Source organism: Halichoeres trimaculatus, unplaced genomic scaffold (assembly GCF_033239565.1).
Source record: "Halichoeres trimaculatus isolate MK-OKI-2021-1 unplaced genomic scaffold, fHalTri1.1 fHalTri1_scaffold_22, whole genome shotgun sequence".
NCBI classification, from domain to species: Eukaryota; Metazoa; Chordata; class Actinopteri; order Labriformes; family Labridae; genus Halichoeres; species Halichoeres trimaculatus.
Window position 1 is genome coordinate 19907926 of NW_027437200.1, and position 239488 is coordinate 20147413.

General features: G+C 40.9%; 7 protein-coding genes across 8 annotated transcripts; 3 read left to right on the forward strand and 4 right to left on the reverse strand.

Moving 5' to 3' along the window:
* The first annotated feature begins 1004 nt into the window (after positions 1 to 1004).
* On the forward strand, positions 1005 to 124560 carry svep1 (sushi, von Willebrand factor type A, EGF and pentraxin domain containing 1). Its single transcript, XM_074699186.1, has 49 exons — positions 1005 to 2129; positions 36410 to 36665; positions 40535 to 40711; positions 66263 to 66421; positions 68581 to 68760; positions 74392 to 74571; positions 75796 to 75990; positions 78823 to 78941; positions 80232 to 80361; positions 81477 to 81587; positions 85022 to 85153; positions 86826 to 87017; positions 87094 to 87215; positions 87594 to 87699; positions 87794 to 88015; positions 88098 to 88331; positions 88413 to 88574; positions 88654 to 88815; positions 88949 to 89110; positions 91273 to 91361; positions 92604 to 92700; positions 92799 to 92912; positions 93001 to 93114; positions 93205 to 93406; positions 93581 to 93738; positions 93896 to 94094; positions 94180 to 94355; positions 94470 to 94594; positions 94681 to 94810; positions 98498 to 98668; positions 98752 to 98925; positions 99016 to 99135; positions 99214 to 99390; positions 102995 to 103079; positions 103183 to 103374; positions 105109 to 105276; positions 105409 to 106081; positions 107282 to 110010; positions 111987 to 112221; positions 112470 to 112625; positions 113122 to 113185; positions 115405 to 115578; positions 115669 to 115845; positions 118276 to 118458; positions 120832 to 121002; positions 122036 to 122131; positions 122239 to 122334; positions 122544 to 122637; positions 124252 to 124560. The coding sequence occupies exons 1-49, from the start codon at positions 1566 to 1568 to the stop codon at positions 124280 to 124282; spliced, it is 10935 nt and encodes a 3644-aa protein (XP_074555287.1). The 5' UTR covers positions 1005 to 1565; the 3' UTR covers positions 124283 to 124560.
* Positions 124561 to 124604: 44 nt separating this feature from the next.
* Positions 124605 to 130312, reverse strand: txnb (thioredoxin b). The gene is made up of 5 exons (XM_074699187.1): positions 130175 to 130312; positions 128449 to 128556; positions 128173 to 128238; positions 126381 to 126446; positions 124605 to 124946 (listed from the first exon to the last, which is right to left on the reverse strand). Exons 1-5 carry the CDS (start codon positions 130196 to 130198, stop codon positions 124881 to 124883), a joined length of 330 nt encoding a protein of 109 aa, XP_074555288.1. The 5' UTR covers positions 130199 to 130312; the 3' UTR covers positions 124605 to 124880.
* Positions 130313 to 137891: 7579 nt separating this feature from the next.
* Positions 137892 to 140725, reverse strand: LOC141811379 (thioredoxin-like). Its single transcript, XM_074699420.1, has 5 exons — positions 140681 to 140725; positions 138880 to 138966; positions 138697 to 138762; positions 138436 to 138501; positions 137892 to 138022 (listed from the first exon to the last, which is right to left on the reverse strand). The coding sequence occupies exons 1-5, from the start codon at positions 140702 to 140704 to the stop codon at positions 137957 to 137959; spliced, it is 309 nt and encodes a 102-aa protein (XP_074555521.1). The 5' UTR covers positions 140705 to 140725; the 3' UTR covers positions 137892 to 137956.
* Positions 140726 to 143239: 2514 nt separating this feature from the next.
* On the reverse strand, positions 143240 to 147870 carry LOC141811380 (thioredoxin-like; the record flags this gene model as incomplete). The annotated part of the gene is made up of 5 exons (XM_074699422.1): positions 143240 to 143437; positions 145691 to 145756; positions 146091 to 146156; positions 146339 to 146443; positions 147745 to 147870. Coding segments are annotated over 5 exons (429 nt in total), but the record flags the coding sequence as incomplete, so codon positions are not given.
* A 1086-nt stretch (positions 147871 to 148956) lies between these two features.
* Positions 148957 to 154995, reverse strand: ptgr1.1 (prostaglandin reductase 1, tandem duplicate 1). Its single transcript, XM_074699419.1, has 9 exons — positions 154421 to 154995; positions 153536 to 153669; positions 153413 to 153458; positions 152916 to 152975; positions 152397 to 152564; positions 150720 to 150993; positions 150379 to 150484; positions 149901 to 150019; positions 148957 to 149726 (listed from the first exon to the last, which is right to left on the reverse strand). Exons 2-9 carry the CDS (start codon positions 153639 to 153641, stop codon positions 149616 to 149618), a joined length of 990 nt encoding a protein of 329 aa, XP_074555520.1. The 5' UTR covers positions 153642 to 153669; positions 154421 to 154995; the 3' UTR covers positions 148957 to 149615.
* Positions 154619 to 160344, forward strand: haus3 (HAUS augmin-like complex, subunit 3). Of its 2 annotated transcripts, none has more exons than XM_074699417.1 (6): positions 154619 to 154697; positions 155382 to 156416; positions 156498 to 156707; positions 157974 to 158206; positions 158291 to 158576; positions 159943 to 160344. In XM_074699417.1, exons 2-6 carry the CDS (start codon positions 155418 to 155420, stop codon positions 160150 to 160152), a joined length of 1938 nt encoding a protein of 645 aa, XP_074555518.1. In that variant the 5' UTR covers positions 154619 to 154697; positions 155382 to 155417; the 3' UTR covers positions 160153 to 160344. The 2 variants fall into 2 exon arrangements, with proteins under 2 accessions (XP_074555518.1, XP_074555519.1); XM_074699418.1 differs by having other exon boundaries at positions 158291 to 158525; positions 159943 to 160341.
* Positions 160345 to 160653: 309 nt separating this feature from the next.
* Positions 160654 to 236841, forward strand: poln (polymerase (DNA directed) nu). The gene is made up of 27 exons (XM_074662358.1): positions 160654 to 160911; positions 161317 to 161410; positions 163151 to 163317; positions 163609 to 164118; positions 166268 to 166365; positions 169095 to 169817; positions 170857 to 171026; positions 171126 to 171238; positions 171636 to 171772; positions 173354 to 173422; positions 173500 to 173560; positions 173632 to 173696; positions 178346 to 178429; positions 178610 to 178705; positions 178821 to 178877; positions 179073 to 179129; positions 181590 to 181655; positions 195783 to 195840; positions 199924 to 199998; positions 210038 to 210149; positions 213262 to 213344; positions 225727 to 225858; positions 234339 to 234449; positions 234549 to 234627; positions 234725 to 234792; positions 235787 to 235848; positions 236151 to 236841. Exons 1-27 carry the CDS (start codon positions 160779 to 160781, stop codon positions 236208 to 236210), a joined length of 3540 nt encoding a protein of 1179 aa, XP_074518459.1. The 5' UTR covers positions 160654 to 160778; the 3' UTR covers positions 236211 to 236841.
* The last annotated feature ends 2647 nt before the right edge of the window (positions 236842 to 239488 follow it).

A 239488-nucleotide genomic window follows, 5' to 3' on the forward strand; every position in this document is an offset into this window, starting at 1 on the left:
CAAAAGATGAGATGACGTTGCCAAAGTGAGGCCAGTGCTTCTTTTGTCCACCAGAGGGAGACTGGGGTTGGAAATTGTGCAGAATGCATGAAAGGAGATGAAGAAATAAGATGATTTATTACCCTGTCAAATTTTTTAATGAGTTCATGGTTGGGATTTCTGGTTTGAGTTTGAAACAGATGATAAAGGGGCGGGGCTTCTTGTTATTGGCATGTGTCTACAATGCAGACATGAATATGACCACTTTTTGCTCCAAATGGCAGTGTCGAAAATGTTAAACCATGTGGAGAGTCATCTCTGGAGGATGTCGAAGATGCTCACACACAGTTGAAATGACTAGATCTCTTGTCACTTTCTATTCCCTGCACTGCCTCTTCTTCTTCTTCTGTGCGGCTCCTTCTGAAGCCAGCTCTCTGCTGTAAATCTGCGGCCTTCACTTTAACAGGCACACTGTGCCTCTCTAACACCGGCTGCCTTTGTTTTGGTTACAGATAAAATCAGTGAAGGAAAACACGACAGCAGAGAGAGGGAGAAAGAAGGAGAAAGAGGGAGAGGCTGGAAGAGCGAATCCCTGTGGTGCAGGAAGAAATAGACAAATCCAATAAGTGAGCACGGACGTTTCCCCTCCTCCTTTTTTTATTCCTTGAATAAGACACAGAGAGGAAATGATACCCACTTAAGGAGTGGTGATTTGGCAAAGCATGCTCACCCTCTTCTTGCGTCCCACCTTTCACTCTCACTTTCTTTGATGCTACCTTACACATGTGGACATATGGAGTCAATCACGCTGCCTGTTGCTGGTGCTTTCTTAGGGAATGTTGACAAGTTGACAGGCAAGGCGCTGAGCTGACATCTGACAGGAGAGACAGACAGATACAGAGAGGGAGGGAGAGGAGGGGGAAGGGTGAGAGACTCGGAGATAGGGGGGAGGTGAGAGAAAAAAGAGGAGGAGAGATGAAGAGAGGGGGGAAAAAACTGACTACATGTCCGAGACTGGACTGCCCCCTTTTTTCCCCTCAACCTCCCTCTCTCCCTCTTTCTCTCTCAACTTTTTCTCTCCCTCCCTCCTCCTTCTCCTCCTCCTCTGTGTGTTTTTTTAAATGATTTGGGGAGAAGAGGGGAACAAGCATTCAGAGCTTGGCCGACGGTGCAGGCAGGCAGGCAGGCAGGAGCGTCACACAGGCAGACAGGAGTCTGAGGGGCACTGAAGAGGACTGAAGAGGCTGTGGGTTTTTTGTTGTTTTGGTTTTGGATCTGATGCACTGGATAGAGTGACAGACAGAAGAGAAAGAAGAAAGAGAAAAAAGAAATGAGGCAGATTGGTGTGAGGTTTTGAAAGAGTACAAACGCAAAGGACAGAAGCAGGGAGGTAGACCAGCGTTTTTCCAGACGCGGCCGGAGTTTTATTCCGTTGGAGACTCCTCATCTTCATCCAGCAATGCTTTTGAGGAACTCTGCACTGAACTGTTGCTGGAGGCAGATGCAGGAGTGAAACATCCTCACTCAAAAGAGGAACCACGTTGTCTTTTTTCCTTCAAAACTCTTTCACATCAGCAGGTGTCACCATGTTTTCCCAAAGCCTCTTTTTGAAACCATCCTGGACTACTTGCCTAATAATCCTGTGCGCCCTGGATGTTTGGATCACTGCCTCGCCTGCGCAGCAACCCCAACCCAAGCAGCAGCAGCAGCAGCAGAAGCGCCGGTCCAGGCAGATGCCACCTTTAACCTCCTCCTCCTCCTCATCAGCCGGCAACCTGTCAGAGAGCGCCGAGAGCAAAGTGGAGCGCCTTGGCCAGGCGTTCAAGCGAAACGTCCGCGAGCTGCGGGAAAAGAGCGCCTGCTTGGACCTGGTCTTCCTTGTGGATGAATCGTCCAGCGTTGGTGCCAACAACTTCCTGAGCGAGCTCAGGTTTGTGCGCAAGATGCTGTCCGACTTCCCTGTGGCGCCGGAGAACACAAGAGTGGCTTTGGTCACCTTCTCGTCCAAGACGCACGTGGTGACAAGAGTGGACCACATCTCGGCGCCAAAGTCGCACCAACACAAGTGTTCCCTGTTCAACCAGGAGATCCCCGCCATCAACTACAGAGGAGGAGGAACCTACACGAAAGGAGCCTTCCAGAGAGCAGCGGTAAGTCTCTATCACTACATGTGTGTGTGTGTGTGTTTGTGTGTGTGTGAGTTGGCTGCAGCCTCCTGTGTGCGTTAATGATGCCCTGCGTGGCCGCGCTGTTGCGGCTCCTGCTTCCTCTAAATTACACACCAGCAGATAGTGAGGGGAAGCCGCTCGCCGGGCTAATTGTTGAGGAGTTTCCAGTGATAAAAATACCATCAAGTGGGAGCTCACGCATGCACAAGCACAGGCAGACACACGTAGACACACACTCTGGGAAACAGGTTTGGAAAAAATAGCGAGACGTTCACGTCAAGTGTGTCTGCTCTCCTCTGATTCCCCTCCGATAACACACTCTCTCTTTTTACCTCTGTGTTTGGATTGTATGTGCGAGTTTGTTTTGGAAGCAGGGATTTTTGGGGGTTATGTGGGATTACAAGAGGTCAAAACACGAGCTTGTTTATGGTTTGTTGATTTGTGCAGCCCGACACCCAGCAGAGCGCTCAAATACACACACAGTGAGGACATATGGCACAGTTCATCCGTCAAGTCCAAGCAGGCCAGCTGTTGGAGCTGTGTTGGTGGTATAGAGGTCCTGTGTAAACACACACACACATGCACACACACACACCTGGGCTCTGGGCTTCAGTTCAGAGTGTTATTGAAGAAGAACAACATTCAGGTGCTTTGGAGAAAGTTTTGTCTCTTTCCACACCACTGTTAGGGTTTTGCAGTCAGCTGATTGTTGCATCAACACAGCTCAAAGAATGGGAGGTTAACGTGGTGCACTGAGGTTTGAAACCCTCTCTGACACCATCATGTGATGAAACAGGTGATGGTTGTACAAATAGCTGAGCTTGGTGCTGAATCACAAGAGCACAAACTGCTTTGAGTAAGGACTGTTGAGGAGAAACGGAGAGGGAAGTCAGAGATTTTAAGGATTTTTTTATGGAAGACAGGCTACAATCGAGTATAGAAAATGCATAATAGTACAAAACAAAACAAGGCAGTTATTTGATATCGCTGTTAGCCGGACCTCCCATGTGCCCCTAAAGTCATTCTTATATTTGCATCACTCTATCAGATTGATACCACTTTTATATCAGCATCACTTCCTGATATCGGCATTACTCTTACGTTGGCATCATTATGATATCGGTATAACTTGCTGATATCTTCATTAGGATATTGGAAGGTTTACATGCAGCTTGACAAATTGGACTATGGGCTTGGTCAGCTCAAGATTGGTCTATTCAAATGCATGTTAATAGCTTAATCGGACTGAAAGCGAACTGAGCATAGCTCGACCTAGATACACCAAGATGATACCATTGCAATCAGATTGGGGTTGGATTTGGCAGGACCATAGACTGTATAAGACATGGATGTAGTCTTCATGACGTTACCGTCGGTCCCTAATACCGTAAAATGATGCCTATCTGCAGACGCATTCATATTGGATATGACTCAGGCTTTGAGCTTCCTTTTCAACAGATCGATCGCCCATCAATCGCTTAAGTTGAGCTGTGTGTGATTAGACAATCAGATGATCCTAATAACTTCTAAACTGCAGAGTAAGAAAAAAATGCACCCACCGTACCGTGTGCCGATAGCCAAATCATTGTCTCTAGACCTAGGTTGTTTTTTTGAATCAGGCTGTAAACATGCTTTTAGCCAGGTCTTCCAGTCTTTCTGCTGCCAGCCTCAAGGGGATCCTTGATGCACTTCTGCGTAGGCTTCATTTTTCTGAACTGGATGTTGCCCCTTGGGCAGGACTTGTCAGGTCTTGGTACACCTTGGCGCTAAGAGAAGTAGATGACCATGATGAAATGGCTCCAGTACAACAAACACCATGGCACATACACAAAACCAAAAAACAAAAAAAAGAGCTTCAGCTGCATCCATCTTTTCCATCAACGCTAAAATGTGTCTTTCTCTCCAGATGAACTGAAACTAGTTCGATACGCGTCAGCTTTGCCTATCAAAGAATGACAGCGCTGCCTTTTGAAGTGGAGTGAGACGTTCTCGGCCAGAAGTCCAATTCACTTTCCTGCATGTGTATGCAGACAAGTCAAGACCCCCTGCTGCGGCTTTACAATCAAGCTATGATCCTAAACCGAGTTTCCACCAAGTAGTCTGGTTCCGTTCTGTGCGGTTTGTCTCGGTTTGGTACAGTTAAGCCTGAACCCGTTTGCGTTTCCACAGCAAACCGTGCCCTCTCGTGGTAGGCGGCGTGTAAGCTGGATGCCGAAAGCCCCAGCTGTTAAACAATAGCGTGATGCCGTAGCAGCACGACACAGTTTACCCCACTGATAAATCCAACGAAGAAGAAAAACGCGACAGAGTAAACAAAGAGCATAGATGGAAGACATGCAGCATTTCGTCCTCTCTGTGGTTGGCATGTAGCTCTTTGATACAAAGAACAATCAAGCTTTGTTTCAGAGAAGTCTGTGTGCCCCCAGGAGAAATGCAGCCGCTGTCGGGGTAAGTGACGATTCTTTCGACCAATCAACGGTCTTCAGTGTTGTTGCTCCACCTTCAGAGAGCTGATCGGTTCAGTCTGGCACCCATATCAAAGGTTCCCAAAAAGTAAGACGGCTTGTCTCGGTTTTTGGGGATCTGTCCTGGGATAAGTCAGTGGAAACGCTACAAAATGCGTGTCGTACCAAGATGAACCGAACCAGTCTGCTTGGTGGAAAAGCGGCTTTAGTCGGACTGCTGCGTGCATGTAAACGCTCCGACTGTCTCACAACGGTACCACCATATCAGCATCACTTTCTCTTTCTCTTTCGTCCATGTAGATATAACTCTGATATTGACATCACTCTCGGATTTCAGTATCGTCGTCTCTTTCTGATATTGGCATTACTCTGGTATGAGTATCACTCTTTTCTGTTGGTCTTAAAACTCTAAAATTAGTCAAGCTCTTTTGTCAGTCATCAAATCTCTGACGTAGCAGCGCTAGCTCTCCATGAATACCCTTCAGACGACAGAATGAGTCACGTCAGCTTACTCTGTAGAACAAAGAGAAGGTACGTTGAGTTTTGGCAGGTCTAAACCCTCAGTCTATCCCTCCTTTATGCTAACAGCCTTTGGACTGTATCCTCCAGCTTAGCGCTGAAAGCTTGGCCCTCAGGACAGTTTTCAGCTCTCCCTCCTCAGTTAAGTGCTGATAAGGAGGCTGCTGGCTGCGCCCCAGCTCCTAAAGACTACAACAATACAGAGAAAAGGCTTTCTGGGGGAACTTTGGTGGCTTATCGTTATCCACAAACACTCCAAATGTTTGGGGTGATTTATCAAATGATGTAGAAGTCTGAAGCAGCCAGAGTCGGATCAAGAAAAAAAACACAAGGTCCACTTCTTGGGAATTAAGTCAGCTTTCAGACATTGTTATTGATTCAAAGTCTGATAGAGTCTAATTCGCTGACCTGAACCAATAAACACTCCTAGGTTACATTTTCAGGATGGCATCTGACTGGTGAGAGTCAGCCGTGTATGAGTAATGGTGGAGCTACGTGCAGCCTACACACAGCTGAGAGTTTTTGGAAAGATAGATGAGCCTACCAGACACAGACTGAGCACCGGCTCTCCACAAACCAGCCAACACCTGATGGATTCATTCTGACGTTTACTGAGTATTTCACATGCTCGAGGAAGTGTTGTTAAAATACGGAAAAAAAAACACACAACCCACCTTTGAGGAATTGCTGCCTGATATCTGGATTATTTCATCTCTTGTCTGAGCCTGACTGGAAAGAAACAAAAGAAGAGTTTGTGGTCTCTTTCAGCGTTGAGTCTGCTAACTCTGATCGACAAAGCACAAATCCTGTCATCAAGTACACGCTGACCTGGAGAAAAGTGTGAGTTTGAGAGTCTGAAGGGGAATTTTGCTGCATGTGTGCTAGCACGTGCTCCTGCGAATCAATCTGAGACTTCAGTGGAAAATGAGCGCTGTACATGCATGTATGTTAGGAGTGTGAACATGTGCCTGTGTGTTAGCAACAGGGAGAGACAGTGAAAGTCAGAGAGAGGATAATTGATAATTGCAGTATAATAATACTAATGCCATATTTTATTCCCTTGGCTGCTCTTGGCTGTTGTAAGTGCTGCAGAAAGCTGGGATCCATTAAGAGAGACATTTTTCCACCAGCCGTGCATGTAGAGACAGGGCCGTCCTCCAGCACTCTTCATCTCTGTCTGCCTCTCTGCTGTCTGTCTGTCTGCTGTCTCTCCTTTCACCTCTCCACTGTTTATATCTATATAGTGAGGTAATGTAAGCTTGTTTAGCCAAATGAGTCACTTTACCATCTTTTAGCTCTTTCTTATAAGGTGTGGTCAGAGCAAGAGCACAGCAAATTTTTAGTTTATTTACAAAAGGAGGGGAAATTTTCTTTAAATAAAGATGGAGGACATGCCCCAACCGCTTTATCTGTTTATCCAAAGAAGAAGCCAAAATACCTGGCAAGTGCTGCCATCCTGCACATTGACAATTAAAGGGATTGACTATGCAAGCAGAGATTAAAATCCAAAGGTCCCTTACATTAGCATGACTTAGATTCCTCCCCTTATAGTCGTGACTATTTTTACGTAAATCACCACGAGACTAAGAAAATTAACTTGTAAAGTTTGATGCATGTCCAATCTACTGACACAAAGTAGGTGGGTTTGATGGACTGTAGTTACCAACTGTACAATACGTGGACACAGTCACAGTGACATCACCCATCTGTTTTTGAAGCAGATTTTAAAGCAAGGCAGTAGCCACGGTTACATGAGGAGTTTATTGTCTTTCGGAATGAATTTGTTCTGAATGACTTTTCCAAAAACAACAGTATACATGGAAAGGAATATTCCAATCTCTGGTCTATATGTGCCGCTATAATCAAACAGAATAGTCAATGGGGCATGCGCAAACAAACGTAAACATATTGAGGAACGTCTCTAGTTGCGTCTTACGTCATATCTGAGCATGCGCTGAAAGAACCAACCTAACAACTTTTCGTTTGAGTGGATACATGATACCTCAATTGGTTTCGGGAGAGGAATATTCCACCCCTGTGAAACCGATTAAATGTCCATTTGGATTGGCACTATTCTTTTGGTATGAGGTGTATACAAAGGTTAAATTCTTTCCGTTTGAGCAAGCGGAATATTTGGGTCCATGTATACGCGGCTACTGTCAAGATACACCCAGAGATATTAACTCAGCCCAAAACCAGTTGACACGATTATGCCACTTCATGCTACAACATGCCACGATATGCCATGACATGCCACGTCATGCCACGTCATGCCACATAATGCCACATAATGCCATGACAAACTACGACATGCCAGGACTTACCACGTCTTGCCACAATGATATGACAGGCATGAATATGACATCACACAAAACATTATGATAAGGCCTAACACTTCATGAAAATACGACTTAACATGAAACGTTGTGACATGGCACAAAACATCATGCCACAACATGACACGATTAGGGGTGTAACGGTACATGCATCCGTGCCGAACCGCTCCATAAGGCCGTTCGGTTTGGTACAGTGCTGTATTCGAACGAGTACAGTAAGTTTACGTTAGCCGCTGCACATGGCTCTTTAATAGTCACGTGAGTACTCGTCTGTGATTGGCTGAGCCAGGAAGGCGTTTAAATATTCATGAGGAAAGTGGTCTGTGATTCGTGCTTTGCGATCATGTGCATATCATGTGGACGTGACGTCTCACGGTGAGCCAATCAGAAGATGAATATCAAAGAGCTTCCGTAGCCACAGGAGCTTGTGTCTGAATTGTGCATCATAGCTGCTGCTAACGACCAACCGGAGCTTGAAGAGCCTCCCCCCTCGCTGTCTAATGGCAAGTTTTTGGTTTAATAAACATGATAAACAAGCAAATGGTTTTGCGTTGTTCCATACTGTACCGAAAATGTACCAAACCGTGACCCTAAAACCAAGGTACGTACCGAACCGTGGTTTTTGTGTACCCTTACACCCCTAGACACAATACATTGTAAGATTATATAATAATAAACCACATAATGAAATGAAATGATACCACACGATAAAACATCATGTAATAATGTTATACGCTAAAACGCAGAATTACAGGATATGACACGGCACAGTATGAGGCTTAATAATGCCGTATGGTACAATAAGACAAAATGGAACTACTAGATATGACAGAACACATTGCGTAACTACATGATATGATAAGATAAAACAAATTAAAATGACACGGTACGGAAAAACAAGAAACAGTGTGATTCAGGGGAGATCAAGTGCCTTTAGCCTCTTCGCTAACAGCTACAGCGTGCTCACCTGTTATAAAAGGGTTGGAAAAAATACAGAGTGTGCTGCTGGAGGTGGACACTTGAAGAACTGCGGGTTTTCTTTACACGTCCGCATCCTCTTACTTTCTCAATCTGGAGGTTGCCACTTGCCTATAACTCTACCTGTCAGTAGGGGGAGCTCTAATCAAGTTTTCGCTTTCTTTTTGGGGAGCTTCCATTTAATCATTTTTGTACAGTCTACAAGTAGTTGTGTAAAGTCTAGAGACATAACTTTTAGAAGCAAATGAAACAGTCCTCTAAAGATTACATGTAGATGACATTATGTTTATTTGTCTTTTAACTCTACTGTTAACCAGGCTGATTTAAACCAGCACATCATTCTTAGTGTCATTCTGAAGTTGAATGACCATATTAAGAGAGCAGCACTTTGTCATAACTACTCGCGGTGTCACGTTACAGATCTGCCTTTTCTCAACACCCCTTCACAGTCGATAACCTCCTGACTGCTGCTTTAGTTTCCCAACACTTCCAAGTTGAGTCTTTCAGCCTCTCAGGAGTTACGTCTTTACTGTACCTGAGACAGAAGCAGTTCACGTCACCTTCTCCAAACTGAGTAATCCTCTTTTCCTCTCCTCTCACTGTAACTGCCCTGAAAAAGTTGATCCATTTTCCTGCTCTTTTCTTTTTAACTCACTTTTAATTTATTTTCCGTGCTTTTGCCTTTTACATGACCAAATATCTCCAAGGCACCATGGCTCCAATCCTTCCTTTCTTTTGATTCTATTGGTTTGCTTGTAATCTTGTTGATCCAGGACTTATTGCTTTTTCCATTGTTGAATTTATTAAAGCTTCCCTGGATACCAGTGTCAGCTGCAAAATACAGAAAGAGAAATGACTGCATGTGTCTTCGCCAGTTAAAAATCCCTGCCATTGCTTTTTTTCTGTCCAGTCATTTTTCATCCTGAAGATCCCTCTTTGTGTTGCCCCCCCGCCTGCTCTCTACAGGCATGTCTGGCTTTGGCGGTGAGACTGAAGCTTCAGACTTGACTTGGCGTCTTGACTGTCATCCTTTACAGTTGCATAAGACAGAGATGGAAAGGCAGCAAGTGGAGAGATGACAAGAGTATAGGAGAGAGATGGAAGAGCCTCTTCGTAAAAGAAGTTCTCCGCACAGAAAAATAGAATATTTCTATGTCTGAACTCTGAAAAAGTTGGGCTATCAAGTGGGTTATATCTTCCAGCTTCTTTTGGGAAAACCCCAGTGATTCTTGTTTTACGCACCAGGAAATCTAAAAAGTTCACACTCATAACTCACTCAAAGTTTTATGCGCACATACAGTGTGTGGACCAGCGTCAAGTCTCTGCTTGGCTGTCATCATATTCGTCAGAGAATCATAATGTTAAGAATGAACAGACTTGCTGCCTTGGCTTGCATTTCAAGATACTGTAAGATACAGTGTGTATGATTTGCTAAGCCCTAATTCATTTTAATATAACATGACCACTTTATGATGTAATGTCACAGCTTGGCGTGATACCAAACATGGACAAAATCCAGCGAAATTTAATCAAACACTTAGTGATATGAAAAACTATGATACCATCTCATACCACTTAAAATGTTACAGTACCATAACATACCATACATTTTGATAAGATATATTATGGCCTCATATGATACAGAAGGATACAATATAACACAATATGATACACTGGGATATGATATGATACAAAATGATATGTCAGAGCATGATACTTCACAGTGTTCTGAATTACAACATTTTAAGTTACAGCATTTAATGTTACAGCGTTTTACATTACAGTGTATGACATCATGATGTTAGGTTATGATAAGATATGTTTGGATACAGTACAATACAATATAGAATAGAATAGAAAATAGAATAGAAAATACTTTATTTATCCCTGAGGGGAAATTCAGAAGTGACAGCAGCAATCAAAACAAAAACAAAAGTAAGAAAGTGTATAACAAGATAGTCATGTCTAGTGTTAGCTCCATTAGCCATGTCTGTGAACAGCATAATGCTACTCTGCCTTCTGGTATTCCCTCTGTTGCTGGGTTAGCACGGCTAGCTCGTCCATCTCTTGGAGATAGATCTTAAGTTCCCAATAACGATGGATGGAAGGACAGGTCGATGTCGTCACTTCTTAGCTCACACCTGAGAACCAGCACGTCGTCCTCACCTCCTTCTCCTCACCTTGTGAGGAAACATCTGGCCTTGCACCAGTTAGTATTGACATGCTACAGGCTGCTAACAGCTCATTTCACATGTAAACAATGCAGCCATGGTTACATGTAGGATCTCCAGACAAACACGGGAGAAAAAGTAGTAAAAATATCACTGAAGACAAAACCAGTTTGGTGTCCACGACCAACAAATGAACCATACAAAGCAGAGAAGACGAAAAAGAGATGAAAAAATGACAAGAAACTGACATGGAAGCGAGAGCTGTTATTTTCTGATATAGTACAATATATGTTACACTACATAATGTTTTGATTCAACACACCATGTTATGCTATACTAAATATTCCCTTACATTATGATACATTATGTTGCGCTACATTTTGTTATGTTACATTATGTCAAGTATATAGACTGTAGAAAACGATCTCAATACGATCCCAATAACTTCAAAACGGCCTTGTTAGAAACAAATTCACTCATCATACAGTGTGTGCTGATTGCGAACGCTGTAAATATGTTTTTAATGTCGTAAAAGTCTGTTTTTATGGCTGGGTGTGTACGAGACTTTGGGTCTTTCTGCCTTAGGCTTCAGTTTTACTAACCGGATGTTGCCCCTTGGTCACATCCTGTTACGTTAAGTTTAATCAAGTTAAATCATCTTGCATTGTGTTACGATAAGATAAGTTAGGTTGAAATGTGAGATGAATATTATGGGTTAAAAGGAGCAGATATGATTCTGTGTGACAGATAAGATATAAGGATATATGAAAACCCATGATGGGTTTGCAAAGTGGCCCAATGAGAAGATACATCCTGTTATGTCAATGCGTATTTTGGGTACAGACACTTTGAATCTGACCCCGTCTGTTGACGTGATTTTGAGTCTCTTGCTGATTTGTGAACCTTGTAAACACATCATTCAATTTATGCTTTTATTAATATAACTACAAGATGTAGTTCTTCCTCTTTTGTTATTCTTTAACACATTTTGCAGCACAGTGTGGGAGGTATCAGACAGACTTATTATAGCAGCTGCCCTGGTTTTCCAATAAGCAAACTTGAGTTAAAGCCCACATTTGTCCTGTTAATTGTACAAATAGTCTGAGCTGTTTTTTTCACAGGACTCTTTGTGTTATTTAACATTGCCAGACCACAATAAGTGAAACAAATATCAAGGGGTTTCTGAGGGGCCTCAACGCTGTTTCTTCCATTTGTCCCATTTTTCTGCCTTTCCATCACGCTCCCCTCCAGAGCCGCAGACCTTCCCAGACGAGTGTCGGCCAGGGGAATGTTAACGTCCTCCGCTTTGACGCATTACAGCCAAAATATGCGGTATTGTTTTTCAAAACATTGTCTATTAGATTAAATGAGGCGTGTGGACGCTGCTCATGCTCGGTCTGAGGAGAGGGAGCGTACGTTGAACAGTCTCGTCCTGTTTTGAAATCACACACAAACAGTTACGCACACTTTTTCTTGATGTAGCTGTTGTAGAGTTTTTGAATAAGCTGCTATAAAAAGCAGCAAAGTGAGGTTGGAAATGGAGACCATTCATCACCTGAATGCTGGAAAGTTTTAACTACAGTGGGTGTTTTTTCAGGGCCCTTTTTTAAACTCTCTTATTAGGGCTTTTTTGTTATCTTAGCTGAGTCACAGAGTGAGTTCTAACCCAGAGAATTCAGGCTGAACTCTTGTTACACGCATGTTGGAGGGAACACGTTAAGAGCATCCTTTAGCCAGATGAGTAAACCTATTTCCATTTCAAACCCTCTAAGAGAAGTGACCAGGATATGACTACTGCACAAAGGAAACTGAATTTCATTGAAGAGCAGTTTCAAAGAAGTACCCACCGCGACAAATGAAAGCAAGGTGCACCTCTTTGATCCTCCTCCAGTGGCTGAGTCCAGTCCAGATAAGACGTTTCTGCTTCCTGTCTGCGCTGCTGCCACTTCCCGCCATCTCACCCTTAATCATTTCCTCCCCCCTCAGCCCGTCTGCGTCCACCCTTCTCTCTTCAGTATCACGGAGCAGACTCACCTACCAGCCAGAAAAACCTGATAAGACAGAGACCAGACAGCAGCATCCACAGACACCAGACCACAGATGCAACATCTCTGAGTCAGCAGTGGGTTTTGGGTCACTACCATGACTGTCTGCAGCACCTCATAAATCTATTAAGGGAATAATCTTGGAAAGTAGCGTCTCCCAAAAACACAAACTTAGAGCCAGTCTGGAGTGTCTCAGGCTGTGAGACACCTTGCTGAAAGTGTCTTTTTTTTTGGCCATCTTTGCTCCAAGCCGATAATGTTTTAGGTTTCTAATAACACGAGAGTGAGTTTCTTCTAAGATTGTTTTGGGCCTTGGGCAGGTCAAGAGAAAAACTAATGATACAAGATTGAAGCTGAAATAAAGTCATAATGTCATGAGATCAAAGTTGACATACAGACTTTTGGAGCTGAGAAAGACTTAATGTACAAGGTTTAATAAAAGTGTATAAGCCCACAATGTTAGAATATTTAGAGTCAAAAAAACTTGAGCAAAGGGTTTTGCATCCAAAGTTAAAAGTAAAAGGCGTAATGGTGAAAGATTTAAGGTTAAGTCAAAAAGTTACAAGATTTGAGTTGAAAAAGTCACACTGTTTTGAGGTTGGAGCTCAAATTAAGTTATTTTGTATAAGGTTAAGTCAGATGTTAAAGGAGCTGTGAGGAGTTTGAAAGTAATCTTGAAAAAGTCTCCCTTCTAGATATCTACCTGATCCTAACCACAATTTAAAATGAGATTATCAGCGCAAGTATTGCTGGTTACAGGGTTATTTTAAATTGCCACTTCTTAGCTTCCAATTGGGGTCAGCTGACAAAGTTTATTTGAGAGAAGAGATAAAACACAGAGATCTGTGTTTTTCTCTGCTGAAAACGAGTTCTGTGATTGATTTTGTAGTGATGGTGGACACTGTAGCCTAACTGTCAGACAGAAAAAGGACAGAAGAGCAGAAGAAAGATAGACAGGAGAGAGATAGAGCCCAAGCTAAAGGCTAAAAGGGCTAAACTGTTTGTGCTAATGTCCATTCCAACCCACAGTCAGCAGTTATTCTGCAGTGGTCTGTTCAAACTTAAGAGTCTATTAATAAAATGAAGAATGAGGTTACGTTAGCTCTGATTGGTAGATGACTGACAGGACATAACCAGGATTCACTAACGCTACACATTACAGACATGTCTTAAAGCACCATGCTAAATAAAGACGGCATCTAAACTACTTACAAACTGACAGTGTTTACTTGTTGACACGTTAGCTTACAGATACATCGCAGCACCGAGCTAACATGTAGCCGGCTGCTACAGCGTCTGCTTAATGTCACATTTGAAACCATTAGCACTACATAACAACTCAGTAAAGAGTTGTCTTGAAAATTTTTTTTTGAAAAAATTATATATATATATATTTATTAAGAATTATATTTATTATTTCTAATTATTTATTTAATTATTTATTTATTTTATTTTATTTTATTTATTTTTTATTCTATTTAAAAGATAAAAAGGAAAAAAAAAAGGAAATTTGCTTCAGTCTGATCTCCATTCAATTCCAAAACAAACGCACGCCTCACTAAAAGTAATTTACAACAGTGTGCTGAGACTCCGGTCCACAAGGTGGCGAGGGAGTGCAATCAAAACAAATCACACTTTTAGCATCTTTAAAGTCAACATAAAGTCGTCATGTTCAAAGTTAAGTCCAAAAAATGTGAATGTTATGATTTCAAAGTCAACCTATAGGCTTTTGTTGGAGTTTATAGTAAAAAAAATTGTAATATTGCAACAGAAAAGTCTTGTGTTCTGTTTCATATATCAAAACTTAATTCACAAGAGGCCTGGAGGTATTATATAATTTATTTTAAGCAAGGAAAGCATATTTCATTGACAGGTCAAACCGTATTATGGTGAAGCTAAGCATCTCGACAATCAGCACACTGATTTATTTTGGAAATTATGAAGAAAGTTTGACCCTTAGGTTGATTTTACAAAGATCAAAAGAAGTCAGATTTGAGGGCTGCTGGAGTTTTTCTTTCTTCATTTTTTTTTTTACTTTTTCCACAAACACTCTCTTGTCTTTGATGACTGTATATGACACATGTGTGACTTCATTACATGCTGTACTGGTTTTGAAACTATGTCACTCCCTGAGGATCCTTTAAGTTTCAAAACATCTCAGCTGTATGTTGCTGTAAGCAGATATCCTACTATGACTTCAACATTAGCTGTAACAAGCTCGAGGATTGTTATAGAGTGACGTATTATTACAGTTCCAGTTTTCTGGTTTCAGGTTTGTGCTCCTCCACTCACACACAGTTACTCACTTCACTGGATGCTTACCTGGCGCCTGCACTCGGGGTGTAGTCAGAGAGCTGTTCAGACTCTGTCACAGTGATGGAGACAATAGACTCAACATGACCGTGTGTGTTTTAGCATGTGTGTGTTTTGGGTGTAGGAGGAGGAATGCTTCAGTCTCTGGTTCTGCTCCTCTGGGTCTCCTCAACACTGAATCGCTCTGACAGAAATATCCTCCACTTTCCTCTTTCATAACTCCATCTATCAACCTCAAAAATGCCGTATTGAAGCTCTTTGGAACATTTTTCTCTGTATTCTGTCAGTATCAACATCATCAATACATCAGATCAGAAGAAAGAAAGCCCTTAAAAGTTTTACAATCAAGTTTATCTTTTTGAGCCAGACCATTTTAATAAGCTGTCTTGAAGCTGTTGGATGGATGTTTGTGGCTTGTTTTGTTCTGTAGTTTCGGCGCATTTAAACCTTCAGTATTGTAAACCAAAGAAACTCCTCAGACAATTTTGAAAAGTGGTTTTTAGTTATTATGACCTAATGAAGAAGTATTAAAAAAGTGGTACCACCAGGGTCACCTTTGGCCTACAGGTTCATGGATTCCCTATGAACAAAGGCAATGGTACAGTCTAAGTGGTTGCTGGTTCGACTCCCAGCTTGGAGCCTTTGATGCATTTATTTCCTCTACTCTCTAATTCCCCAAATTACCTGTCTCTCTTTAGCTATTCTACACATGACATCAAAAATATTCGCAAAAATCAATTAAAGAAATTGACGCCACTAGCCTGATTCCCATTTATTTGTGGCAAAGGATGATTTTGCACAAAAATGATGGAAATGATTGCTAGATTCTTACCATTTCAGAAAGTTGCAGGAACATAGTTCCCAGTCATAGGGAATGTTGAATAAACTGGCATCAGATCAGTGTATTGGATCACCATTGGCCTAAACTAGGGATGCACTGATCCAGCTTTTCTGGTCCCGATGCAGATACCGAAACCTGGGCTTTGGGTATCTGCCGATACCAATCCTGATCCGATACTACTGTTGGATAATAACCTGCATGCTCTGCTGTGATACTGGTAATTTTTTGAGTAAAAGATAAAAATGAGTACATATGGAATCACTGAAGTTAATATTTATTTAAACTATAAGTGTTAAAAATAGGGCTGTCATTTTAACGCGTTAATTAGATTAATTAATTACACCACAAATTAACGCGTTATAAAAAATAATGCAGATTAATCTGGATCCAAAACCCGCTTGGCGTTCAAAGACACACTTATTTTCAAATGTCTGGCATTTACAAACCGTTTGTCCTACTTGGAAAAGTGGTGTTCTCGTCAGATTTTCAAATTTCCAACGGTCCCTGAATGTATCACACCTGACGTCAGCAACATGCTTTAGACCGGGGGAAGCGAGAGTGGGTCCACATCTCGTTTATTCACACATCCTTTTTGAAAATCTGCAGAAAATCAACCGTTTGCTCTAGCTCAATTCTGTAAAAAACAGATAATTCTTGACTCTTTACTGCATCAAACAAGCCCTGAATGATCGATATTTTTTCTGTATTTAAATCTAAAGAATTCTTTGAAAAGTTCCTTCCATCTTCCTTGTGTCTTGTTTCAGCTTGGGGCTGCTCTGCACCAATGAGCAACAGTTTGTGTGTTCAGAGCATGTTAAACTGAAAATACTTCACTTTTCTTTGATCCAAGACTTGAAAAAAGTGTTTTGTACATAGTTCCTCACAGATTTTAGCCTTTAGCCTGGGATCTCCTGACCTCATAGAAGTATAGAAGTTCATATTGCAGTGACAGTTGAGTCCACATTGAGTAAAAATGTGACAGAAGCAAAAACCGTCCTAAAATCAAATCAGCTTATCTTAGGTGCAGGACTGTGTAGATTTTGTAAAGATAGAACCATAAAACTTTTTTCATTTGTTCCTTATGCATCAGGGTACCTAAAAATGTGTTGTATATATTTCCACCTTATTTTTTTAATGTTTTTTAATGTATTTTAATGTCCTGGAATTCAAATTCTTTATTTTGGGACCTTAAGCAGATATGAGATTAAAATGCGATTAATTAGATTAATTAATTACAAATCCTGTAATTAATTAGATTAATTTTTTTAATCGCCTGACAGCACTAGTTAAAATGTTTAACAGCAATTTGGTTAAAAAATGCTACAAAATTTACAAAAATGACTATGTGATTGCAAAATTTCATACCGTTTTGACTCAGTCATAGTTCAGCCTAAGTGTCAAGTTTGGACCAATCCTTTCCCACCAGTACCCGATCCAGCTTTGAGGGGTTGGATTGGTGCTGATACCCAATACCAGTATCAGATCAGTGCATCCGTAGCTGAAACTAAAGCCCAGGTATCGTAACTTAAGAAGTTGGACTTTTCTGTCCTTTTGGTGTAGTTGCATCCATGATCTTTAGAGACGGACTTCTACGGTTCTGATATCAAAGGAAATGCATAAATCTTCTTGGTCAACCAATTCTAACATCAACGCCGATGATATCAAACAGACACAGATGCATCTTCTTGGTTATTCTTCCTTGGTCGTGAAAAACGATTTCCAAATTCAGTTTTATCACCGAGCCAAAAGTTTGATTAGTCAGTTTTTCCACCATTGCTTGAAGTGTAACTCTACTCCCTTACAAATTTGGCCTGTCAAATGAAAAAGTGACAATTTGTCAAAACTCCCCCTGACTCAAACGGGCTAAAAACATCATCACCATGGGATTAAAGATAAATGCTTGCATAGCTAATCCACCGTGACTTTCCCAACGTGGTCAAACTGCTCGCCGTCTCACCATGTCTAATTGCACGGACAATATTTTCCTTTGTTACTTAACGGTTCCTTCTCTCATCACACTCTGCTCACCCCTGCCCTCCTCTCTGAAATGGATACCGAATACTTTCCAGAAACAGGGGCCTAGTTTCCGACCTCTGGACGTCTAAAGGAGACCCTGAGGCCTCCTTGTTCGCCATTATCTCACACAAGACAAGAGACGTGAGGAGACAGTCGCAACTTAGCCGGTCTGGTGCAGCTGACCTCAGATGAGATACCGTGAAGGAGGAGAAATCAAACTTTGGAACATCACAGGCATGAGTCAGATTTTTAATGAGTAAGAAAAACAATGGCATGAACTGATCTCTCTGCTGTCAAGCTGCTGTCAGCATGAATTGATCACCACAAGCCCTTTGAATTGTGGCGTGAAGTGTTGACAGACGGTAAGGTAGGGCAGAGAAATGTGGCCTTAAAGGTCAGATGGGTTCAGCAGTTGCAGAAACGTTTCTCATAAGAAGTTAAGAAGGTCTAAATATAAAATACGCTTACAAAGGATTCAGTTAAAGAATGCTGGCATGTCATTTTCCCCTTTTTATTGCTATAGACGTAATTAAAAAGTTGCGGATTATTGCGTCTGCTAATGCGCCCTTTGTCAAGCAACAGAGTCAGAAGGTTCTCCACAATAAGTTTCAATCTTTTTCTCCAGAATTGTTTCGTAATAGATTTTCCAAACTCTGGATATCTCATTTGGAACAAAACCCTTCAATTTCACAGAGTACAGACTTTTTTTTTAATTTCGTAGCCCAATCCGAGGTCACAGTTTCCCTTCAACAACTCTCCAAGCATCCTGCTCCCATCTGTATTCACTTCAGGAGACACAGACTTGGCAATGTAGAATCCTCTTTTTTCATCCTTCCTTTTTCCTCCTTTAGATCTTTTTTTAGAAGATCAGCAATTTAACCGCTTCAGGAAGCCCCGACACGTCCAAGACAAATTTGGGAAAACCCAACTTTAATATCCATGAAGCTGCCAAAGAATGTCCTTCTGTTGATCTGTTCAGAGGAAAGCAAACTAGCGTGATAAGATTTTACACGGAAACACTTCATTTTTTCCCCGTACGGCTAAGGGAGGTAGATAAAATGATGTATGTATTTACAAAGATAAGCTAATAGAGACAACAGCTGCCAATGCAAATGCTTGTTGGAACGGATGCTTGTTTTGCATATGTGGAAATAATTTAATATCAACCATTCCTGCAATTACTGCTGATGAAGTACTTTTCGTCTTCAAAAGCTGCTGACTTCGTCTTCTTTTAATCGCCGTTTGACTCGAACAGTCCGTCTTCCACAGGTGATCCCTCCATCTGTGTCTCTAGTATTTATGTCTTTCCGTTTGTTTCAGCTTCCACCTCCGCCTCATTTTCCTCCCACGAGGGTACGCTGCAGTGTTTTTCAGCAGCCGTCAGTGTGTATAGTATGTTCTGGTTTGGATGCTGCTGACAGTGTCCCACTTGGCCCGAAGCTGAGGCTGCTGCGGTCAAATAACTGGGCTGTGCTCCGGCCCAAACCAGCAAGCCCAGTTAGGGAAAGAATTAGAGAATTTAAATGGGGTTCAGGCCAGTGTAAACAACTGTCCTGTTTCCAAGTAAGTTTATTTAGAGTCATCTGAACACTGATCCCTTTGGTTCCCCTGGTACTGACTTTGATAAATGAAGTCATGGCTTTGACAAAGACTTTCTTTGTTGCCCAGGATTTGTTTAATAAATACTGTGGTAGCAAATGTCTATTGATGTTTTGCAGGTTTAACCCAAAGCTACACCATTGTACTGTTTAATTCAATATTTTATCATTTCCTATCCATTCTTATTGTGCAATGTTTGTCTTTTTTTATTTATTGTGTCATGAGGCATGGTATTGCAATATGACTCATATCCTATCATAACCTACCATATTGTATCATATTGTATTATGTCATAACATATCCTATTGTATCAAATCCTATCAGACTGTAAAGTATAGTATTGCACCTTAATGTATTGCATGGTATAGAATGGAATGGCATTGTACCGTACCATACCGTATAGTATAGAATGGAATGGCATTGTACCGTACCATACTGTATAGTTGAATGGAATGGCAATGTACCATACCACATTGTATAGTATAGAATGGAATAGTGTTGTTAGTTTGGCATGGAATGGCATTGTACCGTACCATGTTGTAAAGTCTAGCATGGAATGGCATTGTACCGTACCATGTTATAAAGTCTAGCATGGAATGGCATTGTACCATATTGTATGGTATAGAATGAAATGGCATTGTACTGTACCGCATAGCATCAGATTGTTTCATTTTGTTTATTTGGCATAGTACAGCATGTTATGGAAAGGCATTGTACCGTACCATATTGTAAAGTATAGATAAGAAAGGCATTTTACCAGACCATATTGTATAGTATAGAATGGAATGGCAGTGAACCGTACCAAATTGTATAGTACAAAAGGGAATGACAATAAACCGTACCATATTGTATAGTATAGAATGGAATGGCATTGTACCTTACCATATTGTATGTTATCATATTACAGCGCATAGCATCAGATTGTTTCATTTTGTTTATTTGGCATTGTATAGCATAGAATGGAATGGCAATGTACTGTACCATATTGTATAGTATAGAATGGAATGGCAATGTACTGTACCATATTGTATAGTATAGAATGGAATGGCATTGTACTGTACTATATTGTATAGAATAGAATGGAATGGAATCGTACCGTACCATGTTGTAGATTATTGTATGATATTGTACAGCATCAGATTGTTTCTCATAGTTTATTTGGCATCATAATGAATTACTTTGTATTTTTTTTATTGTTATTCATGTTGTATCCTGTTGTATCGAATTGTATTGTACCTAACTATATTCTATCATATTGTATCTCAGTGTAATTTATAGTAACCTGTCATATCGTGTTATATAGTATGTCGTGTTGTACTGTACTGCAAAGTATTGAATTGATCAGTTGTATGTCACCACATCACATCATATCCTACTCTACAATAGGACGAGACTAATGTAAAATACATAAAACACTTTTACACGTCTACAGAAAAAAAACAGCAGAGAGATGTGCTACTTTGTACACAGGGATCACAAAACTGCTAGGAACCAGAAATTCAAGGAGCACTTGTCTGAAAGCGTGTGTTAAACTGTGTTTTGTTGATTGATGAAAAATCTAAAAGATCCCTTTTTCAGCAACAGAATTGTTTGTTTATACTGACAAAGACTTCATTTTTGATCGCCTGTTTCTCACCTAATTATCCGTATCTAAACCAGAAAAACAACAGTGATGGATTTTTGAAGATGGAAACACACCCAGATTCTTCCTCTCTCTTGCACCACGACTCATTACCGGGACCATCACTCAACTCGAGTCTCAGAGGAATGAGAAAGTCTCTCTGCGGTTGTAGATACTTCTCTATCAGAATCACTGACAAGTTTTAGTGTCCTCAGAGTACATGAGGGAGTGGGTTTAGTGCTTCAAATGAATGTGTGGGAATCTGAGAGGAGGAAGGAAGTGGCATATTTCACAAAAATGATCCCACACATTTCTGTTCTTTAGATTTCTCCAGATTTTTTGCATTAAGAGTGAAATAATTCACCAGAGAGGAAATTACCACACACTACTTTATCTCTTAATCCAGTCTAAAATATAGTCACTCTTGCTTCTTGCGTGTCTTTAGTTGTAATTTTTTCCTTTTACCTTGTTTCAGTGCTTTGGACAAACTGGGATTTGGATCGAGCTCAGCACAGGTGCCTTTTGGAAGTCAATCTTAACACTTCCCAGCTCTGTAAAACACAGATGTCAGTAAACCCTTTAATGGCCACAATTGTAATTTCAGACCTTTCCACATCGGCCCTTTTTCGCATCCGTCACAGTGTTGTTTTTTGAGCGTTACCCCTTCACGAAACTGTTCCCCTGAGAGGAGGTTTCTTTTTTAACGGCTGCTGGAGTGTGTAAGTCCTGGTTCAGTCATAAAAACCTGATCTGTGAAAGGGGGAGTCTCCAGGAGCTGCTGGGAGGATTTAACTGAGTCAAAGCCTGAATGGAGACTCTTACAAACACATCCGTCCTGACTTTCCCTCTTACTTAAAATACTACTCAACAAGTGATGGGTGTTGCTGACGCCAGCCTGACTGTGCATTAGTGTTTGTGTGAGTGTGTGAGGGTGATAAATGAAAGCTAACGGGGTGAGGTGTTGAGAAAGAGAAAGGAACGTGTGATTCAGAAAGGAGTAGGGAAGAAGCTTTGAAGCTCAGTCAGGAGGGTCGGAGGTCAGACAAGCGTCAGCAATGACAGGAAGTGACTGACAGCGGCTTCAGGAGCCTGTAGTGAAAGGCCATGATCAGCAAAGAATATAATCAGATGATCTTGACAGAGTTAGCTCTATCCCATATGAGTGGTTGATGTTATATATCTATAACATGTCTAGCTATAATATATAACATATCTATAATATATCTTTGTCTGGTGTTAGCTCTGTTAGCCATGTCTGAATAGCATGATGCTACTCTGCCCTCTGTTGTTCCCTCTGTTGCTGGGTTAGCACGGCTAGCTCGTCCATCTTATTGGAGATAGATCTTACGTTCTCAATAACGATGAATGGAAGGACGGGTCCATGTCATCACTTCTCAGCTCACACCTGAGAACCAGCACGTCGTCATCACCTCCTTCTCCTCACCTTGTTGGGAAACATCCGGCCTTGCACCTGTTAGCATTGACATGCTACAGGCTGATAACAACTGAGTTCACATGTAAACAATGCAGCCATGGTTACATGTAGGATCTCCAGACAAACACAGGAGCCAAAAAAGTAAAAATATCACTGAAGACAAAACTAGTTTGGTGTCCATGCAGGTTCAGCTAATAAACTGATACCAATGGTAAACCACATCACAAAAGCTGTCCCTAACCTCTGAGTCATGGGTGTGGATCACACTTTTGATGTGGTGCAGAATATTTATATTTGAAGAGTGATTTCTAGGGATGCACTGATCCAACTTTTTAAGTCCAGATACCTTTGCTTTTGGGCTGTCACCTGATACAAAGGGGTACAAGGCGCATCCCTGTTGTTATTATCCCAATCATTGCATTGATTTGATTCCTCAATCAAGACACTAAGTGACTGCATTCTCAGTATGAACTTAAACTGTTTTGAAAAGCCAAATAATGGCAGTCCAGTGCATTAACAGTCTGATTAATCCCAATTCAGCAATAATTAAAGATTTTTAAAGGTTAAAAAAACATGAAGTGCAGATGTCCCACTGGTTTCGATAGCACTCGGTAGGGTTACCCTCGCGTATGTAGCCTGGGTTCGAATCCACCCTGTGGCCTCTTTCTCAAATGTCATTCCTCACTCTCACCCTATTTCCTGCTCTATCCACTGTCGTCAGGCACAAAATCCCAAAAAATAAAAAATAAATTGTTTGATAGCCTCATCTAAAATCGTCAAAATGCAGAATATGCTTTCAGTACCTGTTTGACGTGTCGTTACTTTGTGTACCCAACATCTTTTTCAGATGTGGTAACTTGTGGTTCCAAAAAACCAGGCTGCCAGTTTTTGAAATGCTTAACTCAAGTCCTAAGTGATTAGGTTTCTTGGAAAACCTATCAGCGATGCTAAAGTTGGGAAGTCAACTTCTTTGATTGGACCAATGTATTGAGCCAATTTCCTACTTTGGAAAGACTTTTATTGACCAGCAGCTGTAGAGTAGCTACTAAATGGATTCTGCTGCCTCCAAAATCAAGATTCAACTTTCAATCATTGTGACTTAAGTTGTATTCAGAGGCCTATTCAAGCGCTGAATAAACCTGTCAGTATCCTCAACAGACAACTCAAGCAGAATAATTTACTGTTAGTTTATTATTGGGCTAGAGTTTTCATTAGCTACGGCAGGCTTATGATTTTTGCAAAAACAGATGGATGTGTTGGCCTCTAGCACTGAAAGCTGGAAATCGGCTCCCTGTTCACAAGACACTTCTAAGACCACAGCATTTTAATGGAAGACAAATCACTCAAATTTGTAAGCTTTTATGTTTACTTTGGCATCTTGAGATCGAGATTTACCAAACCTCCCGTTCATTGGCACCTGAGGAAACCAGAACTATTTCAAAGAGCCAGTAGTGGCAAAGTTAATCACAGCGTTTTATGGGCTAAGACTGTAGGTCTATTAGCAAACCACTTGCTATGTTGAGGTTTCAGCTTGAGAGTGCCAGATTCCACTGGGTTATTTTCTTTGGTAGCTGAGTGTATGTGTTTGTCCCTATTTGAGCGAATGATTCCCAGAAGGTAATTGGTACATGGATGTAAACCCACAAATGTGCCTACTTCCTGTTTTGTTTGTCCGTTTGTTTGTGTGCTTTTTGGGGCCATTTTTTCCATTCTTCAGGTTTGATTGTGCAAGATTCTGGTTCTTGGAGGTATTAGTCATGTTTGAGTCTCAGTTTCGAGCTTTTCTCCAAGTGCTGATACAGACACAATACTCACTCAGCTCACTACATCAGCTCAGGATTTGAAACGCAGAAACAAATCCACCAAAAAAGTTTTGGGAAGAACACTATACCTTCCAGATCAATTAGTTTTTATTTAGGAGATCCAAACAACAAAGGAAGGTGTTTCCAAGCAACGGTATTTCTTGGAGAACAAGTATGTGTAACATTTTCTTTCTGTTCCACATTTCTTTGATTTATTGTGACTGGTTTAAGAAATCCATGCCAACCCAGGCCGAGTCTTCAGACGTTATGTCTTCCGCTTGGATTGACCCTCCATCTTCCATCTTCCTCTTGATGTTATAAGGGCTTATAGGATTTATCCCCCCATCAAGGAACACGTCCAGAACAAACAGGAGAATCAATAAATTGAAACCTCTCCACGGATCTGTACAATAAACATACTTGCTCTTCAATTCCCTGCTCTATTAAAGGAAATCTCCTTCTGCAACTGGTGCCAAAACAAGCACGACCCCCCTTAAGAGAAGAGAGAAGAGCACAAACGGAGAGGAACGCAGCTACAGCAACACGAGTCAACATAACAAAGGAAAATGCTGCGTGTGTCTCCGCACTGTGGTTGGAGCTAAGTCTGGACAAGACGGGATACATTTTCATGGATGCTTGAAGCCAGCGACAGTCCCCAAATCATTCCCTGCGTGTAAGCACTTTAACACGCCAGTCGGGAGTCAAGAAAAGCATCAGACTTCACCACATTGTTGCCTTTGTTTATTTCAGAATCAAAGCTGGGCTTTGGTGATGGGGCTGTGGCCGCTGTGGGCTCGGGTAGTGTGAGGTAATGTACTCACGACTGTCACAATTATTACATAACTTGTGGGATTCCTTCCACTCTTTAACCTAATTCTGCTCAAATCGGATTTTATGTCACTTGTGGATCACATCAGGCTCAACCGCAGTAGTTTTGAGGCAGAATACTTTCCAGCTGTTTCAGAAATAAACATATGTATCAGGTTCTGCTTCACTGGTGATGACCAACTGTGTGTAGCACCAAGAAACCTCTCGATGTTCTCAGACTTTGACCACCTAATCTTGGTTGAAACAAATGCCCCAGTCAGACTATACAAGCATCCAAAACGTGTAAGACTGGTCAGTCATGGAGCCATGAATTTGACATGTACTACTAACGAATGGCACCTGGCCAATCACCAACAACATGATTACATGGGAAGGAAGAAGGTCAAGGCGATGACTGGGTTGCTTCAAAGTTGCGAGACCAAGAGGTCCCAGTGCTTCCCACCTAAACCCCGAACCTTTTGACTCCTGGTGAACATAGGAGTCATGTTTCATGGTTTGAAACCTTTCATGTCTGATGCTATTAAAGTGGGTAGATGAATCTGGTTTGTTTAAGCAATAACTTCCTACAAAATAAATGACTTTTCAAAGAGGAAATATCACACTGAATCAGGGGTCTGCCCATTTTGCTTCAACTCACCAGGGTTAAAGTCATTCAGTAGCCACACAAAGCACTTTATATTCACAAAAGGGTAATACAACTCTTTTCAAAGTAAAAATCAAGTAAAAAAAAAAAATCTAAATTGTGTTTTTTATGTGTTGTAAATTGTACATGTAATGTCTTAATTTTTTATTTTTAATAAATTAAAAAATATATATTTTGACAAAAAATTGTAATGTCATAAATAACATGAATTTGCAAAATTTATTCAAATAATTGAAAAATTAAAAAAAAAATTAAAATAAAAAAAATTGCAACATTTTTCAAAAAATGTGCAAAAATTCTCTAAATTGCAAAAATTTTGTTTATTTGCAAAAAAAATAAAAAAAATTATAGTTTCAAAAATTGGCTGAATTTTTTTGGTTAAAAAAATTGTGTTGAAATATAGTCCAAAAAAAATTGTAAAATATACAAAAAAATGTGGATGTTTTTTTCTTACTTTTAAAAAAACTAAAAAAAAAAAAAATCAAAAAATTTGCAAAAAAAATGTCAAAAATCTTAAAATAAAAATTTGAAAGCTTTGCAAGATGTCATTCATATTCAGTTCAACAAAATGTAAACGCGTGATTTTATTTTAGTGTCTTTGATCATTAATACCCTCCGTAAGACAAATACTTTATTGTAATAATATTTTTTTAAAGCTACAACGAACCACTGTAAAGGAGTCAAAGAGCTGCAGGTTGCAGACCCTTGCACTAGATCCATCTCCGTGCCATCGAACATGACGGGTTTCAAATCACGTCAAAATGTAAACCCACCCCAATCCTGTCCGTTATCTTCCAAATGTGTCTCAGGTCCAGCAGGTTCAAGGCCTCAGGATCAAATACACAAAACCTTACTGTCACAGACCCATCACAGATCCACCATGACAGGAAGTCAGGCACTTAGACTACATTGAAACATTTGGTAAAAACATCTGGAAACACGATCAGGGGAAACACAGTTTGTCTTATTTTGAAGATCAGAGTTTTAACCTGGTTTAAGTGCCTGGCTTCCTGTCCTGTTTGATCTACTTGGCCTGAACTGAGCATGAATATTATCTTGAAACATCTCCAAAATCGAAAAACAAGCTACATTTGTAGTCCGAAAACTTCTTGAACACCAACCTAAAAAGTTTGTAATTTATGAAGCACAGTGGTTCATCAGATTAACTACATGAGGCAGCATACACAACATTTCACAATGTCAAGCATTTAACAGTATTTGGCACATTATCCAGGCCAAGTGACTACAAATGTCAAATCCTTGCTCCAGGAGTAGAACATAAAATGTGATAAATAACCTGAAATACACGACATGAGGCAGGTTGCCGAGCCAGCCTGACCCCACCATTATCCAACTGGCACTCAGGCCGTAACTGCTCCCGTTATTCTTCCTCCCACTCAATCAAACCAGCGCGCCCTGTCCAATTACCCAGAATGCCGTGTCCGATTGGAACGCAGTCAGTGCCTAAAATGTTCTTCTCAGCGCTCCGTTCCGCCAGAGACCAGCGGGGGGATAATTGAATGAGTTTCTCATTTGCCAGCCAAGATAGCCTTTCCCCTTGGCATCACATCGTGGAATTAGCTCCTCTCTTCTCTCTCCACGTCTGTCCTCCTCCTCTCGTCGCTCCTGGTTCAGTTGTTGAGTTTGATGAATGGTGTTGTGACAGAAACCGTCAAGCGAACACACGCAGGCTTCCAGCCTACCATGTCTGGCAATTAACCGACTGTCCGCACTCTCTTCTCGGGGAGTTTGGACGCTTTTTGCACTTCCCTGTCAAACTGGGCTCGGTTTGGGCCTGCCGGCAAATCCACATTACACAGGCAGGCTGGAGTGAAGACTTTTAAATCATTAGGTAGGGGCAAGTACGTCACTAGTTGCCAAATTGGGAGCACTTTTCTGTAATGGCTTTCTGTTCTAAGAAAGTTTTCCATCCCTAAAATTTTGCCAGTTTTACCCCAGACAGGTTAACAATTATCTATGTAGTCTTTTTGAAACTTGAAAAACACCATTTGTGGTTTTTGGAGCCTCTCTTTTAAGCACAATAATTGCACTCTGAGCTCGGTGATTGATGAGGGATCCGCTCCTGAAATATTGTCCTCCTTTTAGTTTCTACTCCCTGAAAAGTACAGACACCTATGTTGGAGTTTTTCTGCAGTGAGACACCAAGTGGGAATATAGGTGAAGTCAAAAATCTGATTTGTCCTTCTGAATAAATGTAGGTCGATAAAGCGATGGTCTGATGAGCTTTAAAACCAACCAGACAAGGTGAAAGAACGTGCACTACAGTACAGTGAATTCCTCTGGTGCCAACACATTTACACCCTACACTTAAAGAGTAAAGTCTTTTATTCCCGACCATAATATTTACTACCTGGAAGAGAAACTTATAAGTATCACTTGCAGAATCAGTTTCCAGCTGTCTGCTTTAAGACTCCTACCTGTGTTTTCGAAGACTTGGTCCTGGACCAAACTGGACAACTGCAGGCTTGTGTTGGTCGCAGAGAAAATGTACTCAATAGAAACTTTAAATAGGGGGTACTGAGCAGTTTTTAAGGTGAACAGGTTCCATCATTTATTTAGGTGAAAATGCAAATCATGTGTTGAAATTTGCAGTTTTTGTGCTGTCTGATTTCTCAAATGTCAAGTTTGCTCTTCAAAATTAACACTACAGTACATGTTTGTGAATATCATACTCAGGGTTATTTGTTTAAGATAATCATGAAATATTACAAAGGTGTAAAATATATTTTGATAATTTTTATATGGATAAGATAATCCTTTTCACTTGTGTTCGACAAATCAGCATCAACCGTGTTACCCGCTGAAAAAAAAACCTATGAATTAGCAATGGTTTGCTCCAGAGTCACATGACATAAATCAATTGAAGTCACATCCTTTTTGGGGGGAAGCATGAAGAAAGTGTTGCATATTTTAACTCCCCCTCATCAATATTTTATCAGAATGATTGTCTGTACATGGGGCGCTTTAATTTTCCATCAACTGTGTTACCAACATCTTCTGGTGTTCTTACTATAAATGTTAAAAAAAACAAACTGTGAAGAAAATACACAGAAATATGAGGTGATGGAGGTCAGGTGGTGGCATGTTCAAGGTCTACAGTTAGAACAGGGGCCAAAAAATCGAGGAAGTCTTGCATAGAAATGTTTAATAACTCTAAATTCAGTACAATATGGATTTATGTTGAAAATATTTACAACTTTTGTCCATAACACAATTGACAAAATAATGCTCCAAATTTTTTTTGTTACTTAAATATTTAAAAAATCCACTGGAACTTCAACTTGCTAGCAGATGAATCAAGTAGATTCTTTTTTTCATTTTTTGTTTACCTGAAATGTTCCCCTAATTATACAACCGCTCATTAGTGTTGGCTGCAGATTCTTGGGGCAGGGGTTGGCAACAAAGATGACGCTAGAAGTGCTTTTATAAGGCAGGTTAAAAAAAAAAAAAAGAATTCTTGTGGTGGTTGTGACATTATTGTTCCTGACTGTCTGCCCATGTGTTTGGTGCTAAGCACTAGTTTTGAGCACTGGGAGCCAGTGCTTTGCCAGTGGAAACACAAAGAAGCAGTGCTCAATCAGGCACTGGTCTGGAACTAGCACTAGCACCGGTTTGGTCAATAAGGGGTATTCATAGCCATGTTACCACCAAGCAGACCGGTTCACTTCGTCTCGCTACGGCGTGCATTTTGCGGCGTTTCCACTGACTTATCCCGGTACAGATCCCCAAATAACCGAGACGAGCCGTCCCACTTTTTGGGACCGTTTTGTATGGGTGCCAGACTGAACCGATCCGCTCTTGGAAGGTGGAGCAACACACTGCAGACCGTTGATTGGCCAAAAGAATCATCACTTACCCCGAAGGTAGCTGCATTTTGTTCCCTGAAACAAAGCTTGATTGTTCTTTGTATCAAAGAGCTACATGCCAATCACAGAGAGGACGAAATGCTGCATGTCTTCCATCTGTGCTCTTTGTTTACTGTGTCACGTTTTTCTTCTTCATTGGTTATATTAGTGGGGTAAACTGTGTCGCGCTGCTACGGCGCCATGCTATTATTTAACAGCTGCGGTTTTCGGCATCCGGTTAACACACCACCCACCATGAGAGGGCACAGTTTGCTGTGGAAACGCAAACTGGATCAGGCTTAACTGTACCAAACCGAGTCTGCTTGGTGGAAACGCGGCTCAAGGCTCCCAGTGCCACAAACCTCCTTCTGTCTGGAGGCCCAGGGGCCCATAGGAAGATCTTAATGTTTGAGGCCCGCACCATATTCTTATGTGATAGCATCATCATTTCAGAGAGAACTTGTGCTATTTTTAGCAGTTCAGAGACAAATTAAGGAATTTTCACATGTGAACATGAAGTTGTTTGAAAATCAGCATACGCTTACAAGCACATTCAGCCTTGTTACTTAATATCCTTGTTTAAAGTATAGGAAAGCATGATACCCCCTCTTCAAGTAACAGGATTACATGTCCTTGTCTGTTAACCACAAACTCTGAATACAGTGATAAGTTTTCACCACTGTAGTTCAAACAAGTTACAGACTGTCTTGCTGACACCTCCCTTTTTTAACAATGGTCTGATTTTTCCACATTTCATCCAAAGCCAATACTTTCTGGCAGCCAATCCTAAACCCTAGGTGTTGAATCCAACAGAATAAGGAAGTTTTAAAACTTGCTAAAACACGATCATCTTCTTTGCCAAACAAATATGACATGACATTTATGAGATGGACTCTGCTTTATCAGAGGCAAATTTCAAGTCTATGCAAGTTGATTTACGTACCACAGTGTCATGAGCTGCAACTAACAGGCAGAGAGGTAGGAAGTGCATCTAAAAAGACTCTGCAAGCTGCAATAAATGATGAGGGTGAAGTGTACATTACATTATCAGCAGCACATAAGCTGGAGCATGCATGGTCGTAAGCATGCTGGGTGGCCCTTATGGAAACCAGTCTCCTCAGCCGTACTGTGTCAGCTTCTTTGCTCCCCTCGTGAGCAACACAAGAGCATGGAAAAGTCTGTGTGAAGACACGTTAGTGAGGCAGAGATGATGTGGCAGTAAGTGTGGAATAAATTTAATCAGAGCTCCAAGGCAAACCAGTTCAAGAAGATACATGTGCTTTTACGTGTGCTCTCAAGTCCAAATATCTCAAAGTGGGATTGTACCACAGTGAAAAGGTTATATAATTCAGTCAAAGTCTCATTACCTGAGTGTAACAAGTATCTTCTCAAGTTTTCTCTTGAATATCCCAAGCATGTGTCTGAGACGTTGCTCAATAATCTCAAAGTTGAGTCTAGTGTCTTGTGTGTTGTTCTGTTGGGCCCCTACAGAGTTATTGTTGTTATCCTTACCACCCAGGCCAAGAGCAGATAGCCTGTCAAAACAAGCACTCTCACTTCCGACCGATGGGGAGACTGTCTTTCCAAACTGATGCAGTTGGGTTGAATTTTTTCATCCACTAAGGAATGCCTGAAAAAGCTTTTTTTTAGGTCTGTGAAAGGTGGGTCTCCATCAAGTGATAAAGAATTGAAGAGGGTATCAGACTTGTCCTTTGCAAACAAGACGGTTGTTTTTCTCCTTGTCTATGATAATAGGAGAGTCATTAGCTGGTTAGCTTGGCTGAACAGCTTCATTAATTGGCCAGATGGGATATGTAATCTCTCCATCCAGCTCTGGGTCTGTCCTGAGATCTCTTACCAGTTGGAAAAAACAAGAAAACCTTCCTCAAATGTCAAGTTTGCAAAGTTAGTTGATTCATAAATCAAAAGCTTAGCCTTCTCGCTCAGTTCCCTCTTCACCACATTGATCTGGTACAATTCATTTCACCTGCTGACTCAGCAGGAGATGTTGACTCATTCTGCACTCAGAGAGTCCAAAACAGCATTAACAGCAAATTGAAAAGGCAGAGACCTTGATGAATCAATATCATTTCACAGTTTTTCTACTGTCGAAACATCTTTGATTGTTAGCTAGCATTAGAAAAGAGCTAGCAATGCGTTTCAAACAATTCTTAGCCAACATTATCTCTATAGATCTCTTAGCTTTTTGCAAAGACATCTACCTATAATGTTGTTTACGTGTGGTCAAAACCAAGCTCCACGCCTCAGATTCAGATGTGCTGAAAACTGCAGTTCCTTGAGTGTCCACTTGATGCTCACTGTAGACATCAGAAACCACATCAACACCTTTTCAAAAAGTCGGTCTTTACAGGAGAAATAAGTAGTTTTACGGTCTGGTTCTGAAACACTGTTTTAGTCTGATTATATTAATACTCTATCAGCACAAACTGTGCAGAGAATACTATTTTTGTAGCTATTTGTTTTTACATTTGGCTAAAGGATTGCCTCTTTACCTGATCCTAAATTAAGTAAGTGCCAAGTGTATGCAGTGCACTTAATGTAGGTGTAAGGTGCATGATTTGGGACACAGGAGTTCAGTATACTCAACATGGTGCCTTCGACTATAGTCTTCAAAACTCTCTGTCAGAAACAAACAGGTGATGTCACGGACCCTATGTCCATACGTTACACAGACTGTGGTTCATAAGGCTTTTTGCTGAATTGGTGTTTGATAACCAATCAAGCAATATTAGGCGACAGCTAACATGAATTAGCTACTTGTTAGCTAACAGTGCTGTTTGTTGGTTTTAAATGCTACAGCAGAATAGTTCCTTCCTGGCTAACAGTAGTGTAAGCTTGTACCTAATTAGTCATCGTTTTTTGATCTTATTTAACTTTTGCCTGTTGTTCATCTATATTTTTATAGGCTGTTGTTTCATTAGTAAAAAGCTACCCTGAATGTGGAAATCAAAGATAAAAAAACTCTGATCATTAACCAGTTTAACTCAGAGCCAGGTGGGTTGAAGCTGTGATCAAAGCCACAGGAGGGGCTGATGGGAGGACAGCAGCGTGGTGCAGTGGAGGTGGGGGAGTTCCTCATTTAGCATTCAGAATAGCTGCCATGCATATATGAGCCTTTGATTAACAGCCGGAGTACCTTGGCACCATCTTAAGCCCCTCAAGGTGTGGAAAGGTTTCCTGCTCTCTTCTGCCAAATGCAACGAGGTGCCTGCGTTTGAAGTTGTAATCACACCAACATCTGTTTGGAGATGTCAGAGTGAGGAACCAGGTTTTCATCGCTGTGGAATGAAGGTTTTATTTTTATGATTTATTCATAATGATGGTGAAATATGAGTGTAAGTACAACACATGGTCTTTGGAGGTCTATCTCTGAGAGGCCACTGTATTCTCCTGTCTTCCTCTCTGTCTCTCCTGCTTCTTGCCAAACTTCGAGGCGTTTTGGCGCAAGGATAGATTCAACGCTTGAACCTCTTATCCCTTTAGGCCTGTTGTTCCCTGTGCTATCACCACCGCTCCAGCAGATATCAACAACTCCAAACCAGATACGCTTCAACTGTCCCATTGCTACCGGTGTACTATCTCTTCTTCTGGACACACGCCGGCGTTGAGGCATCTGCCAAGTGTGTAATTGCAGAAATGCATGGAAAGAACAGCGCAAGGAAGCTGACAAACAGCTGGAGAAGGTGTGCTCAGTATTACGCACATATTCTCATTGACTTATTCTTTTCACCCCATTTGAACGCCGTACTTGTGCTTTATTTCAAATACTCAAAAAACATCCACCCCTCTCCTTTTAGTTGGTGTGATCCAAAGACGTTTGAGACCCTCTGTTACACATGGAAACAGCAGGTAGCTATGCAACACTTGTTACTTGAGAGGTTATCAGAGCATCAGCGACCTTAAAAACAATCCATCTGTTATACCTGTTTCCCCTCCACTATCAAGGTGTTACCTTCACTGTAAGGGTTTCATCCCTTTCTGGCCCTCTTAGTGCTATAACAGTTGATACTATGTATTATTTCCTCTGATGAGTCACATGACCAGCTGCACGGAACTCCTCATCAGTGTGTGACATCATCACGGAACTGCTGCAGCAGAGGGAAGATTCAAATTCACAGAAGTTAAGAAACAACTTGTCATACAGGCCAGAATATTGACCTAATCTGCGAAAAAAATATGATATTTGTGTAGGAAATTTTGTCAGGAATCCATTAATGTCATTTTTAAAGCTGTACCAGTTTTACCTTTTTGTCAAGAGGCTCAAAATGCTGAAGCCTGCACGAGGTGGAGGTTCCAAACCTATGTATTTTAATAGAGGGAGCTGACAGGGCTTCTTTGGGGTTCATCGACTTTGAAGGCTTGCTATTTGAAAACCGGGTCCAAAACAATAACTTCCATCAGAGCTTTTGTAGAGCAGGGTCTAGTCTGTCATGTGGGATAATTTCAAGCCGTCACCATTTATGGTTTCGTCGGAGATGATTTTTGCAGAAAGGGTAAAAATGTGGCTTTTTGTGCAACTCAATGAGACAAACATTTTGACATTGGTTTCATCTCTCTTTGATATTCCTACTGCATGTTAAAGCCATTTTAGTGTGTTTTTGAGTGCCCAGGTGGCGCTAGAAAGCCCATTATGGGGCATTGAGGGTCATGGTTGGTATCATATCAAAATTTCTGGCGCTCACAATGGTTGGTGAGTTTTTTGAGCATCTTTAGGGGGTCTTATAAGGGATTTAGTGGAGGAGGGAATAATAAGAAAGAAACAGACGAAAAACAATAGTGCCCTTGCCTTTCATTTTGACTCAAAAAATCAAAATGAAGAAAAATGTAAACCTATAAAAACCTTGGATTTAGGTGTGAGAATGATGAAATACTCTGTGTGTGTAAATTGACCCTTGACAAGCTTGACTTAATATGTTGATCCTCCAATCAAAGCTGTTGAAGTTTGTCCAAGGAAAACAACAGTAGTGATAGAAGGATCATGGTTGGCCAAATACAAAGGAGGGTTGAGTTTGGGTCCCAGGAGACCCCAAATTTCTGATTTGGGTCTTATGCAACAAAAGTTGGGGAACCCCTGGTCTCTGGCAATATAGTGCATACAAAGAGCTACACTCACCCCTTCCCACACTCTGGCTGCTAAGGTCGCCTTTATGTTAGTACTCTGACCTTAAGTATGTGCAGACTATTCGGGAGGGTGTTATTAGTGGGTATGCATGCGTATGCTCTGTTTGGTCGCTAACAGAAGCCACTGACTCATGGGTGAGACAGAAACCGCTGTGGGCTGGAGGCACTTTGAGCAGACGCCTAATAAAAGACCTAAAAACACACTAATACATTAACCCACAAAGAAAAGGCTCACATTTACTGAGATCTTACATAAATTAGACAGATATCATGGGGGCTCCTTTTCTTATGGCAGCACCTGCCTGACTTCTTCACAGCTCGGAGCATCTGCAGCAAACCTTTAAGCTTTAAGGATCAGAGTCTCCTCCATCCTCTCTCCATCCTCCCTATCCTCTGTAATTACACCGCCCCTGCCAGAGCTGCTTGAAGTTCAGCCAATTAGACAATAAAGAGCAGAGCTTTCTCTCCTGCTCTGTTCCCCGTCCTTCCATGGTCACACCCTTCGCGTGTCTCCTCTCTGTCTTCACTCCTTGTGTTTTATGGTCTGTCGTGTGTAGAAGTTGCTTCCTGTTTGGGCTCCGTCATCCCAAAACACATCCTTTGTTTCCCTCTCGTGCTTTCTTTCTGTATGACACAGCACTGACCGTCACAGCTTTGAGTAAGTAACTGGATATCTGTCCACATTTGGCTAATTCAGAACACCTTCGTGACAAACCTCAACACGATGAGCTTGGCCTCGAAAGCACAGCCAGCAGATGCTCTTGTTTGGGTGTTTTTTCTCCACTCTAGAGGAAATAAAGACATGTGTCTAAGACTTTAATGTCTGGTTTAATTGTACGTCCTCGATTGTAAACGGTAGCTAAAGTTAGTTTGGGAGCTGTAGCCGGTGTCCCTGCAGACACAGCAGGCCGCTCCGTGTTGCCCAGTGGTTTCAAACCACTGGCGAGCAGCTGCGTAGTCTGAAGGAGGAATAATTACAATTGTAGAGCTCGCTCCTTCTTTTCTGTCCCTCCTCCCCCACCTTGCCCTTGTTGCCTGTCCTGCTGATGGAGGGTTTTAAGGAACCCCAGAACTGAGGGCTGCTCTTAGTGGTTGTTTGTGACGTGTTTCGTTATTCAATTTAGTCGTGTCACCAAAACCGGAGCTTCAGATGGTAGTGTGCTGGCAGGCTGAGCGATGGGCTCCTCAACATTTGCAAAAAGCACTCCTGCTGTTCATTCTTTTTCTGTTTGTTCTGTAAAAAAATCACCAAATCTCATCACCATCACCCTCAAGTCATTTACTTGACTATTTCTTGAACAAGTGCCTTGAGTTTGATTCGCAAGTAAGATACAAGGCCTGGTCGAGAAATACTTTTGCACAAAAATAGGTCTACAAATTAGTAAATGATGCTTATTTACTCGCTGCAACACTAAGATATCAGAGGAAATTTCCCCCACATGTGAACTCAGCCTTTCTTTACATAAGACCTGAAACTAACAAGAAGGAAACTGAAAAAGTTTCAGATTTGTTTTGCTTATCTTGGCTGTTAGAGTGTTTCTTGTAAATTATCAATTAAAGTTTTTTTTAAAGTTTGGTTGCCTGGATGTGAAAGTGATCAGCTTTCGAGACATTGAACTCATTTATGTTTTCTTCCCTTCAGCAAATCCTTCGCCAGTCCCGCTCAAACTCCTCCAAGGTTATTTTCCTGATTACTGACGGCTACTCAAATGGTGGGGACCCTCGGCCAGTGGCGGCAGCTCTGAGGGAACGTGGCGTTGAGATCTACACGTTGGGAATCTGGCAGGGGAACATCAGGGAGCTTCATGACATGGCCTCGCAGCCCAAGGAGCAGCACTGCTACTTTGTGCACAACTTTGCAGAGTTTGAAGCCCTGGCTCGACGAGCACTTCACGAAGGTATAGAAAAAATATATATCTTAAATCTCTTTTTCAGTTTGAGCAATTTTTTCAACCATCATCTGATGACATAAAAGGTCAACTTTTTGGTTTCCTATCAGAGCCAGAAGTTACAGGTAGTAATTTGTGAACAATCTTTCGCCAAATCTTCCTTTACCATAGGGTGGATTGTTTACAGTGAAACTAACAACTTGACAAGTGACCACATGTTGAGATCAGGTCAGGTAAAAATGTTCCCAAAGGTAGCGCCTGTATTTCTGTTTCTGGGCAGTCTCAGTTTCACTGTTACTAGTAACTTGACAGAGGGTTTTACCTGGGCATACTTAAACAACATAATGATTAAAATTTGACTGTAAGATACTATTCCTATATTTAAGGAACTAGAAAAGCAAGCCATTAAAAATCAACAAATTTCAGCCAAGACCTCCTTTTTTGTTACAGTGAAACTGGCAACTTAACCACATGTTCATGTCAAAAGCAGAACTCGGTTCCTCCAGTAAATGAGCAGACGCCTAATAAAAGTAAGTTAGTGGTCATAACCCTAACCCTAACCCTCCCAGAGAAAATCCCCCGTTCATCTTTGCCTGATGAGTCTCAGTTTCACTGTAAATTATAAGCAACAGAGTCAAATTCGCAACTTGAGAGTGAAAATGAAAGTGAATGAAAGTGTGTGTGTGTGTGTACCATGAGAAGTCAAAATGCTCTTCCAAACTGTAGGGAAAAAAAATCTCAGTTTCACTGTAAATAGTTAGTAATACAAAGGCTTCTGACTGGATTCTTTATCACAACATCTTGATTCAGATTTGTAAAAAGTTGAAATGTCAGCTACAGCTTTTAAATTTAAGGAGTAATGAACAGCTTTCAGCTAACAGTTCCTCTTCTTTAACAGTGAAACTAGCAGCTTGACAATGTATTCAGGTTGAAGCAGAACTTTTTCTCTAAGGAACATCTGTAAATATAAAGTAAATGTCTGCAAAATACTTTCTTGATCATACACACCCTGCAAAGTAACTCCTCTTCAGATTTGTCTGAAAGGTCTCAGTTTCACTGTAAACAACTGGCTGCAAAGTCCAATTTTTGACTTACTTATAAGCGTGATATATAAAATTTGCCCCTCCAAATTGAACACACCTTCATTTCTTGTGTGTTTCTGGTAGGTCTCAGTTTCACTGTAAGTATTAAGTCAAAAAGACTCTACTTTGGCTAAATTTGAACAACATGATTCAGATTTCTAAAGTTTCAAAACCTCAGCTACAAATTCTGCATTCAAGAAACAATTTCAAAGACCCCGGAAACTTAATGCTGTGCAGATTTGTTAGTGAATTTGGAGTTTTTGATGTGGGGCACAATGTTGTCTGATAAAACGCCATTAGACAGATCGCGTTAAGCCTGCTTTTGCTCTCCATGTTTTCTGTTTTTCCTGCTGAGGCTGTGTCTTATGACTGGAGAATACGTCTCAGACTTCACACAGAAGCAGAACACTTCTCATACCAAAGTCTGGTCACACTGTTCAGAATCTATATTTATATGTTGAAGCTATAAATAGGGATGAGAGTTGAATCGACTCTTTGTCTCTTTGAAGCCTTATTCTCCCATCATCGACATTTGACCTGGAGTAATAATTCTTGAGCAAAGGTTTCAACCTTTTTAGAACTCAATATTTTCTTAAAAGGAAGCACATCATATTTCACATGGAATCTGACAACATGAATTTCACATGGTCTCCTCTGTAAAGTCCTGCCAGCAGCCATTAGGCCTCACTTCCATCCAGACTTGACAGAGTAAGACCCTTTTTCCCACACTTCACGGGGACTTCCCGCAATTTGGCGAAAAGATGGGTTCAGTCATGGGTGTAAAACTCAAAATATCACTATAAAAAATCACAGTGGAGTGTGTGGAAAGCAATAAATCCTGCACACTGTCTGAAATCCCAGACAGTAGGTGCAGCGGTGGAGATCGGTGCGGAGTCGGGCCGTGAGAATGAAAGCCAACACACACTGTGCTATCAGCTCAGCCTCCGGCCCGCCTGTCTCAAAGGATGCACTCAGGTTTTCAACTACAGAACCACATGTTCAACTGCTCCCGCTCGCCGTGGATTGGATTGCAAAATACGCCAGGGACGCCGCTCTTTTCCTTCCTGTTCTCTCAATAAGAAGCAAATAAAAGGAAGCAGGTCAACTTTTGGGAATTAAATTTAAGTGGAAGTGGACTTGGACTCAACCTGAACTCAGAGTTACAGTCTTTTGTCTCAGGTCTGATTTACTGGCTTGTGTAAGTGATGGCTGTGTTGTGGAACATGTGGTCAATTGCTTTAAATCAGTTGTCGGAACCTGGCTCTCAAATGCAGCATTTTTTCCACTTTTAGCCACAGTTTCTTTTGTTGAGGGTGTCAGAAGTCTTTGGGAGCCAGTTTTTAAACTAAGACTGTGCTGTATATGGTGACTGCTTAATGTTTCAGCATACAAACAGTGTAATAACACAGGCTTGTATTATTACACAGTAATAAAAATTGTGAGTTATGTGTCAGTTCACTGTAGTAATAGACATTTGTTATTACACTGTAATAATACATAAGTCACACATATAACCCATTAAAACCACAGATGTTTTCTATTACTGTAGTGTAATAACACACACCTTATATTAGTGTTGTTACTCATGTGTTATCTAGTATATATAACACGTGTGTTAGTGCACTTTGAGTGCAAGTGTTATATGTTATTATAATTTGATAATACACATTAAACACATATCATTATACTGTAATTACAGGTTTGTTTTACTTAAAGTTTTAGTCTCATTTAGCAAACGCTTTTGTCCAGAGCGACGTACAACACAAGCAAGAATTTAGACAGAAGGAAAACCTAGTTAGTGCGACAAAGTGCTATAAGTTATTTCGCTGCATTTACTGCCATTCAGTGCAGGATTTTTTTTCTTATTTTCTTGTGAATAATGTAGAATAATATAGCCAGTTAACCACAATCGATCGCCAGTTAACCACAATCAGTCGCTGCAACAATATACTTCGACCTTCAACAACATTCCGTAATTAGTGCTGAAAATTCACTAAAAGCTGGGTCTGAGACCTTCTGACTGATTCTACCCCTGAGGACAAAGAGGAGAAGGCTCAGATTGAGACTTCATACATCTCTTAAAAGTAGAAAGGGACTCTGTGGATCGTATAGAATTTGGTAATTCATTCCACCATTTGGGAACAACAGATGAGAAGAGTCTGGCTAGAGATTTGGAGCCCAGATTTTAAAGTGTAATGACTAGGAAGGGGTACCCATATATGTACTTTTACAGATACCTCCCTGACAACAGATACTGATTGCCAGGTAGTGGGCATTGGTAACATATTGTTTAAAAAGTAAAAGGTACCTTTTCCTTGTAATAACTAATGCATGTGTTAGAGTAATAGCATGTACCTCATCTATTTTGACTGTTATAACGCATGTGTATCAACACTTATCACTCATATTTGTTAATACACTTTAATACCACCTGTGTCATCCAATGACCCACTATCTGTGTTATTACAGTGTAATTACACTGTAATAACTTATATTGAAATAATGCTTGGTCAGAAATCTGTGGTTTCAAAGTTCAAACTCTTTTTGAAATTCAAATTTTATTTCACCACTAGATGAATACAAGAAAATTTAGAAATGTATTCAATAAAAGCATTTAAAGACAAATTACCAGGTTTCAATGTAAAAAAAAACAAAGTTGATTATAATATGGCAGCAGCTGTTGAAGCTTTTCTTTATTCTGCCTTTATTCTTGCCTTCTGCATAGAGCGTAAACTCACCCAGAAACCTTGACTTAAAAAAAATATAATTATGAAATTGTCTGTGTCTCCTCTTTAGACCTCCCCACGGGCAGCTACATCCAGGAGGACCTGTCCCGCTGCTCCTCTCTCTGTGACGCTGGCAGGGACTGCTGCGACCTGATGGCCAGCTGTAAGTGTGGAACACACACCGGACAATACGACTGCATCTGTGAGAAAGGATACTACGGCAAGGGCCTGCAGCATGAGTGCACAGGTAGGTTTGATGGTTTCTCCCTCATCTTTCTCTCAGTCTATCTTCTATCAGCCTGGAGCAGTGCGGCAATGTTTGGAACAAGTCTGAAACATGAAAAAGATATTTTGACTGTTGCTTTCCACTTTTAAAAAACCTGACCAACATTGTTTGCACTTTCAGTTTGTAAGATTTAGATTTTCCTATACTTTCTCCATCGTGTCTCTTCGTCCTGGCAGACTACCTGCGTTTGTTTATATCTGGCACGCGGTGTGCGCGGACTGATACACTAAGCGGCGAGCGCCTCGTAGCCAGCTGTGGCTCTGCAGCGGAGGTAGCGCCGTTTTACGACATGATGAGAACTAGAGCCTTATTTAGCAGTGTTTTTGTGTGAATGTAACGCGCTGAAAATTCTCTAAAGAAAGCGTGAATGCAGACTGATATCAGATTTTTTTGGTGGGAGTCCGTTTATTTGTGTTTTTGGTCAAGTAAAATATGGCCCCGTCTGAGTGCAGAGGAAACCTGCAGAGGAGCAGGGGGGGGTGTTTGGTGCGTCTGCTCTGGGCTTCTGCTGCACAAAAACACTGCTGTAGGGGTAATTTCTGCCCTAAACCTTGTGTAGGACCCAACTTGTTCCATCCCAGAGTATCACTTTAAAGCTTCTTTTGATAGAAACTTCCAGAAAGCAGTAGATGGAGAAGATTGAAAGCTCAAGCTGCAAAGAATCTTCTTCCTGTTGTCTCACCTGTCTGACTTTATCTTTCGTTTTTCATAACCCTCATGCCTCCTTCATGCCGCCCCCCTCTTCCCTCTCAGAGCCGTCCTGAGAACAAAGCTCGTGCTCACACCACGTTAACACAGTCCAGAGCTGCTGTCATTGATAAGCCTGAATGTGTGACAGGAGAAAAACACGTTACCCCTCTGCACCCTCACCCTCTCATTTATCCCGCGGCGGTCCTCGGCCGGGCAGATATTGGGAGTTTGGTATGCGGAGAAAGAGACAACAATATCCTGTAAAGCAAACTGCGCAGGAACTGGGTTCATCGCTCTGTTTCTATCAGCTCAGGATTCCAGGCGTGTTTTGTGGAAGAGGCTGTTTCCCTTGGCTGTCGACAGATTCATAAACAACACTGCTGTGCACTGTGGGGATTTGGATAGCGTTTCCAGCAGCGCTCTTCAGCCAATGATAATAATAATCAACTGACAGGCCGAGGGGTTTGCTCGGATTATTTTCAGATGCGACCACCTGAAGCCTTCAAACTCTTCAAAAACTCTTCAAAACTTCTACCCCAAACTCTGGCACGCTGACGTTGACTGTGTACCCATAATTCACAACACACCTCCAGCCAGCCAAGCCCACAGAGGTTAAAGCAACAGAATATAAAAGAAAGAGTCTGAAAGCTGCAGGAGTTGGTCCAGTTTCGTGGTTACGCACCTCAAATCTAATTGGTTGTGGAGCCGCTGCTGCTTCAATAGAGCCTTGTGAGTTATTAGAGGATGAAAACCTCAATAAATGTAGCGCTCAAGAACATAAACGTGGGAGAAAGCAAAATCTGCCCCAAATGAGAAAAATGGCGACTAGTAAACAATCCAAAACCAAAGAGCGCCTAATTTCTTCACAAAAATGTTACGCAACCGAGGGAGAGGAGACAGAGGAAGCAGTCGTGAGTTGCGGTTGCAGCGCCTCGCTGTGTCCTTCCTTCCCCGAGCCGCCCGAGCCAGCTCTGCAGTCTGCGCTCTGCTGTTAATTAAAGCATTAAAACAGATTAATAAGCAAAGTGAGGCTCCAGTCTCGACAACATCTGAGGGGAATTAAGGAGGCGTGCTTTCTGGCACCGTGACCTCGATGCCCTTCAGTTTTGGCTTTCTTTTCCGTGACTTTTAAACGCTGAATTATTTCAACTCATCTATCGCTCAAACAGCACCGTCGCCTCCTCTTCTTCCTGTTATCTAACGCTGTGTTAGAAACATGTGGCACACAGAGGAAGACCGACCTCGAGGGCGACTACAAGCAGGATTATTGCCTTTTGTTTCCTATGATTAGAGCAGATTTTTATCCAGATTTCTTCTTCTTCTTCTTCTCCTTCTTTTCTCCTGGCTCCCTCCCACCTGCGCTCAGAGCGAGCCGTCTCGGTTTAACACTACGCTTGCTCATTCACACAGCATCTGTTAGCCCTCTGCTCTCCAACAATCACACACCGCTACGCTCCTCTGCGACTTTAGTGATTACATATTCAGTCAAAATAATGTATCAACCCCTAACCCTGAAAGACGGAGACCACCTGCGTCACATTGCAGACACACGGCGCTGTGACAAGTGGGATGTTTAACAGAGCAGAAAATGGACAATCTGAAAACAAACGACTGTGAAGTTACTGTACGAGAACGGCTGCAGGCGAATGTTTATCGTCTGCGGCGAGGGATAAGTTTAGAAAATGACGCTCACAGCTCATCTTTTAGGGCAGAACAGGCAGCTTTAAAAAGAGTAAAGCCTGAGGAGCATGTGTTGATTTTTCAACTGTTTCTTCTCATTCTCAGGGTATTGTTGGGGTTTTATTTCCCATAACTACTGGCTAACCATTCATTATCCTGCATATTACCCGGCTACTAACTAAAGATACAAACACGTTAGCAAAACCATTGATCTGAAGCTTATTTCATTGGTTTAAAATGATTAAAGAAAACAGTTTTTTTTAATTAGCTGAGCCATTGAGAAGATATCTATGTTGTTTTTCCTGCAACATTAGCATGCTAACCAAAACAATCGTTTCAGCCAGGGTAACAAATGGTCCAATGGTCTTAACAGTGGAGTGATTTGACTTGATAAATGACTGGTTGGCCTCTGGTGTTACTCACATTAGTAAAAGTTAACAACTGTCGTCATAGGTTTGGACCAATCAGAATCAAGCTTTGTGGATAAGGAACTTGGGACTTGAGCAGTTCGCTGTAAAAAGTGTATCTACGAAATGATGACTCTAGTGACTGATTTTCAAAAAAGTAGCATGTTGCACTTATAAACAAATTAACATAATGTATCAAAAACAATGTTTTATGCAAACAGTTTGATTCACGGTGAGCAGGTGGTTATGTGAATTAGAATCCCATCAAAGCAAGACAAAATCCTGATGGTAAACAGTTCCCAGGTTTGTGGTATAGCAGCAAGTGGACAGATATTAGGTGAACGACCAGGACGTAAACGTGTGTCAATAAATCAGAAACCCCCCAGACCAAAAGGAGCACACAGACTGCTGAGTCTAAGACCCGTTTCCTAATAAAAGAACCAGAAAACTACGTCCAGAGTTAATTATTTACCCGCAGACGTTGCTGGTGTTTCAGTGTTAAATGTGACCCTGTTAACTGGTGACTCTCTGTCATTAATCACTGATACTGTTAGCTAAGAGTCACCAGTTCGCATGGTGGCTATTAACTCCAAAACACCGTTGCCTCTGTTGTATAATATTGTTTCTAAAAACTGACCACAGAACAACCGTAGATTTTTATGCTGATAACAGGTTGAATTTAGTGTTTAAAAAATGCTACCTTGTCTGAATGAATGGAGCTAAACGCTGCTTCTGCCGTTAAGATGCATGAGCATTTTTATGATGATGTAGACTGATAATCCTTCTATAGCTTACTTCCAATATGGCCGTGATAGCCAATCTGCTTCAAAACTCCTCTTGACACTGGGGAGACTACTCCCAATAATTAGATAGTCTATGATCCTGACATGGAGTGGAGGACACAAGAACTAAAGAAACAAATAAGTGGATGCTAAGTCTTGGTTTAAAGATTACATTATTGGTTTTAAAAGGATTTATTTGTGAGCAAGCTAAAAACAGTCCCCAGCTTCGTCAGTTGGTAGCGTTTTAATGGGAACAGGGTGCTCATCAGTTTACCTCTGGGTCAAATTAACATAGAACTTAACATTTCATCAGTATTCTGCTTTACTGTTGTCATTCACATTAAAACTTAGCATTAGCATTTCTTTAATGTTTTCTCTTGTAGGCTTTTAGACAGACGCACTTGTGTTAATGGAATAATTTTCTCATTTTATTTGCTAATGTCTGGATGCATTTTTGGTGCTTTTTCATGCATTTTATTAAGATGGGAGAGGATATTAGAGTAAGAAACAGGGCAAGAGTGGGGAATGACGTGGGTGCAAAAGGTCACAAGATTCAAACCCAGGCCACTCACTCAAGGCAAACGTCATGGGGTGCGACCAAAACCGCTGAGCCATCTGCTCGCTGACGTCCACTTTTGTAATTCTCGTTAAATAACTCACTCCTTTTGCGAGCATGCTAGTACCCAACAATGAGGATGGTTATGCTAATAGGGAAAGTGCTGAATCACTAGAGCAACAAATAGCTTTTTACGCTTGCAAAAAGCCAAACGATGGGAGTAGCCTGTTAAATGTCTGACGAAATTGCATCGCTTGCGTACTAAACTCACTCTGATTTGTTTGCGCCTTTATCGTACCTCACGTTGACTGACAAAAACTTGTGTCCTACCTCGTCTCTACCTCAAATCTTGCATGTAATTCACTTGTCCAAATAGTGCGAAATGATATAAAAACAAATGACCTAGTCCCAAGCATATTACATGATGTGGTTTGCATTTTCTTCGTGCCCACTTTTTTCGATATGGTTTTTGCCACAGTGTCAACAGGCAGATATTATATCACAAACTTATAAATGTTACTTATAAAACTTCCTTGGATTGTTCTGGTCTGATGTGTCCAATGGGAGCTGCATTTTTCTGATGCTTGGCAGCACATCAGCATCAGGAGTTTGCTGTGTTGTCACAGAGATTGCTCAGTTTGTGCCGTAAAAACTTCAGTTCCAGTAAAATATTTTGGCTATTTAGAGTATGATTGATATCGAGGATTGAGATCCAACAACAAAGGGCTTCTCTCTAGAATGCTTGATAACAAAAACCCTCCTCAGAGCTCTCACATCATGAATTGTGCAATCCTTTAGTATTTATTCCATAAAAAAGAAATCCCAAGAGGAGACGCGTGGCAGTGTTGAGCTTTCGACTCTAACATAACAAATCCGTCTCTCCGCTGATGAACTGGTCTGTTTGTTCCCTCGTAACAAGGAAGAGTGAAGAGGCGTTCACTGAGCCGAAATATTTGTGGCCTTAATGTGAACGACCGTCAGATCCCAGCGGGGGAGGCCTCGAGGTGGACGTAAATTCAGCCGAGGAATCAGAATGACAATAAGGGAGGTGGAATTTGTTAAATGTTGAGGAGAAGTGTTGAAATGAGAAGAATGTTGCAATCATTGTTTCTTTTCTGTTCTCACTCTCTGGGCTCAGTCTTTTCCCATCAAAGTCTCAGAAGAAGAGTCCAAAAAGCAAACGTTTTCATAAGCTCAGAGGAATGTTGTCAAACTGGACGCTACATTGGTTATCATCTTCCCTGTCACTGTCACGCTAACACGAGTTAGCATGCCAGCAGAGTGTTTACTACATGCACAGTCACTGTGACTGTTGTGATTATCTCTCGCCTCTTTCTAAACACAACACACTCAGTGATCTGACACAAAGCAGACGCCAATACAGGAGAGCCTGGTCTGTTTATATAAACACAGTAGTGCTGATAGATCCCATTAGGGTTCTTTAAACCATTAACACCAGATTAATGCCCTTGATCTTGAAGGGTTTGAAGAAATGCTACACAATAAGAAAAGTAAAGCTTGTTTTTTTATACACTCACCGGCCACTTTATTAGGCACACCTGTCCAACCCAAAGCATTACGGCATGTAGACATGGTCAAGACGATCAGATGCAGCTCAAAGCGAGCATCAGAATGGAGAAGAAAGGTGGTTTAAGTGACTTTGAACGTGGCATGGTTGTTGGTCTGAGTGTTTCAGAAACTGCTGATATACTGGGATTTTAACCCACAACCATCTCTAGGGTTTACAGAGAATGGTCCCAAAAAGAGAAAATATCCAGTGAGCAGCAGTTCTGTGGGTCAAAATGCCTTGTTGATGCCAGAGGTCAGAGGAGAATGGACAGACTGGTTGGAGCTGATAGAAAGGCAACAGTAACTCAAATAACCACTGGTTACAACCGAGGTCTGCAGAAGAGCATCTCTGAACACACAACACGTCCAACCTTGAGGCAGATGGGCTACAGCAGCAGAAGACCACACAGGGTGACCCTCCTGTCAGCTAAGAACAGGAAACTGAGGCTACAATTCACACAGCAACACCAAAACTGGACAATAGAAGATTGGAAAAACGTTGCCTGGTCTGATGAGTCTGGATTTCTGCTCCACATTCAGATGGTAGGGTCAGAATTTGGCCTCAACAACATGAAAGCATGGATCCATCCTGCCTTATATCAACGGTTCAGGCTGCTGCTGGTGTAGTGGTGTGGGGGATATTTTCTTGGCTCACTTTGGGCCCCTTAGTACCAACTGAGCATGGTAAAAAGTCCACAGAAAAAAAGAAGAAAAAGGAAAAAAAGAAAAAAGAAAAAAAGGAGGAAAAAAACGAAAAACAATGGGGGACAAAAGAAAAAAAGAAAGAAAAAAACTAAAGAAAGGGGGGGGTGAGGAAAAAAGAGAAAAACAAAGGGGGACAAAAGAAAAAAGAAAGAAAAAAAAGGAAAAGAAAGGGGAGGAAAAGAAAAAAAGGAAAAAAGAAAAAAGGAAAAAAAAAAGAGAAAAAAGAAAAAAAGGGGGAAAAAAGAAAAAAGAAGAAAAAAAGAGAAAAAGGAACAAAGAAAAAACAGAGAAAAAAGAAAAAAAGAAAAAAAAGAAATAAAAAGAAAAAAAAAGAAGAAAATAAAAGAAGAAAATAAAAGTCCACAGCCTACCTGAGTATTGTTGCTGACCATGTCCATCCCTTTATGAGCACAGTGTACCCATCTTCTGATGGCTACTTCCAGCAGGATAACGCTCCATGTCATAAAGCTGGAATCATCTCAGACTGCTTTCTTCAACATGACAATGAGTTCCCTGTACTCAAATGTCCTCCACAGTCCCCAGATCTCAATCCAATAGAGCACCTTTGGGATGTGGTGGAACGGGAGATTCTCATCATGGATGTTCAGACGACAAATCTGCAGCAACTGTGTGATGCTATCATGTCAATATGGACCAAACTCTGAGGGATGTTTCCAGGACCTTGTTGAATCTATGCCACCAAGGATTAAGGCAGTTCTAAGGGCAAAAGGGGGTCCAACCCGGTACCAGCAAGGTCTACCTAATAAAGTGGCCGGTGAGTGTATCTCTTTATGAAAAGAGTCATAAAGGACCTGAGACTTGGTCAAAATGACATTTCAAACAGTATCCAGAACCTGGGCTTACTTTGGACCAACATGTTAGCCGTATAGCAAACTGACGTTCATCAGCGTCACTGCCAGTAGACAGACGTAAGCAGCGTAACCTGTTTGCTCTGCTAATGTTATTTGCTCTTAAATGTTTCTAAGAGTAAATATATTTCTACCAGAGACGGGAAATTCGTTGACTCATCCAACATATTAGGTAAATATTCATATAAAGACTCCCTCTCTCTTTTCCTCTAACTGCAGAAATGAACCAATGACCACAGCAGAATGAATAAAACTGCAGTTATCAGCATGAATCCTGGACTAATGCCTTTGATTCTTGAAGAACAGAAAAGGTACATTTCACCGGGTCAAGTGCCGACCCCTCCCCTCTGTTGATTACTCAAACTGATTGGTTGGAGGTTTAGGATTTTGTTTTCTTTGGTGAGCACTGTGTGGAAAGAAAGTGAGAAAGACGGGGTGGTGATATCTTGGAGCCATGAATCTTTTGTTTTGGAAGGATGGAGGGCTTCCAATGACTCAGCAAAGATTGGCCTGGCTCTGTACCAGACAGAGATAGAGGGAGGGGAGCACTACCAGCGCTTACAAGATCAGGAATGAAGATTATGTGGTATCATACATATCTGCAAAGCCCCGTTCAACACTAAGATGTTTACATCCTGTAAATTCTGCCTGTGTCAAGAGTGATCAGGGAAGTGTTTGTGGAAGTGCTAACAATGGCTGCTCATTGAGAGTCCACTGTAGGGTGGCTACAGAAACGCCAACTCTACATATAAACAAAGCCAAAAAAAGTGAGTTTTGCTGCCTGGTTCAAAAGAAGTCTTGAGCCAGCTAGCTGTCTCGTTTCTCCATCTGCAAACTCTGACTTTTTTCATAACTTTTTAGTTTTGAAACTCTTCAACTTACAAGTTGCTGACTTGACGGACAGGCGTAGCTGACTGATGCTAAAGGTCCATCTCTTTTCCTCATACAAACATAAACAAAGCTACATTGAGTTCACTTCAAATCTCTGTATCAGAAACAGGTGGATGATGTCACGGACACTACGTTGATATTTTATATGAGGTTAGACCAATCAGAATTGATAGATTACTCCATAAAACTAACAAGATCTACGAGGGATGGGTCGTGATTTAAGAGATATACAAATAATTTCATTGTTTTTTTCTGGTGTCTAGTTGTAATACAGTATTCCCGCCAGATGGTGGCTGTAATGCGCCCGAAAGCTGTTTGCTAACCAACTGGCATAACTAGGCTGTATATCCAATCACATACTATTGTACTTCAATTAGCATCTTGAGTGCTTAAGTGTGTTTATGCTATATGGAAAAACACGAGATATTAACCCTTTTGAGATCCAACCTTTTGTATGGTGTGCATTTTTTAATTCACCTAGCTATTAAGGTAAGAGCTAATAAGTTTAACTAAGTTTGGTCATTGTACAGGAAGTTTGATTATTTTTTAGTTCTACATTAGTTGTTTGTTATTAGTGTTATTGAACTTAAATATGTTGTGTTTTTTTCACTAAACTGGGTGTAATGTTGTGATATTACCAAAAGATGAAGTGGGCAGTGTCCCTAAATGTAGCTAAGTGGTGAAAGTTTAAAAAAATGAAGATTTACAGGTCTGAGAGGCAGCGCACCGTTCTACATGGGAGAGACTAAGGCCCCATTTACACGACACCGTTTCATCTGAAAACGCTAAAACGCAGTGAATAAAATCTGCGTTTACAAGGAATCGCTGCAGTAAGCATGTCAGGCCTGTAGTCGGCGCTATAACCATCTTGTCCAAAAGCCGCTTTTGGGAGATTTTCACCAAAGTACAGTTGAGCTGGCCTTTTGGTGTATTGGGGAATACTAAATTCAAAAGTGGAGCAACAGATGCTCATTGTTGAAAGACAGTCAGCAGATTTAGCAGATTGAGCAGCACAAGCACAACACGGTAGTTTGCGACAATCGTAACAACGGTACTGTTGTCCTGTTATATGCCAAGTGTGAAGCGGAGCGTGACGTCATCGTTTCCACTGAAAATGCCGGTTTACTGTTTACACAACAACAACAACAACGGTGTCGGCAGCGTTTTAGAAAAATCTCACTCTGGAGGCTGTTTTCAAAAATTTGCGTTTTAGGTCGGCTGAAACGCTGTTTTTGTGTAAACAAGAAGCTGAAACGCAACAAAACGCTTGTGTCTCACCTTAAAACCTAACATGCAAAACACAAGCTAAAACATGAACATACAGGCTGAGGAGGGGGTCGAGGCAGACACAGACACTGACACACGTGCAGACAGGCCCATAGGAGACGACTGAGCAGGATTATTCCTGTAAAAGTTGACATTATATATTTTAGGAAAATAGCAGCAGACCTTAATTTTAAGAGGCAAAAGAAAAAGAAAAAATTAGTGATAGTTGCTTGAAAAATTTGTGTACTGCTGTTAGATTTATTAACAAAGAAAAATGCTAAAGAACAAGCTAACCGCCGTACCTCATCCTGATTTTGACATATAAACAAACTGTTATCGGAAGAGTTGACCCATGGCGTGTGTATTTTTATTTTCTACACCTACACCAGTGAAGTGTTGTTTAAGTCACATTGTTGTCCCTACTTCTCTTTGGAGACCTCCTGAACTTCTTACCAATGCTCTGTCCAGGTCTCCTCTGTTACTTCCACCAGCCTTACGTCAAAATTGAAAAATAAAATCGATGGCTTAACCTTTGAGAATAAAAGCCAAGCAGTAATAGACCCACATAATCCCCTAAAAAGGCAATATGAGGTGAAGTTGGTGGGGGAGTGAAGAAATGAAAGAAAATTTGGCATCTCACCAAAAATACCCAGACGGGATTTTAAAGAGTCCAGTGTCTGCCTCAGGTGTTTTTAGACACTCTTTCATGTCGTGCTGTGTTTGAAGTTTCTGCTGTGGACTGAGTACATGAGTGTTAAAGTGGAGCTGGTGTAGGAATCGGTGTATGTTCTCCCTCAGAGCCACATGTTTCAGCCCCGCTCCACCCTCCCTCAGCTCATTAAACGACACATATAGGTCTGTAAAAAGCTTTAATTGATGACTACTGCTGCTGTGTTTGTAGGTCAGGGTTGCTGTAAAAAAATACATGACTTGTGTTATAAACTGGGGCCACTCTGCGCGAGTGTGTGTGTGTGTGTGTGTGTGTGTGTGTGAGCATAGTGACAGAGATGAAGGAGCGAGGAGGCAGAGAGGCTATAAATTGGGCCTAATAGGAGTCTCCTCAGCAGGAGAGCATGAAAAACAAGCAGCCGTGAAACAAGCAGCGGTGTGAAGCAGAACCTCACTGTGTCATTTACACTCCTCCTCTGTTCACCCTTTCCTCCATCTCTCTTCCAGTCGCTTGGTCAATTTATCTTCTGTTCCCTCCTTACTCCAGCTTAGTCTCCTCCCTGATCTCTCCTTTCTCTGCATCCTGATCTCCTCTCTTTGGCAACAGCTGAAAATACCCATTTACAGAACTTCATGAATCTCTTCTTGTTAGATTTTCTCTCACTTGCATCCAAATTTGACAGCATAAAAGCATAGGTGATTAAAAAAAGGACATGTAATGCTCATCCAAAGGGATTTCTACTCCTCAACTTAAATTTTATTGTCCAATAATGTGTTAGTATGGCTTATTGAAACAAGTGTCACCATGATGTTAAATGAAATCAGTTAATAAACTAAAGTAAGAAAGTGTGTGGAAAGTGCAAAAAGCTCCATAAGAAAATAGGATTGGATAGGATGGTGTTAGCTCTGTTAGCCATGTCTGTGAATAGCATGATGCTACTCTGCCTTCTGGTGTTCCCTCTGTTAGCATGGCTAGCTTGTCCATCGTATTGGAGACAGATCTTACGTTCCCAATAACGATGGATGGAAGGACAGGTCGATGTCGATGTTGTCATTCACTTCCTTCTTCTCTCTTTGTGGTAAACATCAGGCCTAGCACCAGTTAGCATTGACATGCTACAGGCTGCTAACAGCTAATTTCACATGTAAACAATGCAGCCATGGTTACATGTATGATCTCCAGAGCTTTAAAATTGTCACGTAAATGTTTTAAGAAGTTGGTATGTAATTCTGTTTCTGTTTCGAGTTTCACTTCCTTCACTTTCTGCTGGTGCTCATGTCACATGGTTTACGGTTTGTTATCTTATGCATCAAGGGGTTGAATTTAAAGTTTATATCGTGATTAAGAGGACAAATCAGGACATTGAGATATATGTTGTGTATTGCTCATAAACATACTGATTTTAGGCCATATAGTGCAACCCTATGATATGATACATAAGTAAAATGTGATATAATTTGATTTAGTAAGCTATAGTTTGATACGCTATGACTTGATACCATACAAGACCATTGAAGTGTTCACACAGTAAGAGTTTATCTTATTTGTGCTGTTTCATCCTTCTTTTAGAGCCAACACCATGTGTTTTCTGAGTGTTCTCGATCTTTTCCCGAAGCTCCAAACAGATTGAAATGTGTCAGAGACACAGGATGTGTACCAAACGACATCGCAGTATTCATGTTCCTGTGCCTTGACTCTTTGCTCTAAACTTCTTTGTGCTTTCATTTCTCTCCAACACGTAATTAAAACTGACAAATGCTCCCAGGGGAGTTTAAGGTGGAATCCATCTCTCTCATAGCGTCCTGAGAGCTTTTCTCCAGCCAATGCTTCAAGGCCTTTGCCCTTTTTCAGATCCAACATGTTTGTCCCTCTCTGTGACCCCCATCTGTCTCTGGATATTTTCACTGACCCTCTTCAGCGCGCTTCCAGCTCCCTCCTACTTCCTTTCACTTTCCGATCCTCCCGTCCTCTCCGTGTGTGTGTGTGTCAGTGTGTCAGTGTGTGTGAGCTGTTGACTGAAGCCTCTCCAGTTGGTGGGAGGCGATGAAGAGGGACACACGCTACGTCAAAGGTCACAGGGCTGAGGAAGGAGGAAGTCAGCAGCTGCCAGCTTTTCAGTAGAGGAGCATCTGTCTCTTTTTTCTTCTTTCATTTGCTGTGTGACTCGCTAACAAGATATTTGACTTCTCCACCTCGAGGAATAACTTTGAGTGAGCAAAAATAGAAAATATGGTCTTACTCTGACACTGAATTTTGTTTGAAAGAAAAGAAAAACATCTAAAGTTGTGATAAAGTTGTATGTGTCGACTAAGTTCAATTCACTCAAATGTCTGAGTTTTCAGTGTTGAAACTGATGATTTCTGAGTAGATTTAACTTTCGTTACTGTTTAAGTAAACACAACTTAAAATCATTAGTTTGTGACTGCATTTTGTAACCGTGAGTGAGGAGGGGACGCAGTCGATATGAGACCCTGCTGAACTTCTAAACGTGCAGCAGTGGCATAGGTTGTCTGTGCTCCACATGACACGGACTGTTAGTCTGTGCGTCACAGCATGTGTCCCCTGAAGAACAATATTTCAATCCACAGCAGGGTTTCATATCTACTGCCTTCCCTCCTCACTCACGGTTACCAAAGTTATGAAATTAGAGCTGATTTTTGTCATGACACTGTTTGTAACCATGAGTGAGGAGGGAACGCTGTGGATATGAGACCCAGCTGTTCTTTACAATGTTATTTCATGTAGGTGTTCTGATCTGCTTCAATTTTTTAATATTACATTTAATAATATATAAGGCAAATTTATTGATATCACATCTTTAAGTTTTGAGTAAGGTCAACTTATTATGTTTTACAGTGATAGGCAACATTTTTTAACATTACTTAATATATTAATTGTAACAAATAAGCGTCAGGTTTATTTGAGTATACATTCAGTAGAATGATTTTCCATAATAATCGTAATTACTTATTTCATTACTTAGTTTTTTAGAGGTAACCCATTTACAAGCATATTTTAAGTAAACTCAACTTATATGAGTTTACAGTGTAATTCAGGATTTAAAAAAAATCTCACCCTGATGTTAAACAAACCTTTATTTCAGCTTCTGTCTGGAACACCTCATTTAAGCTACTTTCCATTTAAGGCTCCAGCTTTAAAACCCCCTTTCCTCTGATTGGCCAGCTATCCGGAGGCCTGTCAGGGGCAGACCCATGTGTTTAAGGTCCGTTACTCTTACTTATCCTTCTAGCTGTTTGAAAATCTGTGTACATACAGTTTGCACATCCACCATTGTTACTTAATATCCGTGTTTAGATTGAACGAAAAAGCAAAATACCCTCTCTTTAACATGTTAGGAGGACCAAGGCTTGTGGTGATAGATCTGCTGGTGGTAGCCAAACTAAGCAAACCAGTATGACATGATTTTCCTTTAATTCAGTCATCCTGTGTTTGTTTTCTGAGTGTTTTCTTACCTTTAGACTAGAACTTGGGATTCAGCCACTTCCGACCTTCACTGAAGGAAAAACTCGGCCTGTGTTGGACTTTGTCTTGTCTGTAAATGTGTTTAGTAAAAAAAAAACTCTCCTGAACTCTCAATCCCACAAAGAAACATCAAAAGTGAGGCCACTGTGGGAACAGCAGAGTGGGTGATGGAGAAGTGTTCATGTGGACCCGTCTGTCAGCTCAGCAGGGGGACCCTTGAGGAATTTGGCGGGACGTTGACTCATTGAATTTTTAAACCATGTTGATGGTGATGGTCTGGGTGTTACGCTGCGTTGCCTCGAGTGTACTGAGATCATAACCAAAGGCTTTTATCACATTATTTCTCGGCTCACTGACATCTGTAATCAGGCACACCAGACTGGGGACCAACTTGTGTTTGTACAGTTGTTTAGCGGTTTGCCTCGCTCTCTGGTCCAATCCCAGCGTTCCTGCAGCCTGTAATAAGCGAGCAGGACGTTCTCTGTGTCCTGTCCTTGGGAATCCATACGAGGTATCTAGCAATTTGGGTGAAGTCATCCTCCTTTGGGATCAGGATTGAATAATAAAGCAGGAAGACGTGGATGGAACAGGCACTGAACTTCCTCAGCTTCCTCTCCAAAGACTGCCTTGCAACACATCGCAGAATTTCCACATTCTTGGGATTGAAGGGTCCACGGAGGTCTGTTTCCCCCCCCAGATGGAGACTGTGTAGGTGGACAGCTGTGCAGCAGCCACATTCTTCCCCGTTTTCACCGGATAAACTGGCTTTAACAAGACTGAGCTGATGTGATTTAGATCCTCCTGACAGCCTTCTGGGACGGGGTCCCCGAATGTTGTGTTGCTTAGGTGACCCATGTATGGAGGTTGTGACCCTCACTGGTCGACACACTGCACATGTTGGTACAAGTCTATTAGCAGAATCCTCAGACTGATCAACTAAACCAGATGACAGCTGTCTGGGAATGTACTCTGTGGATTTGAAGTTTTAAACCTGCTGCTGGAAACGTTTTTTTTCCATAATGATCAGCTCAGAGTAGATATGTTTTTAGGATTTGTCTTGACCAGACACCAACCCCCAAAAATTAAGTAAGTTAATCATAGGGCTGCAACTTAGTAATCGATTACTCTGACGGTTAAATTTACGATTAATCGATGAATCGGAACAACAAGGATGAGAATGCATAATCGTAAAATTTGCAAAACCAAACATGCGTTGTTATTTCAGTTGATGACTATTGTCTGTTTAAAGATGTATAACAAATGACATGAATGTAGCGTCACTAAAAGAATAAACAGTTTAGGCAAAGTAACAGAAAATATATCGATATGTCGTCAGATTAAGACCTTAGTGGGCCAAAAAGGCAAATAAATAAAAATGTGTCCTCAGTCTTTTCACCTGCAGGTCAAACAGTTCACCCCCTCTGCCCTACCACTATCTGTGGCAGCTAATGCTAATGCTAATGTTAGTTTAATGAGCTCCTCGTGGTTTTCAAACAGGGTGACAATTTAATAAAAAGACTAAACAAGTTTTAAAAGACATGCCATGCATTTCACAACATATGAAAGGAGTGTATGTGGGATTTTATAGCTCCTCACCTTGCTGTTGAGCTTCCCGGCTCGTCATCGATGAGCCCAACATGTTTGTGTTTTAAGTGCAAATGTTTCAATTAACACACCATGTGAAATATTCTGGAATTTTGTGGACTAACGGCTTCTCCGTCTCTGCCATTATTCACGTGTTTACTTGTTTCCCTCAGCTGCCGGCTCGGCTTCTTCTCCTCCACGCTGATCTGTTTACATATGACGCATACAGCCCCACAGCCCTGGTAATCTACACTCCAGTCCAGTAGGTGGCAGTAATGCACCTTCAGCTAGTTACCAACCACTAAATAATCCGACAAAAAGGAAGAAGACAAATAAACTAAAGACAAACTAATATAGAAATGTTGAAGCAGAGTGCATCAGTTATGGAAAAACGTTGATGCTTATGCTAATCGATTTTTATCCATCTTATCAATTAGTCGTCGCAGCCCCAGCTAATTGGCTGTAACCAGGTTACCGTCTGATAAGTGAAAGAAAACATAAATATTATGGGTAGCAATGCACTCCTCTACTAATGTTTTGATCCAGGCTGTAAATATGTTTTTCAATACTATAGAAGTCTGTTTTTTGTCTTGGTGTGTACGTAGAGATGGGTACCAAATTTGGTACTTTTATAGGTACTGTCCGAATTCTGTCAAAAGTACCGGGTACCAATTCAGGTAAAGTGAAAAGGTACCATGTTTAGGTCCCTAAATGCATCCTTGTGACTGTGAGGGAGTGGAAGAGTAGGTGGTTTTCCATGCTGGACATGAACACAGCATTACAAGGGTTATATATTGAAGAATAAATATACTTAAAAAGAATTTACATTTTATTATCAAACAAATTGATTTTTTTTTCCACATACGCACACAAAAGTACCAAAACTTGGTACCGTTGAGTAGCGATACTGATTGCCAGGTATCGAGAATTGGTACCGCATCGTTTCAAATGTTAAAGGTACCCATCCCTATGTGTACATGGTTTTTGGTCTTTCGATGAACTGCAACTTTTAGCACTTCAGTAAAGGCTTCATTATTCCAAACCAGATGTTGCCCCTAGCTTCGTGCTCCACAAACCCTGTTTCCTCTGATTGGGGAGCCCCCTGGTGGCCTGTCAGGGGAAGACCTTGGTGTTTGAGGCCCGTTCCCTTAATGTGTCATTAAACCAGTTGGGAGATCCGTGCGCAAAAACCTCTCATTTCAGCAAGTCTGGTGAAGATGTCATGAAGATCTTGTGCTATTTTTGAACAAGCTGTTATGAGCAGCTTAGAGTTAAAAAAATTCAGTATGGACATGGAGTATTGTTGCTTTGATTGATGTTTACAAAGTGAGAAAGCATAAACCCATCTTTAACATGGTAGAAGGACCTAAGTACTACTAAAAACCTTTTTTAAAAACAGCACTGTTTGCACCAATACACTTTACTTGAGGTAGAGAAAGGTGGAAGTGTTTATTATGTGACAATGTGATGTTTGGTGCATTTCATGGCGGGTTTACCAACCTCTAATTATGCATTTTAACTTTTATTTGAAGCATCCCCAATAATGAGTCAACACCAGAAAAACAATCCCGTAAAAACTTGTTTTTCCATTCTCCCGTGGTACAGTTTGTCATGTTTGATCCACATTTTTCTTGTTTTTCACGCTGTAAGCCCAAGGAATTTGCACTTGTGTCATTCGGTTTATTCGTATGCCCTCACAGATTCTTCATAAGGTCACGAGTGCTTGGGAACTTCGACCATATGTCCCAATGTGAATGAGATCCTGAATGGTGGACAGATGCTTGTCCTCTCCTGTTTTGGTGGTCGGTAACTGCGGCAACCACGGAGGCAGAGAGCTGAAGGTCTAAAGCTGAATACAGAACTGTCGTCTTAAATCAGCGCGGCCAAGGCTGAATGTGTTTGACCGGGTGACACTTGTAGGTGTTACACATAAGTATCCTTCACACTCTTTACCTCCATTTAGCAGACTGTTTTAGGCTAGCCTGGTGGTCCAGATGAGTTCTCCTGGCTCAGAGTAGATGTATATACAGGCTGTGTTTACTGAAATGAAATATTCAAACTGAGCTCCAGTTACTTCATGTCAGGGTATGTCTGTTTTATTCGCTAGACTATACATTTTAATTGTCCGTTTCCACCATCTATTTATGCACCCTAAGTGTTCAGGGGAAGTCTCAGATGAGGGTGGAAAGTTTGATTGCATGTGAATATTGTTTTCTTAGTGGAATACCCTGGAATTTCAACCCTGAGTTAACAGCATTTCTTGTGTGAGACGGCCTTTGACCACAAGCGGCCAGGCCTCCGTCCAGATTTAGCAGCTCATTCGCAATATTGCTGGACTTCCTCTGTCTCTTTTGTTTGGCTTTGAAGACGACAGACTGACAGAACTGGGTCACGGCATCACAAGAAATGAAGGATAACATGAGTGTATTTTACTTTAATTGTTTGCTTTGTGCATTATGCCAATCATGTTGGGTAACCATTGGCAGCATTGGTTCTAGTCTAGTGTAGATACAATGGAGTTTCCAGTAGTGGAAGCTACCACAAGGTTTTGTTTTTTTGTAATTGAAATGTAAATTGACTGAATAATAAAGAAAGTAAAGTAAAGCAAGGCAGCAGTGACCAAAGACTCATGAATACTGTTACATAACTTTGAAACCAAAAGGAAGGTTTCAACAAACTACATCTTTATTACTGTTTCAACAGAGAGACCCGAGTCTTTAAAGGTCCCATATTCTCTGCAGTTTGATATGATCATTGATGTCTTCATGAAATGTTAGTAACATGTGTTGGTCTAAAAAGCCAATAAATCAAGCACAGCAGCATTGTTTCCAGGCTCTCATAGCCCCTCTGTTCAGAACGCTCTGATTTAGTGGGCGTGGCCTTCATATGTAAATGAGCCACCGCTGATACCGCCCCACTCTTCCACGTCACTGAGAGCGGCGCCACGAGCTCCGAGTGCACAGTGTTTAGAAAACAGCGAAGCTCGTTTACCGTAACATTACAGGCTACAACAGCAGGCTAACTGCAGCTAAAGTTAGCATCCTGAAGCTAACACAGAGACAGGGGGGACACTGAGGAAAAGCTCTTACATCTGCTCCACAGCACACAGCATTTAAAATACTCACATTTCCAGGGTCTGAGGTTTGTTGGCGGATGGTTGGTAATGCGCCTGGATTCAGGACCAGTCTATTCTCTAGCCCTCTGTTGGACTGTCCAAAGTTGGAAAAGCAGTCGGCTGTGAAGTGAGTGGAGTTCGGGGGTATCTGCTTTGGTGGACCAATCAAGTCAGACTTGCTCCTGATTGGTCAAAAAAGGGAATCGCTGACGTCAGCAAATCCCCAAAATCCAAACAGCTCGTTTTAGGTCAGGATTTTACATTCACAAGCTCTACTAAGTACAGGTTTTGTCATTAAATATCACATTTTGTGGGCTGGGAGGAAAGACAAAGACCCACAAATTTCACTAGAGGACTTACTACAGTGATTTTTGCATAATATGGTACCTTTAATTACAGAGTTAACTTTGCATACTTGTACACTATAAGTTAAGTTATCCCTTCATCACTCTTAATTAAGTTTTATCAAACACCTACTTTTTTACTTTTTCAATTTTTCTTTAATTGAATTTACAGTTATGTGTGAAATAGTGTTTAAAAACAGTTCATATTTCTCAGATTTAACACTGGAACAGATAAAAACTTTTAGATGTTATATCTGGCTTTATATTTACAATTAAAAAAACTTATACCAGCATTAGAAAGTTATGGCAAATTTTCTACATGTCTTTGTATGTTGGAAAAATCATATATAAAGGGAAATATCTCAAAGTAGATGATTCATGTTCAAACAACAAATAGATATAAATGAATATATGAACACTACGTGGAGTTGCATGTGTGTTTGCAAACACGTGTTTGTGGATTTTGTTGGTCTAAGCAGATTTTGTCGTCCCTCAGAGACACAAACCGCTCTCTCTGTTTGTCATTGTGGCTGAGGAGGCAGATGTTCTCCCTTTCTCCCCCTCTGGTCTCCTTTCATCGTTTCCGTCCCAGTCTGTTTTTAGGCTTCGCTAATCGAACGCAGCCTCCCCTCCAGATTCTCAGAGATTCTCGTGTGATAGTAACTTTGCCTCCTGGCAAAACTCACATCTGCCAGTTTGAATGACTTACTTCATGTGAGCACAAAGGACTTTAACAGATGAAGAAGCTTTTCCTCGGTTCTATCATTGTCTTTCCTTTTTCACTCCCCTGTAATCCTGGACATTGTCCACCGTGCTTTCAGAGTGAAAGGCTTTGGCATTGTATTCAGAGATGGGTTTGGACTGGACACTGATTTCACTAAATGGATGAATAAACACTTTTGTGTCTTCAGATTACCTCAAACATGTCGCACAAATCAGTGTTAACTGATGAAAAAAAACTACTGGTATGAAAATGAAAACATCTTGGGGGGTGGAGTTCGAACAAAATACAAAATAGAGTTCCTTACAATGACCAGTCACTCCCCTGAAACACAATTTTCTCAAAAAGAAGAGTACATTTTATGCTTGCTGTGGTCTGCAAGTGCAAAATGAAACACTGTTAGTGGACACAGGCCCTTACAGTGACCCATCACTTCCTTGAAACACATGGATGTTGTAGTTTCAGTAAAATTTCTCAAGAAGAAGAGTGGATTATATAATTGTTGGTGTCTGGCATTACAAAAAAGAACATTGTTAGTGGACACAGGCCCTTAGCACTCTCCTTCAATGGCTAGAAATATTATCTGTTACTTAGCATAACTCAAAAAAAGAGTGAAAACTGAACTTTTGGGGTTTTGTGAGTGTAGAAAAAAGAATACTGTTAATGCACACAGGCCCTTATAAATGTCGAGTTGGGTACTTACATTGCCCAACTGGACACTGATAGTGGAAACAGGTCCTTACAATGATTGAGCAATTTCTTTAAAAAGCTGTAAGTTGTAATTGCTTCCCACCTTTGTTTAAGGAAAAGTGAATATTGAGCATGTTGAAAACTGCCAGTGCAGAATAGAGCATTGTTAGTGGACACAGGCCCTTACAGTAAACTAGAACTTTCCTCAAACAGCTAAAACGTGTTTATTTTGATGAGCTTTACTCAAAGAAGAGTTAATGTTACACGTGTTTGGGTATTCCAGTGCAAAATTGAATTCTGTTAGTGGAAACAGGCCCTAGAATGTCTTATACTGCGTTCCATTTGCACTCGGAAGTCGGAATTTCTGAGATCCGAGTAGGAACGCCCCCCCAAGGTCGGAATTTACGACTTGTAAGTCTGAGCACCCACCCCACTCCTGAGTTCCCAGTAGGAAATTCCGACTCCAGAGGTAAACAGTAATTAAGCTCCTGTTATATTCTGTTTATTTCAGAGTTTCTGACTCATGTTTGTTGCAATAAATCAGCCGTATGCACAATATTATTTGACGTTTATATATATACAGAAATAGTACTGTAATTGCAAGTTTTTCCAACTTGGCAACTGGAACGCTGAACTCGGAGTTGGAGTGTTTTCCTGTGCTGTAAGTCATGATGTTCTTACACGATTTTCTTACCTTGTTCCTAACCTCAGCACCCATTTACATTAAACTGAGGACACATGTAATCCTGGTGCAACAGTCTGGTTCATCTGATAACGTCTGTGATCTGTGGTGGGGAGGAATGAGATTTATACTGAGCGCTGCCTACTGTACGGACTAATAATGGATGCTTTTGATCTTTTCATGTAAAGAATGAGAGAAATACGTTAAACTGTCAAACTTATCCTTGAATAGAGGCAGAACAGACCTTAAGTCAGCAGTTAAAGTCGGCCTCCAATTTCCATGACGAAATATCTTCTTGGAAGCAGACGTCCATTTTAATAACTTTGTTTATCTTACCCCCCATGTCCTCTTAAAAATGATGGCTAGCTCGCTCGCTGCTTCTTTATTAATGTAATATTTCTCTCTGATGTGGATGATTTTTTGAGCGTCTTCAACATTAGACAGCTTTAGATATGCTTTGAACTTTATCAGTCAGAAGTTATGCTTGTGCGTTACTTAACACAGGTAGCTTGTGAGTCTCAGGACTTCCCCTGCAGATGATCCAGCTCCTCTCTAAATGAAGGATCCAAAAGCAGCGCAAAGTCCAAGCACAGTTAGTTTCAGCATGAGGTCTGAAGTAACGAAGCTGTGATGCGTTTTAAAAGCAGCTTTCTCCACGTTCACTTTCCAGATTTTCATTTTTATGTCCGATTAATGGCTCCTCCATCGGCCATTCCTCCATCCTGACTTCATCCTTAGCATCTTAGCCATTAGCCGTCCGCCAAGGCTGCTCCTAAAACCTCTGTGTGTGGGTTTGTGCATGTGTTTGTGTAAAAGTGTAACCATGCATCCCTCCGTGTTCATCTCCACCTGCCAGGAACTGAAATTTAATATTTTTTCGATACAGTATTTCCACCGGCTGAATTATTGCGCGCATAAAAAGTGACGAGCTTTCCTGTAAAAACCGTAAATGAAGCCGTAAAACAGACTGAGGACTTGAGCAGAGGGCACACTCTGGGCTTATGTAAGAGGCCTCCTCTGAGCCTAACGGACGCAGGATGGAGAAGCTGCATCGCCTGCTTTTGTTATCAAACGTACACTGAGCAGTTTCTGCGTGCGTTTGATGTGGGTTACTGGGTGCGTTTCAGCGCCAGCAGCCGGTGTCTGCTTTACAGTCGGTTAACATCTCCTGGCTGACCTGCAGAGGGAGGAGGAGGAGGAGGAGGGAGGATGAAGGAAAGGAGTTCAAGCTGGCATTGGCTCAGCAGTGGAAATTCACACCTGGCTTCTGGCTGAAGCGACGACTAAATGAGTTGTGAGGAACATTCGTACTGTAGCTTCTCTGTTGCACTTGCAGCACAGAGAGGCTTGTAACACGACCGGTGTGTTGAATGTTTTCTGACACAGTTTACTTTAGCTGCATGTTGTAAAAGTGGGACTTTTAAACCCACGCCAACAAAGACAAAAACTGAGCCTGTAACTTTCTTTTCCTGAACGGCTGTAAAGCTAACACTTAGCGGCTTTTAATCCAATCAGATATCCCATTTGGACGTGAGCTTTTCAGCATGTTTGAGCGTCTAAATGATGTGTGTGGGTGTGGGTTGTGAAACTTTATGATTTTCTCATTAAAGAGCGTGACACCAAATTAAAACATCTCAAAACGCCGGCTCAAACTTTGCAGCATGCTTTGATTTGGAAACTGCTGTAGTCAATGATAAAAGTTTGTTTTACCAATTAATGCACAAAACATTTGGACGAACTTTCAAAGACGATGACATAAGTAACAGTGCAGCGCTCCAAAAACGACTGTAAAGCTTTAATTAGATTAACTTTATTTGATGCTAATGAAATCTGTCTTCTTCTGTGGTTTAACAGTATTGTGTCTCATTGCAGATTGGAGAAAGTTACGCATTACAGCATTCTCATGTGGTTGGCTCAAATTTACCGTAAAATCTGGTGTAAAGGTACCACTATTAAAAAAAAAAGTCTTAATGGAGGTTTGATTTGATTTCTTTTTGTTCAAAATCAAATCTCTTTTGAGACCTACTTTTTCATCTTAAAACTGTGCTGCGTCTTAGACACCAGTGCTGCTACTCTCACAGTTACACTACTGTGCCAAGCTAGCGCTGTACAAAGTTGGTCATCACGTCTAAGGCCTTGTACACACATAGCCAGGTATTTTCAAAAACAAATACCCGCTGTGACATTTGAGAACCAAAACTCTGTTTCCCACCGTCTACAGGAAGACAGATTTTTCTAGAATCTTCAGGAGGAGTCACAGCAGCAATCAAGAAAACAAAAGTCTGTTAGCCATGTCTGGGAATAGCATGATGCTACTCTGCCTTCTGGTATTCCCTCAGTTGCTGGGTTAGCATAGCTAGCTTGTCCATCTTATTGGAGATAGATCTTATGTTCCCAATAACAATGAATTGAAGGACAGGTCGATGTCATCACTTCTTAGCTCACACCTGAGAACCAGCACGTCATCCTCACCTCCTTCTCCTCACCTTGTGGGAAACATCTGGCCTTGCACCAGTTAGCATTGACATGCTACAGGCTGCTGACAGCTGATTTCACATGTCAGCAATGCAGCCATGGTTACATGTAAGATCTCCAGACAAACACAGGAGAAAAAGTAGTAAAAATTTCTAAAAAAACAAAAAAAAAAAAAACTCTAATTTAGTTGGTATTGAAATTATTTGCACAGTTTTTGTTATAATTGTTATCATGAATAATGATTTAGAGACTCTTTAATCTCTGAGAGAGATCCAAAACCAACTGTGATTAATATACAGCCAATTTTTTACACTGTGGCCAGTCAGTGAAATATTTTGGTTTCACTTTTGGGGAGCTGTGATGTCCTCAACTACTTTTTCCATTTTGGGTTTGGAGGCAGGTTGTTGTTTTTTTTTTAAAGGTTAAAACAGATGAAGAGAGACAGGAAATGGACAATCAGATAGAAAGGCCTGCAACTGGGCCACAGCTGCCCCAGTATCTTAAATTTGCATTTGCAAATTGCATTTTTGCATTTTTTTTCCCTTTAATCTCTTTTCTTTAAAAATCCGTACATTACTTAAAATTTTTAGCTAGCTTTGTTTGTTTAAAAATCTAAGACAGACTTTATTGCTCATATTGCAGTCTGACAGTAGGGGGAGTGCTGAGTATTTTGTATCGACTATAAGCTAGCTGTCATGCCCTGTTTGTATTTTTACTTTTTTGGTTTTTGGTGAAAGACCTTTTTTTGCCTTTAGGGAAGCAGAAAGTGGGGGAAGACCTGCAGCAATTAGCCAAAGATGGGAATTGAACCAGCAACCCCTGGTATAAAAACTGTTGCCTCTGTATACATCAAATACTAGACTTATTTTTTAAAGGAACCACAATGTTTTGTTCAAGTTTGACACATGTCCCATTCATTAACAGGAAGGAGGTGGGGCTGTGTAAAGAGGAGTTTTGGTTTCACTTTTTGGAAGGCTATCATACTGCCCATCTTTCTAACAGTCAGAAGTCTCTCCATTCAAGTTATCCTGTCAATTTTTAGGCGTCCTGTCAAAATAAAAGCCAAAATCAAAGAAATCAACATACAGAAAAACAAACTATAAGAGCCATAAAAGTCATTTCAGAAGTAGAAGTGCTTAATGCTCTGTCTCCAAAACCCAAAAATCAATATTTTTGAATCTTCTCCGATTTCTTCAAGGGGCTTGTTAACTTTAATCTTCTTCTGACAGATTTAAGACCAAAAACCACCTTTAGCTCCAAGAAACCTCAACTGGTATTCTCTAATGAGCTTATAAACACTAAATCATTCATACAAACATTTGGTTACCAACTCAGCTTTTGAAACTTTTGGATCAAGTTTTTAAACTGTTGGCCTGAACCGTGTGCAGAAAATTAAAAACTGAAGACATAAACACGGGAGTTGAGCTGTGGCTCTGACGTGTTTGTGCTGTAGTTTAAAGAAACAGAAGTAATGTGGAGGAAAATTGCTTTACTTGTTGAGAGTGGCTGATAAAAGTGCACCAGTAATCGCTTTGAACTTTGGTGCAGTCGGTTGTTGCCCTGGAAATAACATCATTCAAATACGCATTATCAAAATTTAGCACTAATCCCGTTCATCCATCTAAGTAGTTCCACATTACATCAGTGAACGTGTTCCAGCAAATTACATCAGATTTAATCAGGTAATCTGTCATTCATGAACAATCCCATGTGAAAGTAACCTTTAAACTGGAGATAAGAGCGCGTGATGGATTCAGTCGTTCATTTTCACTCCTCTGCAGACCACTGAGGCTGCTTTTTATGGAGCAGATTGATGGTGGATGAAAGAATGTTGGAGGGCCTTCGCTTGACCCTGGCTTCTTCATCTTTACAACATGTCCTCTGATGAGACTCAGGTGAACCTAACAGGAAACACATTGTGTCTGTGTCTGTGCAAGTGCAGGTGATCCTTTGATTTAAAAGCTCATAAACCTCTCTTTGATTGTTACCTTTCTCTTTGTGATGAAAATCCTGCTTGGAATAATTAAAAATCTGTCTTTTCTACCTAGCCCTGTGAGATCACTTCATCCTTTCTTTTTTTTTTTTTTGCCACATTTTCCGCCGCTCCAGTACACGTCCAGACATGAATATGATCAAAGTCTCCACATAAATCCATAAAGCTGTTTTTCCCTTTCAGTCACGAAACAGCAGCTTAATTTTCTTTTAAACACGTCCACCGTTCAATCTTTCCGTCCAGCTGTCTTATTCTCTGTGCGTGACATTACATACATTTACAACACGCAGCGAGGGAGGATGTTTCCAACTCAAGTACCTCTCTGCTCTCTTCCAAACAGCCTGTCCACCCGGCACCTACAAACCAGAGGGGACTCCAGGAGGCCTGAGCACCTGTCTGCCCTGCCCCGACCTGCAGCACACCTCCCAGCCCGGCAGCACCTCCCCAGCTGACTGCGTCTGCAAGCCGGGGTACAAGCAGACAGGGATGACCTGCCAAGGTGAGAGTTTTCCACTGTAGATTTAATGGAAGAAGCTTAAAAACTACAGTTATTCCAAGCAACCAGCAGGGGGCGACCAGCTGATTCATAGGGACACATTTTACTTTTTTCTAATAAGTGTCTGATCACAACTTTAAAGGCCAAATATTATTGAATACATGCATGACCTGTTCTGATATGAGACATTAAAGAGGGGTATCCCTAGGGTGGCTTTACAGAATTTACACCCCTAAAAATTCACTATTCTTCTCATTATAGGGTTTTAGATAACCCTTAATTCAGCCTCAACCTGAAAAGCTTGAAGAGATAATTTTAAACAGGCAAGTTGACATGTTTAATTTTTTTAAAGAGGGGTATTCAAGTTGCTTTTTCTTTTTTTTTTTTTCCAAATTAAAGTTTTTATTCTGATCCAATTGTAGCTTCACATAAATTGCGGCTTAAAAAAATACATTTTTGTTTTAAAAAACACTTATTTCAGCCTCTGTCTGAAACGCTTGAACGAACAAGTTCAAGCAGCCAACTTCACAGGCTTTGTTTTTTAAAGCGGGGTATCACACCTTTTTTTTCTGTCTTTATTCTGTCCCTCTGTTACCCCTGTAGTAGTTTTACGTGATTTATGGCCACTTTTCTGCGACTAAAAATATTTTAAGAGACACTTATTTCAGCCTTTGAGTGAAACCATTTTTGTTTTTTTGCTACTGTCTCTTTAAGACTCCCTGATAAAAATGGTTCATTCTAAAAAGTGCACTAGACTAGATCTTCATGAGATCTTATCTGACACAATGGAGGGTAGGGCCTCAAACACTAAGGTTAACTCATTGTTCCACCTCTGACAGTCCTCTAATACTGGCAAATCAGAGAGAAGGGGGTTTGTGGATCAGGGAGCCTTAAAGAGACAGTAGCAAACTAAATGGTTTCACTCAAAGGCTGAAATAAGTGTTTTTTAAAGATATTAGTCTGAGAAAAATGGCCATAAATCATGTTCAACTACTACGGGGGTACCAGAGGGACAGAATAAAGACAGAAAAAAAAGGCATAATACCCCCCCTTTAAAAAACAGAGCATGTTAAGTTGCAAACCCCCTTCTCTCTGATTCGCCAGCCCGCTAGAAGACTGTCAGGGTTAGAACAATAGGTTGATCTTAGTGTTTGAGGCCCACATGACCATGTAGAGGTTTAGTCTGAACTCCCAGCATTCCTACTTAATATCCATGTTTAAAATGGGGAAGTCAGAATACCCCCTCTTTAAGGGAAATAGATCAGAACACAAGTTAATGGTATAAACTGACTTGACCCAGCATCATCCTGCTTGAAAAATGAACATCTCACTAACTTTCTATGACTAATGCTTTTCAAATGAATAATATCTGGACTAGACTCTGCCGTTCTCCAAAACAAACAACAAAATTTTTCACTTTTTATGGACCCATGAGAGGATCAGACAGGCCTGTCTTCAGCTTTGGCACTGCGCTCTAGTCTGGAGATAAGTCAGCTTATGCAAGACGAGTCTGAGCAGCAACACTCTGTAACTGCTGAAGGGAAAGAAACTGTTTGCTCTAGCAGCAGATAAAGTTTAGATTTCCTTTTCCCCAGCGCACACTCCGTCTAACTCCGCTGTAAGGCAGTGAAGGCAGCGCTCAGCAGTCAACCCTGGAAGCGGTAACAAACTTCGTGGCACTATGAGTTTGTAATGGTGTGGAAAACTTTATAAATGTTGAATCAGAAAGAAATATGGAAGAATCTGAAGCCAAGTCAGGGTATGTAGTGAAACATAAAGGAGAACGGGCAGAAATAAAAACACAGTTTGTCACAGAAGTGCTAGTTTAAGACGATCCCCTGAAATGAGTTTCTGTCCTCCCACCCCTTGAAGAACGACTCGGTTATTTCCACAGATCATCTGAAAACAATGATGTTCATTAATCATGGGTTCCTCTTCCCCCCTCTGTGTAGATTGTTTGACAACCTGTAATTTTCTGCTTTCACGCTTCCTCCTCGTCTTTGTCGGGAACATTAACTTTCCAATGTGTCTGTGAGTGTTTTCCTGCCAGGAAGTTGTCTCAGCGTGTGCGATATGTTTGTTTTGAAATGTCCGTCTCTGTCAAGCACAATATGGGATTCAGGACTCAGACGTATTTCTCTTCCTCCTCCTCCTTTCTTCAGTGGTGCTCTGCCCGGCGCTGTCTCCTCCAGAAAACGGCTTCTTCGTGCAGAATGTGTGTAACAACCACTACGACGCGGCGTGCGGTGTGCGGTGTCAGCCGGAGTTTGACCTCCAGGGGACCAGCATCAGGCTGTGTCAGGCTGACGGGACCTGGTCAGGAACACCGGCCAGCTGCACAGGTAAGGAAGGAAGACTGAAACCAGCCTTAACTTCTGTCCATGTTTCCATCCATCCATTCATACATCCATCCATTCATACATCCATCCATTCATACATCCATCCATTCATACATCCATCTATTCAAACAACTATTTCTTGAGTCATCAAGCCATCCATCAGTAAATACATCTATTTTTCATCATTCATCAATCAGTTTATCCATCCATCCATCCATTAAAACATCCATCCAACCATCCATTTAAACATCCATCCATCCATCCATCCATCCATTCATCAATTTATCCATCCATCTATCCATCCATGCATCAATCCTTCCATCCATCCATCCATCCATTAAAACATCCATCCTTCCATCCATCCATCCATCCATCCATCCATCCATCCATCCATCCATCCATCCATCCATCCATCCATCCATTAAAACATCTATCCTTCCATCCATCCATCCATCTATCCTTCCATCCATCCATCTATCCATCTATCCTTCCATCCATCCATCCATCAATCCTTCCATCCATCCATCCATCTATCCTTCCATCCATCCATCCATCTATCCTTCCATCCATCCATCCATCCATTAAAACATCCATCCTTCCATCCATCCATCTATCCTTCCATCCATCCATCCATCCATCCATCCATCCATCCATCCATCCATCCATCCATCCATCCATCCATCCATCCATTAAAACATCTATCCTTCCATCCATCCATCCATCTATCCTTCCATCCATCCATCTATCCATCTATCCTTCCATCCATCCATCCATCAATCCTTCCATCCATCCATCCATCAATCCTTCCATCCATCCATCCATCCATCCATCCATCCATCCATTAAAACATCCATCCTTCCATCCATCTATCCTTCCATCCATCCATCCATCCATCCATCCATCCATCCATCCATCCATTTATCATCCATCAATCCATCCATCCATCTACTTTTTCATCATTCATCAATAAGTTTATCCATCTATCTATCCATCCATCCGCTCATCTACTTTTTCATCATTTATCAATTAGTTTATCCTTCCATCCATCCATCTATCCATCTATGCATCCATCCATCCATACAACCATCTATCCATCTATCCATCCATCCATCTACTTTTTTATCATTCATCAATTAGTTTTCATATCTTGCAAATCCATTCATCCATTCATCCATCCATTTGTTTATCCATCCATACATCCATTCACTCAACATCCATCCATCCATCCATTTTTCCATCCATACATCCAACCATCCACTCAACATTCAATCATCCATCCATCTATCCGTACCGTCATCCATCCACTTATCATCCATCAATCCATCCATCCATCCATTGAAACATCCACCTGTCTATCCATCCATCTCTCTTTCATTTAGCCATCTTTTTTCTTGTCTTTCAGTTGTCCATCTGTCCTTCTGTCTGTACATCTTTCCTTTTTGCCAATCTTTCCTTCCAGTCATGCAGTTTTCCTTTCCTCAATCCATCCATTCCTCCTTTTCTCCATCCCATTTTTTATCCATCCATCTTTCCTTTCCCTCCGTCTGCCCATACTTTTTTTATTCATCTGTCCTTGTTGTATCCTTCTTTTCCATCGTAGAACTATGCCCCATTTGTGCATACTTCCTTTCCCTCCATCCGTCCTTTTATTCACCCACCCTTCCTTTCCTTATTCAGTCCACTTTTTCTTTCATCAATCCTTCCTTTTCCTTATCTATAGGTATTTTCATTTATCATTCATCCTTCCTTTTTATTCATCCATCCATCCAGCCCTCATGTTGATGTTATCAGGTGGGTTTGTCAGTGTTGTAGCTCTGTGCTCTGGGACGGGATATTTCATCAGGTTGTTTTTACATGGTTCCATGTTTCAGCCTTTGTGTTATCTGGAGTGAAGCAGATGGTGTCTTTACCATATCATGCTCCTGGCCATGAAGTGAGCATTCATTTACATCCAAGCCTGTCTGATTGATCCCAGCAGGTTCCTCCACGCCACACGTGTCTCGTATAATTCTCATGAAGCCCTCCCAGCCCGCCGCCTCCCCACGCTATCATCTGTGAACGTTCGTAAACATTTATGTAGCATTAAATCCCCGTATCGAAAGTGAGTCTACTGATTTGCTGCTGGTCGCCAACAACACCAGAGAGCGACGGCGATTCCTCCCCACGTATTGAGATCATATGTGTTTAGACTGAAACAGGGAATCAGAGCTGACTGGGAGACTCCTGCTTTCTGCCAGAACAGATGTTAGGAGGGAGAAAAATTCAAGGATTGGGTTTAAAAGAGGAGAAAGGAGGAGAGAAAAAACATGAGGAAGTTCAAGAAGTCAAAAGGAAAGAAAGAAAGGAAGGGTAAATTGGAGGGGTGAAGAGATTAATGAGGAAACGTCTCTTTTAACAAGAAGACGGCTACAGAGTGACTCAGAGAAATACCAAGACACTGAATATTCAAGGGTGTGTGTTGAAGATTTATAGCAGTGGCTTTGGGTATATATTTTCTAAGTGTGAGTGCATACGTCTGCTTGTATGCGTTACACCAAGTCTAGCCGTTCGCCGCAAACCGTTGGACCTCCCAGCTCGTGAAGCCCTGAGGGAGGGGGTCTCCTCTCTGCGCCTTTCTGTCTGTAACACACCACACACTCTCTGCAAGACCTCACTTTAACTCGGAGCAGAAACACACGAGGATTGTTTTATTTGTAGGGACTTCCTTGGGTTAATGGTAGACCCGTGTTGGAGCTAATGACGATAATTTGTGCTGAACATTCCTGCAGCTGATGTACAGCTTTCTCCACACCATGTGGTTTATGTGGAGTACCTGTGCTAAGACGTTACACCTCATAGGAAGCATGGAGACCTTTGGCTCTTTCTTCTTTCTTTATCATAAATTATTTTACAATGATGATGATATGATAGAATAAAACACAATATGTTCCATTTAAGTGTTATACAGTTTAATATGATATGACAATAATAACAATGCTCCAGGAAAAGCCAGGACAGGATGTGGTATTAAGTGATACAATACAAAACAATACAATACATAAACACACAATCCCACTTGTTATATTGTGATACATTAAAATATTACATTATGATGTGTTGAAATATGTTACACTACCACACAATATTACAATAGTATGGGTTACAGTCTGTTGCATTGGGTCTATTGCAACATGTTATGATGAGTTACAATGAAATAAAAAAAAATTTACAATGTGATATGTATCTATGTGACATGCTGGGATTAATTTCACTGAATTCTGATTGGTTACATTAAAATAGGTAAAATTGTGATGCCTTATAATGCGATGTCTTACATTGCTGTTTTGATGCTCTATGTTAGAATCCTTTATATTACAAAGTGTCACTTATGATGCTTTATATTTATAGACTGTATAATTAATAGACATAGTCTCCCCGACATGTAATCTGTTTCTAAAACAGACTTTTGAAGCAGATCGGCTATCGCAGCCATATTGGAAATGACAGGGGCTTCAAGTACAGCTATAGGCCGCTTGTCAGTCATGTGAGCTGAGCTGTGCCTCTGATTGGACGAGCTTGGGGTCTTTATATCCTCTGAACAGCCAAGTCAGAAAAAAATTCACCCTCCATACAGTGTGAGCTGATAGTAAAATAAGCGACTCAGACAGGAGATGGTTTTTAAACCAGGCTGTAAATACATTCAATTCAGCTTTGAAAATGGTTTGTTTTGGTTTGGTGTGTATTTGACTTCTGGTACTTCTGGAGCCAGCCTTAAGTAAACACTCGAGAAACAGCAGATTTTAGCACTTCCTCATTGTCTCATATATTCTTAGACCAGAGGTTTCTGCTTGGTTATGTTATAGCATTGCTTGATGCATTACAATACATTGCGTGACAATGCTTTATGTTACACTGCACTAAGCTGCTGTTTATTAGATTGCAATGCGTTATGTTGCAAGTGCTGTGTTAGCATGGTTTAGATTATGAAGTGTTATTTTGTGTTAAAAGTATTAAAAATCACACATCAGCACATTGCACTTTTAGATTACTTGTTAGTTATTTTCCATTTTGGTATGAGCTCTGAACTAAACTTTTAGTGTTTTTGTGTATTTTTATGTTTTTTAAGTTTTATGTTTTTTATCCCTGTTGTTGTTACTTCATCCTTAGTGTGTCCTGCTGCAAAACTAATTTCTCTACACGGGACAAAAAAGAGATTCTGATTTTGATATTCATGATGGGTTATGTGATGATGTGTTATGCTACAGTGTTAGCTGCATCACAATCCACTACATTACAACACTTGATGGTACACTGCATTGAAGTCACTTAAAGTGATACTCTGGGATGGAACAAGTTGGGTCCTATCACAAGGTTTAGGGCAGAAATTACCCCTACAGCAGTGTTTTTGTGCAGCAGAAGCCCAGGGCGCTCGCACCAAACACCCCCTCCCTGCTCCTCTGCCAGTTTCCTCTGCACTCAGACGGGGCCATATTTTACTTGACCAAAAACACAAATAAATGGACTCCCACCGAAAAAGTCTGATATCAGTCTGCATTCATGCTTTATTTAGAGAATTTTCAGCGCGTTACTTTCACACAAAAACACCGCTAAATAAGGCTCTAGTTCTCATCGTGTCTCTTCGTCCTGGCAGACTACCTACGTTTGTTTATATCTGGCATGCCGTGCGCGGACTGATACACTAAGCGGCGAGTGCCTCGTAGCCAGCTGTGGCTCTGCAGCGGAGGTAGCGCCGTTTTACGACACAATGAGAGCTAGAGCCTTATTTAGCGGTGTTTTTGTGTGAAAGTAACGCGCTGAAAATTCTCTAAATAAAGCGTGAATGCAGACCGATATCAGACTTTTTCGGTGGGAGTCCGTTTATTTGTGTTTTTGGTCAAGTAAAATATGGCCCCGTCTGAGTGCAGAGGAAACCGGCAGAGGAGCAGGGAGGAGGTGTTTGGTGCGAGCGCTCTGGGCTTCTGCTGCACAAAATCACTGCTGTAGGGGTAATTTCTGCCCTAAACCTGGTGATAGGACCCAACTTGTTCCATCTCGGAGTATCACTTTAAGTTACAATGTCATACATTGGAAAGCACTGCCTTGAAAAAAGTTACAATTCATTAAGTCACAATATGATGTGATTATGTGTTAAAATGATTCTTTGTTATATATGAGTAAGTAGTAGACACAGTGTAGACATAGGACATGCTGTATTATAGAATATTGTGTTTGGTTAAAATATGTTACCTTACAAAGTGATGCAATCTGTTACAATCCATTGCAATACAATAATTAAGATTTGACAGATGGGATACAATACAGTATGCTACAGTTTGTTACAATATGATATGTAACAAAGTGTTAAGGTATGGTGACAGCACACCACGTTATGATGTGTTAATATGTGTCACAATATGTTACATAGTATTCACTTATTTTAACATGCTTGCATATTGAAGCAAGTATTCGAGAAGAATGTTGTTTTTTAATCTGACAGTATGTCTTTTCAGTGTCATATTTTCTCAAGTATTTTGATCTTCCAGCTCAGGTTTTCTGACCTTTTCATAATAAGACAGAAGATGCTCTTCATTTTTTTCTTACAGTTCTAAAAAGTTAAAGGACAATTATGTTTTTCTTTCATTTTCCTTCTCACAGTCCGCTCCTGCCCGCCCCTCTCCCGGCCCTCTCACGGCTTCCTGAGGTGCACCGACGGTGGCGCCTCCTTCAGGGCGGAGTGTCAGGCCGGCTGCGAGCGAGGCTACCGGCTGGAGGGAGACTCCCGGCTCACCTGCCAGAACAACTCGCTGTGGAGTGGACCCCAACCTCGGTGTGTGGGTAAGCCTTTCGTCACGTCTAACCCTTTGACCTTTTACCTCCTCCTTCAGGCTCGATAGCGTCTCAGTGGAGGTGCAGCTGTTTTATTAGTTTGTTTAGAATCGAGGATCTGGGTCACAGGTCAGTTTGAGTTTAATTCACTTTCCTCATTTCCTGTCCAAGTGAACTCATCCATCTCATCAGCTCGTTTCTTTTTTCTGTTAGTAAGTCATGTGCTTTCCTCATCTTTTGAGCTAAATTAGATTTCTTTATTTGGTTTTTCAATTTGCTTGACTTTCCATGATAAACATCGCTGCCCTGCGCCCGTTCCTGCACACACACAATAGACCTGTCCAGTTTTTATTAAAGCCTCGATCTGCTCAGCGCTCCCCGTCCGCCTGTAAAAACAGAAGCATCATCGATCAAAAGAAAGACTCTGTAATAACAGGCGATGTGGGCATTTCTGCGTAAAAACATGTGGTTTTAAACACACATGTGAATTCACATGAGAACACACTCTCACACATGCAGCGCGGTCGAACATGTGTTTGCACTGAGCCGCACTACATCATCCACACAGAGATACATCTGCTTTCTCATCGCCAGGAACGACCGACAAGAGTAGCCGCACACTTCACAACTGATAGTTAAGTTAAAATAGTCGCACACACTCACGCTGCCGCAGAGTAAAGCCGGGTCAGGCACAGAAAGAGGGACAGCGTGAGAGCCACAAACCTCCGCTCTGACTCACTTCCAGCCAACCAGCTCGCAGCTTGAAAAACCCCCGACCCCACGGCTTCCGGAAAGCTCTCCCTGTTATCGATAAGTGCCATCTGAATCAGCGTCGCTTGTTTGTTTGGTCATCTCAGCGTTTCCCCTCAGACTGTCAGTACCTCTTTAGCGCAGCGAGGAGGGCTGAGTGGTTTGTTTCAGTGTTTGTTTGCACTGCGGGGAAACAGGATCGCCTCGGCCGCACCAGGAGGATGCTGGGATATTTTTTGTTTTGATTGAAATCGCCCACGCACTGAGTTTCTCCTTTATGGCTCCTGCAGCTCAGTGAAGCAGGAGTTATCCATCCATCATCGAGGTCTGACCAAATGTTTGTTGAGTTTTGCTAATTTTTGATTCAACAGCCGCTGAAAATAGATCATTGCTGCCAGATTTTTCAGGAAGCTCATAATTTCTGTTTACTCCTTCATTAGTAAAAGAAAAACATAAATAAACATGTTCCCCTCCTGTCCTCAGAGGTGCGCTGTCCCCCCATCACCACCCTGAAGAACATCCTGCTGTCGCCCCCTGCCTGCACCAAGAGAGCGGCGTCACCGGGCTCGGCGTGTCTGCTCACCTGTCGTCAGGGTTACGCCCTCCAGGGGAACAGGAGGGCCGTGTGTTTGGGCTCCGGGAACTGGACGGCCAACGTGTACAAAGCAGTCTGCACAGGTAACACACTGTGTGTGTGTGTGTGTGTGAGTGAATGAATCTTTCTCCCTGCTGCTGCCCAGAGGTCAAAGGTCAGGATCCGGTGTGAATTGGTTGTAGGGTTGTTAAAGGATATGATATGTTAAGGTCAGAGTTAAATCATCAGGTGTTTTGCTCTTGAAGGTAAAATTTAAAGTGATGATTAAACATCTTTACTCCTCAGGCCACGGGATAAAAACAACGCTCAGTATAAATTTCTAAAGGTTTGAGTCAGACAACTCTTCATTCCGTCCATCCATCCATCCATCCATCCATCCATCCATCCATCCATCCATCATTCAATCCACTAAACCTTGCTTACTTCCATCCCCCCTTATATCCTTCCCTCCTTCCCTCATATCATCCTTCCGTCAATCTTGACCTTTTTCAACTATCCATCAATTCTCTGAACCTTCTTTCTATTTCCCTATCCTTCCATCCATCCATCCATCCATCCATCATTCAATCCATCCATCCATCAATTTATGCATCCTTCATTCATTCATCCATTCATTCATCATCAGTCCATCCATCGATCTATTTATGCATCTTTCATTCATTCATCCATCCATCATCAATTTATGCATCCATCCTTCATCAGTCCATCCATCCATCCATCATCCGTCCATCCATCCTTCATCAGTCCATCCATCCATCCATTCATCCATTCATTTATCCATCATTTAATTCATTAATTGATCCATCCATCCATTGATTCTGTTCATCCATCCATCCATCCATCCTTCTATTTATGCATCCTTCATTCATTCATTCATCCTTCATCAGTCCATCCATCCATCCCTCCATCCATCCATCCATCCATCCATCCATCCCTGCATACAATCATCCTTAACTCCTTGCTGACTTTCACCCTTGCCTTCATCCTTCTTCCCATCCTTCCCTTGTATCCTTTCCCTCCTTCACTCCTCTCATCCTTTTATTTTATCCATCCGTCTGTTTATCCCTCTTTTTAATTTCCACCCACCCTTTACTCTTCCTACTTTTCATCCATCCATACATCCATCCTTGCTTTCATTTTTGCTCTAATCCTTCTTCTTCTCAGCCTTTTCCTTCATCCTTCCCTCCTTCACTCCTCTTATATTTTCTTTTGTCTATCCTTCTTATTATCTTTTCATTGATTTTCCATCCACCCATCATTCACTCTTTCTTCTTTTCATCCATCCATTCATCCATCCATCCATCCATCTTTCAAACCCTCTTTAATTGTTTCCATTCTTCTATCAACTATCATTTTTTCATCCATCCATTGAATTTTTTCTCCCTCATTATTCCTCTATCCCTCTTTTGTCTTTCTTTTTCATCTATTGCTCATTCAACTTTCCATTTTTTATCCATCTATTAATCCATCTTTCTATCTCTCCATTTTTCCTACTGTCCATCCCTTCATTGATCCATCCACTATCTTTTGATCCATCCTTTCTTTTCCCATCTATTCATCCATCTTTTTTCGCATTTCATATTTCGGTGAAACATCACACTTACAAGCCGTTTAATTTTTGAGTTGGAGTAAACTCTTCAGATTTTTCTCTTCAGTGGGAAAGGTCTCACTGTTTCTGCACTCATCAAGTGAAGGAGTTAATTATAGTTATTGAGATTTAGAGTTATTTTACAGTTAGAGTCACTAACACTTTTATATGGGGTTTGTTTGCAGAGCAGAAAGAGGGGGGTTGTTTAAAGGGCAGGAAGAGAAAGGCTCTGAATTCACGGAGAAAGACGACGAAAAGAGGAGGAAAGTTGGAGGCAGAACTTTTCCATTCTCTGTTTCCTCCTCTCTGCGTTTCTCTCTCCGCTTTGTGAACGATGAGAACGGCTCTCACTCAGCCGGCCTCAGGTCACTAACTCAAACCACACCGTGTCCGAGCTCCAACTGCAGGCTGGAGATCATTAGAGGCGACTGCGGCGCTCCAGATGCCTCGCAGGTGAAACAGGTGGTGCCGAGCGGCTCGGCCTGCCTCTCCGTCCTCTCATCTCCTGGAGCGAGGCGAAAGTTTGCTAATGAAGGAACTTCTGTCGTTGACGGAAGGAGATGAAAACGAATGAGTAGGAAGGGTGGACAGGAAGGTGAGAGGGGGAGTGAGTCATCTGGAGGTAGAAAATAGACGTGAGACAGAAGGAAGGAAGAAAAGGAGGGAAAGAGTGCAATCAAAGGAAAGTGTAGATAAGACAAACCCTGATTATATCTGAGTTCATCACATGCTGAAAGCCTCCTCGCTCCTCTGTATGACAACGAATGGAGCCGCTCGAAGTGTGTTTGTGTTTAGCAGACATGGATGCCAGAGCAGATGGGTCATGAGGTCCAGATGTGAACGACTCTCTTACACAACAGACACGACCTCTGCTGATCGATGAGAGAGCCAGACTCTGCACACAACAAAGCAAACTTTCACATGATTACAACACACTGTTTGGAGAAAGGGAAGGAGCTGTTTCATGGTGACTCTCTGGGGTTAGGATAAAAGTAAAGCTTCTCTCAAACTTTCCCTGATGAGACGCTCATTGAATAAAGAGGATTTTACTAAACTACAGAGTCTACAAGTTCAAACTGTGGCAGCGAGTTCGCTTTCGATTGTTTCGCTAATAAAAAACAATGAGTGTGACGTCATGTAATTAACGAGGTTGTAGGTCACATGACATCACACGTGTTCTTCCTCTGTGATAACGAGCTGCAGGGTGAGGTCAGTGTGTGAACATCTGCACTGCTGGAGTCTTAAACTCTCAGATTGTCCACGTCCAGATTTAATCTCCTCTTTTCTCTGAAACATGAGGTTTAATTTGATCTCTGTCTCTCCTCAGATACTGAGCCGCCCTGGATTCAGTGCCCCGCGGATATCGTTGCAGAGACGGATGAGCGGCGAGGCATCGCCAATGTCAGCTGGGACGTCCCCATCGCAACTGACAACTCCAGAGAAGAGGTCTGACACCTTAAGAAGCTGAGTTTGGAATACAACATAATTAAGTTTTTTCTTTTTATTTTCTTTTAGTCATACTTAATAGTGTAGACTTTGAAGTGTGTACTTGGAAGTGCATACTTAAAAGTGAATATTATGGAGTGCCCAATTTGAAGTGCTCATTTAAAGGTGTATATTCAGAAGTGTGTACTTAAAAGGGCATACTCATAAAGTATACACTTCAAAGTGCACACTTTCTACTTTATAATAGGTACTGTGCATGACAATTTCCAGTGAATACATCAAATTAAAACTGTAAATGCTCACTTTCAAGTGCATACTTGAATTGAATATTTTAGGGAATACACCTTAAAGTGCACACTTCAGAGTGTATATTTAGTAGTGAGCACTTAAAGGTGCATGCTTAAAAATATATGCTTTGAAGTGCGCACTTTGAAGTTTATACTTTAGTGTGTGTACTGTGCACGACAATTTCTAGTGCATACATCAAATTAATATTAAGTGCACACTTCTAAGTGTATACCTGAAGTGAATATTTTAAGGAGTACACTTTAAAGTGCACACTTTGAAGTTTGTACTTAAGTGTGTGTACTGTACATGACAATTTTCAGTTCATACATCAAATGAATATTGCATCCACACTTTTTAGTGTATACCTGAAGTGAATATTTTAAGGAGTATACCCTAAAGTGCACTCTTGAAAGTGTATATTTAAAAGTGTGCACTTAAAAGGTGCGTACATAAAAGTTTACACTTTTAAGTGCACACTTTGAGGTTTATACTTTAGTGTGTGTACTGTGCATGACAATTTCCAGTGCACTTAAAAGTGTTCACTTAGAGCATCAGTTAGACATATGCAAACTCAAAAGTGTATACTCGCAAGGTCACACTTTTAAGTGTGTACTCCAAAGTTTACACCTTGGATTGAACACTTTAAAGTGCATACTTTTAAGATTACACTTTGAAATGCACACTCTAAAGTGCACAATAATGGGTTAAAACTTCTAAGTGCACACTTTTTTGGGCAAACTTAAGCACTTTGTGTACTTAAAAGTGTGTATCCTGAAGTTTACACTTAGGCCTTTTAAACATTTTTTTGCTAAGTTTTTGATTTAAATGTGGACACTTTCACAAATTTTATTTCATACAAGCCTTTAAAATAAACTAAAACATGCTTAAACCTTACTTTAAAATATCATCTGTGAGGAGAGTTCATAGATGCAATGTGAACTACAAGTTTTGAGTTTTGTGGCAGTGAAATCCTCCATAGTTTGATGCGTCTCCCTCCTTTAGGTGGCAGTTCAGGTGAAGCCGGTCTACACTTCCCCCGCATTGTTCCCCATCGGAAAAGAAACCATCACCTACATAGCGACAGACCGCTCAGGGAACCAGGCCAACTGCTCCTTCACCGTCACCGTCATCGGTGAGTTCATGCTTCTGCAGATCTAATCAACACAATCAGTCTTTGCTGCACGTGGACCTCGGTGTAAGACACGAGAAACCGTCTCCTTTAGGATTTTGTACTTTTTTAGACTTTGTAGCTCGTCAGTCGGCGCACAGTTTGAGGGAGTAATTTGCAGAGTCGGCACAAAGACGAAGCAACTCTTCTTCTGGTATCATCTCATCGTCTACAAAATGAACACTTACCTCATTGGAGTAATTTCAAAGAAACTAAACACACAAACATTTTGCACATTAAATCTTCAAAAACATCAAGACATCTCGTTAAGGCGTCTGTGTCCTAACAGCTACATCAGCTTTCTGGCTTTCCTTCTCTTCTTTTGTTTGATGCTTGTTTGAGATGACTGAGGTGTCGCTGACATTTTCATTGGAGTGTTGACACATTCTCATTTTAGTCGCTATTGATCTTGTGGCGATGTGAACCACATTTCTCCCTCATGGTTTTCATCAAAGCTGGATGAAAGAAACACAAACATCCTGACGATTAATCTTAAAGAGTGTTTTCCCATTAGCAGATTAACATCAGTCATTGCGGATAAGATTAGCTCTTGTTTTTTTAAGTTTGGAGGATTTGATTCATTGATGCCAGTTACTTCAGCTTCCCGCCTCTGTGCTGCAGCCTTCCTCGATCATTTGCTGTGAAGCTGATTTAATTGAGGAGTCTGTCGGCCTGTCTGTTGGCCTCCTGGCAGGTGCCAAACTGTGTTACTGCAGGGAGTGAAAAACAGGGGTGTCCCGTGTCAACCGCTCGGTAATCACAGCCGTCAGGGGGGAAAAACCTCAAGCATGGTAGCCGTGAACATTTCCATATGTTATTGCGGCGGTGGAACGTTGTGGTTTTTTATTAGAGACATGTGTTTAACTGGTGCCCTCTGACACTCTGCGTCCAAAAAGTCCGATCACATTCTCAAACTTTTTCTTCCTGCTGTTTTTTTTTTCCTTCTCCAGTCATCGATTGTTTTCTTCTGAAGCTAAAAACTCTGCCAGAGATGTGTTTATGTGCCGTTTTTACTGCACGTCCTCCATCTGTTCCTGTGAAATTACACCCCAAGTTAACAACCGTTCATCCTCTCTCAGATACGGAGCCCCCGGTGATTGACAGGTGCAGGTCGCCGCCCACCGTCCAGGCCACAGACACAGAGACGGCGGCGGTCGTTTGGGAGGTGCCGCAGTTTTCCGACAACTCAGGTATGTCTGGATGGTTTGTTCTTCTGCTCCCTTGTTCCAGTCCACCCTCCTCCTCCTCCTCCTCCTCCTCCTCCTCCTCCTCCACTGATGATGGCTAAACGGGATCTTTTCCGCTCTGCGACTGGAAAAAGGGGATCAGAGGAGGCTCCTTAAAGCGTGTGAATAATGGGGAAAGACACGGGGCCACATGGTGCAACACAGGGAGGATGGGTTGTAATGGTGTCCTCGGGGTCGTGTGTGTGTGTGTGTGTGTGTGTGTGTGTGTGTGTGTGTGTGTGTGTGTGAATGGATGAAGTGGTTTAAGAGTCTGTTAATGTCGTTTGTGTTAAAACAGACGAAGGAGCAGGTGTTTTGGCAATCAAAGCGCTCATTTGTGAGATAAATTTGCAGAATAATTCAAGCACAGTCGGGTCTTGACTCACATGGGAGCTCAGTGTTTTCTTTTCACCTGTCAGATCTTAATTTAGTGAATCAGAGCGACTGTAGATCAGGATATTAATCAATGTCACAACCAAAGGTGACACAAAAGATTTACACCTACTGGAAAGTTTTCAAGTTCTTTATACAGCGTTAAAACTTTTCAAACTGAGGTGAAGTTGAATCATTTTAAATAATGTTTCACTTTAGTTTGTCTCCATACATTTTCCATCCATCCTCTGTAGCAGGAATTATTACGATTCACCGCTGAATCAGGATATCTAAACCCACCACAGGAAGACAGAGGCCTGGAAACACCAAAGTTCAAATTACTCCATTGGATTAAGCTATGAAAACTTAAAATGTCTGAGTTTTCAGTGTTGAAACTGATGATTTCTGAGTAGATTTAACTTTTGTTACTTTTTAAGTTAACACAACTTAAAATCATTAGTTTCTGTGACTGTGTTTTGTAACTGTGAGTGAGGAGGGGACGCAGTCGGTGTGAGACCTTGCTGAACTTCTAGACGTGCAGCAGTGACACGGGTTGTCTGTGCTCTACATGGTGTGGACTGTCTGTTTGTGTCAAAAATAAATATATCTTTTTTTCACATTAGCCTAAATAACATGATAGCCCAGCCAAATGTTTCATTAATTAATACATTAACCATTAGGCACACTGCAAAATGAACAGGTAAGGGCGCTGACTGGTGGTCTGTGCCATGGAGCACAGACCACCAGTCAGCGCCGTGGGACTCAGACAACCTGTGCCCCCTGAAGAACAATATTTCAATGAACAGCAGGGCCTCATATCTACTGCCTTCCCTCCTCACTCACGGTTACTAAAGTTATGAAATTAGAGCTGATTTTTGTTGTGACAGCGTTTGTAACCATGAGTGAGGAGGGAACGCTGTGGATATGAGACCCAGCTGTTCTTTGAAATGTTATTTAATTTAGTTGTTCTGATCTGCTTCAATTTTATTTATTATTACATTTAGTTCACTCATAAGGCAAAATTATTGATATCACATCTTTTAGTTTTGAGTAAGGTCAACTTATTATGTTTTACAGTGATATCCATAATTTTTTTAACATTACTTAATAATCTTATTTGTTAAAAATTAGCATCAAGTATATTTGATTAAAGGCATTCAGTAGAATGATTTTTCATGATAGTTGTAACTACTTAAGATGTTGAGTTAAATTAACTTAAGTTTCATATTTCATTATTTGATATTATTTGTTTAATTCAGTTCAGATCTACTTCAGATTTTTATTATTACCTTATTTTGCTCAACTTGAAGAGAGGTCGCTGCAAAAACTGCTCCCCCTGGTGGCTGGCTGCAGTATAGGTAAAAAAATCCATCTCCCCAGTCATTCCAGATGGGCTGTGGTCAAACTTTACAACATTAATCCACCTCGTAGAAATGTTTCTCACGTCTGATTGTTGTGATGATTTGAAGAAATCATTTGGCCGTCTTGTATTCAAGTGCTCTTTTTTCTGAACAGTTTCGTTTTCATTAGTTATAAGAGGTTAAAAATGAGGTTTTACGTCACGTTTGACAATGATCAACAGCTGCTGTCTAGAAAGAAAAAGTTCTGTACTGCGCAGACTCTGGCTGCTAATGGTGGCGCCTGTGACGAGGGTATTTTAGCCTCAATGATCTCCTCTCACGAAACGTCACAGATTTTGCTATCAAAGTGGAAAGTAATGAACCCTTTCAGAAAGTCCTTGGATACTGATTGTTTGAAGGCTTTAGTGTGCAACCTGTAAGTCTTTGTCTCCAAGAAGCCGAGTTGGCGGTCTCGCTGCATTAACGCAGAGCGTCTCAGATGGTTATAAAGGCGAGCATCAAGGCCGCGCTGCCAAACAGACTAAATATCACAGAGCTGGCTCACTCACTCCTTAGCTGTACCCAAACAGTCTTGGTGGTGACAGACAACAAACCAGACTTCTGCAGAGCTGCAGCCCACAGCCAGGGACTGGTAATTCATTGGCTCCAACTTCACACACACACACACACTCAAACACACACACACACACACACAGATGAATATAAACATAAATATAAAGCACTAATGCAGGTGAGGTGTTTGTATGCAAAATGAAGGAATGCAAAAGCAAAGGCCTTAACGTAACGCCTGTGCATGCTGAGTCTAACCTGTCTGCAGAGGTGCACCCCAATCACACACACACTCTCACACACACACACACACACACACACACACACACACACTGTAATAACAGGCTGCTGTGGCTGCTCCGGGGCCACACGACGTCAGCCCAGCAGAGCTCGACGTCAATGTTTTGTTTTTCCAGGCCCACACCCTGATGCCAGCGCTAAATATAGCCTCAACTTTACAAACACACACACACACACACACACACACACACTGTATATAAGTTTAGACACCAGACTCCTGCAGACCAGACGTGAGCCGTGCCTGTTTGAAAGCAGAGTCGCTGAACCGGAGTTAAACGAAAGGTCGCTCAATTTGTCACCTTCTCCTCGCGCTCCTTAATCACGCCCGTCTTTCACACTTGCCGTGCAGATGTTTGAGCGCTCACACGTGCAAACACACACACTCACACACTTCTCTCATCAGCGCTGTCTCCCTGAAGCTTTTATCCATCGCTCGCAGCCAGACCCAGGAAACTTTCCCTCTCCTGTCCCAGGAGGTGGATGCCCAGACGCATCACTCTCATGTCAAAGTATCCTGTTTAACAGAACGCTCAGAATGACTCACTGAGTCCTGGAGAGGGATTCAAGGCCAAGAGTGCCCTCTACTGGACAACTGGGGGAACATATTTTAGAATGGAGCTTGTTTTGGTAACAAGTTTTACTCTTCAGAGTCATTTTCTAAAACTTTTACAGAATATCTGAGTATTTTAAAACTTTTAATGTCACAGTTTGCAACATATCGGCATAAAAAGTGTGAAAAGAAAAACTGTTATCCCATGAAATGACCAATTTCATCAGTTTTTTTTGACTCGTATGTAATCCGTGTGTCTCCTCCAGGTGGTCGCCTCACCGTGACCAGCAGCCACGCTCCGGGCTCGAGGTTCCTCGTAGGAGACACTCTGGTTCAGTACACGGCGACTGACGCAGCAGGAAACAGCCGCACATGCAACCTCACCGTCACCGTGCAAGGTACTCACCTGACACACGTTACGTTCTGAAAATTATGTGACATCTACAACCAATTCAGTGAAGTTATTCTGTAACTTCTGAACATGATCTTTTGTCGTGCATGGAAGTTTGATTCATCCACATTTTTTTATGGGATCTGGGGAAAAGGGAAACTCTGTACAGGAAACTTTTATATGTAAATAAATAAAAGACAGATAGCATCGCAAAATCCAAAAACAAGGCTGTTATTCACATCAGAACAACTGAAGTTTAAACAAGTTTTTATTTTAATCAATCAGTCTTTATTCATCTAGCGCCAAATCATAACAGACGTTATTCCAAGAAATGTTTATGTGAAAATGTTTTCAAAAATTGTTTTCTTGGACTTGACATAAGCAGGATTCTCCTGAAAAGTCCAGAAAAAAGTGTCTTATTTCAGGATATTGAAAGACAACCAACTTCAAGAGTAATGAATTTAACGGGACATTTTGGTCATAGACGGTATCAAAAGACAAAGATGATGCCTGTGTTGCTTAAAAAACCTTTCAATGGGCAGGAAAAACTACTTGTATTAAGACTTTATTCTAGACCAGGGGTCTGCAACCTTTACTTTTACAGCCTCAGCTCACTTGGATTAAAGTTGTTCAGGAGCCACAAAATCTACTTTATCTTCACACTACAGACTATAGAGTGTATAAAAATTCTAAACTTACTAAAAATCTAGTAAATCATGACCTAAACAAGAAGTTTTTAAATTCATAGAATTGTACATTTGATGTCTTGCTTTTAATTTTTAATAAAATTTCAAATATTTGCATAACATTTGTATTGCCATGTTTGTCATTCATTTGGGAATGTATGAAAATGTATGCAAAGTTTAATTTAAAAAAAATAAATAAATAAAAAAAATTGCAAAAAAATCACAAAATATTCCTGAATTTGCAGAGAAAAAAAGAAAATTTTTATTTTTAAAAATAAATTGCTACATTTTCAAGTATGGAATTTAACTAATTTACAAAATTTTCTGGAAATTTAAAAAATTTGAAAAAAAAAAAGTTTTTATTTCTTTATCTGAAAAAATGTCAAAAATAAAAATGCCAACAATCGCAAAAAAAATTAAAAAATTGCAAAAAAAAATAAAAATGGAAAGCTTTATTGCAAGAGGTGATACATATTTAGTTCAAAGAAATGCATAATTTTGTTTAGTGTCAGTGTCTTCAATCACCAATTCCCTTAAAGCTACAAGAGCCACTGCAAAGGAGTCAAAGAGCCGCATGAGGCTCCAGAGCCGCAGGTTGAAGACCCTTGGTCTAGATTCAAGGATATTTTCCAGCAAAGCTTTCTTATTCCATTGGCAGATTTTTTTTACTTGTTACAAGCAATTCAGACCTCATTTCTGTCTTTAAATAACTTAAAACAAGATATTTTTCTGGACTGACTAGTTGAATGTGGCTCATATCAAGTATCATAAGACAATTTTTACTTAAAATAAGACAAAACACTTGATGAGATTCCAGTTTTTTACAGTGTAATCCAGACGATCTTTGCCTGAGAGCTGAGGTAGAGAACACTGAGGGCTTAAAGTTATCAGATAAAAGCCTTCTGACTTCTTAAACTGGAGTCTATAAAAACATTATTTTGAAATTTTAAAACTCTGACAGACTATGAATGATGTATCATGCTGTGATTCCAGGAACGACCTGCGACCAGCCGTACAACCCTGTAAACGGAGACTTCGTCTGCTCAGAGGAAGAGGACGGCGTCAACTGCACTCTTCACTGCAAAGACGGCTACAGCCTCACCCAGGACGCCGTGCACAGCTACTTCTGCGCCTTCAACGGCGTGTGGCAGCCACCGTACACCTCGGACAGACCCGACTGCTCAGGTAAGATCAGTCTTATCCTACATGTGTATTTCATGAACTGATGGAGGATAATAACTTGTCGTGTTTTGTTCTGCAGTGAACCGGATAGCTAACAACGGTTTGAAGCCCTTTGAGATGCTGTTCAAAGCGTCTCGCTGTGACGACATGGATCTGATCAAATCATTCACCGGGGAGTTCAACTCCAAATTGAAAGGCATGGTAAGGACTGGAAGGTGTTACAGACCAGAGCTAACTTATAAAAGCCAGGTGCAAAAAGTAGGCAGAGAGGAAGTTTGGGAGAGTGATGGTTCTGATGGAAATGTAGAGCTGGGTGTCGTCAGCGTAGAAGTTGAACTGAAATCTATGGTGTCGTCTGTTGAGGGGGAGCATGGAGAGGATCAACAAGAGCCACCAAAAGTTATTTTTAATGTTTGATCATTTGTATTTTGGGGCACTTCCACTGACTTTTTTGATATTTGGTCGTAAAAACATTATGTATTCGCTGGAAGGTTTCCACAAGCTAGCAAGACGATACCAAAGCCTGTGGAGGTCACATGTTCAGCCTCTGATTTCTTGCTTTCCTCTTCTTCACCTCAGCTCCCCAACATTTGCAGCAGTGATGACATCATCTGCAAGCTGGAAGTGATGTCACAGGGTCACTGTCTGGAGTACAACTACGACTACGAGAACGGGTTTTCAATCAGTAGGTTTAACAACGTGTATGATTAATATTTGAGTTTTTATTTAAGGTGAAGCTTCTCATCCTTTCCTCGATCTTTCCTGTGTGATGTCATCAGCACCAGGGGGTTGGAGCAACAGCTGGAGTCCTCAGGGCGCTCAGGACTACGCCTACTTTGAGTCAGGCTACGCTACAAGCAGCAGGCAGGTTGCCAGGCGGCAGCAGCAGCAGCAGCAGCAGCAGGGTGCCGGCATGCAGCCACACCAACGCACCAAGAGGCACCGCAAAATCACAGGACCCACCAGAGACCAGAAGATCCAGATCTTTTTCAACATCACAGGTACAAAGACTGGTGTTATTAACGTCAAAGAGGCTGAGATGTTTTTCCTTGTGCCATATTTAAAGTTCGTCCATTCTCCCAGCAAGCATCCCTCTGCCCATATCGAGGAACGACTCCATCGAAGTGGCCAATCAGAAGAGACTCCTGCGGACTCTGGAGCAGCTGACCAATCGGTTAAAGCGAACGCTGGCCAAGCAGCCGCTGTCCAGCTTCAGCGTCTCGTCAGAGATGATCGTCGCTGATCCTAAATCTCTGGAGAGCAGGAAGGCGTTTCTGTCCTGCAGGCCGGGCTCCATGCTCAAAGGACGGATGTGCGGTGAGTAAACCGGGGTTGAACGACAAACTCTAGAGATTTCAGATGGTATGGTTTTATGGTTTCCTGCTTGTGCTCGTACAGTCCAGTGTCCTGTGGGAACGTACTTCTCTCTGGAGCATCACGAGTGTGTGAGCTGCTGGCTGGGCTCCTTCCAGGACCAGGAGGGTCAGCTGGAGTGTAAATCCTGCCCAGAAGGAACCTCCACGGCTTACCTACACTCTCGCAGCATCTCAGAGTGCAAAGGTGACACAATCAGCCCCTAAATTTTAGGATTTAAATACGAGGAGTCTCTCTGTCTGAATTTCTCCGTGATGTGTTTTAGGGCAGTGTAAACCTGGAAGTCACTCTCTGAACGGCCTGGAGATCTGTGAGTCTTGTCCGCTCGGTCACTTCCAGCCTGGATACGGTGCCAGGGAGTGTCTGATCTGTCCTGACGAAACGTCCACGGTCACCAGAGGAGCTGTGGATGAGGAGGAGTGTGGAGGTGATCCAGTCTCACTCCATTTATGTCCCATCATAAAGGAGTTCTTGAGTCATTCTAAATGCTGCTTGGAAACAGAAAAATATCACTCTGGCCTGCAGGTCTTAACTCTTTCTTCTTCTCTCCTCTCTGGCAGTCCCGTGCTCCTCAGGTCATTTCTCCCGCACAGGTCTGGTCCCCTGTTACCCCTGTCCCAGAGATTACTACCAGCCTGAACATGGACGCTCCTACTGCCTCTCCTGCCCTTTCTACGGCACCACCACGGTCACAGGGGCGACCACCATACAGCACTGCTCCAGTAAATACTAAACACAGATCACTCTCAAATCTAGAAGAAATTTCTCATATTCACATTAGTTTAATAAAAATATTGTAGTAAATGTAGCGCTCTTAAAAATATAATGATTTTGTGGTGTCCTAGGACCAAAACCCTGACAGGCTGCTGAATGAATGTGTCTGTCCTTTCATATAGTATCAATTCATATCCATCAAAACATGAATCAGATCATATGTATAAAAAAATGGCATTGTGTCTTATCATACGGTACCATATCGTATTGTTGCTTAATGTAGTGTAGTTATTTATTAGATACATTGTATGGATGCATTTTGTATTGTATCATCTCATCTCATCTCATCTCATCTCATCTCATCTCATCTCATCTCATCTCATCTCATCTCATCTCATATCATATCACATCATATCATGTATCATTTCAAATATCATCTACTCTCGCATCATATCAAATCATATCATATCATATCATATCATATCATATCATATCATATCATATATCAGTTCAAATATCATATCATATCGTATCATATAATGTCATATCATATCACCTCATCTCATATCACATCATATTACCTCATCTCATCTCATCTCATCTCATATCATATCATATCATATTATATCATATCATATCATATCCTAAAACATATCAAATAAAATATCAGATCAAATATCATTTCATATTATATATCATATCATATTATTTCATATCATATTATATCATATCATATCACAGATCATGTCATATAGATTATATCATACGTTAAATCATATCTTATGTCAAATATTATTTCATAATATTTCAAATACCATATATTATATGCAGCATTGTAAAATGCCATACTGTTAAGGGGTCATAACATATCATATCATATCCTAATTTAAGCTAACATTTAATCCTGCATAGTATTTTTTCACATGGTAACAAATCATTTGGCATCAAAATAAAAAAAAAAAATCTAACAAAACCTATAGTTGAATAACATAAGGTAAACATAAAGGTAATGTAACTCAATGTAATGAAATGTGAGTTAATGTTACAAGAAGTTACCTAGGGTATCATAATTTAACATTTAGTAAAACATAAAGGTAACGTAACTTAAAGTAACATAAATGAAACTTTTTGTTATGTAACGTAAATGTATAGCAACAAATTAAATGGAAACATTAACATAAAGGTAAAGTAAGGTAATGTTTTGTCCATGGTATCATTAAATATAATATATGTTTTCATGTATTGTATCATAACCTATTGTTTTGTAACATACCATCCAACTTTTATTGTATCTTATAACTATCACAGCCTTTGGTACTGAACATACACTAAGTACACATGTAGAGGACAGAGTCTGGATACAGGATACTACTGTTCACAGTTACTAATGTCTAAGTTTCAGAAAAACACGAATGAATAAACAAACAAAAGAGATGTGAACAACAACACCAAACAGTAAGAGACAAAACATTCAGAAGCAAACCAAAACGCAACACCTTAATGGAGAACCAGATAAATTCTGGAGTGGTGGGTGTTTGGGGGGCTTGTCTTTAACAGAGTGTTTTCTGGAAGGATTCCTTTGTTGTTAGCGACCGAGAAAATATTGTTTAATAAAACGACACTATCATAGTTTGTTCCACCAGCAGCTCCAGTGTAAATTCACTCTGATGTAAGACGATGAAAAGGTGATGAAGAGCAGATTTTCAGACAGCAGTTTCATTTTAACACCACTGGACTGAGTCAGGATGTGTTGGCGTGTAAAAGTGACTTATGCTAAACTTCAAGAGGACGCGCCAAGTGAAGTCAGAACTGCTCAGCGTCAGCTGCTCTGTGTCACAGTCTCAAATCTGTCTTCACTTGTGTCTGATCTGCACTGAGACGGTATGATCCAGTCGGAAAAGGACTTACAGCACAGGATCAGCGGGAAAATGGAAATAAATTGACTTTTATTGCTGTGCTGCAGAATGGAAATGAATAACGCTGCATGCCTGAGGTGTGGGAATGAACAGTGGTCACCACATGCAGCCAGCTTTCAAAAAAGGCTACAGACTTTACTCAGACAATCACAAATGTCTAACAGTCTGGTAGAGAGGGGAAAGATCCCTGTCGTGTCTTTCCGATGTGTCCTTGCTTCCACATTAACCACGTTTTCTTTGGGCGTCATTGTCAGGTTTTGGATCCAGTTTTCTTCCTAAAGAGGAGAGTGTAACTGCAGCTCCAGAGGTGGAGGTTCATGAGGAGTACCAAGCCAGCAGTCAGGTCAGTTTTTCAACTTTTCTCAAGCTACATACTGGCTACATACTATGCATATATTAAACATATCAGTTATGCTCAGTATAGCATAGTGGCACCCCAAAATTACTTTAGAAGAAGAGTGTGCTCTACCTGCATCAGCATTGGGCATTCAGCATCTGGAAGGGCAGGGAGCTTGCAGAACAAAGTCATACTGCCAACTAAAAATTTGTGGTCCTTTCAAAATTTACATGTGCCCCAAAACTACCTTATTGAGAGTGTGCTCTACCTGCCTCAGACTTTAGCATTCCAGATTAGCTCATGGAAGGACAAGGGGCCCCCAGAGTACCGCTGCAATTCCAAATACATTATAGTAATCCCAACAAAGTTAACAAGGTGCCCCAAAAACGACTTCAGCATGGGCAGTGTGCTCTACCTGCCTTAGAATTTTGCATTCCACATAGGCTCACGGAAGGGCAAAGGGCTGCCAGGGTACAGCCACACTTCCAAATACATTAAAGCCATCCCGACAAAGTAAACAACCTGCCCTCAAAACAACTTCAGCATGGAGAGTGTGCTCTACCTGCCTCTGACTTTGGCAGTCCACGAAGGCTCATTGAAGGGCAAGAAGCTACTAAAGTAGAACCATACTTCCAAATATATTATAGTCCTCCCAACAAAGTTAACAATGTGCCCCAAAAGCCACTATAGCATGGGGAGTGTGCTCTACCTGCCGAAGACTTTTGCATTCCACATAGGCTCAAGGAAGGACAAGGGGTCCCCAGGGAGCAGCCACGATTCCAAATGCATGATAGTAATTCTGACAAAGTTAACGATGTGCCCCAAAACCTACTTCAGCATTGAGAGTGTGCTCTACCTGCCCCATATATTGGCATTTTACATAGGCTAATGGGAGGGCAAGAAGCTACATAAGTAGAGCCATACTTCCAAAATATTATAGTCCTCCTAACAAAGTTAACAATGTGCCCCAAAAGCCACTTCAGCATGGAGAGTGTGCTCTACCCACCTTAGAATTTTGCATTCCACATAGGCTCATGGAAGGGCAAAGGGCTGCCAGAGTACAGCCACACTTCCAAATATATTAAAAGTCATAAAAAAGTTAGCAATCTTGCCCTAAAAACAACTTCAGCATGGAGAGTGTGCTCTGTCAGCCTTAAACTTTGGCATTTTACGCATCTTTTACACTGTAAAGAGAATTAAGAGGGTATCGGACTAAGCATGGACTGATGTGATTGGCTGGTCCTACAGGTTTTCCATGAGTGTTTCTTGAATCCGTGTCAGAACAAGGGGACGTGTGAAGAGGTTGGAGCGGGTTACGTGTGCACCTGTATGCCTGGATTCACAGGTAAACCAACAGACTGAACACATTCATAGTATTTTCTCCATCCAAACATTCAGAAGTGATAATAGATTGTTCAACAATGTGTCTGACATTTCTCTCAGGTGCAAAGTGTGAGGTCGACATCAACGAGTGTGACTCTGCTCCGTGTCAGAACGGAGGCCTGTGTAAAGACGGCATGGGAGATTTCCAGTGTGAGTGCAAGCCTGGATTTCTAGGTGAGGGAACGAGAGTATTTCAGCTCTTCTGTAAATATCTTATATTCTGCTCCTCCATCTTTTTCTGACTGCTCTTTTTTAACCCCAGGCTCTCTGTGTGAGGCTGAGGTGAATGAGTGTCTGTCCTCGCCCTGTCTGAATGAAGGCGTGTGCTTGGACGAGGTCAACAAGTTCAGCTGCAGCTGCGCGGATGGATTCACAGGTAAGATGACAGGAAACAGTTTTGATCCTCGATTTCCTTTTCAAGCTTTTCGATTAAATCACTTTTTTTTTTTTTTTTACGTTCCTGCAGGGTCTCGCTGTGAGCTGGAAATAAACGAGTGTCTTTCCAACCCTTGTCTGAACGGAGGCGTGTGTGATGACCTGACGGGCGGCTACACCTGTAACTGTGCCACTGGCTTCTCAGGGGATAGCTGCGAGGTCAACATCGACGAATGTTACAGCGCCCCCTGCCTGAACGGAGGCTCATGTCTAGACGACATTAACAGTTACAGGTAATGAAGACTTTTACACCAACCTACATGAGGGAAGTGTAGATGATTACCGATGATGGGAGTCAGGATGTCGCTTGGACCGTGTCCCTCCTGATTTTGCTCTCCATACACAGTTTTTCCACCTGATTGGTTGATGTTACTCTGACGCTGTATGTGGTGTTCCTGCTCCCTCAGGTGTCAGTGTGTGCAGGGTTTCCGTGGTAACCAGTGCGAGGTGGACGTAGACGAGTGTGATCCGAACCCCTGTGTGAACGGAGCCAGCTGCCTGGACGGTCTGGGCTCCTACACCTGCCGCTGCCTCCCTGGGTTCAACGGAACCAGGTGTGAGACAGGTACTTTAGGACAGATGACACATCACAAAGTCTGTTATAGGCCAGCTACACACTCTGATGACATCACGAAAAAGAAGTTGCTCGATTTCGCTTTTTTCATTCAGTTTATGATCCTGGAATTGTGTGATTTTTAAAGAAACATGTCTTGTCTTTTCAGAGATGTCCTCTGCCTTCAACCTGGACTTCGAGGTGTCTGGTATCCATGGTTACGTAATGATGGACGGAGTGATGCCACCGCTGACGGAGATCACCTGCACGTTTTGGATGAAGTCATCAGACACCACCAACTACGGCACACCTGTGTCGTACGCCGTGGAGGGGAGCGACAACGCGTTCCTCCTCATCGACTACAACGGGTCAGCGATGGACGTAGCTCTGTTTATTTTTCACCAACCAGCTTTTTCTCTTCTCTTTTAAACGCTCAGTTTTTTCTTTCTGCAGCTGGGTGCTGTATGTGAACGGTAAAGAGCGCATCACAGACTGTCCCGCCGTCAACACGGGGCTGTGGTACCACATTGGGGTCTCCTGGAGGAGCTGGGACGGGGACTGGAGGATCTACATCAACGGGAAGCCCTCAGACGGAGGCAAAGGCCTGTCAGTCGGCACCACCATCCCAGGTGTAGTGCTATCCTCGACCTGCTCTCCTCTACTCTCACACAACGATCAACAAATTCTGAATGATCTCCCAGAGAGGTGTGGTTAACCTTTGACCTTTACCATGCGTCGTACAGGTGGTGGAGCTTTGGTACTAGGTCAAGACCAGGATCAGAGAGGTGACGGCTTCAACCCCGTCGAATCGTTCGTCGGCTCCATCAGCCAGCTCAACATCTGGGATCGAGTTCTCACTCCTCAGCAGGTTGTCGCAGCGTCGTGAGAGTCATTTCTGTCACACATCATGTCTTCTCCTCTCACGTCACGTCTCTGTCTTCCTCTGTGACGCAGATCAAAGTCCTGTCCAGCAGCTGTCCAGCCTCACATGTGACCCACAGAGGGAACGTCCTCGCCTGGCCCGACTTCCTCAACGGGGAGGTGGGACGAGTCAAAGTCAACCACAACAGCATCTTTTGTGCTGGTGAGAAACTTTGTAGATTTACTCAACACGGTCAAAGAACTGCCAAATCTTCTCTACTGATGCCGAACATCTGATTCTGTCTCTGAATATTGTTTAGTACAAATCAGACACTTGATTATCAGCAGCTTAAAACAAGAGTCAATAGCAACAGTGGAATAAGCTGTTTGGTATTTGCAGTGAAGATTTTGGCAGAAAAAAATTCAAATTGCTTCTATGATTTGCATGTATCCACTTGGGGATAGATTTGAAGCAAGGTAAGATAGAATGATTATTATTAAATATAGATCATTAAATCTGTGTAGATACACTAACATTTCACTCATCCACCATGTCCCAGAGCATTTATCGATGCTGTGGTGGATTTGTAGAAGAAAAACACAGTAAAGCACACACGACAAAAATCTTTATAAATAAGACTGCGGATATTTGCAGCACTTACTATAGTGAAATAAACGCCGTCAGGTCGTGAAATTTGAAGTCATTTGTGTTTTTCTAATCTGAAGTTTCAGCTCAGGAAAAATGATTTTCTTTAATTTTGAAATACACTTTTTATTAATGACAGTTGTTTGGTACACAGGATAGGTATGTTCATAAGTGTATATGGCACACTTAGAAATGTGAGTGGATGACTGTAAATAGTTTGGTTTGATGTTGTCTTTTTGCAGTGTAATTATATTCATTGCTGTGAATGCAGCAATGCATTCACAGTATATGTTCTTCTGTGACAAAAAAATTTATTCTTCTTCTTCTTCTTCTTCTTCTTCATTCTTCCGCCCGCTTTTTTGGACCGCTAAAACTCAGGCAAACTTCAACCGATTTTCACCGTTCAAACTTCAAAATGTGTGTTTCAGTTGGGACAAGGGGGCTATGACTCTTCAGAAACTTTTCACAAATACTTTCCGAGATATTCGACGATTTACGAAATTTCGGTCCCATAGAGATGAATGCGAAATTTTCAAAATTTCCTCTCTTCAGGACATTCTTTCAGCCTGCTTCAAACCCTCCTCATTCAGTCATACATTCAGCTACAAACTCCATTCAAACTTCAGAATATTCAGCTATCTTTTGGCTTCATTCAGTGGGTTTCAAATGTTTCCTAGCATTCATAGTTTCTTCACAATGACCCTTCAAAGGTCATGATGCATTTCAGCTCTTCGAGCCGTTTAACATTGGTGTGTATTGGACGGAATGTTTTGGCTCAGAGTGGGAGATTCAAACGACAGAGCACAGAGAGGGGGAAACAGGACCTGAAAAATTTCTGGGTAAACTGCTCTTTTGGTCACAATTTTCACTCCACATAGGCATATTATATATCAAAATGGAGAAGGGCTTGTCCTTCTTCTGAAAAAGTGGTTTTTAAAGCAAAAGGATGGAGCACTTTTTCACAAAATGGCCAACTGTCATGAGAAGTTCAAAAAAATCCCCATATACCTCCATGTTAATTCCTGAGGGGTTTTCTCAGAGATCAGTAAATTTTCCCTCATCTATCTATCGCTCTCGTGGGTTCGTTTCTTGACCTTCATGCATGAAATTTAGATGGACAGCTTCCTCTGGGTCTCAGGATTCCTACGGTGTGTTCATTTTTATCCTAGCCCTCACGGTTTTGGCAAGGTGACAGGAGATTCGGACTCTTGCTTTGCCACAAAATCTTCAGAAGATTACAGTAACAAGGGCAAAGTTGTGCACCTGCACCTGCTGCCTTTAACGAGCAGGGAGCAGGTCACCGTGGAAACCTTTCATCTCATGCAGCTGTTTAGAGTAACTCATCAAAACATTCAGGAACAAAGACAAGCATGTGTGTGTTAATTTATCAGTGATCACCAATGCAAAATCTGGCTTCAGAAAAGCCTCAGCAGACAGGTTTACATGATTGAACACACACACACACACACACACACACACACACACACACACACACACAGGGCAGAAAGTATCACACTTTAACAGCATTTGACTTCTATTTCCCTGAGTCAGCTCCTTATTTTCCTAGATTTTTTTTTTTTTAATTTAAATTCCTTCCTTTAATTCCTGAATTGATTCAGCCAGTCAAACTTTTAAATCCAATTTTAGATTACACTGATTCATGCTTCATCATCATTCTTTTTGTCAGAATTGCAAGCACCTTTACACCCTGATTTCAAAGGGAATGTGTTGGGAATCAACAGACTCCACCAGCTCTCTGATGGCAGTTGGTAAACAATGATCACCATGGCAACATCTGGCTTCAGATGGGCCTCAGCCTACAGGCTTACATGGTTAAAAAACTCACACACAGTACACACTGGATTACATTTTAACAGGGTTTAAGATAGCAGACTTACATTTACCCTCAGTCAGGTCATTATTTCCATCAATGTTCTTTAAAATTTGATTTATTCCTTTAATTTTTGAATAGACGCAACCATTTAAACTTTAAATTTCTTCATCCATTCCATTTATTCGACCATTCATTTCCTTTCATCCAAGAGTTCATGGCAGGCTAATTCAGCATTCTGCATTAGCAGTTGAGCGCAAGCTTTTACAGGACTTCTTAAAACAATTTTCAGACATATCCTCAGTCATTCATGATCAGCATTCTGCATCAGCAGTTGAGCACAAGCTTTTCAAGACTTCATTCAACCATTTTAAGACAAATCTTTAGTCATTCATGTTTAGCGTTCTGCATTAGCATTTCAGTGCAAGCCTTGCATGACTTCATTCAACCATTTTCAGACAAACCTTCAGTCATTCATGTTTAGCTTCTGCTGTAGCATTTCCGCATGAGTTATTTAAGACTTCATTTAGCAATTTTCAGACATATCTTCACTCAATCATGTTCAGCATTCTGCATTAGCAGTTCAGCGCAAGCTGCTTCAGCATTCTGCATTCACAGCGCAATTTCTTCAGAAATTGCTTTTCTAGTTTATTAAATGATATTAATTTGTTTATTCATTAATTATTTATTTCTTTTTGTTCGTCTATTTTTATTTTTATTTAATTTTATTTTTTTATTCATTTATTAATATTTATTTTTTGTTTGTCTATTTTTATTTATTCATTTATTTATTTCTTGAATATTTATTTTTGTTCGTCTATTTTTATTTTTATTTTTAATAATTAATTAATTCATTATTTATTTTTTTTTGCCTATTTTTATTTTCATTTATGCATTTATTTATTTACAGGTTACATAAATGACTATATCTGAAAAAGCAATTTACGTATAGACTATAAATAATTTTCTGTTGTTCCAAAGGATATTTTGCATTTTTTTTGTTAACAAATACAGCTTTGCATTTTCTGTTTATTGAAACACATGTGAAAAAAAAAACAGTTGGATATCATTCAGATTTATTGCATTTTAATCAATTTATTGTAGTTAAAAAATATGTCAATACAAATTATTAAAGTTTGGAACTTAGGGCTTATATTAATGTTAATCAAATAAAAATACTTCAAAAATTGCACTACAGTGGCGGTAAAACCTTTTTGAAGTTAATGTTGGGCTTTTATGCCTTTAATAAATAAGAGGAGGGTAGTGGGTAGAATGGTAGAATGGCGCCATGTTTCTTGCAGTTTGCAACAAATGAAGTAAAAAAAGGGAATTTAGAGATATATGTGGGGCTGGTTGAGCAGGATGATGAGAGGCAGTTGGTTGGCCACAGAAAGAGATTGTGTTTAATATGACAGTGTGATCCGTCTTTCCAGATTGCCCAAAGCTGGAGAACGCCGTGCCTCACCTGCACGCCTCCTCTGTGGAGGTGAGCCCTGGTGCACAGGTCCAGCTGTCCTGCGATCCCGGCTTCTACCTCCTGGGGGAGCCGATGCTGCAGTGCCAAAACAAAGGAGAGTGGAGTCACCCTCTGCCCAGCTGTGAACGTAAGACGGAGGCTGCTTTACTTAGTGTATCTGACACAGACCGGTGGGAGCTGGAGTCAGAGAGCTTTGTCTGTGTGTTGCAGGAGTGTCCTGTGGGCCTCCTCACCCCCTGGAGAACGGGTTGTTCCAGGGCTCAGACTTCCACGCCGGCGGCTCTGTGGTGTATCAGTGTAACGCTGGTTTCTACCTGCTGGGAGACACAAAGGTGCACTGCAGCAACAGTGGCAAGTGGGGAGGAAATCAGCCATCGTGTCTGGGTAAAAATGTTTAAAATAAGCCATAAGTGACAAAAAACACCTGTTGCTCAGGTTTAACAGGTGGTGTCTGTTTTCTGTCCCTCTGTTTAGATGTGGACGAGTGCGCTCTGGGGTCTGACTGTGACGATCATGCCAGCTGTCAGAACACTGAAGGCTCCTACATCTGCACCTGCGTCCACCCGTACAGCGGAGACGGCAAAAACTGCACAGGTGACCACATCTTCTTCTTTAAAGTCACTTTGTCTAAAGATCGTATCTTCATCCGTTTCTGTGTTTGTTTCACATCAGAGCCGGTGAAGTGCGAGAACCCCGGGTCTCCAGAGTTTGGCCACAGAGACGGGAGCAACTTCCTGATGAGCAGTGAGGTCGTCTTCGGCTGCGACAACGGGTACGAGCTCGTCGGATCAACCCGGCTTCAGTGCCTGGAGACGGGGGTCTGGGACGGTCCGGTGCCGTACTGCAGAGGTGAGGAGCAGGGTGATGAAACTGAGCTGCAGAAGCTTAAAGGTGCACTGCTTCAATCAATCACACCACCAGAGGGCGCCATTTCTCCAGTTTGAGAAACTGAAAGGGAAAGTGTGCTGAGAGGCCGGCTCTGCTGGGTGTGTTTTGCCCTGATCAAGACTCTAAAAACAACATTCAACCTCTTTCTAAAATGACTTCCTGAAACCATCCCTCATAAAGTTTTATCTTCTGGGCCTAAGACCTTGAGAGACTATAAAAATCATTCAACCACAGAGTCGGCTTTGGCCGTCACACCTTTTATTTTTTTAAATAATGGTGTGATTTGAACCAATTTTCAAAGGGAAGTAAACAGGTTTCCAACAGTCTAAGATTTGATACAACAAAGAAATAAACGACCAAACATGAATTCTCTGGCACGTTTTGCTCAGTTTATCACACATGCAAATATGAGCGTAAGTACACACACAGCAAGCGATTGTCCTGACCTCAGCATCTGTGAGCCGTTGGTTTTACATACGGCTGTCGTTTTTTTTGCTGATGGCTGAAAGAGGGGATCACAGCAACACCTCTGTTGGCTCTGAGCCAAACTCTCCCTCCTTTCGAAAGGATAAAAACAATGCAATAAGTTTCAGTTGGACTTTTTTTCTCCACTGTGTCACAGGCAGCAGAACTTTAAATCTAAAATCTAAAAGTACACTGGAAAGCCGGTTTTATTTCTCTTTTGAATGAAGCCACGTGTATTTGTGGGATGAGCAGCAGAGCTGAGTCTGTAGGTTGTGCCTATAGACGGCGTAAAGAATGGACAGTGAGGCTCTGCTGTTTACCATTGTACGGTTTTGAAGCCATAATACCCGTCAGAGGCGCCGCATTGTACAGACAGAGACTGTGAGGGGCTCCGAGAGGACCGGAGTGGAGCCAGGCGACATACAAATATACATATATACATATATGTATCTTACTATTCCTCCTGTATCTCAGTGTTTCTCAAAGTGGAGTAGCTAGGGGGGGCCCAGAATAATTTAAAAACATTTGAAAAAGCATATCAATAAACTGGGATCTCTTGCACCAATAAAATCAGCTATTTCTTCTAATACTCCCACCCAATTTAGCTTTTTGCCGCGACATAAGATCTCATATGACTGTGACATGTTTATCACTTCATAATGTGCATCAACAGATAAAAACCACTCAAAACAAACAAAACCTTGGTGCAGTGGCATGCACAGACTTTTTGATTAAAGGACAGGGTGGAAAACCAGAAAAAAGGGGCACGTATTGCGTGTGTTTTTGCCAACTAAGAGGGCAGTTAAGAGTGTTCACACACGTTCTGGCCCAGAGAGGTCACTTCAGCTGATGTTTTTCAACAATTGGACCACAAGGGGGGGTGACTGCTGCTGTGGAGGTAACATTTTGTCAAAGTTTACAAAATGAGCTACTTAGAAAGAATAAGGCTCAGTTTACACAGTGATAAAAATTAGAGGTAGACCGATATATCGGGCCGATATTTGGACATTTGTCTCTATCGGCCATCGGCCGTATTTTCTTTTAAAAAGCCGATTTTTGATCCGTTTTATAAAATGACGCAATTTTTGATCAGGCACAAAAAAGATGAGCACCTCAAACTTGTGGAACCACTTGGATACATTACATACTTTTGTTCAAATTATATTAATAAGTTTAAATTTCTTTTTTGACATTTTAAGAAGAGTGTGAATGTTTACTACTGCTTGTTACATTGTGTGTTTACTAAGACAAAATATTTCATTGTTTTGAAAGCTGAAAAAATGTTCAGAGGACTGGACACGACTTGTTGTAATAGATTTCTTTTAGTTGATCAGAAATTGCTGCGTTTCACAAAAATGTGATAAATATATATTTATTTAACAATCGGCCTGAATATCAAATTGGAAAAATCGGCTATGCATATCGGCATCGGCTGCCCAAATTTGGAAAGCATCGGCATCGGCATCGGCCCCCAAAAAAACCATAACGGTCGACCTCTGATAAAAATCTGTGTTTACACAGAAACGCCAAGGGACTGAAAACGCTGTAGTAAGCATGCAAGGTCTGCAGGTGGTGCTATAACTGTCTTGTCCAGAAGCAGCTTTTGGGTGATGAAGTAGAGAAGTAGAGTTGAGCCGATCATCTGGTGTATTGGGGAATACTAAGTTAAAAAGTGGAGCAACAGATGCTCATGTTGTATAAAGACAGTCAGCAGATTCAGCAGATTGAGCAGCACAAACACAACACGGTAATTTGAGTCGATCGTAACAACGGTACTGTTGTCCTGTTGTATGCACTCGTGATGAGTGGAGCATGACGTCAGCGTTTCCACTGAAAATGCCGACTTACTGTTTACACGGCAACGGTGACGCAGTTTCAGGAAAATCGCACTCTGGAAGTTTGCGTTTTGGGTCGACTGAAACGCCGTTTCCGTGTTAACGCCAGGCTGAAACGCAACAAAACTTTTGCGTTTCACCCTAAAACCGTCTTAAGACAAGTTGAATAGTTGCTAGAATTTACCTTTTGCACGTTTGGATCTTAATGAGGTTTTAAGTGGAGCTACAATATGCAAAAGCAAGAAGGAGAAGTGTGACAAAAAACATTTGGAACTCTTAACTTAAAAAATAAAATAAAATAAAATAAAAAGGTTGTTTATCACCTGATCAAAAGTTTAGGAACACAGGCAATTAAAGTCAAGATCTGCTCAAAATGTTCATTTTCTGTCAGGCATTCACACGGACATGCCCTCCTGATGGCTAAAGCTACGGTTTGGAGAGTTTTTTGTAATTTTTTTGAGCGATGGTTTAAAACTTTTGATTAGCTGATAAACAGCCTATGTCAGTTTACTTGTTGTTTTCAATAAATTACTTTTTTCAAAGTGCTTTTTAACATACTTCTTCTCCTAGCTCTACTTAAAACCTCATTAAGATCCAAATGTGCTAAAGGTAGTTTGACCACAGCTCATCTGAAATGACTGGGGGGACAGAGTCTTTGACCTATGCTGCAGCCAGCCACCAGGGGGAGCAGTTTTTGTGCTTTCTTGCAACCTTACATCGAGTGAGCAAGATGACGTCCATTTTTTTTTTTCCAGTCCATGGCTGTGCCCATGAAAAATTGCTAAGTCATCTCTGCTGTTGCCAAACAGCTTTTTAAACTTTTCGTCGTTAGTTTCATAAACTGGCGCTCTGCCCTGTGAAGTCATGGCAGGAAGAACACGAGGAGTTTAAAAGACAGAGACGAACTGTTCACTGAGTCAGGGGAAAATCCTTCTCAGGGCTCTTTAAATGTTTTCTGCTGCATCAGTTTTGGAGTCATATTTCATTTACTGTCTCTTTTATGTCCACCAACTTCCTGGCCGCTCATTCTTTAATCTCTCAGAGTACTCTTTTATCTGATTACGCCCCTCAGTCACATAACTCATGCTTCTATCTTTCCTGTGGGCCTCCTTCCATCTGCCCGTGGAAAATGAGAGGCTGCATCAATCCTCTAATTCAGTACATCTAATCGATACCACTGAAAGATGTAATACACATATATAGAGATCTCATTTTACATGTAGTCAAAGCAGGATTCACTGATGGTCTCTGTGGTGACTCTGCAGCTCTCTCCTGCCCGACGCCGACTGTCCCCGAGAACTCCAACATGACAGGAAACAACTTCACCTATGGAAGCAAGGTGACTTTCAGGTATCATTTGCATCCCTTTGACACTTTGGTGTAATTATGACAGGAGGAAGTGTAAGGAAAAGATGTTAAACAGCCCCCTCCTTCTGTTTTGTTTTTCATTCAGCTGTATGAAAGGCTTCCTGCCTCAGATCCCCTATGAGTTCCAGTGTCTCTCCAGTCTGAGGTGGAGCGGGACGCCACCCATGTGCCACCCGGTGACGTGTGGAGATCCTCCAACTGTCATAAACGCTGGCTATACCCTCATCACAAACACATACCAGTCCACTGTCACATACACCTGCACCGAGGGATACAGGTACAGATATACACCTGTCTGCTTCTAACTGGGTTTAGTGGATTGATTCCTTAAGTATATATAAAGATGGACGACGTGTCTCTATTTCTCCCACTGTACACAAGTGAAACCAAAATACCCACATGATGGATTCATATTGATTTGTGCTGCATTAATCAAGTCCAGCACCTTTTAATCACATTTTACTCACAGATTGAGGCAAGGATCACTCAGATCTGGAGAGGTTTTTTTTGTGTGTGTTTTCAAGCTAGCTACTTTTTCTCACTCGGTTTCTTTCTGTTTTTTTTTAACTCATGTACACACCCTTTACTTGTGAAAACAATGAAAAGATGTATATTTTTGAAAACAATAGTTTTTGTGTACTCTAACACGCCCTGTATGATTGTACAGGCGCCAAATAACGTATCCACCAGAGGGCGCCACTCAACTGAAAAAATTAGTAGCAGAAGATTCAGATCATAAGCACATTTTTTTCACTGCAAGTTTCATTAAGTATTCTTCTTTGTTGTTCTTTGCTGCTCTGTTATAAACTATTAGATAAACTGCTCGACACTGCCCCCGTGACCTCTAGTGGTACTGCAGCTTTTGGTACATCTGCAAGGCTCCAATTAAGAAACAGGGACAAAGATAATATAGAGTTTTATGTATTTACTAACAGGACTGTCAATTGGGAAATTTTGTGAGGAATCAGTAACTACGTAAAGCTAAAAAAAAAAGAAAAAAACTTAATGATAGATCAGTTTGGGCAAATTACTTTGAAAAAGGATTTAACTACTTTCCCAAAAAAGTAATTAAATTATAAAGGAATTGCTCCGTCATAAATATAACTAGTTAATAGGAAACGTAATTATTGAGTTACTTATTTTGAAAAACCTTCAATTTTGCAAAAGAATATAGTTTTACATCTATGACATTGGAGTCAGGTGTGTTTACTTCCATCCTGAAAACGCCAGTTTTACCCCCACAAACCGCTCCGGGTTTGGGCATAGCAAGCCAGGTCGGATAGACCTGCCGACTATCTGGATTAAGGAGGGATTGTCCCAGATTTTAACCCGGTCTCCTGTTCTACTTCAGACTTGTAACTTCTCTAGATTAACCCCTTATTTTTTATGTATGGTCCCGTCATCTCGAATAGTTTTTCAAGTCAAAACAAATCAGCTACTTGTGCCTTACATTCAAACCTCAAAAAGCATCCACCCCTCTCCCTGGAGTTGGTTTGATCTAAAGACGCTACATGAGATCATCTCTGACTGCAGGTTACACAGACGCACACAGGTAGCTGTCTGATATTTATTGCTGGAAAGTTTACTTCAGCATCAGCTATTTGTTAAAAAACAAACAAACATATCAATGTGATTGTCCTTGCCTTGTATGATAACATAGAGAAAGTAAACTTTAAAACTTGTGCTGGTTTTGGCTTCACTTTTGGGAGATGTCATGTCGTCCATCTTTTTATACAACCAGCTATCCTACCATATAATGAAACTTGATTTATGTGCTGAGATGAAACAGAGCACAGCTGTCCAAAACAAACTTACTGACACACTCTGGAGTGAGCCGTCAAATCTGTATCCTCAGTATGAGGGAGCGCACTGAGTCCATAAACCTTTTCACACTCCAGTGACAGAGACTCTGAGTGTGTCACACGTCCAGCTTTGATTTATCTGATCTGTGAATCACTCCTGATGCTCTAATTGCTGTCGTGTGTAAGCTAAGTTGTGTGTTTGTGTGAAGACCACAGGGCTCCATGGAGGTGGTCTGTGAAGCGACAGGGCAGTGGAGCTCGCCTGCTCCTCGCTGCGTGAACGTCTTGTGCAACACGCCTCCAGCGCTGAGGGACGCCGTGACTGTAGGGGAGAACTATGAGCTGGGAAACAAGGTGCACTATGTCTGCAAAGAAGGGTAAATGTGGTCGAAGTCTTTTAAGTTATGGGAGTTGGAAGTTTATCTAGACTTTTTATTATTTTGTTTCGATCACTTTGGAAGCGATGCTGTTTGCAACAACGTTTCCTCTTCCTCTTTCCTCCTTCACAGCTACACTCTGATTGGTCCAGAGACCAGAGAGTGTCTATCCAATGGGGAATGGAGTGACAGCTCCGCCCAGTGCGTCCCCCGCTCCTGTGGCCCCCCGCCTGCCATCGACCACGCCGAGCCATACGAGAGCCACCAGCTGTTCGGAGACACCGCAAACTACTACTGCACCGACGGATACACAGCTGGAAACAACTCCAAGATGGTGTGTAACGCCCAGGGTGTGTGGGCTCCCCCTGCTGGCATGGAGGCCCCTCGCTGCATCGCAAACTTCTGCCTCCGACCGCCTGAGCTGTCCCGAGCGATTTTAGACTCTGTCAACAAACCCAAATACGCCAGCAACACTGAAGTGAGCTACAAATGTGAGGAAGGGTTCATGCTGAACACGACCGCCACGCTGAGGTGTCTGATGGGCGGGGAGTGGGAGCCTTCGCCGTACGATATTGGGTGTGTGCCTGTGAGGTGCTCCAAGCCGGAGAGCATCGATCGGGGTTATGTAAGCGGGACCAACTACAGCTTTGGAGCCGTGGTGGCGTACAGCTGCGATAAAGGATTCCTGATCCGAGGGGAGAAGAGGAGGACGTGTAAGGCCAACGGGGAGTGGGGAGGGTCTCTGCCCAGCTGCGCACCTGTTTCCTGCTCCCCACCTCCTGCTCTCAAGAATGGATACATCCAGGTGAGCCACAGACGACACAACCTATAGAGGGATTATCAGTCTTTGTCATCTTAAAGATGCACATGTATCTTGACCACAGAAGCAGCATTTAGCTAAACAAATAACTAGGGCTGTCATTTTAACGCGTTAATTAGATTAATTAATTACACCGCAAATTAACGCGTTGCAAAAATTAACGCAGATTAATCTGGATCCCAAACCCGCGAGGCGTTCATAGACACACTTATTTTCAGATGTCTGGTATTTACAAACCGTTTGTCCTACTTGGAAAAAGTGGTGTTCTCGTCAGATTTTCAAATTTCCGACAGTCCCTGAATGTATCACACGTGACCTCAGCAGCATGCTTTAAACCGGGGGGGGGAGCGAGAGTGATACAGTCCACGTCTCGTTTATTCACACGTCCTTTTTGAAAATCTACAGAAAATCAACCGTTTGCTCAATTCTGTAAAAAACAGGTAATATTACACTCTTTACTGCATCAAACAAGCCCTGAATGATTGATATTTGTCAAGTATTTAAATCTAAAGAATTCTTTGAAAATTTGCTTCCATCTTCCTTGTGTCTTGTTTCAGCTTGGGGCTGCTCTGTACCAATGAGCAACAGTTTGTGTGTTCAGAGCATGTTAAACTGAAATTACTTCACTTTTCTTTGATCCAAGACTTGAAAAAAGTGTTTTGTACATAGTTCCTCACAGTTTTTAGCCTTTAGCCTGGGATCTCCTGACCTCATAGAAGTATAGAAGTTCATATTGCAGTGAAAAATGAGTCCACATCGAGTAAAAATGTGACAGAAGCAAAAAACAGTCCTAAAAATCAAATCAGCTTATCTTAGGTGCAGGACTGTGAAGATTTTGCTAAGGTAGAACCATAAAACTTTTTCCATGTGTTCCTTATGCCTCAGGGTACCTAAAAGTGTGTTGTATATGTTCCCACCTTATTTTTTAATGGTTTTTTACTGTCTTCTAATGTAATTTTAATGTCCTGGAATTCAAATTCTTTATTTTGGGACCTTAAGCAGATATGAGATTAAAATGTGATTAATTAGATTAATTAATTACAAATCCTGTAATTAATTAGATTAATTATTTTAATCACCTGACAGCACTACAAATAAACAAATAATCCCTCTATACACCTGGGTTTTAGTACCTCACATTGGTTTCTCCAACTTTTTTCTCTGACCTTTTGTTTGTCTTCACAGGTCAGAGGTAGATTTACCTTCAACAGTAAGGTGACGTACGCCTGTAACGCAGGATACAGACTCATCGGCCGCCCAGAGCGAGTTTGCCAAGCGAACCGGCAGTGGTCCAACAATGATCCTCCAACCTGCATCCTTCTAACCTGTGATCCTCCTCCAGACATCGTCCACGGACACTACAAGGGCTCCGACTTCCAGGTTGGGCGAAAAGTCCAGTACACCTGTGACGAGGGCTACGAGCTGGTCGGGGATGCAACCTGGACCTGTCTGAAGTACGGACGCTGGGACAAGTCAAGGCGCCCCCGCTGCTCACCCGTCCAGTGCCCAGAGCCACCGCTTGAGGAGAACCACCTGGTCCTGAAGGGTTTGGACTCTGATTCAGGAACGGTGGAGTTATCCTGTGAGGACGGCTACGTCCTGGAGGGAGCCCGGATCCTCCGCTGCACCCCGTCCCAGGAGTGGAACGACACGTTTCCTGTGTGCAAGCAGGTGTTTTGCGGCCCTCCGCCTGAAGTGTCGTTTGGCGGTGCGACCTCGTCCTCCATCCCGTTCCCGTATGGCTCCATGGTGAGCTACACCTGCATGGACGGCTTCACCTTAAGGAAAGAAGGCTCCGTGTCCTGTTTGGCCAGTGGGCAGTGGAGCAGTCCCCACCCAGAGTGTATCCCCGTGGAGTGCCCTCAGCCTGTGGAGGTACCCAACGGTATCGTTGACGTCCAGGGTTTGATGTACCTCAGCAAAGCGCTGTACAGCTGTAAGACTGGATATAACTTATCTGGAAACGCGACCATCCTCTGTGGAGAGAAAGGACTCTGGATTGGAGGCGTACCTTCCTGTCGCCCCATCGAATGCTCGCTCCCAAAGCAGATCACTAACGGGAAAGTAGTCTACACAAAACTCCAGTTTGGTCACAGCGTTTCCTACTTCTGCCGCCGTGGCTATCGTCTCAAAGGGCCGGAGACTCTCTCGTGCCTGTCCAGCGGGGAGTGGAGCACCCAGCCGCCTGTGTGTGTCCAGATATCCTGCACGCCTCCCCAACCGATTGAAAATGGGTTTGTAGAGGGCCAGGATCACAGCTTTGGGGTCACCATTTTCTACAGCTGCTTCCCGGGTTTCCAGCTAGTAGGCCAGGACCACTTGACCTGCGAGGAGTTTGGCTGGTCCAGTTCTGTCCCCATCTGTGTCCCCTCAGACTGTGGCCTGCCTCCTCACATTGACTTTGGGGAGTACGTCAGGGTGACTGCGCCTGAAGGAGGCTCTGAAGCTGCTTCTAGAGACACTGGATCATTAGCCTCATCGACGGACTTGAGCTTCCTTCACTCAACGTTGATCGAGTACCGCTGCCACAAAGGCTACGACCTCACCACCCCCACCAGGCTGGTTTGTCTGGAGGATGGAGGCTGGAACGGCACGGCTCCTGCTTGTGTCCCAGCAGAGTGTGGGACCCCACCGAGTCCGGATCATGGCTGGGTGAACGTGACGGACACCTCTCTTGGCAGCACAGCCAGGTATTCCTGTGAGGAAGGATACGAGCTGGAGGGGGATCCTGTGCGGGAGTGTTTATCAGGCCGACTGTGGACTAACAAAGCCCCCGTTTGTCGGCCTGTTTCCTGTGGTGACCCGGGTGCCATCACTCACGGCACGGTTCATGGAGGTAGTTTTGTGTTTCCTGAGGTGCTTTATTATGAGTGTAGTCCTGGATTTGTTTTGAAGGGTAATAACTCTGTTGCCTGTCAGGCTGACGGGAGGTGGAAGGGACAGAAACCAGTTTGTGAGCGGGTTTCATGTGGTCCTCCAAAGCTCCCCAGTGGTGTTTCTTTTAAAGGAGACCAGTTTAACTATAGCAACAAGGTAGAACTGAGCTGTCAGCCTGGTTTCCACCTAAAGGGGGAGTCTGTAAGTGTTTGCCAGGCTGATGGGACCTGGAGCCATGAGACTCTGATCTGTGTTCCCGCCCGCTGTGGCAAACCCACACCAATACCCAACGGACAAGCTCTGGGGTCAGAATTTGGCTTTAACAGCAAGGTGAAGTATGAATGTGATGAGGGATACCTCCTGAATGGAGATCCCATACTTATGTGTCAGTCTGATGGACTTTGGGACAAACCCGCCCCACGCTGTGATGTCATAAGTTGTGATCCGCCTGAGGACATCAGTCATGGCTTCCTGAACGGCTCAAGCTTCAACTACGACGACGTGGTGGAGTACGTCTGCTTCGACGGTTACGAGGTCGTCGGGGATCCCGTTCTGAGATGTTCAGATCGAGGCACCTGGGTGGGCCGGGTGCCTCAGTGTCACCCCTGCGTCTGCGCCCTCCCCGCACTGAAATCTGGCGTCGTCATAGGACACAGCCGGTCCTGCGGGGACCGCGTGACCTTCCAGTGTGACGACGGCTACAGGCTGCTGGGTCCCTCTGAGGCGGTGTGTGAGAAAGGAGGGGTATGGAGCCCCGGCGTACCTGTGTGTGGTCGGGGAAGGTGCACCGCCGCCCCGCCTGCAGTCGCTAACGCTGTCCTGCAGGGCGGCAGTGCTACCTTTTCAGACACAGTCATATACAGGTGTCGACCGGGGTACCAGTCCAGAGGGTTCCCTCAAATCTCCTGTGGACGAGACGGCAGGTGGGGGGAGCCCAGGATCAGCTGTGAGCCTTTGAACTGTGGGAAACCTCCAGCTGTGGAACACGCTCAGGTCGTGGGAGACACGTTTACCTTCCCGAACCAAGTCTCATACAGGTACACACCCCACTGTCACTTCAGGGTGACATTTTTGGGCGTTTTGGATGCATCCCCCAATATTTTTGGCACCTGCTAGGTACGGTAACAGCAGGACAATAATAAAAAAGAAAACAACAAAATGATACGATAACGTTGATTTAAAAACATAACAAAGACTGGCTTAAATGCTCAAGGTAGAAAAATATTGGTCCTATTTTCAAGATTACTTTTTCTCAAGTGTGATACCTTTTTAACGGCATAAAACTTAAAGTAATCTACTTGGTCTACTAACGGGCAAATCCCTAATCTGTTTCTTAAAGTGATTTCGTAAAAAAAGCCAAATATTATCGGTTAACTTGTCCTACCTTTGAGCAACTTGTTCCCAGTGTCTTTTCTACGGTGGCCAGTAGGTGTCAGACGATTTGCAAAGGCCACGACACAAATGTAAACGAAACAAAATGAATGCAAAAAAGCCATAACACAAAAAACTAAAAGAGGTTAAAGACACAAAAAAGTTGTGAAAATAAGTAAAGCATGTTTTTTTTTTTCCTTAGCTATGATAAATATAGTTTTGTGGTTGTGTCACCTTGTGGTAACCTTCATGGTACTTATATTTCTTTATCTGCCAGTAATGAGTATTCTAGGGCTGCAACTAACGATTATTTTTAATGTCGACTAATCTATTGGTTATTTCTTCAATCAATCATGATTATTTTGTGTTTTAACCTAATTTGGCCCTTAAAATGTGCAGACCTTCAAAATTCAACCCGTGTGTTGTATTTTCACTACATTTACCCAGAGTTAGATTCTCACCTCTGATTGGTCAGCCCTGTGTCATTTTTGTTTGTCTTTATTTCATTCATGATGACATCAAAATATAACTACAATGCAAAAGAAAAAAAAATCTTAAAATGAATGAAGCAGGTAACGCACTCCGTCCCTCCTCCTGCTCCTCCCGCTAAGTGTTACCGGTGCAGTGTGAGCTTGAGAGTGAGAGCTCCTACAGATAAATATCCCCCCTTTTAAAAAGTTAGGGGAGTTTTGACACTAGTTGGTGACTCAGATTCTTAAAAACTGTCTGTAACGGAGAGCCAAGGAGACTCTTTAAATCACGTTATCAGACGCTAAACTCCGGGAGCTGTCAGGCTGTCCAAACTCGAGATGTAGAGCCTCTGTTAGCGCACATGTATGAACTTAGTGATCTTTTCCCATATAAGTTGCCATTAACGTGGCGCTTCATGCAGTGAAGTGCCTGGTATTTGATTTCAGGATAAGACATCAGCAATAAAAACAATAATACAAGGCGTCAACGGTGAAAATTTGTGTTGATGAATTCTTTAAAGTATTATAGTCGACGAGTAGATTATGTCAATTAATGGTTGCAGCCCTAGTGTCATCTTATATTTAGCTTTATGAATCAGTCATGTCATAACGTTAGCATTAAAGCTACATCTATAATAGCTGAAGTAAAAAATAAAAACAAAAACAAAAACAATGATTCACTTACTTTTCATCTTCCATCACTCTAGAATCGTAGCTAACCTCAAACATGTTGTTACACTTCCTTTACAGATACGTGATGTGTTCAAGAAAGAAATGCTGGCTTACAGTTAACGAACCCCAAATATATATTTATCCCAACTTTTTTGGGTGAATTTATTAAGGAAAAAAGTCAGTGAAAAACAAGATTTTTGAATTGGTGTGTATGTGGTTTCCAGTGCTTCCGCAGCCAGCCCCAAGTGGACACTCGAGGAAATGCAGTTCTTAGCACTTCCATATTTTTTTGTTCAGCGATTGCTGCTTGATTATGTCATACACTTTCCATAATTTAGAAAAAATGAAAAAATAATTATTTCCATTGGATAAGGACACCTGGATGTGTTTGTGCTACTTTAAGAGTCTTTGATGTCAAAATCAGGCAAAGATCAAAGACTTTTTTTTCATGAATGCACCCTTTGTTATTTTTTCACTTTCATGTTTTCTCCTTCCTCCAGGTGTGAGGACGGTTATCAGCTGGCCTCTCAGACTGACTCCATCTCCTGCCAGAGTGACGGCACATGGTCCAAACACGGTGTTCGGTGTCGCCCCGCCCCCTGCCTGCTGCCCACCAACCTCCCCATCCCCCGTTTGGTCGTCACTGGAAAAGAGCTCACTCCTGTTGGAGGGACTGTCGCACTGTCCTGTCCTCCTGGTCTCTACCTGCAGGGGTCGGCGTTAGCTGAGTGTCAGGTGGGGAGGATGGTGTTAAATGTTGACTTAAGCCTTTGATATCCTGTTTGTGTTTATTAATGGTTAACAAGACGATAGGATTTCTTTAGAGGGGAGATTAAGAGAAGCGCTGAATGTGGTGGATCTTCTCTGACTGGAAAAAGCCGCGGCTGTGTTTGCTGAATCACTCTCCTCAACAAGGAAACATTTATTCTCTATAAACCACTAATAATCTTCCACTTCCCCGTCCTCTCTGTGTGTTTGTTCAGCTGGGTGGAGCCTGGTCACCGAGCATCTCCTCTGCTTCCTGCAAGGTTGTGGTTTGTGAAAAACCCCCGCCTCTCCTGAATGGCGTGACGGAGGGCGAAAGCTACAACTACGGGGACTTTGTCATGTACTCGTGCCTGCCAGGCTTTGATATGAAGGTAGTGACGGCTCCTCGTCAGTTTCATTCTGTGGAATTGAGCTGTTTATCAGATAAGATGAAAACCTCTGTTAATGAGTTACTTCACACTCCACTCTGGAGCTGTGATCTGTCCTCTCACGGTCTTACTCCCCCTCCGTATCTGCACTGCCCTTTTAAACAGCAGCCCCGCCACACTGACCTAATGACTAACAATCAGATTACACAAAGTCACGTGACTTCTCCTCAGCAATCAATAGGAGTGCGACGCCACAGAGTAAACAGAAAGAGCTGAGTCACTCTATTCCTGATACACTGATATCCTGGCCCTCACAATTTGAATACACTGAGAGCCTTTTGTTGCACACAAAGAGTACAAACTGCTGACTTTTACACACACACACTGTCGTAAAAAGGTTTTGTCGTCTCAGCTCAAACTTAATATACCGGCCCCGTCCTGTGACATGTGTCTTGTTCCACTTTAACTGTAGCCTCACTCTTTGTTCTCTGTGTCGCAGGGGGACTCGATCCAGACCTGCCAGGCAGACAGAACGTGGAGCGGCACGCGGCCAGCGTGTGTTGGTGGGTTTGTTTGGAACAGGGAAAAACACTCGATTGTAAAACAGTCTGGAAAAACAGGCACCTGAGACACGTGACACATGTTGGTCTTTGTTTGCTAACACTGAGGACATGTCAGCGTTTAGCAGCAGACACACACATTCCTGACAGGTAGGGCAGGATTAGAGCCGTGTGAGGCAAAAACCTGAATTTCCACTATTTTTACCTGCTTCAATCAATCAATCAAAATTTATTGATATAGCACTTTTCATACAAATAAAATGTAACCCATACACAGTGTTAATAAAAAGCAACATAGATAAAAGACAATAATAAAGCAAAATAATAAATTTAGCATAAATAATAAAGCTGCTGTACCCAGTACGTACTGAACGCCGTCTCAAAGGTTTAAAAATGAGAAAACACTGGAGGTTAGGTAAAAAGTATAAAATTAAATATATCATAATATAAAATAAGAAAATGATTTTTAAGAATTAAGAATAAAAAATACTTGAAATGAAGTTAAAATATACATATATATAAAATGATAAATAAATTAAGAATAAAACAGGAAAACAAAAGAATAAAATACAGAAAATATAAAAGATTTTAAAAAGAAAAGATAAAATAAATAAATAAGACAAGATAAGATAATAATAAAAAGTGGTCTGTACTTAAAATAAATAAAACGCTAAAAGCTAATTCAGGTAAAAGCTCGACTAAAAAGGTAGGTTTTGGTTTTTGAGATGAAATTCTTCTTTTAAGTTTCAACTTACCAAAACTGAGGTCAGTAAAGCCTCCGTGTGTCTTACTATTAACAGTGAAACTACGACCAATCAGGAATAAGTGAATAAAGCTCCTTTTGGTGGGGGTCTCAGTTTTTTTGTTTAGGTGGAAAATGGTAAACAGAATGAGGTGAAAACTTTATTATATCAAACAAAAAAAGCTAATCAAGCTAGCACTCTACCAGCTATATGGTAAGTTTGTCGAAAGATGAGAGGAAACCTAAAGCTAACATAGCTTTAGCTTGAAATTTAGGCCTTTTTTCAGCATCTGACTGTACCAAGAATTTAAGCTAGCAGTGTTTTGGCTAGAAAGTGCAGAATGGGTTTTTTAGAAGCGTCGTACTTTAGAGCTGGGCCTTTGTGAAACTGACTATTTACAGTGAAACTGAGACCCACCGGAAAAAGATGCAACTGTTCATAAGTTTAGGTGTTCACAGAAAAATACTAACACTCAGTTTGCATGTAGCAAACATTACTATCGCTAAAATGTTGCTGTATAGCATAGAGCTAGCTTGAAATTTAGACTACTTTAGCTTGAACCTTAAAAACAACCACAGGGGAATGCTAGCTAACATTATAATAACTAATACATTCAGCTGAACCTTTGTAAGCCAGCAGCTCAGACCTCTAAAACTGTATTTTTGAAACTAAAAACTGTGACTGGAGTTAGCTATGTATAAGCTACAACATGGTAAATTTGCGCTAACATTATGTCACCAAGCATCAAACTTCCCTAAAGCATTAATAAACTCTTAAAGTTGACTAATATCATGAAAGATGTTAGGAAACTGATGTGAAGAAAATGTAACTTCAGCTTGGAATGTAGATTATTTTAAATCATCTGGTTTTCCCGAATGTTACTATTTTCTAACTTTTTGATAGCAAGGAATTGACGCTAACAATGTTTTGGTCTGACGTAGCCAAATAGTTTCTTTATGGGGCTGTTATTTTAGCAAATTTAAGACCCATTCAGTGTAGAATAGGATATTTTTGGGAGCTTCATACTACAGAACTGAGTCTTGTAAAGCCTCTGTGTAACTGCCTATTTACAGTGAAACCAAGACCCATCATTAATAGGCAAACAGAGCTTATCAGGTGTTGTTTATCTATTTGTGGTAGGTCTCAGTTTTATGGTTCCAGCACATGCTCCAAAACAAGCTGGCCAGTAAAGGTAACAATGGCCAAAAAATATACCTCAAACAGAGTTTCTTGTAGCGTTGTTAAGGTTTGTGTCAAAGAGAAGAACTGACCTAAGGTGTCTTGGACCGAGTTTTATCCCAAGATGTAGATGAGCCCAAAGTAATGAAACTCTTCTTGTTATGAGTCATTTCTGGTAAGAGCAGCCGTGGACTGTAAAGAGGCTTAAGGTATAGAGGGTGTAACCAAGAGTCACACAAAGACATACATTCACCATTCCACTTCCCTGACACTGTTGGTTTTTGTCTTTTGTGTCCTCAGCTCCGTCCTGTGGACCTCCTCCCACCGTGAGTAATGCACTGGTTCAGACAACAGGACAGACTCACCTCCACAATGCCAGCTATGAGTGTAATGTGGGCCTGCAGCTGGTCGGCCCAAAGACTCTCACCTGTCTGTCCAACGGCACGTGGAGCCAGCCAGCACCCACATGTGAAGGTACAGAGGATGGAGTCAGCACTAAGTACAAATACTCTTTAAAAGCATTAATTATCAACACTCAAATTTTCCTTTCTCCTCTCACGTCAGTGGCCAAAGGCTGCAACAGCCCAAAACAGATACTGAACGGCAAACTGCAGGAACACAACCTGAGCACAGGACGCGCTGTGGAGTTCCAGTGCGACAAAGGCTACACCCTGGTGGGGGATTCTCTGGTGGCGTGCATGGGAGGCAGCATCTGGAGCTCCCCGTTCCCCACCTGTCAACGTGAGAAAAGCAGTAGTTCTACAGAAAACTGTGGTTCATTAGTTTGACTTCCTGTTACATTTGACTCTACGTGTCGACACGATCACTGTCGCAATGATTCCTCACACCGCAGAGCACGTAAACAGTTTGTGAGACTCTTAGGGAACATCGTTGGGTTTTACCATCAGTGTCACAACAGAAAGCCACAGGAGGGTCAATGAGAAGTTCAGATGGAATAAGAGAAGGAAAACAGAGTGACAGCTCTTCCTTCTCTCTGTTTGAGTCACACAGTTTGCTGGAATTAGAGTCTTGAGTCAGGATATGAGTAAAAGTGAAACTAAGGGGCAAAGAAAGTCCCACAGCTGTCACAAAATATGATCCTACTAGACCTCCCTGTGCCTCTGGGTTTGTTTACACATGCAGAGAAAAATAAGGCACATTTTACTGCCTCCTCTCTAAACAGATACACTTTTTTTTCAGTATTTTGTTCTTTCTATAATAAGAATAATGAATTCTAGACAAACCATTGTTAGCTTAAAACATTATACGCTATCATAATGTTAGCTAACATTATCATTCAGTGTTGTCCGATGATACAGAGAGCCTAAATTTCAAGCTAAAGACATGTTTCCATTTTTGTTAACATAATGTTAGCTTAAATTTGCTTTGAAGTTTATACAATGCTAGCTCCATTAGCATTTTATGGTTTGAATAACAGTTGTCAAAGTCTAAACAGTCAGTTAACATAATGCTAGCTTTAAGTCCATGCTAATTTTAGCTAACATTATTTTGTAGTTGCATTTAAAGGTAAAGAGAGGTCTAAATTTCTTGCTAGCTTGATCTTAACTCTAGAGCAACGCCTTAGCTAAAGTTGTGTTTTGATACTGTTATGACACACACATAGATATAAATAAATATATAGACACCAAGTCATGTTTGCTACATTACCAGTTAAGTGTTGTGATTAATAACAAAAGCCCATATCATTAGCTAATCGAATGTGAGTGTTAAATTAACTTATTTTCAACGCTAATGTCAGCTTTAACTGAACACTGAACACAGAGAGCCTAAATTCCAAGCTAAAGCCATGTTTCCATTTTGGTTACATAATGTTATCTTAAATTTGTGTTTAGCTAGTACAATGCTAGGTCCATTCGCGTTTTATGGTTTGAATAACACAGTAGTCAAGGTCTAAACAGTCAGTCTAGATTTAATTTCATGCTAATATTAGCTAACATTACTTTTTTGTTGTGTTTAATAGTAAAGGGAGGACTAAATAGCTAGCTAGCTTAATCTAAACTCTAGAGCAACACCTTAGCTAAAGTTGTCATGTTAGCTACATTACCAGTTGAGTATTATGATTAAGATTAAAAGCCTAAATCACCAGCTAATCAAATGTGAGTGTTAAATTGACTTCTTTTCAATTATAATGTTAGCTTTAATTCAACCCTGTAGCTATTACCTTGTAGCTCAAATAGCATTTTGGGGGTTTGATAGTGCTGTGTTAGACACCAAAGCCTCTAGCTCACATCATTTAAGCTCTGATTTTATACTTTACTTAGATGTTGATAGTTAACATTACTTTAAGATTGTGTTAAAGGGGAAAATTTCATTTTTAGTTAGCTAAATCTAAGCTATGGACTTACAGCTAGCTATAGTAATTTTTGCTACATAATCTATTCAGTGTTATAACAAGACATCAAGAGTCTTAGCTACCAGTTTATAGAATGTGAGCTTTGAATTTACTTCCATGCTATTGTATTGCCTTGAGTTATTGGAGTGCTAGCTACATACCGTTTAGAGGTCTATGTTGCTAGCTAACATAATGTTAGCTTTAATTTCAAGTCCTAGATATGCAAATGGTAGCTAACATTACTCAATGGCAGTGTAAGGATAAAATTAAATTCATTGCTAGCTTAATCTTAGCTAATCAACACTATCTATCTACAAATTCAGCGTTATGATACAAAATAGTGGTTAATTCCTTGCTAATAGGATGTGAGATTCAAATTCACTTCTCAGATATGACTGTTAGCTAAAAATCGCTTATGTTTTTTTTTCTTTTCTTTCATTTAAAGGGCCTAAATGTCAAGCTAAAATATTAATTTGATCTCTAGCTACAATAGAGTTAGCCAAGCTATGCATTTGTTTTGGTTGATAAACATGATAAGTCAATTCCTAGCTAACTGCAAGTTGGTTTTGAATTAGCATTTTAGTACTGGCACTGGTTAGATCCAATACCTAGCGATTATAATTGTTTAATTACCCAAAAGAAAAGAGTCGTATTTCTAGCTAATGTTAGCCTTTGCTATGGCTTCAAAGTTGTCATTAAGTTAGCTAACACTGTCGGGTTCTTAGTGCTAAATGATTTGTTTGAAAGGGGTTAAAGTGATGCATGCTTTACCATTTAGTAAAGTTAATAGATGATTTTGTCGTTTGTCCCTCTCACAGCCAAGCCCTGTCCAGCTCCTCCCGGCTGGAGGGGGCAGCGCAGCGAGAATGGATCCCGACATGAGTTTTACGTCGGGCAGTCGGTCAGAATCTCCTGCCCCAGAGGTCAGCAGGTGAAAGGCAGCGGCACTGTCATCTGCAGGCCGGACCAGACCTGGAGCCCCATCAGCTCTGCGTGTGAAAGTAAGTGAAGGATATGGAACAGTGACTGTTAACTGTTTCATTATGACTTATTCTAAAGTTGTCTTTGAATTTTTCTAATAACTACAAACTACAAATGTATTCATTTTAAAGAGAAGTAAAACACCAACAAGTTGTGAATGCTACAGTGCCTCATCAGTCCATTTTTTCCGTTAACAGATTCTGGTTTAATGGTTTTTCGTTTTGAGTTTGGTTTCCTAAATCAGCATGAAGCACTTCCTGTGTTTTGGGGAAATAATTTGAATTTCATTTCTAGAAAAGTGTTAAACTCTGTCCTCTGAAAAATTGTGTCATCATCCACAAGATAATCAAGTCAAATTGTATATTTAACATTTCACACCTCTGCATGCTCTTTTGTCGCGTACGTTTGCCTGCATCTGCACGTCTGTTGGCTGGAGTCTGCCTGCTCGCTGAAGTACCTTCTCCTGCTGTCTGCTGTTTTGTGTTTGGCTCTTCACGTCTCTCTAAACAAATGAGTCTGGATCAAACACCGTGTTGGTTTCCTGTGTCTGCCCTAATTATGGGCACCTCTATGGCTCCTATGGCAACCTTTGTCTGATGGTCCTGTGATCTTTCTTATGTGTAGTTTCCTGAATATTCATCAGGACAGAGCTAATGTTGCTATGGTTTGTTGCTTTTGTTTGCATGGTGTTTGTTCTCCTATATGCATGCATTAAGTCCTGTTTTAATCCTAATGTGGGTTTCACAGAGAGCATGACGATCACAGGAACTGGAAAACACAGCTTGGTGTCTTTATGAACAGATATTCCTCACTTTGTCAGGCACAATTTAAAATCATGTTTTGTGGACATTAAAAGATGTATCCAAAAAACACCAAGAGAGGTTTTGAAGCGACTCACTAACTTATCTTACAGTTAGCAAGGGAGCTGTTAGCAAGGGAGCTGTTAAGAGCTATATTCTTATCACTTATCTCCCTAGCTGTGTTCCTATCCTTCTTAGCTATCACAGTTTTAGCTCACATCACCATTTTTTCGTTGTAGTTAAAAAAAGAAAAGAAAATCCGTAATTTCTAGCTTCCTCGCAGTTTTTCTGTTAGCTATCATAGCATTGTCATTATTGAAACAACATGTGAGGTAAAAATGTCTAGCAGAATATTCTCAGTCTGAAACTACCACTATCATCCAAAAAAAACCCAAAACAGCTAACTGTTAGCTAAAAATTGTTAGCTTTAATTTTGTTGCTATCAAAATGGTAGCTAGCAGTAACATTTGGTATTTTAAGACGACACAAAATGCTGACATTTCAAGAGAAAGCATCAAGTTTATGCTCATCTTTCATGATATTAGCTTCTTTTATATTTCATAGTGTTAGCAATAATGTAAACATGCTAGCTTGAACGTACCTTGTAGCTATAAAAGCGCTAGTTCCATTAGCATTATTTTTTGTTTTGAATTCTACCACATTTGAGGTCTTAGTTTCTTGCTAATTGCTAGCTAACATGTTATAATAATGTTAGCTAAGATTATTTTATGGTTCTAGCTAGCTCAGTCTGAGCTATAGAGTTATGCTCTTGCTAAAGTGATGATTGTCACAATACCAATTCAGAGTCATGTTTAGTATCAATAGCATGTATGGCTAACCATATTTTAGCTTTGAATTAATTTCCTAGCTATGATAATGTTAGCTAGTGTGACCTTATGTGGTGTTTCATTGTTCCAAATGTCAATCGAAAATACGAATTTTCTCCCCTAGCTAACAAACTAATGTTCGCTAAACATTACATTACATATTATTTGATAATAAACCAGAAGTAAATTCCTAGCTAGCTAAATAGCCTACTTTTAGCTTTAGATTTACCCGCTAGCCCGTAATTTTAGCCAAAAATTCAGTATGGGTCTTCATTTCTAGCTTATCAAATGTTAGCCTTTTTAAATTACTTAAAGTTATCATTAAGTTAGCTAACACCAGGGTTCTTAGAGCTAAATGTTATGTTTTCAAGGTGTATAACTGGTTGAAGGCTAATGTTAGCTAGTTTTAAAAACAAAGCTAGGCTCTTTCACTTCACATTTTGACTTTTTGTTTCTTTTTAGTTGCTTCATCGTGTAGAACTAGAACTAGCGCTACAGATAACGAAACATTTGTTTATACCCTGAAATGGAAAATTAAGCTAGCATCGGAGCCTGTTAAGCTTGGGCCTGACATCAGAGGGACTTGGCTGCTTTGTGAAATGTGTGTTGACTGTCAGGTGTTCCCACTGTTTTGATCCTCTTCCTGTGGGAACATTTGTTTTTGTATAAATTCAGCAGAAACATTAAAAATCAAACGTTTGAACCGAAGTGGCAAGATGCATAAAGCCAGTAACTCGTGGGTCGTTCCATTTGGGCTGTTGTACAGGGGTGTCCTGTGGCCCCCCTCTCCATGTTGCCAACGGGGTTGTGCGGGGGGCGGTGTTCCAGTTCGGAGACGTGGCGGTGTACTCGTGTTTTGGCGGCTACGTCATGGAGGGCGTCGGGAGGAGCAGGTGTCTGGAGAACGGCACCTGGACGCCGCCTCCCTCATGCAGAGGTAGAGAGAGCACAGCTCTGTGTTATATAACAGGACGGACACTTCCTGCTTCCTCTGACTGACGCGGCGCTTTCTCTGCTTTTTAACCCACTCTCTGCTCTGGACTGCTCCTGCTTCTCATCCACGCCTTTTCCCTCTGCCCTCACCTCTGCTGGGGAAGAAGAGACAGTGAAGGTTCAGTCCATGACTCTGAGTCCAGCTTTGTTAGAGGAGGAGTAGATGGTTTGAAACAGGTGATAAAAACATGAATCAGGTCTTTCTTTAATGATAATTATTACATCATAACTCAGTCAACCAGATCAGAAATAAAATTAAACTCCTCCTTTTACGTGCTCCTTAGATCATATTGTTCCAGAAGTTGTGAAGCCTTCTCTCTGATTTTTTGAAAAAGGAGTGTTGCTTTTTAAGAGAGAAACGAAAGGAGAGAGACAAAGGAGAGAAAAGACATAAAGAAAAAACAGATCAAGACCAAAAGGGGGAAAGGAAGGAAGAAAAGGAGAAAGAGCAAGAGAAATATGAAAGAGAGGAAAGAGAAGTAGAGAAAACAGAGTGAACAATAAAACCAGAAAAACACAAAAGACAAAAGAAAGGAAGACTAAAGACATAAAATAGAGAGAAAAGAGAGAGAAAGAAGAGAAAGCAAAGTAAGAAAAGAGAAAGAAGGAAGGTAAAAGAGAAAAATATAAAAACAAAAAAGAAAGACAGAGAGAAAAGACTAAAAGTGAAAGACAGACTTTCCCTTAACAGTGGCTCAGGCTGTGCATGCTCCTGCCTGCCCTCACACACACTCACACACACACACACACACACACACACACACACACTTTCGTGGGTTTCTGTTGATGAATCTGATACGTCAGGAATCTAATCTGCGGCCTGTGAATGTTTCTTTGTCTGAGAGCATGTTGCATGTCTGGACTCTGCAGCAAAGACCCAACCTGGACCGACCTCTGAGAGTCTGAGCGTGTCCCAGTGTGTCTGAAAGTTTAACACATCCCTGTGTGTGTGTGTGTGTTTGTGTGTTCCTCCTCAGCGGTGTGTTGGTTGCATTGCCAGAACGGAGGAGTGTGTCAGCGGCCCAACACCTGTGCCTGCCCTGAAGGCTGGATGGGTCGACTCTGCGAGGAGCGTAAGTTTGTTTCCAGCCGACCCGGAAACCAGAGACTGTTTTAATAATTACCCTGCAGCGTGTGTTTTCCTGAAATCTGAGCCTGATCTCTCCGTCTTTTATAACAGCTATCTGCATCCTGCCGTGCCTTAATGGCGGGCGTTGCGTGGCACCCTACCAGTGCGAGTGTCCCACTGGGTGGACTGGGACACGCTGTCACAGTGGTGAGTCATGGGTCACATATAAGACCTGGAGTCTTCAGAGTTTAGTTTCTAATTAAACTGTTTTAGGAAACGTCTTTTTAATTTCCTCATAAGTCATTTATGGTGTGATAAGGAGGGATGGAGGGATGTGATCGCTGGAAATTTCCAAAATGTCGCTATAGTAACATGATCTCACTCCATCTGTGTGTGTGTGTGTGTGTCGTTCCCAGCTGTGTGTTCCTCGCCTTGTCTTAACGGAGGAAGATGCATCAGGCCGAACAGATGTCACTGCAGCGCAGGCTGGAGCGGACACGACTGCTCCAGGTAAAAACAAAAACCATGAAGCTCACCAAAAAAAGTGAAAGTCCCAGATCCTCCTGCTTCCTTTTTACCAGCAGCTGCTGCACAAACTCAGACCTTCCCCGAAACAAACTGAGTTCATAAGAAGTCCCAGTTTGATGAGTCATCCCCCAGGAGTCTGCCAGCGTTTCCATTACAGAGCGGTGAATGGACTTAGCTGGAAAAGCTTCGCTGCTCAGCATTACTGTAGACAGCACTGTGAAAAAATAAACAGCCCTAACCTTTACAGGAAGACATGTCCATTCCCTCTTCTGTTCTGTTTCAGCCTTTTGTTTACAGTTTAATGAAAGAAGAAAAATGCAGTTACAGTTTCTTCATGTCTCTGTGTAAAAGTGATACTGACTTTTTCTATTTCAAACTATTTTTTTTCATAATTTGTTTTTTTCTAAAATTTTACAGTACTTAGGTCAACTTGTTGCTTTATTATCTGTGAAGTTTTTTTTTATTTTGTACTTGTTTTCTTTTTCATTTCCTTGAAGCTTTAACAGAACTTTGGTCATCTGGTTGCAAGTATTTTTGTACAAATATTTATTGCTTTTTTTTTAAGTTACTTTATTTCTCATGTTTGTTTGTTTTTTTAGTTTTGGAACATTTTAGGGTCGGACATTACTTTTTCGTTTTTATATTTTTTTTTAAGTTTATAGAAAAACTGGTTAATTCTGCTTTTGTGAATTTTTTGCTTTTTATGTTTCAATAATTTTTTCTTACTTTTTTTTAATTTTTATTTTATGGGGTTCAATGGCGTGACACAGGACTTTGGTCAACTGGTTGCCTTTTTTTTCATTTTTAGCAATTCATAATTTCATCGTTTTTTTTTTTTAACTTTTACAGAACTTTGGTCAACTTGTTGCATTTTTATTTTTAAACTTTTTGAACTTTTATTTTTTTTAAATTTTGTACTTGTTTTTTTCTTTCATTGCTTGAAGCTTGTTGCGAGAATTTTTGTACGAATATTTATTGTGTTTTTTAAGTTAATCTTATCTCTGATGTTTGTTTTTTAGCTAGCTGGTTGAATCATTTTTATCTTGTTTATATATTTATTTTAAGTTTTATGGGGAAACTGGTTGATTTTGCTTTTGTGAATTTTTTCATTTTTTTTATTTCAATCATTTTTTTGTACTTTTTAAAAAATTTTATAGGGTTTAAAAGCGTGAAACAGGACTTTGGTCAACTAGTTACCATTTTTAATTTTTTCATTTTCAAAAAAAAAAGATCCCTTATTGTTTTTGATTTTTTCTTTTTTTAAAGATATTTTTTCAAGCTTGTTTTTTTTTCTAACTTTTATAGTGCCTTGTTCAGATGGTAAACTCTTTTGAGGATTTCTTTGTATTTTTAGTCTTTTGTTTTTTGAGTTAGTTTCATTTATTTATTCATTTCTTGTTTTATTCTTTTCCTTTTATATGAATTGTGTCCTGAACTTTTACAGAAATTTGGTCTGTTTTTGTTCATTTACTCATTTTTCAAAATTATTTTATTTTATATTTATATATAAATATAAAATTGTGTGTGAAGTGTACTTTACAGAAACACTCACTGGGCTTTTTATCTCTTTCACCGACTGTTTTTCTCTCTCTGCAGGAAAAGGAAATCTGGATACTATCACTTCTGAAACATCTCGGCGTGAATCGTCTCATGAAGGGAAATCTTGTATATTTATCTGACTCACTTTTAAAACGTTCACTCTCATCTCCCTGCAAAAGGCAAAGCAAGACCCAGTTTGTAAAATAAAGCTGTATTTTTTCATATAGAGACTCAAACAGTATTAAACGTATGCTGCTATATACTTGTACGATGTGTAAAAACTATTGATGTGATTGTCCGATGTACATGTGTAAACTATTCTCACATTTTTATTAAAGCATAAAATACCTTTAAAGGCTCTGTGTTTAAAAACAATGTGTGTGAAAATCATGATGAACACAGTGAGAGGCGACGTTTCTGAAATTCATTTATTTAACCCACCATGTTGAACAAAGTGTGAGGAAAACTGAGGTTAGCTAACTGTTCTGTATAAAACTGAATTAAAAAGTGTTCATTGTTTTTTTTTCAGTCATTAGATTTAAGACAGTTGATAGAAACATACTGAAATGACTACTACATGATAGGTGGAATAAATTATTTCCCGTGTGGAAAAGAAGATCTGGGGTTTATTGTACAAAGAATGGATTTTCATTTTCTTCAGCACGAACAGACGGCGGTGGCGAGGTTTATGTCCTGTGAGCTACCAGCTTCTCTTTGAGTGTTTCGTAAGCAGCACCGGAGAACTCGTCAATCTGTGGAGTCACAAAGAGAAGAAAACAACAAAAGTTTAAATGAGTCTGTTTTTTTGGTTGCTAGCTTCATTTGAGTTTGGATGAGACAAAGAGGCGGGACTTTAGCCTCTTCCCACATCGCTACAGGGTGCTCGGCCTTTTTTTTTTTTTTATAGTTTAAAAAAAGTTACAAAAATTAAAAAATAAAATCATCCCTGTGCTGGTAGTGAAATGAGCCGTTCAGACTGAAACTATTTTTTAAACCAGGCTGTAAACATGTTGTACAAATCAGCTTTTTTGAATTGGTGTCTATGAGGTTTCAGGTGTTTTTGCAGCCAGCATCTAGTGGACACTCCAGGAACTGCAGCTTCATATTTTTATACCTAAGTTAACCACTTCACGGTGACACACACAAAAAACCTGGTTTGAAACAAGCTTCTGAACATTGTTCATACTCATGGGAAAAAACTGACTTGAGTCTCGTTGAGAAGTTGGTGGAGACCAAAACTGAGCTACAAACTACGGATCTACAATATTACTGGTGAATATGAACATTCTAGGGGCGAGTATTAGCAAGAATCTCACGATACTTGGATCACGACACCACAATATTGTGATATATTGCAATATTCTACACAGTTAACTCAGAAAAAAATAGCCGTGTTAGATAAGAATCACACGAATATTACTCAAATTTAAAAAAAACAAATTAAGTCAAAACTATTTAACTTAGAAAACTTTTCTATTTTAAAACATTAAAACATTAAGCGCATCAAGATTGTCACTTTCACTTCTGCATTAAACCAACGTTGCAAAGAAATCATCAAGTAAAAGACGTGGTCAGTTGATGAAACTGATAAATGTCACTTGGTGTAACCAATGTTTCTCGTAAAAAAATGACTTACTTTGATTATATTTTTAGCAGACTTCTACACTGTAAAAAATTAAACCTAAAATAAAATATTGTAATATACTTTGATATTATATATTTTTTTCAGCTCATGGGCAACATATAGCAGAGTTGCTCTTTGGCGCCATCTACCCCAGTGGAGGTGCGGAAGAGGTATTCTGCTTCCAACTTAGCTAAAATATGAATTTTCATTTTTACAAAAACATCAAAATTTAGAGTTGAAATATTGATATTGTATCAGGTCAAAGTATTGCGATACATTGCTGTATCACGTCCGATAAGGTCACAAAATTATTTGATTTTTTTTTTATTTTAATTAACCGTGCAATGTTGACTTGCGTTCAACAGTGTTCCCTTTGTTAGAGCATTTCAAAGTGTGGTAAATTTATAAATTACTGAATATGTAAAAGATAAATTGTCAAATCAGATGTTAGAAAAGAAGTTAAAAAAATGTCTGTACATCAGATTTTATGAAGAAACAAAAATATAAAACAGATGGATAAATTATGCTGTTTGTTATCAAACACTGATGCAGTGCTGCTTACCTTGTTACCATTCTTGTAAAACTGGAATGTAGGCATGCACTTGATTTCGCAGTGACTACTGACATCCTGTAAAGAGAAAAGAGGACAGTGGTAAGACTGACACAATATAACAAACACCAAAACCTTTTGGACATGGTTTGGGTTAACCCACAAACCAACCGTTGAATAGGTTTGCCCTTTTCACACAGCCGTCAGTGGCTACGTTTACAGTTAGACAGTATTCTGGTTAAGATCAAACACTGATCAAAACCGCAATGCACATCTCAGCACACAGAGATAATATTCTGAATATGACAGAGTTATTAACTGCAAGTCAACGCAGCCACTGTTATCACTCTTCTCTGACAGAGCTGAACTGTTACAGGTTGTGTTCATACAGACTATCTAACAGCAATGAGCAGACTGTCCCAGGGGTCATAAACTTGGCACAAAAAGTTAAAAAAACTTTAATTTTGGAGATTAGTTGAGTTTTTTTTTAAATGGGCTAAGCTAACCTCAGTTCAAACAACACATCTGATGGCCAATAAACGACCATTACAAATACATGCTAACGAATGCGAATCACCAGAGCTACGGAAGCCCAAGTAGACATCTAATGCATTTATTGTCTTTGACCTACATACTATTTTTTTTAAATGCATCTTAACTGACGGTTTAGATCTTTAAGCCCTCAGAGGAACAAATGCTAACAATTAGCATTTACTTTGAACACTATGATATTTGCTGCTTTACAGTTTTTGCTCTAAAAGAATAAACCAAAAATAAAAAATGTTTTTAATTCTCTATTGACGGAATTATTTTAGCTGTTTCTTCGAGACATATGTTTGTTAAATTAATTATCATACCAGTAATATATATATAAACTATATTAATATAGATATTAAAGGTTAGCTGACTGGATTATTATTCAAATATTTAAACAGATATGGGTTAATAAGTTTAACTCCTTTTTTCACTTTTTTTTGTTTTATTTTTGTACAGTTTCTTTTGTTTTTCTTTTTGGATTATTTGCAAAATTGTAAAGTTTTGACTTTCTGATCAACAGTTGGTTATTTTTCTTTTCTTTTTTTACGATTCCAAAAAAAGTATTTTAATTCATTTATTCAATCATTTCAGGGTGACATATTTGTTTTTTTCCACATAGGAGTAATTTACCATCAGATAATAAAAAAATATTTATATTTATATTTATTTGAGAATGTATGTCTGCTCAGGGCTTCTGTAGATAGCTTGCACTGTGCTAACATGTCCATTCATGATCTATTTGCATTGATGTTGTTTAGATTTTAACACCAAAAAAGAAGCCGGCGTTGTTCATCCTTCTTTCCCTTCGCTGTTCCTCCAAGGCTGAAAAATGTTGGTCACATGAACCAGCTGTGAACCCACATGGCTCCTCTAGAGTGGATTTTACAAATCGGCCACATTGTTGTGAGTATTAATGACGAGGTTACCCTCAAACAAAAGCAGCCAGAGGAGGAAACGCTTTCATCACTGCATCGGAAAACAACTGGACTCACCTTTAAGGGGCTATAAACTGTTTGACAAATGTTTATCAGGTATTCAACAAATTATATTATTGTGAAATTAATATTAGATTCCTTTCATAATCTCTCATCTTATCATAAATTTTAAATACTGCATTTCTCCTTACGACTGGCCGGGGACTACAGCGGGAAATTTGCCATAAAGGCTTGAGCTGCCTCCTCTACTGGACAGTAAACCAAAAGGGACTGTCCATGAAACATGAACACATTAACTAAAGTAAACATTAAAAACTGACAAATGCACATACCTCGGCCTCGTCCACATCCACCTTGAGGAAAATCACGTTCTGGTTCTGAGGATCCTTGGACAATTCCTGCAAAAGAACGTCTCAGTGATCAGGAACACACAGGAGTACTGCTTTAACATGATGCTGAGAAAGGGAACGGCAATTTAATATAAATACATGTCATAATCTTTTGAGAAAACGTCAAATGTTTCTGTTATGAAAGCTGAAACAAGCTGCTTTTTTTATTCCCATCATGCCTTGGTTTCAGTTTGACTCAGTGTTTCTGAGTCAACTCACCTCAAACCTTGGCCCAATCGCTTTACAGGGTCCGCACCACGTGGCTGTGAAGTCCACCACCACCAGCTTGTCCTCTCCAGCATCCTTCAGGATTTTCTTGAATTCCTCCTGCACAAGAGAAGAAAACAAAAACAAAAAACAGAAAACATTAAAGCTAGCACTTAGTTAGCGTACTTCTGCGTTGAAGCTAACGCTTAAGCTACGCTGTAGGTCTTTGTAGCCTGCTGCAACAACACTGACTGTAAGCCGTATGATAGGTCCGCTGATCAGGACCATACTTCTTGTATTCACAAAAATTCCTAATTCACATTTCTTTCTGATGACCGAACCACACTGCCCTCATGTGTTTCGGAGGAGTACTGCATTGTCGACACATCAACGAAGAAAAATGTAGTGCTCATTACTGCGTCAACCATGACGATGGATCAACACAAAATTATAAACCAGGCTTAACAACAAACACTGAAATTGACATAAACTGGATGAACATGTTCTAGAAAGATACACAGCCCTGTTAGAGCTGCTCATTACTGTTCTTGTAACCTAAAACCAAACACTTCCTTAATCAAAGATGAAACCTTCACTTTCAGTATCTCAAGACAAATCTAACTTAATGGTTATGTGCTTCCGCTAAGGACAACCAAACTACAACCATTGCACACACAATCAACCCATTACAGGAACTTTTCTTACGCCACACTTCCTTTTAGGTGTACTTTATTACCAATATGTTGATAGCGTTCCAGGTACATCCACAACAAAGCATCAGTTCCAGTAAAAAGTGAGGAAAAGCACAGATTTCAGCAGTGCCAAAGATTTCTGGAGGAACTTATAAACAAAAATGTATGTTACGTTGCTTCTTTAAACTCATTTAGACATACATTGATTATACCCTGTTGTATATAATATTTAAGCAGCTTACAACAACTTTCAACCTAGTGTCAGGATCAGACTGGTGTATTCCTCATACAGGTTTGATTCCTGAGTCTTTTAATCTTTTAAAAATAACATATGACAAACTTGCTGCCATATACACGTGTCTCAAAATGCATAAATGTGAAACATATTCGGCTTTTTATCTGCTTAACATGAACCTTGGGGTTAAAAAAGCCGTTTACTGTTGTTTTCCAACCACCACCCTATAATACCCAGTGGACGGGTATGGCCCTCTATTTCACACATAACAATAGCTCTTACGTCAGCTACAAGTTTATAAAACTTTGATATAATTAACAGAGGATATAATATGTTTTACATACGTTGTATTCGACTGATTTACTACAGTTTTATGCACAATAAACAGCTCTTCGAGTGCAGCCTATCGTTCGTTAAACCCGGTGAAAGGATGGTTGGAGTCCACACTGTCACACACACATGGTGCAGCTAACGTTCTGCTGAAAAGCACGTTATTCCTCCCGGTTCATCCGTTCATGCTGCGAAAAAGTAGTCCCTAACGTCGACCCCTCGATGCTATCTCACAGTCTGAAGGTTAAAATCAACTTCATGAACTGTAAATTCGTTAAAACAGATGAGGAAACCACAGTTAATAACCCGCAATATGGAGAATGGGTCACGAGAGGGAGGTAACGGTAAACGCGCGCGGCGTACCCGGCCGCTAGAAGCGCGAAACTCTGAGAGGACACGAGCTTAATTCATCCAGTAATGGCGGCTCCAGTAACTGTATTAACACAAGCATTATCAAAAACGAACAAAAAAATACACTCACCAAATTTCCCACTTCACGAACCATGATGGCTACTAAGTGTGAGGCTTCCTTGCGACGTGTTGCGGAGCGGTAAAAATTGGGAATCCCTTTTACTGTCGAGAGAACGAGGCGTTTTTATGGCATACGCGTCAAGATAGTTATCCGCGGGGCAAATCAAAGCGGAAGTTGTTTCAAAATAAAAGTGGCGTAGATGAAAGGCTTTTCGGGTGATTATGTAACATAAGAAAACACAAATGTGCCATTTTTGATCAACAAAACACAATTTATAACACTGTTTATTTATTTGAGGTGTTTTTTTATGTTGTCTTTTAGTGTTGCTATCTATATTTACCTGAAAATGTGCTAAGACAACACACTTGATGCTTAAACTGATTTTTTTGTGTGTGTTCAATGAAAAATATAATCTAATTTTGAATTTGTTGACAGTAACAGCTAATATAAACCTAAGTTGAACAGTCCTTAGAAGATTTCTTTTTTTTTTTAATTAAATCCAAAATTAAATTGATTTGCAAACATCTAAATCGGCATTTATCGACACCTTATTCAGTGTCACGTGCTGAAAGTAGCTCAAGATCCTTTTGTTTAAACACACGGTAACACAGTAAGCATTTAATCGTATTTTTGTAAGAGATAAATCATGTTAATTCTCTAGCATTAGTTAAGGACCTTTATTTTGAAGGTACCGAGCAACGTAAGGTTATGTTTTGAACTTTACACCCCATACATTAAGCTTTACAGTTGGGTTGTGCCCCTTTTTTTCCACTAACCCGTATGTATGGACTTTTTTTTTTTTTTTTTTGGATGGTGTTTTGCCCCAAAGCATTTTTGAGTGTTTTAGTACTTTTTGCGGTCGTTTCGATCGTCAGCAGCTTTTGTAGCAAGTTACAACGTCAGGGTACACAATTGAGAGATAATCTATTTTGATTATTTATTATCATTATTATTATTTTGCTTTTATTGTCTTTCAAACACTCTGGTAAACAGATGTCTTGTAATCCATCTGCTCATATTTCATTTAATGCAGGGAAAGATCTAACGGTGATTCAAGTCACAATGACTTGACAAATTCCTGATGTACCGTAAACGACTGAGTGAATGCGCAACAATATTCCAGTAACGCAATATAATGCGTGAAGTCCCGCAATTCAAGAGCCCCTTGCCGTAATCACGTCATTAAAATATAATATTAAAATAATAACAAGAAATTCAAGTTTATGCATCGTTTGTGAATACTTTGGGGTATTTGTTTATTAAACCTTACATTATTATTGATGTGCTCTGTTGTGAAAAATCTACCCCAAAGTGGCTAATCCTTGTGTAATTCTGCTTGACCAACAATGATGCAACCATGGAGCCAGGCCTCTGTTACCACCACAACCTTATGAAATTCAAATTAGTGTCTAAAAATACGGTCCATTTCCCTGATCAAATAAAAATCTGCACTTGGCAGCAGGAGGCTGTGCTGCCAGCTCAATTATCGAAGGATTGTTCTCAGATCCTAAACGCAGTAAATTATCTGGTTGTTTACAGGATATACTCTCTACATTTGCCACGTGACTGACACAAGACCCTCATGTTTGAGCAGGCTTTTGATCATTTGATTCAATCTTGTACTCCTACTGTCTGTAGTAAATCGTGTCATAGATAACACACACTATGTCGAAGGTGTTGAGTAAAACAAACCAAGAGTTTTGATAAGCCTGCAGGATGGACAAAGTACATTGTGATTGTGTTTGTCACAGTAAACTGGAGATTTGTTTCCAGACTGAAGTGTGGTTGCCACAACTTGTTGCCATGTCAAGTATTTTCTGCTTAATCCCTTGTGTGAATAGAATCTGTAACAATTTGTAAATAATTAGAATACTGGTCCCTCTCTTTGTTCTGAATTTTGATCCTCTCTTTCAAGACAAGTTTTTCAACATCAAGTTACATCGATAACTTTGCCAGTATCCTCTCCCTGCAGCATCTGGCTTGCCTTCAAAGCCTTCGGTGACTGTAGTTTATCCTGCTGCCTGTGTGGAAAAAATAAATAAATCAAAGGAAAAAAGCAAAATTTATGAGCAAACTATTAGAAAATAAACAAACAAACAAAAATGAACGTGGGCATTAGCCTGAACCTGGAAGTAACAGAAAAGGTTGAAAAATTAATTTTCAGCAGTTTGTCAAGTGAAAGGTGTTTATGATACAATCAACTGACTTCTCAGTAAAACAATGTCGCCCCCTAGTGGCAAAAAGATGAAACTTGTGGCCCCGTTTTTACCTTTTGCTTTTATAAAAGTACAAACAAAGGTAGCTACAAACACAGGCAGTTGCCTGGGGCCCCAAGATTCCCAGGGGCCCCCAAAGCATCTCTTAAAAACTGATTTATGAAGTTCTCTTCAATTGAAAGCATTTCTTTTTTCTAAATCTTACTTCACATGCTTCAAAATGCATCAAAAGGCTTAATCTTTAATGATGGTTTTGGGTACTCCCACTCCCTTCTTATTCAATGAGATATTCCATGTTATAACACATCTGAAAATTTGATTCAGGAAGAAAGTGGTAAAAACACTTTTTTCCCATTTTTTTCTCATTTTCAACCAAGTGAGAAATAAAAACAATGTTGCTCTGAGATCTGAGATAAACATATAAGACTTTTAGGATAGGATAATTTTCTCAAAATCAAACTTTTTGAGTTGGTGATAAAACATTATTGTACAAAATCTCTTTTTTTTATACATAACTCACTGGACAGGTGGTCAAATAAAAATACATTCACTTTAAAATAATAGTATCAAAAAGTATGGTAACTGTAAATATCACCTCTTTCAGTAGACTTTTTTCCAGTTTTATGTTGTGCTTGATATTTACATATTTTATCTTTACTAAATTGTTTTTTTTTTTCAATATTTACCTATTGTAATGTTTTTCACTTCATACTTTCTTGTTTGTCACTGTTACTCTGTAAATTCCCCACTGTGGGACAAATAAGCTGTCAATTGACCATAAAAGATTTCAAATCCAGGACAAAGTGGACTAAAGTATGTATTCACTTTTTTCTAAATCAAACTAAAGTACAGAACTTGAGGAAATACATTTAGTTGAGTTAAGTTACCATGTACAAGATTAGCACTGTCTCATGCCTTGATTCTCGGAAAGAGACAGTGGACCCAGGGAAGGCCAGTCCAGCTCTGAGGAAGATGAGGTACAAGGACATGGAGGGCCCCACTGACTGGGTTTGCCTTGGGCCCCCAAACGACTAAATACACCCCTGAGTCTCCAGCAAACATTGTATTTATTTAATCTCTGCCACTTCTGTCACTTTCTACGGCTTCTTTTGGCAATTGGAAATGCCCATGCCAATACGGAAGAGCCCATTCTGTTAAACCAGAGAAAGTTGATTAAAACCTTACAGTCTCCCTCCACAAGGGGGCGACATCCTCACTCTCATTAAGTATCAGGGTTCTCAGTTGTGCTGCTCTTAAGCATTAGAGCAAATTTTCCCCTTTAACAAAGAGTGACAGCAGAGACCTTCATCATCAGTGTCTCTTCCAATATGACAATAAAAGGTTTATTAAACTCTAAATTCTTTGACACTGCCTAAAATATTAATAAAAACACATTTGAACAATTTGAAAATAATGCAAGCCCTCAATTTCATTAATCATGGTACAAAAACAACTTTCCCCAACTGCAACAGCCTGAAACAGGTTTTGAGTAACCTGTTATATGCAAGGTTATAATAGTTTTGGATTTGTCATTATAGTTTAGTTTTAGTTAGTTTTGTCTTTTTATTTTCCATTACAGTTTAGTTTTAATTAGTTTTAGAGCAGGCATTCTAGTTTTTATTTAGTTTTGATTTTTGCAACAAGGCTTAGTTTAAGTTTAGTTTTAGTTTAGTTTTAGTTTTTTCATACCTTATTGACCAGGTGCAGGATTAAAAAAGGTCAGGTTTTCAAGTCCAACATAGTGCTCACTGCTCAGTCAATGCTGATACCGAAATGTTAACTGCTGTCTTAAACACATGAAAATAATATAAACTTAGTATAAAAAATATAAGCATCAATTATATAAAATAATGTTGACATAAATTACATAAAGATAATATTAACATAAATTATTTTTTTTTAAAAAAACAATATAATATGAGCTTCAATAAATAAAAACTTGGACTCTGCAATAAATCAGAGCATCTGTAACAATCAAACTATTACAGATGCTCTGATTCATTGCTCCACTACGTTTGGTCGCAGCACAGCGCACAGCCAGTCAGTGCAGTAAACAAGCTCGTCCCTATATGCCGCTATGATGATGCTGTGCGGCACTGACAACTGCCTAAAACCGTCATAAAATTGGTTGGGAAAATGCGTCGGACTAATTTAAATACTAAAGGCTATTAATATTGTCAGAAACTATAACTAAAGGAATTTTGTCTATCATTTTAGTTAGTTTCAGTTAGTTTTGTGAACACAAGATACAGTTTTAGTTTATTTATCGTTTTTGTTTTCTTTTCTGGTTTTTATTAGTTTGAGTTAACTGCAATGTATTTTAAATTTTAGTTTTCATTTTTAGTTTCGTTTTAGTTAACTATTATAACCTTGGTAATATGTGACAGGTATGATTCTCTTTTTGTCAAGTTTTACTATCAAAACCTAACCGGCGCATTTTCAGCTCATTTCAAGGCTTATATCACAAAACGGGCCAGTGCATTGACATGAATCACTCATTATGATATAATCAAAAATGAATTAAAAAACAATGGCTTATCATTAATATAAATAGTTATATAATATTTTATTATATTTGTATGGAGTATTTCCTGAAAAATTAATCCTCCACCCTGCGCCTTTAAGTGAGAGACTGGTTTGATACACAGGCTGGAGCTGATATTTACCATTCACACCCATGACACTTTGTTGATACTCGTCTTGTGTTTCCTCAGAGCCGTCCTTGTTGGCCTCTTTCCACATTAAGCAATGCACTGGCTTAGACAACAAAGAAAACTGAACACTGCCAGCTGTGTGTGTAATGTGGGCTAAAAGACTCTCACCTGTCTGTCCAGGTCTGATTTAATCTTTATTACACTTTCCCATGTCAGTGGCCTAATGTTGTAACAACCTGAAATAGATTCTGGACAGTAATATGCAACCTGGACACATGGGGTGCTGTGGAGCTCCAGGGCAACAAATGTATTAGCCTGGTGTAAAATTCTCTGGAGATACACGTCATTGTTGAAACTTAATTTTTTAAATGAATGTCAGTGGCTTAATTCTGTAACAGCCTGAAATGAATAGTGGAATATTCCCCACGCCCCATGTTCCCGGTCTGTCAACGTGAGAAAATTGCATGCACTGGAAAAAAAAAAAAATTAAGAACAAGGAGGAAGTTAAAGTGAAAAATAAAAGCCAAGATTCAGAGGAAGTTTGTTTGTTTTGTTTAGTAAGCAGTTTGTATGCCTACCTGTTTCTTTTCTCTCTCCATGTGAAATTCCTGCTTGTTTTTGGAACAAAATTTTAACAAGATTGAACAAGAGAATAAAATCTGGAAACTGTTTTGAAGTGCAACTGTTGCTTAATCTTCATGCCTGAAGTTATTTCCTGTTTCAGGTTTTCTACAAAGACCCTAAACTGAACCCTTACAATGAACCCAAAGTTCAAATTTTTAATAATGCTTCATCAGTTTAACCAGTTATTAATGACAGTGACAGAGGGGTTTTTTTAAGCAGTAGAGGCATATATGATGGTAGGCAAGTAGGAGTGAGGTACCTGTGGCGCTAATTCTAAAATTACTTTTTCTTATGTTTTTATAAAGGCCATATGATATACATGGTCCTGAAAAAGTCTCACTTTAACATATTTCCTGTTCAACTTAAAGGGGCTGTGATGAGTTTCTGAGTGATCTTGAAAAAGTCTCCCTTCTAGATATATGCCTGAATGTCCTCCACACTTTAAGATGAGATTATCAACGCAAACAAAGAGTTATTTCTTTCTTTTTTTTTCAACATTCTTTTTTATTGAGTTTTTGGCACAAGGTGAGCAGAAATTTACCATTTGTTACAATGAACATGCATATACATACCACCACCACCCCAAAAAAAGGCCAAATCTGCATTAAGTTTTTCAGAATAAAAGAGAAAAAAGAAAAATAAATTAATGCATAAATAAAATAAGGTAAGATTAATAATAATAATAATAATAATAATAATAATAATAATAATAATAATAATAAAAATGAAAGAAAATAATTAAATAAAATATTTAAAATATTTAGAAAAAAGGAAAAGAAAATAATAAGCTATATGCACATACATACATATACAAAGTAGTAGTATTAACAATAATAACTAGAAAATAAATTACTAATAAAATACCAATAAAGAGTTATTTCTGAGCGATATTTCTTAGCTTCCTGATCTGGTCGGGCAGGACTGGATTACAGCACATCAAAGTCTCTTTGACGACACCACACCGACTGATGAAGTTAAGTAGTAAGAAGAGGGTTGGGTTGTCTCAGCTGAAAAAGATTTCTGTGATTAATTTTGTTGTGGTGGTGGACACTTGAGCCTAACTGTCAGACAGAAAAAGGACAGAAGAGAAGAGGAAAGATAAACAGGAGAGTGATAGAGCACGAGCTAGAGGCTAACACAGGAGCTAAACTGTTTGTGCTAATGTTGACTCCAACACACAGTCAGCAGTTATTCTGCAGTGGTCTGTTCTAACTTGAGAGTCTATCAATAAAATGAAGAGTGAGGTTACGTTAGCTCTGATTGGTAGATGACTGGCAGGACATAACCAGGATTTACTGACGTTACACATTACAGACATGTCTTAGAGCATTGGGTTGCTAGCTGTGCTAAATATAAACAGCTACTAAACTACTTACAAACTGACAGTGTTTACTTGTTGTCACGTTAGCCTACAGATACATCGGAGCACCAGGCTACCGATAGCACTACATATAGCTGGATGCTACAACATTTGCTTGATGTCATGTTTCAAACCGTAGCGCTACGTAACCGTACTGATAAGTATCTTACCTCAGCGCGTTATATCCAGTAAAAAGTTGTCTTGAACATAGAAAATTTGTTTTGATCTGATTTTGATTTAATTCCAAAACAAACACACGCCTCACTAAAAGTTATTTACAACTGTGTGTGTGAAACTCTAGGCCAGAAAGTGGCGAGGAAAGGACAGATCTTGCTTGGAAGTGTGGATTATAAAATCTTCACATGGTCTTCAGAAGCACTAAGTTTCTGACTGTTAGTCGGCATGATCTGTCGATACATTCAATATGAAAGAAGTGACACTTTGGCACCACACCCAACCAGACAACTAGAGACTGCTATTTTAATAATAGGCCTACTACAGGAGTGATTTAGCCCTTTGAGACGTGTTATCTTGGCATTCATGTGTTTGGGTTGGTATGTTTCTGAATAAAGGATTTGATCTACATGTGCTCCCTGAGGTCACGGAGACAAGCGTTGACTTGAGTCAAACTCTGTGCCCTGGTGTGTGGAGAGGACAACCTTATGTGTTTCTAAAAGTCACGATCAATGCATTTCAAATAACGGCTGAGGGGCAGATTGCTTCTGTTACTCATTTATTAAACCCTCGTTGGTCACAACATAACAAACAGTTTCGAGTAAGCACCCAACTTTTCTAGAAAGATACAAACAAGGTTTTTATTTCAGGTCACAGACTAAAACATGATGAGTGGAAAAAAATAATTTTTGTTTGTTGCTGGTGTTAATCGCACGACAAATGAAACTGGAATTCTTCAGCGTTTTCAGAGTGATGGCGACTTTTATGTCTTGTGAGTGTCCAGTTTCTTAGCGAGGACATCAGGTTTCTCCCCCGAGAACTGGTCGACCTGGATCAAAGAAGGTCAAAAACACAGCTCAAGTTAGAAAAATTGTGTTTTTATTACACAGATGATGAAGTCTGTGTTTTTACTTCATTGTTTTGGTTTTCAGACTGAAAACTCCACTCTGATCTACTTTGACCCCAACGCGAGAAAACATGAATTTAGCAAAGTCAGAAGATTAAAGACCCGTTCTTCAGGAACATTTTCATTGGTCAGAAAGTGGTTTGATGGTCTTAGTAATCCAGAGAAACTGGTGTTTTATTAAACCACTGACTGAGTTAGAAAGTAACTTGTCAACAAAGTGGAGCTTTTACGGTTAAACAGGTGCTGTAAAGCGCTGGTGGAGACCAAAACTGAGCTAAAACATGAAATGTGTTCCTGAATAAATGACGCTGCCATTCATTATCTTACGTGCTTACCATCTTTCCGTTCTTGTAAAACTGGAACGAAGCTGTGCCTTTGACTCCACAGGCTGATGCTATTTTCTGTCCGAGAAAAGAGGACAATCGGATCAGTTTTTGTTTGATTTATGTCATCTGCATGTCCGTCCTCCTTCTTTGTTAGCTAATGTGACAGTAAATATGACAAAAACGTGTCAAGCTGTACATTCATGTCTTATTGTAGCTTATAGTAACATTAAAAACCCCCAAACCCTGATCCTGGTTCCCAGAAACACCTACATCAGCCTCGTCCACATCCACCTTAACGAAGATCACATTTTTGTATTTGGGATTCTTTGACGCTTCCTGCAAAAGAATAATATAAGGATCATTAAACTTGAAGTGGTTATGCTTTTATCAAACAACTGATAAACCTTTCCACAGTTGTTTTGAAAAGACTTGAGTGTCGACTCGTCCACTCACTTCAAACTTTGGGCTGCACTGTTTGGAATAGAAGTCCACCACCATCAGCCTGTTTCCAGCCTCCTTCAGGATTCCCTGGAAGTCCCCCTACAGGAGATAAACGGAGAGACACTTTTTATAACTCACTTTCTCATAGATAAATGCATACAGACTGATATTTATATAAAAAAAAAAAAAAAAACATAGAATGAGCAATCCATGCATGTATAGTCTGTGTGACTTCACCAATCTGTTTCTGAGGCAGAATTTAAGCTAACCATTGGTGGAAATGCTAACTCAACCAAGCATGGGGACAAAGAGGCACAGTTGAAGCCTTTAGCCACCTTGCTAACAGCTACAGCTACAGTTTCAGTCAAGTAACCTGTACCTGCAATCATTCAAAACTTCAAACATCGTCTTTTTGAGGTATCTCTCCGAAAGCCTGCCTCGAGTGGACACTCAGGGTACTGCAGTTTTGTTGTTTGCACTTGCTTCTGGCAGCTAGTCAGTCATTATTTGGAAGGAGTGTTTCCTTTGAAGCAAACTGCTTTCAGGCAAACAAGGAGTCTGACTTTGTGCCAGAAAAGTTCAGGTATTTTCTGGTTGTCTTACAAAAAGTAGATATTTATTTATTTATTTATTTATTTATTTATTTATTTATTTATTTATTTATTCATTTTATTTTATTAATTAAATAATTTATTTATTCTTTTATCTATCTGTTTTTCAAGATTTATTTTATTTATGTATTTATTTATATTATTTATTAATTAAATCATTCATTTATCCTTTTATCTATCTGTTTTTTTATTATTTATTATTATTATTATTATTTTTTCTGAAATTATTAGACAATAAACAGCATAACAATACTTCCTGAGACTGGGCACCAAAATACGCTTAATAACATATATATAATTTTAATACAGAAAAAAAAAACAGAGAAAAGGAAAAAAAATAAAAAAAATAAAAAAATAAAAGACATTTATGCATACATCTATACATACATACACTTTTTTAAGGGATTTTTTTTTTAATTGCTGGCTAAATATAAATCACTTATTTACAACAGAAATCACCCCGATTAAATCACATAAGTACAATTAAAAAAGCTTTTTAGGTTGAGTTATCGTCTCTCAAGCTCTACGGTGCTGTTTTAAATAAATAGCAACACAAAATGTTCATATTCATCCACATTTGTCACAGGTATTAATGATGTGTTACGCCTGAAAGATGAGACTTTCAGAGCGGTAGCTTGAGTGAATAAGAAGAGCCGGCTCCCAACTTTTTATCTTTCATTGCTCAGCTCTCAAACAGTTGCTCATGTTTGCTCACAGCACTTTGTTTTGATTGACAGCATGGCAACTCAGCATCTTTTAATCCTTTGTTTTTTGTTTATTAAGATAAGGTAATTATGACTGAGGCTTCTCATCAGAACACTGGATGCAAAAGTGTCAATTTATGCACAAATCACTCAAATTTCTCAGGTCAGGCTAAAATATGAGGCTACAATAACAGTAAAGTAGGAGATGTTCGGAGCAACAACCGGCTCTTCTTTGGGAGCCGAGCCAAAAGAACCAGCTCTCTAAACAGAGCTGAACTTCCCATCACTAACCGCAGCTTCCTGCACCCAGATCAACAGATTATCTCGTAGAGGGTGGAGGAAACCATTTCCACCTTACTGTAGGAGTGAAGGAGATTGAGAGAAAAAGAGATCCTATTTTCACAGATGAGGAGTTAATTTTTTGCTTCTATTTAATTTAATGATAGGGTTCATCAAAATAAACAGCAGTGAATCAGAAATGAATCAGGAAAAACTCACCAAGTCATTCGCTTTACGGACCATGATGACTGCTGAGTGCCAACTTGTCTTGAAGTGGAGGAATGTGGAAAACAATTTAAGTATCTGTTTTTTTATTTCAAGGGGAGGGAACGGAAAGTTTTCAAGCCAATTATATCAAGTGCACGAAAAGTTTCATCCCACTGTTTGATGTCATCCCACTTTCTTCCCACTCTGGATCCTTATTGATGACGCGTTGGTTATCTCAAAGCAATAAGGTGCTAAGAGGGTACTAAAATGTCAAGGCTTTTGGGTCTGTATGAAAAGGAAAGAAATCATTTCAACACATTGAAAGGGGTTTCTCAAGCATCTCGTGGGAGGTTAGTGACATGGAACCCTTGGGGCTAAGATTAAAGTCTTCATTGTGGAAGAGGCTGGTTTAGGTTGTGGCCTGGAAGCTGTTGGCGCCTGCCATTACAGGGAGTCCTCGGGTTAAGGGGTCCTCTCAGGTTCGCTAGTCCAGGGTACTCTTGCAGCAGTTGTAAGGCACTGGTGTCTTGGAAGGCTGTGCCAAAAAGAAGTCTTGAAAAACCGTTGGGCAGCTCAGAACAGAGTAACAAAGCCCAACTGACTTAGGTAGGGTATGCTGTCGGGCAGTGGGATGAGCACTATAAGAGACCCCTGAATCTGAATTACACATTCTATAAAGAGATATATAGAGAGAGATCCTTGACAAAGGTCGCTGAGGAAGACTAAAATCTACTCAGCAGTAGGGGGCCAGGTGTGGATGAGAGACGCCCTGAAAGCGAGGGCCCACTGAAGGATCCCTGTGAGGGTTGGGTTTTGGGATACAGCAGCAACATTGGCTACAAGCCACACCGTAAACCCCAAAGTTCAAATTACTACATTTGATTAAGCTAAGAAACCTTAAAATAAGTTCAATTTACTCAAATGTTGAGTTTTTAGTGTTTAAGTAAGCACAACTTAAAACCATTAGTTTCTGTGACTGTGTTTTGGAACCGTGAGTGAGGAGGGGACGCAGTTGATATGAGACCCTGGTGTACTTCTAGATGTGTATCAATGGCACAGGCTCTGAGTGCTACTTGTAGCATTGAACAGCTGTCCATGCTCCATGTGGTGTGGACTGACTGTGTCAAAAATAAGTAAAAATATATTTTTACATTGCCTAAATAGCATGATAGACCAGTCAAACATTTAATGTATTTACCATTAGGCACACACTGCAAAGTCAATAGGTACAAGATCTTGTGCCATGGAGCACAGACCACCAGTCAGTGCCGTGGGGCTCAGACAACCTGTGCCCCCTGAAGAACAATATTTCAATGTACAGCAGGGTCTCATATCTACTGCCTTCCCTCCTCACTCACGGTTACTAAAGTCATGAAATTGGAGCTGATTTTTGTTGTGACGGCGTTTGTAACCATGAGTGAGAAGGGAACGCTGTGGATATGAGACCCAGCTGTACTTTGAAATGTTATTTAATTTAGTTGGTCTGATCTGCTTCAATTTTTTATTATTGCATTTACTTAATTCATAAGACAAATTTATTGATATCACATCTTTCAGGTTTGAGTAAGGTCAACTTGATGTATTTTACAGTGATATGCAACATTTTTAACATTACTGAATATTTTAACATCAGGTTTATTTGAATAAAGACTTTCGGTATGGTTTTCCATAATAATCATAACCACTAAATGTTAATTTTAATTAACTTAAGTTTTCGTTTTTCATTACTTATTTTTTTAAGGTAACCAGTTTAGAAGCATTTTCAAGTAAATTCAATGTTTCTGGGTTTACAGTGCAGTTTGTAAAAGTTATCTGGTCCCTGTGCCCTGGTTTCTCACAAAAGGCTTTGCCAGGGTCTGGGTCCTGTGCAGTCTTGTCTCCAAAAAGGGATCCCTAGCCCTTAATGAATATGTCCCCCACTGATTCCCCATACACTTTGGATAGAGAACTTAGAAAGAAAAGTAGTTTGTAACCTCAGGGCAATGCCATGTCACACAGGGTTAGCTTCTTCGTGGCCTTTAAAGTAATGAAGATTTTACTTTTAGTTGGCACGATCTGTTGATACATTAATTTTGACATTTATACTCCACACCCAACCAGAAAACTAGAGATTGTTACTTTAATAATTCTACAACAGTAGTGATTAAGTCATTTGACATGTGTTAACTTGTCCTTTCTGCATGAGCTCAAAACAAGTTTCTCTTTCATTCTCACGCTGCAACGCTCCTGAGTTGTGGGTGTGAGCCATAATTGGCATTCATGTGTTTAGTTTGGTATGTTTCCGACTTAAGGACCTGAACTTCATAGCTCCCTGAGGTCACGGAGACAAGTGTTAACTTGCATCAAACCCTGACAAGCTCAAGGCCCGGAGTGTGGAGGTGCGAGGGCCTGTTTGACGCTGCTCCTAGTTTTACTTTTAAAGCATGATCATGCTCTATGCTTTAAAAGCAAAAACCTTATATGCAAAAGTTGTGATTAATGCATTTCAAAGAAGGATTGCAGGGCACATTGTTTCTGAAACTCATTTATTAAACCCTGTTGGACAAAACATTTCTGAGTAGGGACCCAATTTCTAGATTTAAAAAAATTGTGTTTTTCAGGTTACAGACTAAAATATAAGTGGAATAAACTGTTTTTGCCTTGGTGTAAAAGAAGATCTTGGTGTCAATAACACAAAAAATGAAACTGGAATTCTTCAGTGACTTATGTCATGTATTTGTCCAGTTTCTTGATAAGTTCATCAGGTCCCGCTCCTTTAAACTCGTCAATCTGAAACACAGAGGGTCAAAGATACAGCAAAAGTTAGAAAAATGGCATTTTTATTGTCTTTAGAGCAAACAGCCTTTTAAAGGCCAACACAGCAGACCAGGGGGGTATTCCACGAAGCTGGCTTAGCTCAAAGCCTGGCTTATTTGGGTTAGCCGCGCTAACTTTAGTGAGAGTTGGGTTCCACAAACGAGGCTTAGGGCTAGCGTGGCTTGGTAACCATGGTAAATTAGCCAGTGCGACTAGCCTGGTCCCGGGCAGGCTAAACGTCAGGCTTACCTTAGCTGCGTCTCAGAGAAGGTCAGACCGGCTTCTGAAAGACGCCTTGTGAACTGCAGGTGTCACATTAAATTAATCTATACCTGTAATAGATGATGTTCTTGTTCAGAAACATAAACTGAGACCTTTTGGTAACTTTTCTGACACCTGCTTAAAACCCAAAAAGTCAGAAGGATCGTGAGGCTCCGCTTTCACGGTCCGTATTCATACTGAAAATCAAGATCAAGCGAGCTTTTGTCCTTCAGCTCCACGGGAGGTTTCCATCCTCCCTGAGCTCGCCTTAGGACACCTGCGTGATCCTTTGACAGGTGAACCGCCCCAGTTATACTAGACTGGAAAAACCATGAATCAAGACGTGAGATACTAGACTGTCTGTATTTGAAGTAGGAAAGTCAGTGGCTGAGTGGTTAGAGAGTAGGACACAGACGCATAGAGATCTATATTTCGGTTTCGGGTTCGATCCCACTAGTGGTACCTATTTGAAATTATCTGATTTTCTTTCTTCTGTCACCCTCAAAGTACAGTCAACATATAACAGAATAAAGGCACAAATTGTCTTATAATATAAAAGGTGACAACAGCTACAATTTTCCATAGAAATACCCTCCTTTACCGGAGGGCCGTTCTGATCATGATGATAATGTCAAGGTGATTCCACATGGTGACATAACTTTTAGTGTGTCCCAAATCGCATACTTCCATACTGTGTACTCAAAATTTTCAAATTGAGTGTACTAAGCATACTACATACTCACTGGCTTAGTGCGCAAATTTTGAGGGTGTAGTGCTGTCCCAAATCGCATACTGCCGAGCGCCGTACTTACCGGGAATGATGACATGATGTCGACCTCTTCTTCTTCTACGTCTAATTGTGACCGGCTTCCAGCGCGTTTCCGCCAAACACTGCCACTATTTGCCAGCAAAATTTCAAAGCCTTTTCAGTAGTATATTAAACACAGCTAATAACACGATCAGCGGTGTAGAGTTTATTAATGGGGGTTGGTGCAGCTGACTGAAGCTACCAAGAGAGCTACCAGGGCGCTGTGGCAGTTAAAATACATCCACAAATGAAATGTCTGAGTGGTGCTTCTGGTCATGTATTCACTGTGCATGGTCTAACCCGCTTCTTATGATATTTACCTGGTTCACTGGGTAATGCTAGGGCCCCGGTAACTGTTAGCCCAATGAGCTTTGGCATTTGAGATAGCTGTTAGCTCAACTAGCATTAGCATAGCCCAGTGTTTCTCAATCCTGGTCCTGGGTACCCCTGCCCTGCATGTTTTAGATGTTACCTCACTCCAGCACACCTGATTCAAATGAATGGCTCGTTATCAGGCTCGAGCAGAGCTTGATGCAGGGCAGGGGGGTCCCCAGGACCAGATTTGAGAAACACTGGCATAGCCTATCACTCGCAGAACAAAACAAACAAAAACAAGTTACACCACATACACAACGTCAACAGCTGATGGTGCTTGGTGGAAACAACACGTGTAAAAAACAACATCAATAAGTTACATTTATACATTGCTGCCAGAGGATGAAATGAGTGCGTTAAGTGTCCACAGCTGCATACTCAAAATCTGGGCCGATTTGAGTACATCATCCTGGTACTTTTGCATACTCATTTCTCGCATACTATGCATACTGTTTTTCATTTTGACGCAGTATACTCAAAATTTTGAGTATTTGAGTATGGAAGTATGCGATTTGGGACGCACTATCTGATTTTACTCCATTGTTTTGGTTTTCAGGCTTAAAAACACATAAACCACTAAAGTCATATTCTGTGATAGAGATACAGATAAGCTCTGATGTTTTATCAAACAGCTGACTGAGTTAGAAAGTGACTCTTTAACAAAGTGGAGCTTTCACAGTTGAACAGACGCTGGGATAAGCTGGTGGAGACCCAAACTGAGCTAAAACATGAAATATGTTTCTAAATAAATGACACTGATGTTCATTGTTTTACATGCTTACCTTTGACCCATTCCTGTAAAACTGGAATGTCGGCATGCATGAGATGTCACAGGCCTGTGCAACATCCTGAGAGAGAAAGAGGACAAAGTAAAAGACTAAGAGTGAATAAGCAAACGTGGACTCTTTTGCTCACTGTGTCTCTCGTGCGTTTTCTTTCAGATCTTTCTGGATTCAGCTTTTCTTTGACATTTAGAGTCTGTTTTTGTTTGACTTTTGTTAATTAATCTTCTTATATGCACATGGGTCTGTCACTTTACAACAAATGTGACAAATTTGATGCCAGAATCACCTTTTGGAAAAGCTGGCTCATCTCTACTTAAGTTTACACATTGTTGAATATTATGATATAACCCCTCCCTGAAATCCCCAAATCCCAACCCTGGTTTTTATGAACACCTACACCAGCCTCGTCCACATCCACTTCTGCGAAGATCACATTTTTGTATTTGGGATTTTTTGATGCTTCCTGCAAAAGAGTAGAATAAGAAATATATTAGTTGAAAGGGTGAACATTATGAATGCTTTGGAAAAACACTTTTTTCTGAGTACTACATAAGCACATTTGTGAAAGGCAGGCTACAAGCTTTGGTTATACTTTCATTAAACCACCCATAAACCTTTTCGCAGTGTGTCAAGTTGTCCACTCACTTCATACACTGGGTGTATTGCTCTACAGGGGCCGCACCAAGAGGCAGAGAAGTCCACCACCAACAGCTTATCCCCAGCCTCCTTCAGGACTTCCTGGAAGTGACCCTACAGAAGATTCAAATAGAAACACATTAAAATTTGCCATCAGAAACCCCTGTTTTTTTTTACATGACTCTATAATAAAACACATACAACAGATAAACAGTTTGATTGGTATAACATTAATGTTAGCATAGACTATATCATCTTATAACATATTTTTTCCATGAATAAATGGATACAGCCAATTGTTGGTGGCTGCTACATTGGAAATGCTAACTCAAACTAATTTTGTCAACCTAACATGGGGCAAAGAGGCAAAGTTGACGCCTTTAGTCACTTCGCAAACAGCTACAGTGTGCTCTAATGCTAGTCAAGAAAGCTGTGTCTGTAATAATACACAACTCTAAACTTTAACGTCCTTAAATTTCGGAGTGAAAAAATGACTTACCTATTTTTTGTTTCAGGTTTATTTTTACTGTAGAAGTATATATTTTTTTAAGTTTAATTTCTTAAGGCCTGCCTCATGTGGGCACTCAAGGAACTGTATTTTTAAACTTGGCTGGATAGAATGAGAGTCATATGAGCGTTTGCACCTTCTCTTGGCAGCTTGCCAGTATTTTTTTGGACAGGCATTTCTTTTGAAGCAACCCGATTTCCATAGAGTCTCAGTCAAGCTTTTGAAACAACAGGCCTGACTTTGCGTCAGAAGATATGTGGGTATGTTTTTCAGTGTTTTACAAAAAAATGAATATTAAAAAAATAGTAATAACAAATTGCTTCCTAAGTACAGGTGGTCCTTGTTTTACAAACAATACTGTTCCTAACCGTCGTAACCTGAAATTCCGGGTAAGTTGGATTTTTACCCCTAAATACCCCCTAAATCTCTAAATAACGATCCAAATACATGCATTATAATGCATATTCATAGAAAACAGTACAGGCATTTAAAATAGACATTTCAATTAAAGTAAAATAAATATAATACAATAATAGTAAAACACAGTAAAATAATTGGACAAAATCGGGACAAAGTGGACGATGCTGATGACGTAGCACTGCGTAGCTGCGTATTCACACGCACTCCGTGTCAGAGAGGCGTAACTATGAAACCTTCTCTATTTTCTTACGTACATAATTTATTGGCGTCGTAAAGTCGAAACAACGTAAGCCAAGAACCACGTAACTCGAGGACCTCTTGTAAAACCACTTATTTTAACCAACAGAGGTCATTCACTACAGTTAAATCCCTCAATAATAATAATAAAAAAAACATTCCACAATGACTTACTGTCCCACAAGTTTTATGGTGCCGTTTTATACAAATAGCTGCACATAGGGTATTTTTCAAACGACAAATGACACACTTTCTCTACCCACGGCAGGTGAAGGACTAGGTTTAACAAAGGGTCGTGGTGTTCGGATTCGTCAACGGTTTCATACAGGTATTGCAGCTTCTTCGGCTCAGTGAGAAGACGACGACTAACGTCTGTTTAACGGATCCCCTCACGATGGGCGGACAAAACCATTCCCCCAATACTGTAGGGGTGATAAGGGGGGCTAAACGAGAGAAAGAGACCCTTCGTATTTCACAAAAAAGGATTTGAGCATTTTATACCCTTATACAACTCCTTCTACTTTACTTGCAGCGGTTGTAATACTAAGAAAAAAAAGCAGTGATAGTTGTCATATGCATTTCAAACCGTATGGACCCCTCGCTGGACGGGTGATTCGGCACCAATTTACCCCACAACGTCACCGATCACAACCGCGGGAGTCCGGCTGGTGGCAGAATCGTTGAGTTAAAACTTCCGCCTGTGTGCTACTATGGTGGTATTTACCTGCATTAAAGAAATAAATCGAAAAAAAAAAAAACTCACCAAATTGTGCAATTCACAAATCATGATGACTGCTGAGAAATCACCAGTCTTGTGGCGGAAAAGACTGCGGTTCTTCCGAAGGGAGGGAACGAATAGTTTTTATACCGATTGCATCAGGTACATGAGAAGTTTCATGTCACAAACAGTAGAACGAACCACAACGGAAACTGCTAAAAAATAAAAGTCATATTACGCTGAGAAAATAAAATGGTATTAAATTGCTAAGAGAAACGCCATAAGAGGTCTGTTTAATCCTTGAAACAATATTGTGAATTTACAATTTCACATATTTTTTGAGACTTTATTCTCACAAAGGTCCCGCTTTTCACAAACTGTCCACGCTTCATTAGAAAACTGACCATTTTGACAAATAAAAATGCCAAAAATATGCCACACTTATCCCGCTGACTTAATTATTTTTTTCTCACAAATTTCTGGGTTAAATCTTAGTTTGTTACCCTTTTCTTAAAATCTTTTATATTGACAATAAATACCAAAGTGTGTGAGAATTAAATAGTGAGATTCTAAAGCTAAATTGGCCAAAAAAATATGCAAATTTTAGATGACAGTAAATTTGTGAAACAAGTTAAAAGTTATAAAGATTGTGAGATTTAAAAGTTGTTTTTTTTAAGGGTTTAAAGGGACAGTCATCTTCTGTTTACTTGCTCTCTTTATATGCATTGTTTGCATTGTTTGGAGTTTTTTGGGGTTTGGGGCCTGGGTGGGCTGGGGGGTGGGAATGGGCAAGGGCTGCTCTTTTAATCATGTGAAGCACTTTGTGCTACATTTTAATGTATGAAAAGTGTGTTATAAATAAAATTTGATTGATTGATTGATTGAAAACACATCTCAACTGCAAAGAATTTGCACCATGAGGTTCATACAAAAGTGAAATAATAATCAAATTAAAAAAAAAAAGCTTTTAGATTTTATTACACTTATAAAAGCTCCCACTAAATACAAAACACAGAGTAAACAATGGTTCAGTTATGTATTAATGCCTCAAATCCAGTCTAGTGTTTTCCTAAAACAGTATGGAGACAACAGTTGCAATGACAGTCAAAACAGCAAAACAGGTGAGAAATAATTTTTCACATTTGTGTCCGACTCTTTTGTTCTTAAAGTTAGTTAAAATAAAAAGAATAAGCTAGTAAAACAAACAACAACTCACATTAGATTCTCTTTATGAGTTTCTAGACTGGAGTGTGTCGTCGTAATGTCCATCTCAACCTTTAGTATAACTGTATTAGTATCTGGTTAACTGTGAGTATCTATTGCTCCGTCCTTCATGTAAACAACCTGTAATGGCATGTAAGTCATTCACAACACTGATTCTTCCCCTTTTCCTGCATTTCACATCACACCATGATGATAGCCTTTCCGATGTTCTCTCCCTGCAGCATCCCCATAAAAGCAGCCGGCATGTTTTCAAATCCCTTTGTGACGTGCTCCCGACACTTCAGTTTACCCTGCAGAGGCAGAAAAAACATAAACAGAAGCAGAAACATGGAGATCAAACAACTGCCTAAGATAGAGATTTTTGTGATGACCCCATGTAATCTGTCTCTTGTGTTTGTACAGTATGAAAAAGCATCATACCACCTCTATGAGATTGCATGAGGAAATTGCATGCAGCCACCAACCTCTTTATACCATCCCATCAACCTCTTCAGGGTCTCTGGATGCTTGTGCTGCCACCTGCTTTGCATGAAGCCCTCCATTTTTAATTGCTTGATGATCATGGTGAGGTGTTGGTACGGCCCTGTGGAAGACGGACATAAAACTTTCAGGGACGCAAACAAAAAGTCAAGAAGATGGAGCGTTAATGCATCAGGTCCATCATTTTAATGAGACAAGGACGCCCTCTAGTGACGAAACAACCATTTGACTGAGTGACATAAAAAAAGAGGTGAAGTTTTTTTAACACTTAAAGTACAAAATGAAAAGAACTCAAGTGGTTTAATATATATAGATTGAACGTGTGTGACTTCTTGGTCTTAAAATTTAGCGATTTATGTTCTGTTGTTGTGGGAAAATTGGTTGCTAAACTTTTTTGCCAACAATGAAGTTTTGGTAAAAAAAAAAAAAAGACTTAATAAATGTACGCAGGGAAATACCCACCTGTCTGTGGGGTGGTGTCATTGTATGTAGAAATGGCTCCACACACGGCTATTCTTCCAAAGTCCTTCATCTGCTGCAGAGCGACACTTGAAGAAGGACCTCCAACCTGAAATAAAAAACAGTAAATCTGTTCAAACAACCTCAATAAAGAACTCAATGTCACACTATACGGGATCTGCAATACTGACAGTAGGATGCCCTCAATAGCCACCTGAGGGCGCCTCAACCCACTGAAACTGTTTCGTCTTGTGGCCCTTTGAGATTTGCTTTAAATGTTAAATAGATTATTTATCTTTTATTATCTTTTAGAAAAGACATTTAAAAAGAACATAACTGCTTACGTTTTCAAAGAAGCAGTCATATCCCTCTGGGGACGCTTTCCTCAGCACCTCCTCCAGAGAACCAACTGTCTTATAGTTGAAAGCCTCATCAAAGCCCAGTTCTTTCAGGAAAGCCACCTTTGCGTCAGTTCCTGCTGAACCGACCACTTTACAGCCTTTGATTTTGGCGATCTGGCCCACCACGGTGCCCACGGCCCCTGCTGCAGCGTTCACAAGAAGGGTCTCTCCTTGCTTGAGGTCCAAGACTTCTTCAATCCCGTACACAGCTGTCAGACTGAGAAGGAGGAGAAAACCTGGCTTTCAAACCATAAGGTGATTTCACCCACTCGTCTTTGTCACTGTGATGTAAACAGTTTGAAGTGAGTATAAGGTCAAACAAACATGGACCAAACATGTGGAGCCTTTCTTGTTAATTTGCTCAAAGACGACATAACTCAGCTGTTGGTGCCGAGCAGCTTCACTGTCATACTGTACACAGGTTTGTTCTTTGAGTTCAGTTTTATGCGTTATGTATGCATTTTAAAGGACTTCCTACCTCAAGCCCAAGAACAATATCCATACATTAATTTCCTTCATAGAGCAGTTTAAGCTAGTTGACCTTACAACAATCTTTGCAACCCTCATTGCAGCTACTGTCTCTGAAAAGCCTCATAGCACTTTGACACCCTGCACTCTGGAAGCCTCCTCTACTGTTGCCAGGCGACAATGCCGTTTTATTTTGTTTAAAATGACAAATTATGAAACAGGTTGATCTGTTTTTGGACCCCAAATTTGACCCAGAAAGTTTGGACAGGCAATTAAGTCCACAGCAAGAAAATCAAAACCAGGATGTTTCCATATGGTTCGTTCGATGTTAATTCACCAATTGATGATGTCACAAATTGAGCAAATCTAATGTTTATTTCAACAGTATAAAAAAACACAGTATCAGCTTTTGAGACTGTTGTGAAATCAGCTCTTTTGAACACTTCCTTGTTATCACACTTCTAAAATCTACTTGATGACTACACTTCAATATCAACAAATAAAAAGTTTAGTAATGCTCTGTCAGTTGGTAAATTGAAAAATTCTTTTTTTGCAATAAGTACTTTTTGTGTCTTTTTGTCTCTACTGGAAGCTTTATCTCTAAACAGGAACTGAACTACCCAATAGTGCATCAAAGACTTTGCCTACAGACATGAAAGGAAGACTGTCAACCGAGCTAAACCAGTTCCTCTCCTGCTTGAATATTCTAGTTAAAATCCAATTGGTTGAAATTTGGGGGTAAAGAGTGAGGATGACATGAACCAAACCCTGTTGAGATCAGGAATCCCTCAAATGACCAATGACATATGAGCGATAGCCTCTGTACACGGGACGTCTTTGGTTGAATGCATGAGTCTGATTAACTTGTGACGTACAGTCAAAGTGAAACCAGCTACAGCTGACACATGGAAGTCGTACTGACAACTATTACTAACACTTTCAGCAGACTTCCTCTATTTCACAGAGCTGTTTAAGACCTTTTTTTAAGCATTAGTTTGATCTCTCAGCCAGCTAATCGTTTGTCAGACTGTTGTAATCCCTGAACGAACAGTGACAGTAAATTACCCATGAGATCATTACTTGTACTTTAATCTCTGGCAACCAGATGCTTCTCCCTTGTACCCAGTGCCATGTGTGTAACATGTGTCTCACCCTGGCATCCCGATGGCACCCAGAGCCAGGGACATGGAGACGTCCTGTGGCCAGTCGGGCATGACAGGAACGAGCTCCTTCCCGTTGTTGAGTGAGTGGGTCCTCCAGCCGTCACGACTGACAACATGACTTCCCACAGGAAACGCAGAGTTCTTACTTTGAATCACTCTAACGAAAAAACAAGATTGTAAAAAGACACAAAAGCAGGAGAGAGTTCATATGTTTATCCGTAGTGGCGTCTCAGAGAGCTATGCGATTTCAAAGCATGTGGCGGGGGGAGTTGCAAGCACAACAAAGTCAGGAAGAGACACAACATCTGGTTTTAAAAACAGATTCTTTTGGTTGCTGAGTAATTTATTCAACGTGATTTTAAACAAATACAGCGTTTGAACTTCCAGCCAAGGACATTTTCAGATACTGTCTGTGACTCAAATACTTTGGTAATCATTAACAGATGCACAACTGGCATGAAACAACATGATGAATAAAATTCATGTGAATGCAGGTGAGTTTTCTTACTTGGCTACTTGAGCTCCAATCATCACATCACCTTCCTTCATGCGAAATGCACTGAATGGCCTGGATAGAGAATAGAATAAATATTTCTCTATTCAATAATGATTGTTTTTTACACGGTGCCCAAGCAAATATGAAGACTCAATCCCACCCACTATTAGAGAGATTTAAATATATCAGTTTATAATAAAAAAGTGAATAATTCAACTGACTATTATTTCATCATGGCTGAAATGTGATATAACTGTTGGATAATGTTTGTTAAGCGTCCGTTTTGCCAATAAATATCAAAAAATACCAAAATGACATGAAATAATTTCTAAAAACATAAGAAAACTTCAGTAACTGCTGTTGGCAAAATAGTTTTGGCAAGTTCTGGGAACTTCTACAGGAAAATAAACAAAAAATGAGGCTTTGTACAAACTTTGCTTGGTGAACCAGAATATTCAAATAATCATTTTGTGACAATAGAGTATTTTTGCTCGCCCATCCCTACTCACCTCATATACGGGTCGACGCTGAGAAACAGTGCTTCCAAAAGCACCTCTGAAACAAATGGAAAACAAAAGTGTTCAAGTGCAAACTGACTCAATTAAAGTGTTTGAAACCAGACATCATTGTACCTCCATCTTTGGGCTCGGGGAGTTCCTCCACCCTGAGCTCGAAGTCGCTCTTCTTCGGAAAGCCGTCAAAGTGCTTGACGAGGACCCAGGTCTTAGCTTGGACCATGATGCTTTGTTTATAGCGGCTGTAAGGGCTGGAGCAGTTGTTTGATATAAGACAGATGGTAACATTTGGTAAATCTGTAGCATGTGTGGGAAATGGAGGACACACTGTGCTGTATGTACAGAGGGGTTACTCAAGGGGAAGCTTACAACTATTCAAGGAAAAGTGCATAGAAGAGTAGAGGGGAAATACAAGAGGATAACTCAGCTTAACAGAAGTGTCTGAAATGATCTTGCAGTAAGTTTGTTTAGAGTGTAACTGTACATTCAAAATATGTAATGCAAAACTGTAATTAGGATGGAATGCATACCCGTTTTGCACGAACACATACACACACACACACACACACACACACACACACACACACACACACACAAACACACACACACACACACACACACACACACACACACACACACACACACACACACACACTATAATAGGAGGAAGCAAGTACAACAAAATAAAGTATAAGTTACACTATTCAACCACACTAGTACATACATAGCAAGGCAAAGCAAAAAAAATAATAGTTCAAACACAGTCTACAGAAAACTAGAGACAGTAAAAATAAAATTGAATGCTTATAAACTTTTACTTAAGGCAGTTTTAACTTGGATTCAACTTAATACAGGGTCGAAAAGCCGATGCTATTCAAACACCTAGGAATTTAATGCGGTTTCTCTGCTTAATTATCCCCTCTCCTCAAATTATCATGTACTCTACAGCTTTAAACGTGTTAAATTAACTTGAATAGTACGGCTTTATCTATTTATACTCACCAAATGTTGTTCACCACAGAGAAATGGCAGAAGAAACAAGCTCACACTGCTGCTGGGCACGAAGTAGGTCGGCAAAAAAGCATGGGAGGAGAGAAGGCGGGAGTCAAAAAATCCAAGCGGAGATTTGATTGGTTGGAGGTATAACGCGGCCCCTAACGTGTTACGTAGATCATACGTCATGCTGCGTAAAGACGTTAGAGCCAGTTCGGATGTTGGCGCGAGCTTGAAAGTAGCTGGTAAAGGCTGGATGCGAACAAACGGTTGTCCTGACAAAAATGTGAGTATTTGAGCGAGAAACTAGAGATAGAAAGAAACTCAAGTTGATATTCTTTGATTTTAACGGTTGTAGGTCGAGTTATGTCAGTGGTAAAAGGTTTGACGCACTTTTCTAACCGTTAAAAGTGCTGTGTACCGAGTGTTTTGGCTAGTATGCGCACTTAGCTTTAACCGGTATGTATGTGACGCAGTTTTAAAACAGACAAGATGTCGACTTCAGGAGTCTTCTAACGTTTCTTTCGATAAATTGAATACTTTAAACCATTTTCTTCCAATGAAACAAAGACGTCACGCTGCTAATTTTGTGTGTATTAGGCTTCTAATTTTAGTATCCTCTATGTACAGTAAAATGGGTGCTTTGAGGTAAAAAAAAAACTCTCCAAACACATCTTTTATTCACCCAAGTGTAACTTAGAATTTTTTAATTTCAGATATGCAAATTAAAAAAGCATTAACTTTGACACTTTTTGTACTTTTAACATTTATGGGGGATACGAATAGCCATCAAAAAGCTTGTACCGAGAGAATATTAAATTGTCTGAAAAGCATTTTGGGTAAATTTCCAGTTAAGTGTGTTTTGAAGTCATATTGGTTTCCAATTTATGAAATTCTATATTTTTTGTTTTAACATATTCAAATTATTCTTTTTTTAAAATAAACTCTGACTAACTCACTTGACCTCAAGTGATCAAGGGGGGGTGGCACAGGGTACTAAACCACTATGTTAGACGGTGGCCAGTTCGTGGAGGCCCTGGGCCGTCTAGGTTATCCCGGTGCTTCATCACTGAAGAGCTCTGAGTTTGATTGGCTGTTTGACACTTCTCCGGAGAACCTGCACTTCCTGCGCTTCGTGTGTCGGACCCTCAACCGCAGCAACGTTCTCACCACTGAGGAAGCACAGGCTTTTCAGGAGCTGCGGAAGTCTGGCAAGCCGATTCTGGATGAAGCAGCTTTAGGTGAGGTTCTGAAAACCATCACACCTACAGATAACAGTGCCAGCGCCTTGGGCCCTTCTTTTTCATCCTCTTCCTCTGCGTTTGAGAGTGATGTGACATCAGAGGACTTGGAGGCAGAACTCCAGGCTCTGCGTAAAGAGAAAGCGCTGAAGCAGAAACGCTTCAACAAGCTGCAGGTTGCAGCAACCTCCCGAGCTGAAGTCGACCTGCGGCTTGCTGCAGAGCTGGAGAGTGCTGCATGCAAGCTAAAGGAAGCTAATAGTTCTATTGGAGCAGAGAACGCTGACACTAACACTCTGCTGCAAAACCTGACTGAAGAGGTCACTAAACTGTCTTCATACCTCCCAGCTCAGGAAGCAAAGCAAAAAGAACATGTAGCTCCATGCGTCACCAAATACCCTGCAGTGCTCCTCTCTCAGCTCTCCTTGGATCCCTTCCTGCATCAGGAGGAGCTCAACACTAAAACACTCACTGCCTTCACACAGAAGCATTTGTTCCAGGGAATCTCTGACATTGTCGAGGCGTCTTGCTCTGAGCGCTTCCAGGTGCTTGACCTCAGTTCATGTGAAGACAGAGAGGAAGAAGGAAATGAGCTCGAAGGGAGTGAAAGAGAGGAACGGCTGGTGGAGCGTAGGAGGACGGAGATGGCTCGTCTGCAGTGGTCTCATATTGTGGCGCAGCACCAGCTGATGAAGGCGACGGCGGAGGAAAAGAGCGTCACAGCTGGGCTGGAGTGGCTCTCTGAGAAGTCCTCTCACACCAAGGTAAGGCAGACATGGATCACGTGTTCTGTTTGGCTTCCTCTGACCTCTTGAATAATCAAATCTATCTCTCTTCTCAATCAGAGCATCTCCACCTCCTCCTCCCTGCATATCCGTGAGGATGTATCCAGGAAGGAGCTGCAGGCAGTGGAGGCTGAACTGGAGGCTCTGCTCCACGGTCCTGTACCTACAGCTCTGAGGGAGTCTGCCAGACTGCTTAATGTCCCTGTTGTGAGGGGAGACCTGGATTTGCAAGTAGCAAGACAGGACTACTACACCTCCAGACAGAATAAGGTAACTTGACAATTATTACAGTTAGGCCTGTCACAATAACAAATTTTGCTAGACGATAATGTTCCAAAATATTATTGCCGATAAACGATATAATGGTCAATATTGTTTTGATTTTTTTTTTCAATTTTTTCATTGATGTAATTATGATAAATGGGATAACAAAGTGAGTAAACCATATCAAAAGCAAGAAACTTTAATTTCTTAAGAGTATTTAACTGTAATTAAAAGGTCAGGATCTTTTAAATAAAATAAATTAAACAAAAAATATAATAAATTTAACAAACAAGAAAGAAAAATAATACAATGAAAATGAAATGGACTCTCTCTTAGAAAAAAATACATGTCAATGAAAATAATTAATACTAATCCAAAACAATAAAACATAGACCCTGTCTCTAAAGAAAAAACAAAACTCCAAAAAACAACAACAACAATAAAAACTATAGTCTAAATAAAAGGGAGTTTATACATTTCCTGAATTGATCGTAACATGTACTTTTTCCCAGTCAATCCGTACTGTCTGTCAAACATTTTTAACATTTCTGGCTTTCAACCGTATTGAAGGGCTGCATTTCTTTGGCAATGTATCTGTCTTTGAGCGCCCACCATTTGGCGCTTTTATTTCTATTTACTTTGCCGACCAAAAGCCTCAGTAAGAGCGGATTGTCAAAGAACAAGGCTCCACTGCACCTCCCCTTCTTCTTCTTCTTCGTCGCCACTATTTTCAAACAAATGCGACATATCAGCTCATTGGTGTTCATGAGCTCACACTTTGTTCATTCTGATAAAAAACAAAATATTCCCACACTGGGACTGTGGCAGGCGGCTTAAGAACCGTATCTTTCGTGCCATCACTCATATTAGCGTGTGTTTCCTCCTTACCCCTCAGGACGCTCGCTTCAGCTCTCTCTGGGTACGCGCGAGCAGCCCGGTCGCAAAAGATGCCAAAGATCGCATTTTTGACAGATGCTCACTCTGCTATAAATCCGCCAAATCCGCTATAGAACCTTTGCACCCCGATGTTAGGAAGGATAGACGTAGTGAGCCATCTTCTCATTAAGCCTCTTTGGTCGAAAGAGAGGAGGAAAACAAACATGCATGCACGTGTCAGTTTATCGAGGCTGGCAAACTTACCGAGGACGTTTTTATTTATTGTTTGGTTAATTGATTTATTGATTATCGTGACAGGCCTAATTACAGTTATTTTTACCCTGAATTATATCAGTGGTTGATTTACAGATTTGTGTTTTGTTCCTTCCTGCATAGATACGTGACTACCTACTGCGTCAGAAAGCATCCTTTGACATGGTGCATCTGGCTCAGGAAATGGAGCTAAGGAGGTGGCGGAAGTGTCTGATGCAGCTAGGTGATGTAAACAGCAGACTGTCAAAGGAAGGCGAAGCTGCAACTCTGAGAATAGAGTCCCTTGCACAGCCTGAGCTGGCCATCAACCCGAGGCCAAACCCGATCATCAGCAGCAAAGATGCAGCTTTCAGCAGGTAAGAAGAGTCAGACACACCCAGCAGTCAGGTGTTCTGTATGTACTGTACTTCTTTGCTAACCTTGGTGTGTTTTCTCCTCAGACTGCTCCAAATCCTCGACCACAGCTCAGACCACACTCGATCAGAGCCTTTCCGTACATATGAAGCTCTGGATCGAGCTGCGAGGGACCTATCAGCCAACCTCCAAGTGACTCGAGAAGCTTTGGCAGGCGCCGGCCGTGAGCAGCACTACACCGCTGCCCGTCTCTACAGTGACTGTGAGGCACTCCACAGGGTCGTTTACACTGAGCTCCAGCAGCTGGTCTTAGGGCCGCAGGTATGTCCAACGGCCTCTGTTGACCAGGAGCTGCTCTGTCCAAATGCACAGGTGGGTTTGTTTCCTTTTTATTTAATGGTCAAGAATAGAGAATGGAGGAGGAAATGTTAATGTGAGTCAGTTGATTTTTGGATTACTCATCACTTTTGGTGAGGGGACCTGGGTGCTCAGTATTTTTGGTCTTCACTCTTTCTGAATCACATTTTTAGTCCTTTTAAATATGACACATGGGGAAAACACTGCATGATGAAAGTCTCCCTCGTATATGCACTTTTCAAAAATTCCTTTAAATTTCAGGACAGCCACCTCCTGATATTTTCCAAATTATTATTTTTGAGTTTTCCCTGTTAATAATGAAACGATTATTAAAGTGATACTCCGGGATGGAACAAGTTGGGTCCTATCACAAGGTTTAGGGCAGAAATTACCCCTACAGCAGTGTTTTTGTGCAGCTGAAGCCCAGAGCGCTCGCACCAAACACCCCCTCCCTGCTCGTTAGCCGGTTTCTTCTGCACTCAGACGGGGCCATATTTTACTTGACCAAAAACACAAATAAATTTGAATCCCACCAAAAAAATCTGATATCGGTCTGCATTCACGCTTTATTTAGAGAATTTTCAGCGCGTTACTTTCACACAGAAACACCGCTAAATAAGGCTCTAGTTCTCATCGTGTCGTAAAACGGCGCTACCTCTGCTGCAGAGCCACAGCTGGCTACGAGGCGCTCGCCACTTAGTGTATCAGTCCGCGTGCGCGGCGTGCCAGATATAAACAAACGCAGGTAGTCTGCCAGGACGGAGAGACACGATGAGATATTAACATTATTAAGAAATAGTAAATAGTTTGGCATCAGCAGAAGAGATTGGGCAGTTTCTTAATGGCACATCCCACATACTCAAACTACAGGCCTTCCTAGGTTACAAGAACTTTTAGGGCTGAGATTTGTGCCACTTAAAACTGAATTTGAATTCTTATAAATAAGTTGAAAAGCACAATCTGAAATTAAATTAATTATTTTAAAATTGAATTTATTTGCTTCAAAACTGCATTTGACCTACTTAGAAATTCCACTCTTCATTCGTTTTATTCAAAAATACAAGAATTCAATTTCAGTTTATCATGTCACAACCATGATGTGCCAATAACTGTAGCATGAGTTCAAGAAAAATAAAGTATTTAACTTTCAAGTAGGTTTTCCAATTTCAAAGCAAAAAAAGTCAATTTCCAAGCATGAAATATGATTTCAGATCATGCTTTTTAAATTTAGTACAAGAAAACAAATTCAGTTTCTACCGACACGAATCTCAGCCCATAGGTTTATTGCCAAGACAGATTGTAAAAACAAAGAAACAATCTACTGAACACTCATCTTGTTGTTATTTTCTAATTTCTTATCCCTCCTTTCTTACCCTCCCAGGAGCTGACGACCAAGCTCGGAGAAGCAGAGTCTCAGCTGAAGACTTTGCAGCATTTAATGCAAGAAATCATGGGGGAAGTGAAGGCCAAGCGTACCCAGCTTGAGCGCAACGCCCTCCTCAGGCGGGAGAGGGACTTGTACATCTACTTTCACCTGGATGCACGCCTGCTGCAGAAAGTGGTGGAGGATTTGGAAGCAAAAAGACTGTGAAAAAAAAACCCCCTGCAAGAATGAATGAGAAGAGTCTGCACCGATGAACTGCTGAGTTATCAATCTTTGGGAAAAAGTTTGCTAAATGATGATGATTGGGATCAATTCACATTAATTTCTAACACTTTCAACTGGAATATTGAAGAAGACTTGTTTTTTCATGTTCCTCTGTTTTTTTCTTGAATATTTAACAAGGCAATTCATAAATAAAGTTTAATCTTGTCTTAAAGAAGGTTTAGTTTTAAGTTATTTTCTTTAAAGAGGGGGTATTGTTGTTCTCTTTATTTAGTCTCAAACCATCCCTTTAGTGGCTTTACATGATTTACAGCTCAAAAAAATGAAATCCCCATTTTTTATTGAACTGCAAATCAAACCAGCCTCTTCGTTTAAGTCTCCGTCTCTTTAAGGCTTCCCTTTGATTGGCCTTTTGGAAGCCACTAACGGGTGAATATGAAGCAGTTTGAAAATCTGCAAACACTCCCTCTTTAAAGTTTCTGACATGAATTTATGGAAGCCTCATCTCACTGTATTACTCACTTTGTGTCTGTATTACTCACCAAACTGTCCTTTGTCCTGTCTTGGTTGTTGACAGATAGTTAGGGAGAGAGTAGGCTGACTGGGAGGACATGGAGCAGTCTAACAGCGGGTTGTACCCAGGTCCTTTGTCTGAGGCGGCTCAGAAGATCCTGGCTGTTCTGCGGGAACAGAGTCTGCGCGAGACCAGACGCCGCCGCCGCCACCTCTACGATCACAGGCAAAGTCAGTCAGGCCGTGAAGTGTACCTCATTAAAAAGTGTCTCATCCTATCAGGGTTTAAAATTTAAGTTAGACAGTTTTGAAAAAGCGGCACGGTTTGCAGTTGGTTTTAAAGTGTTGCTTTGGGGAGCCTCTTGTTATTTTTAGCCTGTCGTAGGTGTTGTTAGTTTCCGTCACCACCATTGGCCTGCCTACTTGACGAATTAACATGATGATTAATCAAGCCTGGTTTAAAAGCACTAATTTGGAGTATTAAAAAAAAAACAGCTCAAATTTAAGGTGTAAAATTATGTTTTACTCAGACTTCTCTGCAAAACTTACCTCTTACATGAGATGTTTTAGACTTTAAGGTTTCTCACTTGCTCCCAGAGTAGTTTACAGTTTCCTCTTTTGTTGTGTGTGCATCAGTGGAGAGGTTTTATGGCAGCCAGAGGGAGTCTTTGGCTCAGAGCAGCTGGATGAAGAGTGAGGAGGAGAGCAGAGACAGAGACATGGAGCGGTGAGGCAGATATCATATAAACAGGCTCTCATGTTTTTATTTTACATCTCGTATAAACACACTGTTTAGTAAACAAGCAATTTTAACTGATTGAAAGCTGTAGTTGATATACAAAAAACTCTTCAACCTCTAATATTTGGTTTCTTGTCTGGAAGTTCAGCATTTATTGAATGAATAGTAACTCTAAGGGCTCTAATTTCGTAGACCAGGCACACCTGCCCTGCGCCGGCCTTTGCCACGTGGACAGGGCGTGACCAGCGCACTTTGCAAGTTTCCTGCAGTGCCAAGAGAGGCGCAGGGGTGCACTTCCACTTCTCCCTTCGCGCAAATGGCAGAGAGGGAGGAGAAAAGCCGTGAGTGGGTTTAACACAGCCGAGCGCTGCCTTTACCAATCAAATGAGTGCCTCTCCTCGCCTTTAAATGCCCTGCCGCCGAGGCGCAGCGTCCGATTGGTCTGAGTGATCCCCAGCACCGCGGAATCAGTGCTGGCAGCGGAGACAGTCAGAGCTGCCGTCCCTGAAGTAGGAGAACAGACAGCGGGGCACATCGGAGGACACGAAGCGCGTCACCTTGTGGGCCAGCTCCCGGGACAGATGTAATCTGTTCCTTTGTCATTAATAGGAGTACAAAATGAAGAGACAGTTACACAGCTGGCTTATCCATTCAGTATACTTTTGATCCACCTGCTCTCCTGGTTTGTCATCGCCAAATAGCAGAACCTTGGGTGATATACTGTATACTCTCCCAGTGTCTCCACCTCATCCTCCTCACAATAATGTACTCCATCTTTTTAGATCACGTTAAAAATAAAGACTAAAACAGAGAAATATGGGAAATCACGGGTCAATGCTGATTGACATTCATTTATTTTGTCTCTTTTTTCTTCGTCTTTTCTCTCCCTCTTTTCGTGTGCCAGGCTTGCGCCCCCTGCGCTGCGCCACGAAATTAGAGCTCTAAAAGTCAGTATCAAGAAGTCCATTTTGTATCTTTTGTTTGGTTCCCAAATCAAGACACTGATAAGAATCTATTCACATTATCAATAAAGACTTGAAGCCAGCAAATAATTTGTCACGAGGATTAACAATTGGAAGAAATGCCTGTGATCATTTTCTGTTTCAGCCCCTGGTCCAGGCCTCAAAGGTCTACTTACTATCAGCTCTCACAGACACCATCCCAGACCTCCTCCTGCTGGGATTCAACTCCTCAGAGAGAGTCCGCTGCCTATAATCAGTACTCCCAAAGAGAGTACTATGAAACCCCTGCGTATCAGTCCAGACAGTCTTTGTCTTCCAGTCAGCGTGAGGTGACTGAGGCAGCAGCTTCAGCTTTACAAAGAGATGGACACGCTTTATCCCCCAAAAGACCAAGGAGTATTTTTGAATGTACAGATACACCATGGAAAAAGTGAGTATCAAATAGGAATGAGGGTTGTATGAGGAACATGCATATCTGGGATTAACAGCAGAGCTGAATTTGAGGATTTGCCAAATCTCATCCGTCAATGCCAAACAGCTTATTCTACCATCTTGACTGGTGTTTTTTGTTGAAGTCTTGAGAATCAAGTCAAACTGGCAACTGGCAATTGGCAGAGAAGAATTGGCAAAAACTCACCATTCAAAACAACTGGATAAGATTTATTGCCAAGAAACTTTAATTACACAATGAAATCATCTACCAAACACAAATTTCTTTAGTCTTTGTACTAAGTGTATTTACAATCCTTATATCTTCTCGATTTTACAGTTTTGGTGATGAGTTCAAGCCGTCTTTCACCCTCACACTCTCTCCAGACGTCAAAGGTCCTGATGAGGTATTGTTTCCTACTACAGCGCAACAGAACACCTGTAAAGAGGAGCTCTCTTTGGCTAGTCGGCAAGTTTTATCCTGCTTCAAAGATCATGAAGAGGCAAGTGAGAACACATCAGGTGCACAGGAAGAGCAGAGGTGTACAGAAGCCTGGAGAGGAGGGATTCAGCTCTCTGTGAGACAAGAGAGCCACTGGGATGTGAAAAAACTAGCCTGGGAGGAAGGCACAGGACAGAAATTAAGCCTTGAACATGTAATACAGGATGGAAATAAATGGATGGTGACACGACACAGAGATGGAACTCTGCTAAATGAGGCAAGATCAGGAATGGAGACTTGTCTCTTGAATACCAACAAGACCGTTAGCTTTGAGCAGAGTTTGACCCCATGTCTAGTAAGAATCACAGACAAAAGCTTAGACTCTGATGCTGAAGGAGAAGAGCCTCAAGAGAAAGAAAAGGTCTGTGGGAATAAAGAGCAAGCTGTGAGAGGTCACTGTGACAGTCCAGAAAAGAAAGACCACAGCATGAGCTGCTGCCAAGCTGACAACACTGAGGACACGGGTCAGATCGGGAAGAAAACAGGAGAGGATCACCTCACAGAAAGACCACCAGAACACTGTGAGACCCACGGTTCAATTCTGTCTGATAACGTGGAGAGAACACAGGAGGAGAGCGCCCAGGTGATAGATGTGGAAACAGAGAGCAGCACAGAAGACGGCGCGGGCACAAGCAGTGAAGATAAGATGGAAACAAGACAGCACTGCTGCTCTGATATCAAACTGACGGAGAGAGAGCATGAGAGGGACGATAAAGACGTGAGTGAGTTACCTGGAGGAGACGGTGAGTCAGGAAAGAGGGATGAGTCAGTGCTGCTTCATGTGGACTGGAAGGATGAGTGTACAGGTAGGCATCATCTGTTTTAACACTGTGTCATATCCTGGTTCCTGACCAGTTCAAACTTGCTGTTCTTCAATGAAAGACAAAATGTTTTATATTTGTAAATAAACCCACTTAAGCTTTCACAAAGATATAAAATATTTAAAAATCTTCTTTTTGATAAAATGAGATCAGCACATAGCAATAGAAGCTGTAGAATAAAATCTTGCTGTGATTTTGCAGCTGTGTTGAAAATATGAAGGAAGCTGCAGTTTGAAATTTTCACCACTAGAGATTCCTGAAATACTTCTACAGCATTTCAACAGTTGCAAGACGAAATGCACTCCAATACATTTCAATGTTGCTTTTTTAATTATCTAACCAGGTTAGGAAATGACTGAGTCAATCTGTTGCATGTCTCATTCTTTATTGTTTGGACACCAAATATGCAGACAGGTAGCCTAATCCAGGGGTTCCCAAACTTTATTATGCCAAGGCCCCCCAAGCTTTTGGCTGGGGACCCTCTTTGGATACAGATACTGTTTCAAAATATGTAGACAAATTTCATTTTAAGAATGTATTTTCAAGCATTTATTCACTTTTCAATAATTATTACATTTGTTTAGAACAGGAAATTATTAACAAACAAAAGCCAGACTTGACAATTTGGTTGTTGCAAAAGGGATGAGGCATTGGGATACTCCTTTCTTACATGTAGTCAGTGGTTAGACAGGGGAAGAGCATCAAAGTTCAGTTTGTTTTTTTTAAAATAGCCTTATAACGGGCAAAAACCACCAGGTTAACGGGGATCATGACATCATCATGCCGAAGTTGCAGCTGTCACACAAGGTGTGGTTGGGTACTATAGGAAATTTGAGAATCTGACGATTATGGCACTTTACTTGTTATATATCCAGGACAAATGGTTATAAAAAAATTCAAAAAGGAAAAAATAATAACATTATTTTTTCCCTTCCCTCCAATCTTTTGAGGTCCCCTGGTGCCCCAGGCCGTGGCCCCCACTTTGAAAACCACTGGTCTAATCAGCTTAATTGATTATCTCAGCCTTTTCCTTATTTGTTTTTGACTATTTTTACAGTGGCAGAATAGTGCAAAAATAAAGACAGCAACAAAAAGAAAATGTAATAACACATTACTTTATTGTAATGCCACAAATTTCTTACTGTTTTACACAAACTTGTGACTTGGATCTCAAAATATTTCTCTTTTCCCCAGCCCAGAATTTTATTTGAAACGTCTCCAGGACAATTTGTACCCTCCAGAATACTGTATATAAATGTATTTTTTGGGGGGCCATTTTCTGTTGCCCTCAAAAAATCTTTGATGATGAAATATAGACTTCAAATCTTGTCATATCGCTGATAGGGATGGGTACCAAATCAGGTACTTTTATAGGTACCAACTGAATTCTGTCAAAAGTACCGGGTACCAATTCATGTAAAATCAAACGGTACCATGTTTCAGTACCTAAATGCATCCTTGTGACTGTGAGGGACTGGAAGAGTAGGTGATTTTCCATACTGGACATGAGTACAGCATTGCAATGTTAGATATTGAAGTATAAACATGTTAAATTGAAATTAATATATATTTTATTATGTAACAAATTGATACTTTTTGCCACACAAACACAATAAAGTACCGAAAATTGGTACCGTTAAGTGGTACTTAAGTATTTAAATGCTCTTGAACCTATTTGGCCTCATTGGATCTGATTTTAGGAGTAGCAGCGGTTGCTAGTTGAGAGGAGACCACTAGGGGATGCTAAAGTATTTCTAGTTGCTCTCAAACTCCTGCTCGCGGCCTCTTCTTTTTTCTTTATCAGCCTTGAGGCGATGATACGAGGGCAACTCAGCACTGACGAAGGCTGAAATGTGCGCCGGCTCACATTTCAGCCGCAGGAAGAGAGCTTGAGCCTCAGCAGCTGAGACAGTGCTGAGTCAAGTCACACACACACAAACGCACTCGACAACAGGAAGACGTGTTGTAACAAAGTGTCAGCTCGATCTCTGGAGTTGGTTGACTTTGTCCTGACACTCTGCTAAGATCACACACACGCTCACTCACATGTTTTACATAACAGAGCTGGCTCATTGATTTATAGATGAGCCTGAAAGTGATGATGCTGGAAATTCTCTGACCTCCTCCACCTCAGGTAGAAGAAGCTGCTGTACGCTGACCTTGTCCCAGGAGAGCAGAGCTGAAACATCTACCTGTGTGCACGAGAACCACCAGCAACATGACATCCATGAAGTGAGTCACAGGGATTATTTTAGAGATTAATTTGATACAACAAGCAGCAAAAACAATGCACCTACACATTTACTTCTCCTTTTATTGAGAAAACTAATGTGTCTTTATTTCTCCTTGTTATTGTCAACCCACACTCTACCTCCGTAATCCCTGCAAGCAAAGAAAACAGTGAACAGCATCAACCCACTAAAAAGTCCTGAAATTTAAATAGCTGCCTTCAAAAGGATTCGGCTTCTATTTCCCTGATGCACATAGAAATCTATCTGGATTGTGTGAAACGGGGCGCCGTCGGCACTATTGCAGCATTGCTGACAAGCGATAGCTCCCCGATGAGTCGTAAAGTACAAAAAACGGCCTGACACGTGTTACAGAGAGAGCGCAGAACAATAAAGGGAGGATGGGTAGAAAACGGTGGATGAGAAGAGGGAAAGAAAAAGGTGCAAGACTTAACAGTATTGCCTCCATCAGCAGCAAACACAACAATCCATTTTCTCACTTCTCCCCTCATCACTCGCTCAACACTCCTGCACCCAGCGCTGGGCGACGGGCCACGGCCTGCCTCCGTTTTCTATCTATATCCTGTAGCACAGCACCCTGGGGGGGTTCATGACTTTGTCAGCAGGAAAAAAAAAAACGGGTTGTGTTTACAAGGAAATGAGGAAGACTCTCCTGTGGGAGCTGAGTCACAGGAATTCCTACACCGTGAGCCCTCTGCTGACTGGCATACAGAGTCGTGGGCTTGCAGAAGACACAGAAACGCACATGCAGAATATCTGTGGGCTTAAACAGAGGAGGGGTCTGAATAATGTGTATGATAGATGTAGAGATGCTTTAATGACGAGGTCACAGGAAGGTGAAGGTGTACTTCAGGGAGCTGGTATTTGAATATTGATCTCGTTTTCACCGTTTTCCTTAGTCTCCTATTTTTAAAGTCTTTCTTGGCTTTATTTAAGTCATTTTCATATTTTTTTGTAATCAAATTAAAGGCCTTGTTCATAATCCACAGTTCAAAATGAGATTATTACAGCAGAAAAAAACAATGAAGAAGAAAAATGCGTCGCAGTAAACAAAGAGTAACGATGGAAGACATGCAGCAATTCGTCCTCTCTGTGATCGGCATATAGCTCTTTGATACAAAGAACAATCAAGCTTTGTTTCAGAGAAGTCTGTGTGCCGTCAGGAGAAATGCAGCCGCTGTCGGGGTAAGTGACGATTCTTTCGACCAGTCAACGGTCTGCAGTGTTGTAGCTCCACCTTCTGAGAGTGGATCGGTTCAGTCTGGCACCCATATGAAAGGGTCCCAAAAAGTCGGATGGCTTGTTTCGATTATTTGGGGATCTGTCCCGGGATAAGTCAGTGGAAACGCCACAAAATGCGCTGTGTCTTACAGGTCTGCCTGGTGAAAACGCGGCTCAAGATTCCCTCAAGATATGCATCAAACTGAGTTTCCAAAAGTTTTCTTGTTGTCTCGTTTAAAGCGCTACGTAACTACACATATGAATATTTTATACCTGTTGCTTTGCATCCTAAGAAAAGCTGTCTTGAAAAAAGAAAAGAAGTGTTAAAAAGAAGATCTGCTCTCCAAAACAAATGTAGGCCTTGGTATGAGTCACGCCTCAGATACACTAGGTAGGTCTGCAGCCCAGCTCCACTCCATTGCTTGTTGATTGCGTTTGTCAACTCACACCAACAGCAGGAGTCGCGAGACCGAGAAGTTCTCGTGCTTCCCACTCCTCTGAAAAGTCTTGGTCTTGTTCGGCCTTGCTCTGGTCATGTCCATTTGTCATCATAGTCAAGCTGAAACAATCTGGTTTTGACACGGTTTGGGTTTTTTTTGAAAGCCAACGTCTTGGGTGTTTTGGGGAAATTTCTGTGCAAGACTTTCTGTCCTGCTCAGTCTTTCCTAGATGGATTTATGTCACAACTCCGGCGTCTGGCAAAAATACGAATACGTAGGATCCGGTTTGCGTTGACTGATTGACTTGGATGGAAACCGGCGCTGTGACGGCACAGTGACGCATCTGGTGTATTTCAGTTGTCATGTCTTCACGACAGTGATTCAGAATGCTCATGGGAAATGGAGTCTTTAAACAGTAACAGGTGTTACTACAATCAATGCCAAACGAAGGTGCTCACAGTTCATCATTTATTTGCATGTTGTAATTCATATAGAAGTCCTGCACATCTGAAGTCCAAACCCTTTCTTCAGCCAGAGATGTAGAGTGTCAAATACCCATCGTCACTGTCGTTTTTGTTGCTGTCATGAAATATAAATAAGTGCAAACAAGCGTGACAGGCACTACTTCAGGCAGGCTGTTAGACAAACGTTGCCTTGACTGTCTGTGTTTGTGTCTGCTACACAGCACTCAGGGCTAAATGTGCGTCCTCTCACGTCTTCCTTTTTTTGTGCAGCTTATTTGGCTCAGTTTTCACAGCCTCTTTCACAAATTTGTATCATCCAGATAGACGCACAGCATGAATGGGAATAATTAAATAACTCACATATTTGGCGCTGTGTTAAAGCTTATTATCCAGAAATTTTCACCTCATTCTGCTGAGTTTTCTCAAGCTGTCATAAATCGATTCTTGGGGTAACAAAACAAACACAGACAGCCAGAGTTTGCTTTCAAATGCCTCCTGATGTTACAGAATGAGTCTATTTTTGCCTCTCCTGTTCCCTCTTTTTCCTCTGTCCCTGTCTGTTCACCTTTTTTTTTTTTGGTGTGCAGACTGCTAATGGAAGCATCAGAGGGAGTAGCTCAAGCGTGGCACAGGCCTCGGCAAGGACTTCCCCCTCTGGACAAACTTCCTCCTCAGAGCTGGGCTTGGATTTATCTGTTATACAATCAAACAAAAATATGGCAGACAGAACTCAAGCTCCCCTGATCCCCTTGAAGGAAAAACTTGAGATACATCATCAAGAAAATGCTCAACCACGTCCTAAAATCTACCTACCGAAGCGTCCCCCAAAATGGGAGCCACCTCGATCTTTACGAGAGAAGAACAAAGATACAAATGAACTGAAAGGAAACCAAATGACATCCACCCAACCACCAACTGAAGAAAGTCTGTCCCATAAATTTGGGAAGATCCTTAAAAACCTGTGGGCCCTAAAGCAAAGTCAACGATTGAAACGGCTGAAGGCTGAAGAAAGCTGCGGATCTCTTCCTGCAAACTGCAAACCGCCTAAGTGCAAGCGAGCCAAATGTGATCCAGATCAGGGGAGAAACGGGTTAAAAGAAACGCACACAGGCACCAGTGGAGGTGAACTACAGCAACAACCCAGAACTGGCAGCCTGACAGCTTCCCTGACATCTGACCCTCGAGTGAAGGATTCTGGGAGGATGAGCTCAGAGGAGAGGATGCAAGTGCTTGCAGAGGCGGAAAAGGCTAAAGTGCTGGTGTTAACCTTGGTGTACCAAGATGGAACGACTCAGTTAGACCCTGAGCAGGTGAGCAGAGATGGGTGACAAAGGTCTAGTGGTTTTTTGAGAGACCACTGACAAGCTGGGATGCTCTTAGGGTGAAATGTTCCGCCTACTTTTGCTCTCCATACATTATTAGTCAATATTGATCAAACACAAACAGTAACCTTAAAGCGATACTCTGGGATGGAACAAGTTGGGTCCTATCACAAGGTTTAGGGCAGAAATTACCCCTACAGCAGTGTTTTTGTGCAGCAGAAGCCCAGAGCGCTCACACCAAACATCCCCTCCCAGCTCCTCTGCCGGTTTCCTCTGCACTCAGATGGGGCCATATTTTACTTGACCAAAAACACATATAAATGGACTCCCACTAAAAAAATCTGATATCGGTCTGCATTCACGCTTTATTTAGAGAATTTTCAGTGCGTTACTTTCACACAAAAACACCGCTAAATAAGGCTCTAGTTCTCATTGTGTCGTAAAACGGCGCTACCTCCGCTGCAGAGCCATAGCTGGCTACGAGGCGCTCGCTGCTTTTGTGTGAAAGTAGCGTGCTGAAAATTCTCTAAATAAAGCGTGAATGCAGACGGATATCAGATTTTTTCGGTGGGAGTCCGTTTATTTGTGTTTTTGGTCAAGTAAAATATGGCCTCGTCTGAGTGCAGAGGAAACCGGCAGACGAGCAGGGAGGGGGTGTTTGGTGCGAGCGCTCTGGGCTTCTGCTGCACAAAAACACTGCTGTAGGGGTAATTTCTGCCCTAAACCTTGTGATAGGATCCAACTTGTTTCATCCAGGAGTATCGCTTTAACTCTTGAAATGCAAGGCCTGGTACTACAATTACAGTGTTTCTTTTGTTAAGTGGATTTTGTCAATAAACATTAATTCTGAATTCATTTTGAAACAGTGGAAATTATTGTTTCTGTTTACTTAATCAGTTTTTGTTTTAACCTGTACAGAAAATCTGCCCTTGTTCTTACAGGGTCAACATAAAACGATTTCACTTCTCGTTTTTTGCTTCATTAATGCCTAACTTGCATTGATTTCCCGCTTTGCTCCTTAATACAGAAACTCTCTCCACCAGTGTGTGGGCTCCTCGTGCTAATGAAGAACAATCTGGACTGCAGCACACCAGAGGACTCGCTCGGGCCAAATGACAGTCTGGTCTATTTAAAACTGGAGCACACACCTGCGTGGGCCCAGCAGCACACACACCTGAGCCAGGAGCGCTTCACGAGGTCTGTTGGAGTGCAGGTGGAAGTGTTTGCATTAGAGTGCACATAATCTTTGTTTAATGCTTACTTAGTGTATAAGAGGAGTGTGTGTGTGTTCCTCAGAGATATGCTGCTACAGGTGCTGTCAGGACTCCAACTGGTGGTGTGCTACAAGGCGAAGGATCTGCTGCGTACAGCTCTGCAGGTTTACAGAGAGGACCTCAGCTGGAAACAAGGCAGGGTGCACATTACACGCAAAGAGATGGAGACTAAATGTGGTTCCAACTGCTTCACTTTAAAGCCCGTCTTTGAAAATGTAGCATCACCGTCAGCTTTGATCAAGGAGCCTTTTCTGAAGTGGTTCTTCAAATATCAAAGCTTCATTGGAGGCCTCCAGATGTTTGAAGTTCCATTTGATATTTTTATCATCTAAGTTTCACCTGAATTAAACAGTAGGCGTGAAAATACTCGACAAACAAGTAGTTTAATTAAACACATCAATGATTTGAGTTCATTAAAAGTAGGATTCACAAAAGAAAAAGACTTGTCAACCCACATTTTAATCAGTCAGAAGACACTTGTTTTTTTTTCACAAGTGTGCTGTGATAGTTTGTTTCTGTTCTGTCTCTGCAGTCGCTGGCTGCCACATCCAGGACCCACATGTGTCAGCGTGGCTACTGGATCCTGCAAACCCCTCTTCTAGCTACCAGGAGCTCCTTCAGAAACACCTCAGAAGACCCTGTGTTACACCTGCCCTGGGTACCAAGAAGGTCGGTTAAGTCATGTTGGTTTTCATATCTTATCTACTACGGGTGGGAGAAAAAAATGATAAATCTGGATTTTTTTGTTTGACAGTATCAAAATCGGGATTTGTTGCCGAAAAGTCTTTTTTTTTTTTATATTTGAATTCTTCATTTCAGTCTTTGTTTGTAAACTGGAATGGAAAAAAGTTACCACTTTTCTCCAGCAGAGGGCGAAATGTTTCTCTCTGACTCACGTGATGTGTATTTTATGGGAAAACATGGCTCCTGATATGGTGTGTAGACATCATCATCATCATCATTTAACTTTTTCACATGGTCTGATGTTGAAAAAGCAAACTAAAAATCATAATTACCAAAGAATCGCAATCTAAATCAAATCGGAACCCCAATAATCTTTTTGAAAGTGCTGTTGAAATTATTTTCATGGGTTTATACTTTCTTACAGTGCAAGGTTATAATTTTTTTACAGTGCAGTTCATGTTACCTTATCAAAGTTACTGTTGTTAGCAGTGCAATATGGTTCTTACAGTGCAGTTTAAATTCGCAACCAAAGGTCATAATTCATGACCATTTTTTGCAGTGTAGGAGACCTTATCCACCATAGATTGTCATTTTTACATCACAGTGTTTTTTACAGTGGAGTTTAAATTATCCAACAGTTCATACTTTTTTACAGTGCAGTATACATCATATGCTAAAGGCTACATTTTTTAAAGTATAGTGGGGTTTTTGCTAGAGCCCGACCGTTATGGGATTTTTGGGGCCGATTCCGATACTGTGGGCAAAAAAAAGTAGATATCCAATAGATCGGCGGATATCCGATATATCGACCGATATCTGATATATCGGCTGATATATATAATACATTTATTGATATACACAGGATATATATTGTATATGAACACAAAATATTATAATACCCTTATGATTCAAGACAGAGACAGAACACTATTAAATTAAAACAAGGAACTTAAATTATAAAATTACAAATTTTTTTATAATTGGCTACATTTTGGCAGATGTTGATTAATCGGCGAAAGGCATGATCAGCCCCATTAATCAGTCGAGCTCTGGTTTTTACAGTGTACTTGAAATTTCCAACCATATAGATGCAGGCAGTGCAGGACACTTTATCTACTGCTGGTTATCCTTTTTTTTTTACATTTTAATGTTTTTACAGTGCAGTTTGCTTTATCTGCCATAGGTTGAATTTTCTCTTAGATTGTAATTTATTTTTTCTCATTATATATTATCAGTAAACAAGTATATATTATCTACTGTAGGTTATACTTTTAACAGTGCAATATAATTTTTTACAGTGCAGTTTGTATTAAGTGCCATAAATTAAAATTTCTCTAGGGTGGTTATTTTTATAGTTTTTTTTGTTATCTGCTTTAGTTTAGGTTTTAAAAATGTGGAAGTGTTTTTCCTTGCTGCGCATTTTTTATTTTGCACTTCACATCACTAGCAGTGCATTTTGCTCTTTTTTACAGTGCAGTATGGTCGGTCATGCACTCAAGGTCAAGCATGTCTGTGTACTTCTTGTAGTATTTATAAAGTCCTTCTATTTTTCTCTGGCTCGCTCAGGTTTCTCAGGTCATCTCAGGTCTCTGTTTGCTTCCCTGGCTCAACACGGAGCTTTGCTCTAAACTGCAGGTTGGTGTCAGTCCCAACACATGCACATGTGTATACCTACAGCTGATACACATACTCCTTTCTCTCTGTATGTGTAGAGCTGGGGGCTGTGGGAGCTGTACTCATGCATGGAGCTGAAAATGATCTCTGTGCTGGCAGGTGAGGAGCTCTGTGCTCTTGGTTTAGGTTAAGTTTATTTTTTTCATCGATAAACTTTTGTTTGATTTCAGCCATGGAGAGCCATTGCATCCATGTGGACAAAGACGCTCTCAAGACAACCTCAGACCTGCTGGGGGTGAGAAAAAACATCACACTGAGAACATTTAAAAGTTGTTAGTGTTATAAATAAGTCGAGCAGAACAGCAGGGCTAAAAAAAAAAAAGGTGTTTTTTTGTGGCTGCTAGCCGAGTAGGTACTTATCTCTCACAGCCAGGAGTTATCAACACTCTCCTCATGGCTAATGTTAATTTCCCACAAGAGCACAACAATGGTACAAAAGCAGTGAACACAACCATCTGCTGTACGTGTTTAAAGATAGAAAGGAAGTAATTTGATTTAGCATGCTGCTAAATACTTTGTTTTTCGAGGAAATAAGACTGGATGAATCACACACTTACTTCTCTTATTCAAATTCATTTTTGCGCTTCAATTTTTTGGTCATTATGTGTCGTTTATAAATAATTGAAATGGAAAATCAGATGCTCTAATACACCTCAGTGCCTTATAAAAGCCTCTTTGTGTTAAATCAAACAAAATTGATAAAATCGCTCCCTCAGATACTCGGTTTCAGCCAGACGAGATGTTCAGGGTCAGCTCAGATTTGCACTGCATCACTCTTACCTGATTGCATTTTTAAGTCTGGCTCTGGAGCCACAGTGCAGACGACAGCCGCTCTATTAAAACAAATGGGAGCAAAACAGTGGGAGGATGTGAGAAACCTCCCCCCAGAGGCAGAGAAAGGGAAAGAAAAAATAACTCTTTTCTTCTTCTTCTGGGGAGGATTAGTGAAGAGGTGGGTGGACTTCCTCTGGGGACCTCGCCTGCTTGCATGCAGATAAAAAGCAAATCTTGTGAGGCGCTGCAAGACAAATATACAGATGTAATGGACACATATACGCGTGGGAGGACACTCATGTTCCTAATCAGTCATAAAGCGACACACACACTCAGTCATACACACACACACACAGTTAAAAGTCTTGCAGGGGTGTCAGCGTGGAGCCTCTTGGAGCGAGATCTCGCCGTGTTGCTATAAATAGGAAGGAGAGTCTGTCTTTTCCCTTCAAGAGGCTGTGCTGCAGGAGCATCACTGTCTGCCTCAGCACACACACACACACACACACACACACAGATTCAGGGGCACTGAAGTTTCTGCAGGCTGCTGCAGAGTTTTGTAACATGTGCCTGTGTGAGTGCAGCCATGCATGCGCCATGTCGGGTTTCTTTTAATCCGAGTCGTCAGGTTCACCTGTCCGAACACCAAACAGAGAATCTCTCCCGTCCGTCAACCTACATTCTTCAATCCTTCTGTCTCTTTCTTCTCGTTTTGTTTCTGTAAAACTTTGCGTAAGCTAACGTCACTTTTCTGTTCCTTCGTAAGCATCCATCCCACCGAGATCAAACTGATTGTCCGAATTTTGACAAGATGCGATCAGAGATGATGCCCTACAATTTTCTGCAATAACCCACTCTTTCTGTGAGTGTTTTTGTGTGTGTGTGTCTCAAAAACACAGCACTAAGGGCTAGCATCCAATATTGATGACACAGTCTGGAGGCTGCTCTGGGCAAAGAAAGAGGGATAGAGAGAAAGCAAGAAGGAAAAGTGCATATTTTGGAGTTTTGGAACACGTCTGCCTGCTCCATTTCCACCTCGTTTCATCTTTTCTTTTTACTGTCTTTTTACATCTCTTTTCTCCTAGTCACTGTCTTTTTTTCTTTGCGGTCCGAAGAGAAGCTGTGGCTCCCACTGCTTTTTGTGTCTTTTAAAGGTCCCATATTCTGCTCCTTTTCTGCAGTTAAATATGGATCATTGATGTCTTCATGAAATGGTAGTAACATGTTTTGGTCCAAAAAGCCAATAAATCAAGCACAGCAGCATTGTTTCCAGGCTCTCATAGCCCCTCTGTTCAGAACGCTCTGATTTAGTGGGCGTGGCCTTCATATGTAAATGACCCGCAGCTGATACCGCCCCGCTCTTCCACCTCACTGAGAGTGGTGACAATGTTTAGAAAACAGCGAAGCTCGTTTACTGTAACATTACAGGCTAAAACAACAGGCTAACCGCAGCTAAAGCTAGCATCCTGAAGCTAACACAGAGACAGGGGGGGCACTGAGGAAAAGCTCTTACATCTGCTCCACAGCACACAGCATTTAAAATACTCACATTTCCAGGGTCCCAGGTTTGTTGGTGGATGGTTGGTAATGCGCCTGGATTCAGGACCAGTCTATTGGCTAGCCCTCTGTTGTACTGTCCAAAGTTGGAAAAGCAGTCGGCCGTGAAGTGACTAGCACACACATGCACAGTTTTACTGAGTGTAGCTGGATCATTTCCTTGATAAATGAACTCTAGATACTTAGTCTTGTCTTCTTCTGAGATGGTAAGCTTGTGGATCGAACTATGTGGCTGTTTACAGCCAAAAACAGAGCAGTGATGGCTCCTCAACTTCAGCATTCTCCTCCCGGGGAGAGGAGTGGGCAGGGAGGGGGTTCGGGGTATTTACTCCGGTGGACTAATGGGGTCAGACTTGCTCCCGATTGGTCAAAAAAGGGAATTGCTGACGTCTGCAAATCCCCAAATTCCAAACAGCTCGTTTTAGGTCAGGATTTTACATTCACAAGCTCTACTAAGAACAGGTTTTGTCATTAAATATCACATTTTGTGGGCTGGGAGGAAAGCCAAAGACCCACAAATTTCACTGAAAGACTTAATGAAGTGATTTTTGCACAATATGGGACCTTTAAACATCTTCATAGTGAGGTCATGTTGCAGGTGGTGCAGAGAATGCGCAAAGACCATTGAAGAACCATTGAAGCAACATATGAATGCTCCATTTGGAAAATATTATTTAAAAAATCAGTCACTGGGTGGCGCCAAGCATACTTGCACCATCATTACAGACTTTTCAAAACAAACCTCACCTGTCCCTTAGGTGTTCCTTAATACCAGATGATAAGTGGCCAGTTTTCTACAGTGTTACGTGCTGTGTGAATGAGGATCAGGATCTGGATCTGATCAGGATTGTTTGTCACGATATTTCCAAGACTATTTCGACATCAAACAACATTTTTTGGCCCAAATATTCCTGATACTGCATCCCCAAGTATTTAAATGCATTGATTTTTTACTTTTCAGCACGATCTCATGAATTTAATCTACTGTCCTCTGATTCACTGATCAGTCTTGTTCATTGTTCACAATAACTTAAACTCCTCTCAGTACTTTTCTTGTCTCTCCCATCTGTCAGTCCTCTCCCCGCCTCTCCTCTTGGCTTTTATTTCATCACCCTGCCTTGCCTGCCTCTGTCTCCTTTGTGTCTCTGTTCTTCCCCTGTGCTCGTCTTGCCATCAGGTTGTTAAGGACTGTTCAAGCTTCACTCAGACTTGTAAAGATCTGCTGTGGGTGTCTGCTCAGTCATAAAAGTAAATAAAAACCCAGTCATACTCCGTCCTGTCTTTTTCCCTATTTCTTAGCACATTTCACTCCTTTGTCACTCCTCTTCCCTTGTTTCTTGAGACCATTAAGCGTTATGTCTGATCTACTCCAGCAAGCATCCAGGACAAAGAATGTATTTGCTTGTATAGTTGATGTTATGTCAGTTGTTGAATTTCCCCAGAAGTAAATTAGGACCATAGGATCAGAAAACAAATTGTTCCTCAAAGAGTACATAGTTTCTGGAGAAAGTTCCAGCCGTTGAAAAACACATAGTTCCTCAAAAGTGTCGAGAACCAGGGCAAAGTTCCTGCCGTTTAAAGAAAACTGTCCTCAAAAAGTCTCTAGGTCCTGGGAAAAGGTTGAGCAACCAAAAAGCACATAGTTCCCCAAAAAGTCCCTAGTTCCCGAGGAAAGTTCCCGCAGTACAAAGGCACACAAGTCCTTGGAAAGTCCTTGGTTATTGCAAAAAAAAGTATGTACTTACTCAATAGACCCTGACTTCCTAGAGAAAGTTCCCTTGGATGGAAAGCAAAAGTGACTCCAGTCAAAAAGCACATAGTTCCTCAAATAGTACCTAGTTTCTGGGGAATTTTCCTCTGGTCAAAAAGCACATTAGTCCTTGAAAAGTCCTTGGTTACTGCAGCAAAAAAGGATATCCTTCAAAAGACCCTGACTTCCTAGAGAAAGTTCCCTTTGATGGAAAGCAAATTGGTCCTTATAAAGTCCCTATTCCTTGGAACCGTATCTCTGGTCAAAAAAAGGCCAGAGTTCTTTAAAAGTAGCTAGTTCTGGGGAAAATTTACAATAGTGGAAAAGGAAATTGTTCTTCAAAAATTCCCTAGCTCCTGGGAAAAATTAGTTTGGTTGAAAAAGTAAATTGTTCCTGAAAGGATCATTAGTGCCTGGGTTAAGTTCCTTCAGTTGAAAAGTACCTTTAGATAAACAAGCAAGTCTGAAGAAAGCCTCTGAAGTCAAGAGTTATTCAAGAGTTAATCTCTTTCCTAATTTCTTTCATCTTCTGTAGAAGTGATGTAAAAACTATAGAGTTAAAAAAGTTTTGCTATAGAAACTAAATGTTTCTGTGATTAAACCTCTCACATAATGTACACATTCACTCATTTTGCAGCAGCCTTCTATAAACTCAATCTGACATGCCACGCTCCAGGAGTAAAAAGAATCAAGGCCCCAACACATTCACACACAACTTTTACAAAAAAAACAAAAAAAACAATGACGACTTATGGTTCATTACAGATGAAAGTAAAACTAATAATTTTCTGTCTTTCTGTTAGACCAAGATGAAGCAGTTGGAGCAGGAAGCTCACCGAGCAGCTGGACAAATATTCCTGCTCACCAGCAATGCTCAGCTACGGACTGTATGTACCTGTTAGCTCCATGCATTTCAGGCATTATTTTTGTCTTTTGATATTCTAAAATGACACATTTTTCTGCACTTTTCTGGTGAATTTGGTTCATATTTAGTCTTATAAAGTGTATAACTTTGTATTTTATTTGTGCACATATTTCCATGGATTCCTCATCGTGGTGGTTTGCAGGTTTTGTTCGAGAAGCTGTGCCTACACGAGCGTTGCGAGAACAAGAAACTTCCCAAGACGGTCAACAAGCAGCAGCAGTCCACATCAGAAGCTGCAGTATGACATGCAGATTTATCAATTTTATCCTCAACAATAACCATGATTCTATAGATGAGTCTAAGATCTAACATTACATCTTAATGTGTCTCACCTTTGTCTTGACTTTTTGAAGCTGTTGCAGCTTCAGGACCTGCACCCTTTGCCAAAGATCATTCTGGAGTACAGACAGGTCAGTCGTGAACACAACTTTTTTATCAAACTGTCAGAAACAAAGAGTTAACAACATCTTGCTTATGTAATCAGATGTTGATTTTAAGGTTTATTATCTAATTTGGACTCCTCTAGTGATTTCTTTGGGAGAGCTGTTGGGCAAACTGTGAAAATAGCTTGGAAATTTACGATTTTTCTGCATTATAACCTGCAGGTTCACAAAATCAAGTCCACATTTGTCGACGGGATTCTCTCCTGCATGATGAGCAAGGTAAGATGGCAGACGAGGCAGTGATAGCTCTATGAGGGCTTTTTTCCTCCTCTGTGGAGGGATAATAGTAACCCCAATCTCTTCTGGCCGCCCTGCTTCCTCTCTCAGAGAAAAGATGCTGTTCTTGGTGTTGACAGTGTCCACATGGAGTCTGTTGTCTTCTCTCTGAGAGCAGCAGCTTGTGTTTGACAATCTGTGCTTACTCAACTCTGTAAATGAGTCTGTCGGGCTGTCTGTAGAACTGTTTGGCTTCTGGTGGGGCCGATTCAACCAGGGGTCTTAAGGCAAAGACTAATGCCAACAATTTGATTAAAAAAAAGCAAACTAACAGAAGTTTTTGATCTTTTTTCAACATTTCTTTGTTGGCATGAGACCCCTGAGGTGACTCGAGGATAGCAGTGGCATCAGAAGGTTTCCACTGAGGCACTAATGTATCATGAGCCTTTTTTGTTTGTTTTTGGATTGGGGTATTCCAGTACCAGGGGGTCACAGGTCCCTGGCACTACTATTTTGAAGGGTTGCGAGCTGAAAAATTAGAAACACCTGCTATTATTATTTTTTTAATAGTTTTTAAGTCAGTTAAATCTTTGACATAGAAAATTATGAGATGCCGCAATTCATCTACATGAACACCAACTTAGGTTAAAGTTACTACTTATAAACTCAAAGCTACTTCAATAACAACACAGATTGATCCTCAAAAAGTTCCTGTAGTTGATGAGCACATGGTTCCCCAAGAAAGTCACCACATCCTAGGTAAAGCTCCAACAGTTAAAAAGCACATGGTTCCTTAAGAAAAACACTAGTTCCTGGAAAAAGTTCCTGCGGTTGAAAAGGACATGGTTCCTCAAGAAAGTCACTTGTTCCCAGGGGAGGATCATGAGGTTGAAAAGCAATCCATCTCTCCAAAAGTCCCTATGTCCTGGGGAAAGTTCCTGTGGTTAAAGCCCATGGTTCCTCAAGAAAGTCACCGAATCCTGGGGAAAGCTCCAGCAGTTTAAAAGCACATGGTTCCTCAAGAAAGTCACTAGTTCCTGGGAAAAGTTCATCTGGTTCAAAAGCAAATGGTTCCTTAGGAAAGTCACTTGATCCTCTGAAAAGTTCCTGTGGTTGAAAAGCATGTGGTTCCTTAATTAAATCACCACATCTTGGGGAAAGTTCATGAGGTTGAAGAGCAATATATCTCTCAAAAAATCCAAGAAACTTCCTGTGGTTGAAAAGCACATAGTTGCTCAAGAAAGTCACTGAATCATGGGGAAAGATCCTCTGTTAAAGAAGCAAATGGTTCTTTGAGAAAGTCACCAGTCCCTGGGAAAAGTTTCTATAGTTAAAAGGATGGGGTTCCTTAATAAAGTCACCACATCCTGGGGAAAGCTCCAGCAGTTAAAAAGCCCATGGTTGCCCAAGAAAGTCACCATATTCTGGGGAAAGTTCCTGTGGTTGAAAAGCACATGGTTATTCAAAGAAGTAACTAGTACCTGGGAAAAGTTCACGAGGTTGAAAAGCAATTAATCTCTAAAAAAGTCCCCAAGTCCTGAAGAAACTTGCTGCGGTTGAAAAGCTCATGGTTCCTCCAGAGAGTCACCACAGTCAGGGGAAAGTTCATAAGGTTGAAAAGCAGACTGTTTGTCAAAAAGTCCGTAGTTTCTCCCAAAAGTTTCTGAACACTTTTTGGTAACTCTTAGCTACTTCAATCCAATCCAAGATGGCTTCTCCCTGATCGACAGTGAACATCTGTTCTCTGAAAAGTAAATTTGTTTTAACCTCAGTCTTGCTCTGGATAATCAAACCAACCACACCTGTCTTGTTACCTTTACTGACAACTATCAGTGTTGACATCACCTTAAATCAGCTAACGATGCTAACACCAATATGAGCTAATGGTGAAACAGTTTTCACAGTTGTTTCAGGTGGTAACTGCAACACATAATAGATTTTCTCATGTATAAAATAAGATGAAAAATCAGCAATTAAAAAAATATTCCTTGCTTAGCAGTGACACATTTCAGCCTGTAACTCACAAAACGCCTCGTTCCTCCCCACAAACCTGCCTTTACTTTGACAAATGACCAACGCCAAGCCTCCTCACTCCATGAGCTGTTTGCTTACAGCTCTGCTGAGCTGAATCCATCTTCTACTACAAGCTGAAAATCTGTCAGCTCGATAAGTTTGCACAAAGAATCAAAGCGTTGCTGCGTAGCCTCATTTATTTTACAAACTGATCTGGCACCACAGACTGCGAACAGATTTCTCAGACTGGGCAGTGGGCTGTCAAATGGCACTGATGATGCCTCGCAGTCCAAAAGGATTCAGACAAGTGATGGAAGCTGTTGTTTTCAAGCTGAACTGAGCGGAAAGCAGCTGTATGGAATCATATCCATCTGATTGACTGAAACATATGTGTCCCCCCACTTCCATCCGTCTGTAACTCTTTGTTTCTGCTTCTTCACAAAACCTCAGAACTATATTTCCTCCACTTGGCATCAGACCAGCGTGGTGACGGGGAGGATCTCAGCCAAACACCCAGTAAGTAGACCCTCCTTCCTCCTGATCTCGTGTCTGTCTTTAGTTTTGAAACTGGTCAAGTAGCTGCTGCAGACTGGAGCTCTCCATGGTGCTGAAATGAAGTCGGTCTGATAGACAGGATGTGCTCTGTTTGTTTTACCACAAGCCTCTGGTCCCTGAAAAATCAGGTGATGATGAGGAAAGTGAGGGCTCATTATTTCAGTTCTCAATCAGACAGATGCAGAATTAGCTTTAACAAAAAACCTCAACATTTGAATACATTAAGCATAATTATGCAAAATACAAATAAGATCATGTGCCCTAGCTTTTTTAATAAGGATGATTTATGACTCTAAAGTTTGGATAGTCATTCAATTAAAAAGAATTGAATAGGATATGTGACTAATTCCCCACCTTGGAAATATATTTTCATTGTTTTTATGTGGTCCCGGCTGTTCGACTGGCACATGGTGGATGTTGCCCCTCTGAAAGCTTTCAAGTAAAAAACAAAAGGAGAAGAAAAACTGCGGGAAAACCGTTGTGGTACTGTGAGATTCAGAATCGAATTAAACCACAAGAACCGTCGTTTGTCAAAATCTCTGAATAAAACTGATTTAATTAAAAAAACAAAACTGGCGAGGCCAAACTTGCAGTAAAATAAGTCTGAAAGTATGAGGCTCCCAGTAAACTCACAGCAACTCTAATTTTATTCCATTAACAATTATTAACAGTTTAATAAATGAATGAATAAATGAAAGTTTATTTTGAAAATGTAGAAGAATAACACTAAGGGAAAAGATAGCAGCAACAGTTTGATCAGTTGATTGAATAATACATCAATTTAATGATTATTCAATAACTCAAAACTATCTGATTGTTTTTTTTGATAAATCAATTGATCATTCATTATGAGATCAGTTAAAGTAATTGAAAAAATATATTTTTTTTTTATACATTTAGATTATCAAATTAATTGGTCAGGGCTGCACGGTGGCAGGGTAGCGCTGCAGCCTCACAGCTTGGCCGGTTTGCATGTTCTCCCCGTGCATGCGTGTGTTCTCCCTGGGTACTTCAGCTTCCTCCCACAGTCCAAAAACATGCTTAAGAAGCACATTGGAAAAAAAGCTGTTCCCCAAATAGCCACTAGAGGCTGGCTCCAAAAGTACAGTACAAAAACATGCTCACCAGGTTAATTGATCCCTCTAAATTATCCCCAGGTGTGTGTGTGTGTGAGTGAATGGTTGTCTGTTTCTGTGTCGGCCCTGTGATTGGCTGGCCACCAGGAATTAATTGGTCAATCAATTATTCTGTTGAACAACTCCTTCGATGTAACAATCAAAACTTAAGTCAAGTTCAAACTTTGCCAGGCCAATTACCAATTAGAGATGCATAATATATATGTATCAATATTGTTATCGGACGATATTTACTGATAAGCTGCTGGCATTTTCAGCAGTGGCGTTTTCTCCCGGAGGCCAAGGGAAGCCATGCTTCCTCTCTTTTTTTAGACTGTAGCTGTGATTTAATGAAAATATTCCTTTTTAACAGTTTCGATACTTCTTCTGTGATTTGTCACCGCCATCTCCTCCTTATTTCTCTCCTCTAGTTATTGAGCATTTTACAATGTGTAAAACAGCGCCCTCGTAAATGTTCTGTGGCGAATGCGTGGTGAAAATACGATACTGCACGTTGCTGTCCGCAAGGAAGCCAAGCAGAGTTGGCGTCCCTTGGTGAAAAAAAACAAGAATGATTAACCAATCAGATGAGGCCGTGGTCATGACACTGCTCATCTGTGATTGACCAAGACTGTGCCAAGGGAAGCCACCCCGTCTTTGGCCTCAAACCAATCAAATCACAGTATCGTCATCCTCGAGCCACTGAATGAAATCAGGGAGGTTAGCACATTAGCGGTGTTCATGAAGCGGCCGGTTGTGCGTCTAAGTGGGCGGTTGAATTAATTAATACGATGTTTAAGCTAAGTCAAGAGGACAATGTACGTGTGTGAATGAGTGATTGAGGGTGGGAGAGCTAAAGGGCGTGTGTCGGTGTTTGAAGTAAGTAAAACGAGCGCTCTCTGGGCACTCTAACAGGTCCGTTACATGAAATAGCGATACAAACTGCAACAAAGCCTTTTATGTACCCCACTCCCTAAAAAAAAATACAGATAACAGGCTTTGTCTCACTTGGCTTCCTCAAAAAAAATCTCCACGCCACGCCACTGATTTTCAGAGCATCTTGAATGATCTTTCAAGACCCAAATAATATTGTTTTCTATGACTATGTAAACACCAAAACTACCTAAGAAGAGTGGACTCTCTCCTTTTATGTCTCTTCTTGTTTTTGATCCAAAAAACAGACAAAATGTACTTTTTTGATCACGTTCATCTTGTTCAAATTTTTACCAATATCGATGTCTGTAAATATCGGTTACCAGCCATAACAGCAATATTAATACCCTATGTCGGTATTGGGAGGCGCTCAAGAGAACAGGCAGTGATTATTTGATTAATCAGCTAATTAAATAGTCAGGATAGTTGATAGTCACCAGTAGTTCCCAGTGACTTTCCAGTTTTATAAGCAAAGTTCTGTAGATATTAGCAAAAAAACACATGTTCCTCCTTCAAAAATAAAGGATAAATAAAAAAGCTTTTATAACTTAACATGAGTAAGCTCGACAGTATGTCAATATCCTGCTAATGGGAAATTTAATGTTTTTGTTTGTGATCCTTGATAAATTTGTTCTTCTGTCTTTTCTTCACGTAAACTGTCTGAAAGTCAGACAGGACGTGTTAAAGAACACAACAAAGTCCTACAAACTAATGCTTTATCACTTTCTTACCTGTCCCTCTCTTTTTTTTACTCTCTGCCTCTGTTTCTGCGGCTTTACCACAGTTTGAGACAATCGATAACTCATTTTGACATAACCCAGCTGTCATGGTCCAGTGGTTCTGTTCACACCTGGAGTCATGCATATATAATAACTGAGGACACATTGAGATTTCTAATCTCGCTGGCACATTGAATTGATCTTCCTGTAACTACATGATGTATGTGACTGTCAGGCAGCTGCTGTTTATCTCCGCTCTGTTGCCTTATTTTCAAGCATTGCTGGGATTTTTCAAAGCATCTTGTTAACTACGCAGGCGCTGATGTCTAGTTGTTAGTGTGTAGCTGTTGTGGAGTTTGTGGAGGTCTGATCTGTGAAGCATGCATTTTGCTGTAATTGAAATTTGTTTCCAGAGATGAAGTGATTACAGATACAAAACTGTCATTAGGATAATTAGCTGAATCAGCTTCAATAACTCTGAATAAATTATGACTGGATCTTTGTTTGAATTCATTATATTCAAATAATTTAGATTACACAAAAATTTGACTGCGCTACAAAGACTGAGAAAGACCAAACCAGCATTAGAGAAATTCAGGATCTACGTCTTCTGATGGAAAGACTTAAGCTTGAAAAATTTTACGTATTTAAAAATCATTATTGTGTTTTTTGATAAAAGTTTATGAGAGTTTTTTAGATAAGAATGACGAAACACATTGGAATCAAAAAATTAAAAAAATTAAAACGCTGTTCCTCAAATAGCCACTAGAGTCTGGCTCCAAAAGTAAGTGAATCCCTCAAAGAGTTCCATATGAAAAGCATGCAGCAAAAATCAATATGCTAGCTTCCAGGTACAAAAAAATGACATGGTTTGCACTGGTGGGTAACTAACAACATTTTATATTAACAAGTGCCACTTAGTGAGGTAGCTGCTTCTGGTCCCAAAAACAAGATGGCAGCTTCAAAATTTTTGATAATTAATATTGTTTTTAAAAAAGGCTTAAATTAGGAATACGTCTAAAGGTTGTGCTTTAATTTGTAGTTCATATTTGTTTTGGTAAAATTGCTAATGAATGAAATCTCTCTTTGTAGACTCATCTTTTTTGGCTTGGGGTGCATGTTTTTTATATTTAAGGGCTGCCTCAAGAGGAATCACAAAGGACTGCAGTTTTTAGTTCGTCTGCAGAGGTTTTAAATAATCAGACCAGGGGTTTGCTGCTTGGTCCTAAAGCCCGTCTCCTCCATGCTAACAGCTAACAGATGGGACATTGGCAAAACTTTGAAATCAAAATACATGTCGAAAAAGGTTTTTTCAGACATTCTGTCATAATCATAGACTGTTAAAAAAAACGGACATGACATCATGCTCTCCTCGAAGTGAGGTCTCCACAAAAACTTCTCCCCCTGGTGGCTGGCTGCAATATAGGTTAAAAAATCCAGCTTTCCAGTCATTCCAGATGGGCTGTGGTCAAACTTTAAAAAATTAATACACCTCGTAGAAATGTTTCTCACGTCCGTTTGTTGTGGTGATTTGAAGATATTATTCGGCTGCTTTGTATTCAGGTCCTCTTTTATCTGAAAAGTTTCATTTTCATTAGTTATAAGAGGTTAAAAACAAGGTTTTACGTAACGTTTAACAATGATTGACAGCTGCCATTCTCGTGTATTTTTTTCGGGGATAGTAAAACATGTCGAGACGTAGAGTCAGGAAGTGATTAGACTTGAGAAAGAAAAAAAATATTATTATTTCTGTCACCCAGCTCCACTTAGATTCTCCCAGAATCCCTCATCGTCTCTACTGCACAGACTCTGGCTACAAACTGCCACAATGGCGCCGCCTATGACGGTGGTATTTTGGCTTCATAACCGTACAATAATAAATGGTGGAGCCACGCTGTCCACTCTACATACAGTCTATGGGCAAAATAGCTTGCTCTATTTTGGTTTTATGTTCACATTTTTTTTTAATGGAAGTTTTCTTTTGAACTTGTTTTTATGCTATAACAAGAGATTAACAGTTCTGTTGGCAAATGTTGCTGCTGTTTGGCTGTGTGCATTTGTTGGGATTAGTAAAGGCTTTGCACACCAACAGTGACGCGAATAAATGGCACAAATATTGCAAAAAGTTTGGAGGGGTGATATTCAATCTCTGCAGCTATTCTCCTCCAAACTTTATCTTTATGACCGTTGTTTTTCTAGTTTTTATGTCGAGTGCTGGGGCACGAACACAGTCAAACGGTCCGCCGTGTTGAATGTGTTGGTTGGTGATGTTTTGGATGTTGAATGTGTTTTGATTGGTCGGATGTGTACATTTTGAAAGTGTAACTTTGGAAAAATTAACCTTGGCGCGAAAAATAAGCCTCTGGTGTGCAAAGGGCTTAAAGGGGGAACTAAAAGAGGAATATAAATAAAGACAAGCACAAGAAGTATTTACCTAAAAAAAAAAAAAAAACTAGCGTGTGCTTCAGTCTGCATCACATCATCTACCAATCGAAACAAGTTTCTTTTGTTTGGCTTAAGCAGCTGATGCTAGACTTAGACTCTAAAAAATGTGAATAGTGCGACGCTATAGTTACTATATGGAGTAGTTTGGCTTCACTTTTGTGCAGCTGTAGAGTGGTACAGGCACGTCGTCCATCTTTATATCCAGTCACTGCTGTGTTTCTTAGCTTCTCTAACCTTGATCATTATAACTAATATTCAGTAAGATATTAAACTAGTGTGACAATAATTTTTGGAAGAGAATTACTAAAATAAAATTAAAGGGAGACATGATTGAAACTCTGGGAAAAAATTTCTTCAATATGCTGGATTTACTCCGTCTGCGGATAAAGAAACTCTGCTGCTTCATTGATTGAAATAAGAAGCTAATTTCAGCGTTCTGCAGCAGGGAGTGAGAAGAGTCATCCCCCACCAGTCTGCTCCAGCATATAAATGAAGGTCGCTCATAATTTGGTCTCATTATAACTTGGTGTGAGATGTATCCCAGCAGTAATAATCAACACGTCACTTTGAGGGCAGAAACTGCACTTCATACATTTTATGTCGAGGGGGGAAAAGGAGGGAGAGCTGCACACACATATTCAAATTAGGAGTGTTGCAGAGCGGTTTGGCTTTCATCTGCTGTGGGTTCAAACGAGGTGAAGCCACACTGCGGTATCAAACGGGCGCCTGAGTTAAAGCAGGACAGCCGTTAAAACTGCTGCTGAGCCTAAAAGCGCAGCGAGAGGAGAGAAGAGTGACACTGCAGAGAGACGTGGAGCTCTTCCTCGTGTATTTTTATCTGCTAAAAGCCAAAAAATATGAGCAGACTGTGCGTCTCAGCTTCCCCCGCAGCAGCTTCAGTGGTTCTTTTTTTCCCGCCTGCTTTTTACTCTTATTCTCATGGCTCCAGTCTGTTTTTTTCTGGTTTTACCTCCTTTGCTTTTAACTCATTCTTCTCTTGCCAAATTCAAAGCTCCACCTGTCTCGTCTTTCTCCTTCATGTTTCACTGAATCCTCCGTCTTTTCCTCTCATGGTCCATTTCTCTTCTGGCTTCACTCAGTAAAAATGTGAAAAGTCTGAAATTTTAGTATTTTACTCACAGGTTCATTATTAGCAGCAATGCTAACCTCATGTGATAAAGCATCTTCCTCCAGACAGATTAGTTATTATTTATCTTCCTTGCTCATTTGTTCAGCCTCATGACTCATGATTTTTCTCGGTCTTTTCCCATCGCTGCACACTGAGCTTCCTTCAGGGCTTCACAAACAGTTAAACGTTTGGCTAAAGCTGCTCTTCATCCAATCATTAAATGTTTCACACGTACAGAAAATCCTCCCCAGGCTGATTTAAGCTCTGCATGGCTGAGTGTGTATTAAGTGCTTTGCCTTTGTATTGAAGTGATGAACACTCACAGAAATACGAACACAGTGTCATGCATTTTTCATACTGTTTGTTGACCTTGGAGTTGAAGAAAATAAGAGCTGGGAAGGACAGAAGTGCAGCAGCTTTTTTAGCCTGTGCATCAAAAATGTGTGACAGCACTGAACTTTATTTTGATGTTATTTCTCTGTCATTCAGTGTGGGCTGATCTGATACTAATGTTAGATAATAACCTGCATGCCCTACTGTTGGATAAGACTGGTAATGTTTTGGATAAAAGGCAAAAAAGTCAATATTTATTTAAACTATGAAATATTTAAATGTTTACCTGCAAAACAAAGCTTCGGCATGTACAGAAGTTTTCAAAATTTAAACTTTATACCCTGTAGACTGGTGATTCAGAAAAATAAAGTGCAGCAGAGGCAACATTTCAAATCAAGTAGCCGAGAGCGCTGGTAAAAAAAAAAAGTCAGCTTTGAGGGGCACTGATACACCGATAGCAGATACATGGATCGGTACTGGTGCGTTCCTAGGTTAGAGTGGGTTGGTCATGTTAACTAAAAAATTGAATAGTAAATATATGTTGCTGCCTTTTTTTAAAAAATTCTGTTCAAAGGGAGAAATATGGCTACTGAAAATATTTTTTATTTTATTTTATCTTTTAAGAAAATAAACTACAAAAAAATTCAGTAGTTAAGGCCAATAAAAGAGAGATTTATTTTTAAAAAATTAGTATGTTCAATTGGAAAAAAAAAGTTTTCATTTCGACGCAGTTTTGACAGATTTTCCTCAGAATTCAAGGAAAAAAGGCAGATTAACGTCAGGATTTAGAATTCAGAAAAAGTAGTCAAGTTTTGGAGCATTTCAGAATTCTTAAAAAAATTAGAAGAAGAGGTTTGTTATGATTTAGTAATCTTCGGAAAAAAATGTATCCATTTAATGTAAATGTTAATGTAACAATTTAGAATTGAAGAGGAAAAAGATTAAGAATTTGTAATAATCTTGTCATAATTAAGTATTTTTAGGAAAATCTCTGAATTAGAAGAAAACTTATTATCTTTATTTTTCATTCTTTAAAATAGAAATATGTCAAAATAAACTAATAAATTCTAGTTAAATAAAATAAATTGAAAAAAAATCTGCCCAAAATTCCCAGCAAATTTCAGTGTCCTTATTCCTCTTACACATCCAAAAATTATTGAAGTAAACCAAAAAATATTTTGTAACATGTACATATCTTTACCAGACCTGCCTCCCATCATTTTTTTTTTCACAGCCCTGGATCCCCATGGTACCCATGGTACCCATGAGTTAAGGGGCTCAGCTGCCTCCACACTGAATCTTATCTCTGTCCTCAAGCTCCTTGTTGCTCTGTGTTTTCCTGCCTGCGCCAACTTTACTTATCCGCTCATGCTAAGCTAAATGGAGTTCTGTGTGTCTGTTTCTTACTTGTTGCAATGGGAATAGAGGTAATTGAGAAAAGTGTGCACACAAAAACACACAAGTGTCTGGTTAGGTGTGTGTGTGTGTGTTGATTTATGAGTCATTAAATTGGTGCAGTGTGATTAAATTACTGCACAGAAGCGTAGTGATTTAGCCGTCCCCATCTGTTTAACCAGGCAGCGCTCCTCTGACACTCTCGCTCTGTCCCTCTGTGGGACAGATTTAGGTTCATGAAAGCACACGGCAAATTTGCCGCACAACTTTTATTGAATTTGAGCTCACCAATCTGTGTGTAATTAGTGCCTGATGCACTGATGTAGTAATGTGGAAAATAGAGTGGCTCCTCTGGTATTAAAAATAGTGCCGTGTACTCAGAGTGGCTGCAGATTCAGAGCTATGGTTTATATAGTTTATCTGCTCATACACTGCAGACACACAAACACATCAGTCATTAGTATTTACCCCAGCCTACAGAAGTCTTGGCACACCCCTGAATCAGAGTGATTCATGAATGCTAACTGCTCAAGTGTTCTCTGCTGTGAGTCATGGATGTAGTTTGGAAAATCCTTTCCTGTTAACTCTTTGCTTTGTCAGCAAAGGCTGTCTTGGTGCTAAAAAAAAAAACTTAAAGAGGGGGTATAGTGCTTTCCCATATTTTAAACATAGATATGCGGTAAGGATGCTTGATGTTCAAAATAAATATATGCTAAATTTCAAGCAGCTACATATTCATATGTTGGAGAAATCCCTGAATCTGTCTGTAAACTGCTCGATATTATTCATTCTTAAAGAGGGATGAGATCTTAACGAGATCTTCATGAGATTTAATTAAATAATGAGGTCATCGTTTAAGAATCTCCCAACTGGTAAATGACATGTTGGTGGTGCGGGCCTGAAACACCAAGGTCTGCTCATAGCTACCCCTTATAGGCTTCCAAAGGTCTAGCCAATCAGAGTGGCGGGGTTCTGTGGAGCAGGGAGTCTTAAAGAGACAGCAGCTAAAACAAAATGTTTCAGGGGCTGAAATAAATGTTTCTAAAGCACCAGTTAGAGAAAAATAAGGATTTTTATTTTAGCTGTAAATCATGTAAAGCTACCACTGAGATAAAGACAACATAGAGCCTGAAAACGCACAATACCCTCACTTTAAAGCTGTTAACTTTGAAATATCTCGAGGAGTTTGAAGTTTCTCAAAGACAGAATTTCAATAATGTAATTACCAATATTGAATATGCTGCATGTTAACCCTGCATAACCCTGCCCTTGCACAATCAATACTTAATGATTGTTTTTGTATCTGTGTCTTACCTGCTAATGAATTAGCCTCGGTGAAGCTGTCCTGCACTCTCAAACTCATCTAAAAACATGAGGTCGAACATGCTAACAGGTGCTCAGGCAACAAGTGCCGTGGTCCCACTCTTGTGGGGGTCCATGCAGACCCAATGGAGCATCAATAGGAGCCAATTACAAGTTCATTATAAGAGCATTGAAAGCCTGTATCAGCAGATGAGGGGTAGTACAAACACAGGGTTGTTATAGAGAATAAGGAGCAGAGCTGCTAACAATGAGAGCAGTGAAAAGAGGCACATCTGCATGATAAAGTGGCTCTTTCAGGGAGTGCATGTTGGTGTGTTTTGGCAGTCACTGGCACAGACAGATTTATGTTTTGTATGTTTTTGCACAAGTTTCTGTGACAGCTCTTTATTTTCCGTACATGTCTAGGCTCGCAATCAGTGAACAGCAATGAAAGTGTCCTTTTTGTGCAATTATCAGTTGGCTCTCACTGTGTCGGCTAATAAACTGTCTTTGTTCTCTGTGTTAAAAGTTAGGGGTAGGGCTGGGCAGTTATTGTAGAAATCATATTCACGATTCATTTAATCTCCTACTTTGATTTTGGTTAATTCACACTTAACCCACTCTCAGCTCAGTTTATTGTGTAATTTTGAAACAAATAACAGAAATGAACAAGCACAGCTGAACAATTAATGGTTATTTATTGAAGCAATGGAACTGAAAACACACATCAGCTAGAATGGAAATGTTTTGTTGAAGAAAAAAAATCAGTTTCAGTCATGTAAATAATCTGTTAGCCATGTCTGTGAATAGCACGATGCTACTTGGCCTTCTGGTATTCCTTCTGTTGCTGGGTTAGCTTGTCCTTCTTATTGGAGATAGATCTTACCAATCTTTCCCAATACCGATGGATGGAAGGACAAGTCGATGTCGTCACTTCTTAGCTCTCACCTGAGAACCAGCACGTCGTCCTCACCTCCTTCTCCTCAACTTGTGGGAAACATCCGGCCTAGCACCATTTAGCATTGACATGCTACAGGCTGCTAACAGCTGATTTCGCATGTAAACAATGCAGCCATGGTTACATGTAGGATCTCCAGACAAACACAGGAGTACAAAATAGTAAAAATACCACTAAGATTAAAAAATTACAAGAAACGGACAAAGAAGAAAGAGCTGATGCAACAGGCAGCCACAACCAACAGCTCCAATTTTTGTTAAATGTAAACTTTAAATGTTTGGTAGATGATCAAATTCTGCTTTTATCAACTTTTTACACAACTCTTATAAAACTGGAGTTTTACTATCACACTGTAAAGAATTCATCCTTTGCTAATTATAAGCCTCACTCATTCCGTTTGCTTGTGTGTGAGACTGACAGACGCTTGTCCTCTGGTGAGCACGGAGGCTTTCATGTAAACTGAAAACTGTGCAGTCAGCAGAGAGCAAGCTGACCCAGACTTTTTCATCTTTTAAAACCTCTCATTCATCTTTTTTCTCTGCGTCTCTAGCTGCAGTGGCACATGGGAAACACTGAAGCTGCTGTTGCTTCTCTTTCTGCTCCACTGTCTTCCCTCTTTATCTCTTGATCTGTGTTTCTTCTTCTCATCTTTCCTCTTCTTTGATTTCCCTCTTCAGTAATAAACTAACCTCAGACTTTGGGTTTGAAAGAACCTGGAAGTTTTGCTTCTTCTAAAAATGATATTATTGCTTGTGGCATTTATTTTGTCGTCTACCTCCATCACAAGTTTCCATCTCTTATGTTTATTTTAGTTTATGCTGCCGTCACTGAAAACACCATGCAGACGTCACACCTGTCACATCACAGGGCGACACAAACAGCAGACACACACATCTTTCCAATTACATGCACCTTACTCATTCATCTGCTCTGAGTACTCACTGCAGGTCACGTATCTTGTGTGAGTGTGTGTGTGTGTGTGTGTGTGTGTGTTGTTGGTGCCTGGTCCCTCATGTATACTTTCCTCTGTCCACACCCTGCCACTGCAGTCCTCTCTTGTCCTCCCTCCCTCCCTCCCTCCTTCCTGTGAATAATGAATGAGTTGTGAAAGCAGAGAGCTGTTTTCTCTCTCTCACACACACACACACACACGACACACACCCACTGCGAGGTCAAAGCCCTGCATACAGGCTCCGACCCATGATGGGAATCCCTCTTATGTTGGTGTGTACACACCATGTCCGCCATGTCCTTGGTATAAAGATCCCTCTTTGTACTCACTAACACACTCACACACCTTCAGCTGTGTGTTGATGTGTGTTTAAAAAGGTGGGATTAACTGGGATTAAAACGAAATGCTGAGCCTAAACGGTTCCTTCCTTCTATCAAACGAAGCCTGTGTGTGCGTGTTCCTCTTAGAGGCACAAAAAACTGCACATGTGTAACATTGTGTACACGTTTGTCGATATCAGCAACATATTAAATTACTCAGTGAGTCGATGCAGGACGGACCAGAAGCCCAGTGAGCGTCAGACTGTTCCTATTTAAAGATACGCATCAGAAAACTTCAAAGACCTGAGGTGCTGGCTGCAGTAGCAGGACTCTGTTTTTTTCTGGTCTCAGCCAGATTTTCTGCTACACATTAAAAGTGAGGAATCTGGCGCGGCTAGCAGGACAGAAATTTAATGGTTGTGTTTAATGTTTCAGAAAGACCATAGTCTCTAAAATACATGGGTGCAGTGTTTGTGACATCACCCATTTGTTTCCAAAGCAGAGTTTTAAAGTCTTTCATTGGATGTCACCATACTGGACATGCTAACTTAGCCTAACATTGATTAAGCTAGCAGGAAGCAACGACACAGGTTGAGTCTGGCTTCTAGCCTTCTTGCTAATAGCGACAGTGTCTAATATAAAAGGCTCGTAGTTCTGATGTCTTCTAAATCCGTAGTTCGTAAAGTGGGGGTTAAGTTAATTCCTTCCAAAATCAAAAACTATGGTTATCACAAGACTGCCAGGAAAATGACCGCATCAGTGACAGCAGATTCATTTAGAAAACGCAGCAATTTGTTCATAGGTAGTCTGAGAGGCCGTTTACATGACCACGATTTTTGGGTGAATTGCCAAAGTTTTGTTGCGTTAACTCGGAAACTAGTGTTAGCCGACCTAAAACGCAATCTTTTGAAATCGGAGTGGGATTTTTCTAAAACGCTGCCGACGCCGTTGCCGTGTAAACAGTAAGCCAGCATTTTCAGTGCAAACACTGACGTCACAACATCAGATAATTGGCTCAACTCTACTTCAGTGGAGATCTCCCAAAAGAGGCTTCTGGACAAGACAGTTATAGTGCCACCTACAAGCCTATGCTCACTACAGGGTTTTTAGCATTTCCGTGTAAACGCAGATTTTTTTACTCTGTTTTCGCTGCATTTTAGTGTTTTCAGATGAAACGTCTTGTAAACGGGACATAACTTTGTACCAATCAGCTGAATTACATGTCTGAGGCTTTGTTTGTTTTTTTTGTCTGTTTATCAATTAGCATGTTAGCATAAGCGCAACAGGAGGTCACCTGTTCCTGGAATCTCTACTTTGAGGGTCCCTCGCCAAATTGTTCTGGACCAATGGTCTAATCAGCTGTTTAAAAGGAATTCAACCCTTAAAAAATGATAATAAATAATAAATAAAAATGCTAAAAAATAAAATGGCTGCATCAATGACAGCAAATTCATTCAGAAAAACAGAAATGTGTTCATAGGTAGTCTGAGAGGCTGTTTACGCGACAACAATTTTAGGGGGCAACGCAAAAGTTTTGTTGCGTTTTGACCTTGTATTTACACATAAACTGCGTGTTAGCCGACCTAAAATGCAAACTTTTGAAAACGGCCTCCAGAGTGGAAATTTTCTGAAACACTGCCCACACCGTTGCTGTGTAAACAATTAGCCGCCGTTCTCAGTGGAAACACTGATGTCACGGCGTCAGATGATAGGCTCAACTCTACTTCAGAGAAGATCTTCCAAAAGAGGCTGCTGGACAAGACAATTATGGCGCCAACTACAGGCCTGGCATGCTAACTACAGCGTTTTCAGTCCCTCAGCGTTTTTTACTGCGTTTTCGCTACGTTTTAGTGTTTTCAGATGAAAATTTGTCATGTAAACGGGGCATAATTTTGTAACAATCAGCTAAATTATATGCTTTAGGCTTTGTTTTTTCTTGTCTGTTTATCAATTAGCATGTTAGCATGAGCACAACAGGAGGTCACCTGTTTTGGGAACCTCTACTTTGAGGGTCCCTGACCAGAACGTTGGGGACCTATGGTCTAATCAGCCTTTTTAAAAGGAATTCAACCCTTTACTATAGAGTGAGCTATACTTTCGTTGACACCTCCAAGTGGACACTCAAGGAACTGCAGTCTTTCAATACTTTAATGTCAGTTTAATTCTCTTAATGGTAAATACTGCCACATACTTTATTGGTACACATTTTGTTTAGCGTGAAAGGAATTAGAAATGATATAAGAAGACAGCTCCCACCTGTAAGCGGTGAAGATTAAGCAAACCAGCACACCTGAGTCTTTGTGTCTCAGAGCTCTTTGTTTATTCAGGTTTCCACACAGCAGGGGGAAACCTATCTGCATTAAAGACTGAAAGACCAAAATCCACAGAGTAATACCTCAGTGTATCAGCACAACCTCCTAGAACTACACACTGTGCAGGGCCACAGTTAACTCCAGCTGACTTACAAATTGTCTTCTTTTGAACTAGAACTTCCAGGCCTTGCCGAGACAGCCGCTTCAAATCACCAGGCAGCAGCACATCCAAGGTAGGTTACACACAAATTAACTCACACATGCAGAGTGAGAAACACCCCTCCCACGCGTCCTACAGAATAAGACAGTGATAAATGTTGAGGTGCGCTCGTGTGTGTGTGGGAGAGAGGGAGAGAGATCTCTGAGGGCACACAAAAACTGATGAGCAGGGAGCTAGTAAAGAATGTTTATGAGGATGATAAAAGTCTGCAGCAGCAGAGGCCTGCTCAATAAGGAGGGTTTGTTTGCTCAGTGCAGTGGTCTCTGGTGCATAGTTGTTTTGAGGATGGTGATTTTAAAAGTGCTGCTGGCCTCATATTGTTATATGATCTGCATATTCAGTGAAGTGACAGTATTCTTTACACCTATTTAGACCTCTGTTATCATAGCAGTAAAACAAAACACAACTTAAAAAGGTGAGCCAGCAAAACTCAGGATGAAAGATTTCATGATTCATTACATAATTCATTTAAATATAAATGTAAATTTTCTCCACTCAGGTATAAATTAGTAAGGGTGAGTATTGGCAAGAACCTCACGATACACATCACAATACTTTAATAATTTCACGACTTTGACAAACTAATGTTGCAAAAATTATTGGTTGAAAGACGTGGTCAGTTGGTGAAACTTATAAATGTCACTTGGTGTAACCAATGTTGCTCATTAAAAATCTAAAATTGTGCAAAACATGACAAGGATTATTATTTTGTAAGTCTACTACACTGTAAAAATTAAACTCAAAACGATTTTAAACTAACTGACCCAGTTAGGCATCAAAACCAATATCATCAAGTTTAGGAATAAATAATTTGAATATACGTTGAGGTTATATTTATTATACAGCTTATGTGCAATGTACAGCAAAGTAGCTCTCTCGCGCCATCTACTGCAGTGGAGGTGCAGAAGACGTTTTGTACTTTCAACACACCTAAAGTATAAGTTTTTTATTTTAATAAATAAATTGATATTAAGAGTTGAAATGTCAATATATTGTCATATCTCTTTGAATTAGATGTGTATTCATGTGGGCACCAAGCGGAAACCTCTGGTCTAAGATTATGAGACAGTGCTGAAGTGCTAAAATCTGCTGTTTCTCAAGTGTCCGCTTGAGGCTGGCTCTGGAAGTACCAGAAGTCACATGAGCCATGTTTCCACCAAGCAGACCGGTTCGGTTTGTTCTGGTACAGTGTGCATTTTTTGGCGTTTCCACTGACTCATCCTGGGACAGATCCCCAAATAACCGAGACGAACCGTCCCACCTTTTGGGACCCTTTCGTATGAGTGCCAGACTGAACCGATCCGCCCTTGGAAGGTGGAGCAACACACTGCAGACCGTTGATTGGTCAAAAGAATTGTCTCTTACCCCGACAGCGGCTGCATTTCTCCTGGTGGCAAACAGACTTCTCTGAAACAAAACTTTATTGTTCTTTGTATCAAAGAGCTACATGCCGATCACAGAGGGGACAAAATGCTGCATGTCTTCCATCGTTGCTCTTTGTTTACAGTGTTGCGTTTTTCTTCTTTGTTGGATTTATTAGCGGGGTAAGCTGCTACGGCATCAACTGTGGCTTTCGGCATCAGGCTTACACGCTGCCCACCACGAGAGGGCACAGTTTGCTGTGGAAACGCAAACGGGATCAGGCTTAACTGTACCAAACCGTCCCAAACTGTACTGAACCGACCCGGACTGCTTGGTGGAAACACGGCTATACACACCAAGTCAAAAAAATGTTTTCAAAGGAGAAATTAACCTATTTACAGCCTGGTTCAGCAAACATCTCCTGTCTGAGTCTCTAACTTTACTATCAGCACACTGAATTGTTTACCAACTCGGCAGTTCAGAGGATATTAAGATTGCAAACTCACCCAATAGGCACAGCTCAGGTCATGTGACTGACGGGCACCCTGTAGCTTTATGCAAAGCCCTTGCCACTTCCAATATGGCCGTGATTCCCAATTTGCTTCACTTCAGAAACAGACGGGTGGGATCAGGAGACTTCATCCGTGTTTTGTACAGTCTATGGTGGGAACATTTTATTCCACACAGAAGTGATAATTTATGACGCTAGTGCTGTCTTTGCTGTCCAAAATGAATTCTGATTGTAAGAAATATAAGCGTCATATGAAAGTTAAACTTGAAAAGGAGCTGCGCATTTTAACTGACAATCTCCTTAAGTTTCTTCTGGACGGCAGAGAGGACTGTCTCTCTAATCAACGTCAAGACTCTGTTCATTGACTCCAACAGAAAGAAGTTTGTAAACACCAGGAGTTTGGATTGCAAGAAGGGCTCAGAAGGAAAAACAAAATCTCAGGACTGAAAACCAGAAGGATACTGATATTAAAGAGAGTGATGTTGAATAAGAATTATATATCTATGGGAAATCTGTGTATAAGTGACACTAAAAGCAAAGAAAATTTTTGTTTAAATCTATTATTGAATAAGTCATGAAATATTTCATCCTGAATCTTGCTGGGTCACCTTTTACCTTTTACTTTTTTCCAAAATCTCATCTGATTAATTAAAATTAGTCAGATATTTCAGGAAGTTTCTATATTGTTGGTCTTATCTAGACATAAAAACAATATATCCCTTTGGTTATCACTACTTCAAGTGACAAAGTGTGAAATCTAAAACCTTTCTAAGAGATTAGTGGAACATATTGTTCTTTATGTCTTCTTTATGTTCCTCTGGTAAACACTTTGAATTGTTAATGAGACAGAGAAAGGAAAGGCAGATCGTAAATTAACAAATGCAAATGTGAATTCACAAGATTCACAAGAGAACCGCTCCCTTAAGAGTTGTGTTTTGTTGCCACAGAGGAAAATTAAACATCTAAAAAGATGAACAGCTGTGCTTCATTTATGCAACATCTTTTATATACAGTGGTTACAAGCTGTCACTCGGCGATCTTAGATTGGATCGTCTCCCATCACGTATCTTCTGTTTTGTCTTTTTTCATTTGAAAGGAAGTTTTAATGACCTTGCTCCATCCTTGTTGTACTGTTCTGTAAACTGTTCTTTTGTTTTTCCAAAAATTAAATCATGATGCAGATTTGTAAAAAGTGGAAATGCTAGCTTTGTCTGGTCCGTCCTCAAGAGATGAAGAAACTGCTCCTTAACTCTATTTCTATCCTCTGGTTTCTACTGTTTCTATCTTCCCTGTTAGCATAAGTGCTAACATCAGCACTTCTGCTCCTCCTTCACTCAGATTCTCAAAGCTCCATGTCATCAAATCCTCTCCTCTCTGTATCTCTGCTACATCTCTGATATCATCCCTTCTTTCCCTCCATCCTTCTGTCTCTACCTCTTTGTATCTGGAGGTGAGGAGCTGTACACAACTGATTACATTGCCCAGTTTCTGTGTGAGTGTGTGTGTGTGTGAGAGTGAGAAATCAGTACCACATTAAAGTGTCAGCATGTTTGTTTGTGTGTGCTGCCGTCAGTGTGTTTCCCTCATGCTGACAGAGGATGTGATGCTTCATCGTTGCCCATCATTCCTCCCCTTCACTGCGGTCAGCACTTCAGTCCAGCTCCTCAGAGCAGGGCGCGCAATGATGGATGGATCCTGATTAGATTCTGATTCCCCTTTAACACCGAGCATCAAGTTCATAACTTAACTTCTCATTAAGTCAGATGTCTTTGCTACATCCTGAGCCGCCCACGGTCTCCATCATAAACCGTTTCAAACACAAATAGACGAACAGCTCATTAGGAAAAAAATGTAGTGTTTGTTTTCCCTGGCTGGTTTAGATTCCAACAGACTCCCTCACAGAAAAACAACATAAAATCCATTTATTACTTGATTAGATGTCTTGCTTATCTATAATAGTCCAATTTCATTTACGTTTTCTGTCCAGCGAGGTCCCTAACCGGCGTTTCTAATGACAGATTTGAGAAGCCAAAGAGCAGTACGGAATAACAAAGCAATCTGTGATGAGCTAAGGAGTGTGGGATGGTTAAGTTGTATTTCAGCCCATTAATACGTGTTTTCAGTTCTTTTCTGATGAAAAAATTTAGCTTTTTAAGAGTAAAAGAGTCACTGATAAAAGATTTGCTGAAGTGTTCCTCAGGGCTCTATGTTTGGTCCCCACAGGAAAGGAAGAGATGGTGACGGTTCATCCTCGGGCGATGTTCATTCCTCAGGACGGGTGGACTTTTCTTGCCGCAGGTGGGTTAATAGACTCTCTTTCAAAAGCCTGACACCAACATTGTAGTTAATGGGGTCTTTCTTGGCTTTTGGAACCACCCTCAAGTTTACTCTTAAATCTAATCGTATGAGATAGAAAATCCTCCTCATCCTCGAGGGGAAATTCAGGAGGAGTCACAGCAGCAATCAAGAAAACAAAAGTAAGAAAGTGTTTAGAAAGTCTAAAAAGCTCCATAAGAAAATAGTTCCCTTTACGTCTCAGTCATGTAAATAATCTGTTAGCCATGTCTGTGAATAGCATGATGCTACTCAGCCTTCTGGTTTTCCCTCCGTTTCTGGGTTAGCACAGCTAGCTTGTCCATCTTATTGGAGATAGATCTTACGTTCCCAATAACAATGGATGGAAGGACAGGTCCATGTTGTCACTTCTTAGCTCACACCTGAGAACCAGCACGTCGTCCTCACCTCCTTCTCCTCACCTTGTGGGGAAACATCCGGCCTAGCACCAGTTAGCATTGACATTCTAAAAGCTGCTAACAGCTGATTTCACATGTAAACATTACAGCCATGGTTACATGTAGGATCTTGGAGCAAAAATAGAAAAAATATCACTGAAGACATGACTAACAAATGAACCATGCAAAGTAATGACCCACTCCAATACAAAGATTACGAAAAAGAGGCAAAAAAATTACAAGTAACGGACAAAGATGAAAGAGCTGCCGACAGATTTACAGACAGATTCAGGGATTCAATATGAACATCCAACATCGTTACTTTATATCCCACCTTAAAATACAGGAAAGCAGAATACCCTCTCTTTAATGTCTGCACTGTGTTGACATTACAGTGTGAGTTGTGGACCGCAGTGGGGAAAGTCTGACAGAAGGCGGATCTAACAAAAGATTTCTGTCTGGATCCGTGAACTTAACCGAGCTCTGCTGGCTTCATCCAGTCACATCAGGGTGTAACGCTGGTCGATGCTGAGCAGACCAAGGGCAGAGTTGGAGCTCTGTCAGGCTGGGCGCGCTCTGTGGAAGCGACGCTGTGTGTCTGGACCTGACAGTGTGACACGCACTTACATAAGCAGGCAGATAAAGCAGGGTTAGCAGGAGGACAGCAGCAGGATAAAAGCCAGGATCCCACAAATATGCGCAAAGTGGCAGGGATTCAGAAGCTCAAAACCAGCACACGCCCACACCGACACACACACACACACACACACACACACACTCACACACGCACTCCTGCTCTGGCCAGGTTGCCATGGAAACAACCCCTCATAGGGAGCCTTCGCCCATTCACCCCCTTCATGTCCTACGATGTCCTTCCCAAACTGGTACAGCAGCTGTGCGTGTGTGAGCTTCTCAGCTACAATCGCTTTGCCGTGTCCTCAGGAAAAGTTCACCCTGGAGTCACGTCAGAAGCCATTATGTGTCAAACCAGTTCTGCTTTCAGAGCCCCGTGTGTGGGTACGACACGGCTTTTGTCTTGAGTTTGTTTTTATATCGATCCCACCCGCCAGAGTCATCCCATCTGTGGCTTTGTGAAAAAAAAAGAAATGGATGACTAACCAAGAAAAGAATGCACCAATCTTTACAGTACATTTTTGACACACTTGTCCTCAAGCGACCCGTGTGTTCCCAATTCGTGTGCACGTTTGTTTATATTTGGGATCGTCAATTCGACGTTGGATGTCGGCTGGGTGTGTGTGGGCTGGAGCTGACAGAGGAAAAAGAGGAGCCTGCCAAAATAAGAACAAAGACAAGCGTAATTCCCTCATCAGCGTGTTGGTTCAAATTCAGGCTTTCCTTCTTTATTTTCTCTTCCCCTGTCCGTAACTAACAAAAAAAAAAAAGACTAGTGAGGGCAAAACAACACAACTGCTATGCACTGGACAATATTTATATCCTAATGCATGTTGTGTTTGTATTATGAGGATCAAAGAGCACTTAACATGAGACACATTTACCTGATCAGTCTAGAAAAATGTCTTATTACAAGTCATTTAAAGACAAAAATGAAGTCTGAGTTGAGTAGGACATGGAAAAAAAAATCTGCCAATGCAACAAGCGAAAATTTACTTGTTGTAAGACATTATTGTAGTGTCAAGCAAATTTTTCTTGTTCCACTGGCAGATTTGTTTTAACTTGTTACAAGCAATTTAGATCTCATTTTGTTTTTTCTGGACTTTTAAGTTGAATGTGGCTCATATTGAAGTGGATCATTACTTTGTTTGGCTCATTTGTCAGCCATGGACACCAAACTGGTTTTGTCTTCAGTTATATTTGTACTATTTTTGCTCCTGTGTTTGTCTGCAGATCCTACATGTAACCATGGCTGCATTGTTTACATGTGAAATCAGCTGTTAGCAGCCTGTAGCATGTCAATGCTAACTGGTGCAAGGCCAGATGTTCCCCCACAAGGTGAGGAGAAGTGACGACATGGACCTGTCCTTCCACCCATCGTTATTGGGAACATAAGATCTATCTCCAATAAGATGGACGAGTTAGCCATGCTAACACAGCAACAGAGGGAATACCAGAAGGCAGGGTAGCATCATGCTATTCACAGACATGGCTAACGGAGCTAACATCAGACACCAACGCCACATTGGACAGAGAGATAAAACAATTTTTACCCATAATAAGACAAAAACGCTTAAGATTTCAGTTTTTTAGCAGTGCAGAAGACTGGCCAATCAGAGGGAGGGGGGTTTGTGGAGCAGGGAGCCTTAAAGAGACAGCAGCAGAGGCTGAAATAAAGGTTTTCCAAAACACCTGGATGAGAAAAACAGTTTAATTTTTTAATGCTTTAAATCATGAAAAGCTGCTGTGGAGTTCATTGATACTGATGTTAAAACACACATTTTGATTTTCTGGTGTGAATTTATTTATGATTCCAGTTCCTCCCTCTCTGGCTTTTTTGAATCTGGTAGTAAATATAAGTTTATATGTCTTCCTTGGGTTAACTTTCCCAAGTATAGTTTGCATACATCGCAGGATCACCCTGGTGCACGCTGTTCAATTCATTCCTCCTGGAAGCCTCTTTAGACTGTCCACAATCCCCTGAGGACTCTTCATATGCTCGATATGCAGGTTTCAGTCGAGCTCTAACGCTTTTATTCATAACCTTCGTACTCCAGTCTGCACTGCAAAGCATCACCGAGGACTGCTCAGGGTGCTGTGGGTGGCGGCATTAAAAATGTATGAGGCGCAGCTTAGCCTCCTAAATCTGCTCGTATGCTCGCCGTCCAAGGAACTACAGGGAGAAGTGCCAACTTATTTATTGTTTTTCATTTCTGGAGTAAAACATCACCCGTCTGTTAGAAAAACCGAGCAGGAGAACATCGAAAGTAATTTTCTGGTCTTTGAGGTTTAATCAATTCTGTGCGTGGAGCATTTACAAATGTTTTATTAAAGCGTCAGCTAATGACATCTCCCTGAACAGATGAATAATTATTTTGTACAAATGAATGACAAGTACTAATCAGAGCCTACCAGAGCCAGACATTGCTCATTTTGTTTGCAAACAGTCATCAAATATAACAGATATTCACATTTTAATTTCAAATCCTTATTAAAACGTTTGTGCGAGGTTCAGTACCGTGGAGTCTGGCTCTACAGCTTCAGTCTTTGGTCACAAACATTTTTATCCAGAGGCTCGTACGTCATTTCATTGCTGATCAATACAGGGATCTTCACTGTGGCGTTTTCTACACATCCCTATAAGACAGAGGCCGTAAAGACGACCCACACATTTCTTCAGTCTCACACATTAACCCACCGAGTGTGATCAATCCTCCTTTTCGATCCATCTCAGTCTTTTCCCTCTCCTCCTTTCTATTTCTGTCCCACACACATGCATGAATTTAAACACTGCCGCACACACACACACACACACACACACACACTTTCTCTCATCCTGGTCAGCAATATGTTTCTGAAGCTGGCGGCCATGCTGGGAGGAAATGTGATCTGGCTCATAAAACATGGATGGGATGATATCTTTAGAAACTGCCTTCCTCACCTCATCGCAACTGAAAGGAGACGTCTTTATTCAGCGCATTGCTCAGCCCACCATCACTCCGTCTTCTCTGGTTTTACATTTTCATCCACATTACTGTAGTCTTTCTCTTGAAGTAACACGTTCAGAGTTACTCATCCTTACTAGATAGGCTGAATGATACGATATCTAGTCTGTAGCTTAGTTGAGTTAGCTTTACTCTATCCATACACTGACTTGTATGCCTCTGAAAAGAACGGCTAACTCAATCAATCCATCAAACTTTATTTACAAAGCACTTTTCATGCACAACAATGGCAACACATTGTGTTTGACAAAAGAAAACAAACGAAAAATAATAATAATAATTATCATAAGTGGCCTGATAAACACACATAAACACACACATCAATGTACAACCTCCAACCCACCAACCCACACCCCTAGTGCACAAGGTGAACACAGTTTAACTGTAGAAAAGCTGAGGTAAAATGTTAAAGTCACTAGAAAAAAAAAATAAAACAACCAAATTACAAGAAACAAATAAGATAATAAAATATTAAAAGACTAAAGCAGTTTAAGAGAAAACGATCTAAAACTAAAACTTTCTGATACAGATTTCTAAAGCTGAAAGTAGCCGTGCAGTAAATAAGAAGATAAATAACTAAGTTAAGACACATAAAAATAAAAAAAAACCAGAAGGTTAAGATTATACGCCTTTAAGAAGAAGAACCAAACGTATTTAGATAAAAAGATGAATAAGTAAAAGTAAAACTCAGCTAAAAGCTAGGCTAGAAAAGTAAGTTTTCGGTTTGCTTTTCTACAGATTAACATTTTCCAACCAAGCCTTCCTTTTTGCACCTTTGTAGTTTGGCCATTTGCTTAGCCACTGATTGATCAATCAATCAGTCAATCATGCAGTCTTTATTAATTAGATCAAAAACGATGCAGCAATTGCTTTCTAGATCACTGGCACATCAGACAGTAATAGGTCTCAGTTCCTCATGATTGTGCTGGGAGCAATCAAGGCATGTGCAGAAGTGATAATTAATAATCATAATGACAGAAACCATGTATGACTGGATTTCCGACTATGATCCTGATACCATTTGTTTGAATGGCAGAAGCAGGGTATGACCTATACTGCTTCTGGCCAGTAGGCGGAGCCCAAAGTCTTTTGGCTTCACAGTCAGTGAACACTTGTGGCATTAATTTTCATATCAAGACTTCAGTCTAGACTGTCATCTGCCATGTGGACAGTTGCTGTTTCTTGTAGGTCCTAGTTTCACTGTGAATAGTAAGTCACCCAGAAGCTGTGTATCCATTACACCTAGAATTGCGCAAAACGTTAAAATCGCAATAAAAAATGGTAATGAAAACATTTTCATGAAACCTCTCAAAGTTTGATAAAAAGTTTTTATGCTGTCATGAGGTGGTTTTCCAGAAGTTTGGATATTGAAGTTTCTAGCAAAAGTGCAATGGAAACACCTTAGTAGCAAAAACATCACGTTGTTATAACAACGCACCTCCCTCACCTCCTTGTACGTGTCCACTGCCACACAAACAGACTATGGTAGGACAGCTGTGAGCGGGTCAGAAAGCAGCAGGAGGTCTGTGTGCGTGAGTGAGAGTATGTGAGCTGGAGATGATGATCTTCATTTAGAATTTTGTTCGTGCCTGTTTTGAGTTTTTGATCACAGCCAACAGTTTCAGCAGTGAATAAAAACACTAATGTTCAAGAATCTGCATCATCATGAGTGCAGCGTCCAGACGGACATTATGTTTTACTTTTCTCAAGTTGTGAGCAGTTCTGGTCGTATTGAAAAAACCAGCAAGGCGAAATTGTTCTTAATCGAAACTTCAGAAATATCGCTTTTATTTACGAAAAATTGTAGTGGAAACACAGCTAGAGGCTTCGCTCTGACTTAATCCACCAGTACAAACCTGGATGTCAAAAAGTCTGTCTTTAAAATGAATTTATGAACAGAGTACAGAGTCATTTTGATAGATGGAAACTGCAACAGGGTCAAGCTGGTTTGACTCTCAAGTTAATATTTTTTCTAATAATTGATCAGTTTGTTTGTTTTTTTGTTTGTTTGCTCTACTGGATACACTTAAACGTATTCACTTTCAGCCCAAGTCTCCTTTAGCACATTGTTTCAAGTCTTTTCGAGTCAACGATTCAAAGGCCCCAAAATATAACTTAGTGTGTATTCACACCTGTGGCTCGTTTGCAGTGTTCAGATTCAGGGGCAAAAATGATGCAATTGTAGCAGTTGTTACTTGGTTTGTTTGAGTTCTCAAGACAAAATCAATCAATCAATCAATCTTTATTTGTATAGCGCCAAAACATAACAAATGTTATCTCAAGACACTTTACAAAATCATTTACAGGTCTAGACCCTTAAATGTTGATAAAATTTTATTATCAGAAACCCAACATCAAGACAAGATAATGAGTCTTATCTTATCTTAACCCACCATGGGTTGGCAACATTTAGCAAGTTACAATGGCAAGGAAAAACTTCCCTTTAGCGGGCAGAAACCTCGGATAAAAGTCTCTTGCGATCCAAAGTTGTAAACAAAGTCACGTGCGATTAATATTTTTCTTTCATTGGTCAGAAATTATACCCCAAAGGCAGGGAGTTCCCTTATCTTCATTCATTCATTCATTTATTCATTGATGTTCTTACCTGCTTTCCACAGGGAAGTACAGTCATAGAGCATCAACAACGTGTGTGGCTAGTTAGCATTATAGCTTTTATCTGGCTCATGTACCAGTGTGCACTAGATGACCAACCCTACCACCCTTAGAAAAAAAAAAGCTTGGGGAACACAGCAGAATGTGGGACTGGTGTCACATTTTGTTAAAAAAGTCACAATTTAAAATGTTTCTGCGTCACAAACCTCTTACAGACGGTTGCTTCATTCCACTGAGACTTTCTTCCCTCCGTTTTAAATGGTTTTCTCCGCCTTTGGTCGGGTGTAATGTGACTCTACAGCAGCTGAGCAGAGGAGAAAACGTGTCTGGCTGAAACGCGCTGTGTGGGTTTAAGTATGTATCGATGTTGACGTGTGACTACATCTTGAGACATGTTTCATTTTGGATCTGGCAACCTGACAAGCGAGCTGTCAGCACCGGACCGGGTGCTGTAACACACTGTCACTTCCCACAAAGACGTTTGTGTTTGTGTGTGTGTGTGTGCGTGTGTGACTTCTATCTTTGTGGCTCTATATTTCTATTTACAGCACTGTTTACCTGTGTAAACGCAGGTGCATTATGATGTGTGTTTAGAGCGAACAGCCATCTGTGTGACTGTCAGTGTGTCTCATTTATTGCCTCTGGTTGTTGCTCTGCTTATTCTGGTGCCCAGAGCCAATTTACCTGACAGTTCTGTCACAGAAACCTTCTCAGACGAGGTGATAGAGAGGCCGTCCTTCGATCTGGAACTGTGACTATTCAACAATCATCTGCTCCTGTCTTCATCCAATCTCAACACTATTGTTGTGATGCTTGAAAATGGAAAAAATATATTTATATGAGAGCGACCTTTACACAACCTTTAGTGCATAGTGCAGCGAATAGTCATATCAGAGTACCAAGTGATTCACAGTCATTGTCCATAATAACCTAGCTTCACATGGATTTATGCAACAGCAGCATTAGCTTCCTGTGAGCTGGCTGAGAAAATTAGATCTGAATCTCTGCAATTTCAACATCAGTCGGAACATTTCGTTGAATTAAGCACTTAGAGTCAAACCCATTACAGACAAAGTGGAAACAGTGGCATGTCAGTGCAATAAGTTCAGCCTTTGGTGCGAACTACAGGCTGTCCCAACACCTCAGTTCATCCATATGCAATTATACTGTACAGTACATTGTTCTGTGTGTGTTGTATTTTAAACTTTTAGAATACATTACAATAGATTGTGTTTATAAGCAAACGAAGTGCGGCAAAGTCAAAGTTTATTGGCTATTTGTGTTTGCTGTTCCCATAGACTGTATGATGTATGGACATGGACTCAGTGACATCACACATCAGTTTCTAAAGCAGAGTTTGAAGCCAGCTGTTGGTGGTTGCCATATTAGAAATATGTACTTAACGTTTCTTTGTTTGACCTAGCGTGATAGGGGGAGTTGAGGCAGGATTTTAAGCCCCGTTTACACGACAACATTTCATCTGAAAATGCTAAAACGCAGTGATAAAAATCTGTTTAAACAGAAACGCAGAGGAACTGAAAACGCTGTAGTAAGCATGCCAGGCCTGCAGGTGGTGCTATAACTGTCTTGTCCAAAAGCAGCTTTTGGTAGATCTCCACTGAAGTAGAGTTTAACCAATCATCTGGTGTATTGTGGAAAACTAAGAGCAGAAGTGGAGCAACAGATGCTCATTTTGTATGAAGACAGTCAGCAGATTCAGCAGATTGAGCCGCACAAGCACAACAACAACGGTACTGTTGTCCTGTTGTGTGCGCTCGCGCAAAGCGGAGTGTGACGTCAGTGTTTCCACTGAAAATGCCGGCTTACTGTTTACACAGCAACGGTGTCGGCAGCGTTTCAGAAAAATCCCACTCCGGAGGCCGTTTTCAAAAGTTTGCGTTTTCAAACCGTTGTCGTGGTAACAGCCCATTAGCCTCCTTGCTAACGGCTCCAGTGCCTCCACCTGTCAGTCATATCAGCTGTGCATCTAATTATACAAAATCGTGATATCTTCAAAACTATTCAGCTCGGAAAAAATTGTCCCTGGTTCAATGTGTGCTGGGAGAAAAAGAGCCTTTAAGAATTCATTTTTTTCTTAATTTTTATTTTTGTTTTAAGCAGGTTTGTATTTGGTCTCTGGTACTTCTGGAGCTAGCAACGAGTGGCGACTCAAGGAACTGCAGTTTTTCTGCAGCGGCTTCATTTCACAAGGCTGGAGGTTACCGCTTGGTTACTCAAGGAGTCAGTTTTATAACATTTAAAAGGCTGGATGTCATCTTGCTCAGCTCAAAATGAGGTCCCCCACAAAAACTGCACCCCCTGGTGGCTGGCTGCAGTATAGTGAAAAAAATCCATCTCCCCAGTCATTCCAGATGGGCTGTGGTCAAACTTTAAAAAATTAATACGCCTCATAGAAATGTTTCTCACGTCTGATTGTTGTGGTGATTTGAAGATATCATTTGGCTGCCTTGTATTCAGGTCCTCTTTTTTCTGAAAAGTTTCATTTTCATTAGTTATCGAGGTTAAAAACAAGGCTTTACGCAACGTTTAACAATGATTGACAGCTGCCGTTCTTGTGTTTTTTTTTTCCGGGATAGTAAAATATGTCGGAGGTAGAGTCAAGAAGTGATTAGACTCTTGAAAGACAAAAAAAAATGTTATTTTTGTCACAGAGCTCCACTCAGATTCTCCCAGAATCCCTCATTGTCTCTACTGCGCAGACTCTGGCTGCACAACTGCTTGGCTGCGCCTCATACATTTGATTATCATCCTGGTGTCTGATAACATTCTCAGTCAACAAGATATCTTAATTTAGCCGTACAAAGTCAAAGAAAAAGTCAACCATGAGCACTTTTGTATCTGTAAGGAATCTTACAGCGGCATTCAAGTGTCTCTGACTACTGAAAAAACATTTTCAGGTCTTTTCCATCCAGCTCAGGGACAAACGAGCCTGAAAGCACAAAATAGTTCAACATCAATAGCAAGCATCATCCTTTTGGTGACAGACTCAACAAAAGAGCTGCTTCCTTTCAGACCCATCACTTTGTGCTGCCATCAGGGAGAATCATGTAGGAGGCAGAGACACCAATTTCCCCTCAGAGTCCGACCTTTTCTTTTGTACTGGAGGCTTTTTCCTTTCTGCACTTACCGTCGGTGTTTGCGTTTGCCTTCTCCAACTTTACGTTTGACCTGAAGCCAAATGGGGCTTTGATATTTATGTCTGACTCACAGCAAAAAGTGAAATCAAAGGGAAAAGAGATGCTTGAGTTGGACGAGAAGAGTAAAAAAAAAATCTGCAAATATGTTCAGAAAAATGTCCCGTTTTGAGATATCGTTTTAATTTGTGTGTTTCAGATTTCTGCCAGGTGGAGCTGCGTCTGCTGGCTCACCTCTCCTGTGACCCTGAGCTGCTCCGTGTTTTCGTCAACCCACAAGCCGACGTCTTCACCATGCTGGCCTCTCAGTGGTATGCCTCACACACGTACACAGGTCTCCCCTCTTCTCCTCTGTGAAGGTGAAGCTCAAGGTTTCCTCTTTCTCCCCTGTTGTGTATGTTTTTGTGTGCTCTACCTTCACCCTGTCATCCATCCTAGTCGGTCGTATGGCAGAGGGCAGCCAGTTAAACAGATTACCAGTCCCACACACCACATTAACAACTCTACTGAGGCTTTACATTACGTGTCTCATATTATCACTCTCTCACCGTTAAACAAATTAGCTGGTGTCACAGCAGCTCTTCTCTGGTGACTGCAGAGCTTTCCTTTCCCCTCTATGTCCTTCCTTTTAATCCCTATTATCTTATTCTTTTTCATCGTTCTTGTACATGTTAATTCCACTTTTCCTGGGCTTTTCCCTTTTTTGACTGCAGATACAAAGTTGCAACTCAGATTTGTCTTTGTGAAGCACAAACACGTATAGAACCGAAAACAGCAGTGCTTTATATTTTCACACACGCCCACTCAGCTCCTCAGAAAAACAAGAGAAGATGCTAAAAATAGTTTGCATGCATATAAACATATGGATGAATAACACGACCCACACCACAAGCAAAACAAGACCGTAATGCATATTCACATACATGTACACAAACAGAAAGTAAGTGTGACTAGCTGTGAACACACTAACATGCTAACATGTACAAGTGTCTGCTTATCTTATTCTGTAGGGAGGGGAATTGATAAGATTTTTTTAATACCGATGCCCTTATCGATTCTGCTTATCAATCTGATTCTTTATCGATTCCCTTATCAACAACATTTAATTGAGTTTATACTGTAAGTGAATAAAATGTAATTGGTCCCTGAGTCTGGATATTTCTGGACATAATTATACAGAAACAGGTAAAAATCACACACAATGTGACGTTGATGTACTGTGATGTAATATATTAATAATTTAAGTAGGCCATCTAGTGTCTCAAAGTGGTTATAGCAATCGTTTAAGTTGTTTGGAACCTTTCCGTCAGCCATGAGCCTGTTAGCTTTTGACATTTGAAACTCTCAGTATTTTTTACAAAGAGTTGATGTGAAATGTTTATTGTGTCTATTCTGAAGCTGAAGTTATACTGATGTATGCTAACTGCTAGCATGTCAATGCGGTTTCCCATATACGTTAGCATCAAGCGTGCACTATTTTCTAATTTTTGTAAATAAGGTGATTTATACCATTTCGAATGTACTGCATATGAATCTCCTGAGAGAGTAATCTACATTTCTTTACGAAGTCAGTTCTTCAGTAAAACTTCAAGCTGAAAATCTTGAATCAGAGTTTTCTTGGGAAACGTTATCTAACTGCTAAGCTAAGATAGCTGCAGCAGACTAGTCGACGTAAGGCCCGGCAGCTCCAGCACAATGTAAAGAATTGATAAGGGAATCGTTAAGCACAAAGTCTAACGGTATCGATGGATTGAAACATTTCTTATCAATTCTCAGCAGGAACCTTTTTGTTTGACACCTACCCCTGTCCAAAGTTTCAGACAATCAAAAATAACTTTATTAACACAGCCCGTCTGCACAATAATGAACTTTTTTGTTTTTTAGGCTCCAAAAATGCACCAATATCAATCTCAATCATTTTGATAACAGCTGTAAAAACTCCTCACAGGAGCTTTGATAATGACCCAGTATAAATCTAATCCAATCCAGCTTTATTTGTATAGCACCTTTCAAAACAAAGTTACTGGATGCTTCACAAAAAAAACACAATACTGTTAAGATCACATAAATAAAACAGTAAAAAAAATTCATAAAACTATTTAAAAGGAGTAGAAGGTCAATAAAAAGCAATAGGACACATACAGATAGCACACATCTCTTTTTAATGCCCACTTGAAACACAACAAGATATTTCAGTGTGAGCAAAATGAGAAGCTAGTTTATTGATTGAATTTGCTTGGATTCTGAGAGTATACAAGTAAATATGGAGTACATAAAATGAACAAGGATAAAAGAGAAATTGGGGAGGTATTGAACAAATATTTCTAAAAATGTATCCCCTATATCTACAAAAAAGTGAATAATTATAATAATAATAATAATAATAACAACAACAATAATAATAATAATAATAATAATAATAACAACAATAATAATAATAATAATAATAATAATAATAATAATAATAATACAAAAATTAATATAATTAAATAATAATAATAATAATAACAGTAAAAAAAAATAATAATAATGATGATGATAATAATAATAATAATAACCTCCTAAAACCACCAATGACAGAAGCTTATTCTAAATTCTGAATATAACTTCTACCTGACGAGGTAAGACAGCAGTAAGTTAGTGCCTCTCCAGCAGGGGGAGCTAAAAACCCAGTGTGTAAAGCCTCCTTACCCTGAGGCAGATTGTTTGGTATCTTTACCTCTGAGTCACCAAACTGAGGTTATCAGTGACCTGCAGCAGCATACTCTTCAGCAGAAAAATAAGCGTCTGTGTCTTTAAGAAGGAAGTAGAGAGAGAAAGAGTTCACAGTCAGAGAGGCGTTTAAAACTTAATTACTTCAAATTTTAAACTTATTACCCAGAGGCCACAGCCATCAAGATGTCTGACCTTATGACACTCTGGAGTCCCCAAACACTGATCTGCAGTGGCAGCTCCCCATCAGCACCCCCAGAAATGCCACTTTGCAGACGTGTCATCGCTCCCAGTCTGACTCCCAGTACCACCGCTGTCTACAAGTCCTGTTACATAACTGTCTGTCTGTCCACTCCTGTGTCTCCTTTCCTTTCAACCCTTGTCTCCTTACTTAGCTTCAGTCCTTCTGTCTCTCTGCACTTCATGTCCTTTTAACCTCAATAATCACATGCTCTCTTTCCCTTTTTTTCCTTTTATGTCTTAATATAATTTCTCTTCCGTCTTCTTTCAGTTCTGCATCTGACTTCTTAACCATTCCTCAGAATCGTACTTCCTGTTTCACTTCCTTTTAAAGTTACCCTTAAAACTTATTAGACAAGTTAGAATTGTCTTGTACTCCTCAGCTGAAAAAAACATGAAACCAACTTTATCAGCCCCCTGTGTGTGTATTAATATGTTAAGTATGAATACGCTGTCATCTTTGTTTCTTAGGAAGGGAATGAGTGAAGATAAAGTGACTACAGAGGACAGAGAACACGCCAAGCGCATCGTCTACTCTGTTGTGTACGGGGCAGGTAAGGAGCAAAACAAAAACACACACACACACACACACACACACTCTCAAGGCAATGCAGATTTAAAGCAGGAGGAGTAAAAAATCAATAGATTTAAAGATCCGAGTAAGCAGCAGCTGGACCATTGACGTGTATTGTTCTCAATGACAAACATTGTGCTGCTCAGGGACTGTTTTCTCATTGTGTTGCGTCACATCATGCTAATTGTTGTATCCTATAGTAATAGAATGGTATCGTATCATATCTATTTCAAGGTAGTATGTGGAGTTGTATGACCTCATCTTGAACAGTTTAATAGACTGATTAATGTCATATAATGTTCTACTGGAACATTTTGTATTAGCATAATATTGATACCAGTGGCGGCTGCTGCTCAGTCAAGGAGGGGAAGCTCATTTTTTCCAGCCTACATCATAAATTTGTTTATTTATTTAAACGTAATTTCTACACTCTGTGTCAGCTTGTTAGCAGCTGGAGCTTCTACGTGAGACTACGACAGGCTGTAAGTGAGAGTGACAGGGGGAGAAGCTCCACAGCTGTAGCTGTAGCTGCTTATTGGCGAAAAGAGAGAGAATCTTTAAACACAACGCTTAAGAAAGGTTAACTAAAGGTAAACACCGCAAAGGAGGGTTATACTTCAAGATCACTGGTTGGCTCATTTCACTGTCAATCAAAAAGAGATTCGGCCTCAGACAGATCATCCAATCATCATGCAGAAGCCCAGCGTTTATCCAATGACCGTCCAGTTTCCACAGTGGAACAACCCACTCTACACTTCCCCACTGAAGTCAGAAGACGCTCAGCGTCCGACTGTATTAAAGCGCTGAGACGCTGCGGGGATGAATGAGAAGGAGGTGGAGCCAGTTACCTGTGATAGGAGCTGATTCTGAACAAAAGATGAAGGAATTCTAGCTCAGATTTTATCAATGAAATGTACACACAGCAGAACATATCACCACTTTTTTTGGGACATTTTAGGGGAAGCTGAGCTTCCTTTGCAGTCTTAGAGCAATCGACACTGATTGATACTATTTAATGATGAATTATCTTGTACTTTGCAACGATTGAATTTAGCTACATTTATATTTTCCAAGTCATTTATTTAGTGAACTTTGAGAAAATGTTGGCTCCAAGGTGCTTTTTAGTGTTTCTTTTTCTATCATTGCCCACTTTAAATTAACAGACCTGTCATGATTATACCAGAATTAATCCCATGACACAAAACTAAACTGGGCAGTAGAGGTGGGTGATACTGGGAATTTTGATATCGATCCGATACCAAGTAAATACAGGGCTAGTATCACTGATACTGGTACTTTTTACATGAAATGTAATGATCGTTGAATAGTTTTGTGATTTTGCCTTGAGTTGGCTGATTTTGATTATGATTAAAACACAGCACAAAGATTTTAGGCGATAAAAATGCTTGTTTGTTAACTAACCCCAACAATAGAACAAATTTTTAACTTTATAAAAGTAATAAAATAATTATTCTACCACCACAAATGTTATAGGAAAAAAAATAACAAAAAGGTCCCTCCCATTTGCACAGAGAAGCAAGAGATGGAGGAAAGTTGAGTAAATTGCTGGACGACATAAGAGAAACTGCAGTATCGATCTATCCGATACCAATACTCATCTTGGCATCGATACTGTCGATATTTAGATCGATACGCCCACCCCTATTGGGCAGAAGTTACTGGAAAAATAGACGATTTTATTGGTGCAAGAGATCCCATTTGGTTTCCATGCTTTTTCAGTAATTTTTACAATAATTTTGAAAGTATACCGCTGAGCTGTGGTTCCCGGACCTCCTGGTCCTGAGACTGCACTTTGAGAATCACTGCCATATGGTACGGAACTTAGTGTACTGTATCACTTTGTACTGTGTTGTATTGCATCCCGTTGTATCTTAGATTACTCTAACTTATAGGCCACATAACAAAACACAGAGTATGGTGCAGCATCATATCTTAGCATATTTCATCCTCTATTCACGTGACACAAAGTAATGTAACGCACTGTACCGTACCTTACAGCATCACATTCCAATGTATTCCAATGTACCGTACCTTTACGGCATCATGCCATAACCTATTGTTATATATTTTATCCTGAAGTAAAAACAACTAAACATACACTAACTTATCACATCCTAATGTATTGGACCGCACCCTGATACATGTTACATTCTAACATGATGCAGTGATTCCTAACCTATATTATTACAGATTACTTATAAAGCCCCAAAAATGCTTTAAAAACTACAATGAAAGAATACCATAAAGTAATATGTCATAACTTAGCGCTTCATATTGAGGTATCTTATTTTATTTTCTACAATTCCACATTGTATTATTTCCTTTTGTCATGCCCTGTCACACTGTGTTGCGTCTTATGCTCATAAGACCTACAAAAGGCTTAGCAATGTTAAAGGGTTACACTTTTAGCAGAGAAGGTAAAGCACAGAAAGAAGCTGAGGAGCTAGGAGATCACAGCACCTCGGAAATGGATTTTATGCAGAAATATATAGGTTGAGTGGTCCCTACAGGGACACTTCTGTTTTCCAAGTTTCTTTCATGTTGTGGATCACATTCCAGAGTGAAGGGGCAGAGGAGATAAAAATAGAGGGAAGAGGGGAAGATGAATGTACAATATACTCCCCGTGGCCCATAAAGAGCCGGTTTGTGTCACTGGTGACCCATTTATGGTCCACACACATGTGCATGCTCTTTTCAACACACACAGACACTCACACGTGAACACCCATGACCAGAGTGAGTGTGAGAGCGGACATGTGGGCGATATCGGGGCCGGCCAATCACAGGCATTGTATTAACATGTGTAAGGAGCTGAAACGGACATGTGCAGAGTGTGAGGGTGTTTACGTTTGCATTGTGCTGTCACCTGTGTGATGAAGGCGTGTTTTACTGTCGCCGTGCACTCATCACTTCATCAGGTTTTATTGCTGGTGACCAATTTAAATGCTTATGGAGAACTTCTGTTTTTTTCCATAGGGAAACACGACACAGCAGCAGCTCCGATCACGCTCTGTGTCACTAAGCCACAGGGCGTACTACATACAGACGTCTAATAAATGACTACTTTTCACACACCTTTTGATGACTTAAGAGCTTGCTGTCAAACACAATCAATCTTTAATTCTTCAGTTAAAACAATTCTCTGCATGACGTAACTTCTGCTCTTGACTCATTTTTTATATTTGTTTAAGAAAAAGAAACAAAAAACTTGCCTCTTTAAGTGACAGCTTTCTTATCTCAAGCACACAGAATCCACAAAGTTAATTGGCTCAACCGTCATATTGTTTGAAATCTAGTTAAAAAAGTAGATATTTGTTTGTTTGTTTAATTTTTATTTATTTTTTTGAGAAAACAGATTTCAGCAGACATGAAAAGCATCAAAGTCGAACAATCAAAAAAAAGGAGAAATAAATAAATAAATAAATCACAACCACACACACAAGAAAGAAATACTTTGAAGATCTATCAACTAGAGCTGCACGATTTGGGGTAAAGGTGCGATTTGCGATTAGGTGGACAATATTGCGATTGCGATTGTGCTTGCGATTTAATAAAAAAAGTTGTGTCATGATGAGTCTACACGCTTGCTTGGTTATCATGGAGAAAAATCTCAATTGCATGTGCTGACATTGCGATTGCGATTGCGATATCCTCTTTTGCGATTACATAATTGCGTGTGCTGACATTGCGATTGCGATTGCGATTGCGATAATCGTGCAGCCCTACTATCAACCCTGTATGGTTCTGGGAATCCATAAAAAAGTCTATCATTATTTATTCCTTGATTTAACTTCATTAAATTTCTTGAAAAGTCTTTTTTTATTTGTGAGATGACTTTAAAGTTTATGTGGGACACATTTCAGACTAATCCTAAATACTTTATCAAATCTACACTGTCTAGCTGGCGTCATGAATTTTTCTATTTGTAGATTTGTTCATTCACATGGTGATTCCTGCATTTAAAGCAGCTTATTATGTATGCATTAGAAACCCGCAAGAACAAGAGAGAAGAGGAAAAAGAAAATGTGGGTTTAATGAAATTTAGCTGTAAGATGAAAAATAGTGTGAGGAACATGAAATGTTATGTTGACTCTACCTCCCGACATATTTTACGATCCCTGAAAAAAATACACGAGAACGTCAGCTGTCAATCATAGTTTAACGTTACGTAAAGCCTCGTTTTTAACCTTGTATAACTAATGAAAATGAAACTTTTCAGAAAAAAGAGGACTTGAATACAAGACAGCCAAATGATATCTTCAAATCACGACAACAATCAGACGTGAGAAACATTTCTACGAGGTGTATTAATTCTTTAAAGTTTGACCACAGCCCATCTGGAATGACTGGGGAGATGGATTTTTTAACCTTTATTGCAGCCAGCCACCAGGGGGAGCAGTTTTTGTGGAGACCTCACTTCAAGCCGAGCAAATCGACGTCCTTTTTTTAAAAAAAATTTTTTACAGTCTATGGTGAGGAACGGTTAGCAGGGACTAGCTTAAGATACGTAAACAAAAAAGCTAAAATGGGTTTAAAATGTCCTTAAAAGTCAACTGAGGCCATGTTGTGCTTTTGTACTGTTTTTTACTGATACACATACCTTATTAAAATTAAATTTCTTACCAAAACAAATATATTCATTTGACAATTTCAGCTTTTACAAAAAGTCTCACAAGACTCACTGATTGGAAAATCTCCTTGAAACAGCAGATTAGTCAAAAATGTACCCAACAGAAACATCCTGCTCTGTTTTTTTAATCCTTTTCAAACCTTTCGAGTCAGATTTGGGGTCCTTATATCATAGCTGCTATAACAGTGAATGGCAACAGTGGAGGAGACTTCTAGAATGCTGTAAGAGGCATGTAAGAGAGAAACTGTGAATCATGTAAAGCTACAATGAAGCTTTCATAAGCCTGAAAATGAGCTTGATACCCCCTCTTTAATCCCCAAACTAAAAACTAACTTTATGGACTGTACAGTGTCAGGGGAAAATGTCTTTGACAAGTTTTTTAGCAAAAAGAATTCACTCAAGTCTTGTTTGTTCGTTTGTGTTTATTCGATTCATGATAACATAAAAAAATAAGTACAATACAAAAACAAAATCAGTCTCAAAATGAATGAAAAGGAGCAGAAAGAAGAAAAGTACGATAAGCAAAACAACCCACAAGTTAGTCAGTTTAGATATTTTGGCGTCACTTTCTGAGAGCTGTCACGTTGTCCATCTTTTTACACAGGCTAAATTAAAAATCAGAAAAAATGATTATTTTTCACAAATTGCTTCATGTTCAAAGTCAGCCTATTACTGAGAAATCAACTTGTAAAACCTGCATTCGATATTTTCACAGATACACAAACAGGTAAATAATCTGGCTCTGTTGGGTAATGTTCCCAGACTGAAACAGGACACATGGATACATCATCACATAGGACATTTACTGTTTCCCCCTGAGCAAAACATCACAACAAAATCAAGAAACATGTTTAACCAATCAGCAGTCAACCTAAAGCACATGGTTTGCATCAGATGCTGAAGGGAACGGGGCCAGCTGCAGTTCCTGTATGTTTAGACTGCGTTCAAGAAGTCAACAAAACCTGACGCTCTTAAGACGACCATGAAGCGCTGTGGGGGAAAAATAAGCAGCATCTCAGACTGATGAATGAGTCAATTCATAGAAAATCAATAAACAGTGATAGATAGCCTAATGTGTAAAAGCTATTCATCTCAGACTTGTAGCTGTGCACAGAGTGCAGTCTAGAAAGCAAAAGGTCAGAGCTAAAAGTATGGAGATGCAAAAGACAGCGACAAAGTGGAGGCAGACGCTGAAAACGTTGGCTCGAAGAGGAAGACGAACGGGGGAGGTGTCAGAGGAGAGAGCAATGTAGGGGAAAGGGGAAGAGAGAAGGAGACGAGAAGTGGAAGGAGGTCCTGATCATCACAGACAGGCGGCTCTTAGAGGGAAGGATGCGTAGTCATGGCTACCAAATACTAAAAGGAAGCTTTCTCCTGCAAGACAATAATCAGGGCAAGGGAGGAGGGGCGGAGGGAGCTATGGACTATAAATGGGTCAACTAATACAGAGGGTGGAGGGGAGTAGGATGAAGGAGGTGAGAATTGGAGAATATGGTCATTAGAGTTGATAAACCAGATTTCTTTTGGTCGTCAGCCATTGCTTCATTTGAAATTAATAGAATCTATAGAAGAGAAGAAATCAATACGATCGAGGATTATTCTAGTTTCTGTTTGAGCTACATTTGCAAACAGTATCAAACAGTCGGTAGGGAGAGCAAAAACAGGCACGTCAAACTCTGCCTTCACGATGCCCTGACTACCATCTGTGTGACTTTTTTCATTCCTGTAAAAACATTTTGTGTTGCCCAAATAGTTGAAGAGTTACGGTAATAGAAGCACTTGTAAATAAGAGCAGCTTGCACCATTTATTGTCTTTGATTGGAATATCGTATGTATTGTATAAACTGGGTTTCTTTACCACACCAGAAGGTGAAATGATCAACCAAGAAAAGTCATACCAGAGAGACTCAGTAGTAGGTCAAAGGTCTTTGAACTGACCTCATTCAGCAGGAATGCAGCTTCATACACACAGGAGCACACTCATGCATGTGTTACTTTCTGAGTGGGTGATATTCACATCATCTTCACGGTGACTTTGGTTACACAATATGTCCTGAAAGACGCTTTGGTCCTGACATATCTCAGTGACAAAGCAGCCGCCTCATGGACAAAAGTGTCAACTCAAATCAGTCGTCTTCAGCTTGACTTAAAGTAGGGTCATTCAGGACTTTGATACCAACAATCAGCTTGAATTTTAGAAAAGATAAAGCTACTACTAATGAGCCAGGTGGAACGCCATTTTTTACATTTAGATGCTTTGTATACAGTGTTTGAAAATAGTCCAAAATAGTACAAATCAAAACATTAAGTAATATTAAAAAAGTTGCATATTACTGTCAACATAATAAGTTGACCTTACTCAAAACTGGAAGATGTGATATCAATAAATTTGTCTGATGAATTAAACAAATGTAATAATAAAAAATTGAAGCAGATCAGAACAACTAAATTAAATAACATTTTAAAGAACAGCTGGGTCTCATGTCCACAGCGTTCCCTCCTCACTCATGGTTACAAACACTGTCACAACAAAAATCTGCTCTAATTTCATAACTTTAGTAACCGTGAGTGAGGAGGGAAGGCAGAAGATATGAGACCCTGCTGTACATTGAAATATTGTTCTTAAGGAGGCACAGGTTGTCTGAGCCCCACGGCACTGACTGGTGGTCTGTGCTCCAACACCAAGGGGTGAAACGGCTGATTGTTCACGCGGGTGCAGTGGACATCAGGAAGGATCAGTCTGAAATCTTAAAGAAAGACTTCAATGAGCTATTTGAGCGTCTTGATAAACTGGAAATACCATACAGCCTTCAACACAGCCCTCAACACGACCCGCAACATGGCCCTCAACACGGCCCTCACCACGACCCTCAACACTGCCCTCACCACAGCCTTCATCTAGGTCCTCAACACCGCCCTCAACACCGCCCTCAACACAGCCTTCATCGAGGCCCTCACCACAGCCCTCAACACCACCCTCAACACAGCCTTCATCGAGGCCCTCAACACAGCCCTCACCACGGCCCTCAACACGGCACTCAACACGACCCTCAACACTGCCCTCAACACGGCCCTCACAACGGCCCTCAACGAGGCCCTCACCACGGCCCTCAACATGGCCCTCAACACGGCCCTCAACACGGCCCTCGACACAGCCTTCATCGAGGTCTTCAACACGGCCCTCAACACGGCCCTCAACACGGCCCTCAACACGGCCCTCACCAAGGCCCTCACCACGGCCCTCAACACAGCCTTCATCGAGGTCCTCAACACGGCCCTCACCACAGCCTTCATCGAGGCCCTCAACATGGCCCTCACCACAGCCTTCATCGAGGCCCTCAACATGGCCCTCACCACAGCCTTCATCGAGGCCCTCAACATGGCGCTCAACACGGCCTTCATCAAGGTCCTCAACGTGGCCCTCACCACAGCCCTCACCACGGCCCTCACCACGGCCCTCACCACAGGCCTGGGACCCGCCTGCCGCACCTACACCCTCCGGAGACACTTCGCTGTCGTTCTTGTCTCCACCCTCACCCATGAGACTACCTGATCACCTTGAAAGCTTGGTGAAATCAGGGATCAAAATGGTTCCCCTCACGCCAGATGTGACAAGGTCAATGATTTCATGCTCCAAAAAGAATCCAGCCCCCCTCCCTCCCCGGGCTACTCCACCAACCAAAGCCCCCCCAGCTCGGCCCCCACCATCGGTGCCCACAGCTGTTATCTCCAGCAGCGTCACTGCTGTTGTCTAGGACACTGAAGGCCTCTGTGTTGCTATACCCCATATCAACCAGAGGCCCAGGGAGGAAGTGTTGTCTTCTTCAGCCATAACAATCATCAAACCCCGCAGATTAGAAAAGAGAGGGACAGTCAGACTGTCCCATCAGAGAAATCTAATCCATATCCCTTGTAAGAACACAGCGCCCACTTCAACCTTAGTTAATCTTAAACATGCAGTACTCAATGTCGGATCTTTAAATAACAAATCACTTTTAATTAATAATTTTGTTTCCTCTTATGATCTTGATTTTATGTTTTTAACTGAGACATGGCTTGACAAAAACACAGCTAAAGCAGTCCTGATCGAGTCTAGTCCACCTCATTTCAGTTTTGTGTCCGAAACGCGACAAAACCAGAGGGGTGGGGGAGTCCGTGCCATATTCAGGGACAATATACTCACCCGCAAATTGTCGTTTGGAGTTTTTTCAAAATGGAGCTAAAACAGTCTTCCATACTCTATATCACCATCTACAAACCACCTCAGAGTTGTTTTATTGATGATTTTACCGAATTTCTTTCAGTTGTGTGCACTGATTTCGACTGTTTGGTCATAACAGGGGACTTGAATGTGCACCTGGATGTAGCCCATGAAAAACAAGCCAGAGACCTCACTGCTGTCCTTGAGACGTTTGGTCTAACTCAGCATGTGACTGAACCTACCCACAGCAGAGGACACACTTTGGATGTGGTCATTACTAAGAATGCTTTCATTTCAAAAGTGGATGTTGTCAATGTTGTCAAGTGTCTTAAATGTTTTGGATACCATTGCTCCTGTCAAGGTTAGAATGGTTAAAGATATGCAAAAGGCGCCATGGAGAAAAGAAGACTTAGTCAGGGCACAAAAAAAGGGAGTGCCGTAGAGCTGAGTGGAAATGGCGCAAGTCAAAGCTCCAGGTTCATTATGAGATCTACAAAGCAAAGTTATGTGTGTTTAACCAGACTTTATGTAGAACATGGGGAAATATTTTTCTCAAATCATCAAAAACTACAGTAACAACTCTTGTGTCCTGTTTGCTACAGTCAACAGATTAACAAATCCTCCAGCTTCACTGCCCCCAGAACTCATTTCTACATCTAAATGCAATGAGTTCGCAATATTCTTTAACGACAAAGTTCAAGCCATTAAAAGTACAATAATTTCATCAATACAAGGAACTACTCTGCAGCCACTTAGACACCCAGAGCTGACACATTTCTCATTAGTAACTGACAAAACAGTCAAAGAGATCATCTGCAATCTGAGTCCATCAACGTGCTGCCTTGACGAGTTACCCACTAGATTTCTAAAGTCTGTGTAGAGCAGTTTGTTACCACAACTCGCTCATCTGGTCAACATCTCACTTCAGACTGGAACATTTCCAAAGGCTTTAAAAACTGCTGTCATTAAGCCTCTCCTGAAGAAGAGCAGGCTTGATGCCACACTACTGGATAACTACCGGCCTGTATCAAACCTGCCATTCTTAGGCAAAGTCCTAGAAAAAGTTGTATACCAACAGCTTACTGACTTTCTCCTGCATAACAATGTGTCTGATACTTTCCAATCAGGCTTTAGGCCCCACCACAGCACTGAGACAGCTCTGGTCAAGGTGACAAATGATATCCGCCTGAACACAGACGCAGGCAAAGTCTCAGTCTTAGTTTTGCTGGATCTGAGCGCTGCCTTTGACACCGTTGACCATGTGATTTTATTACAGAGGTTAGAAAACTGGGTGGGAATCTCTGGTACTGCTTTAAGCTGGTTCAAGTCCTATCTCGAGGGCAGGACTTTCTTTGTTGAAATTGGTAACTGTGTCTCAGACCAAATGGCCCTGACCTGAGGTGTTCCCCAGGGTTCAATCCTGGGACCCCTATCGTTTAATTTGTACGTGCTCCCATTGGGTCAGCTAATACGCAGCTGTAATGTGTCCTACCACAGCTATGCTGATGACACTCAGATCTACGTGTCAAAGACGGCAGGCGAACATGGGCCTGTAGATTCACTCTGTCGCTGCATCGAACAGATCAGTGTGTGGATGCAGAACAATTTCCTCCAGCTGAACTCAGACAAAACTGAAACCATTGTCTGTGGCCCACAGAAACAAAGAGAAAGTGTCATCAGTCACATTCAGACGCTCTCTCTAAATGTGAGTAACCAGGTTAGAAATCTAGGGGTGATATTGGACTCAGACCTGAACTTTAACAGCCACATCAAATCAATAACATCAGCGGCTTTTTACCATCTCAAAAACATTGCCAGAGAGACTGTTCCACGCATTTGTCTCCAGCAGGTTAGATTACTGTAACGGTCTGCTCACTGGACTCTCAAAACGAGCTGAAGGACAGCTGCAGTACATCCAGATCGCTGCTGCTCGGGTCCTGACCAGAACCAGGAAATTCGACCATATAAGTCCAGTGCTCAGGTCTCTGCACTGGCTTCCTGTGGCTCAGAGAATAGACTTTAAAACAGCTCTGCTTGTTTACAAGTCCCTTCATGGTCTAGCACCAAAGTACATCTTGGACATGCTAGAACCATATGAACCAACTCGGTTTCTGAGAACCTCAGGGAGAGGTCTCCTGCTGGTACCCAGAGTCAGGACTAAACACGGTGAGGCTTCATTCCAGTTTTATACCCCCAAAATCTGGAACAGTCTTCCAGAAGATGTGAGACAGGCCTCAACTCTGACAATGTTCAAAGCCCGGCTGAAAACAGTTCTGTTTAGGACTTACTGGCAGAGTGACTGTGCTGTCTTTGTTTAAAATAATCTGTGACTGTTAATTGAAAATCTGTGTATCAAAAGTATTGGTGAAAAAAGTGATATTGAACATCCCTACTTGAAATAACTGGAATGCTGAACTGTGATTGGATGATGAAACTCTTTTTTTTGTATTCCTCGCCACGCTCTGAATGCCTTTTTTTTTCCCCTACATGTACTTGGGTTGAATCCCCAGAAATAAGTTCGTAACACTTTGTGAAACGACTTTCTGACAGGGAGCGCCCTGAAAGTTCACTCCTGTCTGTGATCTTGCTCAGTGTTCTGAATACTACATGATGACAGAGCGCTGACAGGGCTAAGAAGAGAAAAGCTCAGGAGAAGAATGAATCTTGAAGAGGCTTAAAAGGGTTGAAGGGAGACTGGATTTCACCCTGAAATTTGAGGGGCTCTGAGTCCTAAAAAAGTAACACTTTCCGAGTTTGAGGATCCATTGGACACGTTTCAGTCATGAGAGGAACCCAGGATTTGAAAATGTGAAAAAATACTATCATTGTTGACGTAGGAAGGCGAGCCACCCTTCCCTCCTCCACCTTTGGGGCTACTTCGGCATGACATTACTCATCACCAACCACACATCATCACACACTCCCTGTGGCTCAGCACACACACACACACACAAGCAACACACCAGCTGTGGCGCCTATTAGCTCACCTGTTCTTCTTCTCCATCGATCTCCTCCTCACCTCTGAACCCTCCTCTGTTCTCCTGCTGCTCACTGTGTGCCGCACACTTCCTACAGCACACGTACACACAGTGAGACTCTTACCTTGATCTTGATTTTTACACACATACACACACATATACACACACATATACACACAGCCTTACCTTGCAGTCTTTCCCTGATCCCTGTCCTCTTTCCTTTTATCTTGTCCTCTTCCATCGTTCACCCTTCACTTGGCTCTGCTTTTTTCCCCCTTAATTTTTTTACCCCCTGGACCTGTCTGCCCTCTATTCACTCTTCCTCCTTCAGCTTCTTTCACTGGCGCCTGCCTCCAAACTCACTGGATGTATGATGCAATATTCAGACTTTTACTTTGGAAACCAGTCCAGAAACTAGCTGTAAAAAAAACAGCAAAAGTGTGATATGATTGTGGTTGGTTTCCTGGTATGTGCCTGTAAAAGGTTACACACTTTAGAGACAGTTCGTTAAGGGTACGTTGTTATCCTGCAGGTCGAAAGCGTCTCTCTGGGATCCTTGGGGTGAGCTCAGAGCAGGCCAGCAGATTCCAGGACAGCTTCCTGCAGACCTACAAAGAGGTCCAGACCTTTATCCAGAGGACCATCCAGCAGTGCCACAAACAAGGTCTGTGTGCTTACACTCTCTGTCTCCAAATGAAATTGTGCAGGTATGCACGATATATCAGTATCAGTATCTGCAGATGTTGGTCATTTTCAGCATGTTCTCAATTTTATCATCAGTTTGTTTGTTTTTTATCGATAAATATCTGTAAATGTCGGTAAATATCGGTCATAACAGCAATATTAAGATCCGATATCGGTAACAGCCAAAATTTTCATATTGAACGTCGCTGTTTTTAGCCTCTGTTCTGACTTTAACATCCACACCCATTTGTTCCTGTTTGCGCCACTGTTCAACTTCAAACATAGACGACTCTTTCAGAAGGAGCAAACTGAGAAAACAGGAGCAACTGATCACAACACGCTCATTTGGGATTAAATAATAGTGAAAAGCAGACACAAGCGTTCATCTACATTTCAAAGCTACAGAATCTAAAGGTTTATTTTCACAGTTATCTCCATCTTTCCTGTATACAGGAAGTTGTCAACACCAAAAACCAGCAGTGAACACACAGATGAATTTTTTATTGGTGGCAAAAAAATTCCCAAAATAACTTTGTGTTGAAAAAACTGAACTGATTTTTTATTGTATGTACTTCAAAAAGTACTTATTGACTTCGCAGTTGACAGAGGATTATGGGGTTTTGAGTTTTTGTTGCATTGGTAATTTCAAGTTTTTGCGTCTATTTTTTTTCTAATTTTTGAGTTTGTTTTCACTTAAAGTGTTTTTTTTCTGGCTTTTAGAACCTCTGATAGAGAGGACAGAGCGCTGGACAGGGTTGGAAATTCAGATTCAAACTCTGGCTGCTTGCTCAAGGGCAAGGGTTGTGGGGCACACAACCCAGACCGCTATTGGAGCTTCAACATTTTCATTTTTTTTCTGTAGTCAAATATATTTCTGTCTTTTGGGTTCAACAATTTCATTATTATTATAATTTATTGTGTTTTCCCCGTTTACACCAAGCGGCACAGTTTGGTACAGTTCAGATTGGTAAAGCCTGATCCTGTTTTGGTTACCACAGCTAATATGCAATTTCCTTGCTTCCCAGATAGCCGCATCGGCTATGTAATAGCATGACAGCATAGCACCGCTACTCAGTGTACCTGAAAATCTAATGAAGAAGAAAAACTTTACACAGTAAACAAGAAGCAACGATGGAAGACATCCAGCAATTCGTTGTCTTTGTGTTTGGCATGTGGCTCTTTGTTACAAATGGGAAGTCTTTCGACCAATCAACAGACTGCAGTGATCCTAGCTCCACCCTCTAGGGTCAGAAAAGTGGGAGGGTGTGGGTTGGTAATTTATGGTCATGTCTCAGTTTTTGTCAATGGAAACGCCACAAAATTGGTACCGTACCGAGACGAACCAAATTGAACCACTTGATGGAAACAGGGCTTAAGACTCGAAGTCAAACTGTCACAAACGTTGACACATGGTTGTTTTGAGTCTCAAAGTTGCTCAAGCAGAAACAGGAAAATCGTTTTTTTTTTCTCTAAAAGCTCCAACAATTCAATCGCAGATAAAAGCATTTAAAGGAGTGTTATTGCTCAACTAAGGGTCGCAGTTTAACCGCAGAAAGCAAAGGGTTAACATGAAAGAAGAAATCAGCAGAATGCCCTAAAGATATGTGTTTGTTTGGGTTAGGCCCTTCTGACATGCTCTGTGTACGCTGAATTTCTGATGCTTCCACACACACACACACCCACGCTCTCAGTGGGTTTGAGTGTGTGTTTGTCTGAGGAGGAAGATGTGCTTACATTGGCAGGAATGAGACAAACTGCTGTGGGTCAATACTTGAAGCGGACGAGGTGAGTGAGGGGGGGGGGGGGGGGCTGAAGATTCAGATGGGACAGTCTTTTTATACACGGCCTGAACTGCCAACGCAGCACACCTGAGACTTAAACAGGCTTACACAAAATAGTGTAAAGTCTGCACTTTAACCCGCGCTGCACAGAGTGCATGGGTCCAGCTTTGACAGGCGGAGGGATGAGGTCGGCGCAAGCCAACGCTACTGCGGCTAACAGAAGAAATGAACTTGTTTCTGTTTCGAAAACTCAAATACAGAAGTGGTGCAACAGATGTAGATTTTGTTAGATTCAGCAGCTCAAACACAACATGGTAGTCTGACATTTTTGTTGTTGTTGCTGTCTGGTTCAGGCATAGCAATTTAAGTTGCCACAACAAAAGTGTAATGTGCAAAGCGTAGCATGACGTCAGCATTTCCACTGAAAACTGAGGCTTGCTGTCTCTACAGCAAAGGTAGCGGTGGCGGCGAGGGCATTTCAGGAAAATTCTACTCTGGAGGCTGTTTTCAGTACGCAATAGATTTGGGTTTCGTCGTAAAACTATGGTGTAAACGGCCCTTAAAAGTAGTGCAAGGGTCTTTTGCAAGAAATGTTGGCGTCATCACTTAAGGATCTCTTAGCTGGCTCAATGCACGTTGGATGGGTGGGCCTCAAACACCAAGGACAAGCCTCCAGGTGGCTGGCCAGTCAGAGGGAAGAGGTTTTGTGGAGCCAGGAGCCTTAAAGTGATTTTCCAGGATGGAACAAGTTGGGTCCTATCACCGAAAAAATCTGATATTGGTCTGCATTCACGCTTTATTTAGAAAATTTTCAGCGCGTTACTTTCACACAAAAACACCGCTAAATAAGGCTCTAGTTCTCATCGTGTCGTAAAATGGCGCTACCTCCGCTGCAGAGCCACAGCTGGCTACGAGGCACTCGCCGCTTAGTGTATCAGTCCGCGCGCGGCGTGCCAGATATAAACAAACGCAGGTAGTCTGCCAGGACGAAGATACACGATGAGAACTAGAGCCTTATTTATGGCCCCGTCTGAGTGCAGAGGAAACCGGTAGAGGAGCAGGGAGGGGGTGTTTGGTGTGTGCGCTCTGAGCTTCTGCTGCACAAAAACACTGCTGTAGGGGTAATTTCTGCCCTAAACCTTGTGATAGGACCCAACTTGTTCCATCCCGGAGTATCACTTTAAGGCTGATTTATGCCTGATGTGTCCGCTGGGTCTGCGTGGCTTCATGAGGATGAATGACCCCCTTGCGCGGTCCCTTTCACACAAAAAATTTCCACGCCGCACACACTTGAAAATTTCTAACTTGCCAGACGGAGACGTGCGGACAAGATGGCGGAAAAACGGGATCTCCTAGTGGTTGAAGTGCAGAAATACAGGCATCTGTATGACTCTTCACACAGAGATCACAGTGATAACCGAGTGGTAAATAATTCATGGCGTGTTATTACGACCACTCTCTGCAGAGAAGAAAACAAGGTTAAAAGAACCTGTAAAAATCTCCAGGACAGATATGTCATGTTGCAAACAAAGGCAAACTTCTTCGACTCTCATTCCGTACGTTTGTGATACACCGCCCCCCTGCGGTTTCAGGAATAGACACCAACGGACGCCACGCGGGATGTTAAAAAGCATAAAAGCCTCATGCGCTCTCTTGGGCGGATCTTGTGCGTCACATTCGCATACCACAAACCTTACAGAGACAGAAATATATCAGATACAGGCTGAAGGAAGGGTTTCTGAAACACCAGTGAGAGAAAAATACTTTCTTTTTAGCTGTAAATTGTTTAAAGCTAAGACAAGGGTACTGCTTTAACACATTTTTCACCTTCTTTTCCCTGGTATTCCTTTAATTTGTAAGACTTGTCGCTCCACTGTTTCCTCTACACTCCATTTTTTTGAGCTCCTGTCAAAGGGCTCAACCATGTGTGGTAAAGGAAGAAGTGAGGTCAGAAGAAAAGACACAGTAACTTATCGACTTTTAAGCACATTATATATCACAGAGGGAGCAGATATCAGCTGAACAACTGTCGATGTAGTTGTTTTGCGGCACATTTCCCTGATTGGAATTGATTTAGACTTTTGCTTGTGTTACTAAATTTGCAACACGAAGGGAAACGTGTCCCTGGTGGGCCGCTGTTTGAAACACTGAGGCCAATGTTGGGTTAAGACCTCAGCCATCTTTATTTATTATGTGTACGGTGAACTAATGAGTTAAGTATGAACCAATTACAGCCAAATCAAATAAGTGGAAATCTTGGAGAAAGAGCCGCTTGTGTGAGCACTAAAACATGCTGCGATGTCAGCTCAGGCTTTTCTCCCAGGCTGTTTGTGCATGGAGAAGTAGGTCCGTAGTGATTTTATCTTGTATAACAGCCTTGTTTTGTTGTGAATGCCAAGAATTAGGTCAGTGCAGTCAATGTTTTTTCATACCACCTTTGTCACAAACACTGACCCAGTGCCGCTCACCAACAGGTGCTCCATCACCCGTGAGGCGCCCCGCTTCCCTCTGCCTCCGGGGTCAGCTTCCTAATCGAAGCAGCACAATTGACTCATCCCTCGAAAAAATGCGGGGCACAAATCAGTGAAGAAGCCTCCTCTCCGCTCTCAGGGGCAGAGCGATGGCTGCGCCAAACAGTCGGCTTTAATTCAGCTCATCACCATGGTGATCCTCCCATCGGAGACAGTGCAGGGATTTATCTGCCTGACTCGTCCCTCAGTCTTTGTCTTCTGTCTCTTGGTCCCTCTTTCTTTTTGTTCATTTCCTCTCTTTCTCTTCTATAAATACTATCAGCCTTTACTCTTTACTCTGATTTTCACATCAGTTTCCTTTCACCTTCCCTCACTACACACTTGAAACTGAGCTTATCGATGAAATATTTCTCAGAGGAAATTTACAGTTTCTCTTTAGATTTATCAGTTCTGACTCAGAGAGCAGAGATTAATCCATGCCAAGGCCCCTTCTCCTCTCCGCACAGAGTTTGGACATGATTGGTATCTGATACAGCCATATTTTGTTCAGTACTGCTGCATCCTGGCAGGATGAGTTGAGCTGAGGGGGGGCAGTGCTGCCTCAGCTGTTGTCATATTTGTTGGGAAATGTGTTAGAAAGGGCAAAGTGAAGGTGAGGTCAGCTTCACAGTGTGGGTGTAACACCAGAGACAGAAGAAAAAACCTGAGAGATGTAGCAGAAAGTAAAACAAAGACGAAGATAAAGCAAGAATCTGTTTGAGTGCTGCAATAAATTACTTCTGGACTCTGTCTGACACTTGCTGTCTTTCATTTTTTAAATGAAACAAAGCCACCTCTCACGGTGAGCCTGCGCATTTCATCAAATCTCTTGAGATGACTGCTTCAACTCCACTTGTAAAGACGCTGCAGATGAAAGGAAGAGAAGGATTTTCTTTCTTGGAGGGGAACAACAGCAGGACATGAAAACCTGGCCAAGACTTCTGAAGGCCACAACAAACACATGCAAGCTTGGCTCTGCATCGATGTGTGTACAAGACCTCGCTTTGATGCCCACTCAGATTTCTCAGGGACACACTCCTGGTACAGAAGAGCTGGCTCTTGCCTGTCGGTAATAAAAAGGGGATTTGCTGTTTAGCTGTCGCCTCAGCCTCTTATGCTCTGTCATGGATAATAGCTCTTGTCAGCAGAAATGGCAGCAGAGCTCAGTGATGAGTGCGGCTTTGAGTCAAACACTTAATGCAAAGGATGATGACACAAATTCAGACTGGGTCTCTGAAATTTCATCTCAACATAAATATAAGATTTGTCATACAGCCCAGATTCATCTTAGTGCTCTTTTAGAGTCATGGTAATGCCTAATTATACAGGCTAGGAGCAAAAACTAAGCAAATTTGTGATTGGTAGAGAAAAATCAATATTTTCCTCACACAAACCCCTTCACTCCGATTGGCCAGCTTTCTGGAGTGATCCGGCAAACCTCAGTGTGTGAGGCTACTCTTTCTGGCATGTCAAAAACCATCAAGGAGATCCTTATGCAACTATGTCATCTTTTAAGCAACAGTTGGAGCAAGTGTGAAAACAATTGTGGGAACAAGTGTAGGAGCAAGTGTTGGGACAAGTGTACTTACAAGTGTAGGGGCAAGTGTTGGGAGAGGTGTACGTGCAAGTGTTGGGGCAAGTGTTGGGAAAAGTGTACGTACAAGTGTTGGGGCAAGTGTTGGGAAAAGTGTACGTACAAGTGTTGGGGCAAGTGTTGGGAAAAGTGTACGTACAAGTGTTGGGGCAAGTGTTGGGAAAAGTGTACGTACAAGTGTTGGGGCAAGTGTTGGGAAAAGTGTACGTACAAGTGTTGGGGCAAGTGTTGGGAAAAGTGTACGTACAAGTGTTGGGGCAAGTGTAGGGAAAAGTGTACGTACAAGTGTTGGGGCAAGTGTTGGGAAAAGTGTACGTACAAGTGTTGGGGCAAGTGTTGGGAGAAGTGTACGTACAAGTGTTGGGGCAAGTGTTGGGAAAAGTGTACGTACAAGTGTTGGGGCAAGTGTTGGGAGAGGTGTACGTACAAGTGTTGGGGCAAGTGTTGGGAAAAGTGTACGTACAAGTGTTGGGGCAAGTGTTGGGAGAAGTGTACGTACAAGTGTTGGGGCAAGTGTATGTACAAGTGTTGGGAGAAGTGTACATACCAATGTTGGTACAAGTGTTGGGAGAAGTGTACGTACAAGCCTTGGGGCAAGTGTTTAAACAAGTGTTGGGGCAAGTGTACGTACAAGTGTTGGTACAAGTGTTAGGAGAAGTGTACGTACAAGTGTTGGGAAAAGTGTTGGGAGAGGTGTACGTACAAGTGTTAGGGCAAGTGTTGAGAGAGGTATACATACAAATGTTGGGGCCAGTGTTGGGAGAATTATATGTTCAAGTGTCAGGGCATGTGTTAGGAGAAGTGTACGTACAAGTGTTGGGGCAAGTGTTGGGAGAAGTGCACGTACAAGCCTTGGGGCAAGTGTTTAAACAAGTGTTGGGGCAAGTGTACGTACAAGTGTTGGTACAAGTGTAGGGAGAAGTGTACTTACAAATGACGGGAGCAAGTGTTGGGAGAGGTGTACGTACAAGTGTTGGGGCAAGTGTTGGAGCAAGTGTTGGGGGAATTATATGTGCAAGTGTCAGGGCATGTGTTAGGAGAAGTGTACGTACAAGTGTTCGGGCAAGTGTATGTACAAGTGTTGGTACAATTGTATGTACAAGTGTTGGGGCAAGTATTGGGAGAAGTGTACATACCAATGTTGGTACAAGTGTTGGTACAAGTGTTGGTACAAGTGTTGGGAGAAGTGTACGTTCAAGCCTTGGGGCAAGTGTTTAAACAAGTGTTGGGGCAAGTGTACGTACAAGTGTTGGTACAAGTGTTGGGAGAAGGGTATGGGCAAGTGTTGGGGAAAGTGTCCAAGCAAGTTTCTAACCAAATGTTGGGCCAAGTGTTGGAGCATGTGTTGGAACAAGTGTAGGACGTTGTGTAAAGACAAGTGTTGGTACTAGTGTAAAAGCTAGTGTCAGGACAAGTGATGGCAGACATGTTGGAGCAAATATCAGAACAAGTGTCAGAACAAGTTTTGGGACTGGTGAAGGAGCAAGTGTTGGAGATTGTTGTTAGGGCAAGTTCTGCAGATTTGCCAAATCATCTTTGCCAATGCCAAACAGCCTATTTTGCCATTCTCTCCTGTTTGCTGTTGTTTGGTGGGTTGAAATATAAAGACATCAAACATTATTGGCAATAGAACTGTAGGAGAACCAAAGTAGTAGTAGTCCATCATTTGTTATTTACTCTTGCCTCACCAAACCAACATGGAGAATAATGTAAACACAACCTGGATTTTGAAGCATTAACTTTTGAAACACCGTTTTTATTTGGGTGGCAGCATTGCGGTATGGTTCAGGCCTCAGTAGAAAGGTCAAATTCCTGGCACAAAGGTCACACGCATGTGCTCTAGGTCAGTGGCAGAAGGTTTTTGTGTTTTTTTTATCATCTATTGTCCACTCGTTTCCTTTGCACTACGCTCATGTGCGTGATGGTGTGTGTGTGTGTGTGAAGCGGATCATTCAGGTTTTAGGCTCTGCTCAGTTTTTCCTCACAGTAAGGGATACCGGAGGGATTTGGCTCCAAAGCCAGCTCCATTGTCCTGCTGGTGGAATGTACTGGTTCACTATGTGTCACTGAGTGTGTGTGAGCGCGTGTGTTTGTTGTGCATACCTACATTTGATGATGTGTGTTTTTCTGTAGTCACGTCACTGCACATTCTTGTTTTTCTTCCATGTGTGTTGTCCGTACTAGACGTTTCACCAAGTATTTCTTTCTGTCCTTTCTTTAAAAAAATACAACATTGGAGTCAGCTAAATTTGTGCAGCAAAGACAAATTCCCCAAAGGGATGATGAAGTAAAGCCTAATTTATCATGCTAACAGCATCTGGCTAACACCACCTACCAAGACTGGGCATGGATGGCAGTGGAAACATAAACAGGCTAAGGCTTTAACGATCCAACCTGTACCAAACTGAACTGATCCAAACTGGACTGCTTGGTGGAAATGAGGCTCTAGTATCCTACTGAGCCATATCGTAGCATGTTGTGTTGTTTCACATCATATTGTATTATAAACCGTCTTCACCAACAAATTATACATTTATTGTGTTCAGAGTAAGGAGTTTCTTGTTTATTTGTTTAGGTTATGTACTTTCCATCATGGGTCGTCGGCGCACCCTCCCAAACATCCACTCCCCCGACTGGGGCATCCGCATGCAGGCTGAGAGGCAGGCGGTCAACTTCGTGGTCCAAGGTAGGAAGGCTGACTGGAAGCTGTGCATGTAGTGACGACAGCGAAAATTATCTTTGAACAATTCAGCCAACAATCAGTGATATCAGGGTTTTTCTGCAGGTTCAGCTGCTGATCTCTGTAAGATGGCGATGATCAGGATTTTTCACCTGGTCTCCTCCTCCAGCTCACTATCAGCCAGGTACAGTGTGACAAGCTTTTGTTCCTGAGTCACACTAATGTCATACATGTAGCAACTCTAGTGTTTTATGTGTTTCTGACTGCGTTTGTCACTAAAGGCTGCTCGCTCAGCTCCATGATGAGCTCCTGTTTGAAGTCGAAGACTCGCAGGTGGAACAGTTTGGAGGTAAGTTTACAGCTTCTAAGCTTGAAAATATTCATGGCGTTAAAGAGGGGGTATTCTGTTTTTTCATATTTTACACATGAAAGCTAACAATGCTGGATGTTAATACTAAACTTGCAGATTGCTTTTTTGCTCCATGACAAGTTTAAGAGTGTGGGCCACGACCACCAAGGTCAGCCTGACAGGCCTCCAGAGATCTGGCCAATCCAAAGGATGGGGGTTGTTGAGCAGGGAGCCTTTGGGGCCGTTCACACAACAACGGTTTTAGGCTGAAACACAAAGATATTGTTGCGTTTCAGCCTCGCGTTTACACAGAAACCGCGTTTTAGCTGACCTAGAACGCAAACTTTTGAAAACTGCCTCCAGAGTGGATTTTTCTGAAACGCTGCCTAAACTGTTGCCATGTAAACAGTAGGCTGGTGTTTTCAGTGGAAAGCTGACATCTCACCAGCGCATATAGCAGTATAACAGTACCACGTCACGATTGTCACAAACTACCATGTTGTGCTCAATCTGCTGAATCTGCTGACTGTCATTCAACAAAATGAGCATCTTTTGCTCCACTTCTGCTCTTAGCGTTCACCATTACACCAGATGATCGGCCCAACTCTACTTCAGTGGAGATCTCCTAAAAGCGGCTTCTGGACAAGACAGTTACAGCGCCAACTACAGGCCTTGCATGCTTACTAAAGCGTTTTCGGTCCCTCTGCATTCCCGTGCAAATGCAGCTTTTTTTTCACAGAGTTTTGGCCTTTTTTGGTTGAAATGTTGTTGTGTAATTGAGGCCTTAAAGAAACAGCAAATTTAAATAAAATGTTAGAGGCAGAGGTTAAAAAAAGGGTTAATTGGGTTTTATTGTAGATAGTTTTTACAGGAGCACCAAAGGGACAATACAAACTGAAAAACTGAAAAAAGCACAATACCCCCTCTTTAAGCTGCTGTAGAGAGACGGAAACATTATCATTCATCTGCTCCTCATTCTTCTTCCTCTGAGCAGCTCTAGTGCGGAGTACCATGGAGTCTCTTCAGCACGTAGATCAGCTTGGAGTCCATCTTAAGGTGACTTTATAACAGATTCAGTGAGTTTTGTTGCTTTAAGAAGGAGATACATCTTTGATTATCGTCTTTTTTTACTTTGAAACTTCAGGGTTTCTCTTTAAACCTTTAAAATATGCATTTTATTTCTGCAATACTGGTCCTGTCATTGTGCAAAAATGAAGCCAAACTCCTCCCCTGTGAACTGATTTTGCTTTACTTTTTGGGGAGCTGCCATGCCATCCATCTTTTTTTAACCAGCCTGTTATCTAAACTTGCTTCTCCTTTCTCTAACTTCCTCTTTTCTTGTCTGCGTCTTCCTCCAGGTCCCCCTGAAGGTGGCAGTCTCCAGTGGCAAGTCTTGGGGCTCCATGTCTGAGCTCTAACAAGCTCCCCCCTCTCTGACTCCTCCCATCCTTCGTTTCTCCCCCTTTATCCTCCCCATGTGTGCTGGATCCACTCTCCTTCCCTGCCTCCTGCTCTGTCAGTATGTTCTCATCTTTTGTTGCTCCACTTCTCTCATCACAGTCTCTCTCTATCGCTCTCGCCGTTCATCCTGCATCCACATTGCTATGGAAACCAGGCAGCTGCAGCTCTTTCCAGGAGCCACTGACTGGATCGCACCAGTTTTTCCTCCCTCCCTGTCTCTCTCCATCCTGCAAAAAAAAAAAAAAAAAATCTCCCTGTTCTCCCCTGCTCAGTTTTCACACTCTCTTGTTGATGCTGTTCTTGTTGCCAAGGTGAAAGTATGCATTTCAGAGCGTGCTTGATGCTTTAAAAGGATGTTCAAGTGTTTTTGAGACGAAAATGTTTCTTTATATGAAACATGCAAGGTTGTTTCGTTTAGAAAATGTCCTTGTTTGTAATTTTTAGCTAGCTTGAAATACGTCTGCGAGCTGTTGCTTGTTCCCACTCGGTAAACCTGATGACCTCTCTTCGCTGTTTCATTTCCACTGGCAGTGTTTCCACGGTTCACTTCACACTAATGCTGAGTTATTTGGCGAATATTTTGGGAAAATAATCTCTGGGAACAAAAATCATTAAACAGTTTGAAAAAAGAGTCGCTGTTGCTGGTCAAAACTTCAGTATTTTATTTTTTTTGACAGCGTTTATCTGTGATGTTTTCAGCAACTCTCTTGAATCGAATCTACTTTTTATCTTTTTGTTTTCAGCTGATTCAGAGCACATAATCTAATTCTGCTCATCCTCTCCTCTCTTGGCTCGAGCCCACCCTCCCTTTTGTCTTCCCCGCTGCTCCCGCTCTCGCTCTTACACACATTCCATGAATGCTTCCACACACCCTTGAAAATCAGTCACCGTCCAGGCCCACTGACCGAGTTTCCTCATCTCTGGCAGCCATGTGTGAGCCTCTTTGCCCCCTTTTGTCAAACCCTCAAATTAAGACCCTTTAAAGCTGGGGAATGAGTCAGAGCAGTGACATTTTGAACAAAGCTTAACCCGCATTACCTTTTGGAAATGTCACCCCTGCTTGCCGGCTAATTATTGGTGTTGTCGCTTGTGCTGCCCAACTGTCTCGTCACATCTTTACATTCCTCAACTTTCTCTTCTCGTTGAACCCGCTGACAGGGCTGTGAGCTCATGTCAGAGCAGCTTTTCTCAACGGGTTGGTCCGAGCATTTCAGAGCCAGAGCAAGGGACAGTGTTATGGAAATCTCACCCTCTATTCCCTCATTGTTTGGTGGTTTAGGGGTGCACAGCCGCCCCCTGAACACACGCCCCCTTTCAGAGGGGAGCGTGAGACTGGTATGTGCCGATTCTAGAGGGTACTCTAGTGCATTTTTAGGGGAGTTTTTCAAAGTCTGTGTAAAGGTTTGTGAAAAACTTTTGAGAAGTGATGCAAAATAAATCACGAGCTTTCAGATTTGCACTATATTTCTTAAAGGGGACATATCATGCTTGTTTCTCCTTTTCACTATGCCAGACTAGGATGCCTGTAAAGCATTTCTGCCCTCAGTACAAGTCATTTAGTTCTTTCATTGCCCCACAATAGCGTTCTCAATATCCTCAGTTTAGGCCATTCTGAAGATCTCGTTGAAACGCTCCTTTTGGAGAATGACCTCCAGTAACCTCGCAACGTCACAGCCCTTTGTGCTCTGATTGGTCAGTTCTATCAGAGGGGCGGAGGGGGTAGAGCCAGGGGGCGGTTTTTGCAGCATGGCAGTATTTACAAAATCGCCACATTGGATGGAGCAGACCGAGCGAGTTTGCTGTTTGCCAAAACTTCACCGTAAGGCATTGATAGCACTAATAAAATGGCAGAGTGCAGGATACGTCCTTTTGTGTTGGACCCCGAGTCAGACCGGGACAGTTCTGCAGCTCAGGAGGAAGAAAATCCACCTGGACACAGATCATCTCAAGACGCTTCAGTGTGGTGAGTCAAACCGGTACTGTAACATGTATAGTTTATACGTGGAAATATAGGCAGACTTCACCAATAAACTATTTCTATAACAGGGCTCCATCCTGCTCCTTCACTTTTCTCTGTCTGTTTTATCCATCATGCTGAAAGTGTAGTCTAAAGATTGCCTCTACCGTCAGTTCCTCACTATGTTATTACCGCAGCATGATTGTGGTCCAGGTTCACAGTGCATGTCAGAACAAGCATCCAAATATCACAGTCTCACAAGTATTACGACGTCTGCTAAAACGACAGTGTTTTAACTGCTAATTCACCATGTAAAGCCGAGCTGCTCAGCAGAGCAGAGTCCCTGCATCCAGCACTCAGTCAGTCCGCTCTTGATGGGTGTATCCCTGGGTGGCGGTTGTGTGACTAACTGACATCACAGAGGAGGAGCTGCTTTATCAGATTACTCCGATAAAAAGAAAGGATCCTCGTGTCGTCATGAAGGTCGAAATCTCGCGGCCAACTGGCAATGACCTATTTTCAGAGGCATCAAATCTGGTTCTAGGATATCAGTAAAAATACAATATCTCATTTTTTGAAAATTCAGGGGGTGTAAGGTCTTGTTTTCAAATTTATTATATTATATGTAAGTATTAAATCAGGGATCAGCATGATATGTCACCTGTAAGAGTTTTGATGGTAAAGTTTACAAATGGAGTATCAAACATTATTGCAACTTTTGGTCCTCGAAGGCCACCGTCCTTTCACCAAAATTAGGCGTGAGCAAAGGTCTTCAATCTAGAATCTGACAGATAGATATCCCAGTTTCTGCAAACTACCTTAAAGCTCCTCTAAGCGACTTTCTGTTTGAGTTGATTTTGGCGCCCCCTGTATGTGGACAAATGAGCTCATCTCATCCACTTCTTTTGTACATGGGTAAGTATCACTTTAAAAGTCCTCTTTTTTTGCCGTCTTTAACCAGAAATAATGGTTGTTTTCAGTTTGTTGTTAAACACCTTTAAGGTTAAAGAATAAATATCATAGAGATAATAAATTTTGTTGCTATTATTCTTATTTTCTCATTAAAAAGCATCAAAATTCTTTTAAGTCTGTTTCATCTTGAGCCAGAAACTCCTCACTGGAGTTTTAAGTTTCTAAGATTAGCAGCTAGCTAGTTTTAGCTTCATCTGATGGCTGTTACTTGCTGTTTTAGAGAACTACAACACCACTGATTTATTTCCTGTATTTTAAATGCAAGTTAACTACATTACCCATAAGCCACCAAACTTAAAGAGAGGG

What these genes read in the sequence shown, in the direction of transcription:
- svep1 (XM_074699186.1), top strand. Translation starts at nt 1,566, where the DNA reads ATGTTTTCCCAAAGCCTCTTTTTGAAACCATCCTGGACTACTTGCCTA. An exon ending in CCGAACCAAGTCTCATACAG is followed by an intron (nt 110,011 to 111,986) that starts GTACACACCCCA and finishes TCCTTCCTCCAG; the next exon opens with GTGTGAGGACGGTTATCAGC. An exon ending in CGGCGTTAGCTGAGTGTCAG is followed by an intron (nt 112,222 to 112,469) that starts GTGGGGAGGATG and finishes GTGTTTGTTCAG; the next exon opens with CTGGGTGGAGCCTGGTCACC.
- LOC141811379 (XM_074699420.1), bottom strand. Translation starts at nt 140,704, where the DNA reads ATGGTCCGTAAAGCGAATGACTTG. An exon ending in TGGATGTGGACGAGGCTGAT is followed by an intron (nt 138,502 to 138,696) that starts GTAGGTGTTTCT and finishes TTTCTCGGACAG; the next exon opens with AAAATAGCATCAGCCTGTGG. An exon ending in TTTACAAGAACGGAAAGATG is followed by an intron (nt 138,023 to 138,435) that starts GTAAGCACGTAA and finishes TCTTTGATCCAG; the next exon opens with GTCGACCAGTTCTCGGGGGA.
- ptgr1.1 (XM_074699419.1), bottom strand. Translation starts at nt 153,641, where the DNA reads ATGGTCCAAGCTAAGACCTGGGTCCTCGTCAAGCACTTTGACGGCTTT. An exon ending in CCCCGAGCCCAAAGATGGAG is followed by an intron (nt 153,459 to 153,535) that starts GTACAATGATGT and finishes CATTTGTTTCAG; the next exon opens with AGGTGCTTTTGGAAGCACTG. An exon ending in TGACACCACCCCACAGACAG is followed by an intron (nt 150,020 to 150,378) that starts GTGGGTATTTCC and finishes CGTCTTCCACAG; the next exon opens with GGCCGTACCAACACCTCACC.
- poln (XM_074662358.1), top strand. Translation starts at nt 160,779, where the DNA reads ATGGAGCAGTCTAACAGCGGGTTGTACCCAGGTCCTTTGTCTGAGGCG. An exon ending in CTCAGTTAGACCCTGAGCAG is followed by an intron (nt 169,818 to 170,856) that starts GTGAGCAGAGAT and finishes TCCTTAATACAG; the next exon opens with AAACTCTCTCCACCAGTGTG. An exon ending in ACCATGCTGGCCTCTCAGTG is followed by an intron (nt 210,150 to 213,261) that starts GTATGCCTCACA and finishes TTTGTTTCTTAG; the next exon opens with GAAGGGAATGAGTGAAGATA.
- haus3 (XM_074699417.1), top strand. Translation starts at nt 155,418, where the DNA reads ATGTTAGACGGTGGCCAGTTCGTGGAGGCCCTGGGCCGTCTAGGTTAT. An exon ending in ACACCTCCAGACAGAATAAG is followed by an intron (nt 156,708 to 157,973) that starts GTAACTTGACAA and finishes CTTCCTGCATAG; the next exon opens with ATACGTGACTACCTACTGCG. An exon ending in TGCTCTGTCCAAATGCACAG is followed by an intron (nt 158,577 to 159,942) that starts GTGGGTTTGTTT and finishes TTACCCTCCCAG; the next exon opens with GAGCTGACGACCAAGCTCGG.
- txnb (XM_074699187.1), bottom strand. Translation starts at nt 130,198, where the DNA reads ATGGTTCGTGAAGTGGGAAATTTG. An exon ending in TTCGTGAAGTGGGAAATTTG is followed by an intron (nt 128,557 to 130,174) that starts GTGAGTGTATTT and finishes TCTCTTGTGCAG; the next exon opens with GAGGAATTCAAGAAAATCCT. An exon ending in TGGATGTGGACGAGGCCGAG is followed by an intron (nt 126,447 to 128,172) that starts GTATGTGCATTT and finishes TTCTCTTTACAG; the next exon opens with GATGTCAGTAGTCACTGCGA.